The following is a 252,473-nucleotide window of genomic DNA, read 5'->3' as shown; positions in this document are numbered from 1 at the left end:
TATGATCCTAAGAGCTTTACAAAATTAACCTATTTAATCCTTAAACTAATGAAACATTTACTATTATTAACCTCATTTATAGGTGAGAAAATTAAGTCACAAAGAGGTTAAGTAACTTGCACAAGGTCATACAGCTAATAAGTGACAGAACCAAGAATTCAAACCCAGTGACCCTGTATGCTGAGGTCACTAGGCTATGCTGCCTCTATTAAGGGCCTGAAAAATAGATAGATAGGTAGATGTGCTGTGCTGTGCTGTGCTTAGTCACTCAGTCACGTCTGACTCTTTGTGACCCCGTGAACTGTAGCCTGCTAGGCTCCTCTGTCCAGGGGATGTCCCAAGAAAGAACACTGGAGTGGGTTACCCTGTCCTCCTCCAGGGGACTGAACCCAGGTCTCCTGCATTGCAGGCAGAGATGGATAGGTTTTTAATATATATTTATCATATATAAAATATATACTGTGTGCTCAGTAGCTCAGTCGTGTCCGACTCTTTGCAACCCCATGGACTGTAACCCACCAGGCTACTCTGTTCATGGAAGTTTCCAATGGAATGGGTTGCCATTTCCTACTCCAGGGGATCTTCCTGACCCAGGGATCGAACGCACATCTGCATTGGCAGGCAGATTCTTTACCACTGAGACACCTGGGAAGCCCCATTAAATATATACTATATGAATATATTTTTGTGTATAAATGTTATATTTTATATAGGTACATATGTGTGTGTGTGTGTGTGTGTGTGTGTGTGTATGAGAGAGAGCAGGATTGTAAGTGCAGTTTTCCAAATGGCCCTCTTTTGGGGTGTTTTCAAAGCATGGCTAAAACCCAGAAAACTTCTATATAATTTTTCTGTAGCTACATCCTCTTGAGGAGACTAGGGGACTGGATTCGTAAACGTTGGCTTCTCCTCTGACAAACGAGGTGGCTAAATCAGAAGAACTAGTTCGTCAAGTGAGTGTAAGAAGCGTCCAAATGCAAAATTATTCAAATTTCCTAGAAGGCTGACCAGGTAATTTTCCTCTTTAGATCTGACTCTGGGAGGTGTCCTGACTCAGTATTTCGGTAAGCTAACTCTGGACACACTTCCAGATGACACCACCCTTATGGCAGAAAGTGAAGAGGAACTAAAAAGCCTCTTGATGAAAGTGAAAGAGGAGAGTGAAAAAGTTGGCTTAAAGCTCAACATTCAGAAAACGAAGATCATGGCATCTGGTCCCATCACTTCATGGCAAATAGATGGAGAAACAGTGGAAACAGTGTCAGACTTTATTTGGGGGGGCTCTAAAATCACTGCGGATGGTGATTGCAGCCATGAAATTAAAAGATGCTTTCTCCTTGGAAGGAAAGTTATGACCAACCCAGATAGCATATTACAAAGCAGAGACATTACTTTGCCAACCAAGGTCCATCTAGTCAAGGCTATGGTTTTTCCAGTGGTCATGTATGGATGTGAGAGTTGGACTGTGAAGAAGGCTGAGCGCTGAAGAATTGATGCTTTTGAACTGTGGTGTTGGAGAAGACTCTTGAGAGTCCCTTGGACTGCAAGGAGATCCAACCAGTCCATTCTGAAGGAGATCAGCCCTGGGATTTCTTTGGAAGGAATGATGCTAAAGCTGAAACTCCAGTACTTTGGCCACCTCATGTGAAGAGTTGACTCACTGAAAAGATTCTGATGCTGGGAGGGATTGGGGGCAGGAGGAGAAGGGGACGACAGAGGATGAGACGCCTGGATGGCATCACCGACTTGATGGACGTGAGTTTGAGTGAACTCTGGGAGTTGGTGATGGACAGGGAGGCCTGATGTGCTGCAATTCATGGGGTTGCAAAGAGTCGGACACGACTGAGCGACTGAACTGAACTGAACTCCGGACTATTCTTGTGCCTTTTGGACTAAATATAATGCGAGTTTGTTCTGCTCAATAGTTCATATTCTAATACTTATGTGCAGGTTTAAGTTTAAATTTCTAGGGTCTCACGCCTCCGGATTCACCAAAAAGGTAACGCTCGAGTAAACAAGTGGGGCGTTCTAGCTACTGGTGCAACTGCGCCCCCTGCCGGCACTGGGCCGGCAAGCCGGCCTCATCAGGCGGCCTCTCCCGCTTCCCCCAGCACAGCGCAAACTTTAGCCCTTCCCCTCTTTTGCAGCTTTCCAACCAAGCCAAACTGGCTTAGCGCTGCCCGGAGCTAAGCACAAGTGCACTTAGCGCTGAGCATCTAAGGTAAATCAAAGCCTCGCAGCCTTAAAGTATCTCACGGTCTATCGGGGCACACCCGAAGCAGCCCATTAGAATGCAGCTGCAGCCAGCCTCCTGCCCCATACGATCGCAACCACAAGTGGCACGCCAGAGCCTGAACCAAACAGCATAGTACAATGCCCTTTTGTTGGAAAGGAGGACTATGACTCACCCCATCATTTTCTGTGTGCGCAGAAACCACGGCCTGCACAGGAGCGACCAGGCCAATCGGTCGGTGCTTCGCTGAAGCCCCAGGTTACCTGGAAGCTGTCCCATAGCGAGCTCTCTAGGGTGGGCGCCAGAGGGACTGCACAGAAAACTCACGATTAAGGTTAACAGGGGCCAGGAGGAGATCTATGCATTCGGATATTAAATTAATAAGTAACAAGTGCATTAAAAATATGTGACCAAGACTTCTGATGCATTAATAACAAGATGCTAGCTTAGCTTCCCAACTAGACTTTGTTGGATTTTTTAAAAACAGAATTTTATCTGTTTGTGTTTTTCAAACTAGGCCAAGAGGCCTCCTCAATTTCTAAAACACAAAAATTCTTTCTGTTCCTCTTCTAAAACCAAATCAGACTCTGGACACACCCAGGAGCTCACTGTGTCTTTTAGTTAACTCTCTGTCGCCTTTCACTTGAGAGAAAGTTCTGCCGGTAACAAAACCTGCTATACTAGCCAAGAGGGAAAAGGACTTGAAGGAAGAGGAAGAACACGTTTTTAATAATTGTTCTCAAATCATATGAGGATAAAAAGTAAAAGAAGTCGAGAAATATGCCACTCCATGCAGGAGTCACTCTGGACAAGTGTTTCCAAGCTATGGCCTATAGGTCAGCCATCATGGCAACCAAAGGAGAATGTAATTACAAATGAGGACCTGTGAGGAGTGTCTAAGACAGTTCCCACAAAGGGTACAGTGGAGAAAAAAAATCTGTGCAAACGAAGAAAGGCAACACTGGAAACTCATGAGAGCAGAGAAGAAGAAAAAGGTGAGAAGGGAGAGAGAATGAGGTGGGAAGCAGAGAGAAGGTGTGAGTGTGGGTAGCCACGGGCAGGGTGCATCAGGGTGAACATCTCACATTTATAATTTAATGTAAGTAATGCGTGGCTTTGTAAAACAGCAGGCAAGAAAAGAAGAACTTCAGTGTTCTCATACACATAGAGTAAATACGTGAAAATGCAGACAGTGCAGAAGAGTATAATGTAGAAGTGAAAGTCTCTCCCCCACCAACAAACAGCTGTTAATGGTGGAGCAGAGGTGCAAGGGGTGGGGACAGGCAGGAGGCCAGGCAGCCCTAAGACAGCAGCTAGAGGCCAGCTCTGGACATTGTGGTTTAAACCGAAGGTTTTCAGCTAATGGCTTCACAGGAAGCCCTTACACAGGATTCCCCCACCCCTAAAAATCCTCGCCTATTTCTCAGCAAATGTGAGAACTGTGGCCAAAAACAACAGCCACCTCCCTATTTGATTTAATCAGAAAAAAACCAAACACAACACCTCTATTTTTATGCATGCCTGAAATGTTAAGAATGTACCTGTAGCAAATTTGAACAGAGAGCATTAAGCTTTGTTATGTACTTAAACTGAGAGAAGGTGTGTATGCCGCTAAGTCACTTCAGTCATGTCCAACTCTGTGCGACCCCATAGACGGCGGCCCACCAGGCTTCCCCGTCCCTGGGATTCTCCAGGCAAGAAAAATGGAGTGGGCTGCCATTTCCTTCTCCAATGCATGAAAGGGAAAAGTGAAAGTGAAGTCGCTCAGTCGTGTCCGACTCTTCGCGACCCCATGGACTGCAGCCTACCAGGCTCCTCCGTCCATGGGATTTTCCAGGCAAGAGTACTGGAGTGGGGTGCCATTGCCTTCTCCAGAAGGTGTGTATGACAAATATACAAATGTCACTCTCAGGACCTGGGTCAGGTGGTGTGTGGTAGTAAAAGCTGACCAATTATGTCATATTTATATCTCTGTCCTCTGTCCTAGTTCATAGGAGGTGACAGTGGGAATGAAGATGAGGCTGGAGAGGAGGAGGTGGTGGAGCCATGTCTTATGCCTGGTGATAAATGAAAATGCTGAATTTCCACAGGTATGTTAGGATTTCACACATCCCATAGAGAGGTTAAGATAGCATTTTCTCATATAGTGTTAACATAAAATAGTTAATCCTGAAGAACAATTAACATATTACCTATTAAACAATAATAATGCTATTTATGTAATAAATCATGAATAATAGATATTTATCAGAAACAGTCTCCTTTATACAGTTATAAATGAGTTCTAGTTGTTATTTTAATAATAATCCTTTATATAATAATTCTTTATGAATTATTAAAGTACCAGTTTGACCTTTACCTGGAATATCTAGCAAAGTTAGGACTTGAATAGTCCTCACTGTATTGTACATACTGTATCTCTATATAGTTTCTGGGGCTTCCCCGATGGCTCCCCCAATTGTAGGCGGATGGTAAAGAATCTTCTACAGTGCAGGAGACATAGGAGACACGAGTTAGATAAGAAGATCCCCTGGCGGAGGAAATGGCATCCCACTCCTGTGTTCCTTGCCTGAGTAATCCCACGGACAGAGGAACCTGGTGGGCTACAGTCAATGGAGTCACAGAGAGTCAGGCTCAACTGAACACATGGCACATAGTTTGTTAGTTGGTTGATTTATAACCTGCTTTGTTGAACAGGAGATTTAAGATTGCCCAGTGCCTTTCACATCAGACATGCTAAATAGTCTCCAACTGCACGCTGTTAGGCTGTATAGAACTATATATATCACCAATGCAATGAACACTAACTTGGGCAAACTCCGGGAGATGGTGAGGAACAGGGAAGCCTGGCACGCTGCAGTCCATGGGGTTGCAAAGAGTCGGACATGACTGGGTGACTGAACAACCACAAGTATATACAAAAAATATATGCCAATTAGAGTGATCATAATGTTAGATGACTATATTTGAATACTATTAAATACTAAAACACATGGTAACTGAAATGGTTTCTCTCTCTCTATCACACACACACACACACACACACACACACACACATTGTTTTTAACCCCATAGCTTTTCTGAACAAAAACAGAAGAAAAATGCAGAAAATATAAAGCCAAGCTGGAGTAGGTCCTATGCAGTGAGCTCTTTGGGGTCCCTAGCAGAGACATACATCCCAGTCTGTTCACAGTCATCCAGAGTAAGACAGCTCAACAGGGACGTGAAGACTTGAGAAGATTTAGTCTTCTCAGCGTCGTCCTTTCAAAGAGCTATCATCAGACTCCTTTTGATTCTAAAGAGAAAAGGATAATAACACTGTTCTTCTTAGGGAGCTAATTCTCTCTGACTGAAGTAGTCAAACCACATAGCTCTTTCTGTTTATTTACAGTGTTGTAATTGTATAACAGGATAGAAGTACCAATGCATTCAATAGATAGAATACTCTTTATTTAAAATAGGGAAGGATTTCCTAGAGGAAGCATAAAATTAAGAATGTTATGATAATTTTGTAAACTATCCAGGTGTAATTACCATCCAATAAAAATAAAATATTTCATAATACTCTTAGTTTTCACTAGATATTGGTTTATAAGTCATGGTTCTATTGTTTACCTTGTCACAATAAAGTCCTTAAAACCAATATTCTTTATTTGTTGATATGTACTAAGTGGAAATCTTTATAATCCTGGGATTTTATGTGCAAAAAGCTGCCCAGGTAGGCCCCAGCTCCGGGTGTGCAGTACGTACAGGCTGCAGGAGCATCCTTGTGATCCAGGGGCCTAGGTTGGCTGGACCTTTCTCAAGGGACCCAGAAATAACACAGCTAAAAGTGGAGAAACAGAAGCTAAGATCTCAGCTGATATGGGCCTTGCATGAGGTCAGAGGACAAGTAGTCATCAGTAAGAGAACAGTAGTGATTAGAACTGGAAGTTGAGAAAAAGAACAAGGCTTTATGAGGGCTAAATCAGCTAAAACAGTTCAAAACTAAGGCTCTGAAGGACAAAGAGTGTAAGAATATTCCCCATCCCCTGTTTTTAGTCACTGGTTTAGGGGATGATTTAGGGGGTTCCCAGGTGGTGCTAGTGGTGAAGAACCTGCCTGCCAATGCAGGAGACATGAGAGATTCGAGTTCAATTCCTGGGTCGGAAATATCCCTGGAGAAGGGCAGGGCAACCCACTCCAGTATTCTTGCCGGGAGAATCCCACGGACAGAGAAGCCTGAGGGGCTAGAGTCCATAGGGTTGCAAAGAGTAAGACATGACTAAAGTGACTTAGTGCACATGCAAGCATTACTGATTTAAATTTACACTGAGAAATTCATGGCCACAAGCAACCAAAATGATGGTGATGATGGTGGTGGCGGCATGATTGGTGTATTTTCTCCCTGTGTTCCAGACGTGTGATGCAACAGCTCTTCATCAAGAGTTGGTTGCTTGTCCGGTTTGATTGAGAAATCACTGTCACAAGCATCAGAAAAACTCAAATAGTGCATTCTCTCCACGGCCTACATGGGAAGTAGAAGGTAGCCCGATGCACAAGGAATCCAGTGGCATAAGATGATGACAGTTTAAGGGTCCACCTCTCTGTTGGAGTATCTTACTCCCCTACAGCATCTGCTTTAGAGCTGGATTTGCCACTGGGACCAGAAATGCTGGCTGTTAGTCCTTTGGGATCTAAAGCTGAAAAAGGGAGAATCAAGGGGACTAGGAATTGTTTCTGCATTCTAGGGAATGTGGAAGATTTTGCAGTTTCTTTTTTGTAAATTGGAGATCCGACACCACCACCACCATCACCCGGCCCTCCCCCCTCCCCCCACCAAAAACAAAAACAGAAACTCCTAGGCTCTAGGAGTGGAGTCTTGTAGCACTCAATGGATAATGTGGTCCTGTCAGTTTTAGCCTCAGCCAGAGATGAAGGAACTAGCATTTCTGATAGAATTAAGAGATCGAAGATACTGTTTACTGAAAATAAGCCATGGATGGAGGATTCAGGGAAACAGGGACAAAACTGTATCCTCTACCTAACAGGGCCGGGTTCACAGAAGGTGAAGATAAGCATTTGAAAACGAATAAACAAATAGATAAACCAGAAAATCAAAATACAGGTAACTAATTTTAAGTAATAAAAACCCTGAGAGATCAGAATCCAGGAAATTAGATTCCGTCTAAAAGGCTATCGAGCCCGGAAATCAGAATACAGGTCTAATCATTACAGTGGCTTCTTTTGTGTTTCCTGCTGAACTAGGATGGCATGAAATTTATAGATTTTTTTCCCCAAAACATTTTATTATGAAAATTCACAAATTTACAGCAAAGTTGAGAGAATTTTATAGTGAATACTGTGTAATTACCACCTGGATTCTACCATTAATATTTTACTATACATGGGTTTTTTCAGTTCAGTTCAGTCACTGAGTCATGTCTGACTTCTACCCCAGGGACTACAGCACACAGGCCTCCCTGTCCATCACCAACTCCCGGAGTTTACTCAAACTCATGTCCATTGAGTCGGTGATGCCATCCAGCCATCTAATCCTCTGTCGTCCTCTTCTGCCTCCAGTTTTTCCCAGCATCAGGGTCTTTTCAGTTCAGTCAGTTCTTCGCGTCAGGTGGCCAAAGTATTGGAATTTCAGCTTCAGCATCAGTCCTTCCAATGAATATTCAGGACTGAATTCCTTTAGCATGGACTGGTTGGATCTCCTTGCAGTCCAAGAGACTCTCAAGAGTCATCTCCAACACCACAGTTCAAAAGCATCAATTCTTCAGTGCTCAGCTTTCTTCATAGTCCAACTCTCACATGACTACTGGAAAAACCATAACTTGGACTAGATGGACCTTTGTTAGCAAAGTAATGTCTCTGCTTTTCAATATGCTGTCTAGGTTGGTCATAACTTTCCTTCCAAGGAGCAAGCGTCTTTTCATTTCATGGCTGCAGTCACCATCTGCAGTGATTTTGGAGCCCAAAAAATAAAGTCTGTCATTGTTTCCACTGTTTCCCTATGTATTTGCCATGAAGTGATGGGACCAGATGCCATGATCTTAGTTTTCTGAATGTTAAGTTTTAAGCCAACTTTTTCACTCTCCTCTTTCACTTTCATCAAGAGGCTCTTTAGGTCTTCTTCACTTTTAAAATTTTTATTCATTCATTTATGTATTTTTGGTTGTGCTGGATCTTCATTGCTGTGCACAGGCTTTTCTCTAGTTGTTGAAAGTGCTCTCTAGTTGAGGTGCTTGGGCTTCTCACTGCAGTGGCTTCCCTTGTTGCAGGGCTTGGGCTCTAGGGCTTGGGCTTAGTAGTTGTGGTGCACTGTTTACTTGCCCCTTGGCATGTGGAATCTTCTCAGACCAGGGATTGAACTATGTCCCTCACGTTCACAGACAGATTCTTAACCACTGGACCACCAGGGAAGTCCTGCATGCGGTTTGCATGCATGCTAAGTCACTATAGTTGTGTCCAACTCTGTGCAACCCTAAGGACTGTAGCCCACCAGGCTCCTCTGTCCATGAGATTTCCCAGGCAAGAATACTGGAGTGGGCTGCCATTTCCTTCTCCAGAGGATCTTCCTGACTCAGGGATCAAACCCGTGTTTCTTTATATCTCCTGCATTGGCAGGTGGGTTCTTTACCACTAGTGCCACCTGGGAAGCCCAATATAATCTCTGCTGCTGCTGCTGCTGCTAAGTCATGGCAGTCGTGTCCGACTCTGTGCGACCCCATAGACGGCAGCCCACCAGGCTTCCCGTCCCTGGGATTCTCCAGGCAAGAACACTAGAGTGGGTTGCCATTTCCTTCTCCAATGCATGAAAGGGAAAAGTGAAAGTGAAGTTGCTCAGTCGTGTCTGACTCTACGTGACCCCATGGACTGCAGCCTACCAGGCTTCTCCGTCCATGGGATTTTCCAGGCATGAGTGCTGGAGTGGGGTGCCATTGCCTTCTCCGAATATAATCTCTATATACCCTCAAATGCTGAAAGATAACACTGGAAGAACACCTGCTTTAGAAGCAAATAGTCCTAATATCTGGTTCTAGCACTTACTAGTTATGCTTTTGCTTAAGTTACTTAATCTTTCTGAACCTCCATTTCCAGATCTTATAAATGCAGATCATAATTTTTACAGTGATGTTATGAGGCTTAAAAACAGATGAGAAACATTGGTGTCTTGGTGATTAGTATTAACTCACATCCAATTGCATTAACCAGAATAGTTTACATTTTTTATTTTCATGTGAATTTCTTAGATGAACATCATATATGCATATGTATAGTAAATATATTCATATATGAAAAATCTTAGTTGGCTATTATTTCAAAATGGCTAATATATAAAAGATATGGTAATATTCAGTTGATTATTTGAAGTTGTGTTCCTAACTTTGCTCACAAATAAAATACCCATTGTGCCAATATGCCTTTCTAGTGAAGCAAAAAAACCATCACGTACATTTTACAGGAAATATTGATAAAGTTAGCAAATTATATAATATTTCTAATATTTAAAGGAATGTTGTTATAAAGCCATCATACTCTGATTGGAATTAGAATAAATCTTCTAATTAAAAGGACAAAAGTCTTGTTGTCCTTTATAGAATGGCACAATCACAAAATGTGATTGTTTGAGCCACATAATGTTGGAGAAGAATTTATTTCTTTATCATTGCTTATTTCATTAAGCAATGATACAGTTTTGATATAAACCATTAAGGTAGTAAGAGATGTCAAAAATCACCTTTGTGATGAATTATAGTAAATATATTATAAGCAATATAGTCAATATATTATGGCAATATATTATTATTACATAATAATATGTACATAATTACATAATGTATGTATAATAATATACACATAAAATATGTATATATGTACACAATATACATCTATCACATAATTATTACATATATTACATATATAATACAATTATATATGTAATTATATAATAAATACAATTATTACATATATTACATAATATACATATATTACATAATAATATATTGACTATATTATATAATATATTAATATATTATTATAAGGGGCTTCTCTAGTAGCTCAGATGGTAAAGCATCTTCCTTCAATGCAGGAGACCTGGGTTTGATCCCTGGGTTGGGAAGATCCGTGAAGAAAGAAACAGCAACCCACTCCAGTATTCTTGCCTGGAGAATCCCATGAACAGAGGGGCCTGGGAAGCTACAGTCCATGGAGTCCCAAAGAGTTAGACACGACAGACTGACTAACACTTCACTTTACTTCACTATATTATAAGCATATGAAAGTAACCTATGTGATTATGAAGTTTTACTGACTATATATAGAAAAAGAAATGTCATTTAAAAATTATTAACAATAGATATATAGGGATTATCAAATGGTGGAACCCTTAAAAATCATTTCATAGAAAAAGTATATCCTTTTGCAATGTTATTGTGTATGCAGCATATAACATACTAAGCTACTTTGATCAGCAATCAAAGCAGAATTTATAGCTAACCTAAAATGTAACACTGGCTCCTTCAAGTAATTCATTCCAGTGTTTATCAACAAAGCTTATTAGCCAAAAATCCCAGTGAAAGAGTCCATAAATCAATGAATGTGGCCGTCAATGCTGAGAGATTTCTTGAACAGATACAAAAGACACTCACCGAAAAGGAAAAAATTGATAAATTGGATCTAATTATAATTAAGAACTTCATCAAAAGACACCACTAAAAAACGAAAAAAGAAAAAAAGCCGCAGACTGGAAGATGTTACTGATGCAAGTTCACAAGTGGTGTGCCCAGTGCACAGCGAGGCCAAACAAACCCAAAATGTTAGAGTTTGGAGCAGAGAAAGTTTTATTGCAGGGCCATGCAAGAAAAACACGTGGCTCGTGCTTATAACCCCCCAGACTCCCCTGGTTTGGGGGGAGAAGCTTACATGGGCAAAACTTGGGGTGAGGGCTGCTGGGTATGAGACTTTCTTCTGATTGGTTGGTGATGAGGTAACAGGGTGGTGCTCTAGTAATCTGGTACTCTCCCTGAAGTTGCCAACCTCCACTGGGTGGGGATTTTGGTTCGGGTAGAACTCAAAGATATTGTTACCTATACCTCTTGAGGAGGCACCAGGGTCTTGCACTATAATTTTCCAATTGTTCCTCCTTTGTTTCTACATCCCCTTACTTCCCTGATTAGCAACTGTTTGAATCTGCTCTTTGGTATTCAGGAAGGTCTAGGAGACAGAAGCCCTTTTCCTGCAAATAAGAAAACAGGGGACATAGAAAGGCTTTTGTGCGCAGGAGGGCCCCACAAGGGTCCTGCTTGCTTTCAAGATACTCATAATATCTTATATCTGACAGAAGACTTTTATCCAGAATATATTTAAAAACTCTTACAAATTAATAATGAATAAACAACAATTCAGTTGTTTAAAAAAGGCAGACTTAAATAGGCACTTCATGCTCAAGACAACCTGCTTTATCTTCCACAGAAGAGAAGGGGATTAAGGTACACATCTTCTAGGTTGAAAAAAAAGTAAAAGTGTTAATTGCTCAGTCATTTCTAACTCATAGTGACCCCATGGACTGTAGCCTGCCAGGCTCCTCTATCCATGGGATTCTCCAGGCAAGAATACCGGAGTGAGTTGCCATTCGCTTCTCCAGGGGATCTTCCCAATCCAGGGATTGAACCCTGGTCTCCTGCATCGCAGGCAGGTTCTTTACCATTTGAGCCACCAGGGAATCCAGGTTGAAAGATTTTGGTAAATCACATTTTTTTTATTCCCTGGCATCTTATTTATATAGCACATGCTATTGTTGTTTTTTTTTTCCTTCCTTTTTAATATTAAAAAATTGTTCTGCTTTATCCCCTAGTATTCATATTTTCCTGTACTTTTATGAAATACTTTTTTTTTTTTCTTTTTTATAAGTCTGAAATTATTTCAAAATAATAAGTTTTTAAGGAATGGCCTGGTTGGACATTTTTTTTACCTAATTTAAATTATTTTTCAATTAGTTTTTCAATTAGTTGCGTGCTCAAAATGAAATACCTTTATTTTACCCCATTTTATTTTCCCTTCCTATGTCAGATCTCTTATATTTCCCATCTGCATCCTGGCTTAAGTGTCTTAGAAATTTAAAGTACTAAATGTCCTTTTCTTTGGGCCATTTAGAGACATCCTATGAAGGACACTGCTGGAAAATATTCAGTGGTGCTGCTGACAGCAAAGCTGCAAGATGACTAGTGTCCGTGTGTTGCAAGTGAAAGTTTCTCCGTGTTATTTGTCTTGTTTTTGGTTGTTGGATATAGGTAATACACCTTATAATTCAGCAAACCCAGATGGGACGAGTGCAACTAATGCCAGGTTCATTTAAACATCAACTTCTGAGGTAAGGAAGAGAAGGAAGTAAATGAAAACAGGGTATTGACTCTTAAATGTGACACCCTAGGGAGGCTGTTTGCATAGTGGTTAAGAACACAGACCAGATTTGCCTGCATTTGAATCTAACTTCCTTTATTGACTATGTGACTCTGGGCACATTTCTTATCTTTTCTTTGCCTCAGTTTTCTCATCTTTAAAGTTGGAGGACAGTTTGACCTCATGGGGTTATTACAAGGATTAATTTAGTTTATTAAAAGTACTTAGAACATTGCCTGGCAATAGTAAACACCACATAAATGTCAGTTACTATCACTCAAAATTATAATAATGAATAGATGAAGGCTCCAGAAACATTTTTAGTTTTTAGAAGTCTGAGGTTTTTTTTTTTTTTTTTTTTTTTTTGTAGTGTTTTTGATTTTTAAAAGATCACCAATGGGGCTTGGATTACTCCAAGAAAAAAAAAGTATGGCTTAATACACTGATAAATGAGTTTTTAAGAGAGAAACCATTTTGTATGACCCAGTACAAGGAGTAAAGTTGACTCACAGGAGATGTCTGGCTGGCATGAAAACCATTAAAGAAAATCCTGAGCACGATGTTGACCTCAACTCAGAAACACATGCTTTACATTATCATCCTATCACTTCTTGAGCTCCTGGCATGTGTCGCTGAAACAGACAGACTTGTTTTTGTAATTTTTTTCAAGTAGTCATTCTCTGTTATTGCTTTTGATTTAGATAAACGACCTTCTAACTAACTATTGGGAAACCTTTTGTAGACTTTATTTGTGATGGTTATGTAAAGTGATAGCTGCGAAAGACTGTCAAAATCTCTCCTAACAGTGTGCTTTTCCAAAAGAAAGGCCAATTTCTTTGAAAGTAATAATGAAAGGATAATAGAATCCCAGATATAAGAAGGAATAAGGTCTGTGAGCTCATGGATGGCATTCATCTCCCAAGACAGGAAAGTCTGTCTCAGGAGCTAACCGGTTTTGCTTGCTTCATACCACTGAGTACACTTGAGTAGCTACAACGGGAGCAAAGTACACTGGGCAGTGCCCCAGCAAATGACTTTTCTTGCCAGGAAAGACTAGGGCAATTCTGCCTCTACAGTAAAGGCTGATTCACAGCTGTATAAGAGTCTGGCTTTTCACTGAAGATGTGACTACCTTGAATGGCCTGAATGTTCATTATATGTTCAGTATATGTACTACTTTAAATAGGGCTTCCCCGGTGGTTCAGCAGTACAGAATTGGCCTGCAATGCTAGAGACACAGGAGACGTGGGTTCCATGCCCTGGGCTGGGAAGATCCCCTGGAGGAGGGCATGGCTACCCGCTCCAGTATTCTTGCCTGGAGGATCCCATGGACAGAGGAGCCTGGTGAACTACAGTCCACAGCATCGCAAAGAGCTGGAGATGACTGAGCACGCATGCACGCACGCACTACTTTTAATAATATTTCTGAATATTTTACCTTATAACAACTCATTTTATTTTATTGTCTAAACACATGAGTTATGGCTGCTTATGGCTAATTCAGAGATTAATGAAACATACAAAAATAAAGTGCACACCTGCCTTTCGAACTGAGAGCACATTTTAGAGGATTGTAGCCTTAATTGCAAGAGTCAGAACTTCAGAATTTGAAGCAGCATGATCTGGTGGAGCAAATACAGGCTTAGGAGTCAAACTGATGGGCTTTGAATCCCACCTTATTTATTTCCTAGTCATCTGTGTCTACCCAAATTATTTAACTCCTCCAAGCCTATTGCTTCATCTGGAAAGTAGAGGCAATATTCACTCTCAAAGGTTTCAATAATTCAATTAGATATACATGTGAAAGAGTGCCTGCCTCACACAGAGACAGAAAATTTTTGTCTCTGCAACATTCTTTTCAACTCCCCACTCCTTCCCAATGGGAAAAAACTAGAACACTAACACTTCTCAGAATATTGGTCAAAGTTTTCAGTAAAAGAAAATTTCACATGTAAAGTGACTACCAAGAAAATAGTTTATAGGCAGTGAGGGGTTCAATCATCATCTTGATTATTAATCCTACCATAATAAATCTCCAAGTACAAAGTGCTCAGTTGCTTCAGTTGTGTCTGACTCTTTTCGACTGTGTGGACTCTGGCCCTTCAGGCTCCTCTGTCCACAGGATTCTCCAGGCAAGAATACTGGAGTGGTTTGCAATGCCCTTCATAAGTGTTATAATGAAAACACCATTTGTATAAACATCAGAGACACAGGCCCCTGAAAATTTTCTCCATTAAGGATATTTGTACTCAGGTCACCAAAATGTTGTGTAGAGGAACCCATTACATTGTAAGAGGGTATTCTGCGTCGGAGTTTCCAGGACTTGAAGCCTAGGGAAGCCTTCAGGAAGGAAACCTTGTTTGGGAACAGAGGTTTGAGCCAGATTAATTTCAGGTTAATTCTAGATAGTCATCCCACACCATCTCCAGACGCCAAGTGGGATCTGAAGATGGAAAATAGATCGGGGCAGGTGATCTACGTAAGCACGAAGATGACGGGTAATCACCAAGGGAGATTCCTGTGTGGAAACAGGAAAGAACAAGCGGTAGAAACTGAGTACTTCCCTCGGAGGCCCCGCATTCTTCCCACTACCTCCAGGTTCCCATCACACTCATCAGAACCCCATGCCCACGAGGAGGATGAGCTTGGAAGAGGCAGGTCAAGGATCGCCCTCCCACCCTGCCCAAAGGGTCCCTCCCAGAGTAGCCTCCTGAGCGACTGCGACCGCGCGGCACCCGAAAGTCACGACGAAAAGCTCATCTCTGTACCTAAAATGCAGCAGGACCAACGACTCAGAGCGCAGGATGTATATTCACAATGCAATCATTAACAGCCATTAATCCTGGGCCCTGTGCATCGGTTTAGGATTTGAGAACACTCTTCAGAAACCAGTCACGGTATGGAGGGTGGGGGTGGGGGCGCGTCAGAGGCTCTCGGGTGGAGGCATAGTTTTCTCAGTCCTGGGTGCGCGGGGACAAGCTTGGGGCTCTTCTAAATCGGCTCTCGTTCCCCAGCCAGATTTGCCTCTGTCAGCTCATCTCTAAAGATAATGTTTAAGGTGAGGAGAGCACAATTTTAAAGATACAGCACCCCAGGACCCCTTAGCGTACAGTGAAATCGGCCAAGCTCACGCATCCCTCAGTTATCAGGACACACAAGCTGGCTTTGCAAAGGAAAAAAATCCTCCTACGCGCCAGCGCGCGCAGTCCCGCTGTCCTCCGCCAGGCCGCCACCCGCTTCGCCACGCCACGCTACGCCACGCCCCTAGCCCCGCCCCCGCCGTAGCCCCGCCCCCAGAGCTCCGCCCCGCCCCGCACGCTGGTCTTCCGTATCTTCCGCCCAGGCAGGCTTCCTTTCATCCTGCGCTGCGCCCGCCCGGCCTGGGGCGTCGCGGTACCCGCCTCCGCGCTGCGCACACACCTCCCCCATCCCCGCCGCACCTACTCCGGCGCTCGGGCGCGGGCGGGAGGCGGAGCGGAGGGGTCGGGGGCGGTGTCGCCTCAGCCCAGGAGCTGCAGGCAGCGGCAGCGGCGCCGGAGGTCCCCGAGATATGGCCGCCTCGGTGTTTTGCTGCCTGCGGTGCTGCAGAGATGGCGGGACGGGCCACATCCCTCTGAAGGAGATGCCGGCCGTGCAGCTGGACACGCAGCACATGGGTAAGGGCCCTCCCTTCCCCAGACCCAACGGCCCACCCCTGGTCGGGCGCGGCGGGTCGGGGGCAGCCGGGGGCGTCTCGAGGAGCCCCGCACGCGGCCGGGCCCCTGCGGGCTCCGGGCGTCGTCCCCTGCCCCTCGCCCTGCGACGCTGCCGAAGACCCGGGTCGGCGTCGCGGATCTCCTCCGGACTCCGGCCGACCGCACCTTGGCCTGGTGTATTCAAGCAGCCCGGTCCGCTCCTGTCTTGAGGAGATACGGGCGTCTGGACCTTACCGTTCCCACAGGAATCTCTGGGGCGCCTCCTCCCGAGACTCGTCAGACGTCCCCGGCGTGGGGCGCGGGGGCGACTCGGTTCTCCTATCCCGCCGTCGAGCTTCAGTCAAATACGCACATGTTGAGAACACTTAGCTGTCCTGGCTCCTTCCTCTGCCCTGACAGCTTTCTATTCGCTCGTCAATTATCGGTTGTTTGCTCTCACCTCCTAAAGTCAAGACGAGGCAAGTTGCAAAAGCCTAAAGTCACAGCTTAGCTCAGGACATGTCATTTCAACAAAAACCTCCCCTGTGCGGCTCCTCCTGAGTCATGCTTAGAGGTGGTGTAATTTCACCTGGCTGGCTTCTTCCTAGCAGGTCAGGCTATTGCAGAAATAGCGTGTTGCTTCTTCCCATCTATGGTTTTTCCTTTGAATTTCAAATGAGCCTATAGCTTCTCCTTCTATAACATTCTCCTCTTCCCCTCTATAGCCTCTCGCCACCTTATTATTTCTTTTTTAGACTTGTCCCATGTAGTTCCATGCTTCTGGAGTGTGTTTCTAGGGGATGACATTTCCCACTGTAATTATTTCAAAGTACTGTCTTTTTGCCGAATTATTCTCTTCTAAATATACATCTGCACTTTTAGTTTTCCCCATATCTCTCTTTGACTAAAGGACAGTGCATTGAAATAACAAAGGGAATTCTTAAATATTTGTAGCAAAACCCTCTCCTGCCCAGATTCTTTATACTCTGAAAATACTCTGCTCATTATATTTTTCTTTTTTTCACTTTCTATAGCATGTACTAAATAACAAATGTGATAATTGTTTACCACTTTGTATGTGGGTTTTTACTTTTCATTCTTAGATCTCCCAAGTGTAATATAGAACCCCAATACATAACTATGTATGTAGGTGTACGTATATCTCCTTGAATTATTTCTTATTCATCATCACTTATAGACAGAGGTCCAAATTCTGTGATTTCTCTCAGGAAATGTTTCCATTTCATGTATTCATTCACTCAACTGATATTTATTGAGTGACTGTCAGATGCAGGCATTGTTTTATATGCTGCTGCTGCTGCTGCTACGTCGCTTCAGTCGTGTCCGACTCTGTGCGACCCCAGAGACGGCAGCCCACCAGGCTCCCCCGTCCCTGGGATTCTCCAGGCAAGAACACTGGAGTGGGTTGCGTTTCGTTCTCCAATGCATGAAAGTGAAAAGTGAAAGTGAAGTCACTCAGTCATGTCCGACTCTTAGCGACCCCATGGACTGCAGCCTACCAGGCTCCTCCGTCCATGGGATTCTCCAGGCAAGAGTACCGGAGTTGGGTGCCATTGCCTTCTCCGGCAATGTGCTAGGAACACAGTAAAGAAAAATCACACATAGTTTCTTTCGGGAGGTTATGATCAGCTTTAGTTCTTTCTGTCTCTTCTTCCAAACTCCTGAATTACTACAATCTACTCTTTAAAGTATGACTTCCCTGGTGGCTCAGTTGGTAAAGAATCTGCCTACAATTCGGGAGACCCGGGTTCCATCCCTGGGTCGGGAAAATCCCCTGGAGAAGGAAATGGCAACCCACTCCGTATTCTTGCCTGGAGAATCCCATGGATAGAGGAGCCTGGTGGGCTGCAGTTCATGGGGTCACAAAGAGTCGGACACAACTGAGCGAATACTCTTTTAAGTATTTGTTTTCTCTGGTCTCTTCTCCACAGAGAGCTGGTCACTGGTACTCGTTCCACTATGTTCTCCTTTTTCCAAAGCTGCCCCGCATCTTTCAGTAGAGTAATATCATCCCCTAATTTTCTTCCTGCGTGGAAACTTTTTCTTAACCTGTCTTCCAAAAACTTCAAATTCTTCAATCACAGAAAAAGCCTGATTTTAGAAAACAAATAAGAGGAGAGGCTTATCAAGTTAGGAGTAGGTTTCAAGCATGAATTGATCTTAAGTTGAAATATGAGAAGCCCACTGAGTGAATATGCATGTATTTGGATATGTGAAAGGTTAATATGATTGCTTTTTTTTTTTTAAGTCTCTGTGTTTCATATGCAAATAAGTGTTGTCTCTTTCAAAGTTGTCACTTATATTGGTAATGCTACATCACCTAAAGTGATTTGAAATTCCTCTTGGAATTTTCTGTGATGTAGTTTTTATAAATATCTTCTTTTTTACCACAGCCTCCATATTTAATTGTGATTTGGTTTTTTAGAAATATAGAACTTCCCTGGTGGCTTGGGTGATAAAGAATCTGCCTGCAATGTGGGAGACCCGTGTTTGATCCCTGGGTCAGGAAGATCCCCTGGAGAAGGGAATGGCAGCCCACTCCAGTATTCTGGCCCCGAGAATCCTATGGACACAGGAGCATTGTGGGCTACAGTCTGTGGGGTTACAAAGAGTTGGATATGACTGAGTGACTAATACTTTTTAGAAATGAATGTCTTCCAAGGTAGCTTCCTTGAAAGGGATGTTATTCATTTAGAAATGTCTAATGCTTTTTAAAAAATACTCTTTGGCTGTGTTTATGTATTTTCTGACTGTACTCAAATTTTCCTTGACTCTCTAAACAGTCTTGATAATAAAACTGTACAAATCACACAGATCCAAATATAGGATATCTTTGTACTTAAAAAAGAGAAATAGAATAGGCTTGAAATAATTCCCTAATGATTCACAAGCACTGTAGAATGTTCTCTGAATATATCCATCTTTATGTATAGAACATCTCAGTACCTAGCAGAATGCCTTGGAGATAAGAAATGATATTGAAGTAAGAACATAATAGCGTATTCAGATTTGGTTGTTTGGGTTCAACTCAGAGTTATATGTAAGAACCATAAAGTATTGCTGGGTTTAAAAAAATACCATGTATTTTCATAATTCTTGAAGTGTTTTTTCACTTAGGGTGCTTTCAGTTACAAGCAGTAAAACCTGCAACTCAAAAATTGTTGAAAAATGAAGGCAATTCATCGGTTTGTGTAAATTTAAAAAGTAAAACGCAGCACTAGCTTCAGAAAAGACTCAGTGCTGCCAAGGACTGGACTCCTTTTATCTCTTTCCCCCATCAGCTGTTGCTTATTCGTGAAGGCTGGCGTCCATGACAACTTGCAGCCTCTCCCTGTACTATCGGCTTCCTCATGCGAATCCAGCAAAAGCGATAAAATCTTTATCCCTTCATTCTCTCTGCAAGTCTTGAGACTATCTCTGATGGTAGTGCTTAGGTCACATAACCGTTTTTCACTCAGTCACTGTGGCCAAGAAATGTGGAATGCACTGATTGACTTAACCCAGGTCAAAGCTGTAGCCCTGAAGCCAGAGATTGAGTCAGCTTCCTTGGAACTGTTTTGATCTCCAGAGAGAAGTTCGTTGGGAAAGAGAAAACAGATGCTACATGTCCACGACAAGTACTTAGCAGAGCATATTCATTCATTTCCGTATCAGTTATTTGTCGAGCGTCTGCTGGATGCCAAGCACTCCATGGTCTTTGCTATTAAGGAGGAGCTGGGCCCTGGTTGCTCACCAGCAACTGCTGGAGATCTGTGAGGCAGCTAGATGTAAATTATGTATAAAGACACTGTCCCAGAATTTGCAGTTTAGCATTTTGTAATTAGGGAAAAAAAAGGATGCTAATGAATTTTTAATAATCATATAATAGGATCTTGTGGACTTCCCCAATGGCTCCGTGGGTAAAGAATCCAATTACAATGCAGGAAACCCAGGACAAGCAGGTTCAATCCCTGGGTCGGGAAGATCCCCTGGAGGTGGAAGTAGCCACCCATTCCATTATTGTTGTTCCATATATAGAAAATTATATAGACAGAGGAATCTGATGGGCTACAGTCCCTGGGACTGAGCATGGACATAGTGCAATACAAAGGATCTTCGTTTTACCTTCTATAAGAGTGTCTTTAATCAGCCCATTTAGAATTGTGGTAAAGTCTTGAAAATGTGGTATTTCTCATGTGTATTTGTCCCAAATAATTTTTTGTTCAAGTATCAATTCAACGGTGAGTTGAGAGACCTGCCTCTCTGTTAGTACATTTGTTACTATTTTCTAGTTTTATTTTACCCCCTCTGGAAAGAGGAGTTCCCTACAGTTCCCCTAACCAGATCTGCTTGGTTTGTAAACTTATTAGCAGAAGAGTTATACTGATTACAGATCTTGGGAGTCTGTCATGGGATAGTTATGGGATATTTCTTACAGATAAGCATTTTGTTAAATTTCTTCATATCCTCTGATATGCTTTCCTAAATCAGTGTTTGGAAAAGAATTGGTATTGGAGTCACATGATCAAGAGATTGTTTTTCTCACTCTCATCTATCAAATGTTATCTGAACTAAACTAAGATTTTCCATGAGAATAAAATGCATTTAATGATGTTGAAACCTTGTTTACGTCTTTTCAATGTGATTAACAGCAACTATTTTACAGATATTTTTAAGATCCTAAAATTGGCATTTTTCCATGTCAGCTATTTCAAGAACATAGATGTATGTTTCTTTCCATGGTTCATTACTCTTCAGTTCTTACTTGACCAATGCACTTGCATAAGACCTTGTACATACATTCATTCAGCTTTTATCAGGTTGTTTTTTTTTGGATTGAACTGAAAATTGTACTGATTGCCCAGCTTCTTTTAAGTGTTTCTGTTTTTATTTAAATCAAGAAATTTATGCCGTCATCAAATTGATTCACTGGCTAAAATGGAAGAAAGTCTACTTCAGGGAGTTCCCTGGTGGCCTAGTGGTTAGGACTGTGGGCTTTCACTGAGGTGGACCCAGGGTTCAGGGAACTGAGATCCTACAAGCCGCACAGCACAGCCAAAAACAAAAACAAAGTCTATTTCTACCTTAAAAGTGTTTAAAATATTCAGTATGTATATAAAAAAAATTCAGTATAATACAAAATTACTGTTTATTTGAAACTAATTAAACAAAATTTATAGCCACAAATTAATATTAAATATAAATGTTCTCCCAGAAAAAAGTGAATTAAATATTTTAAATAATTTATCATTATTTCATATGTCAAAGTATATATAGCCTTCCTATTTTTTGGAGACTAAGAGTTAAAAGTGAAACAGAAATTAACCTTGAGGGACTTCCTTAGTAGTCCAGGGGTTAGGAGCCTACCCTGCAACGCAGGGGACACAGGTTCCATCCCTGGTCAGGGAACTAAGATCCCACACGCCATGGAGCAACTAAGCCCGTGGGCTGCAACTAGAGAGTCTGGGCTGCAGTGAAACATCCCACATGACGCAATGAAGATCTGTTGTGCCACAGCCGAGACTCAATACAGCCAAATAAGTAAACAGTAAATCAATAAATATCTTTTAAAACTTAACCTTGATTGTTGGGTAAGAGAATACAAAACTTTACACAGTGTCTGTATTTTTTGTTTAGGAACTGATGTTGTCATTGTAAAAAATGGAAGACGAATATGTGGAACGGGAGGTTGTTTAGCCAGTGCACCTTTACATCAAAACAAAAGCTACTTCGAATTCAAAATCCAATCCACAGGTTGGTATAATGGTACTTGACTGTTAATACTCTGAATGTGAGGAGGAATCTTCAATATACGGAAAAGATTAATGAGGTCATTAAAAAAAAACAACTCTTACTTAAAGCCATTTTCACTCACATCTTCTTGTGAGATCCTGGTTTCATTAGTTAATTTAGTTATATTAAGTTCAGTTTTCTCATCTATAAAATGGATTACAGGAGCTGCCCTTCCTGCTTCATAGGAGCTGTATGCATGAAAGTGTCTTAACAGCAGTATGTACTGGTTCCATTTAACACACAAGCATTATTACTAATATGGTTAATTAGCGGGAGCTAGATGAACCATTTCATTTGGTCAAGCATGTAAGGTGTAGACTTTTGCTGTTTTATCTTAGGATAAAATTAATCTTATGATCCTAAGTTTTTCTCTTAACTCTTGTTAAGATTCCCTGATTCAGTGTCTTCTGAAGCGATTGGCCGATTTAGAATTTTGGTAGAAGTCTAAAGTCTCTTTAAAATTTTTTAAATACGTACACCTGAAGCTAACACAATACTGTAAATCAACTATGCTTCAATTAAAATTTAAAAAAAAATTTAAATTATGAAGTTTCTTGTATGGCAGTTCTACGTGAGTATTATAATAGTTATTATTAGTTAACTTGTGGCAGTTTTGAATATGGGGAAATTTTTTAAGGCTTTATTAGAAAGAAACCTGTAGTAAAATATGGCATGAGTAATATAGGTACAGAACAGTGAAACTAGAGTGGAGTAAATTAATTCTGCTCTTAAATGAAAAAACATAAAATATTCCTCTGGGACTTGTTTTTTAAATTGTTTTAAATACTGATTTTTCTTAAGTGTGTAAAATAAATATAAATCTGTCCTCCATTCCATTCTTTTGTAAGTTAACTCACTGGCTGCAAAATGTCTCTGGTTACCGTAATTTTCTCAAGTATAACATACCTTTTCTCAAGAGAAGTGAATATTTCCTTGAGCCTTAAATGTAATACAGATTTCTTTGTGGATTTTCTGTAAAGGATGCTATCCTCAAAGATATTTCTACAATAGTGTGTTGGAGTTTGAGGCTTTGATCCCTCAAGGAAAGCTTCAGGCAGTGTGCCACAGGGTGTCATCATGCACAGTTCCTCAGGAGGAAGAGGACACTGTAACCCTGTCTAGAGCTGTTGTCACGTGAAATTAGTATCATCCCCTACTGGCACTCTTGTCTCACCTTGGAGGATAAATTATAGAATCAGATTATTTAGGAGGCCAGGACAGTGAAGTCCAGACATGCAGCTTTCTGATGGCCTCACTCAATCCAGGAAAATGGATTGACAACATGGTCTTCAAGCATTCTTTAGAATTTCCCCTGATTTTGATAAAAACCAAGAAGGAAACAGTTTGAGATGTAATCAGGAGCTTACATATTCTGTTAGACTGAAAAGAAGAGAGCTGGTCTCTTTAAAAGTCAACTTAGACCAAACGGTTTTAAACTCATGGACTTAAGGTATTGGATAAGAAAATGATTTTACATTTTATCATTAATTTTCTCTTCTCCATAGTATTGACCAGGTCATATACATTATTGGTCACGTATTACAGATGCAAAAACTAAAGAAGTAATTTCCTGCTTCTCAGAGGTGGTGCTTGAAATAGAAGCCGAGGCTATTTAAATTCAATGTGTGGCTTTTTAGTAATATTTTGGGGGAATAATAATAATAGTCATGACAATAGCTAGCATCTTTTTAAAAAATACTTCCTCTGTGCTTTACTTATCCATTAAAAAAAAATACAGTGTTCCAGTTATTTTACTTGGATGATCTTGCTGTATCTTCTGATAACTTTAAGAGGCAAGTACTATTAGACTCGGAGAAGGCAATGGCACCCCACTCCAGTACTCTTGCCTGGAAAATCCCATGGGCGGAGGAGCCTGGTGGGCTGCAGTCCATGGGGTCGCCAAGAGTCGGACATGACTGAGTGACTTCACTTTCACTTTTCACTTTCATGCATTGGAGAAGGAAATGGCAACCCACTCCAGTGTTCTTGCCTGGAGAATCCCAGGGACAGCGGAGCCTGGTGGGCTGCCGTCTGTGGGGTCTCACAGAGTTGGACACGACTGAAGCGACTTAGCAGCAGCAGCAGCAGCACTGTTAGACTCCATAGTTTGCAGGTGAGGAAACAGAGGTTACGTAACTTGCCCAAGATGACATAGCACAAGCAGGATTTAAACCAGGCAGTACAACTCCAGAGCCCACTTTTATCTCCCAGGCTGTACTACATCTGAAGAGATGTAGTACATCATTTGCAAACTACTTGAAGAAAAAATTTTTTTAAGATTAACAAAAAATAATTTAGTGATCATATGCCACTTTCTTTATAAACAATTTACACTGTCTTTTAAAACAACAACTTTCATATTTGTATTCTTCAGATTTGGGGAGCATTTAAATTATTATATTTTTCAGGAATCTGGGGTATTGGCGTTGCAACTCAGAAAGTTAACTTGAATCAGATCCCCCTTGGCCGAGATGTACACAGTCTGGTGATGAGAAATGATGGAGCCCTATACCACAACAATGAGGAGAAAAACAGACTGCCAGCAAACAGCCTTCCACAGGAGGGAGACGTGGTGGTGAGTTTCCTCGTGGACTTGTTTTCCACCGTGAATTATTCAACCTGAACTGCTTTTAGTATTTCTAGTTTTGCCTGGGAGTTTGTGGTCCAAATTCCAGAGCACGGGGATTGGATCTAATGAGGTAGTTCATTTTCCAAAGAGCCCTTGATGTCAATGCTGCTGTCTTACATAACTGCCTTCTTTCTAGAGCTGCACTGGCCAGGAAAATCACCACCAACCCTTATTTCCATTTAGGAGAGTTTATGACTGGTTGGCTGCCAGTCAACATCTCCTGCCACTCTCACATAAAAGAAACCTTGGCCCACAATTTTAAAAGAACGCTGACCCTTACGTTAGAAAAGATTAGGTATTTTTGCAGCTGGAGATCTCTTAGAGAAGACATTTATTACTTAATTTGTTAGGAACTTCTGTTAAAGAATTACCGCATTTTTATCAGGAGTGTTGGTCCTTGTTAAACTTAACCTGGTTAAACTTCCTTCACTTTCAGAACTCTTTCAAGAACTGGCTCAAAATCCTAAGGGTTGATTGTGGAAAAGTTTTTTTTTTGGAAAGCAGGGGATAGAAGGAGTTACATAGTATGAAGGCTTCTCGGTTTTTATTCCCAACTAGATATATTCAAGTCTTTGCCAAAGCCATCCTATTGAAAATGTAATCCAGAGATCCCTTTCTGTCTTTTTCAGATACTTCTCACAGTGTTTTCCAAGAACCTTATACATTGAATTCAGGCCATTAGCTGTTGAGAACAGAGTTCTTGGGTCTCCTTTAGCAAGAGTGTCCTTATACACAGAGCCTTGGGTTCCTTGCTCTTATACCAAGTTGAAAGGAATCTAAAGAATGAGAGTTTCTAATACTTGATAACAGACAAGGTAAATCCAGGTTACTGAATTAAAGAAGTATACACTATTTGGAAGAAGATGAAAAATAATGAGGAAATGAAAGCTTTTGACTATGATCTTTCTTCTCTTCAGTTTAAAAAAAAAATTGTGAAGAACAGTTTTTAAATAGGTAAATTATAGAAAGTGTTTTTTTCCCCCCCAAATTAACTAAAGAAAACAAGGAAACCAAAGACATCAACCGTTTTTAAAATCTGCTTTTCCTCGTTCTTCCTTTTAAATAGTTGGTTCTGCATATATAGATCATTGCCAGATGCCCGTAATGTGGAACACCCTATTCAAGGGGTTATTTCATGAAAGAGAATCTTGAAGTCAGGTTGATGCTGTCAGCCTGCTTATACTAAAAAATGAAATTCAAACATAAAGGATAATCCGGGTAACTCCCCGGTGGGTAGGACTCTGTGCTTCCACTGCAGAGGCCCCGGGTTCCGTCCTTGGTCAGGGAACTGAGATCCCGTGTACTGCATGGTGAGACCAAAAAAAGAAGAAAGGATAATCAGTAACAAAAGGTTTTCTTTGTTGATGTACTGACTTGTACTGTGTGTTGTTATTTCCTTCCTATCTCGTTCCTTAAGATGATTGGCACTTCATATCGACAGACTTAAGAATGTCATTTTTAGTCTGTCAGCATTATTAAATTAGACTTTGAGTTTTTATGCCCATTCTGATAAAAGGAGGGCTCAAAAAGATGAAAGATGAGCAGAATCCTGAAAAGTAAAGCAGTATCCCACGCTAATGGCTGTATCTTCCTAGTTTAAACACTTGCAAACAAATTTCACCAAATTGCTGACAATAGCGTAGGAAAGCTGGAATGAATTATGACAGTAAAAACATTCTCATATGTGTAGAATTTCAATCATATACCATTCTCTGAGGAAAAATCAAGAAAAATAAGCTTTCAACATCCAACCAAATGATTATGTTTCTGTAATAACCATACAGGATCAGCAGGGCCTACTGCAGCACCAAGGAGGCACACCTGAGACAGCCTATGCTTATTTTTACCTTTTGTATATAGTTTTGAAAAGTACAGATTACATTTTTAAGTTGCAGTTTTCAGTTTAATTTCAGAGAAGGCGAAATAGGTGGTACTATTGTTATCATTTTACAGACCAGAAGTTAAGTAATTGCTTATTCAGAGTGACCCCAGGATTACAGTCTAATTTCAGAGTCTGTTCACCAAACCTGCAAATACTGATAAATCCTTAGAACACATCGGGTTTTTGGTATCATTATGAGAGAATCAAACCTAACATCTAGAACAGATAAAAGGGCAGATTAAGGGAATTCCCTGACAGTCCCGTGGTTAGTACTCTGTGCTTCCGCTGCAGGGGGCACTGGTTCAGCCCTGGTCAGAGAACTAACATCCCGCGGTGTGGTTTCTCACATCCTTCCTCACGTCTTTCTTTGGTATTGTCTAGTTGGTTTGGTCTAGTCGCTCAGTCGTGTCCAATTCTTTGTGACCCCGTGGGCTATAGCCTGCCAGGCTCCTGTGTCCATGGGATTTTCCAGGCAAGAAGACTGGAGCAGGTTTCGATCTCCTTCTCCAGGGGATCTTTGATACTGGGTATTGGGTATTGTCCCCTGGAGAAGGGAAAGGCTACTCACTCCAGGATTCTGGCCTGGAGAATTCCATGGACTGTATAGTCCATTTGGGGTCGCAAAGGGTCGCACACGACGGAGCGACGTTCACTCACTCACTCACTCATGGGGTATTGATGCTGGAGGGTGGGGTTGAGAACTTGCAATAGGTTATGCTGCCACCAGGTGGGGAAGGTGCCCAGATCATAACCTGTTAGTCTGAGCTGCTGGATTTCCAGTAAAGAGGGTAACATGCTGCTTTTTATGTAATCAGGTTTTTAAAATGAAAACAGGTTTCTTCACTAAAAAGCGAATCCTGGCGATCACTTTATTATTTAAGGTATTTAAAGTATTATTTAAGGTATTTATTATTTAAAGTATTATTTACATATTTATATTTAAATACATACACTGAAATAAAGCAAAAGCAGTTTTATTTATCTTTCTCAGTGTTTAGTCTAACCCTGGCTTTGCTAAGATTTGAGGAGAATCTTTTATAGCACTTAACCTGTTGACTTATCTGGGCCTTTGCTGTCTTAACTGGAAAGTGAAGGATTTAAGACTAGATCATCTGTAAGGTCTTTTTCTATCTATAAAAGCTTTTAGGTTCATATAATTTATCCACAGTCAGAAATCCTTCAAGTGGTTGCTTCTTGATCTATGATGATTTCTCTATTGAAAGGTCTCTGTTGTCATTCTTGAAAGGAAAGCTCTCCGTCTTCAGCTAGTAAATACTGTACAGAGTTTTAAAGAGAGTTTTAAAAGTGTAAAAGTCTTAAAAGCTTTGAATTGCATGGCAATTAAGAATAAGTTTTCCAAAGCCATACTGCATCAGTTTAAATTCCAGCTCTGCCACTTCCTAACTGTGCAACCTTAAATAAGTTATTTAACTTCTCCTATGCTTTAGCTTGGAGAAGACAATGGCACCCCACTCCAGAACTCTTGCCTAGAAAATCCCATGGACGGAGGAGCCTGGTGGGCTGTAGTCCATGGGGTCCTGAAGAGTTGGACACGACTGAGCGACTTCACTTTCACTTTTCACTTTCATGCATTGGAGAAGGAAATGGCAACCCACTCCAGTGTTCTTCCCTGGAGAATCCCAAGGACGGGGGAGCCTGGTGGGCTGCCGTCTATGGGGCTGCACAGAGTCGGACATGACTGAAGCGACTTAGCAGCATGCTTTAGCTGCTGTAAAGTGGAGATAATAAAAATACCTAGGATTAAATGAGTAAATATGAAGTGTCTAGGGTTTGGTACATAATACAGGTTGTTTTCCAGAATGTCAATAATAATAATTGTAATTTTGTACCATTAATAATATACAAAGTAATATATTTTTATTTTGCTGTCTTTTTAAAGTCTTTTGAGCTGTTTTTCTGTTTTCCACTTGATACTAATTATCAGTTACATGCAGTTGTAAATACCCACCTTACCTTAGTAATACATTTTACATATTTGAAACCAAGGTAAAGAGATAGAGAAATATATTATTTCTTTTTGAAAATAAATTGTATAAAGACAGTTCATCACAACTGAAAACAATGATAGGTAATAATCCCTAATGGTGAAAACTTCACTGTTTCCCCCCTTTGTTATCAAATTCTACATAAAGCAGTGTTTTCTATGTGAGTTTAAAAGGTCTCTCTGTTTACAGTATATAGTACTTATATCATCTTAATATTCAGAATATAAAACCCAGATTATCTGAATAAAATACTAGGATTTAGTTTGACCCCTCGAATGTGGACTCATGGGATTTTACTTTCCCCTCCCCCCACATAATCACCATTACTGTTTTTTTCTAGCTCAATTCAAATAGATTTCTACCAGATTGTAAACCCTTAATAAAATCTGTTATGGGAAAAAAAAAATCTGTTGTGATCTTTTGCTTAGTTTTTTGTTTCCATGCTCCCCAGTTAGTGCCTTCTGACTGTTCAGGTTTTTATGGAACATACATATTTTTCCTCTTTTTAATATTTACTTTGCTTTCTAGGGTATTACATATGACCATGTAGAATTAAATGTATATTTGAATGGAAAAAACATGCATTGTCCAGCATCAGGTATACGAGGGACAGTGTATCCAGTTGTTTATGGTAAGTGAAAATATTTCTAAACATTATTAAATGTATGTTAACTTTTGCTTGGCATTTAACTTTGTAACTATCATTCAGAAGGCTGGACAAATTAATAAGGACCTTTGTATATGGAGTATACTCAGTAGGTTATCACAATCCCTCTTTGCAGGACTAAGGAAAGTTTTTACTTCCTTTGTATTAAAAAAATCAACTTGCTAAATACAATGATTATTCTTAAATATGCAATAGCCATATTCCCTTTTAGATCATTTAATCTTATATTCCAGAAAGTTTTAAAAACTTTACAGAATTTTCAAAAAGGTATTCCTGCTAATTGTTAGAAAGGGTTAGATGAACAGAAAATGTAATTGTAAAGAATATTTTGAAAGTAGAGATGGGAATTCCGTGTAGATTGAACATTGGTTACCTTTACAAAATCACCTAAATGTTAAAACTCTCCTACTTTCAAAAGAAGTAAAAAATGAAGAAGAGAGTGATAAAGGCACTGTACTTATGTATGTTTCCTATAAAGAGAGACACCTTATTTTTTAGGGATACATATAAAATATTTTAGAATAAAATGATATAATGTCTGGCATATGCCTCAAAACAATATAAGGAGGGGAGGTGAAGAACAGAGGACTGACTGTAGGGAGGAGATGAAACCTGTCTGGCTATTAGCCGACAATTGTTTGAAGTTAAGTAATGGATACATGAGGGTTCATTATTCTGTTCTGGTTACTTCCACATGTTTGGAATTTTCTGTAATAAAGGTAACTGAGTAGAGTCATCTCTAAGTAACCCTGTTCTTGGAGGTATACTTGTACAGAAACTATACTTACACATACATGGCTTAGTTCAGTTCAGTTCAGTTGCTCAGTCATGTCCGACTCTTTGCAACCCCATGAATCACAGCATGCCAGGCCTCCCTGTCCATCACCAACTCCCGGAGTTCACTCAGACTCATGTCCATCGAGTCAGTGATGCCATCCAGCCATCTCATCCTCTGTCGTCCCCTTCTCCTCCTGCCCCCAATCCCTCCCAGCATCAGAGTCTTTTCCAATGAGTCATCTCTTCGCATGAGGTGGCCAAAGTACTGGAGTTTCAGCTTTAGCATCATTCCTTCCAAAGAAATCCCAGGGCTGATCTCCTTCAGAATGGACTAGTTGGATCTCCTTGCAGTCCAAGGGACTCTCAAGAGTCTTCGTTACTCCATTACTTAACTTCAAACAATTGTCAGCTAATAGCCAGACAGGTTTCCTCTCCTCCCTACAGTCAGTCCTGTTTTTCACCTCCCCTCCTTATATTGTTTTGAGGCAAATGCCAGACATTATACCATTTTATTCTAAAATATTTTATATGTATCCCTAAAAAATAAGATGTCTCTCTTTATAGGAAACGTACATAAGTACAGTGCCTTTATCACTCTCTTCTTCATTTTTTATGTTATCAACTTTAAATCAACAAGTGTATGATTTTTCTGCCTGTGGTATTAGTGGATTGTAAACCATTTTCTCATTTAAATTACTTTAAATAATTAAGAATTTGAGCCATAACAAAAACTAATGGTTAACTTTTTTATAGTAACTTACCAGAAAAGTAACAGACTTTGTTCAGAGTGGCAGAAAAGTATACAGTAGCAAATATAAATATTTAATAATTTGATATAACAACCAAAGCCTGTGCTTTAAAGTTTTCATTTATCTTCTTTTTCCCTAAATACTACTTTTCAGTCCTTCTAACTTCTTTATCTTTGCATGAAAGGTGAATTTTTAAACTTGATATAAGTTAGTTTGCTTGCAATAATTGATAACCCTAAAAGTAATGTCTTTATTTACTTAAATGGAAATGGTAGCTTAATATTTGAAACAGTTTAGTCTGAGAAATAAATATCAGTAAAATTTTAGACTGAGTTACACAAATGAAGATAGCAAATGAGATTTTTATTCTAAATTGTTTCTTTGATTTGGCATTATTTTTAATGCAGTGAAGTTTATGTAGTAATATATTTTATAAATTGAAATTGATAGCCAGATACTATCAAAGATAAAAATAAAATTCAAATTCCCTTGAGTGAGTGAATGAAGTCACTCAGTCGTGTCCAACTCTTTGGGACCCGATAGACTGTAGCCTACCAGGGTCCTCCATCCATGGGATTTTCCAGGCAATAGTACTGGAATGGGTTGCCATTTCTTTCTCCAGGGGATCTTCCTGACCCAGGGATCGAACCTGGGTCTCCTGCACTGCAGACAGACGCTTTACCCTCTGAGCCATCAGAGAAGTCCCAAATTCCCTTACCCTTTGCCTTCTATCCTATACCGAATCCTAATTCTTTCCACTTGTTCATACTGTCAGTCCTTATATTCAACCTGTGGAGAGACAAAACTGAGTAACAGTGAAGAAAAGTTTGTTCATAGTTAGGACTTCCAGCTTCATCTAAGTTCTCTGTGTTTTTTACATCTCTGCACCTTCTAGACTTTCATCGTTCTTGAGTTCCCTGTTCATTTTCTGTAGATCCCTCTTCCACTTTATAGAGAAACAGTCCATCATGGTGAACTCCAGCTTCCCTCCCCCACCTCTTAAAGGTTTTCTCTTCCCATCTTGTCTCCTTCCCATACCATTTTAGAGGAAGTGGTGCCCTTCATGTTTAAAAAACTCAGTCTAGATTTCAAACTTCCCAATTCTGGGACTTTATTGTCAGTTATTTTGTCTGTATCTCATGTCATCAACCTCGTTCTTCAATGCCTGTGAGCATTCTAAATCATTCTTATTCCAATATACTCTCCCTTAAACTTGTACCCCTCACCAGGCCTGCGTTTACCCTTCTCCATATGCCTGCATTTCCTGTAAAAGAGCTTTTGTCTCTATTTATATTGTATCGTCAACTACTGTGGCTGCCTTACACCACTTCACTGAAACCACCTCTGTTAAAAATTACTAGTGATGTCATGAATGTCGCATCTAGTGCTTAACTTTTTTCCTGCATTGATAATGAAATATAAATTATTTAGTAATGTGTGTTAAACATATATACGCAACTTAACAAATAACTGTAAAGTGAAACCCACATCATCACTATACTCAAGATAATGAACATACTTGTCACCCCTAAGTTTCCTCCTGCCCCCTTGCCATGCATTCTGCTCCCCTCTCCCCACCCTACCCCCTTGTAGTCACTGTCTGCTTTCTGTCACTACAGATTATCTTACGTTTTTAGAGTATTGTATAAATCATACAATTTGTATTTTTTTAATCTAGCTTCTTTTACTCAGTGTAATTAAGACTCATCCATGTTGTAACATGTACCAAGAATTCATTGATTTTTATTACCAAGTAGTATAGTTCATTGTGTGGATACATCAGAATTGATTTTTCCCTTCTCCTATTATTGGATATTTAAGTTGTTTCTAGTTTTTGGCCATTACAAATAAAGCTGCTGTGAATATTCATGTATAAGCCTTTGTGTAGATATATGCATTCATTTCTCTTGGATAAGTACTGATTTAAAAAAAGGAAAACAAAAAAACATATAGAAGCTGAATAAGGCCTGCAGGCTAATTAACAGTATTGTGTCAGTGTTAGTTTCCTGGTTTGGACATTGTACTGTAGTTGTGTGAGATGTTACCACTAGGGGAAGCTGGACGAAGGTTACCCAGGAATTTTTGTATTGTTTTTGCTACTCTTTGTGAATCTATCCTTTTTTAATAAAATATTTTTTAAGAAGTAAATTATCTTAATGTATAAAATTGAGAAAATACAGGTAGGTAAATAAGGAAAAACTCAAATTACCTATATTTATATCATCTAGAAATAATCATCGGAGAAGGCACTGGCACCCCACTCCAGTACTCTTGCCTGGAAAATCTCATGGATAGAGGAGCCTGGAAGGCTGCAGTCCATGGGGTCGCTAAGAGTCGGACACGACTGAAGCGACTTCACTTTCACTTTTCCCTTTCATGCATTGGAGAAGGAAATGGCAACCCACTCCAGTGTTCTTGCCTGGAGAATCCCGGGGACGGGGGAGCCTGATTGGCTGCCGTCTATGGGGGTCGCACAGAGTCGGACACGACTGAAGCGACTTAGCAGTAGCAGCAGCAGAAATAATCATAATAATATTTTGATGTATTTCCGTTCAGTGTTCTTGACAGATTTTATTCTTCACTGTGGCTGTTTTTAACCAGTAAGATCATGTTTTGTAACCTGGATAGCAGATGTGTTTCTTCTTCTTGTGTGTTAATTTTATGGCATTATGGAAACAGTTTATAAGTATTACTCATTCAGTTTAAGGTGTTTGCTTCTAATTTATTTTCTTTCTTTTTCTGTCTCTAGTTGATGACAGTGCAATTTTGGATTGCCAGTTCAGTGAATTTTATCATACTCCTCCACCTGGTTTTGAAAAGATATTATTTGAACAGCAGATCTTCTGAATGTATTTGTTTTTGAAACTTGTATTTCTGCACTGTTAAAAGTGTTTACCATTTAATAAAGCTTTACCTGACGTATAAATGAAAATATATTCTTAAAAATATGCTTGTTAATATTGTCTAAGGAACCAGTGTATACACTATACCACCCTGAAGTTGTGATTTAAAATACTTAGGTTTTGTGATATGAAATCAGCATTTGGGGTGGTTTATTTAACTCTTATTTAAATAAATATAACTTTGGGTTTAATTAACAATATTAAATGGAAATATGTGTATAGATATTTAAAAGGGAGTCTTTCTTAGTGTAAAATATTTGTATTGATAGAGACCAGTTGGGTGGGTTTTGTGGTCATTCTGATGTTCAGACCTTATTAACTGTTTTAAGTCTGCAGTCCAATAATTTTGTGTCTCAGTGTCTTTTTTATATAGAGTATAACAAAGTGACAAATTTATATTTATATTATTGGCAACTTCAGTTTTGGCAATTTATTTACTGTAAAATGTACCACTTTAAAAATGTTAATTGCTTGTTTTGTTTGTATGCCGTTGTTTTTAATTTCCTTTGTGAAAGGAGATAAATGTGGTAGTAATTATTGGAGCATTTTGTTGAAGACCATCATGCTGTGTTACTTCAATACCTGCGTAAGTGGTGGTTGACTGGTGACCGTGTACACAGCAGACGTTTAGAATAGTAGGATGCCTTCAATTTAAATGGAAATGAGGTTATTCTTTTAAGGATTTTAATTTAAATGTGCATTTTTCTGTAAGGAATAATAAAATAATAGTAATTAAGGACTATTCAGTACTATATTAAATACATGTTCTTCCTGTTTTGTTTAATTATACTGTAAATTCACTTTGCCCTTGATTATTCAGAAGTTCAGAAGTAAGTGAATCCTCTCCATGACCCTAACTGAGCCTTTGCTTAGTTTTCAGGAAGAATTGCTATCCTTTAAATACTACCCTACAAAACTGAACAAATCACTGTCCATATCTTTGGGACAGTCTCCTTTCCAGATAGGCCAGGACAAGGATACATACATTTCACTCATTTATCACATGAAGCAGTATGTCATACCAGAAAAACATGGCTTAAGAATCAAAGGAGACCTGAATTGTAGTTTTGCCACCGGGTCCCATTATCTCTTCAGGCAATTTCCTCAGTTTCTCTGGATGCAGATTCCGCATTTATAAAAGGGATAGTCAGACCCTATTGGTAAGATTCTGTAACTGGTTAAAATTCATATGCCAAACACCCTCGTCATCATCTGCACGTGATGAGGCAGCGTCTTTGTTGACTGCACTCAGTGGTTTTCACAGTGGGGCCCTTAGACCAGCAGCGTCAGCCTTACCTGACAACTTGGTAGACGTGCACACTCAGGCCCCCCCAAACCCATGGAATCAGAAACTGCTGGGGACGCACGAAGGAATCTGTTGGAACAAGCCCTTGAGGTGATTCTGATCCACGCTAAAGATTGAGAACCACTGCTCAGGAGAGAATTCTTTGAGAATGATTGCCTACTATAAATTTTCTAAGGATTTAAGACTATTGTTGACACATAGACAAGAGAGTCCTGCATGATATTTATTTATTGTTTATTTGATAGATAAAAGTAGAACAATTGTTTTTAAAACATAGATATATTTGAGTAACATATTTACATAAATCCCAGATTTAACTCTGTAGATACACAGAATTGAACTAACTTTATTATTTATGTATTTTTGGCTTTCTGACCTTGTAATTTTAATTAGTAAAGAACATGGTTATTTCAGAAAGAGATTTAATATAACTACTGCTTGCTTTCTTTATAATGTTACCTACCTCCGAATTATTTTTTTAAGAGCTAACCTTTTTTTTTTTAATGATCGTGTTCTTTTCTCAAGACTATCTTTGCTACCTCTAATCACACTGAATAGATAACAGTACTAAAATCAGTATATGAATTACGTCCATGACAACAGTTTGATGAAGTCTAGATGTGCTTTTAACCTCTAGCTATCTAATTTCTCATAGGAAAATTACCTGTAACCTCAGTCTTACCTTGAGAAAAACATCAGATTCCTAAAGGGGCATCCTACAAAATATTTGAGCAGTAGTCCGCACTGTCATGGTCATCAAAATCAAGGGAAAAATCAAGTCAATGTAATGTGCACACCAGGAACAGAAAAGGATGTTAGGTAAAAACTAAGGAAATCTAAATACATCATGCACTTTAGTTAATAATGTATCACTATGTTTATTGTAATAGATGAACCATAAAAATGTAAGATGTTATTAACGGGGGAAATTGGAAGAGGGGACATATGGGAACTCTGTACTATTGTCTCAATTTTTCTGTGAATATAAACTGTTCCAAAAAATAAAGTGTATTTAAAAACCTACATTCAGCTAGAAGAAAATTAAAGGCTTTCTTGAAGACAATAGAACATTAGTATGGTATATACTTACAGCACAAGTATTCAGTGATAGCTAAATATACACATAGATGGGACATAAAACATCCTTGTATTTTAACACACAAAAAAACCTGCATTTGTTCCTGGCTGAAGAAGCTGTCCATTGTCTTGATTCTGTTTTTCACAGAAATCCACTTGTTCACACTGATGTAGCTTTTTATACTCACATTGAAAATTAGTCAGTGATTTATTATCCATGTTATTTTTTCAGTGATTTAAACATTGCAAGGGACTTGTAATGGCATATATGTGAAACAATGAACATCTCATAAATAAGTTTACAGTATTAAAAACCAGAAAAAGATACTGGCTTTTAACTGCTGTCAGCTCACTGGTTGAGATTATTTGAATATATTTCCCACTTGGATTACAAGCTATTATCATTTAAGAATGATACAAAATATACTTTAAGGCTTTTAAAAATCATTAACAAAATCAGAAACATGTATGATAGTGTTGCTCACGTCTTTATTTTTTCTTTTAACTGCATATTTACTTAATGTCAGTCTAGGTATGGACCAGCAAAAGCATAGCTGAAAATGTGAGTGCAGTCTTAACACTATTCTTGATAAGCTACATTAAATTAATAATTTCTTCTGATAATGTAAAAACACTAGATACTGTAAGAAGAAAATTTATAATCAAAACTGTGGGAACTTTCCTGTACATAGTACTCATAGTGAAAGTGAAAGTCGCTCAGTCATGTCCCACTCTTTGCAACCCCTGGAGAATCACATGGATGGAGGAGCCTGGTGGGCTGCAGTCCAGGGGGTCGAGAAGAGTCGGACATGACTGAGCGACTTCGCTTTCACTTTTCACTTTCATGCATTGGAGAAGGCAATGGCAACCCACTCCAGTGTTCTTGCCTGGAGAATCCCAGGGACGGGGGAGCCTGGTGGGCTCACTTCACGACTGAAGTGACTTAGCAGCAGCAGCAGCAGACTCTACAGTCCATGGAATTTTCCAGGCCAGAATACTGGACTGGGTAGCCTTTCCCTTCTCCAGGGGATTTTCCCAACCCAGGGATCGAACCCAGGTCTTCTGCATTGCAGGAAGATTCTTTACCAGCTGAGCCATAAGGGAGGCATAGTACTCATAAGTGGAATGTAATTAACTACCACTTATATTAATTTGCAATATTTATGCAATCTGATAGAGAAATACTTTGGAGCTAAATGGGCTGTTCTCATGAATGAGTGGAAATAGAATCAATTAATTGTCATCCAGTAGGATATGAATAGGAGAAGGCAATGGCACCCCACTCCAGTACTCTTGCCTGGAAAATCCCATGGACGGAGGAGCCTGGTAGGCTGCAGTCCATGGGGTTGCTAAGAGTCGGACTCGACTGAGCAACTTCGCTTTCACTTTTCAGTTTCATGCATTGGAGAAGGAAATGGCAACCCACTCCAGTGTTCTTGCCTGGAGAATCCCAGGGACGTCAGAGCCTGGTGGGCTGCCGTCTGGGGGGTCGCACAGAGTCAGACACGACTGAAGCGACTTAGCAGCAGCCAGCAGCAGCAGGATATGAATATCCTTCAACTTGTTCTTTTAAAAAAACCAGGACCAAATTATTGAAATAATCAATATAAACAGCAATGTTAGATATAATTAGCAATATAAATGAATCACATACCATCCAAGATTTCTATAGAAATTTGAAGGAAAAACTGTCCCAGTATTGGCTGAAATGCATCATCTGTAAGTCCATAGGAATCATTACAATGTAGTCATTCAAATTGAATCATTTATGTGTTGTGTTTCATAAATACTCAAAGGCAATATTCTGTGCCCTCAAGGAACTCTGCTAATTGTAATTCATTCATAAGTATGGCTCTACAATACCCAAGATGTACTAGTAAAATTTTTCCCGTAGAGCCATACTGATGAATGAATCATTTCTTGTATCATATTTATGAATGAATTACAATTGTATGTATAATATGATCCACAGTCCAGTAGGTGGGACCTCGCTCTTTCACTGCTGGGGCCTGGGGTTCAATCCTGTCAGGGAACAAAAATACATTCCTCAAGTGTGGCATCGCCAAAAAACAAAACCCCAAAGGCTTATGCATAGGAAAAAATATATACTATACACCAAAATGGTAATAAGATTACAGGGAACTAAGTCTTTCACTGCAAATTTATCTGATAATTTTTTTTTTTTTTTACAATTAACATACTATTTGGGAAAAAAAATAATTTTAAATAAGAGAAAAGTGACTCTGGAGGAAGCTCTGTGCACTAGAGAACAGGGGATTTTACATTCACACTGAAAAAATCTAAAAGGCTCCAGTAAAATCACAACTCAAGTACAGGATATAATGTGTTTCATGACAGTTCATCTTAAAAGATGCAGAAAGTCTAGTTGATGCCATGCCTGGCACCACTATAGACCGGGTCCCCAGGCCCATGGAAATAAGTGAGCAGGGAGCCACATGCGGAGTAGACCAGTTCCAGCAGACACTGCACTTGAAATCAAGGACAGGGAGAAGCCAGTGAAGGCCACCGGACTGCTGAGCGGCTGCTTAATTAATCCATGCATCCATGAATGAATGGTCATTGAGGATGTTGGTAATGTTGGAAGACTATATTTAATCCACTGAGCTATTGAAACCAAAATGACTTGTGAAATAGTAGTCATTTGAAGGAGACTAGAAATAAAGCCCCCCAAAATCTAGAGTCACATGTGTCATTCTCACACATGTATTTCAGCAGACAATCATAGATGTGTTTCAGATATCTGATGGTTCATCTCTTTAAATAATGGGTAAATTTGTTTTCTGTTGTCCTGCAGGCAGAGTTATTAGAAGGTAGAGGGAAGCAAATTTCCATTTAAGATGGAAAAGAACTTGCCTATTTAGTTGACTATTGAAACTGCTGCCTTGCAAAGAAATGAACTTCTGGTCCCCGGAATTGTTTTAACCAGTGTTTTTAAGATGTAAGTTTTGTCCTTATTCAGGTATGGTGAGCAGGGGACTACTGCCAGTGAAAAAAAGATAGTTTGTTACTGTTCCGAAGAGGAGAGGGCACGCCATGCCACACAGGGACCCACAGGTAGGCAGAAGGAGCATGGGGAGGTGTGGGCATCAGCCCGTGTGGTTCCCATGGGCAAGGCAGGGTAAGCACACTCAGGATTGTGTGCTGTGTGTGCTCAGTCGCTCAGTTGTGTCCAACTCTGTGTGACTCTCCAGGCTCCTCTGTCCATGGGATTCTCCAAGCAAGAGTACTGGAGTGGGTTGCCAATTTCCTTCTCCAGAGAATCTTCCTGACCCAGGGATCGAACCTGCATCTCCTGTGTCTCTTGCATTGCAGGTGGATTCTTTACCCACTGAGCCATCGGGGATTGGCTAGTGTGAAGAATTTCAGCAGGCTCTAGGGTATAGGGGCTGTCCCAGCTGTCTGGTACCTGGCCCTGGGGTGACTAGGACAAGGGAATATTGATTGACATGAATGTAAGAACCAGTTGGGAAAGTGGGGCTCTGGACTGGTTGGCTTGCAAATGAAAGGCAGACTCCTGGGGTGAGTTGTTTGCTGTCTCCAGGAATTAACTAACCCTGGGTGAAGCAGTCCCTCCTCTGACAGTAAGGCTCCAGGAAAGAATCAGGAATACAGAAATAAGAAAATATAATTAATACAGAGGCTAGAGGATTATCCCAGAGACCTCATAAATATGGCTCCTCCTGGGTTAGAGACCAAATGAAATGCTTTCTAAAACTCTGTGATTCTGATTCACTCAGACTATTGCTGAGTCTCCAGACAAGTTAAACTGAAAGCAAGAAAATAGGAGATGTGGAATCTCCAGGGATCATGTAAGGATTCGTCACATTAAAATTTATGTTAATTCTGGAAAGCGGTGCTGCTGTGTGCTCAGTTGCTCAGTCAGTCATGTCCAACTGTGACCCCCATAGACTATAACCCTCCACTCTCCTGTGTCCATGGAATTCTCCAGGCAAGAATACTGGAGTGGGTTGCCATTTCCAACTCCAGGAGCTCTTCCTGACCCAGAGATCAAACCTGCGTCTCCTGCGTCTACTGCATTGGCAGGCAGGTATCTTACCACTGAGCCACCTGGGAAGCCCACCCCTAACAGTAGAGGCATCCTGTTTGTCTTGGATGATTAAGTGCTTCCATTACTTCTGCCACTCTGAGATCCAGTATCCTCAATAGAATCGGAGAGACTGTATCAGTGGTGGTATCTTTTACTGACTTACCAAGGGGAGCAACCACAGAGCTCTCCTTTGAGAGAACTGGCAGGGGCTCCACTCATGAAAGCATTCATTCAATGCTTTCGCGAAGCAGATGCGCTCTGGGCCTTGTCATGGAGCAGGACTGAACAGCAATGTGATGAGAACAGTGAAGAAATATTTTGTACCATCTTCTGGGCTCTGTTGACAGTTGAGTAACTTTTCCCTAATATTATGGGCTGTTTAGATGTTGTAGACTTTTTAGAGCATGGCAGAAGATTACAGAAAGATATTAGGATATTTCTTGAATCAAAGCCTCAGGAGGGCCAGATCTTCAGCTGCCTTTATCCATGTCTTTTCTTTTTAAGATTCTGTCATCATTATGCCATGTTTCCCATCCTCAGTCTTGGGTCTCCCCATTCACATTCTAGAAAAACAAGCCAGTTTCTGTTCTGTTTTATCAGTTTTCCTGGAGCCTCCACTGACCAAAGCCAAATTCAGTTTCAGATTCAAAGGCATGCTTTTAACTGGCCTGCTTAGCAAGTATTTTGAAGAGCAAAGAACTTTCACATCAGTTTCCACAAATACATCCAACATCATGCAATAAGCTGGGAACAGTGCTTGGGGAATTACCCAGTGGTATGTATAAACCTGAACAGGCTGTACTCACAAGGAAAAATATGTGATTTATCTAAGCATAGTAAATACTTCAGAGCTTAGATATCAGAAAAGGAATGTCTCATGTAAACAGTAGCAGTGGCTATCCCTATAGCAAAATTTCTAAGCATGAGAATACATCAGATTTTTCTAAAGAACATTTGCTTAGTCATAGAAGAGGGAAAAATTTTGAAAAACATATTGCCCTTTTTTTTCTCATGTCCTTTTCTTTACCATAAAATTACTGTGCACTGAATTTCAAGACCAAGGCCATATCATTAAAGCTGTCGAATTTTGCAAATTCATACCATGACAGTTTGGTGTTCCTCTCCTGGCAGACTTCTCTCTGGCCAGGGATGGAACCCAGGAACGCTGCACTGGCGCCCTTAGCCACTGGACCACCACGGAAGTCCCAGCCACGCCTTTAGAGGAAAAATGTAGTCTTCCATGCAGTCAGGTGAAACAGAAATGTGCTCTGTTAACTCCGTCTTCACTTTTGCCTACAGAATGTGGGGCACTTGAAGTGCCTGGCACATATCGTTTTTAAACCAGCTCCGTCATTTCAAAAGCAGACGGTAGGAATATTTGCCGAGAAGCACATACCTGAAACATTGCGTTTTGATCCCTGAGCGGTGAAGATTCCGTTTGCCTGCTCTCTTCCACTTGGATTTGGGGCCTTATCCCTGTTGTACCCCCTGATTAATACTTGTTTTCTCAGGGTTGTGGTTTCGTGGCTTTTGGATGTCACTTCTTCCCAAGTGACTTGCTCGCCCTGCATCTCTAAGAGGATCCCAGCAACTTATGCCCTTCCTTTTTCCTTTTCCCATCTACTAAGTGGCTCAGACGGTAAAGAATCTACCTGCAACGCAGGAGACCCAGGTTCGATCCCTTGGTCCCGAAGATTCCCTGGAGAAGGAAATAGCAACCCACTCCAGTATTCCTGCCTGGAGAATTTCATAGAGGAGCCTGGTGGGCCACAGTCCTTGGAATTGCAAAGAGTCGGACACGACTGAACAACTGTGACTTAAGTTAACTGCGCTTTAACTCGTTGGTCTTTCAGTTCCTGGATTCCTTGGTTTCAGTCAGTGGAGCTTCCAACCAAATTGGCACACTAACTCCCAAGCAAGCCAACCTGCATGCTAGTCATAGAGTTAACTTGGAAATACTGTTCTAACTTCCAGACCTTTATGAAAATGAAAGTGAGTTAGACACTCCTGTAGATAAACCATCTTTATTTTGATTAGTATTTTGCTGGTATATCCTTTTGCATTCATTTACATATAGCCTTTGCATTTTCCTTATGCTTTAGGTTCATCTCTTGTTAACAGCACATACTTGGATTTTTTAAAAAATCCAATGGTCAGTCAGTCTTTTTCTTAAACTGATTAATTTAGTTCATGTACATTTGCTGTAATTATTTATATATTTGGACCTGCTTCTGTGATCTTAGTATTTTATTTCAGTCTGACTCACTTTTTCTGTACTTCCTGTTAACCCTTTCTTTAATAAGTATATATTCCCCCTGGTGACTCAGATGGTAGAGAATCTGCCTGCCATGTAGGAGACCCAGGATCCATCTCTGGATCAGGAAAATCCCCTGGAGAAGGGAATGGCAACCCATTCCAGAATTCTTGCCTACAGAATCCCATGGACAGAGGATCCTGGCGGGCTACAGTCCACGGGAATGCAAAGAGTTGGACACAACTGAGCGACTAACACTTTCACACCCCTAATAAAAGCAAGGCTTTACTATACACTCATATCTCTTCATCTCTAACCCCAGACCTATATTACGTTGCTCTGTGTGTGCATGCTAATTTGCTTCAGTTGTGTTGGACTCTTTTGTGACCTCGTGGACTGTAGCCCACCAGGCTCCTCTGTCCATGGGATTTCCCAGGCAAGAATATTGGAGTGAGTTGCCATTTCCTTCTCCAGGGGATCTTCCCCACCCAGGGACCGAACTCGTGTCTCCTGCAGGTTACACTGGTACATTGGCAGGAGGGTTCTTTACCACTAGCACCACCTGGGAAATCTATATAGTGTTACTACCTACACTTTAATGCCAGTTTATGGGAAATATATATTCTTTTTTTCGGAGAAGGCAATGGCACCCCACTCCAGTACTCTTGCCTGGAAAATCCCATGGATGGAGGAGCCTGCTGGGCTGCAGTCCATGGGGTCGTGAAGAGTCAGACACGACTGAGTGACTTCACTTTCACTTTTCACTTTCATGCATTGGAGAAGGAAATGGCAACCCACTCCAGCGTTCTTGCCTGGAGAATCCCAGGGACGGTAGAGCCTGGTGGGCTGCTGTCTCTGGGGTTGCACAGAGTCGGACACGACTGAAGCAACTTAGCAGCAGCAGCAGCAGCAGCTATTCTTTTAAGTCAAACAAATTTTACCTGTATCTCTTGCAGCACCTACAAGATTTTCTCCCCACTTATTTTAAGCTCTTTGTCCAAAACAGTTTCCAGTGTAGTCTTTTTGTGAAAGAGGCTGGTTCTAATTTCTGTCCCCTCAATATTTTGAAAATACCACTCCACTATTTTCTCTCTCTCTTTCTCTCTCTCTCTTTTTTTTGGGGGGGCATGTGGGACTTTTCCCTGACCAGGGATTGAAACCATGCCCCCTGCAGTGGAAGCTCAGAGTCCTCACCACTGGACTACCAGGGAATTCCCTCCACTATTTTCTTAATCAGTTGTTGCTATTGAAAAATTTGATGCCATCTGACTTCTCTTTTTGAGATATTCTCTTTCCCTCTGCCGTACTTTAGAATTTTCTCTGCTTCTTTGAAATTCTTAATTTTACTGTAAAATATCCTGGTGTGGAATTTTTTCATTATTTCTCCTCTATAACTCTTTCAATCTTTCATCATTTATAAGTTACAAAAAATTATCTCAATTTCTCCTCGAACACTTCTTCCTCTTCATTTTATTTTTCCTCTCTTTCTAGGACTCTTCTCAGTCACAGGATAGTATTCAATACTTCTACTTCTATCTTCCAAATAACCTAGCTTTTAAAAAATGTTTTATATCTCTTTGTAAAATAAAATTTAAAATATTTTATATCTCTTTCCTCCTTCCTTCTGAAAGATTTCCTTCACCTGGTCTTCCAAGTTGCTAATTTGTTCTGCAGCCCTATCCATTCTGTTATTCATCCACCTGATGTGTTCTTTTCAACTATTATTGATATATTTTTCACATCTAAGATTTCTTATGTTTGTTTTCTTATTTTTGTTTATATTGCCATATATTCTTTTATCTTTTTTGAAGGACAGTTTTGCTGGATATGGCTTCCCCAGTAGCTCAGATGGTGAAGAATCTGCCTGCGATGCAAAAGACCCATGTTTGATCCCTGGGTCGGGAAGATCCTCTGGAGAATGAAATGAAAACCCACTCTAGTATTCTTGCCTGGAGAATTCCATGGACAGAGGAGCTTGGCGGGCTACAGGCCATGGGGTTCCAAAGAGTCAGACATGATTGATAGACTAACACTACAACTACTACTAATCCAATATGACTGGTGTTTTTAAAAAAGAGGAAATTGGGGGACAGACATGCATACTGAATGAAGACAGTCATCTACAAGCCAAAGAGAAAGGCCTGGAAAAGATCCCTCCCTCAGGGCCCTCTCAGGAAGAACCAACTCCATCTTATTTCAGACTTCTGTCCTCCAGAATTGTGAGATGATACATTTCTGTTGTTTAAACCACCCAGTCTGGGGTTTTTTGTTATAGGAGTCTTAACAAATGGCCTCCCTGGTGGCTCAGTGGTAAAGAATCCACCTGCCAATGCAGGAGACACGTTCGATCCCTGGGAAGATCCCCTGGAGGAGGAAATGGCAACCCACTCCAGTATTCTTGTTTGGGGAATGCCATGGACAGAGAAGCCTGGTAGGCTACTGTCCATGGTTTCATAAACAGTTGGACATGACTGAGTGACTCAACAACAACAACAGATTAACACAAATCTCAACTTCGGCATGTTTCAACTGTGCAAATACCTTCTTTTAGGGTGCTTCAATTGCCTCACCCGAAAAACAGAGGATAAACCTTCCCTCGCAGGGCTGCTGAGAAGTTTAAACAAGATAAGGCTAAGTGAAGAGCACCCAGTTCCCACACTGGAACAGAGTAAATGCTCGGTAAATATTACTTGAGTCTTTCCTTCTTGAACAAACCAAGTATTTCTTTCAGTTTACCCGACTGTGGTCAGCTCAGCAGCCGGGGGATGCAGCCTGGTACCATCGAAAGAATCCGCTCGAAGCCCTTGGAAAACACAGAAAAAGGCTTTGACAGCTTTGGGCGGCCCCTCTTCACCCTGTGCCTTTGGCCAGGGGTGCCCCTAAGGTTTCTATTTCGCCCTGTGCAGGAAGAAACCTGTTCCGGAGGACGGCCTCTAGGGGGCGCGCTGTCTTCAGAGCTCGAGCCTGGACTGGCCCCTCGAGCGAGGCAAGGTGGCTCTGAGGCCTCGCGGAAGGCGCGTCCCCCTTCCTCCCCGCGCAGTTTGCTCTCAGTAACTCCGGGAACCGGAAACCCCCTCACTTTCCAGCCCTTCGATGAGCGCGCACTGATGCCCCGTGTGCTATATCCCTTACTCTGGACAAACCTGTCTCACAGCTAAGTTAATGCTCAGAGAGGTTAAGTAACTGGCCGAAAGTCACGCAGCCAGCGGACTAGAACCCATCTCTTCCCGACTCCAAAAGCAGCAAAACATCTTTGTGGCCCAAGAAGCGCCAAGTGTTCATTTCTCCAAAGGGAGCCAGGTGAGTTGCAGACCTAATCATGGACCCACCAAAAGACCCCAGGGACAAGAGAACCAAAACAGCCTTTATTAACACTGTCCTTTTCTCCTTGGAGCTTGCTGTTGCTTCTGAAGCCCTGTGTCTCTGCCTCTCTCTCTACCTCTCCAGTGGTGATTTTTTTTTTTTTAAGCTGCCCTGACTCATTCTGAAAGTGAAGTCATTGGAGGTTAATTCCTTTTCCTTCTTTTCTCCTCAGATGGTTGATTTTCACAGCCACTCCAAACGAGTGTTCAGGACAGTGTAGGAGCAAATGTTTTAACTGTTTATTGCCTCCACTGAAGGAGTCAGGACACATTAAAAAACAGCAGTAGTGACTGCATGTAATTGATGGCTGATGTCTACACTGCTGGGCAACAGCAGGGTTTTTCCTCTGAGACATAGTCTCCCGTGCCAGAAAAAATAACCAGTGTAACATGATGTTCCTTGACACTGAATTTGTACTCCGAGTCTGTCCAGGTGATATTCTCCAGCTCCTTCGGGCAATTGTTCGTTCACCCACCCACCCATCCATCCTGCCAACAGTTGGGAGCCCAAAGCACGCACACCACGGAGCCCTGAACCTTGACGGTATCTGCCTACAGGACCATTGTGATCCAGCAGAGCAGCGCTCACGGGAGAACTGACACCAAGCCCATATTCAGAAAACACTCTTTAATGAAGGCCATGCTCATGCAAAAGATGTCAGTTCTTTCTGGACTTTTTGTTGTCTGGTCTTGTGTCAGTTCTTTTTTTAAGAGTATAGGAGTGGGACTTCCCCGGTGGTTCGGTGGTTAAGAATCGGCCTTGCAGTGCAGGGGACGGAGGTTCAATCCCTGGTTGTGGAACTAAGATCCCACGTCCCATGTGCCTTGGGAGCAACTAAGCCCGTGCACCGTAACTAGAGAGTCTGTGGGCTGCAAAGAAAGATCTATCATGAAGCAAGGAAGATCCCGAGTGATCCAACTAAGACCCAATACAGTCAAATAAATAAACAAATTTTTTTTTTTTTTTAAAGTATAGGAATGAAGAGAGGAGCAGCTGGGAGGCTGGAATTCTGTTTCTCTCTGTTACACTCACCAGTCCCAATGTGGTCTTGTGGACAAAGCCCTGGCTTTTTGTGTTTGTAAAGCAAGGAACACAGGCTCCTTTCTAACTCTGCTAGACTCTCATGTCACAGACTGGCATCATCAACTGCCGCAGCCTCCAAACAACTTTAGTATCTCTTCTGCCCACAGCAGAGTTCACAAGCCTAATGCTCTCTGTGTGCAAGAGGTACTGCATCTCAGTGAACCCCTGGAAAACAGACTCCTGGGCCAAGACAGCCTGCCTGCCCCCCATCCTTTACTATGCATTTATTCTGTAGGTTAGTGGACTCAGGGAGGCCAACCTGCCTCGGAGGCCCTCCCCAGGCTCTTGTTCAAACATGCCACCATCAATATCTAAGTAAAAGTGATTGGGTGTCATGGAGAGCAAAGACACTTAGAAGGTGCTTGAAGGTCATAACAGAAGAGCAGAAAGTCTTCAGAACAATCCTGGTGCCTTGGAATCTTGACACATAGATACCAAAATGTCAATTGAAGGGAGGTAGAGGCTGGAGCTCACAGAGGTGAGGTAACTTGCTGAAAAGTGACTAGAACCCAGGGACCTAACTCCTCTGGATTCCAAACTCAGTGCTGTCTCTATCAGGCCACCAACTATGAGTGTGAAATACTGACACTTAGCCAGACCGTTGGAGCTTCCCTGGTGGCTCAGCAGTAAAGAATCTCCTGCAATGCAGGAGACCCCAGTTTGATCCCTGGGTCAGAAAGATCTCCTGGAGGAGGGCATGGCAACCCACCCTAGTATTCTTGCCTGGAGAACCCCCATGGACAGAGGAGCATGGCGGGTTGCAGTCCAGGGAGTCACAAAGAGTTAGACATGACTGAAGCAACCAAGCAGCTGCAGCAGCAGCAGCCAGACTGTTAGAGAGCCACGGATGACACGTCACATGACTCCCGTCCCATGGGGCCCTGTGCAGCAATCCTGCATGAAGGCATCTCCAACTTCCTGCTGAGAACTACTGTGGTTTTTACCCACAACTTTACTTCCCACCAAAACCTCCCCAGAACACATTTGCCCTGTGTCACGGCCAGACCTGAACTTTTGATCTCACCAGCAAATTGGCTTCTCCACCCTTGCCTTTCTTGTGCAGAAGACTCCAGCTATGCTTTCCTTTCTCCCAGAAACCTGCCCCCTCAAACACACATCCCATACTCTGTCCTGGTCCTTCCTCTACCAAAATACGGCTCCATCCTCTCTCTCTCCACTGCCCTAATCAAATCACCATGTTCTTTAGTCTGATTTCAACTGACATCTAATCACTGGGAGAGTTTACATTAAAACTCAGGTTGCAGGGCTCCCAACCCTAGAGTTTCTGATTCAGGGGCCCAAGAATGTGCATTTTCATAAGTTTTTGGTGAAGCTGAAGCTCCTGGAGTCCACTCTTTGACAAACTGAGCCTCCTTCCAGTCTTCTCTGTATAGCAGTCCGAGAAGTCTTTGTGTGAAAATCACTCAGTCGTGTCCGACTCTTTGAGACCCCATGGAGTATACTGTCCATGGTATTCTCCAGGCCAGAATACTGGAGCGTGTAGCCTTTCCATTCTCCAGGGGATCTTCCCACAACCCAGGGATCGAACCCAGGTCTCCCACATTGTGGGCAGATTCTTTACCAGCTGAGTCACAAGGAAAACCCAAGAATACTGGAGTGGGTAGCCTATCCCTTCTCCAGTGGATCTTCCCGACCCAGGAATCGAACTGGGGTCTCCTGCATTGCAGGTGGATTCTTTAAAAACTGAGCTATGCAAAATCTCATTTGGATCATGTCACTTTCTTTGCTCTGTTAGTCTGGTCAGGCCACTGTAACAAAATACCATAGACTGGGTCACTTATAAACAAAAAAATTATTTCTGACAGTTCTCAAGACTGAGAAATTCAAGAACAAGGTGCCTAGACACAGATTCTGTGTCTAGTAAAGGCCCACTCCCTTTTCTCTTACCCTCTGTCTTTTCTCTTACTCTCATGTGTGGAAAGGCCAAGGGAGCTCTTTTATAAGGGCTCCAATCCCGTTTAGGATGTTTCAGATGACTCAGTGGTAAAGAACCTGCCTGCCGATGCAGGAAATTCGGGTTCGATACCTGGGTCAGGAAGATCCCGTGGAGAATGGAATGGCGACCCATTCCAGTATTCTTGCCTGGGAAATCTCATGGACAGAGGAATCTGGCGGGCTACAGTCCATGGGATCACAAAAAGTCGGACACGACTTGGCAACTAAACAACAACAATCCCATTCATGAGAGTGAAGCCTCATCACCTTCTGAGGGCCCCAGCCCTGAATACTGCCACATTAGGGGTTAGGATTTCCACATATGAATCTAGGGGGGACACAAACATTTGGTCTATATAGCACTTGAAACTCCAGTACTTTGGCTGCCTGATGTGAAGAGCTGACTCAATGTAAAAGACCTTGATGCTGGGAAAGATTGAGGGCAGGAGGAGAAGGGGGCAACAGAGGATGAGAGAGTTGGATGGCATCACTGACTCGATGGACACGAGTTTGAGCAAACTCTGGGAGATAGTGAAGGACAGAAAGCCTGGTACACTGCAGCCTATGGGGTCACAAAGAGTCAAACACAAGTTGGCCACTAAACAACAACAAACTGGTCTAAAATCCTTCATGGTTCTCATCACGCTTAGGAGAGGGAATTATGTCTGTATTGTGTCCCTGGCCAGCTGCTGGCACAAGTTCCTTCAGAGTCCATGCCACCAGACTAAACCCCTGGCGCCCTCCAGTTGCCTTCACGTTCAGCCTCCTTGTTCCTTAAGAACTTGAGTACTGAACTCACCATCTTCATCTTCACCAACCCCTTCCGTCACTATTTAGGGAACTTTGGCCTCTATGTTCCTGACCTCCTTACCTCGAGTGGTCTATAACTTTCCACCCTGGTGGACCTTGTTGTCAAATGTAAGTCTCGATTTGAAGCCCCCGCTTCTTGAGCACCTTTTCCTCTCCTTCTCGCTTATTAGTTCTAATGCTCCCATCCCAGCGATTCTCTGACGTCATCAAGGCCCCTGACACTGGCCTTACCATTTTTTCATCCCCATCATAGCTTAGTTTTTCATGTCCTTCCTGACTCAGCTTTGGGTAAATGGCGTATTTTTTAAGAGCACTTCCTCATAAATACCACTAATGCTCGGCTATCCCCTGCTCTATCCCTGTAGCCAAGGAGCCAGAAGAGAACACTAGCTGGGGTGAGTGTTCTCACTTTAATTCCTGGCCACAGACCCCATCACACTGCCCACAAGTCCGATCTATTTCCCTTCCTGGATCAACAGCACAGACATCACTTTTGCACATGCAGAAGCTCAGGCCCCACCCAGACCTCCTGAATTAGGATGATCTAAACTTTAACAGGAGAAGGCAATGGCACCCCACTCCAGTACTCTTGCCTGGAAAATCCCACAGACGGAGGAGCCTGGTAGGCTGCAGTCCATGGGGTCGCTGGGAGTCGGACACGACTGAGCGACTTCACCTTTCACTTTTCAGTTTCATGCATTGGAGAAGGAAATGGCAACCCACTCCAGTGTTCTTGCCTGGAGAATCCCAGGGACAGGGGAGCCTGGTGGGCTGCCGTCTATGGGGTCGCACAGGGTCGGACACGACTGAATCGACTTAGCAGCAGCAGCAGCACTTTAACAATGTCCCCAGGTGATTCATTTCTGCATCAAATGTTCAGAAGCACTGCCCTGGTGGTTTGTTTTCTGAAATTCATTCATCATCTTTCTCTTTCTCCTCAAACCTCCTGAACCCCAGTGGCCCATCACTCAGCTCACAGTCCACTGAGAATGCTGGACGCAGTCGTATGAATTCAGCTGTCCATCACATCCTCAACCTGCTTCCATCTGTAGGGTCCCAGCTCTGTAGGGGGACTTCCCTGGTGGTTCAGATGGTAAAGCATCTGTCTACAAAGCGGGAGACCGGGTTGAATTGCTGGGTCGGGTGGCCTCCAGATTTCATCCCTTTCGCTCCCGTATCCCTGAATCATGAGATGCGTGTGCCGTGTCACTTCAGTCATGTCCGTGGACTGAAGCGACCCCGTGGACTGTAGCCCGCCAGGCTCCTCTGTCCATGGAATTCTCCAGGCAAGAGTACTGGAGTGGGTTGCCATTTCCTCCTCCAGGGGATCTTCCCGACCCAGGGATGGAACCTGCATCTCTGACATCTCCTGCTTTGGCAGGCAGGCTCTTTACCACTAGTGCCACCCGGGAAGCCCGCTCCTTGGCTACTGGACATGTTCTCATCCTGTGATCCCACATCCTGCTCCTACCGCCCACCTCTTAGCTTCCCAGCAAATCTCTCAGATTCCCTTTCCTGCTACGTTCTCATGGCTCACTCGTTCTCTTCACTTAGGTCTTTGCTCAGCCACCCTTTATAAAATCTCTCTCACACACACGTTTTAATTATTTTTATAATGTTTATCTCCGCTGGCTGTGTTCTCTGTTTCTTTACTGTCTGTCTCCCCATACTGGAATCTCAGCTCCAGGGCATGGGGTCTTTTTCTGTTTCGTCTGTGGCCGCATCCCAGGGCCTGACAGTCACTCGTATTGCATAAATGAGTAGGAGCTAGGCTGGAGTGTCGCACACCAGAAAGAGACAGGCTACCAAGAAGGGCCCTGGAAGCCCAAGACCTCAGGGACCCCTTCATTTGACAAGAGGTGATGGGACAAATAATATGTCATTTTCCGCTCTTCATTGCTTTCTTAGGACTGATTTGTTGCAAGGATATAGAAATGTACTTGTCATCTCCAGTGAAAAGGAGGGAGACCGTTGTTATAAGATAAGCAGAGTCTCACTGAATCCCGGAGGAGAATTCAGAGGGGCCTCAACTGGTGGAAGGTCAGCAGGTGGTCCCAGTAAGTCTCCCCTCCCTATATTCCCGTCCTGGTGCACGGTCCTCCTACACCAACCAGGCCTGACGTGTAAGGAACGAACAGGATCGTGGAAACAGCGGTCTATGTGTGTGGCTTCTGAAGTTAGATCATAAAAGACACTGTTTTAGGTCACTCGCCCCAGGGGAAGCCAGCTGCTGTCTCCCGAGGACACTCAGGAGTTCCCGGGGAGTGGGGGCTGGAGGGTCAGTTCACACGAGGAACCTAGGCCACAGCTGGTGCTACTCAACAACCTCCAGAGCAGCCCTTGGAAGCGAACCCTCCAGTCCTCCCCGAGCCTCTGTCTCTGCCACTCCCTTCTCTGCTGTCTCACTTTCTGTGGGTAAATGGCCACAGAAATGTTTAAACCAGTCTCCCTCTTGTCTCTGCAGGTGAGCCTTCTTCCTGCTTACCTTGTGACATACAAATGGCAAAAAGAAAAATAGTTGCCAGTTGTTGGTCTACTCCATGAATAGGCCAGCTTTTACTCTAAAGGGCCAGGTGATTAAATAATCAGACTTTGCAGATCCTGTTGCTTCTGTTACAACTATTTAACTCAACTCCACGTCTGTAGCGCAGAAGCAACCATGGACAATACCTAAGTGAATGTGTGTGGCCGTGTGCTGATAAATTTTATTTACAAAGTCAGGGGCAGTGAGCTGGATTTGACTGGAGAGTTGTGGTCTGCCAACTTCCAGTCTTCAGGACATCACCGTTCCAGAGCCCAATACCATCTGATGGGCTAAGCCTGAGGCTGGTATCCCCTGTGTGTGAATCAGTTTTGGCCGAATGGCAACAGTGAGACCAGATGAGTTAAGGGAGGAACAGATTTTCTAAGAAAGAAATGGTGCTGATCAGCAAATAATGTGCATCTTTTAGCACAATCACATTCAGTCAGTTCATTAACTGACCATCTGCATTGTGCTGAGCACCTTTGATTGGATATGGGAATATGAGTGACACATGCCCCACAATAGGAGCTATTATGTATCTCATGCTTCAAAGCGCCAGGCTGGCCATTAAGTACTTTATACATGTTGTCTCATATAACCCTCAAAGCAAAAATGTGAGGAAGTTAAAGCTCAGAGACATTAAGTAACTTATTTAAGGCCATACAGTAACAGGGGAGCCAAGCTGCCCTTGACTGTAGAAGCCAGAGCTCTTAACCATTATGACTTGGGCTGTTCAATGCTGCCTCTCAAGTTCCTTGAATTCTTGCCCTCTGAGAAGAGCTCGTAGTTGCCTTGGACTTTTTCTTCTTTTTTGGTAAATTCTCTATTTTTTTGCAAATTAGTTTTGAATCCTTTGGGCTGTTAATAAAACCAATTATGTAATCATGCCCTCAATTGTTAATAGAGTGACTCTACAATTAAAAGTGACGTAGAAGGGGGCCCTGTTAGTTGGGCAGAGCCTGCACCTGGCCAACTTCCTGGCATGTGGGATTTGTGGGTCACTTGCAGACTGGCAGTCCTTGTGGCCTGCAGCTGCCGTGGCGTCTCACAAAGGCCCGTTTAGGAGCTTTGTTGAGGAGGCTGGGGATCCCGCCCCAGTTCATTTCTCATTGTCTCCCTAAACTCTCAAAAATTGCAACATGAATAGACATTCTAATAGTTCACTTGCATTATTTTTCAGCGAATTAGAAAGCAAATTGCAGTGAACTAAATATGTAATTTCCCAGAAGAGGCTCCCTTATTCTTTCAATCATGGAACATTTACATTTTTTTTTTTAGCTGCTTTTTCAAGGAGCCAGTTAGCCATATTAGAATTAAAATCATAGAGATTTACATCGTTGTTTTCCTATTTAAGTTCCAAATCCTCATTAATAATATCTACTAAGAAAAAATATCCCAGAACACTGTTATATTTGTAATAATAGCATTTTTGTTTCATAATTCTGAAGTTACAGATCAACGTGTGTGTGTCAGTCGTGTCCAACTCTTTGCGACCCCATGAACTGTAGCCTACCAGACTCCTTTGTCCATGGGATTCTCCAGGCAAGAATACTGGAGTGGGTTGCATATCTTCCTCCAGGGGATCTTCCCAACCCAGAGATCGAACCTGAATCGCCTGAATTACAGATGGACTGTTTACTGCTTGAGCCATCAGGGAAACCCCTGCAAATCAATAAAGAATTATACTATATCATTTAACTTTTTTTTTTTTTAAGATTTGACCGTGTAATTGTGGTTCTGTTTCAAAAACTAGAGGTTTTGTCTTGTAGACACTGGTAGATTGAAAAACCTGGTGGGGCTTCCCCAGTGGTCCTGTGCACTTCCACTGCGGGGGGCACAAGGTTGATCCCTGGTTGGGTAAATAAGATCCCACATGCTGCATGGTGAGGCCAAAAACCAAAAAGCGCCAAAACACCAAGTCTTCTCTGGAGTAAGAACATTCCCCCAGAGCCTTAAAAGTTATCTCTCCTTGTATAAACGAGGTCCTAAACTCAATAAAATAATAATAATTGGGGAAAAAAGTGCTATGCTAAGTTGCTTCAGTCGTGTCCAACTCTGTGCGACCCCATGGACTGTAGCCCACCAGGCTCCTCTGTCCATTGGACTCTCAAGGCAAGAATACTTGAATGCTTTGCCATGCCCTCCTCCTGGGGATCTTCCCCAACCCAGGGATCGAACCCATGTCTCTTAAGTCTCTGGCATTAGCAGGCAGGTTCTTTAGCAGTAGCGGCACCTGGAAACCTCCCCCACCTTACACCCTCTTAAAATGCTGCCATTGCCACAGAAGGAAGCCAAAGTTTTGAAAGGTAAGCGGTTACATGGAGAGAGAATCCCAGCTGACAGCCAGCACCAAGTCCCCTGACAGTGAGGCATCTTAGGTTAGACCTGCCCACCACACTCAAGCTACTTGATGCCCTTGCCTGTATGAATCACTTGGGGGAAACAGAAGAATCACACAGCTGAGCTCAGCCTAAATTGCAAAAGTAAGAGCAAATAAATTGTTGTTGTAAGCGACTATGTTTTGGGGTAGCTTGTTATAAATGGATACAAGCAAACGTGTGTGTGTTTGTGTGTTAAGTTGCTGCAGTCGTATCTGACTCTTTGTGACCCTATGGACTGTAGCCCTTGGAATTTCTCCCTCCATGGGATTCTCCAGGCGGTACTGGAGTGGGTTACCATGCCCTTCTCCAGGGGATCTTCCTGCCCCAGGGATTGAATCCACATCTTTTAGGTTTCCTGCATTGGCAGGTGAGTTCTTTACCCCTAGCACCATAGCAGACACACTGAAATATTTATGGATAAAATGACATATCATCTTGGATTGACTTAAAAATAATCTGGTGGTAGAGAGAAGTTGGTGAAGGTATAGTTGAAGACTAGCTGTGAATTAATAATTGTTGAAGCTAGATAATAGATGTTTAGGGGAATTCACTGCTTTATTCTCTCTCCCTTTAAAATTTAAAAAATATTTGGATATGTTTGAAATTTCCCTGATAAAAATTTTTTTAAAGTAAGTCAGTTTTTAATACTTCAAACCAAATAGAAAATTACCTATGTAGTACATTATAACTTAAACTAATTTATTTTAAGTCTCGGGCTCACCTGCATTGGGAACGTGGAGTCTTAACCACTGGACTGCCAGGGAGGTTCCCTAAACTTAAACTTTAATGTTGAATATTAGAAGACTTCATGTCAGATTTCATAAAAAAAAAAAAAAAGTAGGATCAAAACCAAAGAAATTAGGCTAAGAGGAATATAAGGTGCAAAGAAAGGGCAGGAAACTTAAGCTGTCGGTTCTTGTCATCAGAGGCTGAATGGGCGCTGTAAATGTGCATGGCTGCCATGTTTTTTAAGCCTTTATTGAATTTGTTAGGGCTTCCCAGGTAGCTCAAATGGTAAAGAACCTGCCTGCAGTGTGGGAGACCTGGGTTCAGTTGCTGGGCTGGGAAGATCCTCTGGAGAAGGACATGGCAACCCACTCCAGTATTCTTGCCTGGAGAATCTGATAGACAGAGGAGCCTGGCAGACTACAGTCCATGGGGTCTCAAAGAGTTGGACAGGACTGAGTGACTAATGCTTCACTTGAATTTGTTACAATATTGCTTCTGTCTTATGTTTTGTTTTTTTGGCCCATGTGTGATCTTAGTTCCAGACCAGGGATCAAACCTGCACCCCCTGCCTCAGAAGGCGAAGTCCCAACCACTGGACCACCAGGGGAGTCATGGCTTCCAAGTTTTACAAGTAAATGTTAAGAAAGAAGCATTGATGCAAACTATTTTGCAGTCACCTGTGTGTCAGACTCTATGCTGAGAACTGGAGTTGTATCAGAGGGCTCATCCCAACCTTCCTTATCTGCCCTTGGACACACTGTAATTTCTTTTTGTGAGAAACTCAGTGCCCAGGGTCTAGTCAGGTGCACACACAAGTGAGGTGGCTACAAGGCGAGGGCTGTGGAAAAGCGGACTTTCTTCTGTCTTCTTTACTTTCACTATTTATCTTCTCTATGCCTTATATGCCCCTCATTTTCTGCATTGCTGTTTTCTTTGGTATTTAGTTGTTTCTTAAACGGAAACATTTAAACTCCTTTCTCATTTCTTTTGTGTATATTTTTCAGCTATTTGCTTTATAGTTGCCATGGAGATTACATTTGACGTCCTGAAGTTATAACACTTTAATTTGAATTTATGCCAGTTTAACTCCAACAACATTTAAAAAAAACTCTGCTCCTTTCCATCTTCATCCCACCACCTTTTGGTTGTTGATGTCACAGAATTTATACATTGTGGTGGTGGTGTTCATTCACTCAGTCTCATGTCTGACTCTCTGCCACCCCATGAACTGCAGGACACCAGGTTTCCCTATCCTTCACTGTACCCCAGAGTTTGTTCAAACTCATGATCGTTGAGTCAATGATGGCATCCAACCATCTCATCCTCTGTCACCCCCTTCCCCCTCTTGTTTTCAATCTTTCCCAGCATCAGGGTCTTTTCCAATGAGTCGGTTCTTTGCGTCAGGTGGTCAAAGTATTGGAGCTTCATCTTCAGCATCAGTCCTCCCAGTGAATATTCAGGGTTGATTTCCTTTAGGATTGGCTGGTTTGATCTCCTTGCTGTCCAGGGGACTCTTCGTTCTGTAGCTGACCATGATGTAATTATTTAATATTTCTGGTTATTTAATATAACATTCATGTCATAGTCAGAGTTTAATTTTAACAATTCTCTTCTAAGGACTGTTGACTTGTAATCTTGAAACCATGCATATTTACTGCATTTGTTAAGATATTTGTGGTAAAGAATGTGCTTCACTTAAAATTATCAACACCATGGTTTCTCTAGAAGGTTGGATTTGTTTACCAGCTTCGTCATGAATATCTGCTGAGTAGTCCTTACTGATTTAGTTCCAGTGTAAGTTCAACAGAAAGCTTTTGTAATTAGATAGGCGAAGTATCTCAGAGTATCCTTCTTGTCTGCAAAGGGAATTTTGCAGCAGCAAAAGTAAAGTAAGTCAGTGGTTCTAATAGTCATTGTTAAAGCACAAATCAAACTCGGATCCATCTACATCAGTGTAGATAGTTTGTGTGAGATTGCTCAAGAAGGGTGAAGAATGAGAGGAAAAGAAGGCCTTGAGCAGAGCATGAGGAACAGAACCTGCGAAAAATCTATTAGAGACCTCTGTGCCTGCCTCAAATCCTCATGGCCCATCCTTGCTTATAAACTTCAGTCATTTCTGCGGCAAACAGTCAGGCACGTAGGTCCCAACAGCCCCTCCCCTCGGCTGCCAGTTGAATCTTTGGATTTCTATGGGGATGGAGGTGAGGACTGCCACCACCCATGGCATGCCTGTGGGGACCCACTGAGCCAACCAGATCTGTGTGAAAACTTGGAGGTACAAGGAGTTACCCATCTTTAGGCAAACTTGGAGCCTCTGGAGGCAGCCTGACAGTTCTGAGGTCCATTCTCCCTAGCAAGTCGGCCTCCCCAGCGGGGCCAACTCCCAGTTGTCCACAGCAGTGACTGGCTTGACAGCCACTCTCTCCCAAACCCCACTCTCATTCCTTGGGGCCACTTTATTTTTTTAAGAATTTATTTATATATATATATATATATTTATTTATTTTTATCTTTGGCTGTGCTGGGTCTTTCCTGCTATGCCCTGGCTTTCTCTAGTTGCAGCAGATGGCGGCTACTCTCTAGGTGAGGTGCTTGGGCTTCTCATTGCGATGGCTTCTTTTGCCATGGAACACAGGATCGAGGGCACGCCGGCTTCAGTACTTGTGAGGCATGGGCTTAGTTGCGCCCATGGCATGTGGAATTTTCCTGGACCAGAGATTGAACCAGTGTCCCCTGCATCGCAAGACAGATTCTTAACCACTGGACCACCAGCGAAGGGAAGCCCCCTCCTTGGGGCCACTTTACAAAAAAAAATTACATGTGTATCTGTCTCAGGGTCCAAATAGGTTAAGTAGAAAGCACCATGTATTCTATTCTAATGCATATTTATTTATTTTGATGGCACCACAGGGCATGTGGGATCTTAGTTCCCCAACCAGGGATAGAATCCATGCCCCCTGCAGTGGAAGTCTTAACCACTGGACTGCCAGAGACGTCCCAGCACTGTGTTTTTTAAACAGAAAAAATTTATTCAGAGAAATGGTTTCATGCATGATAGAAGAAGCTGAGAAGCCCACAGGGGTCGGGGAGAGGGCAACAGAGAGACCGCAGTCTGAAGACATTGACACCTCTGGGCAGGAGAGACAAAGTACTGAGATGATGGCAGTGGGGTCTAGAAGACAGAGCATCACAGTGGGCCTGTCCAGCAGGAGCTGGGGCCCTAGAGGATGTACCTTTGCTGCCAGAGGTGCTGCCCTCCACTTGCAGCAGGCAGAAGCTGGCTGAGCTAGGAGCCAAGGAAATGCAGCCTTCAGGGGTCAGCTCACTGCAGCAGAGAGAAGAGCAGGGGTAGGCAAAGAGGGGAGGCAGGACAGACCGATTTGGACTGCCACAAAGGAACTGGCAGGGAAAGTCAGCAAAAGAGCCTGAGACTGAATGGCCAGGGAAGCCTAAATTGCTCCAATTTCTTTTTTTTTTTAATGTGCTTTGTAAGATTAAAAGAATCTTCCCATATGTTTCTTGCTGCCAGCTGAGGAGGCCTGGGAGCCACAACAGTCCAGTGATGGTGAGCATATCGAGTGCCTAGGTCTTGGTCTATAGTATGTATGTAGCATTCTTCAATAAGAAGTAGGGCTCCTCAGAGAAATGGCTGATTCTTGGACTCAAGCAAGAGCTATACAAGGTGAACCTGGAGCATGTTGTAGGGCTGGAAAGTAAAGTGTCAAAACAAACCTGGGACTTCACTGGTGGTCCAGTGGTTAAGACTTTGGGCTTGCAACACAGGGGGCCCATGTTCAGTCCCTGGCCAGAGAACTGAGATCCCGCAGGCCATGTGGCATTGCCAAAAGATTAAAAAGAAAACAACACACACACACACACAACAAAATAAAACAAACTGCATGATGGTGTGGGTATGTGAAAGGGACAAAGGAGTCAAATGAAAGAGCCTCTAGGGACTTCCCAGGCGGTCCAGTGGCTAAACATCTGTCTTTTAATGCAGGGACACAGGTTGAATCCCTTATCAGGGAACTAAGATCCCACGTGCTGCAGGCGACTCAGCGTATGGACCACCACAACTACTAAGTCCGCGTGTCACAACTAAGACCCCGTGTGGCCAAATAAATAAATAGATCCTTTCTTAAAAAGTAGACTTCCCTGGAGGCTCAGACGGGAAAAGCATCTGCCTACAATGCCGGAGACCCGGGTTCGATCCCTGGGTTGGGAAGATCCTCTGGAAAAGGAAATGGCAACCCACTCCAGTGTTCTTGCCTGGAAAATCCCATGGATGGAGGAGCCTAGCAGGCTACAGTCCATGGGGTTGCAAAGAGTCAGACAGGACTGAGCGACTTCACTCACTAATGGCCAAAGTTGGAGCATTTGAGCAACAAAATAAAGTGGCACTGGATTATAACCCAAAGTATAAAATAAATATCCAGGAGTCTGTACTGATGTAAATATGTGATTGAGTAAATAGACACGGGAGTGGAGAGACACATCTCCCATGCGGAGAATTCCCCCAAAATTAAGTAGATACTCAGCCCTCCAGGAGGTGGAGCTTAACTCCCACTCCTTCAAAGTGTGCTCAACTCTGACTTTCTTCCAAAGGGTGCAGTGTGAGAAGGGTAGGGGCTGGGGGGATGAGCACCTTTAGAATGGAGAAACCTGGCAAACACTGCCTTCACCAGGTGATCAAGGTCAACATCAACGGGGATAAATCCCATTGAGAGTCTGTATGCTTGGTATGGCGTGATGAGAAGGACACTTGATCTCTCAGTCTTCTTCCCCAAAACCCATAACTCCTGTCTAATCAGAAAAAAAAAAAAAATTCGATGAATCACAATTGAGGGACATCCTACACAAGAGCTGACCAGCACTGCTTAACAGTCAAGGTCATTCAGGTCAAAGAAAGTATGGGAAACTGTCACAGCCAAAAGAAGCCCAGAGAAATGTGGCAACTACGTGTAATGTCAGATCTTGGAATAGAAGAAAGGACATAAGGTAAAAACAAAGGAAAATTGGAATGCCGTATGGACTTTAGTTAATGATAATGAATCAGTATTGGTTCATTAGTTGTGATAAAATGCCATATTAATGTTAGATGTGAATAGTCAGGAACACTAAGCACAGGTCATGTGGGAGCTCTTTGTACTATCTTTAGATATTTCTGTAAATCGAAACAGTTCCAAAATTTAAAAATTAAAAATAAGGCCCGCCTAAGTGTAAAACTGTGTATCAGTTGGTTCTGCAGGTGTTAATTGAATGCCTTGTCTCGGCAGACCAGGGCTGTAGGATCTGATAACATAACAGATTCCTTCCCTCAGTAAACACACAGTCTGGTATGATGCAGGTTAGGCTAAGTCCTGTCTTTGCAACCCCATGGACTGCAGCACACCAGGCTTCCTGGTCCTTCACCATCTCCTGGAGTTTGCTCAAGCTCATGTCCATTGAGTCAGTGATGCCATCCAACCATCTCATCCTCTGTTGCCCCCTTCTCCTCCTACCCTCAGTCTTTCTGAGCATTTCTCAATCTTTCCCTATGCATTTCTCAAGTCTTATTTGGGTAACAATTTTTTCTTCTTCTGATTCAATCTCTCCTTCCTCTAAATTGTTTTATATTTCTATTATCGCATATTTCTATTATTTTATGCCTTCTATGTATTTCTGTATTGTTTTATGCCTTCTATGTATTTCTATTATTATTTGATACATACCAAATTTAATATATATGAAATTTGATATATATATGTGTATATATATATATATATATATATATATATATAAAATTTGGTATATTCCAAACAACATATATATATTATTTGGTATATACCAAACAATATATCTATTTTTTGGTATATTGTATATATTGGTATATATCCCAAATCATCTGTCTATTATTTGGTGCATATGTGTGAGCTCAGTCGATTCAGTTGTGTCTGACTTTTTACTGCCCCATGGACTGTAGCCTGTCAGCCTCCTCTGTCTGTGGGATTCTCCAGGCAGGAATACTGGACTGGATTGCCATGCCTACCTCCAAGGGGATCTTTGCCACCCAGGGATCGAATCCTAGTCTCCTGCATGGCAGGCAGATTGTTTACCACTGAGCCATCTGGAATTCCCTATTATTTGGTATATATGTATTATTGGTATACACCAATATTTATCTATTATTATTTGGTATATACCAAATTTGATATATAAACTCCAGAGAGAGACTTTCCAAGCATGAGGAAACTCCCCACAGTATAGGAAGGGAGCAGGAAGGAACACAAAGAAGCAGAGGCAACCCAAAACAGAAACAATAGGAAACTCAGTTATGCCAACTGCTGCCAAGGAGAAAAAAATCAGGGATTAGTGGATATAATTTGGACAGATTGCAAAAGAACCCAAGACTGGGAGGCAGAGGCTTTAATGATTTGAGTGAGGACTTATTCTCCTGAACACTAAGTTCAAATAATGATGATGGTGAAATCGATGATATAAGACTTAGCTTATTGGGTTACATCTATTTGAATCACCATCTTTATTTTTCTCCTCATTAGTTTTCAGTTTAGATTATTGGAAACTCACTTTACTTTGAAAAGTGTCCCTTTTGCAGGGGGGGAGGTACCCAAAAAGCGACAGAATATGAAGCCCCATGAGGCTTGGCATATCTTTGTATCTGCAGTGCCTGGCTTAATACTCAGCTGTCTTGGTTCAACCCTAATCCTTTTGACCCTTTTTCCTCAATCATATTTTGCTGCCTGCTCTTCCATCTACTAAGTTAGGAGACAGAATTGATGGAAGAGATACACAGAAATGTGGGAAAATCTGTACAACACTCCGGTAATATATTTGAAAATGTAGAGGAAATTCATGACTTCCTAGTAAAATATAAGTTACCAAAATTGATCCAAAAAAAGAAGAAAATCTAAACCAGTCAATACTCACAGAAGAGAGTAAAAGAGTGATTTCAATCTAACCTTTGAAAAAGCAGTGGGCTCAGGAGATCTGGGTCCTATCTACCCTTTAATACAGAGTTATTGCCAAGTAGCCAGTGATGTTACTGGCCTGCAGTTACTGGAACCAGTTACTGGAATGTTACTGAAAGAGTCTTCTGAGGATACCCAGGGATGACTATTTCACAGAGAAAAAAGCTAAAAGTCTCAAACATTTTATGAATTGATCATAATCTTAAAATACAATCAAGATACCCACCCCTCCCTCCTGAAAAAAATAAAAAGAAGAAAGGAAGAGGAGAATTCTCGGTGCAAGAGACCCAGCAGGGAACATGGCAGAGACGGTATAGTAGACTGTGTTCTAGAAGAGGGGGACTGACTGTAGCATACAAGCAAAGCACTGACAGACACTGAGAAGTTTAACTGGAGCAACGCGGTGGAGAGTTCCAGGGGTGAGGGCGAATCTGCTTCAACTGCTATTAATGTATATTTTTTTAATCCTCTGCAAATCTGCACCCTTTTCCCCCCAATCAACCCACAGTTTAGCACTTCCTTCTCAGATTGTCTCTGAAGCCCTTTTGTTACCAGAAAGTTGGGTTTACCTCTTGATGGATATTGAGCCGATAGACACAACCAAGCCAAAGAGTGGGAGAAGGAAGGACTTATGGTTACCTGCAGCAAATAAGGCTTCCCGGTGGTACTAGTGGTAAAGAACCTGCCTGCCAATGCAGGAGACAGAAGAGATTTGGGTTTGATCCCTGGGTCGGGAAGATCCCCTGGAATTAGAAATGGCAACCCGCTCTAGTATTCTTGCCTGGAGAATCCCTGGACAGAGCCTGGCAGGCTCCACCCCGTAAGGCTGCAAAGAGTCAGACATGACTGAAGTGACTTAGCAAATAAGAACCCTTTCCCAAAGCAATGTCTCCCCAACAGCAACACTGAGGAGGTTTTAAACTAAGGGTATATGCATATTCATAAGTGGGCTTGAGCAAAGGACTTCACCTGGTGGCTCAGATGGTAAGGAATCCGCCTGCCAATGCAGGAGACCTGGGTTCGATCCATGGGTTAGGAAGAGCCCCTGGAGAAGGAAATGGCAACCCACTCCAGTATTCTTGCCTGGAGAATCCCATGGACAGAGGAGCCTTTGTGTCCATGGAATTGCAAAGAGTAGGACATGACTGAGTGACTAAGCAGGCAGGCAGACACATGCATATTCGTCATGCGGATTGAGCAAAGAAGAATTCAGCACAGAATTGGAGCAAAAAGGTTGACAGAGTCTACGCGTGAGTTGATTGAAGTCCAAAGGGTCAACATCATCATTCTGTCCTCCATCTGGGTTCAGTTCAGTCCATCTGGGTGGGGGGCCTTAAATCCGGCAGAATTTAAAGGTATATTGTTATGCATATTCCTTGAGGAACAGGACACTGCCCCAGGGCTGCCCGATTGTTTCTTGACTGCTTCTCCCTTCTTTGTACCTCCCCTCTCCTAAGATGATTAATTACTGAGACCTGTTCAAGGGCAAGCTTTGTGGCCAGGCTTAGATCCCAAAATGGCTTTATGTCAAGAAAGCCATTCCTGGTTCTCTTTCTTCAAGGATCCTCTCATCTATCTCTTACACTAGAGCACAAGACTGCTTTAGCCCTCTTCCTATCACATGATAATTGCACAAAAATGGCTAAGTTCCACAAAGGCTCTCATCTGACCCTAACTATAGCACTGAAGTAGCCGTTAGTGTTTCCTGTTACCAAGGAAGACACCGGTTCAATTTGCCCAGGGCCGTTGAACTAAATAATGGTGGAGATGAGATGCTAACCTGGGTCTTTCCTACTCAGTAACTCCAGGTCCCTAGAAACGCTGTTGATAGGAGGGGTAAAGTGAAGAACAAGCCATGAGCCACCAGTGATTTGGCTTCAGCTAGTACCTTTCCCGCCTTTTCTCTTGATTTTTCTCCATTCAAAGCTCATGGCCATTTTGGTTTTAACACGATTAAAGCAATTCTAGAATGAACTACCAGAAAGTAGCAACTGAGAGAGGTTGCTTTCCAGAGTAAGATTTTATTAGGATTAAATCCCAAATTCAGGCAGACCTGACACTGTGGTTTATTCATTTCGCAGAGAAGGGAGCAAGCTCCTCTCTGTTTCCTGCTCCTCACCAAGAAGGCAAGAATTGGAAACGAGATGTTGCAGAGGTGGGGACCCAAAGCCTCCAGCCCCTCACTTTGCTGGGCTCTGATCCCCTGTGCCATTTCCCCAGCCCTCTCAAGAAGACAGGCAACCTTTGTTGAAGATTTGCATGGTGATGCCACAGCCCTCCAAGACTGCAGCGGAGACTCCTTGGACCGCCTCCAGAACTGGAGGTAAGTGCCCTGGGCATTCTAAACCAGCACATTCTCACTTCCATAATGGTGTCACAGCTAGGATGTAATTCCTAAGTGTCAGGGAACTTAAGTACTTCACAAATTCTTTCAAGCGCGATTGTCTCTAGGTGTCTATTGACACTTTTTCCAGTCTCTTTCTCCCAAGCCCGCCCCTGGCTTTAAAACCTTCCCTAGATCAATGTATCCCTCTGAAAGCCTTCCTACCTTCGATTCTCATCTGCAAGTCCTCCCGGGAAGGCCAAGATCAATCAATCAATTGGATAGCATTGATTTTCTAAGTGCTTTCTTTAGTTTTTTTTTTTTTTTAAATTAATTTTTGAATAGATGATTCATGTACATTCCAATAACTGCAAAACAACAATAAGGTATGTAGGGAAATGCATGTTTCTTTTCTCTCTCTGTACCAATCTGTCACAGATTCAGAAACGTTCTGTGCCCTTCTTTTTCTTTCTTTTTTTTCCTGTTGTTGTTCAGTTGCTCAGACGTGTCCCTTGCCACCAGGCAAGGCTTCCCTGTCCTCCACCACCTCCTGGAGCTTGCTCAAACTCCTGCCCATCGAGTCAATGATGCCATCCAACCATCTCATCCTCTGTCGTCTCCTTCTCCATCCTTCCAGCATCAGGGTCTTTTCCAACGAGTAGGCTCTTCCCATCAGGTGACCAAAGTATTGGAGCTTCAGCTTCAGCATCAGTCCTTTCAATGAATATTCAGGGCTGATTTCCTTTAGGATTGAAGTGGTAACATAATGAATACTCTGTTTTTCACCTCAAATGCCTAGGGGACAGGTCCAAATCCATTCAGGTAGATTTGTCTAAAGGAATTTGTGGCTGGAAAACATTGTATTTTATGGATGAACTTGTTACCAAACAAAGTTCATGTGCCCAGGATACAGTGAGGTCAAACAGACTGAATTATGAGAGTTTGGAGAAAGGTTTATTGCAGGGCTAAGCAAGGAGAACAAGTGGCTCATGCTCAAAAACCTTGAACTCCCTGATGGTTTTCGGGGAAAGGTTTTTATCAGCAGATTTTGGGGTGAGGGCTGCAGGGTGTGTGGCTTTGTTCTAATTGGCTAGTGGTGACGTAAGAGGGCGGTGCACATTTTTGATGGTAAGAGGCTCAAGGAGATAGCTCTGGTGAAGGGACAGGCTGTCCTTTATTTGACATGAAACTTCATTAGGCTTGAAAGCAGAGACATTACTTTGCCAACAAAGGTCTGTCTAGTCAAAGCTATGGTTTTTCCAGTAGTCATGTATGGATGTGAGAGTTGGACTATAAAGAAAGCTGAGCGCTAAAGAATTGATGCTTTTGAACTGTGGTGTTGGAAAAGACTCTTGAGAGTCCCTTGGACTGCAAGAAGATCCAACCAGTCCATCCTAAAGGAAATCAGTCCTGAATATTCATTGGAAGGACTGATGCTGAAGCTGAAATTCCAATACTTTGGCCACGTGATGTGAAGAACTGACTCATTGGTAAAGACCCTGATGCTGGGAAAGATTGAAGGTGGGAGAAGAAGGGGACGACAGAGAATGAGATGGTTGGATGGTGTTACCGACTCAATGGACATGAGTTTAAGTAAACTCAGGGAGTTGGTGATGGACAGGGAGGCCTGGCCTGCTGCAGTCCATGGGATCTCAAAGAGTCAGACACATCTGAGCGACTGAACAAAACTGAACCGAATGGTCCCCTTGCCCACCTCTTTATTTCTGGAGCCTACAGGCACTTAGGCCCAAGAAAACAGGCCAGGTGGGGAACTGGAGGTGTTCCACTAAAGGAGAGATTTGTCTCAATCTTTCCCTTATTGCTCAGTTGGTAAACAATCTGCCTGCAATTCAGGAGATCCTGGTTTGATTCCTGGGTTGGCAAGATCCCCTGGAGAGGGATAGGCTACCCACTCCAGTATTCTGGCCTAAAGAATTCCATGGACTGTATAGTCCATGGGGTCGCAAAGAGTCGGACACAACTGAGCAACTTTCACCCTCACCCTAACCTGTATTAAAGTGATCATTGTTTTCAATTATTATGAATTCACTTTAATTGACCTTTTTGTGCCCCGAGGAGAAGCTGAGGCAGTCAAAGTTGGGGAAAAGTGGGGTCGAATGAAGATGCGAGGGGGAAGTCTCCTAGGTAGGAAGGCTGACGGTTCTGACATGAAGGACAATAAGAAAGTGGGGAGAAGTGGATATGAGGTAGATTCCACCTAGAATGACTAGGGCCCCAGCCCCACAGTTACTGCCACACCCCCACTTTAAGGCAGCCCATTCCCCTGCACCTGTCAGCTCTGAAGCCACCCTTCTTGCCCTTGACACCCAAGTGAGGGGGCTGCCCTGGAGTGATATTTCCTAGGAATGAAAAACACTTCCCTAACCCTGCCTAAGGGAATGCTCTGGTTTCCATGCTGAGATGGCCTGAGTGTTGCCCTGAAGATCAGAGACACAAAGCTGCATGCCCCGCATTCCGGCCCAAGGAATATTGGGGCCATATTGTTTGCCCCTCATCCAGTAAAATGCACCTGGAGAAACCTTTATTGTTTATGATTTACTTCAAGATAAATCTCCCTGGGGACTGGTGTGTGTGTGTGTGTGTGTGTGTGTGTGTGTGGTGGTTTTGATTTCTCCTCTAGGCATGGCTAGTTACTCTCTTTAATCCACTGGTCATCCTACTTGGAGCTTTCTCAGTGGCTCAGTGGTAATGAATCCACCCGCAATGCAGGAGACACGGATTCGATCCCTGGGTCGGGAAGATCCCCTGGAGTAGGAAATGGCAACCACTCCAGCACTCTTGCCTGGAAAATCCCATGGACAGAGGAGCCTGGTAGGCTATAGTCTATGGGGTCGCAAAGAATCAGACACGACTGAACGACTTCACTCACTCCAGTATTCTTGCCTGGAGATCCCATGGACAGAGGAGCCTGGCGAGCTACAGTCCATGGAGTCGCAGAGTCAGCCATGACTGACGTGACTGAGCACACATCCTACTGGACCTATCCTACTTCCTTTTAAGGCAGTTGCTCACCCTGTCCTCCTTGAAACACTTTCTTTTCTGTTTTTAATGTACTGAAGGAAATCCACGTTATGTTTGGAGCTCTTTCCTTTGTAATTGTACTTATCTAGTTGTTTCTGGCTGTGTTGGGCCTTCATTGCTGCTCCGGGCTTTTCTCTAGTTGCGGCAGGCGGGGAGCTGCTCTGTGGTTGTGGCGCTCTCAGGCTTCTCGCTGTGGTGGCTTCTCTTATTGCAGAGCACAGGCTCTAGGGTGCATGGGCTTCAGTAGTTGCGGCTCCCGGGCTCTAGAGCACTGGCTTAATAGATGTGGTGCACACTTGGTTGCTCCACAGCTTGTGGGATCTTCCCAGAGCAGGGACCAAACTCCTGTCGTCCTGCATTGGCAGGTAGATTCTTTACCACTGAGCCACTAGAGAAGCCTGGAACACTTTCAGGACCACACATTCTCTGCAGTTTCTGGCCGTCTGCCAGGGCACTCCTGGACCTTAAAGCACCGAAGGATCAGTCCTCAACCTTCATCCCCCATCTGCCTCATCTCTTCGTGTTGTCTCAGGGCTTTAAGTACCGTCTCTGTACCGAGGACTCCCACATTTATCTATCCAAGCAGGACCTCTCCTCTGAACTTGAAACCCTTCTATCTAATTGCCCACTTGACAGCTCCAGTATCTTATTGGCTGTCAACACCAACAGGATTTGTCCCTCAAAGCTTGCTTCTCTGGTTTTCTCCCCTATTTTAGTAAATGGCAATGCCACTCTGAAAGTTTTGGTTTGTACCAAAAAAAAACCCCAAACAAAACCAAAAATGATACAACCCTGGAGAGTCATCCTTGACTCCTGTCTTTCGTATAACCTGTCTCACTCAGCTTATAAACCACAGTCCTTCCAGTGGCCCATGAGTCTGACAAGTGTGTGACTAAATTAGTCCTGTTTCCAGGGCTATTTGATCGGAAAATAATGGGGTAGGGTGAGCTTATATTCCCCAAAAAAATCTAATTTTTGGAGTCTACAGATGTTTTCCAGAGGCATCCAATAATTGAAAGACTAGATGGCTTAGGTCGGTCACAATAGGCTTATTTCCCCTCAGTTCATTTCTTCAACAACTATTTACTAAGCAGCTACTCACAGCCAGACCCTGCTCTAGATGCCACCAATACATCTCTGAACAAAACAGAACTCTGTTTCTCGATAAAGGACAGAAATGGTATGGACCTAACAGAAGCAGAAGATATTAAGAAGAGGTGGCAAAAATACACAGAAGAACTGTACAAAATGATCTTCACGACCCAGATAATCACGATAGTGTGATCACCAACCTAGAGCCAGACATCCTGGAATGTGAAGTCAAGTGGGCCTTAGAAAGCATCACTACGAACAAAGCTAGTGGAGGTGATGGAATTCCAGTTGAGCTATTCCAAATCCTGAAAGATGATGCTGTGAAAGTGCTGCACTCAATATGCCAGCAAATTTGGAAAACTCAGCAGTGGCCACAGGACTGGAAAAGGTCAGTTTTAATTCCAATCCCAAAGAAAGGCAATGCCAAAGAATGCTCAAACTACCACACAATTGCACTCATCTCACATGCTAGTAAAGTAATGCTCAAAATTCTCCAAGCCAGGCTTCAGCAATACGTGAACCGTGAACTTCTAGATGTTCAAGCTGGTTTTAGAAAAGGCAGAGGAACCAGAGATCAAATTGCCAACATCCGCTGGATCATCGAAAAAGACAGAGAGAGAGTTCTAGAAAAACATCTATTTCTGCTTTATTGACTATGCCAAAGCCTTTGACTGTGTGGATCACAATAAACTGTGGAAAATTCTGAAAGAGATGGGAATACCAGACTACCTGACCTGCCTCTTGAGAAACCTATATGTAGGTCAGGAAGCAACAGTTAGAACTGGACATGAAACAACAGACGGGTTCCAAATAGGAAAAGGAGTACGCCAAGGCTGTATATTGTCACCCTGCTTATTTAACTTCTATGCAGAGTACATCATGAGAAACGCTGGACTGGAAGAAACACAGGCTGGAATCAAGATTGCCAGGAGAAATATCAATAACCTCAGATATGCAGATGACACCACCCTTATGGCAGAAAGTGAAGAGGAACTAAAGAGCCCCTTGATGAAAGTGAAAGAGGAGAGTGAAAAAGTTGGCTTAAAAGCTCAACATTCGGAAAACGAAGATCATGGCATCTGGTCCCATCACTTCATGGGAAATAGATGGGGAAACAGTGGAAACAGTGTCAGACTTTATTTTTCTGGGCTCCAAAATCACTGCAGATGGTGACTGCAGCCATGAAATTAAAAGATGCTTACTCCTTGGAAGGAAAGTTATGTCCAATCTAGACAGCATATTCAAAAGCAGAGACATTACTTTGCCAACAAAGGTCCATCTAGTCAAGCCTATGGTTTTTCCTGTGGTCATGTATGGATGTGAGAGTTGGACTGTGAAGAAGGCTGAGCGCCAAAGAATTGATGCTTTTGAACTGTGGTATTGAAGACTCTTGAGAGTCCCTTGGACTGCAAGGAGATCCAACCAGTCCATTCTGAAAGAGATCAGCCCTGGGATTTCTTTGGAAGGAATGATGCTAAAGCTGAAACTCCAGTACTTTGGCCACCTCATGTGAAGAGTTGACTCATTGGAAAAGACTCTGATGCTGGGAGGGATTGGGGGCAGGAGGAGAAGGGGACGACAGAGGATGAGATGGCTGGATGGCATCACTGACTTGATGGACGTGAGTCTGGGTGAACTCCGGGAGTTGGTGATGGACAGGGAGGCCTGGCGTGCTGCGATTCATGGGGTCGCAAAGAGTCGGACACGACTGAGCGACTGAACTGAACTGAACTGATGTATAAAATAGTTAACTAATGCGAACCTACAAAAAACAGACAAAAGTCTCTGCCCTCTTGAAACATGCATTCTAGTGAGTAAACAGACAGCAGATAAAATATCAACTAAATTACATAGAATTAGTCAGCACGTCCTGGGAGAAAACTCAGGCAGGGAGAAATGGGGAGAATACTGGGGAGGGCAGGGGTTCCGTGTCCCATGTTGGATGAGGTGTTCAGAGATGGCCTCACCGAGTAGGTGACATTTGAATAAAGGCCTGATGGACATGAGGAGTGAGCAGCGGTGTTTGGAAGAGTGAGTGACAAGCGTGGGAAACACCGAAGGCAAAGAAAGGGCCCTCGGCAGGAGGTTCTCTGTTCTTTTTAGCGGAGGCAGGTGTGCCAGGAGTGAAGTGAACCAGGGCAGTAGGAGGAGATGAGAGCAGAAGCGGGGCCTGTCTGGCTCTGGCCATGGAAAGACCCACTCATACGGCAATCCCAGGAGCAGGAAACACTCCATCACCTGGCATGTGGCCACTCAACTGTGGTCACTAAAGGGAAGCAGGGCTTCTGTGGGTCATCACTGATTCCAGATCTGGGGCAAGAAATGAGCATTTTGTCCTTCTAGAAAGCAAGGAGGCTTTCAGAGATGACAGTTTGTTGTTCTTCAGTCTCTCAGTCATGCCCGGCTCTTTGGACCCTGTGGCACGGCAGGCTCCTCCGTCTATGTGATTCTCCTGGCAAGAATACTGGAGTGGGTTGCCATTTCCCTTTCCAGGGGGTCTTCCCAAACCCAGGGATTGAACCCTGAATCTCCTGCATTGCAGATAGATGCTTTACTGCTGAGCCACTGGGGAAGCCCTTAGAGATGACTGGGTTGTATCCAAAAGACTCAGGTCAGGAGCCAGTGAAGTTAAAGAGACTCTCAGCATTCAAAGATGGAATAATTTGAGCATCTCCAATGGATTGAGATTCATCAAATATATTAAAATTTGTGAGTTTATAATTATACCAGGAGAAAAAAAAACCTCCTCATAGGTCACCTTTACAGGTTGCTAAGGAACCGACTCATCACTCTGAACGCCGGTTTAAAAAGGGAAAGCTGAGCATTTGCCTAGTTTTTTCTATATGAACTATATCTCAGGATAGCTGAATTGTTGTTGAGGAAAAGTTCTTGTTTCAGAAGCTTTCCAGCTAGTAGATGAAGGAGGAATGCTGGGATTAGAATACCGTACGTCCCTAATCGCCAATGAGATAACAGATGTAAGCAATGATCATCAGTGCCTGTTAAAAACTCGCAGGGGAAAAGCTTATGGGGCACTTTTAAATGGACGGATCAAGCTGGCAGTGCCTGGATTCACTCGCCAATCCTAGTATCACAAAAGATGAGACAAGCAGACACCACGTGATGCTGATGCAACGCAGTCGGAGGTTCACAGCACCAGCTATAGAGTATCCTTGTCAAAAAATGGACCCTGAGATAGTTATGGACTTTGGGAAGGTCATGTACACACTGCCATATTTAAAATGTGTAACCAGCAAGGACCTACTGTGTAGCACAGGGAACTCTGCTCAGTGTTGTGTGCCAGTGGGAATGGGAGGGGGCTTTAGGGGAGAAAGCATACCTGTGTATGTATGGCTGAGTCTCTTCACTGTTCCTGTGAAACTACCACAGCGTTATTAATCGGCTCTACCCCAGTACAAAATAAACAGTTTAAAGTTTGGGGGAAAAAGAAAGGGACCCTGATCTAGTCACGATGTAACCAATACTTTTCAGGAAATGCAGGGCTTAGGGAAACACGTTGAATGTTGCCACAGGGATGCAGTCAGCAAAATGCAGAATGTAGGTAACTGCAAAGTATCCCAGTTTTCCCAACAAATAAAAGGAAAGAAGAAAAGAAGGCAGGACAGTTTATTTAAGTGACAAGAGACGTAGAGGATTTTTTTTTTTTTTTGATCTTTTTTTTTTTTTTAATTTCTATTTACTGCTATTTCATTGAAATGCTTTTTTTTTCAAGTAAGCTGTTTTTTTTTTTTTTTTTTTCCATGTGCGCTTAAGAAAAAGGTGAAATTCATTGTTTTGGGATGAAATGTCCTATAGCTATCAATTAGGTCTAACTGGTCTATTGTATCGTATAAAGTTTGTGTTTCTTTGTTAATTTTCTGTTTAGTTGATCTATCCATAGGTGTGAGTGGGGTATTAAAGTCTCCCACTTTTATTATGTTATTGTTAATTTCTCCTTTCATACTTGTTAGCATTTGTCTTACATACTGCGGTGCTCCCATGTTGGGTACATATATATTTATAATTGTTATATCTTCTTCTTGGATTGATCCTTTGATCATTATGTAGTGACCTTCTTTGTCTCTTTTCACAGCCTTTGTTTTAAAGTCTAATTTATCTGATACGAGTATTGTGACTCCTGCTTTCTTTTGGTCCCTATTTGCATGGAAAATCTTTTTCCAGCCCTTCACTTTCAGTCTGTATGTGTCCCCTGTTTTGAGGTGGGTCTCTTGTAGACAACATATGTAGGGGTCTTGTTTTTGTATCCATTCAGCCAGTCTTTGTCTTTTGGTTGGGGCATTCAACCCATTTACGTTTAAGGTAATTACTGATAAGTATGATCCCGTTGCCATTTACTTTATTGTTTTGGGTTCGAGTTTATACACCATTTTTGTGTTTCCTGTCTAGAGAATATCCTTTAGTATTTGTTGGAGAGCTGGTTTGGTGGTGCAGAATTCTCTCAGCTTTTGCTTGTCTGAAAAGCTTTTGATTTCTCCTTCATAGTTAAATGAGATCCTTGCTGGGTACAATAATCTGGGCTGTAGGTTATTTTCTTTCATCATTTTAAGTATGTCTTGCCATTCCCTCCTAGCTTGAAGAGTTTCTATTGAAAGATCAGCTGTTATCCTTATGGGAATTCCCTTGTGTGTTATTTGTTGTTTTTCCCTTGCTGCTTTTAATATTTGTTCTTTGTGTTTGATCTTTGTTAATTTGATTAATATGTGTCTTGGGGTGTTTCTCCTTGGGTTTATCCTGTTTGGGACTCTCTGGGTTTCTTGGACTTGGGTGATTATTTCCTTCCCCATTTTAGGGAAGTTTTCAACTATTATCTCCTCAAGTATTTTCTCATGGTCTTTCTTTTTGTCTTCTTCTTCTGGAACCCCTATGATTCGAATGTTGTAGCGTTTAATATTGTCCTGGAGGTCTCTGAGATTGTCCCGTAGAGGATATTTAAACTGACTGCAATGTATGGACCATAAAATACTAATTTTAAAAAGCTGTTAAAAAATAATGAGAAATTTCGAGTATCTGAACACTGATTGAATATTTGATAACATTAAGGCTTTTTAAGGTATGATGATGACATTATGGTTATGATTTTTTTAACATTTACGTGTTTATTTGGCCGCACCAGGTCCTAGTTCTGTCTTCACTGTGGTAGGCGGGATCTTTAACGGCAGCATGTGAGGTCTAGTTCCCCGACCAGGGATCAAACCCCGGCCGCTTGCATTGGGAGTGTGGAGTCTTAGCCATTGGACCACCGAGAAAATCCCAACGGTTATGATTTTTTCTGAGTCCTTATCTTTTAGAGACACACTACTAAAATATGTGTGGATAATATGATGTGAAATCTGGGACTAATTTCAAAATAATCCAGTTAGATATAGGAAAGTAGGATTTCCACATGTAAATAATTGTTGAGGCTTGGCAGTGATCCATTACATTATTTTCTTGGTTTTGTATTGTTTGAAAATGTTCCATAATACAAAGTAGAAAAGGAAGGGGGGATCCTGTACAGAGGAGTCATAAAGAAAGACTTTCCATGACACATGGGGATAATAATCCCTATTTTCTAACTGCAGTGCCAGCACGTAAGTCATCCTCCAGAATTTATTATTGTTTAGTCGCTCAATTGTGTCTGACTCTTTGCAACCCCGTGGACTGTTGCCCACCAGGCTTCTCTGTCCATGGGATTCTCCAGGCAAGAATACTGGAGTGGGTTGCCATTTCCTACTCCAGGGAATCTTCCCAACCCAGGGATGAAACCATGTATCTTACGTCTCCTGCATTGGCAGGCAGGTTCTTTACCACTATCACCATCTGGGAAGCACAATTCAGCTTTAGTAAACGTTAAGTAATATTAAAAGCAAATGAACAACAACAACAACAAAAACCAAACAGCATTACTTTTCTCCTGGAATTAAAAAAAAAAAAAAGTTTTGACCAAACCTCCAGAAATGTTCCTTAAGCAAAATATTTTAGTTTTCCCACCCTGTATGTGTGCTTTCATGCTGAGTCGCCTTAATCCTATCTGACTCTGTACACCCCTGTGGACTGTCGCCCACCAGGCTCCTCTCTCCGTGGGGTTTCCCAGGCAAGAATGGAGTGGGTTTCCATTTCCTCCTCCAGGGGATCTTCCCAACCCAGGGATCGAACCCTCATCTCTTACATCTCCTGCATTGGCAGGCGTGTTCTTTACCATTAGAGCCACCTGGGAAGCCCCCCTGAGTATGTCAATAATAGCATTTATAATCAGCTGCAGTATATATCTTTAATGCTTTTATTTTACACCCCTGCTTCCAGATATTTGTCTTGAATAAATCCTGCAGCATAATGAAGTGCCTCAAAATCACAGATTATTTTTCATTCCTTTGCAATTCTCTACACTGTTGAAATGCTACTGGCTCAAGCACGGCCACTGATTAAGGCTGGTGTCGTCAGGTTCTGTTGTATTTGACTCCACTCATGTTAAACCACTGGCTGTGCTGTGCTGTGCTTAGTTGCTCAGTCATGTCCAACTCTTTGCTAGTCCTGGTATTAAAAATAGCCCAGATTTATCTTTCAGGATTATCACCTAACTTTGACATGTCTACTGTGCTTCACAGAAAGAGCTTCACATAAAGAAAAGTGAGGCAGGTTTGGGACAAGAATTGTGTTATTTTGCGGCTATCATTTATCATAGGTAAAGTATGGTGATTTAATGAAGATACTCTAATAGGGCTTCCCAGGTGGCGTGGTGGTAAAGAATCCCCCTGCCAATGCAGGAGATGCTAGAGACGAGGGTTCAATCACTGGGTCGAGAAGATCCCCTGGAGGAGGAAATGACAACTCTCTCCAGTTTTCTTGCCTGGGGAATTCCATGGACATAGGAGCCTGGTGGCCTACAGTCCCTGGGGTCCCAAAGAGTCGGGCACAGCTTACCAGCATGCAGCCATGCCTTCTCTCCAATTCTAGCTTAAATTTCGTCTGGAAGAGCCCAGTAGGTTCTGTCTGCAGGAAAAGGGCTCTCTGCTTCTGCTTCTGCAGCGGCCCCTACTGGTGCTCTAGTGCAGAGTGGCTGAGACTTCTTTTCCTTGCCCTGGGAAAGAAAGGATGTTCTGTTTTGTAAAGTACTGAGGGACCTAGATGGGTCAACACTTCTCTATTAATATAAAATGAGATTATTCACCAGCTGTTGTTTCACTTCTTTCATCAGAGCCATTGAAATGTTTGCAAAATAGCAGAGGGTTTCTGATGGGAGGAATCATTGTTCAAAAGCCAGACCACCCAGAGGGCACTTCATGTAGTAGGCTTTGCACCCAACCTTTGCAGAAATTCAGTAATGTATTAAAGAGTTTTTTATGATGGGTCTGTGCCATGGGGAAACCACAGCTCCCTCCTTTTTCTTCCCACTGACTTCTTTTTCCCTGTTATTTCCCCCTTTTTTCTAGTATGACCATGTGTGTGCATGCGTGGTAAGTCACTTTAGGCGTGTCCAACTCTGTGAGACCCTATGGACTATAGCCTGCTGGTTTCTCTGTCCATGGGATTCTCCAGGCAAGAATACTGGAGTGAGTTTCCATGCTGTCCTCCAGAGGATCTTCCCGATCCAGGGATCAAACTCACGTCTCTTGCAACTCCTATATTGGCAGGCATGTTCATTACCACTAGTGCCACCTAGGAAGCTCTGTGTTGCCTGCTGCCGCTGCTGCTAAGTCGCTTCAGTCGTGTCCATCTCTGTGCGACCCCATAGACGGCAGCCCAACAGGCTCCCCCGCCCCTGGGATTCTCCAGGCAAGAACACTGGAGTGGGTTGCCATTTCCTTCTCCAATGCATGAAAGTGAAAAGGGAAAGTGAAGTCGCTCAGTCGTGTCTGACTCAACGACCCCATGGACTGCAGCCCACCAGGCTCCTCCATCCATGGGATTTTCCAGGCAAGAGTGCTGGAGTGGGGTGCCATTGCCTTCTCTGTTCCTTCTCCATAGGTCTCCCTAAAAATCTATGGAAAGGAGTTACTAGATAAAGTAAAAACAAGTCCAGTTAAAGAGATAGTAAATGTTTGGATATAAACTTTGTCTTTTTGAGTCCATCTCATGACCTACTGTGTTCTTGATTTTCATAGACTCATAGAATGTTATCCAGGATGGGAGGGAGGAGACCAGAGAAAGAGATACACAAGGAGAAGCATGCTCCTCAGGCTCCATGTGCACTTGAACCATGTGGGCGTCCTGGCTTCCCTGGCGGCTCAGTCGGTAACGAATCCACCTGCAAGGTAGGAAACTGGGGTTCAATCCTTGGGCTGGGAAGATCCCCTGGAGAAGGAAATGGCAACCCATTCCAGTATTCCTGCCTGGAAAATCCCATGGACTGAGGAGCCTGGCGGGCTACAGTCCATGGGGTTGCCAGGAGTTGGACACAACTTAGCAACTAAACCACCAACCACCTACCAGGTCTGGAGAGGGGCCTGAGAACCTGCATTTCTGAAAAGCAGTCAAGGGGATAGACAACTCTTTGAACGCAAGGGTCTGAGTTCAGTGGTGTTCCCGTTTACATTTTTCAGTATGTCTGTAAATTTGCCCAAGATTTAGAAAATACAGCCCAAACAGATAGTCAGAGTGGCAAAACTATTCTCCCTAAAACTAAATTCCTTAATAAATACTCTGTTGTAAAAATACGTGTGAGAATAGAGCATCATTCAGTATCCATTAAAAAAAAATGGTTCTCCTCTCCTTTCTACTGATGGATCATTCAACCTCGATGGCCATTTCTGTTGCTTTTCTGTTGAAGTGTAAATACAGGAAGCCTATTCTGTACTTGGATCCAGTGTGCTAACCTATAACTACCTTTCCCGTGAAATAATACTTTCCAAGAATGAGTTTCCTAGACACATCTTGATCACGTACGTGACAGGGAAGGTCAGGATCTGGGTCTGTTAATTAGGAGCTGAATGACCTTGGACAAATTGCTTAACCTCTCTGATCCTTAGTTCCTGCACCTAAAACAAGAAAGGAGAGTGGAGGAATTAAAAATTAAAAAGAACATTTTTTTTGAGTGGAAAAATAGGACTACCTATCTCACAGGATTATTGTAAGCTTTAAACAAGATTATGTATGCAAATTACTTGCTACATTATTCGAAGTAAGTACATGAGCCACGTGAAGTGTTCCATAAGCCGAGTTTCAAGACAAATGAAACCCTGAAATTTACATTTAGAATTGCTAAAATGTTTTCCTGTAAACCATTTGGAAGGAAATCTTTCCAAAACATTTCCCACCCCGCTACCTTGTGTTACGGACTTCCCCTGGGGCTCAGTGGTGAAGACTTCTTTACCTGCAATGCAGGAGCCGCAGGAGATTTGGGTTCGATCCCTGGGTTGGGAAGATCCCCTGGAGGAGGTCATGACAACCCACTCCAGTGTTCTTGCCTGGAGAATCCCTATGGACAGAGGAGCCTGGTGGGCTACAGTCCATGGGGTCGCCAAGAGTCGGAGATGACTGAAGTGACGTAGCGTGCACGCACGCACCTTGTGTAACGGTGTATTCCGAATCCAGTTTAGCTCTTCCCTCGTGACTCAGGGTCCTGGTTTTGAAAGTGAGTGACCGCCCTGTCCCGGAACACAGGCATGGCCTCAGCCGGGGCGATGACGATCTTGGCCCTTCTCACAGCCACCCTCCTGGCCCTTTCCCCTGCTAGCACTCCCGCGCCTTCTGTTCATTCTTCCACAATAGCTCTTACCACATGGAGACCAAAATATCTGTCTATTCAGGTTTTTGGCCTCAGACCCTGTTGCTCGGGGCCAGGGCCAGGCCTTCAGTAAGTGTTTGCTGTTGAACGAAGAGCTCCCTAGGCCCCACTTACAGGGTTGGATGTCAGGAACTCAGAAGCATGGCTTGTGTTCATTTATTCAGACACTTTAAAACGCCTCCATGTCCTCAGCCAAGAGCTGAAAGCGCTGCTCTATTTTATCTTTTAAAGATAGCCAGGGAGGGACAGAAATTGTATTCCTCCTTAAAACCTTGTGATGGTTTTTAATTATTGCAGGGCCAAGAAGTTATTTATCCTTCTGGTAAATTTTAAACCGATTCTGTTTTTTTGGTTCTTTGAAGATGATTCCCTGGTCATTCAGCAGTGAAGAATCTGCCTGCCAAGGAAGAGACGTGGGTTTGTTCCCTGGGTCAGGAATTTTTCCTGGAGAAGGAAACGGACAAGCCACACCAGTATTCTTGCCTGAGAAATCCCATAGTCAGAGGACCTGCTGGGCTGTAGTCCATGGGGTTTCCAAGAGTCGAACACGATTGGGTGACTGAGCACTCTGCACGAGGCTGCTGCTTTCATTGGCAGCAAGGCCACTGAAGCCAGGCAGCCCGGGATTCGAACACTGATCTGCAGTTTGACTCCTGTTTGAAGCCTGTTTGACTCCAGGCTTTGATGCTGAATTTCCATATCTGTACGAGGTTATAAAAGTTTGCTGAATGGCTACGTGTGTGGAGATGGCAGTAAAGATATTTCCAGAAGTCCTCTTAGGGAGGAGTTTTAACATTTTCTGCTTTGAAAATCCCACTAGGGTTAGGGGCAGGAGTAGGCCTCTAAAGAGCCTCCCTGCGTAATACTAGACTGCTGTGAACTAGAGTTGCAGGGAGCTTCATCTTTTAAACAGTCGGGCATTTTACTTTGCAGAGCACAGAAATGAGCAGGATACCGAGCTGCTTCGTATGGACAAGACTGGTGGTTAATTTCTCAACAACAACTCTCCCTCCCCTTTGTCCTTACTGCCAGAACCGTCTTTCCAACTCTAGAGGCTAAAAACACCAGTATTAGTTACTACAAGCCTGTGACTCAACCCTGGTGGATGAGTTTAAAGATAAATCTTCTGAGATATTTCTGGGAAACGTTTTCTCTTCTGATTTAGGGTGGGAGGCAGGGGATGTGGTGAGAAATGCCACTTTTTCTGCGTGTACGTGTAGTTATGTGCAGGTAGAATTCCTCCAGCCATGGCAGCCATCTTGTGACCACGGGCAACAACTCTGAGGATGAAAACTTACATTCTGTGAATGGCAAAGGAAAACGGCAGGAAGCCCCTGGGCTGGTGCTTGATGACATCGTTGTGCTTCTGAATTAACCAAAGCTAGAAATGATATTTCCAGTGATAATAAACTTTATTGTTTAAGCCATGTTTATATTGCATATTCTGTTACCTGTTACTTATTCAGTATAAAATTGAGGCAGCTAAACCTTGGAGATGGGAGAAGAAGAAGGAGACTTGACGGTAGCACAGCAGGAAAGGACATCAGAGAAAAGCCACTTCTGTTGAGAATTTTGACTTCTATTGGATGTGCAGTGTAGAACTCTGTTTCATGTCTTTGGGGAGGCATCAGCAAATTTATATTGCTTGCGAATAGTTTTGGTGCTAATGGATTGTTATGGGGGACTTGAAGAAGGGTTGAAATCTACATCAAGAATGGTGCGTGATGGTAAATTCCCTGGTGATCCAGTGGTTAGGACTAGATGCTTTGAAGGAACTAGGTCTGGGAACTAGGATCCCACAAGCCCAGTGATGTGGCCAAAAAAAGAAAAAAAGAGTGGTGCTTAATGAAAACAAAGACCTGGGAGTAGCCTTCATACCTTACATAACTTCTGGGTTGTGTAGGGATTAGAGATCCATCTGTCAAGCATCTAGAATGATGCCTAGAACTTGGACATATATAATAAATTATATCTATAAATTATAGATAAATTATAGATATAATAAATTTATTAAATTATAATAAATTATGGACATATATAATAAATAACATATATAATAAATTATAGATGTTATTATTACCTTGTATTTTTAGTTTTAATTTTACTTTTTGACTGAGCCACGCAGTTCATGGGATCTTAGTTCCCCTACTAAGGACTGAACCCAGGGCCCTTGGCAGTGGTTACAGAGGTCTAACCACTGGTTTGTCATTGTTGTTTAGTTGCTAAGTCGTGTCTGACTCTTTTGAGACCCCATGGACTGTAGCCTGCTAGACTCCTTTGTTCATGGGATTACCTAGACAAGAATACTGACATGAGTTGCCATTTCCTTCTCCAGGGGATCTTCCCTACCCAAGGATCAAACCTACGTCTCCTGTTTGGCAGGCAGATTCCTTACCATTGAGTCACCTGGGAAGCCCCTTGTGTGTAACTGCTGGACTGCCAGGGAATTCCCACTAGTGTTATTATCTCAGCTCCTATATATGTATCCAGAAAGGAGGCAGAAATCTGATGCTCTTGGGTGGGGCTGTACTGGAGGGCAGACCACGTGGTCGGCTTTGAGAAGAAGGTCTGTGAAAACAACAAGGAGCTGAGCGTCCCTGGCAGGAGCCCTGGCAGGTGCGCAGGGAAATCCCACAGCAGAGCTACTGTGACCCTACAGGTGGGGCAAAAGGCTGAATGCAGAGGCTAGAGGTAGAGGCAGATGGGGCGTTATTACTCAATGGGTGTAAAGTTTCAGTTATGAGAGATGAAGACGTTTGGGAGATCTGAACACAGCAAGTGCACCTAACACTATTCTGCTGCACACTTGAAAACGGCTAAGATGGTAAATTTCGTGTTATGTGTTTCTTACTACAGTTTAAAAAAAAAGGAGGGGAGGACCCCAGTTACTAGAACTAAAGCCTACAATCAGAACAGGCTCAACAGAAGCCTGACAATTGTTTGGAGAGAAGCTTCCTGGATTTCCCCTGATTAGTAAAGGACGGGTTCCAGAGCTTACCCTCAAGCTGCCATGTAGAAGTCAAGTTTCCTCAAGAGTGGAATAATACTTTAAGACTCTCTGTTTCTACTCCAGGGGATCTGGGTTCCATCCTGGTCCAGGAACTAAGGTCCCGCATGCTGTGTGGCATGGCCAAAAAAATAAAAATTAAAAATAAAGGGTGGTATAATACTGTGTGGGCTTCCCAGATGGTGCTAGTGGTAAAGAACGTACCTGGCAGTGCAGGAGACACAAGCAACGTGAGTTCGGTTTGTGGGTCAGGAAGATCCCCTGGAGGAGGGCATGGCAACCCACTCCAGTAACCTTGCCTGGAGAATCCCATGGACAGAGGAGCCTCGTGGGCTACAGTCCACAGGGTTGCAAAGAGTTGGATACAACTGAAGTGACTTAGCAAGCAAGAAAGGATAATACTGTGCATGTGTGTGTGTGTGTATCTATACATATAATATCTCTTTCTCTCTGTGCTTTTGTGTGCGTGCATGTATGTATCTCCTTACCTTATTTAACCTCTCAAAAGGGCCTTGGGTGTCAACCTAATTTATCTGGACAGCTATGGGGAGCCTTCAAAGCTAGGGACTTGCTTTGGTCATTGTGTTCTGAAAGGACGTAGCATAAACACCACTCGAACTGAGGCTCTAAAGGTTATTGTGGACGTTTGCACCTACTTTCTTGCTCTTCTGTTCTGGCACAGGACTGGCACGTCTCACATAGGAGCTACTCCTGCAACCTTGGTCCCAGATTGTGAAAAGACACGGAGCAGAAGCAGAGCCTTTACCAACGTGGCGGCAGACATGATACCAGAGTAAGGAACACTGGTTGTTACAAGCCACTGGGAGTCAGGGAGTCCTTTGTTACTATGGTAAAGCTGACTGATACATCTGGACAATCACCTTTTGCGAACACACAGGATGGAGAAAAATAATGAATTGTTGTTTTAAGCCACTACATTTCAGGGTCGTTGTAAGGCAAAAATAGATAATCGAAGCATTCTATAGAGAAGGAAGGCTAACTTGATCCTAGGCAGGGTAGAAAGAGAGAAGATAAATTTGAGGAATATTAAAAGAGTGTGTTTGAACTCTTTTGATCACTAATGATAAAACTTGAGCAAAAAGAAGAATCTTATTGGCTAGAGTTACTGAAAAGGAGTGAGGATCAAATGATGTCACGGGGTTGTTTCTCTCCATATCTTGACTACCTTTCCTTGGTTGGATGGGTACCCTGGACTCTCAACAGCGGATTCCAGCAACTCTGAGTACAGCTTCCGCAGCCTCATGTCTTCCAAGGTTCAAGTTCAGTTTTCTACCGACCTTCTTGTCTGATCCTGCCCACAAAGGTCCTGAGATTCACTCTGAATAGACTGACTGAGGTCAGAGCCCACCCCTGAGACGTTCCCTATGACAGTGGCTGCAGAAAAGGATGTATTTGTTATGGGTCTTTCTGTTGAAACTCAACCAGGTTTTTTTGAAAGGAGAATTTATTCAATGATATAACTTAAAAAAAAAAGAGAGAAAATTTCATGAACGATTCCAATTTCAGGTGCAGTTTGAATTAGATCCAAAAGAATGTGTCCAGGATTTATTTCTTGACTTTTAAAAATTATGGCCAGCTGAGATACTCATCCTATAGAGGATTTTGAAAACCAAGGAGAAGTGGGTTTGATGACAGTAAGAGGCTACCATCAGGTGTTTGTTTTTTTATTTTTTGGTCACACTTTAGGGGTGTGCAGGTTCACCAGGGATTGAACCCACACCCCCTGCAGTGGAAGCAGGCAGTCCTAACCACTGGACCACCTGGTAAGTCCCTTGGAGTTCTTCTTCCTAATTGATTTCTACAAACAACCATAGCTGTATTAGTCTTGCTGTATGATCACAGGTTTGTGTATAGTAAGGAATTGTTTAAGTTCATTCGTGTTCCAACTGCCCCCAGAGGCAAGATTGTAAAATGAATCCAGATTGCCTGAGCTTAGATCCTGGCTCTCACACTGAGTAACTGTATGACCTAAGGAGAGTCTCTACTCTGTGCCTCAGCTGATCTGTCTGTAAAATGGGATCAACCAAAATCAACCCTGAATATTCATCGGAAGGACTGATGCTGAAGCTGAAGCTCCAACACTTTGGCCACCTGATGCGAAGAGCCAATTCACTGGAAAAGACCCTGATGCTAGGAAAGATTGAGTACAGGAGGAGAAGTGGACAACAGAGAATGAGATATTTGGATGGCATCACCGACTCAATGGACATGAGTTTGAGCAAACTCCAGCAGACGGTGAGGGACAGGGAAGCCTGGCGGGCTGCAGTCCTTGGGGTCACAAAGAGTCAGACATGACTGAGCAAATGAACAATAAAAATGGAAAATGGTACTATCTACTTACCTTGTACGCTTGTCAGTTATATATGTAAATCACTTAGGACAGTGCTTAGAACGTGTTAAATGTAAATGTTAGTTGCTCAGTCGTGTCTGACTCTTTTGAGACCCCCATGGACCGTAGCCCACCAGTCTCCTCTGTCCATGGGATTCTCCAGGCAAGAATACCGAAATGGATAGCCATTTCCTTCTCCAGAGGATCTTCCTGACCAAGGGATTGAACCCAGGTATCCTACATTGCAGGCAGATTCTTTACTTATTCTCATTTCCATAGTAAACAAATGAAGTAAACTAATGACGACAGGTCTTCAGAATTATGGCTATTTCAAATGGCAGGGCTTGGCTCGGTTCAGATTTTCCTTTGGTAGTAAGAGACTGGAATTATATCTGCTCATACTGTGGGTCAGAAGACATTCTTATGGTATTTTTCTACGTATTTTTAATGTATTCATCTGTCCCATCCCTTTTCCCATTAGTTGGGTTGTCTAATGTTACGAGAGAAACAACTCATTAGACTTCCCCGGTAGTCCAATAGGTAGAAGCCCGCCTACCAACCTAGGGGGCGCAGGTTTGATCCTTGCTCCAGGAAGATCCCAGGTGCTGCAGGGCAACTGAGTCAGTGCACAACAACTACTGAAGTCGTCCGTGCTTTAGAGTCCGTGCTCTTCGAGGAGAAGCCCATGCACCCCAGTGAAGAGTAGAACCTGCTCACTGCAACTAGAGAAAGCTTGCTCGAAGCAATGAGGACCCGGCACAGCCATAGGTAAATAAACAAATTTTTTTAAAAAGAGAGAAATAACTCATTTTATTGTGCTCCTTTAATATGAAAGAAAACCTAAGCAAAGCTCTACTGAAGTCTAAAGAGAAACAAACTAAAGATTTAATTAGAATATTTTTCAGTCTAGCTTTGAACAATAAGGACCAGTTATTGTCCCCTATCTTTTTATCTTCTCATTGCATAATCTCACTTCTCCTTTTTCTTTTTTACTTTGAGAAGCTTAGAAAAACCGGAATTTCCAAATGAGTGTGACGTTAGCAATTCATATCATGATGAGTTGTAAGTTACTCATAGCTTCTCCTGGTTATTTTTGTTTGGGTTGGTCTGTGTAGTTGTGGTTGATAGAACAATTGTTCTGTGAGTCTGGAATTATCTTGGCTCTAGCAGCTCGCATTCCTATCTGTAATGTGTCCCTCTGTGAGAGTGGCAGGGATTAAGTTCTATGGGGACATTATCCACAGCTCTCGGTTTTGGAGGCTGTTATAGCAGGCTCCATATTGATCTGAAAGTAGGGCAAGTGGATGGGGCTGGAGAGAGGCTTAGATAAGTTGAAGTACTTTCAAAAGTCCTAGAGTGTGCAATTTGCATGGGTTTTATCCCCAAGCTAAAGGGTGGTGGGGAGAGGGAAGTGTGAATTTTGTCTCATTGCTCTGGAAGGCAGACTTGGATCACCAAGAGGATTCTGTTCAAATGCGAACATCTGCTGAACCTGTTCCTGAATTAAATTTTAGGGATGGTTTGGGAATCAGAAATCTCCTGGGTCAACTTATGGGTTTAAATAGCTACCCACATCTTAGGTTTCTCCAGGGCAATTCAACTTGTTTTCTCTTACAAAAGTTGGATGTCATAAATGAAGAAACAAAAATATGTGTCTGAGGACTTCCCTGGAGGTCCAGTGGTTATGACTGCGCTTTTACTGTAGGAGACGTGAGTTTGACCCCTGGTCAGGGAACTAAGATCCTGAATGCCTTGTAGCACAGCCAAAAATTAAAAAGAAAGAAAGTGTGTACTGTGATGTTTTTAATTTTTAAAATCTTTTAAAAAATGTATTTAAAATTGGAGAATAATTGCTTTACAATGGTCGTGTTGGTTTCTGCTGTAGAGCATGAATCAGCTCTAAGTATACATATATTCTTTCCCTCTTAATTTCAAAAATCTTTTTGAATAGCCAGCAAGATTTATTGAATATTCTTGGCCTGAAGAAAATATTTGTTGGTGTTGAATTAGAGTCTCAAAAAACTTGTATTTTTGATCCCTATACACTAATACTTTTTTAAAGCAATTAAAATGTGCTGGGCATTAACTGACTATGGGTGTAGGTATTAATATTTCTTGCTCTATAATGTAAATAGCTGAAGCTTTGGAAGTTTAAGAACTTTCTTGCGATCACAAGTCTAGTAAAAGATGGGAATTGAACATGTTTGCTGCGTGGTGCTAAGCCGGTTCACTCACGTCCGTCTCTTTGGAACCCTACAGGCTCCTCTGTCTATGAGATTCTTTAGGCAAGAATACTGGAGTGGACCCACCAGGGTCCTCTGTCCATGGGATTTCCCAGGCAAGAATGCTGGAGTGGGTTGCCATCTTCTTCTCCAGGGATCTTCAGGGATCGAGCCAGAGTTCCCTGTGGCAGCAAGCGGGTTCTTTACCACTAGCGCCACCTCAGAATTGCGAACAAAAGTCTGTCTGTTGCTAAGTCTACGTCCTGGAATTTTCTGGGGTAATGTTCTATGTCTCTGTGTTCCAGTCTGGTACCCACAGTATTGGTGGCTTTTGAGGACTCGAAATGACATTTGTGTGACTGAGGAAATCAGTTGTTTTTTTTAAATATTTCTTCATGTATGGCTGTGCTGGATCTTTGTTGCTGCGCCTTCTCTAGCTGTGGCAAGCAGGGGCTGCTCCCTAGTTGCGGGCTGTGGGCTTCTCACTGCAGGGGCTCATCTTGTTGCAGAGCGTTGCCTCTAGGTTGTGTGGGGTCAGTGGTTGTGGCGCACGCCCTTAGCTCCCAAGCAACTTGTGGAATCATGGGATCGAACCCTTGTTCCTTATTTTGGCAGGCAGAGTCTTAACCACTGAATCACTAGGGAAGTCCAGAAATCAGTTTCTAATTTTATTTAATTTTAATCAAACAATTAAATTTGAATTTAATAGCCACCTGTGTCTAGTGGCTACACATAGCTGTAGGACATCACATTGTTTGGTCTATAAACACAGGCTACTGTGGACTCATGCATAGTAGATCTGGACATCGAAGACAGCAAGTGAGCAAGTAGTTGGAGAAAAAAAATAACCTTTTATGCAAATCAAAGTCATTTAAATTGCAGATTTTAAAGGAAGGTAGACCTCAAAGTTAAAAAACTCACAAAATATAAGTAGGGAAAACTTCTTTTGGAAAGCTTTGATAGTATATTTTATTTTGTTGTTGTTTAGTTGCTAAGTCGTGTCTGACTCTTTGCGACCTCTTGGACTGTAGCCCTCTAGGCTCCTCTGTCTATGGGATTTCCCAGGCAAGACTACTGGAGTGGGTTGCTGTTGCCTTCTCCAAGGATCTTCCTGACCTAGGAATGGAACCTGCATCTCCTGTATTGGCAGGCAGATTCTTTACTGCTGAACCAACGGTTATTAATATATTGGCAGTGTTGATTACAAGGGATATCAGTTCAGCTCAGTTGCTCAGTCGTGTCCGACTCTTTGCGATCCCATGGACTGCAGCATGCCAGGTCTCCCTGTCTATCACCAATGCCTAGAGTTTACTCAGACTCATGTCCATTGAATTGGAGATGCTATCCAGCCATCTCATCCTCTGTTGTCCCGTTCTCCTTCTGCCTTCAATGTTTCCCAGTATCAGACTTTTTTCAAATGAGTCAGTTCTTCCCATCAGGTGGCCAAAGTATTGGAGTTTCAGCTTCAGCATCAGTCCTTCCAATGAATATTCCATCTGATGGAAGGACTGATTTCCTTTATGATGGACTGGTTGGATCTCCTTGCAGTCCAAGGGACTCTTCAAGAGTCTCCTCCAACGCCAACTTGGAAACAGGGAAGAAGTTCTGCCTAGAACTGTATTCATACTGCAAGATTCAGTCCTCTAGGTGTTTTCATTTAGGGAATCATGAATAACCCAAATATCATAGTAAGGACAGAGGAGTATGTTTACAGTCAAACAATTTAACCAAGCTTTTTTGACTTTTACTTTCAGGCTTCTCCTACCTCCAATTATCCTGTTTTCCATGAATGGTTTTAGAGCTGAATATTTACAAATTGGAGCCTTTGCTGCTCAATATTAACAAATAGACTAGGTCTCCTACAAAGAGTGATATACAAACAAAACATAGATGCCTACTTAGTGAAAGTCTACGTGATAGCCCCTTTTCTATCTGACCCCTGGATTTATGGTTGTTACGAAAACCTTGGCTTCTTTGTACACTAGTGCTGAGTCAAATCCCGGAGGCAGACTTTTGCGTGAAGTAGAAAAGGATATCTTTATTGCTTTGCCAGGCAATAAAGTTTTTTTGATTACTTAATTAATTTGGGTGCACCTGGGATTTGTGGCAGTGGGATCTGGCTCCCCTTCCAGGGTTGGAACTCCAGGCCCCTGTCCCCTGCACTGGGAGTGCAGAGTCTTTGCCATGCACCATTAGGTAAGTACCACGTGAGTTCCTTCTTGGATTTGTTGTGTTTATGTTGCCCTTTGGATATTGTCACCTGACTGTCCGCTGGGAAGGCAGGCAGTGGGTCAGAGGAAGAAGGAGAGTGTGATCGACTCTCCAGGCAGAGCGCCTTTCCCTCCTGTCTCTGCTCTGCTCCCTACTCCCCTGTCCATTAATGCAAGTACCTGATGAAGACACTGTATGGGAGGTGGTGGACATTCAAAGTATGTTTGGAACAGAAATCCATTTGAAAGAAGAATTGTCAAAAAAAAAAAAGTTGTCAGAAGTTTTAGGACAAAGAGGAAGAGTAGAATGGGGGAAAAAAGGAGATGGTGGCTGACAGAGAGACGCCCCAAATTTGAGTCACTGGTGACAGTCATTTCCCAGAGAGTAAGGATTTCAGTGAAAGGACCTCTTGATGAAAGTGAAAGAGGAGAGTGAAAAAGCTGGCTTAAAACTCAACATTAGAAAAACTAAATCAATGCATCCAGTCTCTATCACATCATGGCAAATAGATGGGGAAACAATGGAAACAGTGACAGACTTTATTTTCTTGGGCCCCAAAATCGCCTCAGTTGGTGACTGCAGCCATGAAATTTAAAAATGCTTGCTCCTTGGAAGAAAAGCTATGACCAACCTAGACAGCATATTAAAAAGCAAAGACATTGCCAACAAAGGTCCGTCTAGTCAAAGCTATGGTTTTTCCAGTAGTCATGTGTGGATATGAGAGTTGGACCATAAAGAAAGCTGAGTACTGAAGAACTGATGCTTTTGAACTGTGGTGTTGGAGAAGACTCTTGAGAGTCCCTTGGACTGCAAGGAGATCCAACCAGTCCATCCTAAAGGAGATCAGTCCTGGGTGTTCACTGGAAGGTCTGATGTTGAAGCTGAAACTCCAATACTTTGGCCACCTGATGGGAACAACTGACTCATTTGAAAAGACCCTGATGCTGGGAAAGATTGAAGGTGGGAGGAGAAGGACAGAGGATGAGATGGTTGGATGGCATCACTGACTCGAGGGACAGGAGTCTGAGCAAGCTCCGGGAGTTGGTGATGGACAGGTATGCTGCTATTCATGGGGTCGCAAAGGGTCGGACACGACTGAGTGACTGAATTGAACTTGTTCTCAAGGTCTGTTCCAGTGTGGGGTGGAGCCAGGACAGGGAAAAGAAGGGAGACAAAAAGTGGGCGAGGGTCTGGCTACCATGCTTCTTTACACAGACACATTCTGAAGCAGAAGTCCAAAAAGGCAGGAAATTTAAATTCAGACTCAGACTTCCAGGTTGTAATGGAAGCACATTTGTCAAAGTTTAGAATATATTTTAAGCTTGGAAGCTGGATTTTTAACTTTAAAATTGTAGACATGTGATATATAGACTTCTGTTTGGGATCTTGTCCTTGTGTATTAGGAATCAGCAGCTTATAAGGGTCTTCCTGCTGTGAGCCTTGACACCCATCACACATTTGGGGGATAACTTTTTTTATTGTCTGTCTACTCTGATAGCTCTGAAGTTATGTGAAGGCAGGATACCAGGCTGTCTTATTTACAAATATATCCCAGTGTTAGTGCAATGACTAACACATGGTAAGTACTCACTAAATATGCCTAAAACTCTAAAATGATGACTTACATGGTTGGTGATAGCAAGTAGGGTGAAGAGAAGAGGCAGAAATGGGCAGAGTAATTGGAAAAGAGAAGTTTTTTCGTGCTGCGATTCACGGGGTCGCAAAGAGTTGGACACGACTGAGCGACTGAACTGAACTGAACTGAACAGAGCTTGAACAACAGTGTGCAAGTTTCCCTTCAGTCAGAGGAGTGGCAAATGTGCAACATCTACTGCCTTAAGAACTAGAGTAGCAGTAATCTATTTATTCATTCTAAGCTTTTGGTGTTTTTTTTTTTCCTCCCCATCAAATGCGTGTTTGGACCATTTGGCCCACAATGTGAGGGCCTGGAGTTTTTAAGTGACTTATTCCCTAAAGTGCATTAAAAAACATGAATCTACATTTTAAAACAAAGGAAAAAAGAACCCAGCTTTTTGGTTTCCCTTGAAAAATTGGACCTTTGGCAAGCCTGACCCACAGTCCAATATGGCAAGAATGGTCTGAAGCCTTTAAATAAACCTGTGTTTATCAACAGGCCAATATCCACCATTTACAAAAATGGCCCAGACATAGCCAGGCCAACAAAGGCCTCTGAATTCATGACCTCTGAACCTCAGGTTCTCTGCTGCTGCTGCTGCTAAGTCGCTTCAGTCTTGTCCGACTCTGTGCAACCCCATAGATGGCAGCCCACCAGGCTCCCCCGTCCCTGGGATTCTCCAGGCAAGAACACTGGAGTGGGTTGCCATTTCCTTCTCCAGTGCATGAAAGTGAAAAGTGAAAGTGAAGTCGCTCAGTCATGTCTGACTCTTAGCAACCCCATGGACTGCAGCCTACCAGGCTCCTCCATGGGATTTTCCAGGCAAGAGTACTGGAGTGGGGTGCCATTGCCTTCTCTGCTCAGGTTCTCTAAGTCTCCTTTATTTTGAAAGAGTATCTTCTTCAATCTTTGCATGGTTATATTTCTCCAAACCTTTGAATGACCTCAGTGTCAAATGTTGCTTGTATCTGCCAGAGATTCTGAAACTAAATTATTTCACATACATTCAAAGAAGGGCACCTGCTCCAGAAAGCAACTATTAGTGTTATGGATTCAAATTTCCCTTAATCAATTCCTATGATGACTCTAAAGGGAGATGCTAGACTAGAGAGTCTATGGATCAGGGCTCAACTACTTCTTGAATGCTGATATTATGTATGGTGGTGAAGCAGAGGTATTCAGTTCAGTTCAGTTGCTCAGTCGTGTCCAACTCTTTGTGACCCCATGAATTGCAGCACACCAGGCCTCCCTGTCCATCACTAACTCCTGGAGTTCACTCAAACTCACGTCCATCGAGTTGGTGATGCCATCCAACCATCTCATCCTCTGTCATCCCCTTCTCCTCCTGTCCCCAATCTCTCCCAGCATCAGAGTCTTTTCCAATGAGTCAACTCTTCGCATGAGGTGGCCAAAGTACTGGAGTTTCAGCTTTAGCATCGTTCCTTCCAGAAAAATATCTATTTCTGCTTTATTGACTATGCCAAAGCCTTTGACTGTGTGGATCACAATAAACTGTGGAAAATTCTGAAAGAGATGGGAATACCAGACCACCTGACCCTCCTCTTGAGAAACCTGTATGCAGGTCAGGAAGCAACAGTTAGAACTGGACATGGAACAACAGACTGGTTCCAAATAGGAAAAGGAGTACGTCAAGGCTGTATATTGTCATCCTGCTTATTTAACTTCTATGCAGAGTACATCATGAGAAATGCTTGGCTGGAAGAAGCACAAGCTGGAATCAAGATTGCCAGGAGAAATATCAATAGCCTCAGATATGCAGATGACACTACCCTTATGGCAGAAAGTGAAGAGGAATTAAAAAGCCTCTTGATGAAAGGGAAAGAGGAGAGTGAAAAAGTTGGCTTAAAACTCAACATTCATGGCATCTGGTCACATCACTTCATGGGAAATAGATGGGGAAACAGTGGAAACAGTGTCAGACTTTATTTTTTGGGCTCCAAAACCACTGCAGATGGTGATTGCAGCCATGAAATTAAAAGACGCTTACTCCTTGGAAGGAAAGTTATGAGATATTGGGGATACATAAATACAGGAACTGCCAGGGTGGAGGTTGCAGAACGGGGCCTGGGACGATGGTGAAAAAACAGACGCTAGAGGGCTAATCAGTTCAAGTAATTATTGGTTATTCATGACGTGCCAGGCACTGTATTAACAGACGGCTTCAGCAGTAGACCCACCACTGTCGCTACTTTTATTGTGCTAATTCCGATGCGGCAAACCAGGTAACACACACACATAAACACACATATAACATACATATGTATGTGTAATATGGAGATAAATGCTAATTATAAAACCAAAGCAGAGCAAGGGAACAGCAAGTGAAGGTGGGTGCTGTCGTAAGTGACCCCGGCCAAACAAGCAAAGGAGCAAAGCAGGAACCGTGGATCCGTTTCTAATTTTCTTGGAAGCCTCCTTCGAAGCCCCGCCCCCTCCCTCCCAATAAGCCAAGAGCAGTCTCCGGGGAAGCTCCTCCCACGCTCCCGCCCAGAGGCGGTCTTGGGGGCGGAGCCCCGCGCCCAGGCTCTCCAAGCGCCCCGCGCAGAAAGCCGCGCGCTTAGGGTTCCCGGCATTCTCTGGGTGCTTTTGCAGGCTTAGAAAATTACCGCCGCCGAAGAATGGCATGCTGGGAACTGTAGTTTCCGGCCGCAGCCTCGCGTCTGAACGGGCAGTAAAAAGCCGCCAAGTGTGGCTCCATTCGTGGCACAGGACTGGCAGCTCCGAAGGGTTGTAGGAAGGGCTCTCTGGAGGGTGAAAGAGTGGGAGGGGAGATCACCCCGAGAACCGTCAGGCAAGTCCAGCTGGCTGAGCATCCAGGCCGGAGGCCGTCACGTGACTCCAGCCCCCTCCGGCGCCCGCGGCTCTCTTCAGCGCCGTTCCCGCCCCGCCCCGCCCCTCGCGTCCATCGGCCCGAGCTTCCCCCGGCGCTGCTGCCACCTCGCGCTCGGAGGCGTCACGGAACGTGCTCGCCTCTCCCCCTCCCCCGCCCTTCCCCACTCCCGCCCTCCCCCACCTACCCCTCCCTCGCCAAGACTCGCCGCCGCCGCCGCCGCAGCCGCAGGAGTAGCCGCCGCCAGAGCCGCGCGCAGCCATGGCCGAGAACCCCGGCTTGGAGAACCACCGCATCAAGAGCTTCAAGAATAAGGGCCGAGATGTGGAGGTGAGTGTGCTTCCGCGGCGGGGGGGTCCGCCCGGCTCGCCCGCCCGGTCGCGCCGGCCCTGAGGCGGCGGGGAGGGGCGGGGGGCCGGCGCGACCGGGCTGGTTCTCGCCGGCCCGCGGTGTGTCGGAGTTGGCCGCCGCCTCCCGTCCCTGCGGCCGAGGGGCCGGGCGGCGGGAGGCGGGCCGGGCTGCAGCCGCCACTGGCGGCTGCCCGGTGCGGAGACCGGGAAATGCCGGGGTTTTCGGCCCCGTCACGCGGGCGCGGCCTGCTGTCGGCGAGGAAGAGGTGTGGAGCTGAGGCGGGGTCTGCGGGCCGGGGCCTCGCGCGCCGGGGATGCTGCGGCCGCGGTCTTTCGACCGCCGCTCTGAGGGGGCGGCGCGGCTCTCGCCCGGCTCGCGGTGCAGTCTCCCGCCCGGCACGGCCCCCTCAGAGCCTCCGGCGCTGCCGCACATGGAGCCTCGGCTCCGCAGGTCCCCGCGCCTACCTTCGGCGAGCCGGGCCCAGGCGGGCGGTGGCGGCCCGCAGAGGGGGGTGGGGACCAGCTGGGTAACCGACTTGTTTGAGGGTGGCGGGTGGGGGAGGGTAGGATGCGCCAGGACCATTTTCTTAAAACCCGGTGCGGTTCCCCGGAGCAATCGTGCTGAGCTTCTTCCAGTTCGTACTCTCGTTAACCGCTGGCATTTGGAGCATGCCGAAGGTGGACAATAGTTTCCCGTCTATTGTGTGGAGGGCTTTGGAAGAGACGTTGTTCCGACCTCCGATCCCAGGACCTGTTTTCTTAGCCTTTTCTTGTAGCGGAGGGGGTGTGCATAGAAGGATCATTCCTTTGATACGTTGTACTGAAATAAAGAGGCTTGGAGGGCCTCTTGCTATAAGCTGGTAGAATGTCCAAGTGGTTGCAAAACTGTAAACATTCATCGCGGTCACTCAGTTCGTTGCTACTCAGCATGTTGCCATTGTCTCATTAAGGTGACATTAGCAGGTACTGTTTGCAAACTCGGCTTCTGCAGGCAGCGCTAGAGGTCTCTCTGCAGCTACTGAACGCTGTGTAGTGTGGTGCACAAACTTCCCTGGGACTCTGACCTCTGGATTTGCTAGGGGGAAGGTGTTTCAGGTCCACAGCCTCCTTTTCTAATACCAGGTGACACAATTTGTAGTTTTGTCATTCTTGCTCAGAGGCCAGAGTGACTTAAGAAAGTGTGCATTTTATCCTGTCTTAAAGAGAGAAGGTGGTGGTGGTGGGGATACGCCATTCAACGTTCTGTTTTGTAGAAAAACAGAAAACTCAGGCTATTTTTCGGAGCTGCCAAATTAAATACTAATTAGGAAATACCGTGGAATTCCCATTTGACTGAGACAAATGAAGGTCATCTATGTCTGTCGTGGTCATGATTAAGCTTCTTTTATGAGAAATACTTTTAAGCAAAAGTGAAAGTTAGGAATAGCAACAAGAAATTTGGGGACTACCTCTGATTTTTGGTCCACTTGATGATAGGAGTTAATTTTGAACTTTTCCCATCAGTATTTGTTCTTGAAGCTTACACCAGTTATAGAGCAAAGCTTAATGTAGTTTGAAACATTCCGGTATTGTTTGGTATTGTTTGTATCGAAGTAATTAACAATCTTTCCGCTTTTGGGTGTTGGTGCAGGTTTTTGTCTTTTTTTTTTTTTTGCCTCTGTTGTGTTCTGGGAACTCAGTGATAACCTAGAAAGGACTCCTGCACATAACAGGCACACGGTAAATGGCTGCTGATGATCAGACTGTGACCACTAACTTCTCAATTCGTGAAAAAGATGCCTGGTTGCTAACTAAGCCTTCCAGCCTGAAAGTATTGATCACAGCATTACGATTCCCAGGATACAGGAAGGAAGCTAAGGCATGAAGTAGCAGACATTGAAAGGGTAGTTCCACATGGCAGGCACTTTACTAAGAGCTTCATTGATAACCGCTTTTAGTTCTTAGGACAACTTTGTGAGCAAGGTGTAGCATTATCCCCACTTCACAGAAGGAAAGTACTTAAGATGACGAAGCTCAAGACTGCTTGTGCAGGCTGCACAAGGTCATGGAGTGGGTATGAGCGTTCATTCATTGTCTGTTGGGTATATAAGGTTGCTTAGTCTGTACCTCAAGGAGTTTACTTTGACAGTTCAGCAGGAGTGTAGGGAAGTAAACTGATCACTACAGTGCAGTAACATCAGTAAGTGTATGCTGAGAACACGTGAGGAGATCCTGACTTGGAGCTGAGCGGTCAAGGGAGATGTTCTGTTGATTCCTAGTGGATGGATGGGAGTGAGTAGATCCTGAAGGATGCAGGAAAGTTGGCCTGGGAGAGGGAGAGGGCAAGGAAGGGGCGTTTCAGACGTCAGGGAGCAGTAACTGAAGAGTCCCAAGAATGTAGGGCTCTTCAGTTACCATTGTAGCTGGACTGCTAAGAGAGAGGGATGCTAGAAATGTGACTAAAGGGTGATCTGGGGTCAGATCTGCTCAAGTGCCTTTATTGTGGAATTTGGTACAACTGACACTAGACACCTTATCTAGTTTAGTCTTATCCTTTTTAGAAACTATTACCCTAGAAACTTAGGTTGCAACTTAGCTCTGTGACTAAATAGTAGTGATTATCAGTCTGCTTAAAAAACAGTGAAATATACTTTGATGAGCTATTAATCATTCCTATCTTTTCTCCTACAGAATAGATAAAAGATAAAACATTATAGATTATATAGCCAGCCAATACACAAGTTAAGATGCTAGGTGCAAGAATAAAACACATATTTTCTTTAAAAAAAAAAAAAAAAAGTGTGGAGTTATGCCAGGGAATTGTGACTAGGGAGGAGGTTGAAGAACGCAGTTTCATAGTCATTCAATTGGGAATGGCTTCATAGACGAAAGATTGGGGAATTTTATAGAACGGATGTGCTAAACTTGCACTGGACACACAAGGAATTAGTGAATAAAGATCTGGGTGAAAAAAAGAAAAGTTAGATAAAGGAGGGAAGAGATGGGACTTTAAGGTTGCCTGTCGGAGCAGGCAATGGCACCCCACTCCAGTACTCTTGCCTGGAAAATCCCATGGACGGAGGAGCCTGGTAGGCTGCAGTCCATGGGGTCGCTAAGAGTCGGACATGACTGAGCGACTTCCCTTTCACTTTTCACTTTCACGCATTGGAGAAGGAAATGGCAACCCACTCCAGTGTTCTTGCCTGGAGAATCCCAGGGATGGGGGAGCCTGGTGGGCTGCCGTCTATGGGGTTGCACAGAGTTGGACACGACTGAAGCGACTTAGAAGTAGCAGTAGTGGTTTGAGAATATTTTTGTGGCAAAAAGTTGTTGATACGAAACTTCTTGATAAGGAAATCTGAAGAAATTTCAGAGTAGGGTTAGGAGGTGTAACATGATAACAGCCTGGAAAAAGGGCAGAGATAACTAGAATAAATTTTGGAGGAAAGGTACTGTTACCCATATGTATGGAGGAATTTGCCAAAAAATTAAGATCGGGGATGGTCCTAACATGGAATGAAGATTTGAACCTCCTCCCCTTCCTTTCTCTTCTTTGTAAAGCTCGGTGGAGAGAGAGGAGATAAAGGTTATCCTGAGCTTTATAGATGGAAGTCGGGGAGGGAAGGTCAGCAGTTCAAGGCTTGAGTGGGGGGAATGGATTTTGTATCTAAAACTAGGAAATACATAATGAATTCCATTTAGTGAATACTTATAAATCAGACTTGCAGGTAATTGCCACCTGGGTCAAATGTTCACTTCAAGGATGTGATATTTTAATCTGTGACAGAAACGAATGATTATTTAAAAATTCTTAACATTTATTGAATGCTTACAGTGTACCTGTTCAGTTCAGTTCAGTTGCTCAGTCGTGTCCGACTCTTTGCAACCCCATGAATCGCAGCACAACAGGCCTCCCTGTCCATCACCAACTCCCGGAGTTCACCCAGACTCACGTCCATCGAGTCGGTGATGCCATCCAGCCATCTCATCCTCTGTCGTCCCCTTCTCCTCCTGCCCTCAATCCCTCCCAGCATCAGAGTCTTTTCCAATGCGTCAACTCTTCGCCTGAGGTGGCCAAAGTACTGGAGTTTCAGCTTTAGCATCATTCCTTCCAAAGAACACCCAGGGCTGATCTCCTTCAGAATGGACTGGTTGGATCTCCTTGCAGTCCAAGGGACTCTCAAGAGTCTTCTCCAACACCACAGTTCAAAAGCATCAATTCTTCGGCACTCAGCTTTCTTCACAGTCCAACTCTCACATCCATACGTGACCACTGGAAAAACCATAGCCTTGACTAGACGGACCTTTGTTGGCAAAGTAATGTCTCTGCTTTTAAATATGCTATGTAGGTTGGTCATAACTTTCTTTCCAAGGAGTACCTGTACCAAGTATCAATTCTTTATATGCATTATTTAGTCTTATGAAGTATGTATGTATTATTATCCAAGGAAGCTTGAGGCTTAACAGTTCTCAAGTAGTTAGCCCCAGGGCCTTGGATGGTTTATGTAACTGTGTGCAACTCTTTGTGACCCCATGGACTGTAGCCCACCAGGTTACTCTGTCCATGGGCTTTTCCAGGCAGGAATACTGGAGTGGCTTGCCATTTTCTTCTCCGGGGACAGTCCCAATCCAGGGACCACTGCGCTTCAGGCAGAACCTAAACTTATAATGAAGCCATGTGACACTAAAGCCATAACTCTTGCTTACCGTGCTTTACTGTCTCTTCACTGAGTAGAACCTAAGACATGACTTGTATGATGCACATCTGAAGGTTAATAAATGGGGAAAATAATTAGGAAATCTTAACTATACCAGAGAAATCCCTGTTCTTCCCAACCCAGGGATCAAACCCAGGCCTCCCACATTGCAGGCTGAGTCTTTACCAGCTCCAGCTTTACCAGAGCCACAAAGGAAGCCCGAGAATACTGGAGTGGGTAGCCTATCCCTTCTCCAGGGGATCTTCCTGACCCGCGAATCAAACCAGGTTCTCCTGCATTGCAGCAGATATTTACCAGCTGATCTATCAGGGAAGTCCTTTTCATTATTTTAAAACCTTGCTAATAAATTTTTTTGACATTCAATTTATCATTTTGATTTATTTACCTTTTATTTTTTTTAACTCTTGCAAAGTTTGCCTATAGTAAGAAGCCAGTTTGTTGGTTTCACTGAAAAATAGTAACTCATGTTCTTGGCCTTACCACTTAAACTTTAGGCTTCTGTTTCTTTTGTTTGTTTTAAAATAATTTTTTAATTGGAGGATAATCACTCTAAAATGTTGTATTGGTTTCTGCCATACATCACCATGAATCAGCCATAGGCATACATGTGTCCCTTCCCTCTTGAACCTCCCTCTCACCCCATCCCATCCTTCTAAGTTGTCACAGAGCACCAGGTTTGAGCTCCCTGCATCATACAGCAAATTCCTTCCTGCTATCTGTTTTACGTCTCATAATGTATATATTTCAATGCTGCTGTTGGTTTGTCCCCCGTCTCCTTCCCACACTGGGTCCACAAATCTGTCTCTGTGTCTGCGTCTCCGTGGCTGCCCTGCAGATAGGTTCATCAGTACCATCTTTCTAGATCCCACATATATGTATCTGTGATATTTGTTTTTCTCTTTCTGATTTCACTCTGTATAATAGGCTGTAGGTTCAGCCGCCTCAATAGAATTTACTCAAATGTGTTCCTTTTTATGGCTGAGCAATAGTCCATTGTATATATGTACCACAACTTCTTTATCCATTTATTTGTTGATGGACATCAATCTAGGCTGCTTCCATGTCCTAGCTATTGTAAATAGTACTGCAGTGAACATTGGGGTACATGTGTCTTTTTCAGTTATGGTTTCCTCAGGGAATATACCAGTAGTGGGATTGTTAGGTCTTATGGTAGTTTTATTCCTGTTTTTTTTTTTTTTTTTTTTCAGGAATCCCCATACTGTTCTCCATAGTCGCTGTATCAATTTACATTCCCACCAACAGTGCAAGAGGGTTCCCTTTCCTCCACACCGTCTCCAGCATTTATTGTTTGTAGATTTTTTGATGATGGCCATTCTGATTGGTGTGAGGTGATACCACATTATAGTTTTGATTTATATTTCTTTAATAATGAGTGATGTGGAGCATCTTTTCATGTGTTTATTAGCCATCTGTATGTCTTCTTTGGAGAAATGTCTGTTTAGGTCTTCTACCCACTTTTTAATTGGGTTGTTTGTTTTTCTGGTATTGAGCTGCATAAGCTGCTTATACCTTTTAGAAATTAATCCTTTGTTAGTTGTTTCATTTGCTGCTGTTTTCTCCCGTTTTGAGGGTTGTCTTTTCACCTTGTTTAGTTCCTTTGCTGTGCAAAAGCTTTTAAGTTTAACTAGGTCCTATTTGTTTATTTTTGTTTTTATTTCCATTATTCTAGGAGGTGGGTTATACAGAATCTTGCTGTGGTTTATATCAAGGAGCGTACTGCATATGTTTCCTCTAGAGTTTGATAGTTTGTTTATTTAACCGGAGAATAATTGCTTTACAATGTTGCGTTGGTTTCTGTCACACAACAGTGTTAATCAGCTATAAATATACATGTATCCTTTCCTTCTTGACCCTCCTTCCTTGGCTTCAGTTTTTAATATTAGGGCTAAATAAATATTTTCTTATCCTCAAATTTAACTAGCACTAATAAACTTGTTTCTTTCCTTGAAACCTCTATTGGCAAGAGACATACCTGCCTAACTGTTCAAGCTTAAAATCCTTATCCTCGACTTTGATTCCCTTCTTCCTTGCCTTCACTTATCTGTTAGTCGTCTGACGAGCCCTCATATTTTTGTCTTTGTTTTCAGTCTTAACACTCTGCCCTAGTGTCGGCCGCTGTCGTCGTCACCTACACAGCTGTGGCAGTGCCCAGGTTCCCCTGGGTCTTCCCTCCCCGGTGTAGCTTATGGATTGATCTTTCTGAAGTCTTTCTGTAGCACTTTTCTGGCAATTCATCCCATTGCAAAGTCCTTAGTATGCTACACTTAATTTTACAAAAAATCGTGCCTTTTCTACCTTACCTACCACTTCTTATACTTCCTATACATTTTGTACATTTGTATACATTGCTGTATACTTGCTTTTGCTGTCTGTTTAGTGGGGCTCACTCTGACCAACTCTTTCTTCACTCAGACTCCTCCATACTGTAATACACCAAGATTGCAGTTCCTCCAGATATCATTATAGTTCAAAAAAAACCCTTCAGCAATTCTCCACAGGGTCTTTCTTGACCAGTAATATACTTAGTACTATTATTCTCTATTTTTTTCCTTCCCTCTAGTGCTTTTCTCTGAGTTTTCCTTTACGTCTTTAGTATAGACTGCTGTGACGTACAACAAATTCTCTTGTGTGTATAACAGCTGTTAAAGTGGTGTCTGTCAAGAAGCCCACTGAGTCTAGGGACCTTGGGTTATGACTGGTCATTTATTGACTAGCATGGACAATTTATTTAATAAGCACTCTTTAAGAAAGATTAGATAATATAGTTGGGAGTGAAAAGTACAGTCTAAGATATTAATAATTTCTTTTATTATTGACTTTATGGCATTAATACTGTTGTCTGACCCTCCATTGACAGTCTGTTCTACTATATTTCTGTAATGTAAACTAGTTCATATTTGAATGTTAAAGAGGAATGATGTTAGTTCATGCAAAATTCATGTAGGCTAATACTTGATTTTTACCAGCACATGAACAGTTTAGCCCTCCCAAATAACAGGAGTTGAACACAAGTAGTTGAAGTACAGAAACAGTTGAACATAGCAAGCCCAGGAGTATGCCTGTTGGCTCCCATGAAATGTGTGTTCTGTCTTAAAGGTGCTTATTGTTCTAACTGTCTTGGTGTATTTCCCTCTTTCTTCCTAATTTTGCAGAACATGAAGTTTTTCAGAACTCTATATGTCCTATAGCAGATACACTATAATACACTATAATTATCTTTTCTTGAATTCACTCTCTGGACATATAACCTCTCCTGGTCCTTCTGCCTCATTGATTATTCTTTTCGGGTCATCTTTGCCAACTCTTCTTTCTACCCAGAGTATATGCATGTCTTGAAGTTCTGTCCATAACTCGCTTCTCTATGGACTTTTTCTTGTCCACATCAGAAGTTGCCTTAGTTTTAACCACCATTTCATTGTGGGGAGTTTAAATCTGTTTTAATAATCTACTGGAAATTAATCATATGAGCATCACATCAGCTTCTTAAGCTCAAAGTGTTTAAAGCCTTTGCTTTTTTCTTTTTTCTGTTTATGGCATCATCACTCTCACCGTGACCTGAACTTGAAATTTGAGAGCTTTCCTGGACTCCTTCCTCATCTTCTACGTTCAGTCAGATGCCAGTCATGTAGCTTGATTCTCTGCTGTCTCAGGATTTGGGCCCTGCCTCTATTCCCCTGCCTCCAGCCTACTTTCAGCCTTGTTACTTCGCATCTAGCAGTTTAAAAGTTGCTTACAAAGTGGGGTTCTTGCTTCAATTCACGAGGCTTTTCAGTGAGCCTGACACCTGATTATTTCTCCAGGTTCTGTGTCCGTTCCTCACCCCCCCAGCCCCACGCCTTTAAGCTCTGGCAGCACTGAGCTGCTTATGCGTAATCTGGACTCCTGCCCTCCCCTGCTTGCCCTGCTATTTCTATTCTAAGGGCTAGCCTGCTGACTGGAGTCTCCTTCCCTGCCTCCTGTTGCCTGGCTAATTCCCACCCCTCCTAAATACTCATCTCTTTTGAGAGGTCTTTCTGAATCTCCCTCCATCCTCCAAGGTTGTTAGCAACCTTTCTTCCCTCACTGTGCTTGGAAAATTTTTTTTTTGTTTTTACTTTTTTAATGTTTTTATTATGTTTTATTTGTTTCACCTCTGTGTACCTCCATTGCATTGGTTGGAACAAAATAAACATTAAAATGTCTCCAGAATGAGAACATTCATTGTAATTTTCCTAAAGTATGTTTTCTTTTTTTTAACTGAAGCGTTCAATCTTACTTCCCCACAAAAGCCCAAACTTTTCATTTGATAGGTTAACTCCAATACTGTGGCCACCTGATGTGAAGAACCAACTCACTGGAAAAGACCCTGATGCTGGGAAAGATTGAAGGAGGGAGGAGAGGGGGACGACGGAGGATGAGATGGTTGGATGGCATTACTGACGCGATGGAAATGAGTTTGAGCAGGCTTCAGGAGTTGATGATGGACAGGGAGGCCTGGCGTGCTGCAGTCCCTGGGGTCGCAAAGAGTCAGACATGACTGAGCGACTGATCTGATGTGAAAAAATATTGAGAGATTAAGACACATGCATAGTAGAATTTTCTTATACATCAGACATGATAATTTATAATTTATTCCCAAAGACTTTGGCTACTTCTCTAAAAGATAATGCATTCTTAAATAAATAGCACATCACCCTGACACAGTTAATCATTTCCTGATAATGGCTAATGTAATCCGCATTTAAATTTCCCCAGTTGTCCTTTAATTTTTTAAAAAAAACATTTGGTTGTTAGAACCATGATTATACAAGATCTGATCACATTTGGTTATGTCTCTTAAGTCTCTTTTAATCTAGAACAGGCATCTCCCACTGTGCTTTTCATACATAATATAAAATTTACCATTAATATATATACACATAAGTATAAAATTTATTGTTTATATATACATAATATAAAGTTAACCAATTTAGTGTACCTTCTGTGGCATTAGGTACATGTACATTGTTGTATAACCTTTCCCACTGTCCATCTCCAGGACGTTTCATCTTCCTCAACTGGAACTCTGTCTCCGTTAAACAGTAACTGAAATTTCCCCTCTCTCCACTCTCTGGCAACATCTCTTCTGTCTTTATGAATTTGACTGTTTTAGGAACCTCGTATAAGTAGAATCATATAACATTTCTCCTTTTGTGACTAGCTTATTTCACTTGGCATAATGTCTTCAGGTTGATCCATGTTGCAGCATGTGTCAAAATATCCTTCCTTTTTATGACTGATTAGTATTCCATTATATGGACACACCACATTTTGCAACGTTTATCCACTGATGGATTCTTGGATTGCGTTTATTTTTCCGCTGTTTTTCCCCACCATTAAAAAAAAAATGGCTTTAATTTGGTGAAGGAAGAAAATCAGATCCATTTTCTTATATTTAGTCAAACCACATGAAATTGCCATTTTTACAGTTTGAAGCTGCCAAGTATCATCAAATTCCTATGGTTCAGCTTATTAGGCTGTCCTAATTACTGGCCACAGTGGGCCCCTCCCACAAGCTACAACTGTCTAGGAGCAACTTTAGTGAGGCCATTCAGCCAACCTTCAGCGGAGTGGTGGTCATCAGGCAGAGAGTAAGGCACATATATTTAGGCTTGGAGAAGCTGTGAGAATAAGTCAAGTTCACACAGTTAGTGGAGAAACTGGAACATGAACACACAGCGTTTGGTTCCATGATATCTGAACCATGGTATACATGTGTCTCTAGCCAGTCACATGTATCTAGCCGTGAAGATACCCCATGTCCAAAGTAAGAGAAACCCAAGTAAGACGGTGGGTGTTGTGAGAGGGCATCAGAGGGTGGATACACTGAAACCATAATCAAAGAAAACTAGTCAGTCTAATAACACGGACCACAGCCTTGTCTAACTCAGTGAAACAGCCATGCCCATGGGGCCGCCCAAGATGGGCGGGTCATGGTGGAGGGGTCTGGCAGAATGTGGTCCACTGGAAAAGGGAATGGCAAACCACTTCAGTATTCTTGCTTTGAGAACCCCATGAACAGTATGAAAAGGCAAAATGATAGGATACTGAAAGAGGAACTCCCCAGGTCAGTAGGTGCCCAATATGCTACTGGAGATCAGTGGAGAAATAACTCCAGAAAGAATGAAGAGACGGAGCCAAAGCAAAAACAGTACCCAGCTGTGGATGTGACTGGTGATAGAAGCAAGGTCCGATGCTGTAAAGAGCAATATTGCATAGGAACCTGGAATGTTAGGTCCATCAATCAAGGCAAATTGGAAGTGGTCAAACAGGAGATGGCAAGAGTGAACGTCGACATTCTAGAAATCAGCGAACTAAAATGGACTGGAATGGGTGAATTTAACTCAGATGACCATTACATCTACTACTGCGGGCAGGAATCCCTTAGAAGAAATAGAGTAGCCATCATGGTCAGCAAAAGAGTCCGAAATGCAGTACTTGGATGCAATCTCAAAAACGACAGAATGATCTCTCTTCGTTTCCAAGGCAAACCATTCACTATCACAATAATCCAAGTCTATGCCCCAACCAGTAACGCTGAAAAAGCTGAAGTTGAACGGTTCTATGAAGACCTACAAGACTTCCTTTTAGAACTAACACCCAAAAAAGATATCCTTTTCATTATAGGGGACTGGAATGCAAAGGTAGGAGGTCAAGAAACACCTGGAGTAACAGGCAAATTTGGCCTTGGAATACGGAATGAAGCAGGGCAAAGGCTAATAGAGTTTTGCCAAGAGAATGCACTGGTCATAGCAAACACCCTTCCAACAACAGAAGAGAAGACTCTGCATGTGGATATCACCAGATGGTCAATACCGAAATCAGATTGATTATATTCTTTGCAGCCAAAGATGGAGAAGCTCTATACAGTCAGCAAAAACAAGACTGGGAGCTGACTGTGGCTCAGATCATGAACTCCTTATTGCCAAATTCAGACTTAAATTGAAGAAAGTAGGGAAAACTACTAGACCATTCAGGTATGACCTAAATCAAATCCCTTATGATTTATACAGTGGAAGTGAGAAATAGATTTAAGGGACTAGATCTGATAGAGTACCCAATGAACTATGGATGGAGGTTCGTGATGTTGTAGAGGAGACAGGGATCAAGACATCCCCGTGGAAAAGAAATGCAGAAAAGCAAAATGGCTGTCTGGGGAGGCCTTACAAATAGCTGTGAAAATAAGAGAAGCGAAAAGCAAAGGAGAAAAGGAAAGATATAAGCATCTGAATGCAGAGTTACAAAGAATAGCAAGGAGAGGTAAGAAAGCCTTCCTCAGCCATCAATGCAAAGAAATAGAGGAAAACAACAGAATGGGAAAGACTAGAGATCTCTTCAAGAAAATTAGAGATACCAAGGGAACATTTCATGCAAAGATGGGCTCGATAAAGGACAGAAATGGTATGGACCTAACAGAAGCAGAAGATATTAAGAAGAGGTGGCAAAAATACACAGAAGAACTGTACAAAAAAGATCTTCACAACCCATATAATCATGATGGTGTGATCACTCACCTAGAGCCAGACACCCTGGAATGTGAAGTCAGGTGGGCCTTAGGAAGCATCACTACGAACAAAGCTAGTGGAGGTGATGGAATTCCAGTTGAGCTATTTCAAACCCTGAAAGATGATGCTGTGAAAGTGCTGCACTCAATATGCCAGCAAATTTTGGAAAACTCAGCAGTGGCCACAGGACTGGAAAAGGTCAGTTTTAATTCCAATCCCAAAGAAAGGCAATGCCAAAGAATGCTCAAACTACCACACGATTGCTCTCATCTCACACGCTAGTGAAATAATGCTCAAAATTCTCAAAGCCAGGCTTCAGCAATACGTGAACTGTGAACTTCCAGATGTTCAAGCTGGTTTTAGAAAAGACAGAGGAACCAGAGATCAAATTGCCAACATCTGCTGGATCATAGTAAAAGGAAGAGAGTTCCAGGAAAACATCTATTTCTGCTTTATTGACTATGCCAAAGCCTTTGTGTGGATCACAGTAAACTGGAAAATTCTGAAAGAGATGGGAATACCAGACCACCTGACCTGCCTCTTGAGAAACCTGTATGCAGGTCAGGAGGCAACAGTTAGAACTGGACATGGAACAACAGACTGGTTCCAAATAGGAAAAGGAGTACGTCAAGGCTGTATATTGTCACCCTGCTTATTTAACTTCTCTGCAGAGTACATCATGAGAAACGCTGGACTGGAAGAAGCACAAGCTGGAATCAAGATTACCGGAAGAAATATCAATAACCTCAGATATGCAGATGACACCACCCTTATGGCACAAAGTGAAGAGGAACTAAAGAGCCTCTTGATGAAAGAGGAGAGTGAAAAAGTTGGCTTAAAGCTTAACATTCAGAAAAGTAAGATCATGGCATCTGGTCCCATCACTTCATGGGAAATAGATGGGGAAACAGTGTCAGACTTTATTTTTGGGGGCTCCAGAATCACTGCAGATGGTGATTGCAGTCATGAAATTAAAAGATGCTTACTCCTTGGAAGGAAAGTTATGACCAGCTTAGCATATTAAAAAGCAGAGACATTACTTTGCCAACCAAGGTCCGTCTAGTCAAGGCTATGGTTTTTCCAGTAGTCATGTATGGATGTGAGAGTTGGACTGTGAAGAAGGCTGAGCGCCGAAGAATTGATGCTTTTGAACTGTGGTGTTGGAGAAGACTCTTGAGAGTCCCTTGGACTGCAAGGAGATCCAACCAGTCCATCCTAAAGGAGATCAGCCCTGGGTGTTCTTTGGAAGGAATGATGCTGAAGCTGAAACTCCAGTACTTTGGCCACCTCTTATGAAGAGTTAACTCATTGAAAAAGACCCTGATGCTGGGAGGGATTGGGAGCAGGAGGAGAAGGGGACGACAGAGGATGAGATGGCTGGATGGCATCACTGACTTGATGGATGTGAGTCTCAGTGAACTCCGGGAGTTGGTGATGGACAGGGAGGCCTGGCGTGGCTGTGATTCATGGGGTTGCAAGGAGTCGGACACGACTGAGCGACTGAACTGAACTACTGAGTATGTCTTTCTTTGTGGTGTTGATTAACTTGTTTTTCTTATTTCTTACTACCCTCTGAGTTTTCTGGAAACTGGAGGTTAGTTTTAAAGGCTTAATTATCTTTAAGCATTCTTGATTTTAAAAAACTCGTCAGTTGGTGATGCTGCGTTATATATCCCAATAGTGATGTTAGACTGATCAGGTAGTTCGGATGATAATGAGTAGTTTTATGTTATTATGTCAGAGTTACCATAATTGGCGAGAAGAATTTTAGTTGTTTGGGTGAAATATGATAAAGACTTGAATGTCATTTGAAATGAAAACGTCTCCTGACTTTTTGGGTAGTAAAGGAGTTAGAAAATGTATCTAGAGAATCTCACTTCAAGGTCAGTCATATTCTTTTTCCATGATGACAGCACTCCTACATTCACTTTTTTTTTTTCTTCTTAATATAAGGTTTGGCTGTATTCTCATTTCCAAGTCTCTGTTCCTTTACTTTGAAAGTAAAACAGTATTAAATATTTAAGGACAATGTAGCTATCCTTTGTGGTAGTTTTGCCATTAAGAAAAAAATTGTCACAGCTTAGGATACCAACATAAACAATTAAAACATGGTAGAATAAATCATGACTCTATTTACTTGGAATTAATCATTCCAAACTGTTGAGTTTTAGGGGTTATGAGTTTTTTTTTTTTTCTCTTAGAAAAGTTTTTTTTGGCTGTATTGAGTGGCACGTAGGATCTTAGTTCCCTGACCAGAAATTGAACCCCGTGCCCCCTTCATTGGAAACTCTTGAGTCTTAACCACTGGAGCGCCAGGAAAGTCCGAATTCTATTTCTTTACATGCCAGGTTTTTTGTTTTTTTTTTTTAAATACTGGTGTTTCTAAAAATGTTCTATGCATGAAATTCTAGGCAAGTTCGGTTTGGTAGGAGAGACTGGCATCTAAGTATATATATACCTAGTGTGCAGTGTAAGTTTGTGATACAGGTACAAAATTTGCAAAGTACTATGAGAGCATGGAGAAAGGGAATGACTTCATCTGGGGAAATTGAGTAAGGTTACGCAGAAGATCACTCCTGAGCTAAGTCTTGGAGGAGGAATTTGCCAAGACGTAAAGAAAAATAACATGAATAACAGTGATTACATCATAAAGTGTTAAAAGCATGGCACATTCAAGCACCAGTTGGTTTGGTGATCTTACATCTATTCCCCCTTCTTCTGGAAACAACATTCTGATTTCACCTTTGAAGCTACTCTTCTTTCATTGGATACCTCTTGGTGGAAGTTTTAATCGAAAGCTCCTGCTTCCTTTGGTTAATTAAAGTGTTTCACTCTTTCTGGATAACACAAAATTAGCCAATCATATGCTATCCCCTGGCATGTCTGGTACTGGAACCTAAGTGATTTATCCTAGTGAAAGTATTGTGAAGAAATCTTCCATTAATTCCTGCCACCTACATCTTTGGAGGTGCTTTCATCCTGATTTGTTCATAGATCTCATTCTTTAGCTTTTCCTTTGGTTCTTTGAATTTTTCTATATTTTTCCAGTAACTTCTCTTCTTTTTGCTTCTCTTTTATATCTTAAATTAACTGAAGTTGTTTTTTTTTTTTATTGTTCGTAACATATCTAATTGAAGGCGATGACTGTCCTGGTTTGGTTAGGACTGAGGGAGTTCTCAGGACACGGGACTTTCAGCGTTGAGACCAGGAAAGTCCTGGGCAAACCGTAACAGATTGGGTACTCTAACTGAAACAGTTTAGGAGTAGGGATAAGGAGTTTCGGGAGTCAAACATTGTTCAGATGGAAATAGTCAGTATGTAGTTGAGAATCACCTGTGCAGAACTAGCTTGCTTCACTTATTTCAGTCAGCAGTTATCTGAATTCTGAACTGTGAGGGATAAAACGATGAAAATATTGATCATGAAGTATTGCTGAGCATTTACTGTGTACAGGGGACTCTGCTTGTAAGAATAATCGTAAATAACCCTCACAAGATTGCCATTATACAGATGAAGAAAACGAGTTAAGTCATTCATTTAAGAAGATACAACTAGGATGAGGCAGAGCTTGCGTTCAGTTTTAGATTTCCTAACTGAAAATCCTGTGCCCCTTAATGACCATTCTCCTACTTTGCCTCAGGGTCCCTGCTCAAGGAGACTAGAACGGAAACTGTAAAAGCAAACAAATGATTAAAATGAAGTTAAATGGAGAATACACTGGGCACACAGGGGACGAGTGTGCGTGAGTCAGAAGAGGCTTCATGGAGATGGCTGCTTAAGCTGAAGCTAGAAACGTGTGTAGTTATTTGGTAGTAAATCTTGGGTGGTCCTGAAAGTAATAGACAGCATCATATGCTCTGGGGAACTAAACTCATTTAGTATTTCTTACAGGTGGAGTGATTAGAAAGCTGGAAAAGATAGGCTGGGGCCAGATTGTGAAAAAGGCTTCCCTGGTGACTCAGTGGTACAATCCGCCTGCTAGTGCCAAAGACCCAGGTTTATCCCTGGGTGGGGAAGATCCCCTGGAGAAGCAACCCACTCCAGTATTCTTGCCTGGGAAATTCCATGGACAGAGGAGCTTGGTGGGCTACAGTCCGTGGGGTCGCAAGAGTTGGTCGTGGCTTAGGGACTAACAACAGCAAGATTGTGAGAAGGCTTTATTGTGGGGAAAATTTTACATGGGGTGGTGAGTTTTGTGCATTGAGAAGGATTGCTTTATTTGTACCATAGGAGATGGATTGGTGAGAATGAGAAGAGAGCTTGGAAGGAATAGGTAGAGAACTCTCAGGGGTCTCAGAGAAGGATTGTCTGACTGATAGCACTGGCATTGGGTGGCAAAGGCAGGAAGTTGTCAGGACTATTTACCTTCTAGAAGAGAGGTTAGTAAACTTTTTCTGTGAAGGGCCATAATGTTGTTAAAAGCCTAAATACTTTGGGCTTTGAGTGCCGTGATGTTTATGTCACAAGTGTTCAACTCTGCTGTGAGCATGGAAGCAGCCATAGACAATAGGGAAACAAAGCTTATTTACAAAATCGAGTGGAGGGCTGATTTGGCTCACAGGCCCTAGTTTGCCTACCCTCTATTCTAGGACGATGTGGCAAAAATTTGGAAAATAATTCAAATGGTGATTAGAGTGTTTAAGATAATGTATTAATATATATGGGCTCATAGGGATAAGAAGAAAAGAGGACTTGAAGCCAAGAACCCCAGGAACCACATCATTTTAGAGTACTAGTGAAATTGCCACCGAAGAATGAGTCTGCATGAGACTTCCAGCAAAGTGTGGCATCAGAACTTTAGGGGACAGGAGTCTCCTGAAGGAAGGATATCAGTTGCAGTATTAAATGCTGCAGAGGACAGGTATGATGAGGACCTGAAATAAGCTGTTCATTGTCACTGGACACTAGTTACTAAGTGGAAAACTCCGAGAGTGGTGGAGGCTGGGAGCTGAATTATAATAGGGTGAGAAGTGAGTTAGAGATGCAGTAGTTAAAATCAGTCAGTAGAAACTCAATTTAAGAAGCTTGGTGCTCATGGGAAGGAGGGACCACAGGTCATCTTGAGGAGTCAGTATGGGAAAAGAATTATTTTTGTTGTTTCTCAGTTTTTGAGAAGTGTGGGATTGGCTACTGTTTGTAGGCTAAATGGAAGAAACCAGAGCAAAAGAGATTTAGGGACCTAACTAGCTAGAAAAGGAATAAATGATTGAGTCTGGCATACTGGGGAGCTATTAGGAGGTGAAGTAATAGATACAAACTGTGGTTAGGTTTGGAAGGGCTCTCAGTTGGAAAGGACTTGGAGAACTAGAGCTAGAAGTGAGCGTGGGCTGCAGTAGGGCGGAACAGATTATGGCTGATGGCCTGTGTTTTCTTTGACAAAGTTACCTCCAGAGAATAGAGTCTAAGAGAGGTAATACTTGAGGTTAAAGATTTTGGGGGAGTGCAGACTACCTGGCAATGCAGGCCTAGCTGAGATAAGTACAGTCATCCCTTGGTATTGCAGGGAATTGGTTCTAGGAGCTCCCTGAGACACCCAAATCCGTGAATACTCAAGTCCCTTTGTAAAATGGCGAACGTAGTGTAATGAGTACATTTGGCCCTTAGAATCCAGGCAGACCGATGGTACTAGAGTGTATTTTGGTAACAGTTGTGAAGGGTTTTCAGTTGATTGTGTCAGATTTAGCTACGAAAGCATCCTGAGTTATAGTTAGAATTGTTAGTTAAGCCAAATATAAAGTGTAGAAATCATACTCACTTGAATCATTAAAAAACTGAACTAACAAGATGCAGAAATTGAGTCTGAACCATTTTTCCCACAGATATGGAAGCTGGGGGTGTAGAGAAGTAAGGAATGTTGTTCACTCACCTAGCTGATAACCAGGTTTTCTGATTCCAGTACTTGGGTAACACAACATGCTTAAAAACAAAATCTGTAGTTTAGAAAACTTGAAAACATACAATAGTAGAATAGTTTATGGAACTCCTGTATACCACCTTAAAACAGTTAATAATTTTTGGCCAGTCTTGTTTCATTTATATTCTTACCCACTTTTACCCTTCCCTGGAATATTTTGAAGCAAATTCCAGATATCCTGTTTTGTTTATCAGTACTTGACATGATCATGAACTCCTTATTGGAGAATTCAGGCTTAAATTGAAGAAAGTAGGGAAAATCACTAGGCCATTCAGCTATGACCTAAATCAAATCCCTTATGATTATATAGTAGAGGTGATGAATAGATTCAAGGGATTAGATCTGTTAGAGTGCTTGAAGAACTATGGGAGTTGATAACATTGTACAGGAGGCAGTGACCAGAACCATCCCAAAGAAAAAGAAATGCAAGAAGCAAAGTGGTTGTCTGAGGAGGCCTTACAATTAGCTGAGAAAAGAAGAGAAGCGAAAGGCTAAGGAGAAAGGGAAAGACATACCTATCTGAATGCAGAGTTCCAGAGAACAGCAAGGTGAGATAAGAAAGCCTTCTTAAGTGAACAATGTAAAGAAACAGAGGAAAGCAATAGAATGGGAAGGACTAGAGATCTCTTCAAGAAAATTGGAGCTACTAAGGGAAAATTTCATGCAGAGATGGGCTCAATAAAGGACAGAAATGACACGGACCTAACAGAAGCAGAAGAGATTAAGAAGAGGTGGCAAGAATACACAGAAGAAGAGGTGGCAAGAATACACAGAAGAACTATACAAAAAGATCTTAATGACCCAGATAACTGCGATGGTGTGATCACTCACCTAGAGCCAGACATCCTGGAATGTGAAGTCAACTGGGCCTTAGAAAGCATCACTACAAACAGAGCTAGTGGAGGTGATGGAATTCCCATTGAGCTATTTCAAATCCTAAAAGATGCAGCACTGTGAAAGTGCTGCACTCAGTATGCCAGCAAATTTGGAAAACTCAGCAGTGGCCACAGGACTGGAAAAGGTCAATTTTCATTCCAATCCCAAAGAAAGGCAATGCCAAAGAATGCTCAAACTACCGCACAATTGCACTCATCTCACACGCTAGCAAAATAATGCTCAAAATTCTCCGAGCCAGGCTTCAACAGTACATGAACCGTGAACTTCAAGCTGGGTTTAGAAAAGGCAGAGGAACCAGAGATCAATTCTCCCCTACCAGCTGGGTGTCCTAGAGTTCAACAAAGTTCTGATGTCACCTATCTGGAGATAGCCTCAGATTCAATAGGCTTCCCTGGTGGCTCAGAGGTAAGGAATCTGCCTGCAATGCAGGAGACCTGGGTTTGACCCCTGGGTTGGGAAGATCCTCTGGAGAATGGCTACCCACTCCCATGTTCTTGTCTGAAGAATTCCATGGATAGGGGAGCCTGGTGGGCTACAGTCCATGAAGTTGCAAAGAGTCTGGCACAACTGAGTAACACTTTTACTTCACTTTCACTTCCAGTTTCCAGAGGTCATTGATTTAGTACAAGACTGCTCCCCACCCTCATCCCTGCCTGTTTTCTAATCACCTGGCCACAAAACTTGTGTTGGAATACTTTGGCATACAGAACCCAGAAAAACATTTTACTTACTAGATTATTGGTTTCGTATGAAAAGATATAACTCAGGAACAGCCAGAGGTAAGAGATGCATTGGGAAGGTCTGGGGGAAGGAGCAGACCTTCCATGGTCTCTTCTGAGAGACCCCAGCTCCCCATGTGTTCACCAGCCTGGAAGCGGTCCAGACCCTGGCTTTATATGAGAACATGATTGATTAAATCATGGACCATTGATGATGGTACTGGATCTCCAGCCTCTCTACCCCCCTCTGGAGTTTGGGGGGTGGGGCTAAAAGTTCCAACCCTCTAATCATCCATCTGGCATCCAGCCCTCAACCTTAGGTTACCTGTACCTCATTAATATGACTAAAGACACCTTTACTGCTCTCTTCAGTCTTCATTTGTGTCCAGCTCTTTGTGATGCTATGGACTGTAGCCCTCCAGGCTCCTCTGTCCATGGGATTCTCCAGACAAGAACACTAGAGTGGGTTGCCATGCCCTTCTCCAGGGAATCTTCTGACCCAGGGATCGAACCCCCATGTCTTTTGTCTCCTGCATTGGCAAGCAGGTTCTTTACCAGTAGTGCCACCTGGGAAGCCCACTTAATGCTCTCTTTATTTAGGAAATTCTAAGAGTTTTGGGAACTCTATACCAGGAACAGTAGGTAAAGACCAACTATGTATTTCATATTATAAAATCACCATATCATAGTCAGATATATTATTATACTTAAAGAGCCCAGAATAATAATTATATACTCAGTTAAAAACACACTTTTGATATGAAATTTCAAAGTAAAAATACCCAGTATTATACCACAGATTTATAGACCAAAAGGAACCTTCTTGGTCAGTTGTTTGGGGTTGGGATGTGACAGGAAATTAATAATATTTTTAATAATTTTTTTCCCTCTTTTCAACTAAAAAGTAAAGTAGAGGAATAATCCTGTCTGTCTCAAAATAGGTTGATAATAGCAGGTGTTACGGAGAAGGCAATGGCACCCCACTCTAGTACTCTTGCCTGAAAATCCCATGGACGGAGGAGCCTGGTGGGCTACAGTCCATGGGGTCGCTAAGAGTCGGACATGACTGAGCAACTTCACTCTGACTTTTCACTTTCATGCATTGGAGAAGGAAATGGCAACCCACTCCAGTGTTCTTGCCTGGAGAATCCCAGGGACGGGGGATCCTGGTGGGCTGCCGTCTATGGGGTTGCACAGAGTCGGACATGACTGAAGCGACTTAGCAGCAGTAGCATCAGCAGCAGGTGTTAACTTTTAGCTTCCAAAAATGGTATATTATGGAATGAGGAAACTTTATGGAAAGAAAGCCTTTTTCATATTTTCAGTATTTTAATAGTGAATATTTTTTTAAAATGAAAATGACTCCAATGCATCTATACATCATATGAAAGATGTTGAAACACTTTGTGTCTCTGAAATAGCCTTTGATGTATTCTGATTTATTATTCCTTGACTGCAAACACACACACACATTTTCTTATTAAATATAGAAGCATTAAATCACAGAGTCAAGTGGGACAGCGTGAACTTGGGTTATGGCCCCTTTCTTTGTTGGAATAGTGTATGCTCGCTCTTTGCATTCCCTATCTCAGAATTGCAGAGGGAAAGATTCAGTTTTCCAAACATCTTTGCAGTGTTTCCAGAGGATATTCGGGTTGACACTGTTGTCATTTTTCTTTAGTTAGGATAGCAGCAGAGAGACCGAGATAGAAAGCTGAACAGAGTATGGAGGAAGGTAGCTGGACAGGCATTGAAATAATTAGGTTCCTCTATAAGTTCCTCTCAAAAATTCAGATGTGCAGGAGAAAAGTAGGTAGCCTGAAAAGGATGGTCATGTTGGCTAAGTGCTGGTCTGTACATAGACAGTACAGATGCATTCGTAGATGGGAAACAGCCTAGATGTAGATACTGCATGATGTGTGTAGCAGAGAGCCATGGACTGTGCTGTACATGGACTGTGGTATCTTCTTGGAAATTGAACTAATTTTGTTAACTTGAATCTAGTTCCATGAGTGTCATGTGTATGTATATCTTAGTTTTGGAATAATGTATAATTAGGAGTATTTATTGAGACCTTTTTTCTTTTTAAACTTTGCAAAAATAAATTTTTAATAACTAGCAACTGGTGTTTTAAAACATAAGTAGAATATTTTGGGAATGGTGCTGTGTGATATTAATTTGTGTACTAATTTGTATTAGTAGTTAATTATTCACTTGTTAGTAAGTATATTCTACTTACTATTAAAAATTAAATACATTTTAAAGGAGAAGATGAAACCTAAATCATGATTCTAAATATTAAGGCTCTCATACTATTTAATAATAAAATGAAAATTCATTCTTGTATGAGAATAAATTCTCACTGCCCCAAATCCTTTGGTATGAGTGACAATTTAAAATGCTTCCTAATCTCCACACACAATTTAAAGTTACTGTTATGGTCTGTGGCTGGTAGCAGCAGTATTTTCAGTATTGTGCTGAATTCTGGGAACATTGTTTTTGATTGGAATTAAAGAGTTGATACTTGGATGTTAAGAGTTCTATAGTAAATGGGAATTTTCTTCTGTTTTCTAAGTTTTATGATTGTAGGGCTCATGCAAACTAACATTTTTGTGTACCCTTTGAAACTTTGGGAAAGTGGGATAATTGAGTGTTGAGCTAAATTAATCAAATTTTGGAATACAGAAGGAGAAAGTACCTGGAGCATACACTGATTATGGTAGTGCAAACAACATTGTCAGTGAATATGACTCAACACAAGTTCAAATTTAATGTTAGTTATTCAAAGTGAAGTGAAGTGAAAGTCACTCAGTCCTTGGAATTCTCCAGGCCAGAATACTGGAGTGGGTAGCCTTTCCCTTCTCCAGGGGATGGTTATTCAAACTACCTTTTAAAAGCAGTTCTAAGAAAGATTTATTTATTTATGGCTGTACTCAGGCTTTCTCTAGTTTTGGCAAGCAGGGCCTACTCCCCAGTTGCTGCCCAGGGCTTCCCGTCACAGAACATCGGCTTTAGGGCACCAGCTCAGTCATTACGATGCACAGGCTTAGTTGCTTCTAGGCATGTGGGATCTTCCTGGACCAGGGATCTAACCCGTGTCTCCTGCATTGGTAGGTGGATTCTTAACCACTGGACCACCATGGAAGCCATGCTTTTTTTTTGGTATTACGGAGTAGAGGGAAGTAAAACTGGATGAAACAAGTTCTCTGCCTTCAAGGGCAATTTAATCTAAGAAATAAATACAGCTGTTGGTAACTATAAGATTTTGATTGTTTAATAAAAGTGAAGGTGGTTTGGGTACACAGGAGGGACAGGTGAACGCTGGCCTTAAAAGATTTGACAGAACTTCATAGTGGAGATGACATGAATGTTTCCTGGTTTGCACAAGATGTGTAGGTTAGATATATGTTTAGCAGAAAGAGTTTTTTTTTTTAATTAAGCTGATTTCTTGATGACAGTGTACCTGTGACCCTCCCTCTAGTTTGTTGCAGTGGCCCCGAGTGTCAGCATGGTGGTCTGTTCTCTCAGTGTTTCTGGTCTGTTGTGTTGTCCTAGGGGTGCCAGCTAGGGGTCTGGGTGGTGGAGCCCTTGTGGCTTGTCCCTTAATCTCACTGCTTCACAAATATGTTTTGTGTGTGTGCGTGCACGTGCGCGGGGGTGTACGTGCCATTATGTGAAGGAGGCTGGGAAGCACTGTTTTAGATTACTTACTATTCCTCTTCTGGTAAAGAGTTCTCTGGTATATAGTTTTGCTTTTGTGAAAACAGCTAGAATAGTTTGGTAATAAGAACACATTCTAGATAAATGATATTAGGTACCAGTGCAGACAGAATCTTCTAGTAAACCAGATATTAGTTCCATGCAGTGATTAGGGGGCCCTAATTCTCAGCTTTGTATTTATGAACATGATGGCATTAAGTGAAGATTTGATGTTTGTGGGCATGGCCACACTTTAAATAAATGTGACCAAATTACAGTATACCTCCATGTGCTTTTCTTCTGGTAAACATAGTAGGTATTGGACCTATTTCTGAGAAAACTATACTCCTCTCAGCAGGACAGGTACTTCTCAGGAAGGGAAGTTGGGCAGATTTGCTTATGGTAGGGACAGCCTTGAGAGGAAGTCCAGAGCTCCTTTCTAGTAAGAGGCAGAAAAGGGAGAAGGAAGCAGAAAGGAAAATTCTGAACTTACAGCCTGGAAGAAAGCAGGCATCTGGACACCCAGTCCTAGGTGTTACGCCCTAGTTGTGACTGCCTGGAGCAGTTGCATTCAGGATAGAAGTGTAGATTTTGGGGGCTAGTGTGACTTGAAATACACCCCCCTTATTAAAGAGGAGAAATTGGGGTCCCAACTTTCTTATCAGTGAAAGGGACTAAGATATGGTAGCAAAGGGATAGTTTTGGTGCTGCAGACTTTCAGAGTACAGTTACTTGTTGCTTGTTTTGTTTCTTGATAGTGAAGTAGAAGATACCTGGTGTCTGGAGGGTAGTTTAGGGATCTTGAGAAAGATTCGCCACCTTCCCAGTCTTCTTACTCAGTTCCTCCGCCTGCTGCTGCTAAGTTGCTTCAGTCGTGTCCGACTCTGTGCGAGCCTATAGACGGCAGCCCACCAGGCTCCTCCGTCCCTGGGATTCTCCAGGCAAGAACACTGGAGTGGGTTGCCATGTCCTTCTCCGCCTAGTAAACTTCAATAATGTGTCTTTGGCTATATAACAGTACTGGTTAGCCATTTAAAGAATAAGAAAAGATTAAAGAACAGACCATACCAGCACTCTTTTAAGCTGGACTATTGTCTTTTGGTGGGATAAAATATATATCAGAATTTATGGTTTCTCTGCAGCTAGGGAGCCAGCCTACATTCAGCCTGGAAGTTGTTCTTTTCCAGCATACGTGTAAGGAGCTATTAATGGCCTTTCACCATGAAGATAATTTTATGTGCTGGTATTTAAATTCTAAGTAGTTTGTTTTTAATTACTATTATAGAAAGATGAAATATTTCCAATTTTGAGCACTCCCTCTAGACAGGAAAGAAACAGGGAAGTCCTTTTATTCCAAAATTGGGATGAGGAAATAAATCTATTACTGGTAATGTGCAGATACCAAAAATAGTCTTAAATCTCCTAAGAAATTCAGTAATAGAGGTATCAGAGAAAGACTATAAAATAAATATTTTTAAATGAATGAATCATATAAGAAAGAATCAGAAGCATTAGGGGAAAAAACCCAAGATATTACCAGAGTAGATCAGGCATACTTGAAAAGGACTTAATGTAGCTAGAAATGAAAGAGGAAAAAAAGAATCAGTGACATTAGGTACTCAGTGGACAGAAGTGACAGGATTTAAAATTGGAAATGCTTATTACAACCTATAGAAAAGGGAAAGAGGACATACATGACTGCTTGCTTAGTGATACAAACTGTGCCAGGTTCTTCTGTTAATGTTTATCTCATTTAATTCTCAGAACCACTTTTTGAAGTAGTTTTAATATCCCACTTTTAAAAGAGTACTGTCGTTTACAGATAAGGTAAAAACAGTAGATGAAGCAAGATCAGTGAGCAAAATGATGAACTCTGCTCTGAATATGCTAAGGAATTTGTGGGGTGTTTGCTGAAGTGATCCAGAAAGACGCTCAGCTCAGGAGAGAGATCTGGAATTAAAGTTTTAAGCTGCTTCATTTCCCAGGGTTATTGGACTTGCAGAATATACCAAAATCTGTTTATTTCCTAACACAATTGTTTATTTAAAGGATGATGGCTAACGGGAACTATAGTTGAAGGAATTACTCAAGTCTGACATCGAAATTTACTGTCTGTTGGCCACCTTTCCTTCTGTGAAAATAAGCCTCCTTTCAGGTATTCCCTCCCTGCCCCCGTCGTACATTTTATTCATTTCTCATGGGTAGCTGCTTAAAAAAAATTTAGTTGTGCATATAAACTGTCATCAGATGATGAGAATAGTTTTTAATGTTATTTTAAACTAATCTGATGTTTTCTCGGGGGATTATGCTTGAAATGAGGTCTTCACATATGATTAGTAGTACTGTTTTAACAGTTGATCAATCAGAGTACTGGTTCATTAATTAAGACTGTGGTACTGGTATAAGGAAAAACATACAGATCAATGGAATATAATTTAGACTCCAGCAATAAACTTACATTTACAGTAAATGGGTTTTCAACAAGGGTGCCAGTGCTGTTCAACAGGGGGAAATGGTCTTTTCAACAAAAAATATTGGGACAGCTGAGCTGGATATCCTCAAATCAAGGAATGAAGTTAGGCCTCTGCCTCACACTCTTAGGTGGATCAAAGACCTTTATGTAAGAACTAACATATTAAAAAAACTTCAGGAGAAAAAAGGTAGGTGTAAATCTTTGTGATCTTAGATTGGGCATTAGTTTCTTGATGACAACATCAAAAGAACAAGCAACCACATAAAAAATAAACTGAACTTCATTAAAATTAAATATTTATGCTTTAAGGGAGATCATCAAGAATGAAAACAAGCCCACAGAAGGAAAGAAAGTATTTGCAAATCCTCTCTGATAAGGGACTTATATCAAGAATATATAAAGCACTCTTAAAACTCAATAATAAAAGACCAGCCCAATTCAAAAGTAGACAATAGACTGGAATAGACATTTCTCCAAAGGAAGTGTGGCCAGTAAGTAAAAAGATGCTAAACATCATTGGTCACAGTGAGATGCCACTTCATGAAACCCACTAGGATGTCTAAAATAATAAAAGCAGATTATAACAAATGTAGTTGAGAATGTGGTGAAATGGAAACCCTCATCACTGTTGGGATTGCAAATTGGGCTTCCCTGGTGGCTCAGATGATAAAGAATCTGCCTGTAATGCAGGAGATGAGGGTTCAAACCTTGTTTAAGGAAGATCCTCTGGTGAAGGGAATGGCTACGTACTCCAGTATTCTTGCTTGGAAAAGTCCATGGACAGAGGAGCCTGGCGGGCTACAGTCCATGTGGTCACAAAGAGTTGGACATGACTGAGTGACTAACACTGTCTCTTATAACTGCCGTAGAAAACAGTTTGGCAGCCTCTAAAGGTTGAACCGGAGAAGGCAATGGCACCCCACTCCAGTACTTTTGCCTGGAAAATCCCATGGACGGAGGAGCCTGGTAGGCTGCAGTCCATGGGGTCGCTAAGAGTCGGACACGACTGAGCGACTTCACTTTGACTTTTCACTTTCATGCATCGGAGAAGGAAATGGCAACCCACTCCAGTGTTCTTGCCTGGAGAATCCCAGGGACGGGGAAGCCTGGTGGGCTGCCGTCTATGGGGTTGCACAGAGTTGGACACGACTGAAACGACTTAGCAGCAGCAGCAGCAAAGGTTGAACATTGAGTTACAGTATGATCCGGCAAGTCCATTCCTAGTTTTATACTTCAAAGAAATAAAGACATGTTTCTCCACAAAACTTACCTGTAATAGTAAAAAAGTAGTGACTGTGAAACTCGTTCAGTTGTGTCCGACTCTTTGCAATCCCATGGACTGTACAGTCCATGGAATTCTCCAGGCCAGAATACTGGAGGGGGTAGAAATAATCCAAGTGTCTCATCAGCTGGTGAGTGGATAAATAAAATATGGAATATATCCTTATAGTGGAATGTTACTCAGCAACAAAAGGAAAGAAGTACTGATAAAGGGAAACAACATAAATAAACCTTGAAAACATGCCAACTGGAGAAACCACCCACCAGAAAAAAAGCATATACTGTATAATTCCATTTATATGACCATTTATATTCCAGAAGAGACAAATCTTTAGAGGCAGAAATAGGTTAATGTTGCAAAGGACTGAGGTGAGAGTTGTGTAGAATCAGGAGGTGACTGCTAAAGGAAATAAGGTTTCTTTTTGTAATGATGAGAATATTCTAGGGACTTCCCTGGTGGTGCATTAATTAAAACTCTGTGCTTCCACTACAGAGGGCCTGGGTTTGATCCCTGATCAGGTACCTAAGGTCCTGCAGGCCATGTGGTGTGGCAAAGATTTTTTTTAAACAAGAAAATGCTCTAAATTTGATTTTGGTGATGGTTGCACAACTCTGATTGTACTAAAAACTGTTGAATTTGTACACTTTAAATGGCTCAGTTATGGGCGTGTGAATGATATCTCAATGTTGTTGTAACCACCACCACCAGAGGAACAGTGGTTCCACTGTGGAACCTAGACTGTATGCAGGCAGGCAGAACAATATACTGTGCTGTTTTAAACACCGGACAAAAACACTTTCCCAAAAAGATTAACTGGATGTTTCCTAATACAAATGTTCATAACCTTGCTGAAAAGTTACACACCATACATGCTTCAGAGTTCATCAATAAACAAACCCAGATGATTCAGAGTTAATAATATAAAGTTGGTAATTGAAGCCATGGAATGTAATATTCTAGAAGGGGTTTGTAGAGGAAGTAGATGAATGGCCTGCAAGGTTGTAGACAGAGCCTACAGGGAGAACTCCGTAGAGGGACAAGGGGAGGAGGCCGTGGAGGAGGACGGCACGGAAGTCGAGGGAGTAGGAATGGATGGGTAACAGTGTCTCCTGCAGAGGCGCCACAGACGGACTTGTTTCACGAATAGAAGATTGCTGATGATGTTCGCAAAAGCAGTGTTAGTGACATTTTTTTGGAAGCTGGCTAAGTGAATGGAGTGAAGAAGTGGAAAACACTGTATACTGTTCCTTCAAGAATTTTGGCTAAAGAAAGACAGTTGTCAAAAGAAAATGTAGATTCAGGAAGAGCTTTTTTTTTTTTTTCAAATAAGATGAGAGAGACTTGAACAAACTCATGATGATGAGAAATAGAGCTTGGAAAAATGGACAAGGGGGTAACTGATGAAGAAAGACACTGTGGTTGTGATAGGATGAAACAAGAATGTTCAAGGATGCAGTTGATTGGGGATGGAATTGAGATTTGGAGGTGCAGTGCATGATAGGAAGTTGAGAGAATTGCTACCATCTCATGGTTCCTGTTTTCTTAATAAATAGAGAGCCTGGTTTTCTTCAGAGAGGAAGGAGAATATGGAAAAGGGGTCTTGTGGATAGTAGCTTTTTTGTGCAAAACTACCTAAGGAAGGCTGGAAAACTATCCAAACAGCAAGCGTTGGGAGTTTAACTGAGATTAGAGACCTGGAATTGATAATGCCCATATTGGAGGCTGAGGTTTTTTTTTTTTTTTTTTTTCTCTTTCAGCGCTTACTAGCCTGGCTTTTGGAGTAAGACTTGAAGTGAATCAAAGTTAGCTTTTTAGCGGGGCAAGAGGATAGAAATTCAGGGGGCAGAAGTGTTGAAGAATGAGGACTGTGTAAGAAGGAAGCAAAACAGGAAGGGGTTAATAAAGTGGGGGAAAATCAAGGGCTGAGGGTCTAAGTAATTTTTGTGGATCTAGGTCAGTCTGTCCAGTGACTAATTAACGGGAAGTTGTCTAGTACCTTAATTGGATCTGTGGAGTGTTTTGCTGCCAGGGTCAGAGATTCTTCAAATTAGAGGTCAGTGTACATAGTGTTTAAGGGGAAGTCTACCCATTTCATATTAAAATGTTGAATATTCCAGAGTTTATGAATGAAGTGTAAAGCATCCAAAATTTATCCTAATTTGACTGGCAGATCTGTGGTTGGTTCTTGATGAAAGGATTGCTGGAAACTTAGGAAAAAGAAGAACTGGTGAGCCCCAGGAACAGGCTGTTAGAAGGGTTGTTGAAGATACCAGGAATGTGGTCAGGACTTGGTTTGGAGAGGAACACTAAACCAGCTTCTCGTCTTTGCTGATTATAAGGGCACTGGTGACATGAAAATGGACACAGAGTGGCGTGGTACATGGTGTAAGTTCTTCTCCACAGCTCCGCGGAAGCAGTGGTCTTGAAGTGTGTGCAGGTAGATGAGACTGACTGACACATGTGGGACATGGGGACATCGTTAATAATGACGGTAGCTAATGTTCTTGCGGGCTCTCTGTGCCAGGCACTGTCCCCATTATGCAAACTTTTAACATGAACTTATTTGTCGATGTAATCCTATGAGGCATTGTTATCATCATTTTATAGATAAAGAAGCTAAGATGGAGAGGCCAGTAACATTTCGAAAATATCATCCAGTTTGCATGGGGGAGCCTGAATTTAAACCTGGACCACTGACTCCAGAGCAGGTGTTTCTAACACTGTGCTGTGCAGTTATAGGGTAGTGCTCCAATGTCATTTGTATAATATGTATTCAGTGTGTGTTGAATAACTTACATGAAACCTTAGAGGAAAATTGTTTGGTATGATATAGATGCTTTCTAATTTAGTGATAATTTTGTTCGTTATTTTCTGAGAGAATTAAGCAAGAGCAGTGGTTAAGAGTGTGGTTCCAGCAGCATCAGCATCAGTATCATCTGGGATCTTGTTGGAAACAAATCCCTAACCCTTACCCAGCCCTGCTGCTCGAGAAACCTGGGAGCAGAGCCCAGCAGTGTGTTGGTGTTTGTTTCTGGCCTCACTGAGTCCTCATTGTGGCGCTCAGGGCGGTGAGCGGGGGCTGCTGTCTAGTTGCCATGTGGAGGCTTCTGATTGCGGAGGCTTCTCTGTTGCAGAGCACGGGCTCCGGGGCCTGAGGGCTCAGGAGTTGTGGTGCAGGGGCTTAGTTACCCCAAGGCATGTGGGATCTTCCCAGAGCAGGATCGAACCCCTGTCTCCTGCATAGGCAGGCAGATTCCCAACCACTGGACCACCAAGGAAGTCCCAGTTTGTGTTTTAACAAAGCTAGTTTATTTTACTGGAGGCTAAAAATTTGAGAGCTACTAACCCAGAGCAGAGCATCGTATCAGAAGGTAAATTAGAATTTGAATTAGCCTTAAATGATACTGAGATTGTCAGTGTTTTCTGGATCACATTCTGAGGATTGAAATCTGATGCGGATTTATTAGCATTAGATAGTCCCTGGTGGCTTAGACGGTAAAGCATCTGGCTACAATATGGGAGACCTGGGTTCAATCCCTGGGTCAGGAAGATCCGCTGGAGAAGGAAATGGCAACCCACTCCAGAACTCTTGCCTGAAAAATCCCATGGACAGAGGAGCCTGGTAGGCTACAGTCCATGGGGTTGCAAAGAGTCGGACGTGACTGAGTGACTTTACTTTCACTTTTCACTTTCATGCTCTGTGATTGCAGTTTGATATGTTGATTCTACTGGTCACAAGTGAAATGGAAGCAAAATGTCCGTGGATCACAGCTGTTGACAGCTCACAATGCTTGGTTGTATATCATTAGTGCTATTTTCTTTCCTTTAAACATTTTAAAAAATTGTGTAACATTTGATATACAAAAATAGATAATGTAGATATGTTTTGAAGAAATAATAAAACAAATATCTGTGAATCCAATACTAAGTTTAAGAACTGGAAACAGAAGCTATCTCTCTGATCACATCCCTAGCTTTCTATCAGAAGTAAATCCACAGTCTAAGCAGTGACATTCTTGTCTAATTCTTCTGTCACTGTACTGCCCGTGACTGGGCTGAGGGACTTGTACCCTAGACTTTGGGCCTCTGTGTTGTAATGAAAGTGCATGTGTGACTCCAGAGCCAGAGCATGTATTTCATTCCGTATATATACACACATATACAAACATATATAAAAAGTAATCCACTGTCATAAATGTGTGTAATTCATTACTTTGCTTTTCCTGATTATCGTACATGTCTGTATCCTGAAATAACATAGTATTTACTTTTGCTTGTTTTTTTTATAATATGAAATATTCATACTGTATAATGTGGAAAATAAAAAATTTTTAGTTGTTTTGTTCATGTAACGTTAACAGTTCTAGATTCATTTGTGTAGCTGTAGTTCATTCATCCTCATTGCTGAGTAATGATTGCCTCACAATTCATTTATTTTCCTTTTAATGAACATTTGAGTTGCATTCAGTATTTTTGTTTCTTGCTATTATTATAAACCAATGATACCAGAAACCACTTACATTTATCTCATGATGAGTATATGCAAGAGCTTCTGTAGGATTTATACCTTGAAATAGAATTGTTGTGTACTTTAGTATTTTCATCTTTACCATATTTTAAAAATGCCAAATTTTCTCCCCAAAATGATTGTACCAACTCACCAGTTGCTCTACATCTTTATGAACACTTGGTGATATAATACCTACTAATGTTTTGGCCACCTCATGCGAAGAGTTGACTCATTGGAAAAGACCCTGATGCTGGGAGGGATTGGGGGCAGGAGGAGAAGGGGACGACAGAGGATGAGATGGCTGGATGGCATCACTGACTCGATGGACGTGAGTCTGGGTGAACTCTGGGAGTTGGTGATGGACAGGGAGGCCTGGCATGCTGCGATTCATGGGGTCGCAAAGAGTTGGACACGACTGAGCAACTGATCTGATCTGATCTGATCTGATTCATGCTCCAGGTTTCTTTCCAGCTTGGCTTCTCTTTGCACTTTCTGTGTGACATCTTTCAAAGACCAGAAATACTAAATTTTAATGGAGTTATTCTTTTGATTTTAACATTTTTGTGTTCTACTTAAACTTTTCTCCACCCAGGGACTGTAAAGGTATTTTTCTTTAAAAACTTAAAGTGTTGATTTTATAAATTTTCAAACCATCTGGAATTGATTTTTCTGTATGGTGATATAGTAGGTATCCAGTTTCTTTTTTTTCCCTCAAATGGATAATTATTTGGCTCAGGACCATTTATTAAATGGCCTGTCTTTTTTTTTACTAGTAGTCTGCAATACCATCTCTATCATATCAAAGTCTCCATGTATGTTTGGGTTTATTTGAGGGATCTCTTCTTTTGGTGAATTTATTTTCTGCTTTAATCTGTATATACTTTTATATCTTGAAAAGTTAAAATATTGTAAAATTACAGCTAAACATCATTAATAGAAGTAGCTTGGTGTAAATGTCCAGTGTTCACACGTCCCCAGCGGTATTTTATGTGGCATACAGGCACACATTCTAGTGTGTGTAGTGTTGTTGTTCAGTTGCTAAGTCGTGTCTGACTCTCTGTTAGCTCAGGGACTGCCGCTCTCCAGGCTTCCCTGTTCTTCACTATCTCCCTGAGTTCGCTCAAACTCATGTCCATTGAGTCAGTAATGCCATCCAACCATCTCATCCTCTGTTGCCTGCTTCTGCTCCTATCCTCAATCTTTCCCAGCATCAACGTCTTTTCCAGCGGGTTGGCTGTTTGCATCAGGTGGTCAAAGTATTGGAGCTTCAGCTTCAGCATCAGTCCTTCCAATGAATATTCAAGGTTGATTTCCTTTAAGATTGACCATTTTGATCTACTTACTGTCCACGGGACTGTCAAGAGTCTTCTCCAGCACCACAGTTTGAAAGTATCAGTTCTTCAGCACTCAAGCCTTCTTTATAGTCCAACTTTCTCACATCTGTACATGACTACATTATAGTTTGTTTGGATCAGTATTCATATAAGTTCTATGTTCTGTGATTGGTTGACATGTCTCTTAAATCTCCAATCTGTAGGTTCCTGCTCCATTTCTCAAGCCACCACCCCTCCCCCTTTGCCTTGTTGTTGTTTGAGAAATGGAGTTGTTTATCCTGAATTTTGCTTGTTGCAACTTCTTTTTTTTTTTTATTGAAACTTAAGTTTTATCATGATATTTTATATACATGGTGGGAAAATGGGAGACACATATCAAGTACATATCAGGAAAAACTATTTTAATAGTGTTGTGATATAGTGTATTGGCTAGTTCCAGTGGATCTTCATCTCTTACTGCTGACTTTATCTCCAGTATTTGAATTATGTGGCAGGGTTCATTTCTGTCTTTCAAACAGTGCCCGTTTTCCCACTTCTTTTTGGTAGGAAATGAAGTTTTTATATATTTTGATCCAGCATGTGTACTTTTGACTCCACACCAAGGTGCATCAGTCTCAATCATTAATTTTTCACTAGGTATTGATTTATAACTTCCAAATCAGCCTCAGTTTTCAGTGAGCAACCATTAAACCCTATATAGAGACCCAAGTCCATCAAAGCAGCTGCTGCTTCCTTGGTACCTTCAAATGAATGCACCACTCCACCTACACACCGATCTCTGTTTCTTCTCATTATATCCAAAAATTCAGCATGTGAGTTCCGACAATGGAGAAACATGGGTAATTTCGTTTGTTCTGACAGTTCAAACTGTTTTTCAAAATACTTGAGCTGAGTATCTTTGGATCAAAACTGTAGTCGGTCAAAATCAAGTCCACATTCCCCTATGGCTACAACTTTCCCTGTTGCTTTAGCAAGATTCAGCAACTCCATCAGGTAATGATCAGGGTCATTCTTTTCGAATTCATCACATCTTGTAGGATGACACCCAACGGTGCCGAAAAACATATCATTTGTTTATGCCAAATGCAGTGCATCTTTACTGTCTTATAGATTTCCACCTGTAATCATAAACTTTTTAACACCAATCTGAACAGCTCTCTCTTTTCCGTCCTTTAAGTCATCTTGATGCTTTTGAACCACCCTATAAATTCCTCTGAACGTAGGATCTGTCAAGTTGATACCAATATCCACAAATTTGAAATGACTCATGACTGCAGCCCCAGGTTCTCCTCGACATGGTTGCAACTTCTTGATGTTTAGTATGTCCTTCTGTTCTTTTCATTTCCTGTAAATTGGTTGTTAAATGTAAAGGCTTGGTATGTTTTATTTATTAATTAATCTCTTTGCAAAGATTGATTTGTATGTGGTATTATATACTGCAAAAGAAAGATCTTGAGATAAAATTCACATACATTTTCACATCTGCTCAGTGGCTTTTAGCATATTCGTACTAAAAGTTGTACAGCCATCTCCATACCCAATTTCAGAATATTTTCATTACCACAGAAAGAAATAATATGACCTTTAGGAGTCTTTCTCCATTCTCCACCCCCCTTCAACGAATCCGCTTTCCATCTCCATAGATTTGCCTATTCAGGACATTTATATAAATGGAATCATATAGTATGTGGTCTTTTGTGACTGACTTATTTCATTCAGCATAATGTTTTCAAGGTTCATTCATGTTTTTAGTATATGTTAGTAATTCATTCCTTTTTATTGCTGAATGATTTTCCATTGTATGGGTATACCACATTATATGTATCCATTTGGTGGGGCGTCTAAGTGACTTCCACATTGTGGCTATTGTGGATTGAGTTGCTGTGAACATTCTGGTACAAGTTTTTGTGCAGGCTCTGTTTCCATATCTCTTGGGTATATACTAGGAGTACAGTTGCTAAATCATGTGGTGATTCAGTATTTAAATTTTTGAGGAACTCCCAGACTGTTTTTCAGACTATTGTGCAATCCCACCAGCAGAATGCCAGAGTTCTGATTTCTCCACATTCTCACCAGTACTTATCTGTCTTCTTTATTTTATCCATTTTAATGAGTATCTCGTGATTTTGTTTTCTATTTCTCTGATAGCTAATTATGTTGAACATCTTTTCCTGTGCTTATTGGCCATTTGTTTATCTTCTTTGGAGAATTGTTTATTCAGATTCTTTGCTTACTTTAAAATTGTGTTGTTTTATTATTGAATTGTATGGGCCTTTTCTGGGCTTCCCTTGTAGCTCAGTCGGTAAAGAATCTGCCTGAGTGCAGGAAACCCGGTTTCAATCCCTGGGTTGGGAAGATCCCCTGGAGAAGGAAATGGCAACCCACTCCAGTGTCCTTGCCTGGAAAATCATGGACAGAGGAGCCTGGAGGGCTACATTCCATGGGGTCCCAAAGAGTCGGGCACAACTGAGCGACTAACACTTACTTATTTTTTCTAGATACATGTCCCTTATCAGATATATAATTTGCAAATCTTCTGTCTCATTCCACGGGTTGGCTTTTCACTTTCTTGGATAATACATAATTTTTATTGTTGTTGTTCTTTAGTTACTAAGTCATGTCCAACCCCATGGACTGCAGCCCGCCAGGCTCCTCTGTCCTTGGGATTTCCCAGGAAGAACACTGGAGTGGGTTGCTATTTCTTCCTCCAGTGCATCTTGCTGACCCAGGGATTAAACCTGCTTCTCCTGCACTGGCAGGTGGGTTCTTTACCACTGAGCCACCAGGTGGTGGTGGTGGTGGTTTATTCGCTTAGTCTTGTTGGACTCTTGTAACCCTGTGGACTGCAGCACTCAAGGCTCCTCCGTCCATGGGATTTTCCAGGCAGGAGTACTGGAGTGGGTGGTCATTTCCTTCTCCACTGGATCTTCCCAACCTAGGAATCGAACCCAGGTCTCTTGCACTGCAGGCACATTCTTTACCGACTGAGCTACCTTTTTCCTGCAGGGAAGCTCATAATTTTTATTAGGTGATGCATAGTGAAGGGCAGGAAAGCCTGGTGTGCTGCATTCCATGGGGTCACAAAAGTGTTGAACCCGAGTTAGCGACTGAACCACAAACAACAGTGCTGGATTATTTCATTTCCTGATATTAGCAACCGTTGATGATCACTGCCTAGATCCATTAATTTGTTAATTGTAAAGTGGTGTATTTGAATTCTATAGTTCCTTCTTTGTAAGAATTCTGAGATTGAAGTTAATGTTCCTTCAGCTCATTGAAGATACTAATTTCACCGCTCTGGGGCTTCTATTGCTTTTCAGAAGTCAGCTTTGTCATGAATACCTTGAAACATGGATGACTCAGTTGGTGGCAAATTTAGTTATTATTGTCCCAGAGCTATTTTTTTCTAGTTTTATCACTACTTGACAGGTCAATTTTATATCGTTACGTAGTCCCCTACCTCCTCCCCAAATAAAATTTATACATTTGCTTCAATTACTGTATTTAGAAGGAGCAAGTATATAAATACCTGTATTGCAGAGGATTTTAAAAACAGGTTTATGTTAGTATGGTTTATATCCAGTATAATTTACTTACTGTTAGTATAAAGTTTGATTTTTAGTAAATTGTTCAGTTGTGCAGCCATCACAAAAATCTAGTTTTTTTTTTTTTTTTTAATTTTTTTTTTTATATAGGTCTTTAGTTTCTTTAGGTAGATATATTCCTAAGTATTTTATTCTTTCCATTGCAATGGTGAATGGAATTGTTTCCTTAATTTCTCTTTCTGTTTTCTCATTATTAGTGTATAGGAATGCAAGGGATTTCTGTGTGTTGATTTTATATCCTGCAACTTTACTATAATCATTGATTAGTTCTAGTAATTTTCTGGTGGAGTCTTCAGGGTTTTCTATGTAGAGGATCATGTCATCTGCAAATAGTGAGAGTTTTACTTCTTCTTTTCCAATTTGGATTCCTTTTATTTCTTTTTCTGCTCTGATTGCTGTGGCCAAAACTTCCAAAACTATGTTGAATAGTAATGGTGAAAGTGGGCACCCTTGTCTTGTTCCTGACTTTAGAGGAAATGCTTTCAATTTTTCACCATTGAGGATAATGTTCGCTGTGGGTTTGTCATATATAGCTTTTATTATGTTGAGGTATGTTCCTTCTATTCCTGCTTTCTGGAGAGTTTTTATCATAAATGGATGTTGAATTTTGTCAAAGGCTTTCTCTGCATCTATTGAGATAATCATATGGTTTTTATTTTTCAATTTGTTAATGTGGTGTATTACATTGATTGATTTGCGGATATTGAAGAATCCTTGCATCCCTGGGATAAAGCCCACTTGGTCATGGTGTATGATCTTTTTAATGTGTTGTTGGATTCTGATTGCTAGAATTTTGTTTAGGATTTTTGCATCTATGTTCATCAGTGATATTGGCCTGTAGTTTTCTTTTTTTGTGGGATCTTTGTCAGGTTTTGGTATTAGGGTGATGGTGGCCTCATAGAATGAGTTTGGAAGTTTACCTTCCTCTGCAATTTTCTGGAAGAGTTTGAGCAGGATAGGTGTTAGCTCTTCTCTAAATTTTTGGTAGAATTCAGCTGTGAAGCCGTCTGGACCTGGGCTTTTGTTTGCTGGAAGATTTTTGATTACAGTTTCAATTTCCGTGCTTGTGATGGGTCTGTTAAGGTTTTCTATTTCTTCCTGGTCGAGTTTTGGAAAGTTGTACTTTTCTAAGAATTTGTCCATTTCTTCCTCGTTGTCCATTTTATTGGCATATAATTGTTGATAATAGTCTCTGATGATCCTTTGTATTTCTGTGTTGTCTGTTGTGATCTCTCCATTTTTGTTTCTAATTTTATTGATTTGATTTTTCTCCCTTTGTTTCTTGATGAGTCTTGCTAATGGTTTGTCAATTTTATTTATCCTTTCAAAGAACCAGCTTTTGGCTTTGTTGATTTTTGCTATGGTCTCTTTTGTTTCTTTTGCATTTATTTCTGCTCTAATTTTTAAGATTTCTTTCCTTCTACTAACCCTGGGGTTCTTCATTTCTTCCTTTTCTAGTTGCTTTAGGTGTAGAGTTAGGTTATTTATTTGACTTTTTTCTTGTTTCTTGAGGTGTGCCTGTATTGCTATGAACTTTCCCCTTAGGACTGCTTTTACTGTGTCCCACAGGTTTTGGGTTGTTGTGTTTTCATTTTCATTCGTTTCTATGCAAATTTTGATTTCTTTTTTGATTTCTTCTGTGATTTGTTGGTTATTCAGCAGCGTGTTGTTCAGCCTCCATATGTTGGAATTTTTAATAGTTTTTCTCCTGTAATTGAGATCTAATCTTACTGCATTATGGTCAGAAAAGATGCTTGGAATGATTTCTATTTTTTTGAATTTACCAAGGCTAGCTTTATGGCCCAGGATGTGATCTATCCTGGAGAAGGTTCCATGTGCGCTTGAGAAAAAGGTGAAATTCATTGTTTTGGGATGAAATGTCCTATAGATATCAATTAGGTCTAACTGGTCTATTGTATCGTTTAAAGTTTGTGTTTCCTTGTTAATTTTCTGTTTAGTTGATCTATCCATAGGTGTGAGTGGGGTATTAAAGTCTCCCACTATTATTGTGTTATTGTTAATTTCTCCTTTCATACCTGTTAGCATTTGTCTTACATACTGCGGTGCTCCCGTGTTGGGTGCATATATATTTATAATTGTTATATCTTCTTCTTGGATTGATCCTTTGATCATTATGTAGTGACCTTCTTTGTCTCTTTTCACAACCTTTGTTTTAAAGTCTATTTTATCTGATATGAGTATTGCTACTCCTGCTTTCTTTTGGTCCCTATTTGCATGGAAAATCTTTTTCCAGCCCTTCACTTTCAGTCTGTATGTGTCCCCTGTTTTGAGGTGGGTCTCCTGTAGACAACATATGTAGGGGTCTTGTTTTTGTATCCATTCAGCCAGTCTTTGTCTTTTGGTTGGGGCATTCAACCCATTTACGTTTAAGGTAATTACTGATAAGTTGCCATTTACTTTATTGTTTTGGGTTCGAATTTATACACCATTTTTGTGTTTCCTGTCTAGAGAATATCCTTTAGTATTTGTTGGAGAGCTGGTTTGGTGGTGCAGAATTCTCTCAGCTTTTGCTTGTCTGAGAAGCTTTTGATTTCTCCTTCATACTTGAATGAAATCCTTGCTGGGTACAATAATCTGGGCTGTAGGTTATTTTCTTTCATCACTTTAAGTATGTCTTGCCATTCCCTCCTGGCTTGAAGAGTTTCTATTGAAAGATCAGCTGTTATCCTTATGGGAATTCCCTTGTGTGTTATTTGTTGTTTTTCCCTTGCTGCTTTTAATATTTGTTCTTTGTGTTTGATCTTTGTTAATTTGATTAATATGTGTCTTGGGGTGTTTCTCCTTGGGTTTATCCTGTTTGGGACTCTCTGGGTTTCTTGGACTTGGGTGATTATTTCCTTCCCCAGTTTAGGGAAGTTTTCAACTATTATCTCCTCAAGTATTTTCTCATGGTCTTTCTTTTTGTCTTCTTCTTCTGGAACCCCTATGATTCGAATGTTGTAGCGTTTAATATTGTCCTGGAGGTCTCTGAGAAAAATCTAGTTTTAGTCTACTTCCATTAACCCCCAAATTCCCTTCCTGTCCTTTTCTGAAATTATCTACTTTTATTGTAGAGATTCGTAACCTGGAGTTTATAGAGGCTTCCTAATGGCTCTAAAACCACATGAAATTATATGCAAGCCATATGTCATATAGGGCCTGTGTTTTTAAAAAGGCAAAATTTTAGTAAAGTATTAATTATACGAGTACATTTTAGAGTTGTCTGGGGATATACAAATTACTGTGTTGAAGGTTACAAGAGAGTGTATGACTGTGCCACTAACTGGATGCACATTTAGCTTCATGATTTTTTTTTTTATTACTTGAAGTTTCATTTTGTCATACACATATATAATTCATTTTCATACATTCTGAAGTCATATGTAGCCTAATTTCCTTGAGCTCTCTACCTTATTTCTTCCCTGTTCCCATATATTTATGTGTGAAATAGTCCTAGGTGATTCTTTCTGTATACTTTTTGATATTTTATAGGTTTGTATTTTTGTTATGGTGGCTAGTTAGCTTTATTTGGTTTCTTCTCTTTTAGTTATTATCTATTGATTCCCTGTTATGTACAGTTCGGAAATTGATTATGACTTCTCCCCCTCCTCCTCCTCAGCATCTGATGTAAAATATATCTTTTTATTTTTTAGTTTTTCTTTGTCTATCTATTGATCTTTTTTCTTTTTTGGTAGTTTGTGGCTGTACCGCATAGCTTATACGATCTTAGTTCCTGGACCAGGAGTCTAACTCACGCCCTCAGCAGTGTCAGCATGGAGTCTTAACCACTGGACCACGAGGGAGTTTCCTTTAAAGGTTTAAAAAAATTGACCTTTATTTTGAGATAATTGTAACATCATATGCAAATGTAGAACGTAATACGGAGAGACCGTTTATTCAGTTTCCTCCAATGGTAACATATTGTAAAATATTGATATATATACAGTCAAGAGCTTCTCCATCTTCAGCTGCAAAAATTGTAATCAACCTGATTTCGGTATTGACCATCTAGTGATGTCCATATGTAGAGCCGAAGATGGAGAAGCTCTATACAGTCAGCAAAGACAAAACTGGGAGCCGACTGTGACTCAGATCATGATCTCCCTATTGCCAAATTAAGACTTAAATTGAAGAAAGTAGGGAACACCACTAGGCCATACAGGTATGACCTAAAGGAAATCCCTTACAATTATACAATGGAAGTGATAAATAGATTCAAGGGATTAGATCTGATAGGTGCCTGAAGAACTATGGACGGAGGTTTGTAACATGGTACAAGAGGCTGTGATCAAAACCATCTCCAAGAAAAAGTAATGCAAAAAGGCAAAATGGTTGTCTGAGGAGCCCCTACAAATAGCTGAGAAAAGAAGAGAAGTGAAAGGCAAAGAAGAAAAGGAAAGATAGCCATCTGAATGCAGAATTCCAAAGAATAGCAAGGAGTGATAAGAAGACCTTCCTCAGTGATCCATGCAAAGAAAGAGGAAAACAATAGAATGGGAAAGACCAGAGATCTCTTCAAGACAATTAGGGATACCAAGGGAGCATTTCATGCAAAGATGGGCACAATAAAGGACAGAAACGGTATGGACCTAACAGAAGGAGAAGACAGTAAGAAGAGGTGACAAGAATACACAGAAGAACTATACAAAAAAGATCTTAATGACCCAGATAACCACAGTGGTGTGATCACACCTAGAACCAGACACCCTGGAGTGTGAAGTCAAGTGGGCCTTAGGAAGCATCACTATGAACAAAGCTAGTGGATGTGATGGAATTCCACTTGAGCTATTTCAAATCCTAAAAGATGATGCTGCAAAAGTTCTGCACTCAACCTTCCAGCAAATTTGGAAAACTCAGTAGTGACCACAGGACTGGAAAAGGTCAGTTCTCATTCCAATCCCAAAGAAAGGCAATGCCAAAAAATGTTCAAACTACCACATAATTGCACTCATTTCATATGCTAGCAAAGTAATGCTCAAAGTTCTTCAAGCCAGGCTTCAACAGAACGTGAATCCTAGAGATTCATCCAGGCTGTTGCTTGTATCAATAGTTCATTCATTTTTTAAAAATGTGTTTATTTTGGCCACACCACGTGGAGTGCAGGATCTTAGTTCCCTAACTAGGGATCAAACCCAAACCCCCTGCAGTGGTAGCGTGGAGTCTTAACCGCTGGACTGCCAGAAAAGTCCCTCATTTCTTTTTATTGTTGGGTAGCATTTTGTGGTATGGATGTACCAAAATTTCCTTTAAACTACAAAGGATGTCTAGGTTCCAGGTTTGGGCTGTCATGAATGAATAAAGCTGCTACCAACATTTATGTACATTTATGAAATATAAGTTTTCATTTCTTTGGGATGAATGTTTAGTAGTTGCTAAGTCCAGTGTATTTGCATGTTTAATTTAAAAAAAAAATGATTTTCCAGATACTGCTTTACATTCCACCAGCAGTGCCTGAGTTTCTCTACATCTTCCTCAGCGTTTGGTATTGTCTCAGTTGTTTAATTTAGCTGTTCTGGTAGGTGTGTAATAATATTTCATTTGGTTTTAATTTGTATTTCCCTAATGGTTAATAATATTGAACATCTTTTCATGGATTTATTTGCCATCTGTATATCCTCTTTGATGTAATATCTCTTCATTTCTTTTGCCTATTTTCTAATTTAATTGTTCTAATATGCTAAGAGTTCTGTATAATAATGTCATTGACAATATTTAATTTTCAGTTTCTACATGGAAGCTTTTCATCCTTTCCACATGGAAGCTTTCTAAGAGTAAAATTTTAAAATTTTGATAAAGTTCCATTTATTGGTTTTTCCTTTTATGGATCATGCTTTTAGGGAAAAGTCTAAGAATTCTTTGCCTAGTTCCAGATCCTAGTTTTAAATTTCAACATGATCAGTTTGTATGAGGTATGAGTCTTCAAGTTGAGGTTCATATACTTGTCTGTTAACATCTACCTCAATATCATCATCTGTTGAAGAGTCTAGCTTTCCTCTGTTGAATTATTTTCATGCCTCTGTCAAAAGGCGATTCAGCATGTTTGTGCAGGTCTGTGTGGTTGGTGTTCTCTGTTCTGTTCCTTTGATCAGTGTATGGATCTCTCCACCTGTATCACGCAGTGTTTATTACTGTAGCTATATAATAAATCTGGAAGTTAGATAGACTAATTCCTCCCACTTTTTTTCCCACGAAGTTGTTAGCTATTCTAATTACTTTGGCTTTCTACATAAGCTTAGAACCGTATTATCGGTATTTGAAAGGAATTGTGCTAAATCTGTATATCATTATGAGAAGAATTGACATCAACTTGAGTCTACCAGTCCATGAACACAGTATGTCTTTACATTTTTAAGATTCTTAAATTCCTTCATCAGTGTTGTTTCATTTTAACATCTGTATCCTGTACATGTATTGTTAGGATCATACCTAAGTATTTTTTTTGGAGAAATTATTAATGATATTCTTTGTATTTTTCATTTTGATGCCCATGTGTGCATTGTTAGTTTATTGCTGGAGGAATGAGGCTCCCTGACTTCAGACTCTACTACAAAGCTGAAGTAATCAAAGCAGTATGATACTGGCACAAAAACAGAATATAAACCAGTGGAATGGGATAGAAAGTCCAGAAGTAACCTCACACACCTGTGGTCAATTAATCTATGACAAAGGAGACGGGAATATACCATGGAGAAAAGACAGTCTCTTCAGTAAGTGGTGCTGGGAAAACTGGACAGCTGTGTGTAAAAGAATGAAATTGGAACATTCTCTGAGGTAGTTTTGATGCCCATGTGTGTAGACATACAAACTGACTTCTGTGTTTTTATCTTGTATTCTGTGACCTTGTTGAGCTCATTTATTAGACCTACCCTACATAGAGATGTCCAGAGGCATTTTTCTTTTCTTTTTTTGAAATCCATTAGTCTTTCTAATGTATCTTGGTATTGGTTTTTCTGGATTGATTTCCCAGTACTTTGTGTGCTTTTTCAGTATTTTATTTCAGGTCTTTTAGTTTTAGAATTTTTCTTTTTTAATTATTGTCTTGTTATTTCTAATAATTTTCACCTTCATTTCTTTTTTATTAAAATTGTATTTCCTTGCACATTCTGTATCTCTTGAGCATTATCTGTTGTGTGATTGTTCATGGCCAGGTTTTCTTTCTGAAATTTTCAAAATTTTCAAATTCTTTCATTTCTGTTACCTCATTTTTTAGTTTTTCTGAATAATAATGTTCTTCCACGTTTTCTGTCGTTCTCTAGGATATAATTTTTACCTGTTGTTTTTACCTGTTTTTACCTGTTGTAATGGGTCATTCTGTTCCTTGTGTCTTATGACATAGAATTTGACCCCAGTCCTTTCATGTTGTTCATTTTATGATACGTTTTCCTGAGCTTTTCGGAGTGAGGGAGGGGTCAGGGTAGATTTTCTAGCCATGCTACTCTAGACCCCCTTCTTTTTTTAAAAATGGTTTTATAAATATATATATATATATTTCTATTTTCTGAGATCTGGCTCTTTTTCACTCACCCACTTTCATCTGGATCCTCTCTCTGTTTTGCCCTAGTTGTGCCTGTGTTAATCACTTGGAATTCTTCTCCCAGAAATTTCGTTTCGGTTACAGGGCTTTTCCCAGGAAGGAGGACTTCAGCCTCTTGTTTGAGTCTGCTCTCATCATTTCTTAGACTGTTTCGTCCCTTTCATTTGCAGCTATCCTCAAACTGCCTTTCTAAATTCTAGAGATTCGTGACTTGGGGTTCTCCTCCTTCAGTTACCCAGTTACTTCTGCCCATTTCCTTCAGCAGATATGCTAAGAACATGTCAGTCCTATAGTTGGTGATTTAACCAGATTTAACCTTCTTGTATTTGAGAATTCATGGGTGTGCCTTATCACCCATTGTTGTAGATTTTGTCTGTTGGGTTTTGGTTTGACTGTCCTGGTAACTTTTTTTTTTTTTTTTTTTGGTGAAGTGAAAGATTCTAGATTAAAAAAATTCATTGAAAGATTTTATTCAAGAGAATTGCAACACAGGTTTGCATTAAAAAAAGAATGCTCTGGCTACATTATGGAAAACTGGTTCAGTGCATAGGAGACTAGTTAGGAGACTAGTAATGATCCAGTTGACATGATGGTGGCTTAGTAGTCTAGGATGGTGGCGGTAAGGCTGGAAGGTTTGAATCCTATTTTGTTGACCTTGTTGGATGTCAGAGAATTGCAGAGTGAGTAGACATGGACGATCTACCAGGATTGGGGCTCTTGAACTGTTTGGGTGGTTGCACTGTTTCCTGGTACTGGGGATATTCATGGAAGCGTAGGTGGTGGGTTTTTCTGTGGGGGAAGATCAGGGAGCAGATGTGGTATTTATAAGCGCTGAGTTTGAGGCCTTGCAGTAATCTGTCCCCTATCCCTAAATTTACACATAGGCACACATATTTTAATTCTTCATTGAGCCCTTTCCTGACCCTCTCATCATGTCTCTTTCTGATATAGAACTTTATTATTTATTTTCCTATCTTAACAGTTAACACATTTGTATTACTGCGTGTTATTACCATCTTTTCCCTAGACCAGCTGCTGGCAAACTTTTCTTAAAAGGACAGGTAGTAAATATTACAGGCTTTGAGGGGCCGAGAGACAAAAATAAAGGTATCATATAGACATTTACTATCCTTTATACTGTAATCACTTAAAAATGTACAAACTATTCCTGTGGGGCCCTGCAAAAGTAGACAGCTTGCCAGAATTGGCCCACAGGCTACGGTTTGCTGACCACTGTACTAGACTATTGGAGAAGGCAATGGCACCCCACTCCAGTACTCTTGCCTGGAAAATCCCATGGATGGAGGAGCCTGGTAGGCTGCAGTCCATGGGGTCGCTAAGAGTCGGACACGACTGAGCAACTTCACTTTCACTTTTCACTTTCATGTATTGGAGAAGGAAATGGCAACCCACTCCAGTGTTCTTGCCTGGAGAATCCCAGGGACAGGGGAGCCTGGTGGGCTGCCGTCTATGGGGTCGCACAGAGTCAGACATGACTGAAGCGACTTAGCAGCAGCAGCAGCAACAGCAGCAGCAGCAGCACTAGACTATAATTGCTATATTTGCCTCCTAGTTGCAGGCATGTTGTGTGGAGCATTTAGGTTGGATTTAGTAAATTTCTGAAGAAAGAGTGAATATTGTACTTACAGATTTGAAGCCCAGGCGAGAGAGCAGAATAGATACTTGGGAGTGGTCTTCAAATTGTAATTGAAGACGTAAGAGTAGATGAGATCACTTGGTAAGAATGTAAGGAAGGAGAGGCCCTAAGATGAAGCCTTTTTCTATAACTTAAACAGAGTGGAGAGTAAATGATGACTAATTCAAAGGTACTTGTGCCATAGATGATAGTACCTATTGCTGACTGACCTAAGCCATTTGGCCGTTTACACCCATAGGTTCTTTTGGATGAATAGAAGGCCTTTAACTGTATAAATAGGTGAGGGTAATAGGCGATTTTCCTTAGAAATTTTACTACCAGTGAGTTATACTATTATTATTATTGTTGTTTTTGGCCATGCTGTATGACTTGTGGGATCTTAGTTCCCCAATCAGGGATTGAACCCAGGTCTTCAGTGAAAGTGCTGAGTCCTAACCATTGAACTGCCAGGGAATTCCCAGTGAGTTATAATAAAATAAGCCTTAGACAGAATTTGCTGTTAATTCTTACACAAGTGTGTCTTGGCGAGCAGTCACAAGAAGTCATGGAGCTTGTTTTATGAGGTTAGCTCTTTTAGATCCTGAACTACCACCTAGCAATAAAACTTAACCCTGAAGGAGACCCGGGTTCGATCCCTGGGTTGGGAAGATCCCCTGGAGAAGGAAATGGCAACCCACTCCAGTATCCTTTCCTGGAAAATCTTATGGACAGAGGAGCCTGGTGAACTGCAGTCTATGGGGTCGCAAAGAGTCGGGCACGACTGAGCGACTAACACTAAGACACCAGGAAGATCTGACTAGAATTAGGGAACAAAATCTTTCAAGATGAGGTGGGCCACAGAATCACTTAGACTCAAAAACTTCTCTGTAGGGCTTGTCAGATTCTTAAACTGCAAACAGGTAAGACTCAAGGCACTTGTACAGTATACCTAGTTAATCCATATGTCTTGAACAAATCCAATTCAGCAATAAAAAATCATTTCCAACATCTCTTACGTTAATTAACAAACAAGTGTCTAAATTCAGAAGTTGATATTCGAAGCCCTTACTAATTGGGAATTAACTCCTGATTTGGGCACTTCACATGCTAACTAACCTCCTCTGAAGTGTAGATTCCTCATTTATTTAGAGTACTTTAGAAGTTAACCCACCACTTCTAGCCTTGTTGAAGTAGTATTTTGATGGAAATTACAGTGTGGCAGTAACTTGATCATATTTTCGAAGAGATAGGCTGCTTGAAGCTTTTTTGTTGTCTACTATCTTGTTTTTTTAATTAATTAATTTATTTATTTATTTTTGACTGCGCTGGATCTTCTTGCTGCCTTCAGGCTTTCTCTGCTTGTAGAGAGCGGTGGCTACTCTCCAGTTGCCGTTCATGGGCATCTCTTTGCGGCGGCTTCTCTTGCTGCAGAGCACGTGCTCCCGGGCTTCAGTAGTTGCAGCACATGGGCTTAGTTGCTCCGCTCCAGGTGGGATCTTCCTGGACCAGGGATCGAACATGTCCCCTGTGTTGGCAGGCGTATTCTTAACCACTGGACCACCAGGGAAGTCCTTGTGTACTCTCTTTAAACAGTTTGTAAACAAGTGAGTGTAGTAGTTATTACAATCAGAATACCTTTCTCTTCCAGTTTTAGTTAACGGTTGGATTAGGCAAACAGTTTATACAGGCAGATTTTGACTATTGGTAGTTTTTCAGGTGAATAAAGACAGCTTTCTTTATAGAGTGATCAGATAACACTTCATTAATATTTGTATTTGCTCAACATTTATTATAATTTGTATGATTAGTCAATACATAAAGCATTCTCTGTATTAATAGTGTTGAAGCCTAAACCCAGAAACATTAAATATAGAATTATATTCAGGGCTATTTCTTTTTAGTGTTGAACCTTATTAGAAGTAATAGTTTTAGCAGTTTCTCTTTCCATCACATCAAATAAATGTTACTAATTTGAATTTTGTTTGGCAGTTTCCTTTACATTAAATATATATCTGTCTTTAAGCATGAGTTTATATCTAGATTAATATTTCAGTGTATTTAACAAAGTTTATAATTTGGGTTCCATGGGATTCTTTTTCCTACAAAGAGATTAATTTATCACTGCAGTTTAAGAAAACTTGACAGAGGCACAATAACAAAAGATCATTAAATGGAATAATATTAATAACATATTGCATCTAGCAGTATATTAAAATAATAATACACCATGACATGTGGCCTTTAATCGAAAAATGTAAACATTTACTGTATTTGTATATGTAATCAAATAATCCATTATATCACTGTGTTAAGGGGAGAAGGGATATATGTGCTGTCCTTAGTCGCTCATTCATATCCGACTCTGCAAAACCATAGACTGCAACACACCAGGCTCCTCTGTCCATGGGGATTCTGCAGGCAAGAATACTGGAGTGGGTTGCCATGCCCTCCTCCAGGGGATCTTCCCAACCCAGGGATTGAACCTAGGTCTCCTGTGTTGCAGGCGGATTCTTTACCAGCTGAACTACCAGAGATATCTAGTTATTTTAATAATTGCTATTAAGACATTTATGAGAGAGCCTCTTAGTAAACTTAGAAGGATACTTCTTTATCTTTTGATACAAAATACCTGTCTAAAGTTTATTTTCATTTTTATGTGATTTTTAAGGTCATAACAATGACTAATTTACTTTTTTGAAACATTAATTGTTTGAGATAGACTACATTAGTTGCAGGCTTAAAAAATTGGTTCTGGCTGACTTAAAAGCAAAATCATATTGGAAGACTATGAGGTAGTTCATCGACTGAGTAGAGACACCAGGTAACTAGGAATATAGCAAGTTCAGAAATAGGCATGGCTCACTGCCTTGTCCAGATACTTCCTTTGGTAATTAACATGCTTTTTAAAAAAATTTCCCCCTTTCTATTTTGCTCTGAGTTCAGAGTTACAGGGAAGAGTTCTGTTGGCAGAGTTGGAGCTCATGCTGTTGATGCTAGGAGAGAGTGAGATGATTTTCTTTTTTCTTTTTTTGGAGATGCTTTAATAGATGGTCCATCAAGACTACACAGTGGAGAGTATATAATTCCCCATAGAAACCTGGGTGCAGTTAGGACAGGGGCATGGGTCTTAGGCAGCTGAGCTCTGTCTCCCACTCCCCACAGAACTAAGCAACAGGTATCCAGTAAAATAGATAGGAGTTTTGACTTTTTAGCTTCCTATAGTTCATCATTTAAAGTCTAAAACTGATTAATCCTTAATCTTTAAGAACAAAATCTAAAAAAAATAAATGCCAGAGACCTTAATTTATACTAGCAGTATCAATATTTAGATAATGAAATTTTTGTTTTTCTTACAGACAATGCGAAGACACAGAAATGAAGTGACAGTTGAATTGCGAAAGGTAAGAGTGATTTGTGTTTAATTAAAAAATAGATTTTTTTCTGATGTTAAAACTTTGTATAACTTGAATAATGAAAATACTATGGCAGATTAGTGGGCATCCCTAAAACTATACAGCATAGAAACATATGGTTAAATAATTTATGATGGTATACATTTTTAGTACCTTCCATTTATTGAGGTGTTAGGTACTGGGTGAAGTACTGTCCCACTGTCATTGAAATTCTCATAACATCTGGTAAAGTTAGATACTGTTTGTTAAAGACATTTAGAGAAATAAATAACAATAGAATAACCTTATATTCTACCAGTTGGATGCAACTGCTGTTAAAAATTTGTTTTCTTCCATTACTTTTGAATTGCCCTTGATTAGATTGTGTTTTTATGCAAGCACATTTTATTTTTTTAAGCACATTTTATTTTAAGCAAATTTTAATTATCAATTAAGTAAGTACACATAATAAATTCTGTCTATATACCCACGTACATTTAAAAAATAGATTTGAAACTTCTAAATCTGTGTGTTTGTCTTAGGTTAGATTTTCTTCATCTGATTCACTCCTAAAACTCACATATTATCTTAAATCTTTCCAGTTTCAGAGAAAGACTATCTTGATTCAGAGAGTACACACTCTCTTAGTGAGTCACTAAAATTAAATGGACTTCCCTGGTGGCTCAGACGTTAAAGCATCTGTCTACAATGCGGGAGACCTGGGTTCAGACCCTGGTTTGGGAAGATCCCCTGGAGAAGGAAATGGCAATCCACTCCAGTACTATTGCCTGGAAAATCCCATGGACGGAGGAGCCTGGTAGGCTACAGTTTATGGGGTCGCAAAGAGTCGGACACAACTGAGCGACTTCACTTCACTTAGTACATTTATTTACTCAGTAAGTCTTTAATACCCACTTTGTGTCATGAATTTTTACTCAGCATTGATATTATGCTACTTGGTATAGTATATAGTTCCTGAGATCCATTCTTCCATACCCCTTCTGACCCATTTTTTATTAAATTTGAAAAATACTTGCTAATCTCAGTTCTTTCGACTCCTTAGCTTCATGGATACTCAGAGATTAACCTCAGTGATTTGTCAGTTTTCAGATCGTTGGGTCATTTGGACCAGAGAACTGAACTAAGCCTTAGCTTTTAATAAAGTGAGTGAGGTGAGCTCCTTGCCAATCTTAAACACTTTGGACTTAGCTTCTTTTTCTTTTTAACTTTTTATTAGCACATACATACAAAATATCAACACAACTTAAGTGTACAGCTTGATGAATTTTCACAAAGTGAACACATCTGTATCCTAAGGCCCCTTCACAGTTAGTGCTATGCCCCAAGGTAACCATTACCCTGATTTCTAATGTTATAGGTTATTTTGCAGATTTTGAACTTTATATAAATGGAATAGTATGTGTCCTTTTGTATTTGGTTTTTCATTCATCTTGTGAAGATCATTCTCTGTAGGAGAGCCACTAGGAATAAAATTGAAATTAAATAATTATTCATTTTTTGTTAGCTCTTCATATTACATCAACTCTCTCCCCAGATATAAGCCTTCATTTTCCCTTAACTTTTCATGCTTGGAATACAATTCTGAGACTTTTGTATTGGTCTTGGTATTATTCAGAATTCGCTCCTGTTTTAAGCTTTTTAGCTCTTCTGATACGCTTATAAATCTAAGCTCTTATATTTACTTGGTGATTTGTTTCTCTTATATTAATAGTTGTGCTCCCTCTGTATTTAATTTATAGAATTAAAGTTTCTTCCTTGCCAGAGTACATCTTTTCTTAATATCCACCTTGGTTTCTTTGGAGATCACTTTTTTTTTTAAACTTTTATTTTATATTGGAGTATAATTGATTAACAATGTTGTGTTTGTTTCAGCTGTACAGCAGAGTTATTCACTTAAACATATACTTGTATCTGTTCTTTATCAAATTCTTTTCCATTCAGGTTTTTAAGAATACTGAGCGAGTTCCCTGTGATACACAGTAGGTCCTTGTTGGTTGTGTGCTCAGTGGCTTTAGTCCTGTCCAACTCTTTGCAACCTTGTGGACTGTAGCCCACCAGGCTTCTCTGTTCTTGGGATTTTCCCAGCAAGAATACTGGAGTGGGTTGCCATGCCCTTCTTTAGGGGATCTTCCTGACCCAGGGATCAAATCCGTGTGGTGGTTGTGGTGGTGGTTTAGTCTAGAGACCTCTTTCTTAGCTCTTCATTTTTTCCCTTCTGGATAACATTATTTCCTTTCTAATTACTCTGATTAATTCCTGAAAAAAATGCTTGTAGGATGATCAAAATAAAATTAACTGAAGAAATTTCAGGCAGTTCCTTATTTCACATTTCCGAATTCCTTGAGTAAGCAGCAGAAAGTGACCCCTTCCTGAAACAAAGCATAGACTTCAAAGCTTAATTGATTTTGATGTACTTCTTCAGAGGTGTGAAGAGCCCTTCAAAAGAAGATTCTTCCACTGTTTAAGGACAAAGTGTCTGTCTTTGATTTCAGCCTTGTTATCTCTATTGCTCCATTGAGGAGAAAATCACAGCATTGTTATTACTGACACTGAGATTGTTGAAAATACAAGGGAGCTAGTTCCCAGAGTTTCTTAGATTAGCTCTACACGTTTCTACTAGATGGTCAGCTTTTAAATTGAATATGTTAACCACACTCCTCCCATCCAACCCCAGCTTCCCTCACCCCAGTACTCCTAGGTCTCTTCCCCAGCCCATCTCAAAATGCTTAGTCAGATTTTGGACATGTAGTTGAAAGTGTTAGTCACTTCATTGTGTCCACCTCTTTGCAACCCCATGGACTGTAGCTCCTCTGTCCGTAGAATTCTCCAGGCAAGAATACTGGAGTGGGTTGCCATTCCCTTCTTCAGAAGATCTTCCCAACCTAGGGACTGAAGCTGGGTCTCCTGCATTGCAGACAGATTTTTTTTTCTACCGTCTGAGCCACCAGGGAGGCCTGGCATGCTGCGATTCTTGGGGTCGCAAAGAGTCGGACACAACTGAGCGACTGAAATGAACTGAACTGAACTGAGCCACCAAGGAATCGCAGACATGTAGTTGGTAAATGAAAGTGAAAGTCACTCAGTCATGTCCAACTCTTTGCAACCCCATGGACTATGCAGTCCATTCTCTAGGCCAGGATACTGGAGTGGGTAGCCTTTCCCTTCTCCAGGGAATCTTCCCAACCCAGGAATTGAACCCAGGTCTCCTGCATTGCAGGTGAATTCCTTACCAGCTAAGCCACAAGGGAAGCCCAGGAATACTGGAGTGGGTAGCCTGTCCCTTCTCCAGTGGATCTTCCTGACCCAGGAATCAAACCGGGGTCTGGAATTGTGATATCTTAAATTTTTACTTAAATTTACATCGCTTATTGAAATTTTACGAAAAACACTTTAGTTATAGAGTAGTGCTATTCAGAAGACCTGATCTGTGACAAGTCAGGGAGCTTGTCTCAAAATAATAAACAAATCTAAAGCAGAGGAATGGATCAGTGAGCTGGAAGATAAAATGGTGAAATTAACTTCTGAAGAGCAGAATAAAGTAAAAAGAATGGAAAGAACTGAGGATAGTTTCAGAGACCGCTGGGACAATATCAAACACACCAACATTCGAGTTATAGGGATCCCAGAAGAAGAGAAAAAGAAAGGATATGAGAAAATTTTCAAAGAGATTATAGTTGAAAATTTCCCCAGCATGGAAAAGGAAATAGTGAATCAAGTCTAAGAGGCACAGAGAGCCCCATACTGGATAAACCCAAGGAGAAATATGCCAAGACACATACTAATCAAACTAACAAAGACTAAACACAAAGAAAAAATATTAAAAGCAGCCAGGGAAAAGCAACAAGTAACATACAAGGGAAGCCCCATATGTTTAACAGTTGATCTTCCAACAGAAACTCTGCAGGCTAGAAGGGAATGGAAGGATGTATTTAAAGTACTAAAAGGGAAAAATCTACAACCAAGATTGCTGTACCCAGCAAGGATCTTATTCAGAATTGATGGAGAAATAAAAAGCTTTACAGACAAGCAAAAGTTAAGAGAATTCAGTACCACCAAACCAGCTTTACAGCAAATGTTAAAGGGACTTATATAGTCAAGAAATACAAAAGAAGAAAAAAGATCTACAAAATCGACCTCAAACAATTTAAAAATGGCAATAGGAACATATATATCAATAATTACTTCAAATGTAAATGGATTAAATGCTCCAACCAAAAGACACAGACTAGCTGAATGGATCCAAAAACAAGATCCATATATACGCTGTCTTCAAGAAATGCACTTCAGACCTAAAGACACATATAGACTGAAAGTGACAGGATGAAAAAATATATTCCATGCAGATGGGAAGCAAAAGAAAGCTGGAGTAGCAATCCTCATGTCACACAAAATAGACCTTAAAATAAAGAATATTGCAAGAGATAAGGAAGGACACTACATAATGATCAAGGGATCAGTCCAAGAGGAAGACATAGCAATTGTAAATATCTGTGCACCCAACATAGGAGCACCTCCATACACAAGACAAGCACTAACAGACATAGAGGAGAAATTGACAGTAACACAATAATAGTAGGAGACTTTAACACCCCACTCACACCAATGGACAGATCATCAAAACAAAATTAATAAGGAAACACAAGTCTTAAATGATACAGTAGATGAGACAGATCTCACTGATATCTTTAGGACATTCCATCCAAATGCAGAAGAATACAAGTGCACATGGAACATCTCCAGGATAGACCACATCTTAGGTCACAAATCAAACCTCAGTAAATTTAAGAAAATTAAAATCATATCAAGTATCTTCTCCGACCACAATGCTATGAGACTAGATATCAATTAACAAGAAAAAGCTATAAGAAACACAGGGGAGATTAGACAATGCGTTTCTAAATAACCAGCAGGTTACTGAAGAAGTCAAAAGGGAAGTTAAAAAAATTTCTAGAAACAAATGACAAAACACGACAAAACCTATGGGATGCAACAAAAGCAGTTAAGAGGGAAGTTTATAGCAATACAATCCTACCTCAAGAAACAAGAAAAACATCGAATAGACAACCTAACTTTACACCTAAAACAACTGGAAAAAGAACAAAAAACCGCCAAAGTTAGTAGATGGAAAGAAATCAGAAAGATCCAAGCAGAAATAAATGAAAAAGAAATGAAAGAATAAAGATTAATACAACTAAAAGCTGGTTCTTTGAGAAGATAAACAAAATTGACAAATCCTTAGCCAGACTCATCAAGAAAAAAAGAAGAATCAAATCAACAAAATTAGGAATGAAAAAGGAGAGGTTACAACAGACAATGCAGAAATACAGAGGATTATAAGAGACTATTATGAACAACAATATGGCAATAAAATGGATATCCTGGAAGAGATGGACAGATTCTTAGAAAAGTTCAATCTTCCAGGACTGAACCAGGAAGAAACAGAAATTATGAACAACCCAATTACAAGCACTGGAATTGAAGCTGTGATCAAAAATCTCCCAAAGAACAAAAGCCCAGGACCAGATGGCTTCACAAGAAAATTCTCTCAAACATTTAGAGAAGAGCTAATGCCTATCCTTCTAAATCCTTCAAGAAACTGCAGAGGAAGGAATACCTCCAAACTCATTCTACAAGGCCACCATCACCCTAATACCAAAACCAGACGAAAACAACACAAGAAAACTACAGGCCACTATCACTGATGAACATAGATGCAAAAATCCTCAACAAAATTTTAGCAAACAGAATTCAGCAACACATCAAAAAGCTCATACACCATGATCAAGTTGGGTTTATTCCAGGAATGCAAGGATTCTTCAATATACACAAATCAATCAATGTGGTACACCATATTAACAAATTGAAAGATAAAAACCATAATGTAATCTAAATAGATGCAGAAAAAGCCTTTGACAAAATTCAGCACCTATTTATGATTAAAACTCTTCAAAAAATGGGCATAGAAGGTACCAACCTCAACATAGTAAAGGCAATATATGATAAGCCTGTAGCAAACAGAATTCTCAATGGTGAAAAACTGAAAGCATTCCCCCTAAGATCAGGAACAAGACAAGGGTGTCCACTTTCACCATTATTCAACATAGTTCTGGATGTCTTAGCTACAACAATCAGAGAAGAAAACTAAAAGGAATCCAGGTCAGAAAAGAAGTAAAGCTCTCACTGTTTACAGATGACATGATACTATACATAGAAAACCCTGAAGATAGTATCAGAAAATACTAGAGCTAATCAGTGAATTTAGCAAAGTTGCAGGATACAAAATCAATACACAGAAATCACTTGCATTTCTATATACTAACAATGAAAAATCAGAAGGAGAAATTAAGGAATCAATCCCATTCACCATTGCAACAGAAATAATTAAATATCTAGGAATAAACTTACCTAAGCAGACAAAAGAACTGTTCACAGAAAATTGTAAGACACTAATGAAAGAAATCAAAGACAACATAAACAGATGGAGAGATACTCCATGTTCCTGGGTACGAAGAATCAATATTGTGAAAATGACTATACTACCAAACGCAATCTACAGATTCAATGCGATCCCTATCATTACCATTGACATTTTTCACAGAACTGGAACAAAACAATCTCACAATTCATATAGAAACAAAAAGACCCTGAATAGCCAAAGCAGTCTTGAGAAAGAAGAATGGAGCTGGAGGAATCAACCTTCTTGACTTCAGATTATACTACAAAGCTATAGTCATCAAGACAGTATAGTACTGGCACAAAAACAGAAATACAGACCAACGGAACAAGGTAGAAAGCCCAGAAGTAAACCCATGCACTTATGGGTACCTTATTTTTGACAGAGGAGGCAAGAATATACAATGGAGCAGAGATAGCCTCTTCAATAAATGGTTCTGGGAAAAGTGGACAGCTACATGTAAAAGAATGAAATTTGAATACTTCCTAATACCATACACAAAGATAAACTCAAAATGGTTTAAAGACCAGAAACTATAAAACTCTTAAAGGAAAACATAGGAAGAACACTCAGTGACATAAATCAAAGCAAGATCCTCTTTGACCCACCTCCTCAGTTCAGTTCAGTTCAGTTGCTCAGTCGTGTCCGACTCTTTGCGATGCCATGAATTGCAGCACGCCAGGCCTCCCTGTCCATCACCAACTCCCGGAGTTCACTCAGACTCACGTCCATCAAGTCAGTGATGCCATCCAGCCATCTCATCCTCTGTCATCCCCTTCTCCTCCTGCCCCCAATCCCTCCCAGCATCAGAGTCTTTTCCAGTGAGTCAACTCTTCACATGACCCACCTCCCTAGAGTAATGGAAATAAAAACAAAAGTAAACTAGTGGGACCTGATTCAACTTAAAAGCTTTTGCACAGCAAAGGAAAGTATAAGTAAAGTGAAACCCTAACCCTCAGAATGGGAGAAAATCATAGCAAATGAAGCAACTGACAAAGGATTAATTTCTAAAATATACAAGCAGCTCACACAACTCAATGCCAGAAAAACAACGCAATCAAAAAGTGGGGAAAAGACCTAAACAGACATTTCTCCAAAGAAGTCATACAGATGGCTAACAAACACATGAAAAGATGCTGAACATCGCTCATTATTCAGTTCAGTCGCTCAGTCGTGTCTGACTTTTTGGGACCTCATGAATTGCAGCACACCAGGCCTCCCTGTCCATCACCAATTCCTGTAGTGCACCCAAACTCATATCCATCAAGTCGGTGATACCATCCAACCATCTCATCCTCTGTCGTCCCCTTCTCCTCCTGCCCCCAATCCCTCGCAGCATCAGTCTTTTCCAGTGAGTCAACTCTTCACATGAGGTGGCCAAAGTATTGGAGTTTCAGCTTTAGCATCATTCCTTCCAAAGAACACCCTGGACTGATCTCCTTTAGAATGGACTGCTTGGATCTCCTTGCAGTCCAAAGGACTCTCAAGAGTCTTCTCCAACACCACAGTTCAAAAGCATCAATTCTTCGGCGCTCAGCTTTCTTCACAGTCCAACTCTCACATCCGTACATGACCACTGGAAAAACCATAGCCTTGACTAGACGGACCTTTGTTGGCAAAGTAATGTCTCTGCTTTTCAATATGCTCTCTAGGTTGGTCATAACTTTCCTTCCAAGGAGTAAGCGTCTTTTCATTTCATGACTGCAGTCACCATCTGCAGTGATTTTGGAGCCCCCAAAAATAAAGTCTTACACTGTTTTCACTGTTACCCCATCTATTTCCCATGAAGTGATGGAACCAGATGCCATGATCTGGTTTTCTGAGTGTTGAGCTTTAACACGCTAATTATTAGATAAATGCAAATTAAAACTACAATGAGATATCAGATATCACCTCGCACCAGTTAGAATGGCCATCATCAAAAAGTTTACAAACAATAAATGCTGGAGAGGGTGTGGAGAAGAGGGAATGCTCTTGCACTGTTGGTGTGAATGTAAATTGATACAGCCACTATGGAAGATGGTATGGAGATTCCTTTAAAAACTAGGAATAAAACCACCATGTGATCCAGCAATCCCACTCCTAGGGATATACCCTGAGGAAACCAAAATTGAGAAAGACACATGTATCCCATTGTTCACTGCAGCACTATTGGCAGTAGCTAGAACCTGGAAGCAACCTGGATGTCCATCAACAGATGAATGGATAAAGAAGTTGTGGTACATATACACAATGGAATATTACTCAGCCATAAAAGAACACATTTGAGTCAGTTCCAATCTGATGGATGGACCTAGAACCTACTATAGAGAATGAAATATTCAGAAAGAGAGACATAAATATCATATTCTAATGCATATATACGGAATCTAGAAAAATGGTACTAAAGAATTTATTTACAGGGCAGCAGTGGAGAAACAGACATAGAGAATAGACTTATGGACTTGAGGAGAGGGGAGGAGAGGGTGAAATGTATGGAAAGAGTAACCAGGAAACTTACATTACCATATGTAAAACAGATCAGTTCAGTTCAGTCACTCAGTTGTGTCCGACTCTCTTGTGACCCCATGAACCACAGCATGCCAGGCCTCCCTGTCCATCACCAACTTCCGGAGTCCACCCAAACCCATGTCCATCAAGTTGGTGATGCCATCCAACCATCTCATCCTCTCCTGCCCTCAATCTTTCCCAGCATCAGGGTCTTTTCAAATGAGTCAGCTCTTTGCATCAGGTGGCCAAAGTATTGGAGTTTCAGCTTCAACATCAGTCCTTCCAATGAACACCCAGGACTGATCTCCTTTAGGATGGACTGGTTGGATCTCCTTCCAGTCCAAGGGACTCTCAAGAGTCTTCTCCAACACCACAGTTCAAAAGCATCAATTCTTCAGCGCTCAGCTTTCTTCACATTCCAACTCTCACATCCATTCATGACCACTGGAAAAACCATAGCCTTGACTAGACGGACCTTTGTTGGTAAAGTAATGTCTCTGCTTTTGAATATGCTATCTAGGTTGGTCATAGCTTTCCTTCCAAGGAGTAAGCATCTTTTAACTTCATTGCTGCAATCACCATCTGCAGTGATTTTGGAGCCCAGAAAAATAAAGTCGGCCACTGTTTCCACTGTTTCCCCATCTATTTTCCATGAAGTGATGGGACCAGATGCCATGATCTTTGTTTTCTGAATGTTGAGCTTTAAGCCAGTTTTTTCACTCTCCTCTTTCACTTTCATCAAGAAGGTCTTTAGTTCTTCTTCACTTTCTGCCATAAGGGTGGTGTCATCTGCATATCTGAGGTTATTGATATTTCTCTCAGCAATCTTGATTCCAGCTTGTGCTTCCTCCAGCCCAGCGTTTCTCATGATGTACTCTGCATATAAGTTAAATAAGCAGGGTAACAATATACAGCCTTGACGTACTCCTTTTCCTATTTGGAACCAGTCTGTTGTTCCATGTCCAGTTCTAACTGTTGCTTCCTGACCTGCATACAGATTTCTCAAGAGGCAGGTCAGGTGGTCTGGTATTCTAATCCCTTCAGAATTTTCCACAGTTTGTTGTGATCCACACAGTCAAAGGCTTTGGTGTAGTCAATAAAGCAAAAGTAGATGTTTTTCTGGAACCCTCTGTCTTTTTCGATGATCCAGTGGATGTTGGCAATTTGAGCTCTGGTTCCTCTGCCTTTTCTAAATCCAGCTTGAACATCTGCAAATTCATGGTTCATGTACTGTTGAAGCCTGGCTTGGAGGGTTTTGAGCATCACTTTACTAGTGTGTGAGATGAGTGCATTTGTGTGGTAGTTTGAGCATTCTTTGGCATTGCCTTTCTTTGGGATTGGAATGAGAACTGACCTTTTCCAGCCCTATGACCACTGCTGAGTTTTCCAAATTTGCTGGCATATTGAGTGCAGCACTTTCACAGCATCATCTTTTAGGATTTGAAATAGCTCAAGTGGAATTCCATCACCTCCACTAGCTTTGTTCATAGTGATTCTTCCTAAGACCCACTTGACTTCACATTCCAGGATGTCTGGCTCTAGGTGAATAATGACACCATTGTTGTTATCTGGGTCACGAAGATCTTTTTTGTATAGTTCTTCTGTGTTTTCTTGCCACCTCTTCTTCCTGTCTTCGCCTTCTGTTAAGTCCATACTGTTTCTGTCCTTTATTGTGCCCATCTTTGTGTGAAATGTTCCCCTAATATGTCGAATATTCTTAAAGAGATCTCTAGTCTTTCCCATTCTATTGTTTTCCTCTACTTCTTTCCATTGGTCACTGAGGAAAGCTTTCTTTTCTCTCCTTGCTATTCTTTAGAACTCTGCTTTCAAATTTGTCTTTTTTCCTTTTCTCCTTTGTCTTTCGTTTTTCTTCTTTTTTCAGCTAATTTGTAAGGCCTCCTTAGACAACCATTTTGCCTTTTTGGATTTCTTTTTCTTGGAGATGGTCTTGATCACTGCCTCCTGTACAGTGTCCGAAACCTCCGTCCATAGTTCTTCAGGCACTCTGTCTATTAGATCTAATCCCTTGAATCTATTTGTGACTTCCATATATTTGTAAGAGATTTCATTTAGGTCATTCCTGAATGGTCTAGTGGTTTTCCCTACTTTCTTCAGTTTAAGTCTGACTTGGGGCTTCCCTCATAGCTCAGTCAGTAAAGAATCTGCCTTCAGTGCAGGAGCCGTGGGTTCGACTCCTGGGTTGGGAAGATCACCTGGAGAAGGAAATGACAACCCACTCCACTATTCTTACCTGGAGAATTCCATGGACGACGCAGAGTCGGACACAACTGAGCAACTAACACTTTCATTTTCATTTTGCAATAAGGGGTTCATGATGTGGGCCACAGTCAGCTCCCAGTGTTGTTTTTGCTGACTGTATAGAGCTTCTCTTATCTTTGGCTGCAAAGAATATAATCAGTCTGATTTTGGTATTGATTATCTGGTGATCCCCATACGTAGAGTCTTCTCTTTTGTTGTTGGAAGAGGGTGTTTGCTGTGACCAGTGCATTCTCTTGGCAAAACTCTGTTAGCCTTTGCCCTGTTTCATTTTCTAGTCGAAGGCCAAATTTGCCTGTTACTCCAGGTATCTCTTGACTTCCTACTTTTGCATTCCAGTCCCTTATAATGAACATCTTTTTTGGGTGTTAGTTCTAGAAGGTCTTGTAGGTCTTCATCAAACCATTCAACTTCAGCTTCTTCAGCATTACTAGTTGGGGCATAGACCTGGATTACTGTGATATTGGGCTGCCCTTATAGCTCAGTTGATTTATCATCTGCCTGCAATGCAGGAGTCCCGGTTCAATTCCTGGATTGGGAATATCCCCTGGAGAAGGAAATGGCAACCCACTCCAGTATTCCTGCCTGGAGAATCCCATGGACAGTAGATCCTGGTAGGATGGCGAGAGTTGGACACAACTTAGCGACTAAACCACCACCATCACTACCACTGTGATACTGAATGATCTGCCTTGAAAACGAACAAAGATCATTCTGTTGTTTTTGAGATTGCATCCAAGTACTACATTTTGGACTCTTTTGTTGCCTATGAGGGCTACTCCATTTCTTCTAAGGGATTTTTGCCCACAGTAATAGATACAATGGTCATCGGAGTTAAATTCACCCACTACAGTCCATTTTAGTTCACTGGTTCGTAAAATGTCAATGTTCACTCTTGCCATCTCCTGTTTGACCACTTCTAATTTACTTTGATTCATGGACCTAACATTCCAGGTTCCTATGCAGTATTGCTCTTTACAGCATTGGACTTTCCTTCCATCACCAGTCACATCCACAACTGGGCGTTATTTTTTCTTTGTCTCTGTCTCTTCATTCTTTCTGGAGTTATTTCTCCACTGATTTCCAGTAGCATATTGGGCACCTACCGACCTGGGGAGTTCATCTTTCAATGTCATATCTTTTTGCCTTTACATATTGCTTATGGGCTTCTCAAGGCAAGACTACTGAAGTGATTTGCCATTCCCTTCTCCGGTGGACCACATCCGACCGTCTTGGGTGACCTACACAGCATGGCTCATAGTTTCATTGAGTTAGACAAGGCTGTGGTCCATGTGATCAGATTAATTAGTTTTCTGTGATTGTGGTTTTCATTCTTTCTGCCCTCTGCTGGATACAGATAAGAGACTTCCTGATAGGAGAGACTGACTGAGGGGGAAACTGGGTCTTATTCAGATGTGTGAGGCTGTGCTCAGTAAATCTTTAATCCGGTTTTTTGTTGATGGGTGGGGCTGTGTTTCCTCCCTGTTTTTTGACCTGAGGCCAAACTATGGTGGAAGTAATGGAGATAATGGGTGACCTCCTTCCAAACATCCCCTGCAGTCAGTGCCCACCCTGCAGCAGGCCACCGCTGACCCACGCCTCCGCTGGAGACTCCTGGACACTCTCGGGCAAGTCTGGGGCAGTCTCTAGCTGAAAAATGGCAGAACTGAGTTTTTAAGCATTGTGCTATAATGCCTCTTAATGTAAATATTTAAGTTTTTTGATGTACTAAGTGGCCGTTCCATGTGGTTCAAACAGTTGTCAGAAAACAGAAGATCTAAGAAGTATTAAGTACATATATGAGGCAACAGATTAATAATGGATTTCTAAAGGAACTTTAAAATGGATCTAGTCTGTGTGTATGTGTTTGGAGATAAAGTAGGTATTGCAACTAGGCCAGTTTCCATATCCTCTGAGCTCCCCTCCCACTTGATTAAAGAAAAAGATACCTTTTATAGATGCTGAACTTACTATAGCACAGTCTCTAAGAGGGTAAAGATCTCTAAGTGACAAGCAAAAGGACAGTTGAAGTTGCTGGTTTTGGTGATTAATCACATCACCAGCAATCTGCCCATGGATTGATCATCTTAACTTTGGTTGTACATATTTTTTGTTAAGAGTAAAGTATAATTTCATGCCCTAGGATGCCCAAAATGAACTTTGTTAAGGTGATTTTAATTTGGCAATGAAGGTTGTTACTTAATTCTTGATAAAAGAAGCAACTTACTAAGAAGCTGTTGTTCAGTCACTAAGTTGTGTCCGACTCTTTGTGACCCCATGGACTGCAGTACCCCAGACCTCTGTATCCCTTAGTTGTTATAACTGAGAAGCTTGGGTATGCCCAGAAACTTGGGTATGCCCAGATATTAATAAATGTAAGCCAGAATTGACACAATCACAAGGAGAAGTTTGTCCATTGTTGGAGAACTTTTAAATACACCAGTTAATAAGAGATAGGTAAATAACTTAATTTGAAGTATTAGATATCTAATATACACATATGAAGCACATGCATATTTGAATATTGCTTTTGTGAATAGTATGTAGCCTTAGTTGCTGCACTGTGCTGTGAGGTACCATGGAACTCTAGTGAATCAGAGGAATACCTTTGGATATTCTAAATTTTTATGAGAAACACAGTGACACTTAACATTTCAGATACCACAGAATCATTCATTACCACAGAACTGAAATAGTTCATAATTTGACCACTAGATTGCACTGTGTTTTTTTCAATTACATATTTTGTCTAAGTGAAATAAAGATATTTTCTTTAAACTTATGTGTGCCTTGGCACACCTCCCCTCCCAAATTACTATTAACTTGTTTGGATCTAACTATTTGATAAAGAAAACTGTTGGGTATTGCTTTTGGCTTATGCTATGTACTGAAAAGGTTTTGGAAACTGTGTTATAAAGCAAATGTCAGCTAATTTCAGTGTTGTACAGACTTTGTTCTCTGATCATGAAACAATTAAATGAGAAATAAGTGAATGAGAAAGTTACCAAAATCTCATAATTGTTGGGGAAAAGTAAGCACTTCTCAATACCTTGAGCATCAAGAAATCCTAATGGAAGTTAACTAACACCAATATATGACCAATAGGAAGATGTTACATGTCAGAACCTGTGGAATTGAAGAGTTACCTTTATAGGAGAAATTTATAGCAGGTAGAGGGGAATGAACAGAATTTAAAAGACATGTTAATTCATATGTAGCATTATTTTTTAAAAATATTAGTACATTACTTCCCTGCATAGTATAGATCCCCTGGAGAAGGGAATGGCTACCCACTCCTGTATTCTTGCCTGGAGAATTCTATGGATAGAGGAGACTGGCGGGCTACAGTCCATGGGGTTGCAAAGAATTGGACACGACTGAGCAACTAACACTTTCACTTTCACATCACTTAGTTTTTACTGCATGACAATACTCTTGAGAGTCCATTGGCTAGCAAGGAGATCAAACCAGTCAATCCTAAAGGAAATCAACCCTGAATATTCATTGGAAAGATTAATGCTGAAGCTCCAGTACTTTGGCCACGTGATGTGAAGAGCCAGCTCATTGGAGAGGACACTGATGCTGGGAAAGATTGAGGGCAGGAGAAGAAGGGGGCGACAGAGGATGAGATGGTTGGATGGCATCACCAATTCAATGGACATTAGTTTGACCAAACACTGGGACATAGTGAAGGACAGGGAAGCCTGACATGCTTCTTCTATCCATGGGGTTTCAGAGTCGGACATGACTTAATGACCGAACAACAATGAACCACTCCGAAGCCTAGTGGCTTATTAACAAAATAGCCATTTTATTCCACTGACAATTCTTTGGGTTGGCAGAGTGGTTCTTCTGGTCTGGGCCAGTTCACCTGATCTCTGCTTGGGCTCCTTCACTCAGCTCTGGTCAGCTGGTGGGTTAGCTAGTGACTGGATGATCTAAGATGGTCTCATAGAAGTTTCTTACTATTGACTGAGACCTTAGTTGTCTTCCACATAGCCTCATCCTGCAACAGGCAAGCTCACAGTTGTTCACCTGGTGGCTCTAGAATTAACATAAGCAGCAAGAGAGGACATGCTTGGATGTGGAGAAGCTTTTCAAGTTCATTTACTAAACTCAAGTCCATTGCCAGAGCAAGTTACATGGTCATACCTGGAATAAATACAGGACCAGATTATCCAGAGTCATGGATATGGGAAGGGGAATGATAATCATTTTCTAAAACAACCACAATTTAAATATGAACAATTTTATGCCAGTAAATTTGAAAACTTAGGTGAAACAAACAATTTCTCGGGAAATTTAAAATAATTTACCCAGCTTACTTAAGAAGAAATTTAAAAATCTGAATAGATTTTAAAACAATTAATTAAATCAGTAACTAAAAGTGTAACCTCTCTTATCGCCCTGAATAGAAAAAGTACTCACAGAGAGAACTCCAGCAAACATTCAAGGGACTGACAATTTCAGCCTTAATGATTTCAGAGAAGGTAGAGGGAACATTTCTCAACTCATTTTATAAGGTTAACAAACCATAACACCAAGTACCAGGCAAAGACAGCATGAGAAAAGATGTATATAAGCCAGTTTCACTTATGAACATAGGTGGGAAAAAATCCCTCATAAAGTATTATTAAATTGAATCCAGTAATGAATATACATACATATTTAAATTCCAAGACAGGTTTATCCCAGGTTATAAGTTGAACATTAAAAAGTTCTGAGTTTAACATTAAAAACTCACAATTTACCACATTTATAGATGAAAGGAGAAAATTATGTGGCCATTTCAATCGATTTTTTTAAAAAGCACAGTTTAATAAAATTGAGCACCTATGTGTGTCTGAAAAAGAAAAAGAAAATTTAGCAAATTAGAATTAGAAAGGAGCTTCCTTACAGCAGACATAATATATAATGGTAAAATGCTGTCCTGGATTGGGCATCTGTGTACAGAGGAGGATTTAGTTGTGCTTATGCTTTTGTATTACTTTTGTGCCTGAAATACCTGGGAGAGTAGGAGGAATAGGGGGAGTAAGATCCCTGAAAGGCCTTCGGAAGCTTAATTATTCAGACTCTGGTAAGGTTAGAGAAAACAGAGGATGAAAATAGAACCAGGGTTAGAATAATTTTTGTTTTGTTTATCTGTCAAATCAGTCAACTTTATTGAAACTTTTTAAATGGCTTAAATTCCAAGAAGTGTTAAAAATTACCATATAATAGATGTTGTTGTGAGCTACACAGTCAAAGGCTTTCTTGTAGTCAGTGAAGCACAAGTAGATGTTTTTCTGGAATTCCCTTGCTTTCTCTATGATCCAACGAATATTGGCAATTTGATGTCAATTTTTTGGGCTCCAAAATCACTGCAGATGATGACTACAGCCATGAAATTAGAAGACACTTACTTCTTGGAAAGAAAGCTATGACAAACCTAGACACTATATTAAAAAACAGAGACATTGCTTTCCCAACAAAGGTCCATATAGTCAAAAAAGCTATGGTTTTCCCAGTAGTCAGGTACAGATGTGAGAGTTGAACCATAAAAATAACTTGAATGTCAGAGAATTGATGGTTTAGAATTGTAGTGCTGGAGAAGACCCTTGGAGTCCTTTGGACAGCAGGGAGATCATACCAGTCAGTCCTAAATATCTGATGAATATTCATTGGAAGGACTGATGCTTGAAGCTGAAGCTCCAATACTTTGGCCACATGATGCCGAGAGCCAACTCATTGGTAAAGATCCTAATGCTGGGGAAGATTGGAAGCAAAAGGAGAAGAGGGCAGCAAAGGATGAGATGGTTAGATGGCATCACTCACTCCATGGACATGAACTTAAACTCCAGAAGATAGTGGAAGACAGGGAAGCCTGGTGTGCTGCAGTCCATGGGGTCGCCGAGAGACAGACACAACTTAGTGACTGAATAACAAACAATAATGGATTTTAGGGTTAACTGTGTTGTAAGTCACAAAGTGAAAAGCGTACATTTTTAATTTGGAAAAAATTTCATACTTGCAGTTTGAAATTCAGAGTTTCAAGAATAGTACCAAAAACATACAGCACTCAGCACCCAGCTTCCTTGATTCTTGGCATTTTCCCATATTTGCCTTATTCTTACTTTCTCCCTGATAAATAAATATATATATTTATATAACCCCCCCAACCAGTTAAGTTGTGGCATGGTGCCCCCTTACACCCTTAGTACATTATTTTCATATATCTTCCAGTGTAACCACAGTTCTTTTTTCAAGTTCACATAAATTTTTATCTAATCCATAGACTGTCACTCATACTTTGCTAGCTTTTTCCAATAATATTCTTTTATAAATCCAAGATCCAGTCTAGGATTAGACATTGCAATTAGTTATATCGTCTTTTAAGTCTCCTTTGATCCAGTAGTTCTTCAGTCTGTATCTTTCGTGACAGTGTATTTGAATATGTAGACTGATTTTTTAATAGAATGGCCAATTTAGGTTTGTCTGACTTTTCTCAGATGGTTGTTATTACTACTATTATTTTGCCCAGGAGTACCACCAAGATGATACTGTTTTTTCAGTACATCGATGAGAAGGCATACTGTGTTGATTTTCATTTACTCTTTTTTCCTTTTAAACTGTATTTGAAATTAAAAAAAATTTCTTTTTCTTGGCCTGCAAGGAGATCAAACCTGTCAATCCTAAAGGAAATCAGTCCTGAATATTCACTAGAGGACTGATGCTGAATCTGAAGCTCCAATGCTTTGGCCACCTGATTCGAAGAACTGGCTTATTGGAAAAGACCCTGATGCTGGGAAAGATTGAAGGCAGGAGGAGAAGCAACTGATAGCTGATTCACTTTGCTGTATACCTGAAACTAACACAACATTGTAAATCAACTATCAGTTCAGTTCAGTCTCTCAGTCGTGTCAGACACTGCAACCCCATTGACTGCAGCACGCCTGACTTCCCTGTGCTTGCTCAAACTCATGTCCATCGAGTCAGTCATGCCATCCAACCATCTCATCCTCTGTTGTCCCCTTCTCCTCCCGCCTTCAATCTTTCCCAGCATCAGGGTCTTTTCCAGTGAGCCAGTTCTTCATATCAGGTGGCCAAAGTATTGGAGCTTAAGATTCAGTATCAGTCCTTCCAATCAGTGTTCAGGACTGATTTCCTTTAGGATGGACTGGTTGGATCTCCTTGCAGTCCAAGGGACTCTCAAGAGTCTTCCCCAACATCACAGTTCAAAAGCATCAATTCTTCGGCACTTAGCTTTCTTTATAGTTCAACTCTTACATCTGTACGTGACCACTGGAAAAACCATAGCTTTGACTAGACGGACCTTTGTTGGCAAAGTAATATCTCTGCTTTTGAATATGCTGTCTAGGTTGGTCATAGCTTTTCTTCCACGGAGCAAGCGTCTCTTGATTTCATGGCTGCAGTCACCATCTGCAGTGATTTTGGAGCCCCCCCAAAATAAAGTCTGTCACTGTTTCCATTGTTTCCCCATCTATTTGCCATGAAGTGATGGGATCGGATGCCATAATCTTAGTTTTCTGAATGTTGAGTTTTAAGCCAACTTTTTCACTCTCCTCTTTCACTTTCATCAAGAGGCTCTTTAGTTCCTCTTCATTTTCTGCCACATGGGTCATGTCATCTGCATATCTGAGGTTGTTGATATTTTCCCCGGCAGTCTTGATTCCAGCTTGTGCTCCATCCAGCCTGGCATTTTGCATGATACACTCTGCGTATGAGTTAAATAAGCATGATAACAATATACAGCCTTGACACACTCCTTTCCCGATTTGGAACCAGTCTGTTGTTCCATGTCCAGTTCTAACTGTTGGTTCTTGACCTGTGTAGGGATTTCTCAGGAGGCAGGTCAGGTGGTCTGGTATTCCCATCTCTTTCAGAATTTTCCACAGTTTGTTGTGATCTGCATAGTCAAAGACTTTGGCATAGTCAATAAAGCAGAAATAGATGTTTTTCTAGAACTCTCTCTCTGTCTTTTTCAATGATCCAGTGGATGTTGGCAATTTGACCTCTGGTTCCTCTGCCTTTTCTAAATCCAACTTGAACATCTGGAAGTTCACAGTTCACGTACTTTTGAAGCCTGGCTTGGGGAATTTTGAGCATTACTTTACTAGTGTGTGAGATGAGTGCAGTTGTGCAGTAGTTTAATCATTCTTTGGCATTGCCTTTCTTTGGGATTGGAATGAAAACTGACCTTTTCCAGTCCTGTGGCCACTGCTGAGTTTTCCAAATTTGCTGGCATATTGAGTGCAGCACTTTCACAGCATCATCTTTTAGGATTTGAAATAGCTCAAGTGGAATTCCATCACCTTCACTAGCTTTGTTCATAGTGAAGCTTCCTAAGGACCACTTGACTTCACATTCCAGGATGTCTGTCTCTAGATGAGTGATCACACCATTGTTGTTATCTGGGTCATGAAGATCTTTTTTGTATAGTTCTTCTGTGTTTTCTTGCCACCTCTTCTTCCTGTCTTCGCCTTCTGTTAAGTCCATTAGGTTTCTGTCCTTTATTGTGCCCATCTTTTCATGAAATGTTCCCTTGGTATCACTAATTTTCTTGAAGAGATACATTTGCTGTTTAAGATTTTATTTTCCCCCATATAGGCCATTACAGAATTTTGAGTAGAATTCCCTGAGTTATACATATTTTTCCTTTACTCGATTATAATCTTTGCCGTTTGATCAGGACATTTATCTGCCCAGTTTTCTCTCTGTAAATTAGTAAGTATTCTGTGGGGAGCCACTTGAGACTATAAAATATCAGTGCATTATTTTCATATTTGTGAGATGCATCAATTTGAAAATAATGTAGAATTAATTATTTGAGTACATACTAAAATGTGCTGTGATATAATTTGAAGTTGGTAATCTCTTAAGCATTAACATACATGTAAATATCTAGTTTAAACATTGTTACTTATACATAGCGCAAAAGTAAATATCATGCATATAACCCAGTAAGCCTCATCTGTCTCTAGTTTTTCTAATTGATCTGAGTTTTAGCATCAGTATTAATACATCTTCAGTACCTTTCTGTTGTAATCAAACACTTGTGTAAATATTGAAGACCAGAAGGTAAAGCCTTGAAAGTTTTAAATTGAAAAGAATCTTAGATATCATAGTCTTTTTATCTATTTTTACTTAATTCTGTAGACAAACTAAAAAAAAGAAAAATTGTCATTTACCCGGTTATATATTAGGTAAAATGGCACACTGCCATTACAAAGAGTTCAAATCCCATAAAATGTAGAAATAAGAGTTTAAAACTGAGGTAATAGCAAGTAGATGACATTTTTGCTAGTGAGTTCCCATTCCTGCACTCCCAATAAGTGGGATACATACAAATCTTAACATTTGAGCAATAAACCCTCATTAAGCTGGCTTCTTAAAAAATGTATTGCTTCAGGCAACCATTAGCAGTAAGTTGATGAAAGCTAGTATACTGGTTGAAATATATTTGCTAGACCTTTATAATAAGAGAAGGAAATCGCAACCTACTCCAGTATTCTTGCCTGGAGAATCCCAGGGACACAGGAGCCTGGTGGGCTGCCGTCTGTGGGGTCGCACCGAGTCGGACACAACTGATGCAACTTAGCAGCAGCAGCATAATAATTTAAAATTTGAATCTTTATTACAAATTAGGAAGCACAGTATTGGTGAAAACAGTTGCTGCCTAATAAATTGTGTCTGTGTAAGAGTGCTGGCCTTTAAACCAGTTAATTTTGTTACCAAATCCAGAATGTGGCCTGTCATTGATTTGTAATCAGTTCAGTTCAGTTCAGTTCAGTCGCTCAGTCATGTCCAACTCTTTGCGACCCCATGAATCGCAGCACACCAGGCCTCCCTGTCCATCACCAACTCCCGGAGTTTACTCAGACTCACATCCATCGAGTCCGTGATGCCATCCAGCCATCTAATCCTCTGTCGTCCCCTTCTCCTCCTGCCCCCAATCCCTCCCAGCATCAGAGTCTTTTCCAATGAGTCAACTCTTCGCATGAGGTGGCCAAAGTACTGGAGTTTCAGCTTCAGCATCATTCCCTCCAGAGAAATCCCAGGGCTGATCTCCTTCAGAATGGACTGGTTGGATCTCCTTGCAGTCCAAGGGACTCTCAAGAGTCTTCTCCAACACCACAGTTCAAAAGCATCAATTCTTCGGCGCTCAGCCTTCTTCACAGTCCAACTCTCACATCCATACATGACCACAGGAAAAACCATAGGCTTGACTAGATGGACCTTTGTTGGCAAAGTAATGTCTCTGCTTTTGAATATGCTATCTAGGTTGGTCATAACTTTCCTTCCAAGGAGTATAAGTGTCTTTTAATTTCATGGCTGCAGTCACCATCTGCAGTGATTTTGGAGCCCCAAAAAATAAAGTCTGACACTGTTTGCACTGTTTCCCCATCTATTTCCCATGAAGTGATGGGACCGGATGCCATGATCTTTGTTTTCTGAATGTTGAGCTTTAAGCCAACTTTTTCACTCTCCACTTGCACTTTCATCAAGAGGCTTTTGAGTTCCTCTTCATTTTCTGCCATAAGGGTGGTGTCATCTGCATATCTGAGGTTATTGATATTTCTCCCAGCAATCTTGATTCCAGCTTGTGCTTCTTCCAGTCCAGCGTTTCTCATGATGTACTCTGCATATAAGTTAAATAAGCAGGGTGACAGTATATAGCCTTGACGTACTCTTTTTCCTATTTGGAACCAGTCTGTTGTTCCATGTCCAGTTCTAACTGTTGCTTCCTGACCTGCATACAGGTTTCTCAAGAGGCAGGTCAGGTGGTCTGGTATTCCCATCTCTTTCAGAATTTTCCACAGTGTATTGTGATCCATACAGTCAAAGGCCTTGGCATAGTCAATAAAGCAGAAATAGATGTTTTTCTGGAACTCTCTTGCTTTTTTGATGATCCAGCAGATGTTGGCAATTTGATCTGTGGTTCCTCTACCTTTTCTAAAACCAGCTTGAACACGGAAGTTCACGGTTCAAGTATTGCTGAAGCCTGGCTTGGAGGATTTTGAGCATTACTTTACTAGCGTGTGAGATGAGTGCAATTGTGCGGTAGTTTGAGCATTCTTTGGCATTGCCTTTCTTTGGGATTGGAATGAAAACTGACCTTTTCCAGTCCTGTGGCCACTGCTGAGTTTTCCAAATTTGCTGGCATATTGAATGCACCACTTTCACTGCATTATCTTTCAGGATTTGAAATAGCTCAACTGGAATTCATCCATATTATCCTTATAAAGAGATTTAGTGTTTATTTCACAGTTGGCTGATAAAGTTGAAACAATTTTAATGATGTTTTCATTAGCAGCAGCCTTTAGAACTTAACTATTTTATTGGTTGTCTTTCAGAACAAAAGAGATGAACACTTACTGAAAAAAAGAAATGTTCCCCAAGAGGAAAGTTTAGAAGATTCAGATGTTGATGCTGATTTTAAAGCAGTAAGTTAACGTTGCTTATAAGGTGTTGTAAAAGTAATTTTTATAATAACTAGAGAACTTTATTCTCAATCTTAAGACTAATTTTACAATGAAAATTAGGGTATATTGACTGTTTAACTTCAGTAAATACATTAGTTAATGTAATTTTGCTATTAAACTCTGTGCTGAACTATCTTTTTTTCTTTTTAAGCAAAATGTAACACTAGAAGCTATATTGCAGGTATGTTATTATTTTAATATTCTCTTTTTGAAGTATTTTGAAATTGATTTTTTTTTTAAATTTCTGAAATTTACACTTGGTGTTGCAGAATGCCACAAGTGATAACCCAGTGGTCCAGTTGAGTGCTGTCCAGGCTGCAAGGTAAGGATGAATTTGTCCAGAGAGAGAATTATGTCACACCTGGTCTACAAGTAGTACATTGTTACTTTTGTTCATAGTTTGAAAGTTATAGCAGTTAATTTCTCATACTTCTTTTTCTAGAAAGCTTTTATCCAGTGACAGAAATCCACCAATTGATGACCTAATAAAATCTGGGATTTTACCAATTCTAGTGAAATGTCTAGAAAGGGATGATAAGTAAGTATGGATTTGACTCCCTGTTCACTTTTTTCAGCCAACTGAAAATTTGGGATTATTAAACTAATGGGTTCCATTGGGTTTTGCCTTATCACATTTTTCATTTGTCATGTATTTTAATGTAATTTTCTAAATACTGTGATAATACTCTGCAGACCTAAGTGCTTTTCTTTTTAGTTTATGAAGTATGTGTGTGTATTTTCTAGGAAAATTTTAACGTCTGTTTATTGTCTGTTCTAAATTGTCTCAAACATTTATAGTCTTCCTTTGTTAGTTGGCTTTTTCGTCAGTAATATTTTAAAACAACCCAAATAGTGTTTGAGTCATTCTTTGCTTATGAGTCTATATATAGATTAACCTCATGACTTGAGTCAACATGAATGGTTTCCAGAACCGAGTAGCTCTTTCTTTCCCTGGGAATATTCCAGCTGATCCACTGATACTCTGTGAAGTCTTTAACAGAACTCCAGCCATGATTAGTTGTCTATCATCATGGTTTTTATTTGTGGTAAATTAAAAATAAGAGGGCAGATTATAATTTCCCAAAATAGAAAGAGAAAAACACCACTTGGTGTGTTTTGAGGTACTGGCCCCATTTCTACTAGTGTTTGGAGAGATCTTGGTGTGCTAGATCTTAAACCTCATCAGTTTGAGTTAACTGGGTAGAATGTAAGTCTGAACCCCAAAATACATTGAAACAGAGGCTCATTTTTCTTTTAAGGAGCATTTAGACTAAAACTTGGGGGTATTTTGCTAAATATTGTCTATGAGATTTTCAGGTGACTAGATTAAAATAGTAGCATTATAAATGTTTCCACTGAGAGTTTTTATTATTTTAAAATAGTTCATTCTTTTTCTATTACGTGCCACAACCATCTCTCCAAAAGCCCTTAACACTTTTTAAATACTATCATATATATTTTCTATAAGATTTATTTAAGCAAAAATAAGTTTTATTTTAGTTATAAAAAAAAAATTGCCTCTACCTTTAGGGCCCCCTTTCTTTTTGGCTCGAGCTGCTTTTCTTTTTTCTTCTTTTCTTTTCCATTTATTTATTTATTTTGCATTTTTGTCTTTGTCATGGGCTCATTTGTATGGGTGTGTCTGTGAAATGTAGCTTGTATATATAACAGAAGAGTATGCTGAAATATATACAGACATGTGTAACTACCACTGAAGGTAAAAATAGAAAATTTTCAATGGTTTCAGTCTGACTTAATCGATTTGTTATGGGAAATTGTGTCATAATATAAAAGACAGAGACTGGAGCCGAATAGACCTTGGTTTAAATCTAGGGTTTGCGGCTGACCTAAACCCAAATAGCATTTGATGCTTAGGTACCTAATCTATAAAATGTAGGTGGTTGCAAGGAATGAAAATAATATATACAAAATACCACATAATACCAAGCATATAATAAATGTTTTTTATTGTTTACTTACTGCGCTCATTTTATTACTTATTTTCTCTATCTTATCTCTCTCTTTTTAAATTATATCTTAGAAGACTTCCCCTAGCTTTGTAATTGTATTTTCTACATCTTTCTGTTTTCTCATTTCAGGCCCTCATTGTCAGTATTTTGCCAAATCATCTGTCCTAGTTTAATAACTCTTTCTCCTTCCAGTCTGAAACAACATAAACTATCTCATCATCTTTGATCTTATCATTCCTTTATTTCTCCTCAACTTTGATACCCTCTTATTTCTTGCCTTTTGCCAAAGTTCATCATGTATTGATAGTTCTTGTCTGCTACTTCATTGTCTGGTCTGTTCCATCTTTTTAACCTCACTGCTTGCTATTATCACTGACATTTTTTCTTCTTAAAACCTTTTCCTTCTCTGATCTCTCTAATCTTTTGATATTAACAACCTCACTCTGTTTCTTTGATATTTATAGAGTTTCTTCTAAGTTCCTAACCTTTGGCTTTCCTTGGTTTTTGCCCATTCCCACCTCCTCCCACCTCCTCCCACCTTGGCATTCTGTTTGAAAAGAAATGATGTTTTTCAGCTATCTACCCTAACTTAACATAGATAATTTCTTCTTAACAGATTTTTCCTCCATCAGCCTTTGACCGTTTTTATCTCTTCTTCATGGACTTCAACATTGTTTTCTTTACTTCACTTTTCAGTAGCACTCTACGCTTGGTATGTCTGTAGAATGAATTCTAAGTCCTGAAGCCTGAGATTTGAGTCCCGCTCCACACACACCACATTGTGACTTGCCCTTGCAGTTCTACCCCGTGTCACAGTGTTGCGTACCTTCTTGGCTTCAGCTCTCGTGGTCTCTATGTTGTCACCTGCACGCATCATGATCATCCCAGCCATGGTGGTTTTATTTGTATTTCCAGTTGTCAGTGCCTTTCTTTCTTTATCACTCTTGGAAAACCTAGTTCAGTTTTCACTTTCTTTGTGAAGTCTTCCATCACCATTCCGGGTTATAATGATCTTATCCTTTCAGCAAAATTATGTAGCCTTGTAATATCACTGGTATGTGAAGCAGGTGATGTAGTGGAGTCAGAGCTTTAAGACCTGTCTAGAGGTTGTGGCAGTGATTCAAATGAGATGATGAGGGCTTCAGCTACCACAGTGATATTTTGGATGTCACTATAAATATAAAAAATATTTAAGAGGTAAAATTGATATGACATATTGGTTAGATATCTGTGGGAGAGAAAGGGGTCAAGGAAAATAATGACTGGCTAAATGTTGCAATACCAATGAACCTGAAGAAGTGAGTTTATATTGACTGACTTTGAGAGCAAATGAGACATTCAAGTGGAAGATATTCAACAGGCAGTTGGACGTAATGAGGCGAAATTCAAGGACAAGGTAAAGGAGATAACCATGTAATCTGTGGGTTTTAAATGGTAGTTATGTGTCTAAAGATTTTTTTTTGTTGTTTTTTACAGTCCTTCATTACAGTTTGAAGCTGCATGGGCATTAACTAATATAGCATCAGGAACCTCTGCACAGACTCAAGCTGTTGTACAGTCTAGTAAGTAAATTAATTTATTTACTTGCTGGACCTTCTGTCATTTGTATGAAATGTGCTGAACAGGAAAATCTGTAGAGACAGAGAACAGAGTAAATGGTTGCCTAGGGCTGGGGGAGAAGGTAAGAGGATTTTCTGGGTATGGGATTTCTTTTGGGGGCAGTAGAAATGTTGTCAAATTAGATTGTGGTGATGACTACACAACTCTGTATAAACTCTTAAGAACCTTTGAATTATACACTTAAACAGATAAATTATATCTCAGTAAAGCTGTTAAAAGTTTGAGTCAATTTTAATTTAAACATTCAATAATACAGGTCGTGCAGAGATACAGCTAAAAATCCTAGAGGTAGTATACAACATACTGAAATTTTAGGAAAAAGTGATCTGCCTTATACTTAGTTCTCACCTGAAATGAATATGATACCAGTCTTTTGGAATTTGAGTTAGTTCATAAATTATGTGTAGAGTAAGAAGTATAATGATAAATTATCTTGAAATATAAGGTAGGCTTGATATGGGTATAATCAGTTCTTTAATCCCATATCAACAATTGGAATCATATTGACTAAAGTATTCTAAGGTAGAAACCTTTTTTTAATGAATTGCAGGAAAAGCATCATGCTGTTGTTTTCATTTAATATAATCGCAGTTCTAGGTACTGTCAATAAGTCTGTTGCTTGAGACTAGGGGAAACAGTAAAATGTAGCATATTTAGGGTAAAGGTATTTGCTACATTTATTCATTCACTGAACTATAATTGAGCAACTCTAGTGTACCAAACTCTGTGTATATTTCATCAACTTATTTAGGCTGAAACCTGTGAACTCTTCAACATTTTGCAGTATAAATGTTAGTTTTTCTTTCTTATAGATGCCGTACCTCTTTTTCTAAGACTTCTCCATTCACCACATCAGAATGTTTGTGAACAAGCAGTATGGGCTTTGGGAAACATTATAGGTAAGTTGAAATTAGGTTTGAAAACACTCCAATTAAGTATCTTAATTAACTTTTTTCCTACATTGGCCATTACATACTATGTTTCCTCTAATTGTAATGTGGGTTGACTATCTTCTTGCTTCATAAATATTAACTTAAGATTGTACCTCTTTAGATGGATATGCAATTTGTTATCCAGGACTGGTAGGTTAAATTTGTGTTCCCCAAATCAAAATCTGGAGAATTAGCAACAGTTGATGCCCTTGACTGATGGTGAGGAAACATAGAACATCAGTGTCCCAACATGAGCCATTGCATACATTTCAGACTTTCTCATCCTGAATGTAATTTTTTTTTAAATACAATTTTCATTTCTGTAGGTGATGGTCCTCAATGTAGAGATTATGTCATATCACTGGGAGTTGTCAAACCTCTTCTGTCCTTCATCAATCCCTCCATTCCCATCACCTTCCTTCGGAACGTCACATGGGTCATTGTCAATCTCTGCAGGAATAAGGACCCCCCACCGCCTATGGAGACAGTTCAGGAGGTAAATGAAGAATTGCAAAGGCCAGATGGTATATTTTCCCTATGTTTATGCTTTAGGTTTTCATGTACAGGGAATGAAATAACGCATATACTGATTTCATTGCAGGTATGAGATATTTAAGTAATGTATCATAACTTAATTTTTGACTTCTGTGAGACTTGTGGCACCTGACCAAATACAGTCCACCTTAATTTAAGAAACCATAAATTCAAGCAGAAAACTACAAAAGAAGAAAATAAAATCTCAGTTTTATTACTACATTGAGTTGTTGATTTAACACTAAAAAATAAGGGATGGCTGCTGATAAAACTAGTGTACTTATATGCAAATGTTCTAGAGTTAAATTGCTGTGTTAAATCTGCTAATTAAAGCAGAGTAAAATCTTTGCTCTTTACATCTGATTTGTAAATGGATCTGAGTATTTTAAGTTTTATAAAATCCTATGTAACCTTTAATCACTTGACTGTATAGAGAAATGTTGACTGTGAATCTGTAATCCTTATGATTAGCATCATTCACCATCTTCTGCCTCCTCTTGCCCGTATGGAAAGGGTACTTAGTAATTCCCCCCACTCCCTCACAGATTTAAAGAAGAGATTTGAAATGTCTGCATTCAACAGACTTTATACTGGGCATACTTTTCTTGACTAAATCTGAGGTCAAAAACTTCAATTTGACTCAAGTAGTTCATTAAATAAAATCTTAGTTTTAAGCAGGTAAGTGGGACAGTGAGATCAGTTTTAAGAATGGCTTTTTAAAAATAACTATATACTCGCATCTCCACTGTTTCCAGTAGACATATGTCATAAAGAATGTTATTGAAAACAAATGTTTTTCCTTTAAGGTACATTAGTCTCTGTCAGACTTAACTTGATTACTTTAATTAAACATTTGAAATATTTTTTGGTGTTTCAGGTTGAATTTATTGTATTTTAGTTTTCCTAATAGAGATTCAAAAAACTTAATGTTGTTTTTCTTGCCCTCAAATAGTATTTACTGCTTTTTAAAAAAGTCAACAGTTACTTGTTTTTGCAAAGACGTTTTCGTCCACTCTAGAGTTACTTATCATTTGTTTTCTTTCCTCAGATTTTACCAGCTTTATGTGTCCTTATATACCATACAGATATAAATGTAAGTAAAGCAGAACCTTAGTTTTGGAATTTGGTTCTTAATGAGACTGAAAGGGTTATTTATTCTTATGTTTTTAATAAGTGTCACCATATATCCTAATAATTTGTCAAGCTTCCACAGTGTATGTGGAAGAAATGTATGTTCTGTTTTCAGAAATAGGATTAAGGTTAAACTGAGTTTATATCTTAAATCATTCAGATAACAAAAATACTAACATTGGAGAAATTATCACATATGTAGTTAATTTAGTTATTTATATCATAATAGTATTTTTAAGTATCAATATTTATAAAGTGGTAAAAGCTTTATAAAGCTCCTTCATACTTAAAAAAATTTTTTATTTGATTTTTGTAATTGGTAGTCTAGATATTATTACCCCATTTTTAAAGAATAAGAAACAGCCTCAGGGAAAGGTTAAGTGACTTATTCAAAGTTGCGGAGCTTATAAGGGTCAGTGTCGATATTTAAAACTGAGATCTTCTGATGACAGATCTTGTTTACTTCCTATGAAACCATACTAAATCCTAGGCTATAACCTTTTGAGCTACAGTATTGAAGAATATCAAGTATCGCTTTAAATGCAAAGGTATCTTTAGATTATTTGTTCATTATATGAGGTTTAGTTAAGCACTTACTGTATATATTCTGGCATAGTTTGTTTCAGGCAGTCTGAGAATTCTCCTGATTGTAGCAAGGCTGAATGTCAATTCTTCCACAAAGTAAAACAATGGATAAATTTTAGAGAATTCAGAACTGACTCTAATGTTCATCCAGCGTGAATTTGGCTTCTAATATTTCAGTTAAGATCTCTTCCCATTTTGTGTTTTTGTGTATCCTTGTTTACACATAATATTTATGTGTGTGGGTGTCAGAATTATGTGTGATTTATCGTTGAGATGAAGAAAATACATCTTTGTTAACATTTCTCAAGAAGCAATATATAGTTCCTATATACGTACTGAACCACACATTTCCCTAGTTAATTTTAGGACTTTAAGTTCTTAGGAAGGAATCTTTTTTTTTTTTTTTAGGAAGGAATCTTTTAAAGGTAACTGAAGTAACTTTTTATTTGTGAAGTGTTAGCCTGAACTGTCATAACAATTAAGTGAATCCTGTTTAGTTATATACTGTCCTGATTTCAAAATGGATATAAAAGTGACTTAGCAATAGACATAAGATAATAAATACCTTAGAAGAAAGGAGGAGGAGGTAAAATTATTTTTAAAAGTGTATTTGTTGTTACTGAATGCTAAACTTAGTCCTAAGCTTTCTGAAAGCCAAAATTAAAAGGAAAATAAGCAAGATACCTGATGTTTCCACCAAGACTTCCCCTCCAGGACATTGGGGAATTGATTGTAGGTGAATAAAAGCTTCCACCACCTATTGGTCTTGTTTATTTGAAAGCTAGAGGTATTAAAGTAATGAAGTTCTCTAGTTTTAAGTATATTTATCGAGTTTAACAAAATAGATTGTCTCACTTAGGCAGAATTGTGCAAAGAATTGTAGGCACAAAAATGAAGAAGACATAGAGACTCTGCCCTCTAAGATGTCAGCATTAGCAGCAGGTAAAAAGAGTGAACGAAATGGGCTTTTGTCAGTTGCTTGCTGTACTAAATCTATTTCTGTAATCTCCTTTGATCTTACCAGCACCCTTATGAGATAAATTTTGTTCTCTTATTTTACTAGTAAGGAACTAGTAAGGAAATTGAAACTCAGTAAAGTAAAATAACGTAAGGGTCATACGATGAATAAAAGCCATGGCTGAGAATTAAAGCCGAGTCAAGGCCTATGCTGTTTTGTACCATGATCACATAAGGATACAATATGTGTGCAAACAAACAAGAAAAGAAAACAGAGAAATCACCAAAATGAATTATCAAAGCACATGTTCTTTCTGGCAACCGGAAAGCTTCACTGAGAAAGTAACTTTTGAAATAAGCATTATAAGGAGAAGGATGGTGGTAGAAGTGTTGTTAGAGGTGAAAAAAGATAGCATTTATTAAGGGTTTTAAGTGTGCCAGGCACTGTTTTTTAGCACTTTTTCATATATTAATTTATTCCTTAGAAAAATCGTGATTGGTTACTAAAATTGTCTTCATGTTACAAATAAGGTTAAAAAAAAAAAAGGCTAACTAATTTGTGTGTAGTCGTACAACTAGGATGAGAAGGATTTTGTCAAGTTGAAAAAGTTGTTTCAGGTACCAGAGGAACTATATTAAGAATTAAAGAGAATACATGAGGATGTGGAGAATCCAGGTGGTTAATAAACCGAAACATTTGCTTAAATTACAGAGTTTCGTATCTTGTGTTAGGGAGTTTGGACTTCTCTTGTAATCAGTGCAGAGTAAGTAAGATTTTCAAATAGAGGAGTGATACGTTCGTGTCTGTTATAGTCAGACACTTTGAAAGCGATAAGGAGGATGTGGAATAGGGCAGGTTTGAACATAACCTGGCCTATTTTGCTATCATGGTAGGTTTGAGGGACTTGATGAAGATATGAACCCAAAGTGGTAATGGGTAGGAAAGATAAAGTGAGTAGAACTTCAAGAGGAAAGAATCAAAGAGGAGAAGTGAAAAAGTAAAAGAATAGCATTAAAATAAAGACTTCATTTGTGAGACTGTCATTTGTGAGACTGCTGGAGAAGCTGTGTTGGGGTGTAGGGAGAACTAGGTGGCTTATGGACATTAATATGCTTATATGACATTAGAAGAACTACGTACTGACTCTGAGAACTAAAGAAGAAATCTGGACTGATTCAGGTCAATCTGTGTTCATTTTCTTTCTAGTTATTGTTCTTCTTAAAGTCAGCGTGCAGTTGCAGTGATTCTGCAGCATTTGGTTTTCAAAAAGCATTGTCCTTTTTGAAGTTACTCATCCATGGTTTGATATGTCCAGACAATTTTGAGTGTTAACCTAACATTTGATACAGATCTACCTTGCTTTGCTGCTGGTACAAATGAAGTCAGTCAGTTGTGGCAGATTGGTTATATGCTGAGACATGATGGGTAGTGACACCTGATCATATGTCAGGGGTCCCTGAGACCACCTTCAAGTTCAGTGATTTGCTAGAAGGAATCATTGAAAAGCTTTTACACTCATGCTTATAATTTATAGCAAAAGAATACAGATTTGTTTAGGGAAAACTGTCCTTTCCCTCCTGTGTAGGAAAAAACCCCAGCTCTTCCCTGTGGGTCTGTCTCCTATGTCTCTCCTTTACTGCAATACAGAACACTTCACTTCTCATACTTCTGGTCGCCAGATGTGTTGCGGTAGGGATTTGGGGGGAGATTCCCCACAACACCAAGTGAGTATCTGCAATCCACTGGATATCCTACAATTTAATTCAGTTCCAGCACTAACCAGAGATAGTGTCAGATCTCACAGGTCAAGGACTCAGTCCCACGTGGTGGCCACCTCTTCCCCTAACCCACAGGCACACTTCAGTTGCCAGTCACAAAGTCAGACCGGTGCTTCTGACCAGCCAGCTTTAAATTGGAGGTTTAATGAATAGAACCAAGACCTCCTCCTTGGGTTCTATTAATTTGCTAGAGCAGTTCAAAGAACTTAGGTAAACAGTTATATTTACTAGTTTATTAAAGGGTGAAGCTCTGTACAGTCATCAAAAACAAGACCAGAAGCTGACTGTGGCTTAGATCATTAGCTCCTTATTGCAAAATTCAGACTTAATTTGAAGAAAGTAGGGAAAAACCACTATACCATTCAGGCATGGCCTAAATCAGACCCCTTATGATTATACAGTGGAAGTGACAAATAGATATAAGGGATTAGATCTGATAGAGTGCCTGAAGAACTGTGGACAGAGGTTCATAACATTGTACAGGAGGTGGTGATCAAAACCATTTCCAAGAAAAAGAAATGCAACAAAGCAAAATGGTCATCTGAGGAGGCCTTACAAATAGCTGAGAAAAGAAGAGAAGCAAAAGGCAAAGGAGAAGGGGCAAGATATACCCCGCTGAATGCAGAGTTCCAAAGACTAGCAAGGAGGGATAAGAAAGCTTTCTGAAGTGAACAAAGCAAAGAAATGGAGGAAAACAATAGAATGGGAAAGACTAGAGATATCTTCAAGAAAACTGGAGATACCAAGGGAACATTTCATGCAAAGATAGGAATGATAATGGACAGAAACAGCAAGGACCTAATAGAAGCAGAAGAGATTAAAAAGAGGTGGCAAGTATACATAGAACTGTACAAAAAAGGTCTTTAAAAGTAATTAAAATACCTCAGGAATGCTGAAGACTTCATTGACGCATGATTAATCTGATTACTAGCTGAAAGGAAAAGAGTATAGTCATTGACTGTTAGTGACTGTAAAAGCCAGGCATTTAACCATAGAAATCTAGAAAATGGGCAGGTGGCGGGGGGGCGGAGAATATTAGATGGAGGAGTTGTAGAATAGCAGAAGCAGTTCAGATGGGAAAAGGCAATGAAAGTTACAATTACAAATATTAAAGCAGCTGTTAGTCTACTTACGTAGGTAAGGAAAGCAAACTGCTGAGAACAAAGAAATTTGAATAGTCTGATAATCATGTGCTGTGAATTCAAATTTTTAAAGCATTTTAAAAATGAGATTTTCATTGAAGGTCCAATATATTATCAAAAAGAAAAATTAAAGGGTGACTAGAAGAGTCTGCAGTTTCAGGGGACCTGAGACCTAGCCGTAGCTTACTTTCTCCCACTAGCCTCTGAATGTTGTCATGAGATCCCACCAAAAACCTTGAATTGATTTCAGCTTAGAAAACTTAAATATTTCATTTTTCTAAGCTACTGTGTATTAGGTAAAAAAACGATTTTCTGCTAATAGAAGGGAGCTATAATGGAGGGAGCAAAGTTAGATTTCCTTTAGCAACCTCCTAAAACATCACAGGCCAAGGCAACCAGTATTTTTATGCACAGTATTCCATTTTGTGGCTAAGGTTAATTCAAATATCCTACTTGGGGTAGGCAATTAGTCCATTTCTTGAATTTTGCAAATATGAATAATGTAGCAGGGATTAATCTTACGTATTTTCATGTTGCTGGAGGTGTATTTCAGGGTAAATTCCTAGAAGCAGGATAGCTAGATGAGAGAGTGAATGCACTGTAATTTTTGTTATGCACTACCAAATACCCTGCACAAGGCGGTGCCATTTGCATTCTCAGCAGAAATACATAAAAGTGACTTTCTCCTTAGCCTTGCCCATAGAATGTACTGTCACATTTTAAATTTTTGTCAATCTGTGAGAAACGGTATTTCATTTTTAGTATGTGTTTCACTTTCTACAAGTGAGGTTGAACTTGATTTTGTTGAAGAGCCATTTTTGCATCTTTTCAAATAGCCTGTTTATCTTTTATTGCTCATTTTTAATCAAATTTTTCGCCTCTTTTTCTTAGCGTATAAGAGCTCTTTATGTTTTAAGGACGTTAGCTCTTTACTTTTGATATATATTTCAAATATTTTCCTAATTTGTCCTTTGTCTTTGATATATTTTGCCATGCAGATTTTTTCTTTTTATATAGTCAAATTTATCAGCCATTCCTTTTGTTGATTTAGATTTTTATTCCTCGGTTACAATGTTTTATCATGTTAAGGAAATGTCCGTAAAATCCCATTTTGAGTGTTGACCTCAGAAATGAGTGTTGGAATTTTTCAGTGTCTATGGAGATGATTATATGATTTTCTGTTTATATCTATTAATACGACATAGATAGATGTTCCTAAAATTGAATCATCCTTGCTTTCCTTGAATAATTCCACTTGATTATCATATATTATTTTCTTAAGGTAGTATGAGCTTCTGTTCACTAATATTTTATTCAGAATTTTTATATCACTATTTACCTGAATGATATTGGTCCACAGCTTTTTTAATGGTGTCTTCATTATTATATTTTTACCGCATTTAAAAAACATTATTCTTCATTTATTTTCTGTGCTCAGCCTAGGGTCTGTCTGATCTTTGCAGACTTGGTAGCTTTTCCTGTTGAAGCCTTTTGGGTCTGGATACTTTGTGGGATTAGTTCCTTGATAATTTTCTCTCGCTATTGAAATTGGTTTAAGTTCTCTTGTCTCTGCTGTGGTCAGTTTTTTGTAAGCTGTTGTCCTAGGAAATTATTCATTTCTTCTCAGTTTTCAACTCTGCTTGTATGTAAGTATGCAGAATAATTGTAAGATTTTTTTGAGGGGTTTAATTTACTGTTTCAGGGTTATTTTCTTCATCATTTCTTATTTTGTACATTTGTGCTCCCTCCACCACTTTCTCTAATTAAGTTAACAAGGACTTTTCAAAGTTTTGTCAAAGAATCAGGATTCCAGTGTTTTAATTAGATCTGTGGTTTTTCCTGTTCTTTACTTCATTTCTTTCTACTATTGTTTTTGTTGTTTCTTTTTGCTTTCTTTTGGTTTACTCTGTTCTTTTTCTAGCTTTTTGAAATCAATTTTCATTCTTTTTAAGTTCTGTCATATACATTTTTAAGGCTGTGAACTTGCCTTTGAACACTGCTTTACATAAATCCCGTAGCTTCTGATATATGGTATTTTCATTATAATATTCTAGAAAATTTTTTTGTATTTTTTAATCCAAGAGTAAGACTCTTAAGTTTCCATACAGTATTTCATATTTATTAATATCTAATTTTATTGCCTTGTAATAATCTTATAGTATTTCTGCTTTATGTAATTGATGTTTACTTTGAACCTGATTTTTTTGTGCCCTGTCTGCATGTTATATTATCTATTATCAAGGTTTGAATTTCAATATATATTTATAAAATCTGTATCCTCATTTTTTTGTCTACTTGACCTCATACTGACAACAGTGTAAGGTCTTTCATCAGTATATTTTTATTTTTTCTTGCATCTTTTTAGTTTCACCTTTATAGTGATATTTATAGGGTTATTTGGTAAATAGATGTCTTTAACAGTTATATCTTCATTGTAAATGGTGGGATTTTTAGCTTTATAAAGTAGCCTTTTTTATTCTTTGTAATGATTTGTAGAATGAATTATACTGGTCAGCTAATAGGCTTGTAGTCTCAGCTTTCTTATAATTTACTTGGTGTGCCTTTGCTTGTCCCTTTATTTTTAGCCTTTCTGAATGACTTAGGTGTGTCTCTTGTATACAGTATAGAATTGGGTTTTGTTTAGGATCCAGTTTGAAAATCTTTTTCTTGTTGCAGGTGAGTTAAGCCTGTTGATGTTTGGTTTCAACTCTGTCCTGTTAAACTTTGAGTTATAATTTCTGTGTTTTATTTTCTACTTAGTGTTCTTCTCTCTTTTAAAAATTTCTTTTGGTATTTAGGAAAGTTTGTTTTTCTCGCAATGTTACCTTTATACTTAAACCTTTTATAAGTCCCCCCCCCCCTTTTTTTTTTTTTACTATCTGGTTTGACAAGTTTCAGTGGTATTTTTTGACTCCTGTCTTTACCCATAGAATAAGTGACTGGCTTATTCTACTTTCACTTTTCTCTCACCTCATTCTCCCATTTTTGAATCTAGGTTTGTGGCTTTTGCCCAGTTTGGGAAGTTTTCTGTCATTATTTCTTCAGATACTTTTTCACCTCTTTCTGAAACTCTACGTCTTTTGTTAATCATCCTACATGTTCCTAAAGCTCTCTTCATTCTTTGCCATCTTCCCCTTCCCCCCATGGATGATTTATATTGATCTGTCTTTGAGTTAGTTGATTTTTTTTTTCTCTTTCTCTTCTACTTCCAATGAGTTTTAAATTTTGATTATTGAGTTTGTTAATTTTAAAATCCATTTGGTTCTTCCTTATGTCTCCTTTTTATTTGCTGAGATTTTCTATACTTAATGTGTTCACAATTGCTTGGTAAAGAATTTTTATGACAGTTACTTTGAAATTCTTGTCAGATAGTTCCAACATCTGCGTCATCTCAGTATTGGCATCTGTTGACCACCTTTTCCCTTTGCAGTTTAAATGATCCTGGTTCTTGGTATGATGAGTTATTTTCAGCTGGAGCCCACATTTTGGGTGTTGTTATGAGACTCTGATTTCTATTTAAATCTTGCTACCTATTAATGCCAGACTGAGGAGTAGACAAGCTCTGCTCCACACAGCATCTTTTCATACCCTCCAGTAAGGAGGTCTTCCTTGTGGGGGTAGGATGGTAGATGGATACAACTCTCGGGCATACCTTCTGTCCTCTCATTTTTGAAGTTGCAATATTTCTATTTTTCTGAAACATATATCATTTAAAAAGTATTCTTCCACTCTTATCTTCCCATTTGTGTTCATCTTTGATCTACAGTGAAATATTTCTTCACTTATTTCTTGGTTGAAAGAAGCTCATCCTCTGGTAAGGGTGTCAGCAGATTTTTCTGTAAAGAACTGGTAGTAAATATTGTAGGCTTTTTTGAGCCACATGGTCTCTGTCCCACTAATGTGGAGTAGCAAAGGATATGTTACTGTAAGCTCTTCACTCCCCTCTCCTCTTCTCTGAAGTCTCACATAAGCTTAAGACGGGAGGTCCAGACAAAGGACAGAATTCATTTTTTTCTCTTCTTACAGGTAATTTGACATTTGTAGCATTCTCAGACTCCTAGTAATGTTGAAGGTGTGGGCTATGTGTGGTTTTACATGCCCTTATTAAATAGTATATTTTTTTGAAGGATGCATGGAGAGATTTGAATTGAGACGGCAGTATTTATTTTAGAGCAACAAATGTCTTATAATAGGAAACATCTCTGGATTTCACATGAGATCAGACCTGTGCTTACATTCCTCTGTCAAGACACCAAGGAAAACTACTTATAAGCTCTCTGACTTTGAATGAGTCAACAAACCTGAGCCTGGTTTTTGTTTATTATTTGCAAACTTAGATGAGTGTAGTGTATGGTTTATACTGTGTGCTCTTCTGCTGGGACATTTTTCAAGAGATTTGCAAATAATTAACTTTTTTCCCCTAAAGTTAAAATGCCAAGTCATTTATCTGTTTAATAGTCTGAAAAATTACATTGTTAAACGTGTTTGAAAACTACTAACACGGATAAATGATCTTTGGGGGCTCTTCTAGACTTGAAGCAGCATGGCATACTGGTTTCATTCTGTATATAAAGTATTTCCTTATGATTATTGGGTATTCAGTTTGTGGGAGCAGGAAGAATTCCTTTTCTGCCTATTTTTATCTACTTAATATATAGATGTGGAAGTTGGGGTAGAAGTTGGCCCGGACTTCTGTGCCTCATTTTTGTGAAGAGTGACCTGAGCTAGCCATTGAGAAAGTTTTACCTTGTATCAGCTTAGCAGATATTTTTGCTACCAAGCTAAAACAAAATTTAATTACTTTTTATGTCACCGTCTCCTAAGTGTGTTATGTATCTTAAGTATTCAAACAAATACATTAAGTGGCCATTCTTTTTTATTTCCTGCAGATTCTCGTGGACACTGTTTGGGCACTGTCTTACCTGACAGATGGAGGTAATGAACAGATACAGATGGTTATTGATTCAGGGGTTGTGCCGTTCCTCGTGCCCCTTCTGAGCCACCAGGAAGTGAAAGTTCAAGTAAGTGTTAAGTATTTTTCTTACTTGTATAAAATTTGTACTTTCTGTAACCAGTTAACTTATACAGTCAGGCTTCAGTTCTATCTGTATGCACATTTCTTCAGTATTTCTTCTGCTATTTTACTGAATCTGATTTTGTTGATTTCTAAATCTTTATCTCATCCAGATTCTTTGCTGAGTTTCAGACTCATATAGCCAATTGTCTTTGAGTCCTTAGACATAACTGCCAAGAACCTCCTTCAGTAATATTGTTATTATTTCAAGCAGGCAAAAATGAACATACCGTCTTCTCCCACAAACCCACTCCTCTTCATATATCCCCTATTAATGGACAGCATAGTCCAAGCTAGGAACCTTGGTATTCTTCCTCTTGTCTCCGCTCCATTTCAAAACCTGTCAGTCCTTACTATATAGCTTTCACATCTGGCTTCTCCTTATATCTAGAGCCACTCATTTAGTTCAAGGTTTATTTTCTTTTCTCTGGATAACTGCATTTCTTTCTCTTTCTCTCTCTTTCTAATTTCTCATCACATCACTGATAGATCTGTTCATCCCACTTCTGCCAAAATGACTTTAGATAGAAATCTGTACCCATTCCAGGCCTTTATTAAAATCTTTCTGTGGTGCCAGTTTACTAATAGATAAAAATAGCTATGAAAAAAATGGACCTTTACATGTTTTTATTTTAATCTTTTCTCCAACAATTTTTCACATAATTTTTCCTATATAATTCCAGTTTTCACAAAACTGTTGTTTAAAATTCAGAATTGCTTCTCAGTTCTATAAAATGCTTTGTGTAAGTATGCAGTAAGTTTTAATCATTCACCGCTTGCATTTTTACATTTTCTCAGGATTATAAAAAACATAGAATCAGTTTCATCATAAACAAATTTATGGAAAATATTTTATCCCCACCCAGACAGCAGCACTCAGAGCGGTTGGCAACATAGTGACAGGTACAGACGAACAGACCCAGGTTGTTCTCAACTGCGATGTCCTCTCACACTTCCCAAACCTCTTATCACACCCAAAAGAGAAGATAAATAAGGTAAGGCATAGAACAGCCCCATCAATGCATTTCTTTCTCTTCGTATATCTCATTTTTAACTACCTTCTCGTTTCGATTGCTTTTCATTTGTGATTCTCTTCAAACCACTCTGGTTAATTTCACATCACCTCTGCAGTTATTTTCTTTCAGTTCTTAATTGCCTGCTGTAAGTGCTGCCATGATCATCACAGAATAAAATTATTTTCATTTTAACCAGTGTTTTTATTTCAGTATATTGAGCAGTAGCAATGATCAACAAATTAGTAGCCACTAGGTGAAAAGAACATATGAAATTTTCCATTGGGTGGCTATTATCTTTTTCTTTTGCTGGTGTTTTTTATAAACAAATAGATCATAATTTAATTTCCCTACAAAATTAGACTGAATGTAAAACTACAGTGCCTAAATTAAAGGATCATTAAAATTGTTTTCTGTTTGGTTTTTGTTTTTTTAAGATTTTAAGCTTACGATATAAACTTACTGTTAAACATGTGCTGAAGTACTTTAGTCTTCTTGTCTAGCTTATTTCACATTGCATGTTTTCAACATTCATCCATGTTGGAGCTTGTATCAAAACTTCATTCCTTTTTATTGCTGAATAGATACTGCATTGTACCTATATACCGTATTTTGTTTATACATTCATTTGTGGATGTACACTTTTGGATTGTTTCTACCTTTTGGCTCTTGTGAATAATAATACTGCTGTGAACATTGGTTTGAGTCCTTGCTTTCAGTTCCTTTGCGTGTATATCTTTATGAGTAGAATTGTCCAGTCATATGGTAATTGCATGTTTAGCTTGTTGAAGAGCCGTCAAGCTTCTTTCCATAGCAGTTGCACCATTTTACATTCCTGTAAGCAGTGTTATGAAGGTTCTAGTCTTGTTTTATATATATATAGTTTATTTATTTATTTATTTGACTATGCCAGGTCTTAGTTGCAGCAGGTGGGATCTTCAGTCTTCATTAGAGCGTGCGGGATTGTTCATTGTGGCATGTGAAATCTAGTTCCCTGACCAGGGGTCAAATCCAGGCCCCCTGCATTGGGAGGGCAGGGAATCTTAGCCCCTGGACCATGAGGAAAATCCCTCCAATTCCTTTTTTTAATTATTATTGTAGCCATCCTGCTTGTTTTGATTTACATGTAGTATCTGCCTGAAATGCCACCATTCCTCAGACTAACAAAACTTCTATTTATATAGTTCCTTAACTAAAATTTGATAGTTGAATTTTTATAGAAAAGTGTGTAGTCAGAAATCACATTTTGTAGGTGCTTTTGTTCCAATGAGCTTCCCTGGTGGCTAAGGTGATAAAGAGTCTGTCTGCAATACTGAAGACCTGGGTTTGATCCCTGGGTCGGGAAGATCCCCTGAAGAAGGGATCTTCTGAAGAATGGCTACCCATTCCAGGATTCTTGCCTGGAGAATCCCATGGACAGAGGAGCCTGGTGGGCTACAGTCGATGGGATCGCAGAGTCGGACACGACTGAGTAACTAACACTTTCACTTTCAACTTGTTCCAATGAAGGGAAAGAAGCCAGAGTCTTTTAGACTCCAGGCAAATATACGTGATTTTTACAGCTGAATGTATTAGTATTCTGTAATGGGAAGCAAGGCTGAGAAGTGAGGAAACTGGACAAGAGTAGGTAGAGAGGTTCTGGCCTGGGATCTGATATACTCTGAGTGAAGGTATCATAGGGGAAAGGAAAAGGGTTTCTATAGATAGATATCTCCTCAGCTTCAGCAAGGAGGTAGTTGTTGCAGAAGTTTTCCACCTTGAGTGTTTGTGTTATTTGCGTGTTGGTTACATCATAGTTCTTTGGAGGTGTAAGTTAACAACTTGGTTTTTTTTCCCCCTCAACCTTTTAGTTTGAAAATTTTCAAATGTGCAAGAAATTTGCAAAAATAGTGTAGTGAAACACCCTTGTACTCTAAAACACCAGTTAACCAGTTATTGATATCTCACCACAATTGGATGGCAAAAAAGTGTACAGTCTTTTTCTTTATTTATTATTTAGGCCATGTGCCAGGGCTTGTGGGATCTGAGTTCCCTGACCAGGGATTGAACCAGGCTGTGGTGATGAAAGTGCTTAATTGTAATTACTAGGCCCGTGGGGGCTCTCCTATAATCTTTCAGTTGTAGAGGAAGAAGAAGATAGTACTTTAACACTAAACTTAGAAATAAACCTGTTTGTTCATGACATAAAGCTCTAAGGTTACAATAAAATTTGTCATATAGATCATTCTTAGACTAGTTAGAGACTTAAGTTCTAATATATTTTGCAAATAAGTATTTTTACAATAAAGCAATTCGTCTTTCTTAGAAGTAGTTTTAACAAAGTATGAGGAAATTCTATCTTCTATTTATTTCTGTCATTTGTCTTTTAAAGCAGGGATCCCCAGCCTCTGAGCCAAGGACTAGTACCAGTCCCTGGCCTGTTTGAAATTGGGGCTGCATAGCAGGAGGTGAGCAGTGGGCAAGCGAGCAAAGCTTCATCTGTATTTACAGCTGCTCCCCATTGCTTTCCTTACCGTCTGAGCTCCACCTCCTATCAGAAGAGTAGTGGCCTTAGATTCTTGGAGCTTGTACCCAGCTGTGAACTGTGCATGCGAGAGATCTAGGATGTGAACTCCTTATGAGAATTTATTGCCTCTTGATCTGAGGTGGTGGTGCTCAATAAATACAATGCCCCTGAATCATCCCAGTTGCCACCCCTGTCTGTGGGAAAGTTGTGTTCTACAAAACTGGTCCCTGGTGCCAAAAAAGTTGGGGATCACTATTGAGAGGGAGCTCATGAAGCAAAAATGTGAGGTCCTTGCGTAAAGATTTATTGTCTGTTTTATTCACTGCCATGTCACCACTGCCTGAAACAGTGCTTAGGGTATAGTCCTAAGCATCTGTATTATTGAAGGTTATGCTAGGTAAATGGGCCAAGGTATTCTGCTTAAAAGTTTCCTAATAGGTTTAAAATGGAAGATACTGTATTGCCTAATCACCTTTAGATGCATTTGCCTTATTGTAACTGAGATGGTTTTGTTATTGTGTATGTAAACCACATTAAAGTAAGAGCATAAGCACATTAAAGATACAGTTTTTCAAATAAAGGTGCCTTGTATTTTATTTAATTATAGGAAGCAGTGTGGTTCCTTTCCAACATTACAGCAGGCAACCAGCAACAAGTTCAAGCTGTAATAGATGCTGGATTAATTCCTATGATTATTCATCAGCTTGCCAAGGTCAGTCATTGTTATGAGTTCATTATGTCTGTTAATATGTTATAACCAAGACTTTTTGAGCAAAAAATTCATTTCAGCATTTCTTTTTAAATCTTTAGGGGGACTTTGGAACACAAAAGGAAGCTGCTTGGGCTATTAGCAACTTGACGATAAGTGGCAGAAAAGATCAAGTGAGTCTGGAAAAAAAAATCTTATGATTGTTAATACTGGGAAGTGCACTACTCTCTTGTGTTCAGGAGTTTCTGATTGTTTATAAGCCCTGTCCTGTATTCCTTTGGAGGAAGAGGTAGTTATATAAATAAGAGTATCTCTTCTCTTTTGTTGTCTAGGTTGAATACCTTGTACAGCAGAATGTAATACCACCATTCTGTAATTTATTGTCAGTAAAAGATTCTCAAGTTGTTCAGGTGGTCCTAGATGGTCTGAAAAACATTCTGATAATGGCTGGTGATGAAGCAAGCACAATAGCTGAAATAATAGAAGAATGTGGAGGTAAGAGGGTTGATTAAAGAAAAACAGTTGAGCTGTGCAACTCTGAAACATTAGTTCCTTTAAAGACAGTTAATTTGAAAGAAAAGTGCTAGGATACATTGCTATTAATATCGTCTGAGGATGTTGCTGTTCTTTATTTGCTGTGTTAGTAATCCAGGAAGATTTTCCAGAACACAGCTGATTGTGAAAGTCACTCCATAACCTTCTTAGAGTTTTACAGTGCTTTTTAGGAAACACAGTTACTCCTCTTGAAGTCATGTTGCATAAGATTAAGTGAAAACAAATGTGATAGCATCACTGAATATTCAGACAGAAAGTGTTTTCTTAATAACAAGAAGAAAATATCCTAGAGATGTTAAGGAGTCTTGTCCATGGTCAGAGAAGTAGTTTGTGGTAGGAGCATAGTTAAAAGCCAGATCTTCATACTGTACTACTATTAATTCACTTTTCATTTTGTTTTTAAGATGTCTTATTAATGCATATATATAGAATTTAGAAAGCTGGTAATGACGATGCTATATGCAAGGCAGCAAAAGAGACACAGATGTAAAGAACAGACTTGGACTATGTGGGAGAAGGCGAGGGTGGGATTATTTGAGAGACAGTATTGAAACATGTATATTACCATATGTGAAACAGATGACCAGTGCAAGTTCAATGCATGAAACAGGACACTCAAAGCCGGTGCCCTGGGAGAACTCAGAGGGGTGGTGTGGGGAGGGAGGTGGGAAGGGGGCTTCAGGATGGGGGGGGTGGGGCACATGTACCCATGGCTGATTCATTTCAATGTATGGCAGAAACCACCACAGTATTGTAATTATCCTCCAGTTAAATAAATTAAATTTTTTTAATTAATTCAAAATTAAAATAGGAATAAATAAAATTAATGGAACTAATTTTTTTTTAAGATGTTTTACTTTTTAAATAATTTGAAACAAGCATTGTAGTCTGATTCAGAACAATTTAACCCAGAAAGTTTGAGCTATAAAATTGTTACTCCAGCTTTTTATCAGTATAGTTGCTTCTGTCTATGAGATAAATACTTATAATTAGGGTACATAGTTACTTAGCATTTTATGATTTTATAAAGCACTCTATATACATTATCTTTGATACCCATTTTCCCATTTTTTGGTTTGGATGTTACTATAGAAAAAAGTTAAATTTTTTTATATAGTAACTTAGGTTTGTTACTATATTATATAAAAAATTTTAAAAAGCAGTTATTTTGAAACTACTTCAAAATAACTTAGCTAAAAAGACATTAAAGGAAGAATAGTATTGAGGATTTAATGGAGTTGCATCTGATATATGGAGTAAATATTTTGGGAATATAAATAAAGGCATTCTACAGTTAACTATTCTGAAAAAATATTCCCAAATTGATGTGGCTATATAGGAGATAAGCACCCTATTTCTTTTTTTTTCCCCATGAAAATCACTTCTGAATTTAAAGTTTTGTCTTCTATTTATGTCAATCTTTGAGTAACATTTGGAAAACAAAAAGATAAAAAAATTATTGTATGCAGCAGTATGATTATACTAAAGGAATCTTAGGCTGGGGGAGATCTTGATTCTAGTCCTGTCACTCACTCGCCATGTAACCTGAAACAAACCCCTTTGTATCTGTGCCACACTCCCATATCTGTCAAATGGAGAGTTTAGGTGATTTTTAAACTGCCGGCCTCAGGGAACAGGGTACCTCAAGGGCTTCTAAAGAGGCAGAAATTAGTGGGGTGCTGGTTCTCTAACCAGAGCAACTCAGGATTTTATCTGTTTTTTAGATGAACGATCATCTTTGGAGGGTGGTAGGGAGGGTGTTTTTAGTTCTTTAAGATGTTTCATGATTAAATGATTTAAGCACAGTTTCTTTATTAGTATGTATTTAATTATTTTAATTATTATCAGGTTTGGAGAAAATTGAAGTTTTACAGCAACATGAAAATGAAGACATATATAAATTAGCATTTGAAATCATAGATCAGTATTTCTCTGGTGATGATGTAAGTATATATTAAAGTATAGTGTGTCTACATGTACATTAAAATCTGTACGTAAAGTAAGTTTACTAAGAATTAATTTTCCGTGACTAAGTTGATACTGTATTTCTGTCACCTTTGCTTTTGTAATTTGTTAAATGGGAAGAAGTAGTAATTACAGAAATGATGTATGTTCAAATAGGCAAAATAAATCTACAGATACAGGAACTTAAGAATGGGGCAGTTTTTCAATGTTCAGTTTTAAATTGTTGAATCTCTTGTTATTCTTGTCTGTGCTGGGTCTTTGTTGCTGTGCAGGCTACTCCCTAGTGGTGGTGCACGGCTTCTCATTGCGGTGGCTTCTCTTGTTGCACAGCACAGGGCTGTGGGGCACGTGGGCTTCAGTGGTTGTGGCTCCTGGTCTCTAAAGCACAGGCTCGGTAGTTGTGGCACACGGGCTTAGTTGCTGCACAGAGATGGGATATTCCCACATCAGGGATAGAACCCATGTCCCCTGCATTGGCGGGCAGTTGGTGTCTTTACCTTTGAGCCAGCAGTGAGGCCCTAAGTTGTTAAATTTCTTAATAGCATTGTTGGTTTTCTTAAAATATTTTTAGGTAATAAAAACATACACACAGAATTCTTCCCTGAGAAGTAAATCAACTCTGCTTACACTGTAATGTATAGTATCTTAACATAATGAAAATTCTTTTTCTTGATTCTTGTAGATTGATGAAGATCCTAGCCTCATTCCTGAAGCAACCCAAGGAGGTACCTACAACTTTGACCCAACGGCCAACCTTCAAACAAAAGAATTCAATTTTTAAATTCAGTTGAGTGCAGCATCTATCCCACATTGAATACGAAGCACCACCAGATGGCTACCAAAATGACAAGAGCAACAGCAACCGAAGGCTCCAAAACATACATGCCTCTTTGTTTTGATGCTTCTGAAGCAAGCCATGTCTCAGTCACTTTGCAGTTGCCGAAAGTCACTATCCACATGGACTGTAAATGCATATGCATGATTTCCTAAACTATTTTAGAATTCTCCTTAACAATCTTGACTACCCTATTTTCCCCCGTTCCCTGGTGCCACACGCTGACATCTGCAATCTCCATTTTAGAATATTCCATAGTGGTGGCATGTCAGCTGCCCACTTGATACTCCTTTGGAAAATGGTGCGCTGTGGATCAAGACACTTTGGTATGACACATACACGCGTTGGAAGACTTTAAAGAGGTGCAGTCTGATCTGAGCCTCCATCATTGTCCTCCACAAACATATTTTCATACTCTTTATGTGGAAGAATAGATTTTAAAAGTACAAGCCAAATGATTTTCATTGGTGGAACTGACACAAACAAAAAGTAACTTAAAAAAAAAGAAACTTGGTTATTGATTAAACAGATAAGTTTTAAAAAACTGTGCTTCATCTACCAGTAATTGATGTGTTTATTATCTGCCTCAGAAGCCAGGGTTGGAGGAAGGACTTTAGCTATGGATGGTAACGCTTTCGCCATTATACCTAATTTTTGAGAACAGCAAGCCCTATTTGACCACTCACTTCAGCCTGTGTGTTCCTGCTGTTTTGAAGTAATCAAATGCTGTGCATGGTATTTTACCTGAGCTGCAACCTGTTACGGACTTGAACTTCTGTTTAAGTTGAAAGCAAGAATCCCTGACCATAAAGAAAAAATAAATAAATGAAACCAAAAACCACAAAGGTCTAAAGTACCCATTGGTGATATTTAAAAAGAAAATCTTGCTTTCAGCTTTCAGGAGTTAACATTTTTCATTTTAAATTGATAATTGGATATGGTTGATTTATATTGGGTTTAAACTGTGGAGCTTTCATGTTTACTGTAATTTAGTCTTAAAATATTTTTTACTTAGTAACCAGTGCTTTTGATAATGTGGTTGGCAACAAACCAGCAACTATTAGAAGTGTCATAAAACTTCATTCTTTGAGTATTGGAAAGTTTACTCAGATCCTACTCTAAAAGCATATTCACATATAAAAAGATGCAGACAAGGATCTGCCTAGAGGAGTAATCTGCAGTTATTTAGCATAAACCTGATTTGCAGTGATCTTCAAGTAATTCTGAAAAATCTGGTATTACTGTGTAAAGTCATTGCTTTTGGTAAATTGTCCGACCCAGTTATTAACGAAAGAATATGGATTTGAAAATTTTTAAACTGAACAGTTTGTGCTGTCACAGGAATGGTTTTGTTGCTATTGTTTACTGGGTATAATTTCCCAACGCGTTGATGTGAAGGGATAGGAAATCTAAACTAATTTAGTTGTCCGATGGGAGGGGGGTGTATTTACTGTGATGAAGATGAGACACGTGCCATCAGAGCTTTGTGAATCAGCGGGGTGTTTTCACTGGTAAACAACACATAGCAGGTGTGCATTCATTACAAATATATGTATCTGCCAAGGTAGAGCCACTTTAAAGAGTGAGTTTTGTCTTGTATCTAAAGTGGATACAAGCGTATGTTTAAAATGCAAGATTTTTACTTGCTAGAGAATCTGTTTTAATATAGTGGTTTGGCCTCTGATTATTTATAGGTTTTATAAATTTTAGAATCAATTTCTCTTTAAGGTGGCTCAGACTTTTCAACTCTTGTGCACATAAAATTGAGTTGAAGTTCATTGTGCCTTTTTTTCTTTATCCAAATTTTGAGTTAAAGCTTCATATGGTAACTGCATCCTGTTCAGACACCATGGGCTAAATTTTTGAAACTGTGTGGTGTTCACTAAAAGTAGGAGTAATAAAGTCAAAGCTAATTAAGGTCACAAACTTCGGTGAAACCCTTAAAGTCCAAATCTTCTTGATATTGTGAATTATACCCCTTCCAGTTTACTTCCTTGGACTCCCCATAGTTACTGACAGTTACCTTTTAAATTTTGCACACATTGAGACTGAATTGGGCCTCTACTGTGTCGACTCCTATTTCCTCTTGTGTTTTAAGTGCAAACTAACATAAGTGAACATTAGCATCAAGTAGTGCAGACGTCCGTGTGCATTGGCTTGATCCAGTTTGTTGTGACCTCTCGGTTTGGAATTGGAATTGCACCATTTCATAGACAAAGGAAACTAAGTATATTGCTGCACTTTTACGTTTTCAAAACAGTGTTGAAAATTTGCATTGTTTTTATTTTTTTTAAACTCAGTTAAAAAAGACTAAAACGTTCTTTCAAAAGAGGCATCTAAATGTGTTCCTAATTTTGTATATGGGCTTAGGTTTTGTAACCAATAAAAAAGCTGCTATCAAATATGATAAAACATCGAAGAACTTATTTTTGAAAGTATCTGAATTTCCTAGTTTTGTTTTCTATGGGTTAAATTTAAATTTGGAATTATTTTCCAAATATTAGCCCCAGTGGAGGTGAATCATGAATTACTCTTTCACTGTATTTTAATATCTCCTTTCCACTAGAGCAAACTAGGATGACCAGCAACAATGCTAGATTTAAGAATATTGTGTAACATAAGAAGTACCAAAATCTACACTGATTTCCAAAGCTGCTGTAGACAGTGACAGAAACAATAGAAACTTCTTGTTGCACAGGCTTGAGGCCAGAAGTCAGGGTGGTGGCTGGGGCTTGCTCTCTCGAGGGAAGGATCTTCATCTCTTCCTGCTTTCCGTGGTCCTCAGCTGGTAGCTGCCTCTCTCTAGTCTCTGCTCTCGTCGGCACAGGGTGTTCTCTGTGTGTCTCTGGTTTAAATGCCGTAACTCACAGAAAGCCATTTCAGATGATTGTGTAATTGTGACTTTCATGAAACAAAAGCTGAAACTTAAGGCTTGTCTAATCCTTGAAAACCAGAACTTTGCAAGATAGTAATTGAAGTAAACCTAACAGTTTTAACCTGTTAGATAGAGGTTGTGGCTCTAAATGAAATCTTGGATTATTTAAAAGAACAAAGGATCAGCCAAACTTTACTTTTGTATAATGACACTCCAGATTATTTTTGAACAAACTCAGTGTATGAGAAAATAAATTACACTACTCCTATTTAATCTTGCCATCATGTACTTCACAAGGGTTGTCCTTTTGAGAAGATTATTGCTGGTAAAAATTTATGGATGTCAGTTGTCTAACAATGATGGTTATGAATCTTCTTAACCCTAGTTGACCTGGGGGTTTAAATCTATTTGGAGAAGGGGAGTATAATTTCTGTACGTTTTAAGGCATATATAGGCCAAGGAGTGCTGTCTTTAATCTACCACTCATTTGTCCAAAGTGTAAAAGGAGCTCTTCACATAAATGATGTATTTTGTTAAATAAATGAAAAACACTGGTAGAATGATTCCCAAAAGCACAGCATATAGATGAGGCTCTATCTATACATACTTGTATACGACTGACCCTGGAACAACATGGGTTTGAACTGTGTGGGTCCACACATATGTGGGGTTTTTTCAATAGTAGGTACTATAGTACTGCACGATCTGCTGTTGGTTGAATCCTTGGATGTGGAGCCACTTACACAGAGGAACTGCTGTATGGAGAAACTCGGTATATGGAGGGCTGACTATAAATTCTAGGCAGATTTTCAAATATTCAGAGGGTCAGCACCCCTAACCCGTGTTGTTCAAGGGTCAGTTATATAGATGGACTCAGTACTTAAGACAAAGTGTTTAGGAATAGGAGTATTCACATCCTTCATCTTGTTCAGTCCCTAAGTCGTGTCCGACTCTTTGCAACCCCATGGACTATAGTGTGCTAGGCTCTTCTGTCCTTCACTATCTCCCAGAGTCTGCTCAAATTCCTGTTTATTGAGTTGGTGATACTAGCTAACCATCTCATCCTCCGTTGTCCTTTTCTCTTCCTGCCCTCAGTCTTTCCCAGCATCAGCACTGTGCTGTGCTTAGTCACTTCTGTCATGTCCAACTCTTTGCAACCCCATGGACTGTAGCCTGCCAGGCTGCTCTCTCCATTGGGATTCTTCAAGCGAGAACACTGGAATGGGTTGCCATGCCCTCCTCCAGGGAATCTTCCCAGCCCAGGTCTGCATTGCAGTCAGATTCTTTACCATCTGAGCCACCAGGGAAGCCCAAGAATTCTGGAGTGGGTAGGCTATCCCTTCTCCAGGGGATCTTCCCGACCCAGGAATCATTTGGGTCTCCTGCATTGCAGGCGAATTCTTTACCATCTGAGCCATCAGGGAAGCTTCCCTGGTAGCTCGGGTGGTAAAGAATCCCTCTGTTACTCCCCAGTAAACTCAATTTTGCTGGCTGATGGCATAACCTTTAACTCTGTGTTCATTAATGGGTTGACTCGGGATTTTTTTTCAAACTTTCTCAGCATCAGAGTCTTTTCCAATGAGTCAGCTCTTTGCATCAGGTGGCCAGAGTATTGGAGTTTCAGCTTCAGCATCTGTCCTTCCGATGAATATTCAGGATTGATTTCCTTTATTGACTGACTGGTTTGATCTCCTTGCAGTCCAAGGGACTCAAGAGTCTTCTCCAGCACCACAGTTCAAAAGCATCAATTCTTCGGTGCTCAGCCTCAGCCTTCTTTATGGTCTAACTCTCACATCCATACGTGACTACTAGAAAAACCATAGCTTTGACTATATGGACCTTTGTAGGCAAAGTAACATCTCTGCTTTTTAATACACTGCCTTTTTCTTCTAAGGAACAAGCATCTTTTAATTTCATGGCTTCAGTCACTGTCTGCAGTGATTTTGGAGCCTAGGAAAAAGTCTCACTGCTTCCACTTTTTCCCCATCTGTTTGCCATGAAGTGATAGGAATGGATGCCATGATCTTAGTTTTTTGAATGTTGAGTTTCAAGCCAGCTTTTTCACTGTCCTCTCTGACTCTTATCAAGGGGCTCTTTAGCTCCTCTTCGCTTTATGCCATAGAGTGGTATCATCTGCATATCTGAGGTTGTTGATATTTCTCCCAACAGTTGTGATTCCAGCTGGTGACTCATCCAGCCTGGCATCTCGTGTGATGCACTCTATTTACCCATGAGATCCCTCAGCTAACTTTAACGTATATCAGGGTTTCTCAGACCCTTCAGTACTGACATTTTAGGGAATTCCCTGGTGGTCCAGTGGTTAGGACTCTGCACTTCCACTGCCGAGGGACCAGGTGCGATCCCTGGTCAGGAAACTACGATCCTGCAGGCCTTGAGGTGTGGCCAAAAAAAAGAGAAAAATGGACATTATAGGCTGGGTAGTTTTTGATTGTGGGAGGCTGTCCTGTGTATTGTAGGGTGTTTAGTTGCATCGTTAGGCCCTGCCCACTAGACATTGTAGCACTCTGCGCTTCCCATTCTGGACAGTGAAAAATGTCTCAAGACAAAGCCACGTGTTTCCTGGGGGCCAAAACTGCTTGTTGTGTGAACGATTGGCCTAAATCAATTTAGCTAGGAAACTTCACTCAAATGAGAGCCTAAATCATGCCTTCTGTTCTATGAACAGTGCCAGGTCTTTCCCCCACCCCCCACCCCCAGAAACAGAAGATAAAAAGCGGAAACCCCCTCCCCACCCCCACCAAAAAAAAAAAATGTGCCTTTTCTTCAATCTCAGTTTTAGGAGAAATCAGCACATTTCCCAGATCCCACATGAGAAGTCCTGGCAGTCCTGAGCCTATCTACTGCAAAGGGCTTAGGAGGATGGGAATGTGGAGTAGTTACTCTCTTGCATGCATCCTGTGGCTAAAAGAAGTTGTGAATGTGTGCGCACACCACTAGGGAAGCCCAGTTCGACCAGTTGCATCCAATTCTTTGCCATACTGTGGACTGCAGGCCACCAGGCTCCTTTGCCCATGGAATTTCCCAAGCAAGAATACTGGAGTGGGTTGCCATTTTCTCCTCCAGGGGATCTTCCCAAGCTAGGGATCGAAACAGCATGCCCTGTGTCTCCTGCATTGAAGGTGGATTCTTTACCACTGAGCTACAAGGGGAGCCTTAAAAGTTGTGTGAAACAACCAAATGTGTGGATTGCCCTTTGTTTTTTCAACACTTCCCTGTAGCAATGTGTTTGAAACATTCTTAGTTGAAGAGCTTGAAGTTTTCTGGGAAAGCTGGGGTTGGAGCAGAGAAACCCCTAGCATAGTTTGTAAAACACCGCTTTGAAGCATTGTGAGAGATTGGCCTCATCAGGATACTTCACAGGTTTATTAAAAATGATTAAAAGCAGGGGATCTATGGCTGTTCTATAAAGTATGTGCTCCCTGCAGGGCCTTCTGGAACATCCGTTTTCCCAGCCCTGAAGAACTGCCTACCATCTGCCTTCTTGAGTAATTCTTCTTTAAAACTGTGGTTCCCGGAGATAAATGGGGCCTTGTGCCAAATGATGTGTGAAGCCTCAAGGGAAACCAGGCATCTTCACAGCGCAATGGTTTTACTTGATGTAAGAAAGACAGTTTTATGGTACTACAAACCTAGGTGTTAGTAAAGGACACATTTTGCATAATGTTTTAAAGACAAAATCAGGTTTTGTTTTTGAGAAAGACCATTTTGTGGACACATTTCTGCAGGCTAGGAGTCAGAAGAGTTGGAGAAGCAAAGGCACTCCCAAGTAGATCTACTTACGGACTAGCTTTAATTGTGACTGTCTTAATATTGAATAGAAGTCCCCACTCTTAAAGAACCATCATTATAAATGAACTGTTCTTGATTTTGAGTATAGACTTTAATTATTCCTGTATAGCAGACGAGACAGATCTCTTTTTATTAATTTCCTTTCTCAACCTGAACACTCCATGCATTTCAGCCATCCTGCTTTAAAGTCCTTCCTGGACCTGGTTCCTCTTGGCTTCGTGCATACCAAGGACCCCGTGTATAAAGTGTGCTTTGGCTAGTTTCTGGGTACAATGGAATGGGAACATTCCATTATCTGGCCATTTAATTCTGTTAACATGGAGGAGACTGTTTCAGTTACTTTACCAGCTTCATCATCATTAGATTTGTGATCAGGTAACAGCCTCAGTTCCCTTTGTTTTCAGCTCTTTTCAATCCAGTAGTTTGGTGTTTACAGTTTTCAAACCTTAATAGAATTTATAAATTTCACTTTATTTGATTTCAGCTCAGTTTTCTTCATAATAAGAACAGATTCCATATCTGTATGCATCCTTTCCATGGCTTCAGTCATTTTTTTTTATAAATAAGAGTTTTGAAACTAAGCCTTTAAGAACATTCAAATACTTCTTGAGCATCCTATCCCCTGCCAGGTCCCGTGCTAGGGTGCAAGGTCCACACACACAAATAAAAGTAAAAGCTGGGACAAATGTTATACAATGATACGTAATAGAGGGAATTGGCCTGGTTAGGAAGGTGATAATCAGGCTGGCAGTGAGTTGTCAGTAAATGCCAGCCTCTGGCATGAGTGCTTAAGAAGTACCAACTCGGCCCTCAACATGTCTGTGATGAAGATTCTTATTATCAGGCAGACAGAAGTTAAAGTCTCCAAAAATTACACAGCTGATAGTGGTGAAGGAAAAGCAGGAGTTAATTGGGCAGATTCACTGGAAAAGCTTTTGTGGCAGACGGAACAGTACAAAGTAGGAAGAAGCATGGGAGTCCAGGTAGCGAAAGGAAGTACAGCTGGAGCCAAAATGATAGTGAAGGGGAGGGCTGCCAGGGCCAGGGGAGGGCTGAAGAGATAGGCAGGTGCCAGACCCCCACCTGTAAGGCATACGAAGAAGTTTTGATATTCTACAAGCAACGGTAAATCATCTTCATTAAATAAGAGTGATGATAGAAGTATTGTGTTTAATAACAATCATTGGCTGGTAGGGCAAGGACAGGAAATGTACTTGGAGTTTAGTAATGTGTACAGGTTGAAATAGTGAGTGTGAAGCCCTGAAGCAAGAGGTGGTGAACAGGTTGGTCCATGAAGTGGTTGAAAGAAAGTGTCCAACTCTTCGTGACCCCATGGAGTGTAGCCAGGCTCCTCTGTCTGTGGGATTTCCCAGGCAAGAATACTGGAGTGGGTTGCTATGCCCTTCTGCAGGGGATCTTTCCAACCCAGGGATCGAACCCGGGTCTCTGGCATTGTGGGCAGATTCTTTACCATCTGAGCCACCAGATGGAATCCAGAGATACTGGCAACTGAAACAGGAGCAAGCGAAGCTTAGATCAGGAACTGGAGGAGAGGAAGATATCAAGGATGATTTCTGTGTTTCTGGGTTGCTATAACTGATGAATATTAAGTGGCATAAAAGATAATAAGCAACACTGAGGGGGAGTTCCCTGATTCATTGGTTAGGACTTGGCGCTTTCACTGCTGTGGCTGAGGATCAATCTCTGGTCGAGGAACAAAGAACATGAAAGCCTCACAGTGCAGTCAGAAGAAAAAGGAAAAAGCAACAGGAGAGAGTCAGACGCATGCAGTAGAGGGTGATGAGCTCAGTTCGGGTTGAGTGGAGTGGAGACACGCAAATGATGGTCAACGCTGTAAATACTGGTCTGGGCTCAGAGGAGAGGGCCAGCGCTAGAGATCTGAATCCTTGTTTTGGGGATTATTAAAACAGGAAGTGCAGGTCATCCCTGGGTATCCATGGGGCAATGGTTCCAGAAGCCCCTGTGTGTACCAGAATCCATGGATATTCAAGTCCCATTAGTTTGCCCTTCCTATCTGGATTCAAGGGCTGACTGTTCAGTTCAGTTGCTCAGTTGTGTCCGACTCTTTTCGACCCCATGGACTGCAGCATGCCAGGCCTCTCTGTCCATCACCAACTTCCAGAGCCTACTCAAACTCATGTTCATCACGTCGGTGATGCCATCCAACCATCTCATCCTCTGTCGTCCACTTCTGCCTTCAATCTTTCCCAGCATCAGGGTCTTTTCCAATGAGTCAGTTCTTCGCATCAGGTGGCCAAAGTACTGGAGTTTCAGCTTCAGCATCAGTCCTTCTAATGTACATTCAGGAGTGATTTCCTTTAGGATTGATTGATTGGCTCTCCTTGCAGTCCAAGGGACTCTCAAGAGTCTTCTCCAACACCACAGTTCAAAAGCATCAATTCTTCAGCTCTCAGCTTTCTTCATAGTCCAACTCTCACATCCATACATGACTACTGGGAAAACCATAGCCTTGACTAGATGGACCTTTGTTGGCAAAGTAATGTCTCTGCTTTTTAATATGCTGTCTAGGTTGGTCATAGCCTTTCTTCCAAGGAGCAAGCATCTTCCAGTTTCATGGCTGCTGTCACCGTCTGCAGTGACTTTGGAGCCCAGAAAGATAGTTTGTCACTGTTTCCATTGTTTCCCCATCTATTTGCCATGAAGTGATGGGACTGGATGCCATGATCTTAGTTTTCTGAATGTTGAGTTTTAAGCCAACTTTTTCACTCTCCTCTTTCACTTTCAAGAGGCTCTTTAGTTCTTCTTTGCTTTCTGCTATAAGGGTGGTGTCATTTGCATATCTGAGGTTATTGATATTTCTCCCAGCAATCCTGATTCCAGCTTGTGGCTTCATCCAACCCGGCTGACTGTAGTTGTCTGTTAAGCATCTACTCAAGGGTCAAAAAGCAAAGGCCTTGGGGACACTTCACTCGTGGGTTCTGGCCTCGGCCCAGTCACTGAGAGTCCTTAGACAAGTTATTTAAATCTTATTTGAGCCTGTTTCCACATTTGTAAAATAGGAGGACACACACAGGGTACAAGGGTTGTAAAGAAACATAAAATACCACATGAGCTGGCTCAGCTGTAAAGAATCTGCCTGCCAATGCAGGAGACAGGTTCCATCCCTGGGTCAGGAAGATTCCTCTGGAGAAAAAAGGCAACCCACTCCAGTAGAACAGAGAAGCTTGGTGGGCTACAGTCTCTGGAGTGGCAAAGACTCGGACACGACTGAGCAACTAAACAGCAACACAGTAAGTACAACATAAAACACCGCAGGTAAACTATCTGGTACCAAACTGCTGTGACCTACTGCTCCTCTCGCCCATACTTATGGTGATTTTGGATCTTTAAGGATAGTGTTAGAGTAAGCCATAATGTCTACTGATGGTTGCTTGCAAGGGCTTAATTAGAATATTTTGTCCCTAAAATTCTACCCCCCCCCACCCTCTACTTCCTCCCTTCCCCCACTGCAGGCTATTGGCAAAATTTCCAACAGCTAGACTTCACTTCTTGGCTTAAGGCTTTGAACCCTGTTAACAATCACACTGCATCAAAAGGTGTGGCCCTATCGCCAGCCTTTTGGGCGTGGTCTGGGAATAGGTGGCTTACGTTTACTCCTTGGAAGGAAAGTTATGACCAACCTAGACAGCATATTAAAAAGCAGAGACATTACTTTGCCAACAAAGGTCGGTCTAGTCAAGGCTATGGTTTTTCCAGTGATCATGCGAGAGTTGGACTGTAAAGAAAGCTGAGCGCCGAAGAATTGATGCTTTTGAACTGTGGTGCTGGAGAAGACTTGCGAGTCCCTTGGACTGCAAGGAGATCCAACCAGTCCATCCTAAAGGAGATCAGTCCTGGGTGTTCATTGGAAGGACTGATGTTGAAGCTGAAACTCCAATGCTTTGGCCACCTGATGCGAAGAGTTGACTCATTTGAAAAGACCCTGATGCTGGGAAAGATTGCAGGCTGAGAAGAAGGGGAGGACAGAGGATGAGATGCTGCATGGCATCACTGACTCGATGGACCTGAATCTCAGTAAGCTCTGGGAGTTGGTGATGGACAGGGAGGCCTGGCGTGCTGCAGTCCATGGGGTAACAAAGAGTCGGACACGAGTGAGTGAACAGAACTGGGGATAGGTCTGGTTTCGGCAGTTAAGAAAATTGGTGAGCATGTACCTGAGTTGAGAAAACGTCTGGCTCTGCTGTCTAGGTACTCCGCGGGGCAGCGGGGCGGGAGGCGGAAGCCTTCTTCCGCCCCACCCCCTCGCCGCGCAGCCCCGCCTCCTCGCCGCGCAGCCCGGCCTCCTCGCCGCGCAGCCGGGTTTTCCCGCTCCCTGCTCGCTGGGCGATCCCAGTCCAGGTGCGGACAGTCTGCGCTGGGAGTAGGAAGCATGCACGCGGGCGGGGAGCTGGGCGCCGCGGCGGGCGGCTCGCTGCTGCTGTGCGCCTCGCTGCTGGCGGTGGGCTGCGCGCTGGGCCTGCGCCTGGGCCGGGGTCGGGGGGCGGCGGACCGCGGGCTGCTCTCCTGGCTCTGCTTCAACGCCCTGGTGCATTTCGCGCTGGTAAGTGAGTGTCCTCGCCTGGGCCCCGAAAACGCGGGTGGACGCCGCCTCTCTTGAGACCCTTCCCTCTAGTTTCCAGGAAAGAACGCGGACGCCAGGGACGCCTTGGCCGCCCCGGGCCCTATGGCGGGAGACCCGGGAATCACCTGGAGGCCGTGGTGCCCGTGGCCTTTGGCCAGATACTGCACCTCTCCGAGGTCCCAAGGCCGTAGCGCAGCTTCCTTGGTGGTGCCAGTTTCTCTACCAAATTAAAACTAAACCAGGAAAAGCCGAACATTGTTATCCCTCTATGGTGCTCTTAGTCGGATTGTAAGCTGTCTAAAGGCCTTGGCTTGCTTGACTTCGTAACCTGCACATAGATGTTTAAGATAATTGAGAGTTTTTGAATGACCCAGAGGCAGCAGGGAGGGGTGACGAGGTACGCTGGGGCCTGAACCAAAACCCCAAACCCGCTCCCAAATACTAATCACCATTTATTGGGTAACTACTGTATGCAGGCCCAGTACTGTGTTTAAAATTTCTGACCTGCGAAAACCCCATAAGTCACTTATTAATGTCCCCATTTTACAGAGAAACAAGCCCTGCAAAGTTAGATGACTTCACAGTGCCACACAGCTGGCGTGATTTTCGGAATAACTTTTATTAATTAGTCTGACTCCAAAGCTTGCACTTTATTTCATGCCAGGCTTTAGGAAACTTGTCCTTAAAACTTCAACTCACTTTTTGTTTTTAAGGGAGTCTATTGAAAATGCCCCACTTCCCATGCACACACTCTTCTTAAAGCCTTTTGTTAAACTAGGCAAAATATCTTTTTCCTTTTTTTGCCAATTTGACCTTGGTTAAATCTAGGCAAACCCAAAGCTAATGTGAAGCCAGGGTCTCTACAACCGGTTCTCCTCCCTATCTGGTGGTTTCAATCAACGGAGGATAGAAAATACAAGAAAAAAAAAATTCCAGAAATTTCCAAGATGAAATTGCCCCCCTCTGCAACTCCCCCTCCTCACCCACAACTAGTTACATGGTATTTACCTTGTATTTACAGCTACTTATGTAGCATTTACATAGTGTTGGGTATTAAAGGTGAGCTAGAGATGATTTAAAGCCTAGGGGCTGCTGTCCGGTTATATGCAAATACTACACCATTTTTACAGAAGTGACTTGAGCATTTGTGGGTTTTGGCATGCGTGGGAAACAGTCCTTGTCTGAGGGAGGACTGGAATATAGAGAAAGAGCAGAGTTTTGGATAACCACCTAGGGCTGCAGATGTTGATCAGTTGGATATGTGCACGTATCAGATACTGCTGGAGGGAATGACGAAATTCCTTCTTTCCTAATAGTCAACTTGTGGAGGTTGTAGACAGTAAATAGTTCCCTCAACTCCTTTATTTATAGAATTGATTTTTTTTTTGCTGAGCGGGGTCTTAGTTGCAGCACATGGGGTCTTCGGTCTTCGTTGCAGCATGCAGGATCTTTAGTTGCGGCATGCGGGATCTAGTTTCCCGACCAGGAATCAAACCGTGGCCCCCTGTAATGGACCACCAGCGGAGTCTCTAAAGAATTTGTAAGCCGTTGCTGAACACAAGGTGTCCAAGGAACAGGGGCAATAAAACAGGTTACAAGGCCCACTTAAAGTGTATTATATTTTAGACACACAAAAAGGGTATTAAAACACTAAAACATACACCCACATGTTCACCACCTGGTTTAAAATTAAAGTCTGCTTTACAAGCACCGACTGCCAGGAAACACTGGATACATCTCCACTTGGCACCTTGAGGTGTAGCCCCATGTATGCCCCACTCTCCTCCTTTATTCTGAAGGAAATTCTTCCCCCCACCACCACCCATGGACCCATCTTGTGCTGTTTACCTGTCTCAGCTGCAAAACATCCCACTGTTTGAGTGTACCATACCATACATACCTTGAAGTGAAAGTGTTAGTCGCTCGGTTGTGTCTGACTCTTTGTGACCCCTTGGTCTATAGCCTGCCAAACTTCTCTGTTCTTATAATTCTCCAGACAAGAGTACTGGAGTGGGTTGCCCTTCCGTTCTCCAATGGATCTTGCCAACCCAGAGATCAAACCCTTGTCTCCTGCATCTCCTAATTGTAGGCAGATTCTTTGCCATCTGAGCCACTGGGGACCTGAATACATACCTTGAATACATACAATAATCCCTTAATTCTAAAAGGCACTTTTTTTTTTGATATGTTACAACAATCAGTGGCATAACTACTGTGGGTTATTTTATTGATGTATTAAAATATATATTTTAAATTTATATATATATATTTAAGCTTCCTTATGGCTCAGTCAGTAAAGAATCTGCCTGGAATGCAGGAGACCCAGATTCGATCCCTAGGTCAAGAATATCCCCTGGAGAAGGAAATGGCAACCCACTCCAGTATTCTTGCCTGGGAAATCCCAAGGACAGAGGAGCCTGGTGGGCTGCAGTCCATGGGGTTTCAAGAGTCCGACACGATTTAGCCACAAAACCACCACTAAAAAATATTTATTCATTTGTTTGAATGCACCAACTCTTAGTGGCAGCACCCGGAGTCTTTTACTTGTGGGATTTGAACTATTTGAGCAGCATGTGGGATCTAGTTCCCTGACCAGGGATCGAACCTGGGCCCCTTGCATGGAGAGTGCAGAATCACAGCCACTGGATCACCAGGGAAGTCCCTGATATTTTATGTCTCTGGAATTAGGTTGTATCTTTCAGTTGATAATGAAATATGATAAAAGCACACCCATTAATAATGTCTGGTTAAGTTGACTATTTACACACAATGCTTCAACCAGCGTCTTGGTACACATATCTTAGAGACTGTGAGAAGGGCTCTTAAGTGGTTGAGGCCTACCAGGCAAATGCATGTCCATATTATCTTTGAGATGATTGGGAGTTTGTTGTGAGAATACCCAGAAATGTGGGTGGAGCTAAGATTTGAATAGAAAGACTGAAGGAGGTCTGAAACCCCAGCTCACTTCTTCCCACTAGAACCTGAGCTGTCTCTCCTCACCCCTTTTGACTTGACTTCTCAAGTTGAGGCGCTGTCTGGGTCTGTTGGCCAGCATAAAATGCCGAGCTCCCCTGTTGCACAGAGATTCAACCAAGCATTGCCAGAGATGGTTCAGCTCCCTGATGTCCAATCAGACACTGGTTACCTGGGGCTGCAGCTCGGACCTTCAGTTCATCGGTTATGGCTGGGATGGAGGGCTGGTTGGTTTCCTGTCTGATGGGAGCCACGGTGACATCCATGAAGAAATCAGTGGTTTGGCTCACCATTGCTCGAAAGGTGCTATGGGTGTTTCTTGCCCTGGTGCTTCATGGGTTTTCCCTCATCTGTGATCTAAGTATAGCATTCTAGGCATGGCCAGGGGGCTTCCCAGGTGGCACTCATGGGAAAGAATCTGTCTGCCAATGTGGGAGACACAGATCCAGGTTCAGTCCCTGTGTCAGGAAGATCCCCTGGAATAGGAAATGGCAACCTGCTCCCATGTTCTTTCCTGGAGAATCTCATGGACAGAGGAGCCTGGTGGGCTACAGTCTATGAGGTCGCAAAAAGCTGAAAACAACTGAGTGACTGAGCACAGGCGTGGCCACAGCTGGAGGCAGGGTGTGTATGCCTGTTGGGGGAACATGTGGAAGTCCAGATTGATTAGAATGGAAGATTTACATAGGGTAAGACTCTAGCAACACGTGTCCAGCTGATATCTGCAGACCTAGCTGATTACCATCGGCTTTGATTTCTCTTTCTTTGTCATGACTATAGTCCTCTGTCAGTATTTATGGTGGATTGCTTCCATTACCCCCTGGGATACTCAGATCCACAAATTCTTAAGTCCCTTAGAAGGGGGACAAACTGGAAAGAGAACTTGAATTACAGATAAGGCTTAGAGTTTTATTCTGTGGAAGGAAGCCATGAAGTGTTTCAATCAAGGAAGTAAGGTGGCCAAAGCGGATCTTTCAAAACATAATTTGGTGGTGGTGTATCATGTCACAGGGTAAGGGGGCTGAGATTTTACCTTTTCGGGTGAAGTTAGCCTTGTTGATTGCCCAAGCTCCACAGGGCAAGGCAGTGAGGGCCAGATGGTACTTGCACAGGCTGGGGGCGCATTACAGAGAGGAACACCCCCCAATTAGGTTCCCATCTTCTGTGGAGCTGCTGGTGACCTGCTCCTACTTCTCTCTAGAGAAAGACCTTATCTTTACTCAGGAATGTAAACAGATCCTCTCTGAGGAAGAGGAGGTGAGGGCTTTATCTTCACTACCCTGAAACATCTCAGGAAGGAGAGGTCTCTAAGCCCTACTACTCTGGAATGTCTCCTTACGTGCATATTCTTTTTTTTTTTATATAGATTATTTTTTTAATATGTTAGTTTTTCTTTTTAGAATAACTTTATTTATTTTTGGCTGTGCTGGGTCTTTGTTGCTTTGCAGGCTTTTTCTCTAGTTGCAGTGTTAGTTGCTCAGTCATGTCCAGCTCTCTGGACAGTCCGACCCCATGGACTGTAGCCTACCAGGCTCCTCTGTCCACGGGATTCTCCAGGCAAGTATACTGGAGTGGGTTGCCATTACGTTCTCCAGGGGATCTTCCTGACCCAAGGATCTTGGTTGTGGCGCGTGAACTCTAGTTGTGGCATGTGGGCGCCAGAGCCCGTGGGATTTAGTAGTAGTTTAGTGCTTAGGCTCAGAAGTTGTGGCACTGGGCTTAATTAATCCACACCATGTGGGTTCTTAGTTCCCTGACCAGGGATCAGACCCACATCCTCTGCACTGCAAGGCAGATTCTTAACCATGAGACCACCAGGAATATTCTTAAATTAGTGTGAATGCCTGTGCTTAGACACCCCAGCCAGACATTGCAAGAATAGGAGATCTTTATGGAAAATTGTCTCCTAACAGATGCAGAGTGGATTGGAAAGGATAGTTCAGGGCAAGAAGATCAGCTAAAACCGATTGCAGTATTTTAGGAATGAGAAGAAAGCTGAGCTTGGGTGGTGATGAAAGTTAAAATGAGGAGAAAAGCGAAATACAAGAGACTTTGCAGGGAAGAATTTTATGAGTCAGAGTAACCAGTTATATATACATCGGGAGTAGAGATGATCTTGGGGTTTAGAATTTGGCTGGCTTGGATAATGTTGATAATGTTAACAAGGACAAGAAAGTCTGATTTTAGAACTGTGAATCTGGGACTCCAGGGTGTAATTGAGGGGAAATGGTTGGAAGGCGCTGAAAATGTAAGACCCGTTGGAGAGGCAGAGTCAGGGTGGAACAGAGAGTTGGAAGTTCCTCACTGGACTGGAGGAGCGTAGGAAGCGCTGGGGAGAGTGACTTCCGAGCAAGAGAAAACAGAACGGTGAAAAGCCTGGGGATGACAGCAGAGTCTTTTGATATTGCTATTGAACAATCAGGAAGAGGAAGATCCAGGAAGAATCTTGGGGGCAAGGCCAAGAACAAGATATAGTGCTGGGTCCTGGGAGCTAAAGAAGGGAATTTCAGCATCACCGTGAAATGTGCAGCACTGTTACAAAAATAAAAAGTTCAAAAAAGGTGAAGGCTGAGCCTTCTGGGACCAGCCGTCAGGAAGTGGATGTAGATGGCATTGCTTGAATGGGGGCACCAGCAGCCAGGGGCAAGGGCTTAGCAGGTGGGGCAGAGGGGAAGTATATGCCAGACTTGCAGGAGATTTGGTGGTGGAAGGAAGGACAGTGCAGGAATGTGCCGACTTGAAGAAAAATGGACAGACTTAAGAGCTGTGAGTGTAAGTTGCTTTTTTAAAAAATTTGTTTAATATATAGAGGTATTTTTTTAGCTGTACTGGGTCTTTGTTGCTGCGTGGGCTTTCTCTAGTTGCAGAGAGCAGGGCCACTCTCTAGCTGGCGTGCGCAGGCTTCTCTTACTGGGGAGCTCGGGCTCTAAGCTTGTGGGCTTAGTTGCCCCATAGCACACGGCATCTTCCCCGACCAGGGATCGAACCCATGTCCCCCGCATTGACGGATGAATTCTTAACTGCGGGACCGCCAGGGAAGTCTGTGAGTCTAAGTTTTAATTCAGGGACCTTACTGAGGACTGTGAGTGGCCCAGGAGACAGTCTCTCAGGAGTTCACAAGAAGCTGCCCCCAAAAGATAGGGGAAAAGAAAGAAGAAAGAAAGTTAGTCACTCAGTCGTGTCCGACTCTTTGTGACCCACCAGGCTCCTCTGTCCATGGAATTCTCCAGGCAGGAATACTGGAGTGGGTTGCCACGAAAGAGCTTATATATGGGTTTTGGCTAGGGAAGACATGCAGTCAAGCACACGTCCTCGATAAAAAAAAATCACTGCTGGTCACAAAAAACAAGATAGCTCAAGGTAACAGTATCAGTGCTTGTCCAACCATACATGTGAAGATGCTTGAATCTGGGTTCATGAGAATTCCTCCTGAGACGTGCATCCTACAATCTCTGGGGCCTGTTTTTCTGAAGCACAGTGTGTCTCATGCTGCATTTCACCCCGAGTTCTTCTCAGGGAGCGCGGTCCGTCAGCAACTGCAGCGGCTGTTGACTTCATCCTCACAGAGCTGGGTGCTGATCAACACCCTTTATTCTTCCTTGTTTACAAAGAAAAGTTCAAAAGATGCGGCAAGAGCCAGGGACTTGGGGTTTAAGGTGGGAAGGTCTGAGCACATGTGTGAGCAGGAGCCTGGTCCAGCGGAGGGTGGACGGCAGAGCTGTGTGCGGGCCCACGTGTTGTCTGGCGTTGCCCGGCCGCATGAACCGAGGGGAATCGGATGGGCCTGACTCTGCCCCTGGTCCTCTGCTCAGACCCCTAGGCTAGCCATTCCCACCCTCTCATGACTGTGGAGCAGCACTTGGGCTTGTCCATCAGGACGCAGGACGGTTGTCACGGAACATCTGGGCTCTGTAGTCTCTCCATTCATTCTGCCTTAACGCCCAAGCGTCGTCTTTCTTCAAGAAATCCTGAGGCTGCTTACCTCCCTATTAATGGTGTATTTTGGACATTACCCTTTTCTGTTTCACGTTGCCATCTGTTCTTTGCCTTCATGGCAGTAACTTCAGCTTCTGATCTTGGGACTTTCTAAAATTGTCTTCCTCCCACTACTTTGTCATGAGGTCTGAAGTTGCCTTTTAATTCGCCGTCTGTTGCTGGCTCCTGTTTTCCTTTCCATTTTTGGCATCATTATCTTCATCAGTTTCGCTCTAAGATAGATATCCTCTCTGGTAAATGAATTCATAGTCCTGTGCGGTTTGGTAAGCCTGGTGAATCACAGTGGGTTTAGCTGTGTGTTAAGAGTAATGGTTCACTGGTTAATTTTGTGTGTCACCTTGACTGGGCCATGGGGTGCCCAGATATTTTGACAAACGTTATTCTGGGTGTTCCTGTGAAGGTGTTTTGGATGAAGTTAATATTTACATCGGTAAAGCAGAATGCCCTCCGTAGCACGAGTGGGCCTCATCCGATCAACTGAAGGCCTGTTGTCCAGTCGCTCTGTCGTCCCGACTCTGCGACCCCATGGACTGCAGCATGCCAGGCTTCCCTGTCCTTCACCATCTCCTAGAGTTTGCTCAACTCATTCCACTGATTCAGTGATGCCATCCAGGATGCCATCTCATCCTCTGTCGTCCCCTTCTCCTTCTGCCCTCAATCTTTTCCAGTATCAGAGTCTTTTCCAATGAGTCAGCTCTTCATATCAGGTGGCCAAAGTATTGGAGCTTCAGCTTTAACATCAGTCCTTCCAATGAATATTCAGGATTGATTTCCTTTAGGATTGACTGGTTGGATCTCCTTGGTGTCCTGACTGGAACAAAAACCTGGTCTTCCCTCTAGTCAGAAAGAAAGCCTCCTACCTGGGAGACATTCATGCTGGGACATTGGCTTTTTACTGCCTTTTGACTCAAACTGAAACAAGGGCTTTTCCTGAATCCCAAGCCTGCTGGCCTTTGGACTAGATCTGTACCATTGGTTCCGCCTCTTCTCAGGCCTCTGCTTGGGTTAGAGCTCCATTGGCTTTCTTGGGTCTCCAGCTTGCTGACTCAACCTCAGGTCGTGGGACTTGTCAGCCTTCGACAATTGCTTAAGCCAGTTCCTTATGATAAATCTAGGTAGATATATAGACATACATACACATAACTTTAGGTACAGATATAATCTCCTGGTGGTTCTGTTTATGGTGTCAAAGCCTAAAGAATAGCGCCCAGAATGAGCCACTATCCATTATTTAGGGTGGTAGACAGTCCTCGAACTTCTACAGATCAGGATTCAGTCTGTTTTCTGACATGATGAAGAATGTTCCTTAGCAATTGGGATGGCTGTCCATGTAGCCACATCTCAGAATGACGTATTGTTCCTCCTTTCCACAAAATCTGAGTGCCTGCTGGGGAACCTGTGTCTAGATACAAACAAAATAGATGACCCTTGTCCTCTCAGAGTTTATGGATTAGCAGATTTTTCTTATTATTTCATGTGGAAAATAATATTTGTTAATATAAATATTAATAATATTTATTAATGTCACTCGATATGAGAAGTTTCTCATATGAGAAATTTCCTTTGCAGATAAGGGCTAGGAGAAGCTTAGTTTCTTTTTAAAAAATTGATCTCTTTCTCTCTGATGGCAAGAACAAAATAAATGTTTCTCCTTTTCACTTTGGCTGCTTGGATGCTCAGAACCATATTTAAGCTCTATAATAACAAAAGATAGTCTACATATAGATGTTTTTATTGTCCCTGATCCAAATTCTTATGTATATTTTACCATTTAGTGGAATGTTTTTTGTTGTAATTAACCTAAAATCTTTTGTAAAAGGAGAAAGCCTGTAAATATTTCAAAAAATTTTAATGCAACTAAACTTACTTCCTTTGAAATAAAAATATTCCAGGGAAATATCTTTTTTCTTTTATAACACTAAACACAATTTGTAACTGTTTTGACTTCTTCTATCTCGAGAACCTGGCCTGGTGCCTGGTTTGTAGGAGCTATTCTGGAATATTTGTTAATACTGAATGAATGGAAGAGTGATTCTTTGCATTTAATTTTTAGCAGCATCTACCATTTGCATTTTAAGCCTCTGATTGCTCAGATATCTAAAATGTCAGTTCTTGGACTTCCTTCGTGGTCCAGTGGTTAAGACTGTGCCCTCCCAGTGCAGGGGTCATGGGTTCGATCCCTGCTCAGGGAACTAAGATTCCATATGCTGCTAAGTCACTTCAGTCGTGTCCAACTCTGTGCGACCCCATAGACGGCAGCCCACTAGGCTCCCCCGTCCCTGGGATTCTCTAGGCAAGAACACTGGAGTGGGTTGCCATTTCCTTTTCCAATGCATGAACGTGAAAAGTGAAAGTGAAGTCACTCAGTCGTGTCCGACCCTTAGCATGGACTGCAGCCTTCCAGGCTTCTCCGCAAGAGTACTGGAGTAGGGTGCCATCGCCTTCTCTGAAGATTCCATATGCCACAAGGCAAAAAAAAAGTGGTTAAAATGTCAGTTTTTTTTCCTATGTCAGACAGTCTTTTAAAACAAAATTTCTTTAAATTATTTATTTCCACAATAATTGTAAAAAAATAACATATCTACAAGGAAGAAAAGTTAAAATTACCTAGAGATAATTATTGTTAGTATTCTTAAAAATAGTCTTCCAGAATTTATATGAATATATATATCCATACAAATATTTTTCAGGATCCTTTTTGAAAAAATGGGATCATATTATTCATTCTTTGTTGCTTTTTTTCCATTTAGCTGTGTTCAGTGGCCATCTGTATGAGTCTGTTGAACTATTAATACCTCATAAATGTAAATAACTGCTTAGGATTCCATTATACTTCATGTATAATCTTTTTCACCAATCCTAAATTGTTGGACTTACAGGCTTTTCCCAGTTGCTGGCAATTACATAGAATGTTATCTGTATATTTTTATGCACTTGTCTTAAGTGTTTACCCAGGATGAATCCTGAAAAGTATAGTTGCTTGCTTTAAGGGAAGCTAAGAGCTTCCCTGGTGGCTCAGTTGGTAAAGAATCTGCCTGCAATGCAGGAGACCCGGGTTTGATCTCTGGGTTGGGAAGATCCCCTGGAGAAGGAAATGGTCACCCACTCCAGTATGCTTGCCTGGGAAATGCCGTGGACAGAGGAGCCTGGCGGGCTGCAGTCCATGGAGTCACAAGAGTCGGACATGACTGAGTGACTAAACCAAGGGAAGCCAGTGTTTGAAGATCCCAGAAACATGATCCCCATTTGTAGTTCCATCAGCTGCTTTCCCCCAGTCGTCCAGTAGGAGATAGCAAGATTGTGTATCAGGTACCTCTCAGATCTTCTTTGCTTCGTCTGATCCTTGACCGTTTGCTCTGCTTCTGCCACCATGACGGCAACCAACTCCAGCTTCACTGGGTCCCATCCAGGCACCTTCTGCTTCCAGCCCCTGCCCCAGGCCCCTCACATGCCACTCAGGTGTGGGGTCCTGGGGTCCCACTCGGCTCCCACATCTCTACCCACGGGCTGAACCTTTGACAATGATTTTTGGGAACCACAGGATAAATTCTTCCTTCTCACCCAAGAGGAACTCCCCAAAGAAGCAATAGTTCATACAGTCTTTGGACAAGTGTAAGATTGAGACATCAGTTAGCTTGTTACTAAGCAGCTTTACTAAGTTGCTAAACCCACTAAGGTAGCCTCCTACCTGATTCATGCCTCTCCTTGGTCCCATTTCCCATTTCTCCTCCTCTGCCTCCTTGGGATAGTGATCCCCTTAAAAGCAGAACACAATATAATACTTCCTCACTTAAAGTGAGGTCATGAGCATGGACCTTCTCCCAATAATGACTGGTTCCTTATAAAGGAGGGAATTTGGACACAGGGAGAGAATGCCACATGAACTTGAAGGCATCGATCAGAGTGAGGCTCCTTCATGCCAAGGCACACCAAAGAGTACCGTCAAACCCCTGGAAGGTATAGGGGAGAGGGGCAGGAGACAGAATCCCCCTGCAGCCCTGGGAAGAAGCGGCCCTGCTGACAGGTTGATCCTGCACACCAGCCTCCAGATGAGGCACAGTTCAGTGCTTGCGGTTTTAAGCCACCCGATCTGTGGTACTTTTCTGTGGCAGCCCAATCCAACGACTGCACCATGCTTCCTGGCAGCTTGACTTTATTCAGAGTGTCGACTTGTTCTGGGCCTCTCCTGACCTCTCCTACGTATTCATTGTCAGAATCAGATTGGCTTCACGCCCTCTTTCTGAATTGGTGCTCTCGGAGAATAAGAATGTTGTCACGGGCCCAGCTCGGGTCTGTTCAGGTTGTGATGTTTTGCAAGGGCTGCTTCGTAGGCCAGCCGCCAGCCCGTGCGCTGACTGCCTCCTTGTCGCTCCTGATCCTTGGATCCGGGCACCCGCAGCCAAAGGAGCGGCTGTCGCGGTGCAGACCCTGGCCCAGTCCGTGGCGGGCACAGGGTGCGTTGTGCCCCACACATCCAGAGGAACGCCCGGTACCGCGTGTGGAAAGTGAGAACGTTGCCATAGTCTGGGAGTGGCGTTCAGGAGCCAAGTAGCCCAGTCTCCCCCTGAAATAGGACTTCTCTCATAGTCCAGACAGATGTCCTTGGGTCAGCCACCTGTGCTTGAGAACGTTCAGTGGGTGCCATCTTTCCCAAATAGAATAGCTCTAGTTACAAGAAAATGTTGCCTTATGTTGAGCTGAGACTAGCCCCCTTGAGATTTCTTTGGGTCCTACTTGTGCCATCTTCTGTAGCCCAAAGGGAGGCTGAGCCGCAGCTCCGCCGTTTCCCACGGCGTGGTTTCCTGGCTCTTTTCCGCCCTGTCACTCACCTTCACTCACACCACAGGCTGCCTTTCAAGTGCTGGTTACTCGGCGCTGTTCCAGAGGAGCTCTGACTCAAGAAGCCTGGGGCAGAGTGGGAAGGCGGGGGGAGCACGGGCTTTGGGGTCCGACAGGTGTGCTGGTGCGGCCGGCTCTGTCTTTTCCCACCTGTGAAATCCTGGGCAGCGCCCCTTTTCCCGTTGGAAATCCTTTCTGTGATGCAGAAGGGAAGGAAGAAAGATATGTGCGTTATGAAATAATCGTGGTGCTTTAGTGACTCAGTTGTGTCCGACCCTTCGTGACTCCATGGACTGGAGCCTGCCAGGCTCCTCTGTCCATCAAATTTTCCAGGCAAATTTGGAAACTGGAGCAGGTTGCTGTTCCCTTTTCCAGGGGATCTTCCCAACCCAGGGATCAAACCCAGGTCTCCTGCATTGCAGGCGGATTCTTTACTGACTGAACCACCAGAGTATGTGCATTAAATATGTGTGAGACATACATGCTGAGGAGGCTTTGCAGAGCATATACAGAAAAACCAGAATTCTCACTATAGTGATTTCCCCTCTTTACTGCTGCTGCTAAGTCACTTCAGTCGTGTCCGACTCTCTGCGACTCCATAGACTGTAGCCTGCCAGGCTCCTCTGTCCATGGGATTTCCCAGCCAAGAATACTAGAGTGGGTTGTCATGCCCTCCTCCAGGGGATCTTGCCAACCCAGGGATCAAACCTGAGTCTCCTGCAGCTCCTGTATGAAAGGCAGATTCTTTACTGCTGAGCACTGGGGAAATTATTTCATTGTTTACTCATACTTGTATTTTGCATTAAACTCTTTTGGCAGCAAAGAGAAATAAAAAGCAAAATAATGTTTGTTTTTTTTAAGGGAGGGAGGGAGAAAGGAAACTTTCTTTCTGGGTTTCCTTATTGTGTTAGTCTCTTTAGGCTGCTGCAACAAAATGCCACACACGGGGTGGCTTATAAACAACAGAAATTTCTTTCTCACAGTTTTGGAGCCTGAAAGTCTGAGATCAGGACCCAAATTTGAGATATCTACCCCAAATTTGTAGACATAAAGTATGGAACTAATATTTTCTTCGAATGCTTGTTGAAAGAATTAAATAAACTTGGTAATTTAGGGCAGGTCTCCTCAAACTTGACTGTGCCCAGGAATCTCCATAAGTCTGGGCTAGGGTCTGATAGTCCACACCAGCTCCCAGCTGGTGCCCGGGCTGTGGTCCGTGGACCATATATGAATAGCAAGGATGAAGGGCACTGGGCACAGTGCCCAGAGCTTAGCAGAGTTCAGTAAATGTTCATCCTTCCTCTGTCCCTTTTGTGACCCCTCCTCACCATCCTTCTTACTTGGATTAAGTTTTAATTTTCATCCAATCCCTAAGTAATCATGTGATAATACACGTGTCCAATAAAGATGAGCCTTGGAAGGTTTCAAATCTAAGAAGTAACTGCCTCAGCAAAGGAGGGTATATTCTTTAAAGGGGAGAAGTGGTTTTTAAGTCCTAAAGCAAACACTAAGCTGCCATGTTGTAGGAACAATAGACCTTGTGTGGCTGTGTGGTACCCCAACTTCTGAAAGGGCCAGCATGGCCCATTGTTAATGTCAGGCAACAGCCCGCCTGCTAGGACCGAATGGAATGGTTCCATCGAATGGAAGTCGTCGCCTCATTAAGCGGATGACAGCTGGGCAGCATATATTTATGAAGTCAATAAAGCCTTGTCATTGAGGGGCTGTAGGAGGCTGAAGCAGCTGATCCTTCCAGAAACAATGATGTGTGCTGTTGCCATGACATGGAAAAATCAAGTCCGATTAGGCTGAGGTTTTATGAGTCAGATCAGTAAATGCTAATACATTTTGACAGGATTTACGTATTGATTCTATTCTTACTCCACTTCATTCTGCCACTCTTAATGCATTGCAGTTTTTCTGGCTCTTTGTTCACACACTTTTTTTTTTTTAAACCTTGCAAATATATTTAACTATAAATTCAGGCTTTACAAATACAAACACAAATTACAAGAAGAAAATGTATGTTCTCTTTTATTTCTATAAAGCCTATAAAGGCTTATAAAATTTTTTCTTTAAGGGTGAAATGAGTAAATTGAGCATTCTTTACCAATTGGTCATTGAGTTATAAATAGCAGAAACTTGCCCAGCTCAAGCATGTTTTTAAAATCTGAGCTTTGACTTGTAGCTGTCTGAAAGTCTATAAAATGCATTGTTAGAACTACATGTCTGGAACACATTAAGTGAAAAATGAGATGAGACCAGCCTTTTTTTTTCCCCCACTTCAAGGCACGTGAGATCTTAGTTCCCTGACCAGGAATTGAACATTGGAAACACAGAGTATTAACCACTGAACCGCCGGGGAGTCTTGCCTTTGTTTCTTAATTTATTTGCCATGATTCATTTTAGCTTTTAAGTTGATTTTGTTAGCAGCTCAATTAGACAGTATAGTCCAGTCCCATTTTAGAGCATTTAATATGAATTAAATGGTTTTTAAACCAAAATTCCTGATACATTGAACTTAAAATCTTTTAAGTCAATAAACATTGTGGAATTGTCCTCATCACCCTCTAGGTTGATAGTAGGAAAACTAATGGCAGGGAGAAAGTATTTTAAATATTTGTAGCTATGTAATAACATATACATGAAGAATTTCCTGAAGGCTACTGTGGAACTCAAGCAGTGATGTCTCTGGGGGTGAGATTGGGGATTGGGAAAGAAAGAGACTTTTACCTTTTACCTTTTTGTAAATTTTTTTTAACTTACAGCACGTATCACTTCAATAATTTTTAATTGTTAAAATGGGAAAACAGCAGCCCACATTACCAGAAAGGATGTCGGAAGAGTAAAGAAAAGTGTGACGGAAAGTCAGCATGCTGTGGGGGTTGGGAGCACCGATGTGGGGCAAGGACAGGTGAGTTGTAACAGGAAGAGCCCTTATCAGGGTGAGCCCTGGCAGTAAAGACCTGGCCTGCCAGTACAGGAGATGCAAGAGACGCGGGTTTGATCCCAGGGTCGGGAAGATCCCCTGGAGGAAGGCATGGCAATCCACTGCAGTATTCTTGCCTGGGAAATCCCACAGACAGAGAAGCCTGGTGGGTTACAGTCCATGGAGTCACAGAATCGGATGCAACTGAAGCGACTTAGCATGCACACACAGAGTGAGCGGAAGCCCACTCTGCAGCTTCTCTGCAGACTTAACTGGACAACACGGAGAATTCACTCAGCATGTCACCTGGAGCCAGGAGGACAGGGGGCTAGCATGTCGATGGCTGTTCGTTCACCAGAAGGGCACAGGTAATTTGAAAAGGGTGTGCAAACACCATGACCATTTTCCCTTTCTTTTTGCGATCATGGCCATTGGCTCTCCTTGCTTTTTATCCTTGGTATGTGTGTGTGTGTCCGTGTGTTGTGTAGGACACGTTGAGGCTGGTGAGAAGTGTGAGGGCAGAGGGCCTCTGGGACCACGGGGTCCTGAGTCAGGAACCCAGAAACGCAAGGGACAGCAGTTCATTTTTGACAAAGTGCTGTATGTTGTTGTTGTTCAGTCAGTCGTGTCCAACTCTTTGCAACCCCATGGACTGCAGCACGCCAGGCTTCCCTGTCCTTCACCATCTCCGGGAGTTTGCTCAAATTCATGTCCAATGAGTCAGTGATGCTGTCTAACCATGAACAGTATGAAAAGGTGCTATATATATATTTTTTTTAAGTATTTATTTATTTTATATATTTGGTTGTACCAGGTCTTAGCTGTGGCACATGAGCTCTAGTTCCCTGCCGCTGCTGCTGCTAAGTCGCTTCAGTCATGTCCGACTCTGGGCGACCACAGAGACAGCAGCCCACCAGGCCCCCCTGTCCCTGGGATTCTCCAGGCAAGAACACTGGAGTGGGTTGCCATTTCCTTCTCCAATGCATGAAAGTGAAAAGTGAAAGTGAAGCTGCTCAGTCGTGTCCGACTCTTAGCGACCCCATGGACTGCAGCCCACCAGGCTCCTCCGTCCATGGGATTTTCCAGGCAAGAGCACTGGAGTCGGTTGCCATTGCCTTCTCCGCTAGTTCCCTGACCAGGGAGCAAATCTGGGCCCCCTGAGTTGGGAGCGTGCAGAGCCCTAGCCCCTGGGCCACCAGGCAAGTCCCATGTATCTTTTTTTAAATTAAGCTCTACTGTGAAAAATTTTAAGCAGGCACAGATGTAGAGAGACTAGTGTAATGAGCAGGTTTGGTGTTTTCAAATTTTGCTGCACTTGCTTCATTTGTCACTTTTTTCTTTTTCTCCCTCCCTCCCTTCCCCCGCCCTTCCTTTTTCTTTCATTATTGCTGAAGTATTTTCAAGGGAACCCAGACCTCCTGTCCTGTTGCCCCTACATCCTGAGTGAGTTTCTCTGTAAAAATTCAGGCTGTGCTCCTTAGGGGACAGGTGTCTGCCTCTCAGACAGTGGTAGGAATAATTGCACTCACTCCGAAATTCTTGACGACAGCCTCAAGCCCAGTCAGTCAGTCAGGGAGTCTGCCCTGGGGGCTGCCACGAGCTTGGCCTTCCCATGACTGATGGCTGGTGGCAGGTGAGGGACGCACAGCCCACTCCTACTTGAAAGGCTGGGGCTTAAAAGGCTCTGACCCCACAACCCTCCATGGGGCCCCCTTCCTCCGCGCCTGGCCCTCCACTGACGGCACTCCGCCCGGGCCACCGCTCAGTGAGGTCAGTGGACCAAGTGCCACACTCAGGGCTTCCAGTCAGTAAGAGACACTCTGCGAAAGGTGAAGATCTAGCCTAATTCTGCTCATGACTCTCATTCGTTCAGTTCTTCATTCATCAAACATCTGCTGAGAGCTTTACTCTGTTGCTTTCTATTGATGAGGGAGTTGAAACTCAGAGAGGTCAAGGTAGCAGGGAATATAAGAAATAAAATCTGCTGTGTTTTTTTTTTTTTTTTTTTGCTCACTCACCCAGATCTCCAGCCTGCAGCACAGGGCACTTACCCCTCCACCTGTTCAGGCCCTCCTTCCCAGTTAAGCAACACCCTACTGATGGCCTTTGCTGCTTACCAAGCACCTTTCATCTGGTCCTTAAAATCTCCAGGTAGCTGTTGAGCTCAAACATGAATTTTAGTTCTGGCTGGCTAGTTCTTCACCATATAGTATGATTAAAGACTTTTGGAGCTGATAACCTTCCAAGTTTATTCTGCAAGTTAGTATAAATTTCATCTTCCAGAGCCTGGAAATAATTTTAACAGGGAAGAAAAAGCGCTTTGTGGTTCATTTGATATAAAATATGAATTCATGGGAGGAAGTAAGTCTGTTTCCATTCTCTAAAATTCTACAGGTAATTTTGGCTCTTGGCAAATAGTAACTAGTATTTCCAGTGACTTTGATCTTGATCTTAGATCCAGGTCCCCATCCTGCATTTACCCACAGAATTCCTCCTGAGGAAAGAGCCAGACAGGATGTCAGGGTCCCGGTTTGCAGATGGCTCCAGTTGAAGAGGTTGCTCATGGAAGTCATGAGATCAACAGTCTAATTTTGGGAAGTCCTTTATCTCACAGATAGGTGGACTGAGCCCCACAGAGAGTCATATTCAGCTCAGCCTCATTGCCCCTACTGGCCAGTCCAGCAGATGTACTTTTGTCTAGAAAGTTCCCCAGTCATGCCAGGGAAGAGATGTGGACTTCCTACGGCTCTGCTAAAAATAAAAAAATCAGCTGGTGAGAATAAGGAGCTACAAAGTAGACAGGGAGTACTTCTTGTTTAAAAACATTATCTCGTGTAATTTTTTTATCTCCTTTAAGGACTAGGATTTTCATATATGCTCTGAAATAAACCACACTTACCTATTAGGTAACTTACAGAATGTTAAGAAAAGGGAAAATATAGAGCTTCCCTGGTGGCTCAGTGGAGAAGAATCCGCCTGCCAATGCAGGGACACCGGTTCGGTCCCTGATCCAAGAAGATTCCACTTTGCCGTGGAACAACTAAGCCTGTGTGCCATGGGTGCTGAGTCCATGCACTGCAGCTACTGAGGCCTGTATGCCTAGAGCCTGTGCCCAGCAACAAGAGAAACCGCTGCAGTGAGAAGCCCTCACACCTCAAGAAAGAGTAGCCCCCGCTCGCCGGCAACTGGAGAAAGCCCGAGCACAGCAATGATGACCCTGCACAGCCATAAATAAATACATAAATAAATCTTTTAAAGGAAGAAAAGAGAAACCAGCTTCAAGCCTCTGTTCAGCAAAGAATGGAATGGACAAGAAGCTGTAAGATTATGTTAATGAGATGGGGAGAAAGTAGGGTTTCTTCTCTCAATTAGAGAAAAAGAAAGGCAATTACAAACTGTGGCATAAACCAAAATATAAGAAAGTCCTGGCCCAAAGTCGAAGGAAACTAAAATGTAGCATGATTTTGAGAGATGTATGAAGGTAAGGAAGAATATTCCATTTGCCACATTCTTCTTAAGTGACAGAAATACTGATTTGTAGAGTAAGAAGTTGTGGCCTCTTCCAATGAACACTGTTTATATAATAGCCATATTGTCAGTAGAGCATTGATTGACTTTTCAGCTTTGAGAATCTACTTACAGATAAAATGAGGAAGACAAATACATTTGCAGAACAAGAATGGAAATACGATCAATCTCAGCAGTGTACAAAGTGAACAGAGGCTGAGAGAAGTGGGGAGGAGTGGGAGAGAGCTTGCTGGGGGTTCTCATACTCGCCTGATATCACAGAAGTCCATATACTGCACAGCACTGATGAAGGAGTCAGGTGAGGTTTGAAGCTTATTCCTGAAGTTACAAATTCGGGATAACTAACCGAAGAATTAAAGAGAACTCGGCTACAGTCCATGGGGTCGCTAAAAGTCGGACACGACTGAGCACCTTCACTTTCACTTTTCACTTTCATGCGTTGGAGAAGGAAATGGCAATCCACTCCAGTGTTCTTGCCTGGAGAATCCCAGGGACGGGGGAGCCTGGTGGGCTGCCGTCTGTGGGGTCGCACAGAGTCGGACATGACTGAAGCGACTTAGCAGCAGCAGCAGCAGCAGCAGCAGCAGCAGCAGCAGCATGTAGCTGTTAAAAGAGTTCAAAACACGCCACTCCAAATTATTGCCACTTTGGCATGTTGAGGATTTTGAACAGAAGGCAATTGAGAACAATAGATGCGGAAGGGCACTCTGATCTCCCCGCTTTCTAGCTCAAATCAGGTCTTTGAATTTCCCTTGAGAAAGGTGCTCTCCCTTTACCAGGAGGAAAAGAACATTCATTTCACTGTGGACTGGGAGTCAGTGCTGAAATGGTATTGTGTAAGTAGCCCGACTCAAATAACCCTTGTCTTCTGTTAGTTTCTCCCCATGTATTTCCTGGGGACAGTACTCCTCAGCCCAAGCCCCCTGGTCTCTTCACATCCCTGCAGTTACTGGTCTTTGGGTAAAAAGGCGTATGAGTTTTGGGGCCTGACAGCTTATTCAGGTCATTTTCCTTTTGAAGATTCCCATGTACATGTCAACATAGTAAATCAAATGTGTATGCTTTTCTTTTTAATCCATTTATGTCAATTAATTCTTAAACCAGCTTACAGAACCTAAGAGGGGAGGAAGAAGTTTTTCCTCCCCTACATTATCAAAAATTGGATGGAGGGAAGGGAAGGGGAAACAGTATAATTTATATCGTAATTTTTCAGGATGGGCAGTTAATAGTGGGCCTTCCCCAGTAGCTCAGCTAGTAAATAATCCACCTGCAATACAGGAGACCCCATTTAGATTCCTGAGTCGGGAAGATCCCCTGGAGAAAGGGTAGGCTACCCACTCCAGTATTCTTGGGCTTCCCTGGTGGCTCAGACGGTAAAGAATCCACCTGCAGTGTGGGAGACTGGGTTCGATCCCTGGGTTGGGAAGATCCCTTGGAGGAGGGCATGGCCACCCACTCCAGTATTCTTGCCTGAAGAATCCCCAGGGACAGAGAAGCCTGATGGGCTACAGTCCATGGGGTCGCGAGTCGGACATGACTGATCGACTAAGCACAAAAAAATAGAAATAGTAATATAAGTATAAAGATAGTTGCCAGAACTACAGTTAGAAGTGGTTAAAACTGGTAGCCTCTGGGAAGTTTTGTACTAGAAGTGAGCTTAGGGTTTAGGCAGAGACACTGTTCTGATGTCATATAAGTGATTGTTTTGGTAAAAAGAAACCAAAAAAAAGTTGTATTGACCAGCAACAAAATTTTTTTAAAGGAACAACATAATCAGATATCTTAGAGAATCCTAGTTAATCCAGTTTTTGAAATCTTAGGCAAAGGAACATTTCTCTGATGAAATGCTAAATATAATTGCAGAGATTTCCTTACCCAAAATTTTAAATATAGCCTGTAAGCATTTTTAATTTTCCTGAATTTGCCCTTATGCAAGAGGAAAGATCTAGTTCCTGCTCTGATAGTGATACTTAAATACCATGTTTGTTAAGAGAGATCTTGGGGTTTTTTGGAGGTGAGATGCAATGAAGTACTCTGAAGTACTTCTGGATTAATCCAGAATTCAGCTTATTTACTATAACATTTAGACTCTTGGACAATATTTTCAGCTTATTTTTTTCCCCATCTGAACACACCTCTGGTTTTAGAATGCCAGTCACTGAAAACTAGCACTTACTATATGAACATTCACTTCGGATGGATTCATTTCCAAGGTCGGCCTTCACCCGCTCCTGCCCATAAACACTGGGATTGCGCGGTGCGGGGCTGAGGGTGCTGGCCAGGACGTGTGCTCCTGCACGCTGGGCAAGGGGTGCTGCCCGCACAGGGGTGTGCCTCCGGTGCCATCCTGTGGGTGTGATGCTGAATTAGAGCATGTTTTCCTTTTCTTCTCTCTAGGAAGGCCCTTATGTCTACTTGTCTATGGTGGGAAACATCACACACTCAGATGCCTTGATCGCTTCATTGTGTGAGTAGTGTAAAATGCTGGCACTGCCACGTGGGGGGTCAATCCAAGTACGGCTGTCCATTAAATGAGTACCTATATCCCACGTTGTATGATTCTGTTTGCATGAAATGTCTGGAAGAGACAGATCTATGGAGAGAGATGACAGATTAGTGGGTGCGTGGGGGTGCAGGAAGGGAGTGGGATTTGGCCAGAAATGGGGAATGACTAACAGTGGGTATAGGTTTCTTTTGAGAAGTAGAAACTAACGTAAAGTGAGGTTGTGGTGATTCAAATCTGGGAATGTACTAAAACTTGTTGAATTATACACTTTAAACAGATTTAAGAAAAAGCAGACCTGGCACATGGATTATATCTCAATAAAGCTGTATTTTAAAATGTTTGCAGTGAGTACAGATTGAGGAGTCTGCAGTATTTAAACTGGGTGTTTTCCATACTTTTAACGTTTATTTGTATATAAATGTATATATATTGTACGGGCTTCCCAGGTGGCTCAGATGGTAAAGAATCTGCCTGTAATGCGGGATACCTGGGTTCCATCCCTGGGTCAGGAAGATCCCCTGGAGAAGGGCATGACAACCCACTCCAGTATTCTTGCCTGGAGCATTCCATGGACAGAGGAGCCTGGTAGGCTACAGTTACATATATGTATTCTAGTAGATAATTTCCAGAACTCTTCCTGCTCTACAGAGATATTAACTAGTTTTCCTTAATGATCCAGTGGTCAAGAATCCACCTTCCAATGCAGGGGACACAGGTCCGATGCCTGGTTGGGGAACTAAGATCCCATATGCCTCAGAGCAACTGAGTCCATGTGCTGCAACACAGACCCAGCACAGCTGAACAGAAGGACACAGATTGCTTGGGGTTCTTGTTAAAATGCAGATTCTGATTCAGAGGGTCTGGGGTAAGGCCTCCTGGATATTGATCTGTGGGCTGTCCTTTGATTTTGGTTCACCAGGATGTAGAACTTGTTAAAGATGGTAAGGAAGACTTTATTCCACAGAGACCACAGCAGTGGGAAAGAGATTGGCTCAACCCTTAATACAGGGACGTGTGTTCATGTTCAGTCACTCAGTTGTGCCCGACTCTTTGCAACCCCATGGAGTATAGCCCGCCAGGTTCCTCTGTCCATGGGATGCTCCAGGTCAGAATACTGGAGAGGGTGGCCATGCCCTCCTCCAGGGGATATTCCCAACCCAGGGATCAAATTCACGTGTCTTACATCTCCTGCATCGGCAGGCAGGTTCTGTCCCACTGGTTCCACCAGGGAAGCCCCAAAATGGAATTCTCCTGGGCAAGAATAATGGCGTGGGTTGCCATTTTCTTCTCCAGCGGATCTTCCCAACCCAGGGATGGAACCCAGGTCTCCTGCATTGCAGGCGGATTCTCTACTATCTGAGCCACCAGGGAAGCCCTAAATACAGGGATAGGTGGAGATTTATAGGCTGGGAACAGGGTCGGAGTCAGTGGATGGAAAATTATTAAGAAGAAGCATCAAGGCTTGGGGACTGATGATAGACTCAACAGGATCCTTGCTAAAGGCAGGCCAGGGTATTGATATAAAGGGTGGGGGATGAGGAATTAGATTTGATATCAGGAGTGATTGGTAATCTACACTCCCTGTTTATAGCAGCAGTATCTATTATACAGCAGCCAAGACATGAAACAACCTGAGTGTCCACTCACAGATGAGTGGATAAACAACCTGCATTGTATTTATCTGACTCTTCAACCCCGTGGACTGTAGTCCGCCAGGCTCCTCTGTCAATGGAATTCTCCAGGCAAGAATACTGGAGTGGGTTGCCATTCTCTTCTCCAGGGGATCTTCCCTTCCCATGGATCGAACCTGGGTCTCCTGCATTGCAGGTAGATTCTTTACCACCTGAGCCACCAGGGAAGCAGAATATTATTCAGCCATAAAAAGAAGGAAATCCTGCAGTTTGTGATGACAGACTTTGAAGAACATTATGCCAAGTGATAGAAGCTAGACAGAAAAAAATGAAAACGACAATATCTCATTTTTATGTGGATTTGAAAAACCAAAACTCATTTTAGAGAAGGATCAGATTTGTGGTTACCAGAGGCAGGGGCTGGGGAGAGGTGGAATTAGATGAAGATGTTCAAAAGGTACAGACTTCTAATTATACAATAAATTCTTACTAGGGATGTAACGTATGACAGAGTCAATACAATTAACACTGTGGTGTGGCATTTATAAAGCTGTTGAGAGGATAAATCACTAAGGTTACTCAGCAGGATTCTTAGGCTGAGCCCAGAACCCAAGGTGCTGGGGCCTTTTGGAGAAAGGGTTTCGGAGGAGGCTGACCTGAGTTTGGTTAAGAAAAAGAATCGCCGCCCCTCGCGTCCTCGTCTCTGCCCTGTGGCAAAGGCCGCAGCGTGGCTTTGCTCCTGGATGCCTCCTCCAGCTCTGCCTGTGCGTCTTTCTCTAAACCTCTGCCCGAGCCTGGCGGTCAGTCACAGGAAAAAGGACCAGGATCACATTAGGTTTGTTAATGCTCTGCTTGTCCTTTCCCTCCCTTTATAGGCGTTGAACCTGCAAAGAGATGGTCAAAGTTAAGCGGTAGATGAGAGGCCAGAGGTCTGGTCCACTGGGGCGGGCAGATAGCAGGGCCTGCCGCTCCCCCCCGCCCCCACTTTCACATGCACGCACGCATGCACGCGCGCACGCGTACACATATCCTGTCTCCTTCAACTTGCTGAATTACCTCTAGTTTCAGACACACCAAGCACGCTCAGCCCCAGGCTTTTGCTCAAACTTTTCCCCTGAAACACCTCTCCCTCCCCTATTCAGGGCTTGCCTCCTATGATTTAAGACCTGAGATTTTTTGTTTGTTTCTCCATTAAATGCACTTTATTTCTGTAATTCAAATTATTTCTTAGCACAAGTTCCATAAGAGGCCGTTTGATTTAGGGAGTGAGAGCTGTGTTTCAGTTCATACACACTTCCGCAAGGTGGGGGCAACTGACGCACCACTCGAGGGTCTATGTGGGGCTCGTGTTAAGTGACCCCCTCCTCTAACTGGCCCTTGAGACTGGACCGGGAACCTTTTGGGACAGAAACGAATGGTGGGCTGGCCACTGATCTGTGGGGTGCTTATCCTCACGTCATCGCCTTGATTGCTGGCGGTTGGACGGCATCCTCGACTCGATGGACACGAGTGTGAGCAAACTCCGGGAGATGGTGAAGGACAGGGAAGCCTGGCATCCTGCAGCCCGTAGGGTCGCAAAGAGTCAAATGCAACTGAGCAACTGAACACCAACAGTGGAAGGTCTGGGAGTAAGAGAAGAGCCTGAGATTAAGATCCAGGGGTGCGTGTGCCTTGACTCCTGGTAAAATCCAGAGGCCCTCAAACACCCTCAGCGCACAGCCCCTCCGCACCCTGCTTGCCCGTATAATGGAAGTCTAGACAAGCAGCCCCCACCCCCACACCCTTCCGGCTCGCGGACCAGCACGGCGCCTGTGTGTCCCTAAGGAGCCGGCTTCAGTGCCCTGCCAGCGCTCAGAACTACTCCAGCAGGCCAGCCACGTTGCCCGTGGGAGCAGGGCTCATCCACCCTGAGTGCACAGCCCGCCTCCCACGGCCCCCCCCCCCGTTCCCTCTGTGTCCTAGTACGGCCCCCCTGTGGCCCCCCGTGGCCCGTGTCCTCCTCTCCGAGCCTTCGAGTCTCACATCACCGAGGAGCCGCCGTCAGCCTCATCCGTCCAGTGTCGCCCGCCTGTTATGTGCTGAGCCGCCCCATGAGCCCAGGGTGGACTCTCTCCCTCCCCTGTAGGGTGAGGAGGAGGTGATCCGAACCCCTCATCTCCTGGTCTGTGCAGTGCCTCCCTGGCCCCATTCTCTGCCCCCGTCACTTACTGCGTGAGCCACCAGCAGGCAGACTTTGTGTTCTGTGCTAGGCATTCTTGAGGTCTAGCACAGAGGCGTCTATATGCTACTTCCTGGTGGTCCAGTGGCTAAGACGCCCCACTCCTGATGCCCCGGGTTCAATCCCTGGTCAGGGAGCTAGATCCACATACTGCAATTAAGAGTTCCCGTGCTGCTCCTAAAGATCCCGAGTGCTGCAACAGAGACTGAAGATCCCTTGTGCCACAGCTAAGACCCAGCACAGCCAAATACATTTTTTTTTTTTTTTTAATGAATGAATAGGGTTATTTTTGTGAATGTCTGAATACCCACTAATCTCTTCGCTCCTAAAGCACTGACCTTGCACTTGTGATATTTTCTTAGATTTTGGGTACGCTAGGAGCTGTATCCCACCTGTTGTATCTGTGTTTAAAGGGAAAACTTTTACTTTCACTGTTAGCTGTTTTCCGGTGAGGTCACGGCTGGCAGTCAGCTCAGGACAGGCTGGACGCCTCTGCCAGTTGCGTCTGCCTCTCACAGACTCTCCACTCAGCGTGTCTCTCTGTGTTATCTCATTTAATAGCTCACTCTGTTTACTGGCCTGTCCTTTCCCTGAGGACAGCCTTTCATCAGAAACCTCTGTCCCCAGCCCCGGAGGGACCCTAACTCTAACCATTAAGAGACTGTTGTTTTGTGCTGTTCAGACCAGTCAATCAGATCATGTAGCTAATTTGGGACCATTCATAGCTTTCCTAAGTTATGTGAGAACCGTAGTTGAAGCAAAGAGGTCGGGGCTTTGGGGTATTTTTTTCCCCCACTGGTTATGTGAGATCTTAGGACCAGCATGTATTACTTTGGCAAACAGAAAAAGAAAGAGATAAAGACAGAGAAAAAGAGGAGGGAGAGGAGGAGGAAGAAAAGAAGAGAGAAGGAGGGAAGGAAATATGACTTCATGCAAGGCCCACAGTCCAGGCCTTGCATGAAGACTCTCTGACCTCATGGTGCTTTCTGGAAGAAACCATCCTGATAATGGGGTCTGAAAAGATTTCTTAGTGCACACCTACCCCCGGGTCAGCACAACTGGGGCTTTTGTGGTGGCTGTTGTTAGTGAATACTGTGTCTGTAGCAGACTGAAATGCCCTCTTTGTCCATTTCAGATTCATTCTGTAGTCCAGGCTGTGTTGCTCCCCTCCCCTCCTTGCTGGCCCCTCAACACTCAATTCCTCTTCAGTTATTAATAAACGTGTTTTTATAAACATTTCCTGAACAGTAATTTTCCCACGTCTGACTAATACAAACTTTATATTGAAATTTTAAAGTTAGGAATTATAATGCATCTACCAAGATAATTATTAAAGATTACTTTGCAAAGTCTGACTGTGTCGAATTGGTTTAGAATTCTGCTGCTTATGATGGAAAAGGAGGAGGTGAAGAAGCCACACCTGTGAAAGCACTTTGGAAAATGCAAATCATTTTACAAATGTAACGTGATGTTGTTATCATCACTTGTGTCCGGTGGTAATGGGTTTTTGTCTCAGGACCCCTCTTTCCTTCCACTAAGGCATCATGAAGACTGTAGAGAGAATGGCAGTTCAGTTATTCTTTTTACCTCCTCCAAATGTGGTGGGGAGAGGTCATTTCCACCAACTGTCCTAAAAATAGTTGCCAGATGAGTAACAAAATGTTTTGTTTTTAGGGAAAGAATATGGCAAAGCTGATGCAAGATGGCTTTATTTTGATCCAACCATCGTGTCTGTGGAAATTCTGACGGTCGTCCTGGGTGGATCTCTGGCACTGGTCCTCGTTTATGCCATCGTCAAAGAGAAACATTATCGGTAAGTGCTCTTCCCTATCCGGCTGGAAAGAGGAGAAACACCAGCTGTCCCGATGCCAAAGTGACATGTGGAGTGGATGACGACCACCGTTCTTTGTTAGACGAAAAGTGGAGTAGAAAATCATCTGATATAGCTTAATTTCGGATCGGTCAAAATAAAAAACACTAGAAATATGATGGTAGTGACAACCTCGATCCTGTATAGACAAGCACAGTGTTAGCAGCTTTGAGTGATTGGCCACCAATATTGTGGAAAATCAAAGAGTAGTTATTTTCATCCTCTGCCCCCAAATCATTCTAGAAACTTCTCTTCCACCTGTCACAAAGAGAAGTCTCTTACGTAATTCTGAGCTGGACATACAAGATAGCAGCTTATAGAAGGTATGAGGAAGGCAGAAGAGTGGGGAGATGGAGGAGAAAGACGGCAGATTAGCCATCCATCAGTCAGGCCCTGAAACTGTGGGCTCCGCCCCCTCCCTCCATTTCCTTCCTCTCCTCCTTAGGGACAGGGTGACCTAGGACGAACAGATTGCTTTCCCGGGAATGAGTCCCAGGGAATGGTTTTAGACTCCTGTCAGCTGGGCACAGTGGCATTCCATTTCCACCATCTTGTATCAAAGAAGCCTGTGTAAAACTTTGTCATGAAATTTCAGACTTAAAAGAAACCTCAAAAGTCATTTAATGCACTTGCCCCCACCCAATTTTACCTAGAGAGTTGGCAGGAAAAATTTCCTTCTGGGTGCCTTGTAGTTGTTCAGTCGCTCAGCTGTGTCCGACTCTTTGTGACCCTGCGAACTGCAGCGTGCCAGGCTTCCCTGTCCCTCACATCTCCTGGAGCTTGCTTCTGGGTGCCTTACATGTCCACGATCGTGGCTGTGGGTCTGCCACGTTTACCCATGCGTTTGTTATTTCAAACACTTTCACACATAATGCATGGCTGAATATGCACCAGGCGCAGTGCTTTATCTGCACATCTCATTTAATCTCCACAATATTATTCGAGGTGGTTGTCGTTTAGTCACTACGTCATGTCCGACGCTACAGACCCCATGGACTGTAGCCCGCCAGGCCTCCTCTGTCTGTGGGATTTTCCAGGCCACAGGATTGGAGCGAGTTGCCATTCCCTCCTCCAGAGGATCTTCCCGACCCGGGGATCGAACCCCAGTCCCCTGCATTGTCAGGCGAATTTTTTACCACTGAGCCACCAGCGAAGCATTATTCAAGGAGGGGACTATTATTAGCCCTTTTCCAACAGGGGAGATTGGAGCTCATAGGTTCACATCCAGGTCTCTCTTTCGTGACTTCACTAAACTTTCCAAGATACCCAAGAGACCTTCTTTAACTCCGAGCATAATCTAGAGAGGGCGCTGTTGCTTCTCCAAGGAAAGTGTTTCTTCGTCGTGTCCGACTCTTTGTGACCCCATGGGCTGTAGCCCGCCAATTCCTCTGCCCGTGGGATTCTCCAGGCAAGAATACTGGAGTGGGTTGCCATTTTCTTCTCCAAAGGAAAGCATGGGTCTTCATCAGTGATCAACTTGCCCCATCAAGGGAGCTCCGTGCGAAACCTGAGTTCCCACTTCAGGGAGGTGTTCTGCTGTGGGAGATGATGTTGGTACAGCTGGCAGTTTCATCACTGTCTCTTTCTCTCTAACAGGCATTTCGTACAGATCACCCTGTGCGTGTGTGAATTGTATGGCGGGTGGATGACCTTCTGCCCAGACTGGCTTATGGGAAGCCCCAACCTCAACACCAACAGTTGGCTCTACTTTTGGGTCTATCTGGTATTTTTCAATGGTGTTTGGGTTCTGATCCCAGGACTGTTACTGTGGCAGTCATGGGTAGAACTCAAGAAAATGCATCACAAAGGATCTAATTCACGCAAAAAGTTTCAGTGAATTTTCAAAGTCATAAACACTGTCAGCTTGCTTTATGAGATTGAATCCTTTTTTTATTGGGCCAAAATGTAACGCATTCCAGTCTGCGCTTTTCTTTTTCTATTGTCATTTTGGAACAACCTAATTGATTTCAGTGGAATCAATTTCAAATGGACTGTAAGCTTGATGAGTTTTTGCTGCTGTTGTTTTTTCCAGTTAAATGGCAATACAGGGAACAGAATAAGTTTTAAACAGAATAAAACACATTTAATTATATCCTTTTATGGCTAACATTAATTGTTCTACATTAATAAAGCCAATTATCGTGAAATGCCATAGAGCATGTTATATTAATTTTTTATTTCAAAGAACTTGTTGTTGCTTCCACTTCTGATCTTCCCACCAGTCTTTTGGTTACCAAAGTGAAACCAGAAATGAAATGAATGCTTCTGTTTTGTGTTTGTACTGTATCAAATTTGTGAAGCCAACAAAAAAATGACAGTAGAAGGAGTTTATGAGTGGGTTAACTCCTCATGGGTGAACACTGGGCTTTCACTAACAGCTGATTAATTTATATCTGTTCTCTTGCAAGGAGGAAGATTTGAAATAGCTTACAAAAATACGATAAAAAGTAAATCAGGAAATAGGAACATAGGGAAAGTAAGAGTGAGAAATAAGATGAAGGTCAAGTTAATATGCAGAAAGGCATGCCATGACGCCGTGTGTCATTGACACAAGTGATGACGCCGTGTGTCATTGATACAAGTGATGACGCCGTGTGTCATTGATACAAGTGACACACGGATTTGACATTTACCTTCAGTACCAGGAGGGAAACACTACCGCAGGCTGTTGCAGGAAACACTTTTTTGGCAAATGTAGCAGTTCTGTCGGAGGTGGAGGGCGGGTACTCACCTTAACTCGTTCAGCACCTGCTTTTCTTAGAGCCTCATAGCTCACGGATGTATTCTCTGCCTAGGAGGCTTGCCTGGCACATATGTACGCCGGGCACTGGCTCGGCCGTCGTGGATGCTGTCACTCAGCTCAGCCTTCATTCCGCCTCTGCCTCGGTTTCCCCTTATCGTGCAGAGAGCTGCAGTTATGGTCCTGGAGGCCAAATTGGTTTCACCTTTGGAGGTATTTGTGAGAGGTTTGAAGGGTGACACATGGAGACCATTTTCAACTGTTCCTTTTCGTTGTTGTTTTTCTGTTTTCCGGTGACAGGGAATGTCTATGGAATTCTCCTGCTTAAAATACCTAGAGTAATCGCTGTTTTCTAGGCTTATATCTTGAATGATACTTGACTACGATATTTGTTGAATACTGAATGAATATGGGCAAGTATGCTTGAGGAATATTATATTAGCACATTAAAGACTTTAGAAGTTCTGCAGTAAAGAAGCGAGATTAATTTGTTAAGCCCAACTTTCCCCAACATATATCAGACCACTTTAACAAGTGGGATGGTGGTTTCATGGAACATCACGTAGGGGGAAGCTCTGAGTAACAGAGTCCAATTTTCGTGGGATTAAAAACAAACCAGTAAATAATTAAAGTACCATTTAAAAAAATGTCATTTGGTATAGCATTCTAATATTTAGGGGAAAACAGAAAGATATTCAAGTCTTACACAGAAAACAAAGACAACTATAAAACACTGAGAGAAGTTAAATAAGACCTAAATAAGCAAGAGAGATATGCCATGTTCATGGATTGGAAGGCTTAATATTGTAAAGAAGTCAGTTCTCCCCAAATTGATCTATAGATTTCCATGTAATCCCAATTAAAATCCCGACAGATTTATCTGTTTGCCATTTGTTAAATAAGTTGATTTTAAGATATTTTATGGCACTGCAAAGGGCCAAGAAGGCTAAGACAATGTTGTGAGAGCTCAGAGCCGGAGGACTCACTCTACTAGACATTAAGTCTTAGTATAAAGCTGCAGTAATTACGGCAATGTGGTGTTGGTACCGGAAAACCAGTGAGTAGACAGACCCATGAAGCAGACTAGAGAGACCAGAGACAGACCTTCCTGAATGGACTCTGGATTTAGGACGAAGGTACCACTGTAGAGCGATGGGGAAAGGATACTCTTTTCAGTAAATGGTGCCGGGTCAGTTGCATATCCATGTGGGGAATATGAATTTTGATCCTTACCTCACACCATGCATAATATCAACTCCAGGTGAATTGTTGATTTTAATATGAAAGGCAAATAATAAAGCTTCAAGAAGAAAAAATAGGAGAATATATCCTTTAAAAAGATCCAAAACCAGTGGTAAGTTTGACTACTTTAAAGTCAAGTGTTGATACTTTGGATTATCAAAATCCACCATTAAGAGAAAAAAAGGAAGCCAGAAGGTGGAAGACATTTGTAGTACAGATAGCTGACAGAAGACCCATCCCAACGAGTAAATCAATTAGACAAAGACATGCAATTTAATAGAGAAAAGTTGATGAGATAATCTGACTAAATACTTCACAAAAGAGAAGGGATTTGGGGGAATGATAATTAAGGCCACAGGATGTTGCTGTGTGCTGCTGTGGTTGGTCACTCAGTCATGTCTGACTCTTTTCAGCCCCATGGACTGTAGGCCACCAGGCTCCTCTGTCCATGGGGATTCTCCAGGCCAGGATACTGGAATGGGTTGCCATGCCCTCCTCCAGGGGATCTTCCCAACCCAGGGATCAAACCCAGGTCTCCCACATTACAGGCACATTCTTTACCTACTGAGCTACCAGAGACGTGTTAAAATGGCTAAAAATGAAAAGACTGACAATGATGAGTGTTGGTGAAGACGCAGAACCACTGGACTTCTCATACCCTGCTGGTGGAATGTAAAGTGGAAAACTGTTTTGAAGTGAAACTGAACGTGTGCATGCCCTAAAACCCAGCTTAGGTATGCTTCACAGAAGTGCTTACTCTGTGCACCAGAACGGCAGCATCATTCATTATAACCCTAACCAGAACCAACCTAAATGAATAAACTGTGGTATATACATATAATGGACTGTAGGTACATACAGTGAAAATTCCAGTATGAAAACTCAACAACCTACTTCTCATAATAACATGGATGCATTGCACAAAAATAGTTATAAGTAAAAGAAGCCAGAGCAAGAGGGTACATATTGTATGATTCAATTTCTGTAAGCTTCAAAAGCAGATAAGTAGGGGAATTCCCTGGCGGTCCAGTTGGTTAGGATGCCTTGCTTTCACCGCTGAGCTGGAGGGTTCAGTTCCTGGTCAGGAACTAAGATCTCACAAACCACACAAGGAAAAAAGTATTAAGAAAAAAGTGTAAAAAAAAAAAAGAAAAAAGTGTATACATGTCAATTCCCATCTCTATGTATAAAAGAAATAACTAATGAGAACAAAGAACTCTATCTACATAGAAGGAAATCCCAAAAAAGAGGGGATATATGTATGTATATAGCAGATTCACTCTGCTGTACAGCAAAAACTAACATTGTAAAGCAACTATATCCCAATAAAAATTAATTTTTAAAAAAATGGATAAAACTGTGGTGTTGGAAATCAGGACAGAGGTTGCCTCTGGGGAAGAGGGTGGAGATAGTGATGGGGAGAAGTCACGAAGGGGCTTCTCAGATGCTGGTAATGTTTTATATTTTTCATTTGAGTGGTTGTTATAATTTGTGATAGTTCATTCAGCTGTACCTGTATGAATGGTGTACTTTTCTCTATGTATGTTACACTTCAACTTAAAAAGTTTATTTGTTGAGATTACTGGTATAAAGACCTGAAAAATGTCTCTCCCAGGTCCTCGTGAAGAGAATGCTGTGTCCTTTACAGCAGTTTGAGAACGACTAGGGCTGTTCTAACAGTGTCCCCAACATGGCTGAAGGCAGGATGCCAGAGAGAGTCTGGATCAGCCTTTCTATGAGGGATTACTAGTTGTTTCCAGTACTTTGCTCTCTGCTGATCTGGCTCAAGCCACGGGTAAACAGAATAGAGAAAGATGGACGGGCTTACATATCATGCAGGCAGTCCTAAAAATACTGAGCTTTTGCTGAGTATTGGATGGGAGAGAAATGGAGGTTATAGACTCTGACAGGACCTTGGGGGACAGATACATTTTACTGCCAAGTAAGGACCTGAATCTTTCAGCCCTTCGGTGAATGGGAAGGATTGGCGTATCCCTATGAAGTCTGAACAGGTCACTGTGACAGGGAGCGAGGGGCAAGCTGACACAGGTAATACTGTATTTCATTAACCCTAAGATAGATATTTTCCACCCACATTTTAACATTTTAAAAATGAGAATGCATTTTACAGCTCATGTGTCATAATTGAGTTGGCCGTGTTTTTTGTTTCAAAAATATAATCATCTATAATTGATTGCATCCTGAAAGTGAAAGTCTCTCAGTCATGTCCGACTCTTTGCGACCCCATGGACTGTCCAGTCCATGGACTTCTCCAGGGCAGAATACTGGAGTGGGTAGCCATTCCTTCCTCCAGGGGATCTTCTCAACCCAGGGATCGAACCCAGGTCTCCCACATTGCAGGTGGATTCTTTATCAGCTGAGCCACCAGGGAAGCCTTATGGCATCTTAAAGTCAAATAAGTCACTACCTTCAAATTGTTCCTCTCTTCAAGTGTGAATATGTCCAACTACTTGGATTCAAATATGTCTTAAGTCTAAATTTTACTTCGGACCTTAGGAATCATTTACTCCAATATCTGCCCCACCCCGCAGCCCCGTTCCATCACATTTGTTCCCTAGGAGCTGGCCACAGAAGGCATATTTTGATGATTTGTCTATCAAATGATTTGCAATGAGTTATGAATTGCTTATATTAAAGGCAGCTAGATTCCTGCAAACCCTAACCCTAACCCTTTCTCAGTGTTTACACCATAAATTTCCTCTGCGCACTCTTCCTTTCCAAGTAATGCTGAGGCAAATATCAGCATAATCCATCCAAAATCAGAGTCTAAATGATGATGTTTTCTTGTATTTAATTATGTCAGTTCTACAGTCCTAAAGTGCTAGCACTGAGGCTTTAGGAAAAGTCTACAGGCTGCAGCATTGTTCAGTCGCTGAATCATGTTCAACTCTTTGCAACCCCACGGACTGTAGCCCGCCAGGCTCCTCTGTCATCCACCATCTCTGAGATTGCTCACGTCCACGTCCATTGTGTCGGCGATGCTATGTCAGTTCAGTTCAGTTACTCAGTTGTGTCCGACTATTGGCAGCCCCATGGACTGCAGCACCCCATGGGGTCGCAGAGAGGCTATCTAACCATTTCATAAAACTTTGTCCAAAAAAGGCTTGACGGAAACCAAAATGCACAAAGTTTGGAGAAGAATCCTTTGTTTTCTTTCTTTTCAAAGTATTCTTAAAATCCATGTACCGTTGTTCATTATGAAAGCTTGGATCTAAAAATAATTTATAATGAGAATAACTGGATAAAGCTTTGAATGAGAAAGGTTAACTGTTGCTGTCCTTACTCTTGTAAAACTCCCTCAAGGTCAATAAACACCCTGGCAGGCCTCCTCTACTCACTGTCCTTTTAGAAACTCTACATCTTTCCCTTTCCACTGCCTTGACAGTCTGGCTGACCCAACATAACAAAACCACTGCTTCACTGTAGGATGCCGATTACATCCATTAATTCATATTAAGGTGCTGGTGACTGATAGTGGTTGGATGTATCATCCTTCCCAGATGTTTTTGCATTAAAAAAAATACAATTGATCCATGCCTGTTGATAAAAATGGAAAATCCAGATAAGCAAAAAGAAAAATAACCCCCAGTATCATCAGACAGAATCGCTATTACAAATTTAGTTTCCATTTCTCAAGCTGTTGCCTGTGCATGTATTAACATAGGTGGGAGAGGATACTTTTAACATGTGAAGAAGGGTTTTAACCTCCCCGCTCCCTTCCTCTCTCTCTCTTGCCCCAGATTTATCATCCAGGAACTAGCAGTATACTATACTTGTCCACACAGAACCAACTAGATAGAATTACAGAACATGCCCCCATCCTTGAGAAATTCATGCGCTCACAGAGGCTGATAGGTAGCAGTTATCATTTATTTTTGGAAACCAGTTTCCTTAGATGTTTATGTCCACACAGATCAAGTTGACATCTTAAAATATTGGATTGGCCACCTCCCAACTCTTCAAGGGAGGGATCAAGTGTGCTGAGCGTGCTGCAGTGCTGGGTTTTAGGTGTTTAATCCCTTCCCCTTTGGAAGCCTCTCTCAGTCCCCCAGTCAGAAGAGGAGGACTCTGCATACTTGTAGCCCTTGTCTGTGTCACTTAAGTGGCCTCGTATTGTTTTGTTATTTTTGATATCCACCTTCCCAGCTGCACATGGGCCCTTCAAGGCCACGCTTAGAATCTTAGAATCATATATTGTTTAAAGGGGCCTTGAGCGGGGAGTAGGGGAGGATGAATTGGGCGATTGGGATTGACATTTATACTCTTCTATATATAAAATAGATGACTGATGAGAACCTACTATGTGGCATGGGCAACTCTACTCAATGTTCTGTGGTCACCAAATGGGAAGGAAATCTAAAAAATGGATGTGTGTATATGTGTGTGTGTGTGTGTGTGTGTGTGTGTGTGTATAACTGAATCACTTTGTTGTACAGCAGAATCTAACACAACATTGTAAAGCAACTATACTCCAATAAAAATGTTTTAAAAGGGGGGTGGGGCCTGGGTAGGTTCAGTTCACACACAAGGAAACTAAGGCTCAGAGAGGTTGGATAACCTGCCCAAGTCCACATAGCTTTTTAGTGAACTAGAACCTAGGTCACTTAAAAGTACTTTTAGGGACTTCCCTGGGAGTCCATTGGTTAAGTCTTCACCTTCTGATGCAGTGGGTGCAGGTTTTATCCTGGGCCTGGAGCTAAGATTCCATGGGCCTCCTAGAAAACATAAAATGAAGCAATTTTGTAACAAGTTCAACAAAGACTTAAAAGATGCTCCACATCAAATAAGTACTTTTTCAAGTCCAACCTGTTAGACATGTTGCTGGAAGCCTGCAAGCTATGAAAACCGTTTAGCTGTGTGGATTTTTTTTTTTAAACATTTCCAAATTTTAGTCCCAGTTTTTTTTTTAAATTTTATTTTTTAACTTTACAATATTGTATTGGTTTTGCCATACAAAACCAAATGAATCTGCCACAGGTATACACGTGTTCCCCATCTTGAACCTTCCTCCCTCCTCCCTCCCCATACCATCCCTCTGGGTCGTCCCAGTGCACCAGCCCCAAGCATCCAGTATCGTGCATCGAACCTGGACTGGTGACTCGTTTCATATATGATATACATATTTCAGTGCCATTCTCCCAAATCATTCCACCCTCTGGATTTTTTAATGGTCAAAAAAATTCAACCTCAGTACATTTTTGATCATCTGGGTCTATTCCTTATACTTGAGGAGCCTCTCAATTTCATTGTTCTGTGTTTTTAGTTAAAAAAATAAGTATTTTGTCTTGGCCTCTCGTTTTCTGATTTGCTGTTTTGTGCTGAAAGGAACCATGCACAGATTTTTGGCATTTCTTGGTTACATTCTGGGAGTCGGACTGCTTTTGGTCCCAGGGCTGCTGGAGGTGGGGTTGGTGCGATCTAATCACTAAGAACTGGAAGCAGGGTCTCACTCAATTGGGTCGCAGGAATTGGGTGGGTCTCATGTGCGTCTGAGCGCCCACAATTTGAACTGTCTTGGTAAAGTCATTGCCTGTAGGGAGACGGGACTGCAAGTTCATGCTCCCTGCAACAGCGACATCTGGCGGCCGTGGGGTAATTTGAGAGGCTGATCTGTGGGTTCTGACGGGATGCCCTGATTGTATTTATTAATAGTAAAGCAATTGTCACTGTGGAAGCCACTGCCCTTTCCCAGGGAACCCCGTTTCCTCCCATGACACGCCCACCTCTAACCACCCCACACCCAGGACGCACCTGCAGCAGCTTCCTGCCTCCTGGGGGCCCCTCTCCTCCTCGCCCCACTGACTGCCTGGGTGCGAAGAAGTGGAGTTGGGCCATCTGGCAAGGGTCAGCCGCCTGCGGCCATGGTAGGCCAGGCCTGGCCTGCATTCTGGAGCTTGAAGGCCAGTGATTTACTGCCCGCTTGGGCATCAGGTGGCTGGGGTATTTTTAGTGTCCCACTCTGGAAAGTGTCAGTAGTTCACTGGCCCGAAGTTCTGTGTAGAAAGGGTTCCGTGATCATGATTGAAATCTGTACACTCTAATCCTGCCTGCCTTCTTTTGTTGTCGTTCAGTCGCTCAGTCGTGTCCGACTCTGCGACCCCATGCACTGCAGCACGCCAGGCTTCCCTGTCCTTCACCATCTCCCGGAGCCTGCTCAAGCTCATGTCCATTGAGTCGGTGATGCCGTCCAACCATCTCATCCTCTGTCGTCCCCTTCTCCTGCCCTCAATCTTTCCCAGCATCAGGGTCTTTTCCAATGAGTTGGCTCTTCGCATCAGGTGGCCAAAGTATTGGAGCTTCAGCATCAGTCCTTCCAATGAATATTCAGGGTTGATTTCCTTAAGGATGGACTGGTTTGATTTCCCTGCAATCCAAGGGACTCTCAAGAGTCTTCTCCAACACCACAGTTCTTGCTTTAGAGCCTGGCTATTCCTGTCATCATATTAAGGGCTTTGAGATGTCCTGCAGTGGAGAAACCTGTGTAATTCCATTAAACCTAGCACCTCCCAAGCTTGTTGGACCATGGAACCCTCTTTTCAGGCCAACAGCTCTTCACAGCCTTCAGAACTGGTGGTTTACAGATCCCAGCTTGGGGAGCGCTGGCCCACATGCCACAGCCACGTCGTGAGAGCTGTCAGCTGCCTTGACTCGTGGCTGCATCCGCACCCCAGATGGCATCTCCTTGGACGCCAGTTGCTCCCAAAAGTGAACCTGAGCTCATCGTGAGTCAGCCCCGCCTGGACCATTGCCCCAGTCCTAATCCCGCTCCGCCCTAGCTCTCCACCACCTCCCAGCCTGCCTGGTAGCTGAACCATTGGGAGGCAGCAGGGGAGAGAGGGGCCCCCCACGCCTCCACATCTGTTGCAATCCTCTTCCTCGTGTCCCCCTCCCCGCCCCCGCCCCAGATCAGCACCCAGAGGGCGCTGCTTGCTTTGAGGCCAGAGCCCCTTAGACAGCAGTCTTGCTTTTTCTTGCTTTCTGCCTTCCGAGTCCTCATCCTGTGTTCCCCAACATCTGCTGGGAACGCCCTGGGCCTGGGAAAGAAAGTGAAAGTGTTAGTTGCTCAGTCACAGCTGACTGTTTGTGACCCCACGGACTGTAGCCCGCCAGGCTCCTCTGTCCATGGGGATTTTCCAGGCAGGAATACTGGAGTGGGTTGCCATTCCCTTCTCCAGGGGATCTTCCCCACCCAGGGATCAAACCTGGTTCTCCTGTACTGTGGGCAGATTCTTTACTGTCTGAGCCACCAGGGGAGCCCCTGGGCCTGTGAGGAGCCTTTTATTAAGTGACTCAGTCCCACAGTCCTGACTTGGAAGACTTCAGCCCTGGCCACCCTGGCTGGCCATTCTGAGAATGTATTACCCTTTTTTTTTTTTCCATTAAATCCAAGCAAGATGTGAACCACAGCTTTTGAATCTGTGAACTGGTCCTTCATCCCTGGTTTCCCTCCTCTTCACATCCCCAGACCCCCACGTTTTTGGTTGAGTCCCTCCCATTGGCAGTCCCATTCCAAGCAGAGATGGTTCTTCAGGAAGAGCGAAGGTGGTCTGAGTGTGGTTAAATCCCAGGGGTCCTGCCAGCTGAGGTGCATGCCCCCTCTGCTGCGTGCTGTCTTCCTCCTCTCTGATTTGATCAACATTGTATACGAATCTCTGTTTTAAGTCCGTTCTGGGATCTCTGGCTTCCAGAACCCATCGCCTGCTCTCCATTCTTAACTAAAACCTATTCTCAGCATAGTATCTAATCTGTATGTTCACATTAAGTTAGAATCAACTGAACACCCACAAGATGGAAGAGAGTTTTATGGCCAGGCACTCCTCCTGGGAGCACCAAGGAATCTTAAGAATTCCAAAAAGCAGTTTCACACAAAACTGAGAAGTAGCCATTATCACTGCATCTTCCCTCTCAACATCCATATGCCCCGGGCGTGACCACGTTTATGTCAGACTGTCCTCTGTAAAAATGTCAAAGCACATGCCAAGTTTGTAGGACATTTGTCATCCACCACCCCGTCTGAGGTTAGTTCTTTTCTTAGCTCGTAAATGATTCAAGACTCAAGCTCTTTTTATGATTTGACCTTGGGATACTACCCTTGAGCATTATTTTATAAACCAGTGAAATCATGGTATAAAACTATAGATAGGTGGTTTCCAACATTTAGTGCCTGTATTAGTCACCCAGCACCGCGGGGCAAAAACACACAGCAATCTTCTTAGTGGCATGCAGTGGTAAGCGTTTATCTTCGGAGCCCTGTAGGGGACCAGGATCTGGCTGATCCCGACTGGCCTCAGCTGGCCGTCTCTGCTTGGGCTGCAGTGGCTTCAGGTCTCTGGACTACTTAGTAGGTTTTTGTTTGTTTCAAAATTATTTTATCTTTGGCTGTGCTGGGTCTTTGTTGCTATGTTCAGGCTTTTTGCCAGTTGCAGTGAGCAAGGGGTACTTTCTGGCTGTGGTGCGAGAGTTTTCTCATTGCGGTGGCTTCTCTTGATGCAGAGCATGGGCTTAGGAGGGCGCAGGCTTAGGAGTTGTGGTCCATGGGCTTAGTTGCCCCTTGTCATGTGGGATCCTCCCAGAGCAGGGATCGAAGCCACGTCCCCTGCGTTGGCAGGTGGACTCTTAACCGCCAGGGAAGTCCTTGGCGGTTTTGCTCTCCATGCCTCTCCTCCTCTCCTCCTCGGACAGCAGGCTAGCTGAAGCTTGTTCTTCTGATGGCAGAGTCAGCAGAGGGAAACCCCCACGTGCAAACACTATTCAAACCCCTGCTTGTGTCTATCTGCTGACAGCCCATTGGCCAAAGAAAGTCACATGGCCAACCCCAGTGTCGACAAAGGACACTCCATCCACGATGAAGCCATAGCAAACGTGTGGATGGAGAAAGGAGTGAAGAGTCGGGGCCAAAAATACCACCATGCTCACCGGTGGCACACAAGAAAACGATAAAGGGCTTCTTCGGCCAGTTGCTGCTAGCAGCGTTTTGTTGCAAAGGTGCTTCAAGGAACCCAGCCAGTCCTGAGAAACTTCTGGAGGTTAAACAGCTCACAGGCTCCCTGTGGTCAGAGAACCAGGTGACCACTCTGCTTAATCCAAGTCAGCTTCTGGTGGGAGAGGGCAGCCCCGGAGGGCAGATGAGGAGGGAGCGGTCAGCAGAGGTGTAGAGAACAGAGCAGACAACCAAAGAACTCTTCCACAGCTCAAGGGTGTGAACCTGTATGCTCTGAGGCATTGAAAAGCAGAGGAAAGCAGAGGGCAGAGCCTTTGGGCCAGCCAGGTGAAGGTCAGTGCTAGCCGAAATCTGGACAAGAAGGAATACCAAATAGGCAGGGTTAAGACCCTTACTCGAGCCCTACAGTTAGTTGGGTTTAGATGCTTAAGTGGCTGACTTTATTTTTTGGGGCTCCAAAATCACTGCAGATGGTGATTGCAGCCATGAAATTAAAAGACACTTACTCCTTGGAAGGAAAGTTATGACCAACCTAGAGAGCATATTAAAAAACAGAGACATTACTTTGTCAACAAAGGCCCATCTAGTCAAGACTATGGTTTTTCCAATAGTCATGTATGGATGTGAGAGTTGGACTATAAAGAAAGCTGAGTGCCGAAGAATTGATGCTTTTGAACTGTGGTGTTGGAGGAGACTCTTGAGAGTCCCTTGGACTGCAAGGAGATCCAACCAGTCCATTCTGAAGGAGATCAGCCCTGGGATTTCTTTGGAAGGAATGATGCTAAAGCTGAAACTCCAATACTTTGGCCACCTCATGCGAAGAGTTAACTCATTGGAAAAGACCCTGATGCTGGGAGGGATTGGGGGCAGGAGGAGAAGGGGACGACAGAGGATGAGATGGCTGGATGGCATCACTGACTCGATGGACATGAGTTTAAGTAAACTCCGGGAGTTGGTGATTGACAGGGAAGCCTGGCGTGCTGCAGTCCATGGGGTCGCAAAGAGTTGGACATGACTGAGCGACTGAACTGAACTGAAACAAAGTTATCCGTGATGTTCTGGTTGCTCTTGCCTTATTTAGTATTTAAAATTTAGTTTTCATTTTTATAAAAATCATACAGGTGTCTAGTTTAAGAAGTGAAATAAAACCCAGAGGCCTATAATGGAAAACAGCAGTCTCCTGCTTGGGGCTTCCCTAGTGGCTCAGACAGTAAAGAATCTGCCTGCAATGCAGGAGACCGGGGTTCGATACCTGGGTTGGGAAGCTCCCCTAGAAGAGGGCATGGCAACCCACTCCAGTATTCTTGCCTGGAGAATCCCATGGACAGAGGAGCCTGGCGGGCTGCCGTCCATGGGGTTGCAGATAGTCGCACATGACTGAGCCTCTAACACACACAGTCTCCCAACCAAGTCTTAATTACTTCTCCCCAGAAGCAGCTGTTTTAGCTGTGTCTTGTCATATTTTCTCTCTATTTCCCCCCAAATTTATGTTGCTGTTCCTTGATTTTTCAACCTTACACATCATCTGTTTTCCTACCTTGGAAGAGAATTATTTAACCCTCTCACACTCTCCCCCATGCTCCACCCACACACATATTTTCCTTCCTCCATCCTCCCAGTAGAGCCGTTTTGGTTAAATGAACATTTTAGTACTTATATTATTATGACTTCCGTTGAGTATACTATATTTCCTTATGGTTCAACTTTTGTTTCCCCAAGAGGGTTTTGTTTTGTTTTTTTTGGTCTGTTTGCTTGGTTTTCTCTTGATAAATGCTTATCAATAATACAGCCCTAAACTGTCAGAGCTGCAGATTTCACTGATGCGATCGAATAGATAAGAGGAAGCCGTTGGGTTTTTTGGTAGGTTTATCTGCAACATCCTTCTGGGAACCACGCATTCTCTTGTTTCCCTCTATACTAATTGCTCTGGAGGCCGGCACAGAGCTGGTTTCTCAAAACTCCTCTGCTTCCCTCTGGTGGTGAATCTCACAGTGCCTGCATCCCTGATCTTCATTCAGGTTATTCTCTTGAAGGAGCGTGACGACCAGTACCCTTCCAATAAAAGACGCACGCCTTCTCGTTTATCTGAAAATGACATTCTGTCCTCATAAATGATTGATAGCTTGATTGGGTGTAAAATTCTAGGGGAAAATAATTTTCCCTCAGAATGTTTTAACTTTCCATTTTGAAATAATTTTCAACTTAACAGAAAATTGCGTAAACATTACAGAGTTCTAGCTAACGCCTTTACCCAGCTTCCCCTGATTCTAAGATCTTACACAGCCGGGATGCACGCAGAAGTCTACATCAAAAGAAAAAAGAGGCAACTAAGCAATTAACTTCAGTCCACTATGGTAACAAAGTGGCAGACTGTGGATCTCACCAGTTTTTCCAATAATGTCGTTTTATTTTCCAGGATCCAATCTAGGACCTCACGTTATACTGAGTTGCTACATCTTCTTAGTCTCCTCCATCTGAACCAGTCCTCAGTCTGTCTCTTTCATGATCTTAACAATTTTGAAGAATACTGGTCAATTATTTTATAAAATGTCCCTCAGTTTGGATTTTTCTGATGTTTTATCATGATTCGGTTGAGCTTATGGACTTTGGGCTGAGAATGCCACCGAGACGACGTGCCTGTCTTCCTGCCTCATGTCAGGGCTCTGTGCTGATGCTATACTCACTACTCAGGATGCCCACCTTCATCACTTGGCTAAGTAGTTCATGCTAGGCTTCTCATTCTCATTATTATTTTTCCTTTTATAGTTAGTAAAAATATTGGTAGACATTCTCGAAGATAACACAAATATCCTGCTTGTCCTCAAAGTTTCACTTATCAAATTTTAGCACCCACTGGTGAATCTTACCTATAAATAGTTATTAATATAATGTACTTAATAGTAGTTTTCTATTTGCCTCATTCCTCTTACAGTCATTAATGAAATTCTGTTGTAAGATGAAGCTGTTCCTTCTCCTCCATGCATTTAGTCATTCATTCAGTTATCTGTCTCAGCATGCACTCAACAATATTTCTTTGATCCTGGGGGTTATCATACCACTTTATTGTTCAAATTGCCCTCTGAATATTGAAGGCTTTGTTCCATTATCCTTCCGGTTTCAGTATTGCTGTCAAGTTTAATGCTATTCTGGTTCTTGACCTTTAGAATGTGGCCTGTCTTTTTTAGGATGTTCTGAAATTGAACAGTATTGTGCTCATGTTTATAGCATGCATTTGTATCGGGCAACTCCTTAGACTTTTTCAAGCTGGAAACTCATGTGTTCTGAAAAATGTTCTTGTTTTATTTATCTGATAATTCACCCCTCTGCTTTCTCATTCTCTCTGAGTTTTCTGGGACATCATTATCCCGATGCTAAACTTTGAGACTAATCCCCTAGTTTTCTTATGTTTTATTTCCCAATTTTTCCTCCTTTATCTTTTTGTTCTACTTTTTAGGAGATTTCTACTTCTACTCTGTCTTCCAACTTTGTATTGGATTTTCAGTGTAGATTTCCAAGAGCGCTTTCTTGGTTTCTAAATTTTTATTTATAGCCATCTTGCTTCATGGATGTGAGATCTTCTCATATTTCTAAGGAGATTTATCATTTGGGGGAAGTTTTCTTTTACTTCCTGCAATGATCTCTCTCTCCTCTTTCCTCTGAGTTTTTTCCTTTCTCTCTCTCATACTGGAGACTTTTTCTCAGATGTCCTGTCGTCCTTTATTATCTGTTCTATTTGAGTAAGGCATTATCACTTCTTTCCACTGGAGCGATCCATCACTCACTGCCTTCAGCAAGAGATGGAGCTTTGCTTCCCCACTAGTGAGATAATCAAACGCTGTCCCCTGATGAGATGCAGCATGAAGTAGAGAATATCACCTCCCTGTGTCACCAAAAACATCTGATCTGAATCTCATCGCACCTTTAGACCTGACTTCACTTGACAGCATTTACAAGTGATACGGGGACCAATTAAATGATGCACGACACAGTCAGACACATCAGCTCTGAGACGCTTCTTTAATGAATGACCTGGTCCCTTCAAAATATCACCATCGTGGGGCAAACAAATGGAAGGAGGGCTGTTCTAGGAAGGAGAATAAAGAGACATAATAACCAGATGCAATGATATTCTAGGGACAGTGTGGGAAATTTGAATATGGATTGAATATCAGAATGTATTTGGGAACTATTTGAAATTTTCTCAGGTGTGATAATACATGTGGGTTAGAGCTGATGAGATCCTTATTCTTTGAATAGAGATACTGAAATACGTATAGGTGAAATATAATGTCTGCAGTCATTTTCAAATGGTTCAGAAATATACTATATGTACATACCTTTATCTAAAGATGAAGCAAATATGCCAAGGTGTTAGCAATTGTAGTACTTAAGAGGTGGGCATATGGGTGTTCATTATAGTTTTTTTTTTTCAGCTTTTCTGTATGTTTACATTTTCCATAATAAAAATGTAGGTGGAGGAAAGAGAAAGATACCAGAAAGCTTCCAGAAGCTCGTGTGAGTCCTGGCTCATGGGAGGCAGGGCTGATCAACTGGTGAGCCAGCTGGTTCATCCGGGGACCTTCAGATGCCAGTGCTGTATCTTCTCTCCAGCCAGCCAGTTCCGAGAGAGGGGCTCCCAGTTCCCACCTCCCTGTGTAAACCTCGCTGCCAGCCCCTGGGAGCTGGAAGCGGGAGGGTCCAGGCAGCCTCACTGGTCCATTCACACACTTTCAAGGAATTTTTGAATAGATGTCTCATCTCATCCTCAACTGGTAACACCTCCAGAGAATAAACTGAAAGCATCCAGTTGTCCAGACTGAATAAAATAGCAAAGGAGGCTGAGGTTATGTCTCTCCATACAGACTTTCCACAAATTATGTTTCCTTTGTTGCTTCATGAGAGCCCAAGTCCTGAGATGTCCTGGGGTTTGTGTCAGAAGGACTTGCTTGTGTGAGGCTGTGTAGACCAAGGTTTCTGGGCCACACTTCTGCAGAGGTTCAACTGCTGTGTGACCTGGGACAAGTTGTTTAACCTCTCTGTGCCTCATCCCCCAAATCAGGCTGGAAACTCTCACATTGTTGGGGGATTATGTAGGTTAATACACCTTCAACACTTAGACCAGGGAAGTACAGAGTGAGTCCTTCGACTGAACACACACATACACATATGTACATACATCCCAACCCCCAGCAACTTATATTTCCACTTTCTTTGGTCTGTGAATCACTTTCTGTCTTCTGTAATCTTAGTGCTACCTCAAGCCTGCCAGATTTGCTTCTGCTTTCTTTGTCCCTGTGGGCTTTGGCGTTTAAAAGAAAAATCCCTTTATTGTCCCTCCTGTCAGGTATGGGGAGACGGTAGAGTCACGTGTCTATGCATTTCACAGCGTGGAACCACAAGTCTCAACAGCTTGCTTGCTTTCTCTGTCTCTCCTGAAGCAGCGCCCCCAGGTAGTACATTCGTCATAGTCTGGCCTGAGCTCAGAGTGTAGCAGGCAGAGCCGGGGGAGCAAATGCCAGGCTTCTTACTCAGGTGTCGATCCAGCTCCTAAAGTTCTGTCTCGAAAACGCTGAGAAGCGCCTCGGGATGAACCTGCTGGTTGCATGTCCCATGAGCTCCTTTCTGAAATCCCCTGAGTCACCAACACTGACTGAGGGGAAGGAAGGGTGTGTGATGGGTCCACCCCGGAGCTTGTGTAAAAACCTCGTGACCCGTGGCTGTGACAGAACCTGACAGCCAGCCAGCTGCTCCGCCCCACCGCCCAGAGCTCCTGATTCCTGGGGATCACCTGATCGACCCAGAGAACTCAATCTTGTCTTCAAAGTGGTAGAAAGGGGCACCTCTGCACATGACTTCCTTGAAGAGTTTGGAATGCTGGTTTAATAGAATTTCTCCCCAGGCAGGATAGTTGTTGTTAAGTCACTAAGTCATATCCGACTCTTTGCAACCCCATGGACTGCAGCACACCAGGCTTCCCTGTCCTTCACTGTCTCCCAGAGTTTGTGCAAACTCGTGTCCATTGAGTCGGTGATGTTAACTAACCATCTCATCCTCTGTCACCCCCTTCTTCTCCTGCCTTCAGTCTTTCCCAGCCTCGGACTTTTCAAATGAGTTTGCTCTTCTCATCAGGTGGCCAAAGGATTAGGCCCACAGAATTTTGATCTTTTTCTGCTTGGGTCATGACGTTGTCCTTTTACACACACAAGCCCTGCTCAAAGTGTACGATGTGCTAAGTTGCTTCAGTCATGTCCAACTCTTTGCGACCCTCTGAACTGTAGCCCACCAGGCTCCTCTGTCCTTGGGATTCTCCAGGCAAGAGCACTGGAATGGGTTGCCATGCCCTCCTCCAGGGGGTCTTCCTCCCACTCACTCAGGGACTCTCCCATCTTGGCTCAGCCTCTGCCACGAGAGGCGTGGCCTGAACAGTCTCATCATTCCTGCTGTCTGACTTGCATTTGTCTGTCTGCGGGGGCGGGGGCTTCTGTGTGGGGCCCCACTGGTCTTGAGTTGCATCAGGTGGGCTCTGAAGCAAGACAAGTCTTTATAGAAGTAACTGCACCGCATGACCTGAGGTTGCAGCTGGGACGCTGCGGGTAGCGGAGGATGAGAAGGAAGGCAAGATCCCGGCTCATCCATGTGCTCAGAAGGGGGGCCTGGCCCACTTTAGAGGACACAGCTGCCCCAAGCCCCCACAGGAGGAGGTGAGTGCAGAGATCCTTGAGGATGGACAGCCCCAACCTTAAAACTCAGCAGAACCAAACCAAAACCCAACTCCCATGGTTTGTAACTTTCACCGAAGGATCGCTTCTGTCCAAGAGGGGAGGCAGAAACATCTTCAGAATCTGAGTCAGAGGGGCTCCCCTGACGACTCATTGGTAAAGAATCCACCTGTCAGTGCAGGAGACATGGGTTCGATCCCTGGCCTGGGAAGATCCCTCCTGTCTCGGAGCAACGAAGCCACAACTGTCGAGCCTGTGCTCTAGAGCCCACGATCCATAACTAGAGAAGCCACTGCAATGAGAAGCCCGTGCACCGTGACTAGAGAGTGACCCCTGCTCACCACAACTGGAGAGAAGCCTGCGCAGCAAGGAAGACCCAGCACAGCCTAAATAAACGTAAAAATCAGTGAGTCAGAGAGGGAGAAGCTCAACCCATATTCAAAGAGGTAATCAGCTCTCCAACGTGAAATAAATCTCACTGTATACAGTGTTTGCAGAAAGAAAAAGTTCATTTTATATAAGAAGGCAATAGACGTGTGCTTTTCAGCCACATCAGCTCCTGCACCTCCTTACTCCTGCTCATGGGTTAATGGAAGGCGGGTGGATCTTAAAGGTGTGGGTGATTTGAAACACGCAAAATACCTCTCCCATAAGGAGAATACCTTTTAAACAACAAAATAAAACAGAAGGTACAATTTGTTTTTTCCTAAGGTTCCCTGTGTTGTAGCTCTGTGGTGTAAGTACATGTATATACCCATATGTGTATCTGAGCAGAAGAGCAGGAGGGAAGCCCCTCTGTCTGCCCTCTCCACGTCCCTGGTGGGCTCCGGCCTGACTTGGGAGGGGAGCCAAAGGCTGAGGCCATCCAACTGGCCACACTGCCCCACCTTCCAGTTGCCAGCAGCCAGGAGAGTAGAATTCCCAGTCCTACCGGCAAGATTCTAAAGGAAGAGGGGGTTCCACCCTCCCTCCAGACCCGCCATGGTTGGAATGGAAGCAGGGGGAAAGATGGGAAACCTGGAGAAGGCAAAGCCAGCCACCACCTGTGTGCCTTAGGCCATCCTGCTCTCCTCTCAGCCTTTTCTGGGACCCTGGCAGGTGCCTAACAACATGGCAGATGTTTTCCACTATGGAGTCATACGTGTTGAGTAAACTGTAGTCAGAAAAAATGTTTTAATGTAGCCTATCATTGAACATTAAAAAAAGAGAGAGAGAAATCCAGGTGGTAGAAATGAAGGGGAAAAACCATAGCCAAAGCAGTTAAGTGAAGCCTGGAGTCCAAGAGCATCTTAGAGAAGCCAAACCGAGATTCTAGGGACTGGGCTGCAGTCGTAGCATCTGCATGGGGATGGGAGATGTGGCCTCACTCTTGTTTGGAGGGGAGAAAATTTTGCTCTGAGCTCAACAGAAAAGCAAGAGCATTAAAGCAGTACCCCCCTCTTAAAAGGGGATTAGAAAAGTCTGCTCACCAGCTCAGCCAGGCATGTGAAAGCAGATGGTCTTATCTTGGGATATGAATGCAAAGAAAAACAGTCGTCTGTCAGAAACTTCATCTCTGGGGCCTGGCTTATGAATTAGTAGAGTTCAGATTTCTACTGCCTGGGAGGTCTGTGAGCCCCAAGCGGAGAAACTAACATGATATCTGGTCTCAAACAATCAAAAGCCCCAGCATCTAGTAGACAGCTGATGGGAAACCCCTCTGTGTAGAAACCCTGTCACAACCCAGAGCACAAGGCAGTCACACGGGAAAAGCACACCCTGCTGAAGATGAGCTCACCATGAAAACAGGACAAATCACGTGAGGAGATGAGCTTCCATGAACAGAAACCAGCAGATACCTCCAGGGGGTCCTGGGTGCCCCAGGGTCTGCAGATAATGACAGTGTGAACAGAGCTATAAACACATTCAGACCCAGCAGAGCCCAGCGGTTCTGACCCCTTCACAACCTGCTCCTCCCGTGTCCACCTTCTCAGTTCATTCCAATCCCACCTGCCACATAGGCTCAAAACCTTGAATGTCTTCGAGTTCTTCCTCTCTCAGCCTTTTCTCTTAAAAGTGGCTCTCAGTGTTCTTGTCTTCCTCTCCTCTCCTCTGTGACTGTGACAGGCACCCACCGGGTTTCCCTGCCTCTCCATTCCCAGTGTTCCCACTTCTCTTTGTTTCACCCCTACACTGCCACTAAATTAGCCTCTTAAATGGAAGCCAGACAGTTTCACTTATCTGAGACCAACTCCTGATGATGAAAGTCTAAGCCTTCTCATGTGTGTGTGTTAGTCACTCAGTCATGTCCAGCTCTTGGCGACTCCCTGGACTGTAGCCCATCAGGCTCCTCTGTCCATGGAATTCTCCAGGCAAGAATACTGGAGTGGGTTGCCATTTCCTTCTCCAGGGGATTTTCCCGACCCAGGGATGGAACCTGGCTCTCCCACATTGCAGGTAGATTCTTTACCATCTGAACCACCAGAGAAGCCTTCTCAACTTGGATCTGAAATTTCTCTCCATTAAAAAAACAATAATAACATGTATTCATTTATTTGGCTGTGCCAGGTCATCGTTTCAGCATGTGGGATCTAGTTCCCTGACCAGGGATCGAACCTGGGCCCCCTGCATTGGGAGCGTGGAGGCTTGGCCACTGGACCACCAGGAAAGTCCCTCCTTTTGGTTTTGTTTCCTTTTATAATACACACCACCTCTCACCCCCAACCTCCTGTTTCTGTTTTGTTTTGGGTTTTTTTGGCTTATTCCTCATGCCTCCAAACAATCTCTTTCCTCTGATTAGACTGCTCCCCCATCTCATCTGCTAATCAAATGTCAACCTTGGCTTAAACCTCCTAGAAGCACAATGTCATGGAAGAACGCAGGCATCATCAAGGGCTGGAACATCTGGTTCAAATTCCAAAAGTGTCACTTAAGAGCCGTGCCTCAAGCAAGTCACAACCTCTCCGAGCCTCAGTGTCTAATTCTATAAAATGGGAAGGATACCTACTTGGCAGAATTGGGAGAGTTAGAGATCATCTCTTGTAAGGGACTGAGCACAGAACTGGCCCCAGCACATGCACAGTAAACTCCCATCCTCACCTTTTCATGGGAATCATGTCCTCTGCTTCCCCACCCAGAGCTCCCTGAGCCTGGAGACCTTGTTCCCTTTCTCTTTGCATCTTTGTACTTTCCTGAGTCCAACACAGAAGTCTTGAAACACATCAACTGGCAAGAGGTAGAAAAAGCCAGGCACATCTAAGCTGCTGTTAGAAGGGGAGACTTTGGGTAGAGAGACCTCTCAGACATCAGAGGGGTGTCGAGGGCCAGTTGTCACATGTCATTCCACAGAGGGCAGAGCCACCGTCAGGAGCTCTTAGGAGGCTGATGGAACCCAAGAGGGAAAGAATATCCAACATTTAGAGCTGTTTAACATGAGAGCCAGTACCAAATGGAAGCAGCTTGCTATTAAAAAACTCAGATTATAGGAAGTATTCCTGGGTTGGATGAAGGATAAGACCAGATTGGTGCTTCTTACCTTAGGGAGTCACAGGTGCCTTTGAAAATCTAATGAAAGTTTCTGATCTTTTTGGAAATAATTTCAGGAGCTTCATGGATCCTAGGTAAAGATCACCCCCCGAGGACCCTTCTAGGATGCTATGTTCAACTTCCTCTTTCCCTGTAAATAGGGAGAGGTACACTGCTGCTCTTCATATCTTCAGAATTCACGCCTCCCATCTGGAGACCCTGCTTCATATCTAAAACTCATTGCCTTTTGCCACTAATTCCATGCTCGACATATTTTTGATTAAGTGAATGAATAAATGGATGAATGAAACTGATTAATCTGATCTTTAAGGGAATCTATACATGACAAGGAGAAGAAAGAGAAGGAAAACAGAAGGAAAACAACGAAGGGTTCTGGAAAAAGACCAGCACAGGATAACAAAAAGGTGGAGAAGGGCTGTGCATCCATGCATTCACGTTCAGTCGCTTCAGTCATGTCTGACTCTTTGCGACCCTATGGACTGTAGCCCGTCGGGCTCCTCTGTCCATGGGATTCTCCAGGCAAGAATACTTGAGTGGGTTGTCACGCCCTCCTCCAGAGAATGACTAGTCAAGGTCAGAGAAGGTGATTGATCTTGGAAGGTCTGAACTCCCAGCCTCTGTCCAGGGCTGAGTGCCCCAGCCAGCTTCTAACCCGAGGTCCTTTGGAAGCAGGCTTGACTCTGCTGGCCCTGACTGCTTGCGATTTAGGGGCTACTAAGGACAATCACTCATAAGATCGTGAACATGTCCAAGTCTGATATTCTGATCTGATTTTGAAATCTCTTTCCCTCTGTGAATTTAGGTCTTAATTATTCGGCAGCCACTGGTTCTGTTATTATAGTTTCTCAGTTCACACGTGGTAATGATGAGTTACTAAACGAATTATGTTGAGGTTTTTTCTTTTTTTTCTTTGTTGTCGTTTAGTCGGTAAGTCATGTCCGATTCTCTTGTGAGCCCATGGACTGTAGCCCGCCAGGCTCCTCTGTCCACAGGATTCTCCAGGCAAGAATACTGGAGTGGGTTGCCACTCCCTTCTCCAGGGGATCTTCACGACCCAGGGATCAAACCCATGTCTCCTGCGTTGCAGGCAGATTCTTTGCTGCTGAACCACCTGGAACACTTAGAGTATCATTATTCCAAGAGTAGCTGATTCGCAACATAAACACGGGTGACAATAAGTCCCAAGACTTAAATATTGTGTCTGAGCCTAGGAGGGTTCCTTGTTTGATAAACAGAACTTGAGGTTCTCTCCAGGATTAGCTGGTGTTCCAGTCTGTAAGAGCAGAGAAGACAGGCTGCTCTGCCCGGATCAAGGCTCTCAGGTCTCCCGACGGCCGCCCCCTGCACTCACCTGGAGACTCCGGGGGCTGCGGTAGCTCAGGAGACGCCTCAGGCTCCCCAGGGCCTCGGGCAGCCCCTCGCCGGTGAGGGCACTGCAGGCCCGCAGCTGCCAGCAGAGTCCCGGGAACCTCTGCAGGCCTAGCCTGTTTCGGATCTCGGGCAGCGGCAGGGCGTGGGGTGCCTCGTGCTTGTTGGCCAGCACCAGGAGAGGGACGCCGTCCAGGTGGGGGTCCTCCAGGACCTCCGTGAGCTCAGCCACTGCCTCGGGCAAGCGGGCCTCGTCTGTGCTGTCCAGCACAAACACGAGGACGGCCGTGCCCTCCAGGTAGTCCTTCCAGCTGGCCCTGAGTGGGCTCTGCCCCCCGATATCCCAGAGGGTGAGGCACGCCTGCCCGGGGGCCTCGAGGGGCTCCACGTTGAAACCCACGGTGGGCAGGGTGTCCACCAGCTGGTGGCCCTTCAGTTTGTACAGGAGCGTGGTCTTGCCGGCCGAGTCCAGGCCCATCATCACCACCTGGGCTTCCGCCCTGTGGCTTCGGGAACTCACAGACCCCATGGGGGCCACTGCCAGACCCTAGGGGAGAAAGGCCAGGTGCAGTCGTCAGAAGGAACACAAATCCGTGTGGGCCATGGGAGAAGGGCTTCTACACCCAAGGTAATGTCCACAGTGTCATCTTTCAAACCCAGGGAAGTAGGGCTGTGTGAGTCAGCATCAGCTGACCTATCTCTGGGGATCGGGGGGAGGGGTACCTGCTGCAGAGAAGAGACCAGGGTCTCTCCCTGAAGACATGGAACGTCAGCTCCCATTCCTATGTAGTTAAGGCAAGGAGGCACAACCCACTTCTGTTAGACAAACCTGGTTGAGTAGAAGTGACTGAAGGATGTCTTCGATTCTTGCTGGTCCGTGGCTTCGAGCCTCTGGTGTCCACCTGGAAGCCTAAACCCCAAAGGGAAGTTATCTCGGGGCCAGTGCACTGAGAAAAGTGGGCAGGGGGCTGGTGGTGACTTCTGCAGCCTTTGGAACCACTGAGCCCCCGCCCCACCCAGGACCAGGCTGCCACCCCATTAAAAGTGCCTATTTATAAATCCTGCTGACTGCAGGCAAAGGAACCGGTCAGAGCAAAGTGGTTTCCTCCAGTGGCTTACCCACATAAATTACCTCCAGAACATTATACACGTTTTTGAAGAATCTCAAGTGTTAAGACCAAGACCTGTCCCCACCTTAAGTCCCAGGAAACCTTGGCTGGAACAGGGGAAGGGACATCTCAGGCCCAGGAATAGATTTCAGCTGCCCCGTGGAGGAAAATGAGATGCCCTCAGTTCAATCCCCAGGCCAGGGGTAGAAGCGTTAAAATGACAATTACCTCAGAGTTACTAGGCTGCCCCTCTGTGTGGTCCTCCCAGGGCAGCTGCTTTCAGTCCTGAGAGGCTAGTATAGTGTGAGAGGATGGGCCGGTTCCCCTTTTTCTTCTTCCTTCCCCTGGGGGGCGGGGGCGGGGCCGGCTCTGAGCCCCTCCCCCGACGCCGGGGCTCCCAGGAGCTTGGCACCCTGGGTGCCGCCAGGATGCCCTCTGCCCTTCAGCTCTGCCCTAGGAGCCCCGGCGCAGCTCCCGGGTCTCTGCAGCTCAGACTCCGTAGGCAGGAGGGCGGGCGCCTGGCTTGGAACCGGGTCGTGTTCAGCTGCTTCTCTCCTGCTCCTCCTCTCAGGATCTCAGATCCCCTCCAAGCAGAAAGCTGAGAACTGGACCTTTTCTTTCAGCTCATGCCTCCCTGTGCTTCTGGTGCCTGGAGATTCTTTCGTTTGCTTGGAACCATATGTGCTGAAGAACTGCCTAAATAGTATTAAAACGGTCTTAAAAAATAGGTCT

At 42.0% G+C, this 252,473-nt stretch overlaps 4 protein-coding genes, 1 long non-coding RNA gene, 1 other non-coding gene and 1 pseudogene across 9 annotated transcripts; 5 read left to right on the top strand and 2 right to left on the bottom strand.

The window, feature by feature from the left end:
- Positions 1-1,723: 1,723 nt before the first annotated feature.
- LOC109566730 (uncharacterized) lies at positions 1,724-9,984 on the top strand. Its single transcript, XR_011569715.1, has 3 exons — positions 1,724-3,228; positions 4,221-4,323; positions 7,796-9,984. It is a non-coding gene; the product is annotated as an uncharacterized lncRNA (long non-coding RNA).
- A 5,978-nt stretch (positions 9,985-15,962) lies between these two features.
- Positions 15,963-36,031, top strand: SPRYD7 (SPRY domain containing 7). Its single transcript, XM_019971313.2, has 5 exons — positions 15,963-16,278; positions 21,934-22,050; positions 24,498-24,664; positions 29,135-29,237; positions 33,549-36,031. Exons 1-5 carry the CDS (start codon positions 16,173-16,175, stop codon positions 33,644-33,646), a joined length of 591 nt encoding a protein of 196 aa, XP_019826872.1. The 5' UTR covers positions 15,963-16,172; the 3' UTR covers positions 33,647-36,031.
- A 56,822-nt stretch (positions 36,032-92,853) lies between these two features.
- Positions 92,854-190,710, top strand: KPNA3 (karyopherin subunit alpha 3). 2 transcript variants are annotated; one of them, XM_019971311.2, is made up of 17 exons: positions 92,854-93,010; positions 142,231-142,275; positions 164,863-164,952; positions 165,143-165,172; positions 165,261-165,313; positions 165,434-165,529; positions 168,438-168,523; positions 169,394-169,480; positions 169,840-170,009; positions 171,096-171,140; positions 180,531-180,662; positions 181,582-181,710; positions 184,842-184,946; positions 185,045-185,116; positions 185,276-185,438; positions 187,347-187,441; positions 188,146-190,710. In XM_019971311.2, exons 1-17 carry the CDS (start codon positions 92,942-92,944, stop codon positions 188,242-188,244), a joined length of 1,566 nt encoding a protein of 521 aa, XP_019826870.1. In that variant the 5' UTR covers positions 92,854-92,941; the 3' UTR covers positions 188,245-190,710. The 2 variants fall into 2 exon arrangements, with proteins under 2 accessions (XP_019826870.1, XP_019826871.1); XM_019971312.2 differs by lacking the exon at positions 92,854-93,010 and adding an exon at positions 93,108-93,296.
- Positions 126,399-127,053, bottom strand: LOC109566963 (deoxyribonuclease TATDN1 pseudogene; annotated as a pseudogene).
- A 2,765-nt stretch (positions 190,711-193,475) lies between the features above and the next one.
- On the top strand, positions 193,476-193,548 carry TRNAG-UCC (transfer RNA glycine (anticodon UCC)). The gene has a single exon. It is a non-coding gene; the product is annotated as a tRNA-Gly (tRNA).
- Positions 193,549-199,293: 5,745 nt separating this feature from the next.
- EBPL (EBP like) lies at positions 199,294-228,228 on the top strand. Its single transcript, XM_019971310.2, has 4 exons — positions 199,294-199,565; positions 220,249-220,318; positions 225,881-226,019; positions 227,673-228,228. Exons 1-4 carry the CDS (start codon positions 199,395-199,397, stop codon positions 227,911-227,913), a joined length of 621 nt encoding a protein of 206 aa, XP_019826869.2. The 5' UTR covers positions 199,294-199,394; the 3' UTR covers positions 227,914-228,228.
- Positions 228,229-233,936: 5,708 nt separating this feature from the next.
- On the bottom strand, positions 233,937-252,180 carry ARL11 (ARF like GTPase 11). 3 transcript variants are annotated; one of them, XM_070800116.1, is made up of 4 exons: positions 251,970-252,175; positions 251,462-251,542; positions 250,616-251,179; positions 233,937-234,794 (listed from the first exon to the last, which is right to left on the bottom strand). In XM_070800116.1, the coding sequence occupies exons 3-4, from the start codon at positions 251,159-251,161 to the stop codon at positions 234,759-234,761; spliced, it is 582 nt and encodes a 193-aa protein (XP_070656217.1). In that variant the 5' UTR covers positions 251,162-251,179; positions 251,462-251,542; positions 251,970-252,175; the 3' UTR covers positions 233,937-234,758. The 3 variants fall into 3 exon arrangements, with proteins under 3 accessions (XP_070656217.1, XP_070656218.1, XP_019826867.2); XM_070800117.1 differs by lacking the exon at positions 251,462-251,542 and having other exon boundaries at positions 251,970-252,180; XM_019971308.2 differs by lacking the exon at positions 233,937-234,794 and having other exon boundaries at positions 243,019-251,179; positions 251,970-252,171.
- Between the last annotated feature and the right edge of the window lie 293 nt (positions 252,181-252,473).

This window comes from Bos indicus, chromosome 12 (assembly GCF_029378745.1).
Source record: "Bos indicus isolate NIAB-ARS_2022 breed Sahiwal x Tharparkar chromosome 12, NIAB-ARS_B.indTharparkar_mat_pri_1.0, whole genome shotgun sequence".
NCBI classification, from domain to species: domain Eukaryota; kingdom Metazoa; phylum Chordata; class Mammalia; order Artiodactyla; family Bovidae; genus Bos; species Bos indicus.
This window is presented reverse-complemented; position numbering and strand designations above follow the sequence as displayed.

Bases quoted from the DNA above. Each gene is read 5' to 3' on its own strand.
- EBPL (XM_019971310.2), top strand. From the start codon at position 199,395: ATGCACGCGGGCGGGGAGCTGGGCGCCGCGGCGGGCGGCTCGCTGCTG. The intron at 220,319-225,880 runs GTGAGTAGTGTA...TTTTGTTTTTAG, and splicing joins TGCCTTGATCGCTTCATTGT to GGAAAGAATATGGCAAAGCT. The intron at 226,020-227,672 runs GTAAGTGCTCTT...TCTCTCTAACAG, and splicing joins GTCAAAGAGAAACATTATCG to GCATTTCGTACAGATCACCC.
- KPNA3 (XM_019971311.2), top strand. From the start codon at position 92,942: ATGGCCGAGAACCCCGGCTTGGAGAACCACCGCATCAAGAGCTTCAAG. The intron at 165,314-165,433 runs GTAAGGATGAAT...TTCTTTTTCTAG, and splicing joins AGTGCTGTCCAGGCTGCAAG to AAAGCTTTTATCCAGTGACA. The intron at 185,439-187,346 runs GTAAGAGGGTTG...AATTATTATCAG, and splicing joins AATAATAGAAGAATGTGGAG to GTTTGGAGAAAATTGAAGTT.
- ARL11 (XM_070800117.1), bottom strand. From the start codon at position 251,161: ATGGGGTCTGTGAGTTCCCGAAGCCACAGGGCGGAAGCCCAGGTGGTG. The intron at 234,795-250,615 runs GTGAGTGCAGGG...TATGTTTTCTAG, and splicing joins GCAGCCCCCGGAGTCTCCAG to GAGGCCCATGGAATCTTAGC.
- SPRYD7 (XM_019971313.2), top strand. From the start codon at position 16,173: ATGGCCGCCTCGGTGTTTTGCTGCCTGCGGTGCTGCAGAGATGGCGGG. The intron at 24,665-29,134 runs GTGAGTTTCCTC...TTTGCTTTCTAG, and splicing joins CACAGGAGGGAGACGTGGTG to GGTATTACATATGACCATGT. The intron at 29,238-33,548 runs GTAAGTGAAAAT...TTCTGTCTCTAG, and splicing joins AGTGTATCCAGTTGTTTATG to TTGATGACAGTGCAATTTTG.